The 240,090-nt window shown below is 42.5% G+C and overlaps 14 protein-coding genes and 1 long non-coding RNA gene across 43 annotated transcripts in view; 7 read left to right on the forward strand and 8 right to left on the reverse strand.

The window, feature by feature from the left end:
* Positions 1 to 2,275, reverse strand: part of gstt1a (glutathione S-transferase theta 1a) — a 3,240-nt gene extending 965 nt beyond the window's left edge. Inside the window, exons 1-4 of the mRNA XM_071403546.1 lie at positions 1,968 to 2,275; positions 1,345 to 1,432; positions 990 to 1,146; positions 134 to 310 (exon numbers count right to left, since the gene is read on the reverse strand). Of these exons, the coding sequence (XP_071259647.1) occupies positions 134 to 310; positions 990 to 1,146; positions 1,345 to 1,432; positions 1,968 to 2,079 (534 nt within the window). The 5' untranslated portion in view covers positions 2,080 to 2,275. The remainder of the gene's footprint in view (positions 1 to 133; positions 311 to 989; positions 1,147 to 1,344; positions 1,433 to 1,967) is intronic.
* A 15,276-nt stretch (positions 2,276 to 17,551) lies between these two features.
* Positions 17,552 to 35,062, forward strand: LOC139575350 (stromelysin-3-like). Its single transcript, XM_071400271.1, has 15 exons — positions 17,552 to 17,842; positions 26,723 to 26,988; positions 27,682 to 27,825; positions 28,008 to 28,141; positions 28,291 to 28,532; positions 28,947 to 29,151; positions 29,528 to 29,788; positions 29,909 to 30,021; positions 31,880 to 31,981; positions 32,232 to 32,297; positions 32,777 to 32,850; positions 33,042 to 33,135; positions 33,492 to 33,687; positions 33,929 to 34,019; positions 34,167 to 35,062. The coding sequence occupies exons 1-15, from the start codon at positions 17,732 to 17,734 to the stop codon at positions 34,288 to 34,290; spliced, it is 2,223 nt and encodes a 740-aa protein (XP_071256372.1). The 5' UTR covers positions 17,552 to 17,731; the 3' UTR covers positions 34,291 to 35,062.
* On the reverse strand, positions 34,979 to 40,397 carry LOC139576934 (SWI/SNF-related matrix-associated actin-dependent regulator of chromatin subfamily B member 1). The gene is made up of 9 exons (XM_071403547.1): positions 40,264 to 40,397; positions 39,894 to 40,005; positions 39,655 to 39,784; positions 39,396 to 39,533; positions 39,121 to 39,248; positions 38,762 to 38,928; positions 38,108 to 38,298; positions 35,912 to 36,043; positions 34,979 to 35,421 (listed from the first exon to the last, which is right to left on the reverse strand). Exons 1-9 carry the CDS (start codon positions 40,390 to 40,392, stop codon positions 35,391 to 35,393), a joined length of 1,158 nt encoding a protein of 385 aa, XP_071259648.1. The 5' UTR covers positions 40,393 to 40,397; the 3' UTR covers positions 34,979 to 35,390.
* Positions 40,398 to 42,673: 2,276 nt separating this feature from the next.
* LOC139576935 (ral guanine nucleotide dissociation stimulator-like) lies at positions 42,674 to 73,886 on the reverse strand. Of its 4 annotated transcripts, none has more exons than XM_071403549.1 (18): positions 64,120 to 64,270; positions 49,618 to 49,922; positions 49,426 to 49,500; positions 49,063 to 49,256; positions 48,778 to 48,899; positions 48,436 to 48,651; positions 48,222 to 48,325; positions 47,887 to 47,971; positions 46,264 to 46,341; positions 45,980 to 46,066; positions 45,848 to 45,880; positions 45,603 to 45,724; positions 45,412 to 45,507; positions 45,019 to 45,223; positions 44,649 to 44,723; positions 44,096 to 44,353; positions 43,805 to 43,919; positions 42,674 to 43,603 (listed from the first exon to the last, which is right to left on the reverse strand). In XM_071403549.1, the coding sequence occupies exons 1-18, from the start codon at positions 64,228 to 64,230 to the stop codon at positions 43,428 to 43,430; spliced, it is 2,457 nt and encodes an 818-aa protein (XP_071259650.1). In that variant the 5' UTR covers positions 64,231 to 64,270; the 3' UTR covers positions 42,674 to 43,427. The 4 variants fall into 4 exon arrangements, with proteins under 4 accessions (XP_071259650.1, XP_071259653.1, XP_071259652.1 ...); XM_071403552.1 differs by lacking the exon at positions 64,120 to 64,270 and adding an exon at positions 73,749 to 73,886 and having other exon boundaries at positions 43,280 to 43,603; XM_071403551.1 differs by lacking the exon at positions 64,120 to 64,270 and adding an exon at positions 66,204 to 66,432 and having other exon boundaries at positions 43,280 to 43,603.
* A 587-nt stretch (positions 73,887 to 74,473) lies between these two features.
* Positions 74,474 to 79,991, forward strand: LOC139576936 (prostaglandin E synthase 2-like). The gene is made up of 7 exons (XM_071403553.1): positions 74,474 to 74,796; positions 75,021 to 75,209; positions 75,337 to 75,392; positions 75,471 to 75,623; positions 77,944 to 78,144; positions 78,297 to 78,414; positions 78,569 to 79,991. Exons 1-7 carry the CDS (start codon positions 74,509 to 74,511, stop codon positions 78,722 to 78,724), a joined length of 1,161 nt encoding a protein of 386 aa, XP_071259654.1. The 5' UTR covers positions 74,474 to 74,508; the 3' UTR covers positions 78,725 to 79,991.
* A 745-nt stretch (positions 79,992 to 80,736) lies between these two features.
* LOC139576961 (uncharacterized) lies at positions 80,737 to 115,949 on the forward strand. Its single transcript, XR_011675193.1, has 2 exons — positions 80,737 to 80,854; positions 115,711 to 115,949. It is a non-coding gene; the product is annotated as an uncharacterized lncRNA (long non-coding RNA).
* On the reverse strand, positions 102,147 to 114,820 carry LOC139576957 (outer dense fiber protein 2-like). 14 transcript variants are annotated; one of them, XM_071403603.1, is made up of 19 exons: positions 114,706 to 114,820; positions 114,172 to 114,236; positions 113,915 to 114,040; positions 113,568 to 113,681; positions 112,422 to 112,606; positions 112,106 to 112,235; positions 111,888 to 112,019; positions 111,696 to 111,770; positions 111,492 to 111,563; positions 111,063 to 111,179; positions 110,509 to 110,733; positions 105,165 to 105,274; positions 104,861 to 104,996; positions 104,610 to 104,720; positions 104,197 to 104,460; positions 104,000 to 104,100; positions 103,705 to 103,867; positions 103,439 to 103,564; positions 102,147 to 102,505 (listed from the first exon to the last, which is right to left on the reverse strand). In XM_071403603.1, the coding sequence occupies exons 1-19, from the start codon at positions 114,803 to 114,805 to the stop codon at positions 102,335 to 102,337; spliced, it is 2,523 nt and encodes an 840-aa protein (XP_071259704.1). In that variant the 5' UTR covers positions 114,806 to 114,820; the 3' UTR covers positions 102,147 to 102,334. The 14 variants fall into 14 exon arrangements, with proteins under 14 accessions (XP_071259704.1, XP_071259699.1, XP_071259697.1 ...); XM_071403598.1 differs by having other exon boundaries at positions 110,563 to 110,733; positions 113,568 to 113,747; XM_071403596.1 differs by having other exon boundaries at positions 113,568 to 113,747.
* A 205-nt stretch (positions 115,950 to 116,154) lies between the features above and the next one.
* LOC139576959 (protein SET-like) lies at positions 116,155 to 120,232 on the reverse strand. Its single transcript, XM_071403614.1, has 8 exons — positions 119,821 to 120,232; positions 118,633 to 118,690; positions 118,396 to 118,538; positions 118,203 to 118,306; positions 117,981 to 118,094; positions 117,538 to 117,708; positions 117,064 to 117,201; positions 116,155 to 116,973 (listed from the first exon to the last, which is right to left on the reverse strand). Exons 1-8 carry the CDS (start codon positions 119,891 to 119,893, stop codon positions 116,953 to 116,955), a joined length of 822 nt encoding a protein of 273 aa, XP_071259715.1. The 5' UTR covers positions 119,894 to 120,232; the 3' UTR covers positions 116,155 to 116,952.
* A 1,783-nt stretch (positions 120,233 to 122,015) lies between these two features.
* On the forward strand, positions 122,016 to 131,735 carry LOC139576958 (serine/threonine-protein kinase N2-like). Of its 2 annotated transcripts, none has more exons than XM_071403612.1 (19): positions 122,016 to 123,460; positions 123,751 to 123,892; positions 125,708 to 125,862; positions 126,082 to 126,304; positions 126,423 to 126,569; positions 126,835 to 126,944; positions 127,182 to 127,325; positions 127,433 to 127,508; positions 127,607 to 127,787; positions 127,969 to 128,110; positions 128,282 to 128,371; positions 128,467 to 128,558; positions 128,688 to 128,864; positions 128,972 to 129,034; positions 129,119 to 129,195; positions 129,320 to 129,462; positions 129,657 to 129,764; positions 129,924 to 130,004; positions 130,149 to 131,735. In XM_071403612.1, exons 2-19 carry the CDS (start codon positions 123,760 to 123,762, stop codon positions 130,350 to 130,352), a joined length of 2,346 nt encoding a protein of 781 aa, XP_071259713.1. In that variant the 5' UTR covers positions 122,016 to 123,460; positions 123,751 to 123,759; the 3' UTR covers positions 130,353 to 131,735. The 2 variants fall into 2 exon arrangements, with proteins under 2 accessions (XP_071259713.1, XP_071259714.1); XM_071403613.1 differs by having other exon boundaries at positions 125,711 to 125,862.
* On the reverse strand, positions 131,356 to 133,375 carry LOC139576960 (palmitoyltransferase ZDHHC12-B-like). Of its 4 annotated transcripts, none has more exons than XM_071403615.1 (5): positions 133,136 to 133,375; positions 132,748 to 132,881; positions 132,563 to 132,652; positions 132,256 to 132,425; positions 131,356 to 132,112 (listed from the first exon to the last, which is right to left on the reverse strand). In XM_071403615.1, the coding sequence occupies exons 1-5, from the start codon at positions 133,230 to 133,232 to the stop codon at positions 131,797 to 131,799; spliced, it is 807 nt and encodes a 268-aa protein (XP_071259716.1). In that variant the 5' UTR covers positions 133,233 to 133,375; the 3' UTR covers positions 131,356 to 131,796. The 4 variants fall into 4 exon arrangements, with proteins under 4 accessions (XP_071259716.1, XP_071259719.1, XP_071259718.1 ...); XM_071403618.1 differs by having other exon boundaries at positions 132,256 to 132,422; positions 132,563 to 132,643; positions 133,136 to 133,373; XM_071403617.1 differs by having other exon boundaries at positions 132,563 to 132,643; positions 133,136 to 133,373.
* Positions 133,376 to 133,456: 81 nt separating this feature from the next.
* Positions 133,457 to 140,729, reverse strand: LOC139576962 (calcium-binding mitochondrial carrier protein SCaMC-2-A-like). Its single transcript, XM_071403619.1, has 10 exons — positions 140,456 to 140,729; positions 138,827 to 138,953; positions 138,607 to 138,694; positions 138,368 to 138,482; positions 136,850 to 137,008; positions 136,045 to 136,197; positions 135,746 to 135,853; positions 135,396 to 135,563; positions 135,153 to 135,303; positions 133,457 to 134,986 (listed from the first exon to the last, which is right to left on the reverse strand). The coding sequence occupies exons 1-10, from the start codon at positions 140,612 to 140,614 to the stop codon at positions 134,802 to 134,804; spliced, it is 1,413 nt and encodes a 470-aa protein (XP_071259720.1). The 5' UTR covers positions 140,615 to 140,729; the 3' UTR covers positions 133,457 to 134,801.
* On the forward strand, positions 140,303 to 160,653 carry LOC139576964 (early estrogen-induced gene 1 protein-like). Of its 6 annotated transcripts, none has more exons than XM_071403621.1 (12): positions 140,335 to 140,425; positions 146,316 to 146,481; positions 156,186 to 156,306; positions 156,576 to 156,605; positions 158,590 to 158,706; positions 158,967 to 159,037; positions 159,198 to 159,343; positions 159,487 to 159,594; positions 159,689 to 159,872; positions 160,035 to 160,156; positions 160,287 to 160,356; positions 160,446 to 160,653. In XM_071403621.1, exons 2-12 carry the CDS (start codon positions 146,336 to 146,338, stop codon positions 160,498 to 160,500), a joined length of 1,170 nt encoding a protein of 389 aa, XP_071259722.1. In that variant the 5' UTR covers positions 140,335 to 140,425; positions 146,316 to 146,335; the 3' UTR covers positions 160,501 to 160,653. The 6 variants fall into 6 exon arrangements, with proteins under 6 accessions (XP_071259727.1, XP_071259722.1, XP_071259726.1 ...); XM_071403623.1 differs by lacking the exon at positions 140,335 to 140,425 and adding an exon at positions 145,865 to 146,156 and having other exon boundaries at positions 158,991 to 159,037; XM_071403620.1 differs by lacking the exon at positions 140,335 to 140,425 and adding an exon at positions 145,874 to 146,156.
* Positions 160,654 to 177,191: 16,538 nt separating this feature from the next.
* On the forward strand, positions 177,192 to 183,617 carry LOC139576937 (phosphatidylinositol 4-phosphate 5-kinase-like protein 1). Its single transcript, XM_071403554.1, has 11 exons — positions 177,192 to 177,319; positions 177,435 to 177,494; positions 178,228 to 178,416; positions 181,142 to 181,192; positions 181,339 to 181,493; positions 181,599 to 181,723; positions 181,817 to 181,851; positions 181,928 to 181,983; positions 182,061 to 182,170; positions 182,349 to 182,511; positions 182,724 to 183,617. The coding sequence occupies exons 3-11, from the start codon at positions 178,228 to 178,230 to the stop codon at positions 183,160 to 183,162; spliced, it is 1,323 nt and encodes a 440-aa protein (XP_071259655.1). The 5' UTR covers positions 177,192 to 177,319; positions 177,435 to 177,494; the 3' UTR covers positions 183,163 to 183,617.
* A 282-nt stretch (positions 183,618 to 183,899) lies between these two features.
* Positions 183,900 to 206,500, forward strand: LOC139576938 (endophilin-B2-like). 4 transcript variants are annotated; one of them, XM_071403555.1, is made up of 13 exons: positions 183,924 to 184,128; positions 185,260 to 185,401; positions 185,648 to 185,659; positions 187,639 to 187,767; positions 192,662 to 192,795; positions 193,007 to 193,099; positions 198,823 to 198,885; positions 199,309 to 199,332; positions 199,532 to 199,621; positions 200,328 to 200,428; positions 200,592 to 200,606; positions 200,746 to 200,947; positions 205,182 to 205,437. In XM_071403555.1, exons 1-13 carry the CDS (start codon positions 184,066 to 184,068, stop codon positions 205,287 to 205,289), a joined length of 1,176 nt encoding a protein of 391 aa, XP_071259656.1. In that variant the 5' UTR covers positions 183,924 to 184,065; the 3' UTR covers positions 205,290 to 205,437. The 4 variants fall into 4 exon arrangements, with proteins under 4 accessions (XP_071259659.1, XP_071259656.1, XP_071259658.1 ...); XM_071403557.1 differs by lacking the exon at positions 200,592 to 200,606 and having other exon boundaries at positions 205,182 to 206,500; XM_071403556.1 differs by lacking the exon at positions 185,648 to 185,659.
* An 11,352-nt stretch (positions 206,501 to 217,852) lies between these two features.
* On the reverse strand, positions 217,853 to 220,582 carry LOC139576940 (tumor necrosis factor ligand superfamily member 14-like). Its single transcript, XM_071403559.1, has 4 exons — positions 220,304 to 220,582; positions 219,793 to 219,820; positions 219,643 to 219,696; positions 217,853 to 219,552 (listed from the first exon to the last, which is right to left on the reverse strand). The coding sequence occupies exons 1-4, from the start codon at positions 220,505 to 220,507 to the stop codon at positions 219,068 to 219,070; spliced, it is 771 nt and encodes a 256-aa protein (XP_071259660.1). The 5' UTR covers positions 220,508 to 220,582; the 3' UTR covers positions 217,853 to 219,067.
* Positions 220,583 to 240,090: the final 19,508 nt, after the last annotated feature.

The raw sequence follows: 240,090 nt of genomic DNA on the forward strand, positions 1-240,090 counted from the left end.
GCAAATCTGCAACCAAAGACATCGGGAGGGACATTTACAACAGTTAGTGAGAGAATCCCTCACACAATAGCTTCAAAATCATGCACAACTCACTCTTCCCTACCCTTTCACATTTTTACAAATTTAATGTTACCTGCATGATCTCTACTATTGCCACCAGGTCTGCTAGTGAGATCTTTTCCCCAATGATGAAGGGTCTGTCGTCCAGGAACTTCTCCTCAAACACCTTCAGAGACAGTGTCAGGTCCTCCATAGCGGAGTCCATTTTCTCCTTAGGGACGTCTGAACCAGTTATGATGGGAACTATTGCCTAAAAATATGTAAATATTTTTTACATTTCATTTACATTACATTTACGTGTCTATACCCATACTTATTCAATATGATTTAAAGGTAGACTGAGCAAAATGAACTTGCCACAAGCAGCACCGGAGATATTGAAATTAGCAAGTTGCAACACTGTTCACAGTGTGGTAGTCAGGGTACCAAAACAACAAAGAAGTTGAGCCTCGCGCTTCAATGCTCTTAGTTATTCCAGAAATTGACCCACTATGCTGTTAACTTTATGCACCTGAGTCATGTCGCTGAGTCTACATTTAATAAATAATCCAGTGATAAAATGTCTATTCACCAATGCCATAGACTTAAATGTTCGACGCTAATGATTTCCTTTATTTATTTATAGTTATTACGTAAGAAATTATTTGTGTACAAATGGTTCAATAACCAGCCAAGGGCCACACTTAGAAAAAAAGCTTCCAAAAGGGTTCTTGGGCTGTCCTCATAGGAGAACCCTTTTTGGTTCTAGGTAGAACCCTCTGTGGAATGGAACCAAACCTGAAACCAAAAAGGTTCTACCTGGAACCAAAAATGGGTCTTCAAAGGGTCCTCCTATGGGGACAGCCTAAGAACCCTTTTAGGTTCTAGGTAGCACCTTTTTTTCTAAGTGCAGTTCCACTTACAGGACATATTGGATGTTTATATCTTACCCTGAACCAGAACACCTTTGAGCCATGGGCTCTCATGGCTGCGTGTTGCCAGGACAGGTACTCGTTGACCCGGGCTCGCTTTTGCAGGTCTGCTGGGTACCAGTGGTCTGAATCTGAGGTGCCAAATTTTTCAGCCAGGTACTTCAGGATGGCAACACTAAAAATAAGGAGAGATATACAATTAATTTAAGGAACTCCCTAGAAACCTAAGTAGAGTCGACATGTAACCGACTAGGCAGATGTCAATTCAACGTCTATTCCACGTTGGTTCAAAGTAATTTCATTGAAATGTTGATTCAACCAGTGTGTGCCCAGTGGGAAGTCTCTCTGTGTAGATTACTGTAGGCTACTTTACCTCTCTGTGAGAATGAAGTCTCCATCTCTCATGACCGGAACCTTTCTCACCACACTGATCTTACCAAAGTCTTCCCCATACTGCTGGCCTGAGGAGCAAAACAATTGTGACACTGATTTATCCAATATTACTTTTAAGAAAATATAGTTATTTTGTTGTTATAATGAATTTACACATATAGCATGATGATTATCTATGGTGAAAAAACGTTTCCATATACAGTATGTCTTTCATGTTTCATGACTTCTATCTAGTTATTGGGTCCAGTTAGATATTACCTTCTGAATAAACAAACAAGGTCATTATGTAACAAGTTCAAAGTTTGCAATTGGTTGTTTTCACCTAGAAGTTTATGGCCTACATATATACATATAAAATCTAACTTTCATTGTCATAATAGGCTAGGCTACTTCCTAACTGTATTTGCAGTAGGCCCATATTTACTAAAATGGTTGGGTGCTTGCTTCAAAATAATCCATTTTTTGATTTACCTCGAATAGAATTTCACTATATTTGAACATATTTTATACACACCAAAACTCTGTTGTGTAGAAGTCGTCAACATAAATCCTATACATTCAAAACGTTATAAATCACATTCCAAATATCTCGCAGTAGCCTACCTGTAGCCAGATCGACAAACTTGAAATCAAACGGAATGTTTGTTTTCTTTGCAAAAATGAACACAGAGCGACATGGCTGAGAGTGCAGATCAAGATACAATTCCAACGGCATTTTCACAGATGTAGAAGGGATGTTATGTGCCGAATCTCTTCCCAGCACCCGCTATCCTTTATGTTGGTATGGAGCCCCTCCCATATAGTCAAATGATTATAAAGGGTTCCGACAGTTCAATGTAGTGTCTGCTTCTGGTTGTCGGGGTCAGGCGTTGGCAACATTTTGTAAATGTTTATCCAGACAAAATAACTGAGCCATAAGGCGACTCTGTGCAATGGACCATGCTATGGTTCAGTTATTATTTGCATATAGACTGTTTTATTATAATGTAATATAATGAGCAATGTCTCAGACAGTTATTGTTTGCGAGTCTGGATCATTTCATGAACAAATTTTTGGGCATTCACTAGGTGCAATTTACAAATATTTTTTTTTACCAAAGTTGATGACCAGTGGTACAGCTGAACCAGTAGTGCAGTTGATAACTAGCGTTATCAATTTCACCACAGTATTGATCATGTTATAAGTAGGTCAAGTATTTTGTTTACTAAGATAATGGGCCTTTAAGACAAATTTGGGAGGAAGACATTAAGTCCAGAGACTCTATCACCCAGGGACATCACACACCCCAAAAATTTGAGGGGTCACAAATTACATGTGGATGTCCTTTTGCATTAAAAAAAAATCCGAAACAGCTTTTTCCTACAATCTAGAGCCATAATTGTTATGCTTAATTCTATGTAAAAAAAAATATATATATTTATATGTATATTTTTCTGCATAGCTAAGCATACCTCTTGAGCTGTCTGTATTTTTTAAAGACACTAAATATGCTTTTCTGCATCAATGCTAAAATCTGGGTAAAAGATTGAAAGGAATGTGAGTCTTATTCAGTACATTTAGTTATTGCATGCTTTTCTCAAGTCTACCAACCTTGCCAGCAGGTATGCCAGCTAAGATAGTTAGACAAGCTAACTACTCTAACTGTATAGGCTGAAATGGCTTCTTGGTAGTTAGTTATGAGGTTGGGAGATTGGGAACCTATCTGGGCTAGCTAAAGCCTACTTCATAAAATTCCTAGATGGCTAGTGGTATTACAGAGAAACAACAACAACAAAAAATTATGTAAAATTATTATTATTTGAAACAGGACAAATCTTAACCAAAACCGCTATGGGCATGACGCCTCTGCTCTCAGCCCCCAGAGACAAGGGCCTAGTCTAGCAATGGTTTTGGTTATTAAGTGGCAGTCCATTTAAACTCTTTCACCTCCACTTGGAATGCAGTAGACTCCTGTAACATTTAGCAAATGAATAAATGGGCTTAACAGCCTTGGAGAGTACATGCGTGTCCCTGATGACGGCATGTGAATATTGTCATTTTTGTTCAGCAGTGTCTCAGAACACCTGACATAGCCCTATTGCTCAAGTTTCAGATGTTTTTGTCACTTCCACTCTACATGCACAGTTTTGTCAAATCAATTAAAATCACATTTTATTTGTCATATGCTTTTTTTTACTTTTTTTTTATAATAACACGAGGAATAACTACAAAATGGGTAACGATAACTCCACTATATACACAGGGTACCAGTCCCGAGTCGATGTGCAGCGGTACAAGGTAATTGAGGTAGATATGTACATATAGGTAGGGATAAAGTGACTAGGCAACAGGATAGATGTTAAGCAGTAGCAGCAGCGCATGTGCTGAGTCAAAAGAGTTAGTGCAAAAGGGGGTCAATGCAGATAGTCAGGTTAGCTATTTGGTTAACTATTTAACTAATTATTAAGCAGTCTTATAGCTTGGGGGTAGAAGCTGTTCAGAGTCCTATAGGTTCCAGACTTGCGTCGCTACTGCTTGCCATGCGGTACCAGAGGGAACAGTCTATGACTTGAGTGGTTGGAGTCTTTGACAATTTTTACGGCCTTCCTCTAACACCTCTTGGTGTAGAGGTCCTGGATGTCAGGGAGCTAGGCCCCAGTGATGTACTGGGCCGTAAGCACTACCCTCTGTAGCGCCTTGCAGGCCCATGCCAAGTCTTTTCAGCTTCCTGAGAGCGACGAGGCATTGTCGTGCCTTCTTGCCGACTGTGTTGGTGTGTGTGAACCATGTTAATCCCTTAGTGATGTGGAAACAGAGGAACTTGAAGCTCTCGACCCGCTCCACTACAGCCCCGTCGATGTGGATGGGGGTGTGCTCAGCCCTCGGTTTTCTGTAGTCCACGATCAGCTCCTTTGTCTAGCTGATGTTGAGGGAGAGATTGTTGTCCTGGCACCACACTGCCAGGTCACTGCCCTCCTCCCTATAGGCTGTCTCATCGTCATCAGTGATCAGGTCTAGCACTGTTGTGTCTTCAACAAACGTAATGCTTGTGTTGGAGTTGTGCATGGCCACGCAGACGTGGAAGAACAGGGAGTAAAGGAGGGGACTAACTGAGGGTCCCCCGTGTTGATGGTCAGTGTGACGGATGTGTTGTTGCCTACCCTCACCACTTGGGGCGGACCTTAAGGAACTCCAGGATCCAGTTGCAGAGGGAGTCCCAAGTGTTCAGTCCCAGGGTCCTGAGCTTGTTGTAGAGTTGTAGAGTTGTAGAGTTTCAGATGTTTTTGTCACTTCCACTTTACGTGCACAGTTTTGCCCAATGTATTATTATTATTTTGTCATGATAGAGCATCAACTTGTATCTTGCTTGGAAAACAGGAATAAACTTACTTATGAACAAAAATAGCTTTAAAGAAAATAATTAACTTATAACGAAAGCTGTACATGACATCATTACACATAAAATCACTACCATATTTCATCGTGGTTTGATTTTCCTTAAGTTGCAGTAAGGGACCCAACCAAACTCCCACCTCAGTCCTTTGTTGTGGTAAGTCCCACAGGCGGTCAAACCAGGTCACTCTGGGGGAGTGAAAGAGGGACAATGGTTCTCCCATAGGGCCAACTTTCATGACCCTGCTATTTCATGACCCTGCTATGAGACCAGGCTGTTGGGGACAGGTTACACACTAGAGCCCAGGTTCTGGTTTGCATTTAGGATGACATGTGGTCTTTGTTTTAAGAAAGGGGGCGTATCACCAAACCATAACATAACTGAACATGTGAGAATGGGGTTCTCAGGGATGTGATGTAATACATTGGTTGTTGAATTGACAATTCCCTCTAAAGTAATGACTGACTGTTTCTTTTCAGAAAGATTATATATTGTTCTTACCATTAAACTGTGTGTCAATGTAAAAAATAAACCCACACAACAATTACACATACAGTTCCTTCAGAAAGTTTTCATACCCCTTGACTTATTCCACATTTTGTTGTGTTACAGCCTGAAATAAAAAATGGATTACATTTCTCACCCATCTACACACAATACCCCATAATGACAAAGTGAAAACATGTTTTTAAACATTTTAGCGATAAAAAAAAAAAATTAAATACAGAAATATCTCATTTACATAAGTATTCACACCCCTGAGTCAATACATGTTAGAATTACCTTTAGCGGTGATTAAAGCTGTGCATCTTTCTGGGTAAGTCTCTAAGAGCTTTGCACACCTAGACTGCACAATATTTTCCCATTATTATTTTCAAAATTCTTCAAGTGCCGTCAATTGGTTGTTGATCAGTGCTAGACAATCATCTTCAAGTCTTGACATAGATTTTCAAGCTGATTTAAGTCAAAACTGTAACTCATCCAGTCAGGAACATTCACTGTCTTCTTGGTAAGCAACTCCAGTGTATATTTGGCCTTGTGTTTGAGGCCTTGTGTTATAGGTTTGTCCTGCTGAAAAGTAAATTGACCTCCCAGTGTCTGGTGGAAAGCAGACTGAAACAGGTTTTCCTCTAGAATTTTGCATGTGCTTAGCTCCATTCCGTTTATTTTTTATCCTGAAAAACTCCCCAGTCCTTAACGATTACAAGCATACCCATAACATGATGCAGCCACCACTATACTTCAAAATATGGAGAGTATAACGTCTGCTTCCAACTCACACCCACAAACACGTAGATCCCCTGAACGCAGCTCACTTTCCAGCGCACTTTTCAACTCACACTCTCAAACACCTAGAACCCCTGAATGCAGCTCACTCTCCAGATCCCAATCACCTGAATTCTAATCACCTGATCACACACCTGTATGTCATTATCACACACTATTTAGTTCAGTTATTTGCTCCCCATCACTGTGAGGTATTGTTTGTTTTGTGACACACGTCTTCCGGAGCTCTGTTTTTCCCGTGATTTACTCCTCCTGTGTATGATAGTTTTTGCCTGCCTCACTAATGACGCCTTTTGTCTATTCCCTGCCTGTACTTTAGCCTATCGGATTTCCTGTTCTCTACCTATTGCCTGATCTCCCGGACTACGTTACTAGCCTTTTCCCTGCCTGTACTGTTGCCCCTTTGGACCCCCTGTGTATGACCTTCTGCCTGCCCCTGGACCCAGCTACCTGCCTCCTCCTGTGGTCCTTTGCAATGAACACCTGCTGCGCCCTGCGCTTGAAACCAGCTCTCTGTCTCCCCTCGTATTCATTACATAGAGTGGTACTCAGTTATGTGTTGTATTGGATTTGCATCAAACATAACACTTTGTATTCAGGACAAAAAGTGAAGTTCTTTGCAACATTTTTTGAAGTATTATTTTAGTACCTTGTTCAAACAGGATGCATGTTTTGGAATATTTTGTATTCTGTATAGGCTTCCTTCTTTTCCCTCTGTCAATTAGGTTAGTATTGTGGAGTAAATTCAATGTTGTTGATCCATCCTCAGTTTTCTCCTGTCACAGCCATTAAACTCTGTAACTATTTTAAAGTCACCATTGGTCTCATGGCAAAATCCATGAGCGGTTTCCTTCCTCTCCGGCAACTGAGTTAGGAAGGACGTCTATCTTTGTAGTGATTGGGTGTATCCATACACCATCCAAAGTGTAATTAATAACTTCACCATGCTCAAAGGGATACACAATGTCTGCTTTTTTATTTTTACCCATCTACCAATAGGTGCCCTTCAAATCAAATCAAATTTTATTTGTCACATACACATGGTTAGCAGATGTTAATGCGAGTGTAGCGAAATGCTTGTGCTTCTAGTTCCGACAATGCAGTAATAACCAACAAGTAATCTAACCTAACAATTCCACAACTACTACCTTATACTCACAAGTGTAAAGGGATAAAGAATATGTACATAAAGATATATGAATGAGTGATGGTACAGAACGGCATAGGCAAGATGCAGTAGATGGTATAGTGTACAGTCTATACATATGAGATGAGTAATGTAGGGTATGTAAACATAAAGTGGCATAGTTTAAAGTGGCTAGTGATACATGTATTACATAAAGATGGCAAGATGCAGTAGATGATATAGAGTACAGTATATACATATACATATGAGATGAGTAATGTAGGGTATGTAAACATTATATTAAGTGGCATTGTTTAAAGTGGCTAGTGATAAATTTTTACATAATTTCCATCAATTCCCATTATTAAAGTGGCTGGAGTTGAGTCAGTATGTTGGCAGCGGCCACTAAATGTTAGTGGTGGCTGTTTAACAGTCTGATGGCCTTGAGATAGAAGCTGTTTTTCAGTCTCTCGGTCCCTGCTTTGATGCACCTGTACTGACCTCGCCTTCTGGATGATAGCGGGGTGAACAGGCAGTGGCTCAGGTGGTTGTTGTCCTTGATGATCTTTATGGCCTTCCTGTGACATCGGGTGGTGTAGGTGTCCTGGAGGGCAGGTAGTTTGCCCCCGGTGATGCGTTGTGCAGACCTCACTACCCTCTGGAGAGCCTTACGGTTGTGGGCGGAGCAGTTGCCGTACCAGGCGGTGATACAGCCCGACAGGATGCTCTCGATTGTGCATCTGTAGAAGTTTGTGAGTGCTTTTGGTGACAAGCCGAATTTCTTCAGCCTCCTGAGGTTGAAGAGGCACTGCTGCGCCTTCTTCACAACGCTGTCTGTGTGGGTGGACCAATTCAGTTTGTCCGTGATGTGTACACCGAGGAACTTAAAACTTTCCACCTTCTCCACTACTGTCCCGTCGATGTGGATAGGGGGGTGCTCCCTCTGCTGTTTCCTGAAGTCCACAATCATCTCCTTTGTTTTGTTGACGTTGAGTGTGAGGTTATTTTCCTGACACCACACTCCGAGGGCCCTCACCTCCTCCCTGTAGACCGCCTCCTCGTTGTTGGTAATCAATCCTACCACTGTAGTGTCGTCCGCAAACTTGATGATTGAGTTGGAGGCGTGCATGGCCACGCAGTGGTAGGCTTGGAAAACCTGGGTTGAATACTTATTAACTCAAGACATTTCAGCTTTTCAGTTTTTATTAATTTGTAAACATTTCTAAAAACATATTCTGGGGAATTGTGTATAGGCCAATGACAATTTTTTAAAACATTTTATCAATTCTAAATTTAGGCTGTAACACAACAAAATGTGGAAAAAGTCAAGGGGTGTGTAAACTTTCTGAAGGCACTGTACACAATAATACATGTGAATATGTTCATATTGTAAGAAAAGATTTGCATTTACAGATTAACCAATATTAACATGAGTTGAGTATTAGGCTAGTTTGAAACAGTTTGAAACAGACCTGACATGCTTTTAACGCTAAGGTTAATATATCAAACACCTCTTAGGATTTATGGCTGGCCCTCTCTGTAAAGAGCAGTGTGATTTTCTCAGTGTTGCTCACAGGTGATATTAAACAGAAACCCTTTCCTGAGAAGGGAATACAAGGTCCTGAAGACATCACGCTGGTGTCTGCCATTTGAAACAGACTGAGGCAGAGAGGCCTAATGCAGCCAAGTTTTAAAATTCATTTCACCCCCACCCAGAGGATGATCTCACTGGAGAGCAATGCAGCGCACAGTTAAGAGTCAAAATCCTAAGCATACAACAGAGGAAATCGATCCGTTCCAACATTATATAATCTGTGCAGCTGATAAACAAACAGTAGCTTCAATTCATAGCACATTGGGTAAAGCTATGTTTTTAGGTTCAAGGGCAAAATACTACAACAACAAAAGTATATTTTATGAGCTGTAGTTAGTGGAGCATAATACTTGCAATAGTCCATACTATTCATTGAGTTCACATCACCTGAACAAAGGTATTCCCCCCACCCAGAGGATGATCTCACTGGAGAGCAATGCAGCGCACAGTTAAGAGTCAAAATCCTAAGCATACAACAGAGGAAATCGATCCGTTCCAACATTATATAATCTGTGCAGCTGATAAACAAACAGTAGCTTCAATTCATAGCACATTGGGTAAAGCTATGTTTTTAGGTTCAAGGGCAAAATACTACAACAACAAAAGTATATTTTATGAGCTGTAGTTAGTGGAGCATAATACTTGCAATAGTCCATACTATTCATTGAGTTCACATCACCTGAACAAAGGTATTCCCCTCATCATGTACAGTGGGGAGAACAAGTATTTGATACACTGCCGATTTTGCAGGTTTTCCTACTTACAAAGCATGTAGAGGTCTGTCATTTTTATCATAGGTACACTTCAACTATGAGAGACGGAATCTAAAACAAAAATCCAGAAAATCACATTGTATGATTTTTAAGTAATTAATTTGCATTTTATTGCATGACATAAGTATTTGATACATCAGAAAAGCAGAACTTAATATTTGGTACAGAAACCTTTGTTTGCAATTACAGAGATCATACGTTTCCTGTAGTTCTTGACTAGGTTTGCACACACTGCAGCAGGGATTTTGGCCCACTCCTCCCTACAGATCTTCTCCAGATCCTTCAGGTTTCGGGGCTGTCGCTGGGCAATACGGACTTTCAGCTCCCTCCAAAGATTTTCTATTGGGTTCAGGTCTGGAGACTGGCTAGGCCACTCCAGGACCTTGAGATGCTTCTTACGGAGCCACTCCTTAGTTGCCATGGCTGTGTGCTTCGTGTCGTTGTCATGCTGGAAGACCCAGCCACGACCCATCTTCAATGCTCTTACTGAGGGAAGGAGGTTGTTGGCCAAGATCTCGCGATACATGGCCCCATCCATCCTCCCCTCAATACGGTGCAGTCGTCCTGTCCCCTTTGCAGAAAAGCATCCCCAAAGAATGATGTTTCCACCTCCATGCTTCACGGTTGGGATGGTGTTCTTGGGGTTGTACTCATACTTCTTCTTCCTCCAAACACGGCGAGTGGAGTTAGACCAAAAAGCTCTATTTTTGTCTCATCAGACCACATGACCTTCTCCCATTCCTCCTCTGGATCATCCAGATGGTCATTGGCAAACTTCAGACGGGCCTGGACATGCGCTGGCTTGAGCAGGGGGACCTTGCGTGCGCTGCAGGATTTTCATCCATGACGGCGTAGTGTGTTACTAATGGTTTTCTTTGAGACTGTGGTCCCAGCTCTCTTCAGGTCATTGACCAGGTCCTGCCGTGTAGTTCTGGGCTGATCCCTCACCTTCCTCATGATCATTGATGCCCCACGAGGTGAAATCTTGCATGGAGCCCCAGACCGAGGGTGATTGACCGTCATCTTGAACTTCTTCCATTTTCTAATAATTGCGCCAACAGTTGTTTCCTTCTCACCAAGCTGCTTGCCTATTGTCCTGTAGCCCATCCCAGCCTTGTGCAGGTCTACAATTTTATCCCTGATGTCCTTACACAGCTCTCTGGTCTTGGCCATTGTGGAGAGGTTGGAATCTGTTTGATTGTGTGTGGACAGGTGTCTTTTATACAGGTAACGAGTTCAAACAGGTGCAGTTAATACAGGTAATGAGTGGAGAACAGGAGGGCTTCTTAAAGAAAAACTAACAGGTCTGTGAGAGCCGGAATTCTTACTGGTTGGTAGGTGATCAAATACTTATGTCATGCAATAAAATGCAAATTAATTATTTAAAAATCATACAATGTGATTTTCTGGATTTTTGTTTTAGATTCCGTCTCTCACAGTTGAAGTGTACCTATGATAAAAATTACAGACCTCTACATGCTTTGTAAGTAGGAAAACCTGCAAAATCGGCAGTGTATCAAATACTTGTTCTCCCCACTGTATCTGTCTGACCAACAGGGGGCCAATGAGGTAGGTGAGATGAGGTGGTTGAGAGCGACGCTGAGGTCAGTGTTCAGCCACCTGGCCCGGTTCAAGAGAGAAACTTAATAGTGACACAGTTATAAACAGTAATCAAGAAGAAGGATGGGCAGTGGGCACAGCACTGGATTATTGGGAATCTATTTCCTGGAAGGTCTTACCTTCTTGTTGGGTGTCCACCCAAGTCTTCAAGTCCTTGAAAAGCTTTAGTTGGTCAGCAATTTCAAAATCATTCACACACACACACACACACACACACACACACACACACACACACACACACACACACACACACACACACACACACACACACACACACACACACACACACACACACACACACACACACACACACACACACACACACACCTCTTTATATTATTTATTTCTGTTAACAAGCCCACTGTGGTTTGTGTGTTGTAATTCTCTTTCAGGCAAATTAGATTTATTAGGGCTTTTTCCCTGTGCCTACCTGTATGTCAGTAATTAAATAGACTAGCCCTGTTAAATTCCTCAATCCTGTTATTTACAGTTTTTCTCAATTGCTAAAACACTAAAACCCATTGGCTGAACAAAGTTCTCAGTTGCCTGGACTCATTTAGCTAATTATGCAGTCTGTTGTCAATACCTTAAACCATTTCACATGGTAAAACATAATTTGCAGATCTCACTTAGACTTTTCAGCAAAACTCTAAACACATTTTCATTCTCAAAACACATTCTGCACTCTAATGCACATGTCATCCATACTGGTAAACACAAGTGGCAACAATCAAATACAAATAGAGAACACATGTCATTGATTGAACACAACCACTCAAAATTGATTTAACCTTTTTCAAATGACACAACCAATATAAGCCAGTTCAGAGAGCAAACAGGTTGTTGAAGGTGGGAAGGAGAAAGTCTGAGAATGGATAAAAGAAACAATGTGAGAGGACGAGGACGAGTGCGTATGCGAGGTGGGCGACGAGGAGGAAGAGGAGGAGGAGGGCAAGAAAGAGGAAGAGGAGGACGAAGAGGAAGAGGAAGACAAAGAGTGGAAATATCTGATGAAATTCGAGCATCAGTTATAGACCATGTTCTTGTCCATGGACTGACAATGAGGGAAGCAGGACTTAGAGTGCAACCCAATTTGAGCCGATTTTCTGTGTCCACCATAGTAAGGACATTCAGAGAAGAGAACAGGTACAGTATACTACTATATTTTTATAATTGAAAATTTACTGTACTACACTATATGCAGCTGTTTCAATAGACATTTGTAAAGTTAATCACCGTATGTATTGTACTGCATGAATATGTTTTGTAACTGCACAACTACTTTTTGTAGAATTGCAAGGCTGCCACATGCAGGTGGAAGGACAGCTATATTCACTCGGGAGCAAGAGGCCGTTATAGTTGGCATGGTCCTTCAAGATAATGCAATACGACTCAGAGAAATCCAGGAACGAGTGATACAAGACAACACACACTTCCAGGGAATCGACAGTGTGAGCATTTCCACAATTGACCATGTCCTCCATCGTAACAGGATGCGAATGAAACAAGTATACAGAGTACCTTTTGAGCGCAACTCACCAAGGATGAAAGAACTGCGAGCTCAGTATGTGCAAGTAAGTGTACATTCAGAAACATTTACTGTAATCCAGATTGTCTACAGTACTAACACATACTATGTGAATGACATTACTCTTCAGTACATACAATGTAAGTGAATCAGAAGCCTAATTGTACTCTACAGTATAGCACTGTCTCTGTACGACTTACAAAATCCTACATACAGTATATTGTACTTCTACACAGACAATATTTGACTTGGAATCCTTGGACAGACCCCATGAGTTCATCTTTGTCGATGAAGCAGGCTTCAATCTAACAAAGAGGAGAAGGAGAGGCCGAAACATGATTGGACAGCGGGCCATTGTTGAAGTCCCTGGTCAACTAGGTGGCAATGTCACAATCTGTGCTGCTATCAGCAACCATGGTGTTCTACATCACCATGTTACACTCGGGCCATATAACACCCAGCACCTTCTAAGATTTATTGCCAATCTAAGAGATATTTTATTTGAGCAGCAGGTTCAAGAGCAGCAGGGTCAAGAGCTAAATGAGAATCCCATTCCCACCTATGTGATAGTGTGGGACAATGTCAGTTTCCACCGAGCTGCTCAGGTAAGGGAATGGTTTAACATCAATGGGCAGTTTATGAACTTTTACCTTCCTCCATACTCGCCTTTCCTGAATCCGATTGAGGAGTTTTTCTCCTCTTGGAGATGGAAAGTGTGTGATAGACAACCCTACACCAGAGTAAATCTGCTGCAAGCCATGGATTTAGCCTGTGGTGATATAGGTGAGGAATCATGTCAGGGCTGGATACGGCACACAAGAGGCTTCTTCCCCCGTTGCCTCAGGAGGGACAATATCGCTTGTGATGTCGACGAAGTGCTCTGGCCTGACCCAGCCCAAAGACAAGAAGAAGCACATTGATCACATGTTTACTCCTTTGATTTTTGTCCCTTTTAGTATTGTATACTGTAGTACAGTGCATTGTAGGCTGTATACTGTACAATGGACAAATTGTATGGCCCTGAACATTGTGCTTTCCATTTATTAACAGTACTGACTGCTCAATAGATTTTGACTGGTTGCAGGTTCATATCAACAAAGAACAAGAATTACAGTATCACAAAGACAAAGGACAAGTTTGTGAGATGCAGGGTACAGTACTGTAAAAATAGGGGTACAAGGAGGAGGAAGAACAAAAAACAAAATTGCAAAGAGCAAAGCAGAGTAGTAATTTCTGATCAATTTTGAGCTACTATGATAGACCATGTTTTCGTTCAAACGAAATGACGGAAAAATATGAATATTTTTTTAGATTAAAAATGTACTTCTCCCTGAGAATTGTATGTTTTGAACAATGTGTTTTCTATTCTTCGGTGTATTGTTTACTGACTGCTTGAAAGTGTATATCATTTTGATCACTTTGTTTATGATTTGAGAGCAGTGTTTGTTTTTGAACACAGGTAAAACTGTTTTGAGGCGAATGTTTCATTTTGCGAGAGGAGTCAGAGGTTATGTAAATAGTGCTTGAAGATTAGGTTTTGTGTTGAATGTTTTCAGGAAATGGAGCAAGGTTTCAGAAATTGTGTTTTAGCAATTGAGAAAAACTAATGCCCATTCTTACTGAAATTAACTTAGTTTTTTCCAACTGCTTACACACTTTTCAAAACTGTCTCCTTTCTTCAAAACTCTACACACAATTCCCAAAACTGCACACACAAAATGCAAAATGCCTCACATCTCTTTCAAAATGTAACACTGCATTCAAAATGCCATAAACACATGTCAGAATGAAGCATTTGCATCAAATAGCAAACACTGCTTTCATAATAGTACATTTTTGGATATACCATGTAAACACTGTTGTTCTAAATCTAAAGCTCTTTGGTCTTTCATAGGCTTATATCTACATTTCAATACAATGTTCTATAATGAAAGTAATCTGCTGAGAGGGGTAACAAGTACACTGTAAACACCAATGCAATGTAGAAACAGAAAATATTTATTAGGCCAAACATTACTGTTGTATACAGTAGCATACAACAAAATCATAAACATATGTAAACCAAAAGTATATTCTTTAGAATACAGTAAAGAACACAATTGTGTGTGTGGGGTCCCGGGGGGGCAGTACAGGAATTGGTAGGGGGGGGCAGTCACCAGTGCTAAGCTACGCTTCATCTCTTCTCCGGCCTGGGTCTGGCCACAATACTTCGTCCACATCACAAGATACGTTTTCTCTTGCCAAACATCGAGGGAAGTATCTCCTAGCATGGCGTATCCAACCTTGGACAGAGGCAACCTCTATGTCCCCACATGCGTCCTCCATTGCCTGGAGAAGCGGCATGCGGGCATAGGGTTGGCGATCATACACTTTCCAGCGCCAGGCTGAGAAGAATTCCTCTATGGGATTTAGAAAAGGTGAATATGGGGGTAGGTACAAAACTACAAATTGTGGATGGGTGGCAAACCAGTTTTGGACCAGAACAGCCCCGTGAAAACTAACATTGTCCCATAAAACCACAAATCTAGCAGGCTCCTGATCTGGATCAGGGACAAGCATTGTGTAAATTGCATCCAGAAAAGTGAGCATATGGCCGGTGTTGTACGGACCCAGTGTGGCATTGTGATGGAGGACCCCGTTTTGAGTGATGGCAGCACACATAGTTATATTACCCCCATGCTGTCCAGGGACATTGGTAATTGCCCTCTGTCCTATTACATTTCTTCCGCGGCGCCTGGTTTTGGTGAGGTTGAAGCCAACCTCATCCACATAAATAAATTCATGGCGAATTACATGGGCATCCAGCTCCAATACTCTCTGTAACAGACAAAAGGATATACAGATGAGTAAATATGGCATGTCTGAAGTACTGGAAGTAGTGTTGCATACATACCTCTACAAAGTCATGTCGCATATTCTTGACTCTGTCAGAGTTTCTCTCAAATGGCACCTTGTAAAGTTGTTTCATCGTCACTCGGTGTCGTTGGAGGATGCGTTGTATGGTCGTGTAACAATCTGGGTGTCGTGGGTGTGAAGTCAGGCGCAGGAAACAGAGAGTTCAAGGTAGTGCTCTTTAATGCACACACGGCGGACATAGGCTACCCCACGAAACACTGGGTGCTGAAAAACAAATGCCCCAAACACGGGGACTAAAACAGTCCAGCAAAAACCCACGAACAGGCACAAACACGTTCGTCTCCAACATACACAAATGTTACCACAAACAATCCCGCACAAAGAAACAGGCGGGCCGGCTGACTAATAAAGCCCAACTAATCACCACAAACGCATAACAGGTGTAACCAATAAACATTCAAGGAGGGGGAGGAAAGAATCAGTGGCAGCTAGTAGGCCGGCGATGACGACCGCCAAGCGCCACCCGAACGGGAAGGGGAGCCACCTTCGGTCGGAGTCGTGACAGGTCGACAGGCTTACAGCATTGATGTTGTTAAATATGGTGTCATTATTCAAGATATGCTCTCTTATCTTTCTAATCCTAATTGCATTGTTGGCCAAAACCATATTTATAATTGCAGTCTCTTGTACATCTGTAAACAAGCGTCCTCGTCCTCCATGATGTCTTTGCCTTTCCACTCTGTACAGAATTCAAACACAGTATGTGTTCAGCATAGGAACTGTAAACAATGTACAAAAAAATGTAGTACAGCATGATAACCAACCTCATTCATTCAACGCAGTGCAGTAAATGGATGGCTTAGAGTTACAAATGTTTATGCAGTACTATGCAGTCATATGTATTTTACAGTACAATACTGTAATGCTAAAATAGTCATTAGATAGTTGCATACCTGTTCTCATTTCTGAAGGTTCGAATTATGGACGCCACTGTAAATCGACTCAAGTTGGGCTGGACTCTCAGTCCTCTCTCATGGTCAAACCGTGGTTGATCACATGATCAACAAGTGTTGCCCTAATCTCATCAGAGATGGCTCTCCTTCCTTCTCTACTTTGCCTTCGTCATCTTCTTCCTCTTCCTCTTCCTCTCCCTCCTACTCCTCTTGCTCTCTGTCCATTGTTGGCATCCATTGTTCAAAACAGGTAATCTGACCTTTGACCTATTTCTAGGCCTATACTACAGTAAAGCAGTGATTGGTTAGTGATCAGTTAAGCTATTAGTGTTTGCACATGTAAGGAGTGTGTGTGTGACCTGGTGAATAAGTGTAGCATTTTGATTGGTTGTGTTTGGAAAAGGGAAGCAAGTCACTTCCTGTTAGATTTTTGTGTTTTAGGTAGAGAATTGTGTGTAGTGTTTTGAAAAAAGTGTTTTATGCAATTGACAACTGAGTCAAAGGCTGAGAAATAGCTTATGGTTTTGGATATTTGGTGTGTAGTTTTGCACTTTGAGTGAGAGGTTTCAAAAATCGTGTGACATGAAAAGATTTTGTGTGTAAGCAGTTGGAAAAAACTGTAAATAGAGTTTCAGGGAATGCCTTTCTGTGGGTTTTGCAGCTTCTTTGTGGCTGGTGTGACTGGTGCCAATTTGGAGATGGGCACCACTCCTAGGACCAAAGTTTGGGTTATGAGAGTTGTTGTGACACATTACTTTCAGAATCAAAGACACAAATGGTGAATGGGCTGTTTTTATATGGAAACAATCGCACAACTTGTTGCAAACAAAATGTATGTAGCCTACAGTATATGTGTCATTACCAGTTGGCTGAAATGAATAGCCATACGCGTATTAATATCAATTCAAAAATAAACCAAAACCTTCAATAGCGTTCTTGAAATATTTACTGATGAATAACACATTTGAGTTTCACATAAGTAATTTTTTCCAAAGAGAAAATGCATTAGTTTCCTTTTCTGTCCATTGCAGGTAGATCATCCGTTTTGAATCCAAAAAATCCATGTTAGCGCAGCACAAAATGGGTTAAATGTTACGTTGTTGCGGGTGGTATTATCACTCCAGAGTCCAGGCTATAAAACGCGTATTTGAAGAAAGAACAAAGAATCAGAACCTATATAAGAGCCCACAAGAAGCTGAGCCGTCACTTTTCAGGCTGAAGAGAAAGCTGAAGAAAGCTGTCCACGGGTCCAGAAGATGATGATAATGATGCAGACTTCTGTCCTATCTTGCGTCTTTACGCTGCAATGCCTCCGAAGCATGCATTGTTCGCCAGTGCCCGAAGCAATCAGGTACAAAGCGACGCCGGTGAGTGCAGAATACTTTAGTTGTATTACCTTTTCTTTGTTTGATAATATCTTTCAGCAGACACAAATTGCTTGATAGTGTAATTACTGGAAGTTTCATCGGTGTTGCAAGTCACTGCCAACTATTATTCGTGCATTCCCAATTCACCTGCTATTTCAAATCATGCACACATGAGAGTGCAGAAAAGTTTTCTTAGTTGTGAATCCCAGTTTTCCAGGCTTTTTCGAATGTTCAGTGTGCTATACCCACACTACAGTGTGCTTGCTTACAGTTATGATTATGCTTCGCCCTGGTTGACTGACACCAACCTGCTAAATATTTTAAACCCATCTGTCAAAACAAATAATCTTGTAGATTTTATGCTCAATATTATTAGAAGGGCTCTATGTCAATACTTAGTGTTAAGATGATGAACCTGTGCAGAGGACAAAGTGTCATATCTTTCGAAGATGACCGATATGAAATGAGTATATTACAACATAATATTTTAAAGTGGCAATCAGCAGTTGCTACATCCATTTTTGGATTTATACAGTTGTGATATGTATCCATTGATTTTTGAAGAATATCATTTATAAATGACTTATGAGCTTAGATTAAGGTACCCGATCAAACCCTAAAATATAAGCTTGTTTCACTTGAATGTTTGTTAACAAAGTAAATGTAAACAAACACTATATAGCCTCAAAACTTGGTTAAAACTACCATTTTGATGTCAAGGATGATCAGTCCTTACATTCATAGCTCTGTCTATGAATTTGAGAGTGGTTACATGTTTCCAGCCCGTCCCTCAGCTTTTTACCGAAACAGGGCTGGGAGACGCTTTAATATTGTTTCAATTGCTGATTTGCCCTTTAAACACTGCCTCATTAATCCTAAACAAAAATATTTATCTGTCAAACACATAACCCTCCCAGGATGGGACTAAGTCTAAGTAATGTGGCATTTAGAAACTTCACAGAGCCACTGCCACAACATCAACACTGACATCAAAAAGGCTTTTATTTTCAACCTTCATGCAATGTTAATTGATCTGATATGTAACATTTGTGCTAACATGGTACAACTGAAAGTCCTGCAGGGTCTGGGCGTGTGGTAAATAGAGAAGGTAATTGAGTTCTTGTCTCCGCAGGGCAGGAAATGATAATAACTGTTCTGTAAAGACATTTTGTCAACAACTCTGTGAATGAGAGGATAAAGAGGGAAGCTCCACATTGCCATTGGGGGTGTTTTATTGTCCAAATTGATGTTTTAGATTATATATAGCGGATAACTTGCAATATTAGCCTACTGCCTCAATGACAGAGATGATCGGCTTCTTGATGAAAACTGGAAAAAATGCAAACTCATTCATTTGAGAATGTCTGAGGTAGCCTACTGTAAACCAACTGTATGAAGGACCAAGTATGACAAACGTCCCCTCAATGCCATGGAGGAAAAGTTGTTAGTTTAGTTTCTACTCTCTTCCTTTACCGAAATTACTTGCAGCTGCGATGGCAACACATACAAATAATAATTAATTGTTATGTCTAGTTGTTAACTGAACTGGAAAGCATAATCTGTAGTTTTGTCAATTTGTTTCCCATTGTTGACAAAAGAGTTAGTGATTATACAAGCAGGGACAGGTTTCTCTGTATCTGGGTCAGGAAACACAGTGCCTGTTTGCTCTCACAGGGAAAATGGAGGGAAAATAATACGATGGGCTCAATGTTTGGATATCCCTTTGTGAATAAAAGCCATGTCCCTTGGTTTTTCTTCCTGTTTTGCTCCATTAGTTCTGTCCTCTGGCCAAACTGACTGCCAGACACCCATGAGACTGGAAGTGACATCAGAGATTACTAGCCTCAGTTCCCATAGCATCCACCTATTGAATTAAGTCACAGCAGGTCACAAAACCCAGTTAATGTGTGATCAGGTCATGCAAGGTGAGGCTGGCATTATCCCCCTGATTCTCTGCTCGGCAGACAGAGAATCTGGAAGCCTGAGGTCTCAGGGGAGGAAGTTTGTTTGCCAGGAAAGATAAGAGAGCACAGTAAGAACCCAGGAGATTTGTAACCTATCTTCCATTGCCTGGTGTTACTGATTGTGGCTGATGTATTGGATTAAGGAGGATAAGGAGGCAGATACCAAGGCATGTGTTGATAGTGGTGCATCTATCTTTCACCTCATCAGTTGAATCTTCTATCCTGTTATAGTGAAACAGTTTGTCTGTATTTACTCAGTAGTATACATACCCTCTCCAAATCAAGACCATATCTGATGCATTGTGTAAACATTACCAAGTTGCTCCGTTTGCAGACAATGTCCTCTAGTATTGTTCCTATATGAAAGGGTTTAAGTGTCCTCCTTTTTACAAATTCTTACAAGAACTGACAGAATGACCACATGTTATAATGTCTAGGCTTTAGGATACTTGTATACTTGTACAGACATGTTGAGTTGTGCTCTTTGAATACCACACTGTCACTCCACTGCAGTGACTCACAGATCTTGTCATCACTGTAACCAGAAGCTAGATGTGTCCATACATGTAATGGATCCCCTTCCCAAAACACGTTGGTTCACAAACACAATGATAAAACATCCTGAGTCACCTAGAGGGCTCTTTTGGAGGGTGAACTACTTCGTAAATGGGCATCTTGCATAGTCAGCAGGACAGAAGATGATGGACTGACTGTGTCTCCCAGGGCTGAGCTGAGAAACACTGTGCCAGAGACTCCTATAAGGATATCCTCTGTCTGCTCTCAGATGATGTGAGAACACACAAGGCGGCTGCAGACAAGTCAATATTGTCTGGGGAACTCTGCTCCTCCAATGGCTCTACTACCCAGAGTGGTCATCTATGTAATGCGTCTGTGTGTAGCTGGTGAGATGAGTCAGACGCAGGACAGACGTTCCATGAACGCTCCCCAGACCCTGGACGTGAACTGGGGACCCCGATCAGAGACTATGTCCTCAAGCACCCCGTAGTGCCGGAAGACGTGAGTGAACAGGGCCTCCGCAGTCTGTAGGGCCGTAGGGAGACCAGGCAAAGGGAGGAGACGGCAGGACTTAGAAAACCGATCCACAACGACCAAGATCGTGGTGCTGCCCTGTGAGGGAGGAAGATCCGTCAAGAAGTCCACCGACAGGTGCGACCACGGCCGTTGTGGAACGGGTAGGGGTTGTAATTTCCCTCTGGGCAGGTGCCTGGGAGCCTTGCACTGGGCGCACACCAAGCAGGAGGAAACATAAACCCTCATGTCCTTGGCCAAGGTGGACCACCAGTACTTCCCACTAAGGCAACGCACCGTCCGACCGATGCCAGGATGTCCAGAAGAGGGTGACGTGTGGGCCCAATAGATCAAACGGTCGCGGACAGCAGACGGAACATACAGGCGCCCAGCTGGACACTGGGGGGGAGTGGGCTCTGTGCGTAACGCCCGCTCGATGTCCGCGTCCAGCTCACACACCAACGGTGCCACCAGGCAAGAGGCCGGAAGTATGGGAGTGTGATCCATGGACCGCTCCTCTGTGTCATACACCCGGGACAGTGCGTCTGCCTTAGCGTTCTGGGAACCTGGTCTGTAGGACAGAGTGAAAACAAAACGGGTAAAGAACATGGCCAACCTTGCCTGGCGAGGGTTCAGTCTCCTCGCCGCCTGGATGTACTCCAGATTGCGGTGATCAGTCCAGATGAGGAAAGGGTGTTTAGCCCCCTCAAGCCAATGTCTCCATGCCTTCAGAGCCTTGACAACAGCCAACAGCTCCCGGTCCCCCACATCATAGTTTCGCTCCGCCGGGCTGAGCTTCTTCGAAAAGAAAGCACAGGGGCGGAGCTTTGGTGACGTGCCCGAGCACTGAGAGAGCACGGCTCCTATCCCAGCCTCGGACGCGTCCACCTCCACTTTGAACGCCAAAGAGGGATCCGGATGAGCCAGCACGGGAGCTGAGGTAAACAGAGCCTTCAGGTGACCAAAATGCCCTGTCCGCCTCAGCCGACCACTGCAGTCGTACCGGTCCCCCCTTCAGTAGTGAGGTAATGGAAGCCGCTACCTGACCAAAACCCCGGATAAACCTCCGGTAGTAGTTGGCAAACCCTAGAAACCGCTGCACTTCCTTTACCGCACGGCTGAAATGCGGTCACTCTCCATCTCCACCCCTGAAGTGGAAATGGTACCCTAGGAAGGAGATGGACTGTTGGAAGAACAGACATTTCTCAGCCTTGACGTACAGGTCATGCTCCAACAGTCGACCAAGCACCCTGCGCACCAGGAACACATGCTCGGCGTGTGTAGCGGAGTATATCAGAATGTCGTCGATATACACCACTACACCCTGCCCGTGCAGATCCCGGAAAATCTCGTCAACAAAGGCCTGGAAGACTGATGGAGCATTCATCAACCCGTACGGCATGAATGCCGTCTTCCACTCGTCCCCCTCCCGGATACGCACCAGGTTGTAAGCGCTCCTGAGATCCAATTTTGTGAAGAAGCGCGCCCCGTGCATTGACTCGATCGCACTAGCGATGAGGTAGCTGTACCTCACTGTGATCTGATTGATACCTCGATAGTCAATACACGGCGCAGACTCCATCCTTCTTCTTCACAAAAAATAAACTTGAGGAGGCAGGTGAAGTGGAGGGCCGAATGTATCCCTGCCCCAGGGATTCGGAGACATATGTTTCCATAGCCGCCGTCTCCTCCTGTGACAGAGGATACACGTGACTCCTGGGAAGTGCTGCGTCTACCAGGAGATTTATCGCACAATCCCCCCATCAATGGGGTGGTAATTGAGTCACCTTCTTCTTACAGAAGGCGAGAGCCAAATCGGCATATTCTGAGGGGATGCGCACGGTGGAGACCTGGTCTGGACTTTCCACCGTAGTCGCACCGATGGAAACTCCTACACACCTCCCTGAGGACTCTCGTGACCACCCCTTGAGAGCCCTCTGTTGCCACGAAATAGTGGGGTCATGACAGGCCAACCAGGCTACCCTGCACCACGGGAAACGCAGGAGAATCAATAAGGAAGAGACTGATTCTCTCCTTGTGACCCTCCTGCATAACCATGCTTAGTGGAGCGGTGGCCTCCCTAATCAGCCCTGACCCTAATGGTCGACTATCTAGGGCGTGCACAGGGAAGGGCATATCCACAGGAACAAGGGGGATTCCTAAACTATGAGCAAATGAACGGTCAATAAAATTCCCAGCTGCGCCTGAATCTACGAGCGCCTTATGCTGGGAATGCGGGGAAAACTCAGGAAATGTAATAAACACATACATGTGAGCAACAGGGGGCTCTGGGTGAGCCTGGTGCCGACTCACCTGGGATGACACGATAGTGCCCTGCCTGCTGCCTCGACTCCCTGAGGAACCTCCCCAGCACCGAACAGCAGTGTGCCCTCTGCGGCCACAGATGGTGCAGGGAATGGCCCCTCCTCTGGTCGCCCTAAGTGCAGCACCTCCCAGCTCCATAGGCGTCGGAGCGGAGGTGCTGGGGGATGGAACTGACAGGCACCAAACTGGACGTCAGCAGGCAGCCAGCAGGTTGTCCAGCCGGATGGACAGATCCACCAGCTGGTCCAACGTGAGGGTGGTGTCTCGGCAGGCCAACTCCCGACGAACGTCCTCGCGCAGACTGCACCGGTAGTGATCGGTCAGGGCCCTGTCGTTCCATCTCACGCTGGCGGCCAGGGTCCGGAAGTCCAAAGCGAAATCCTGCGCGCTCCTCGTCCCCTGCCTCAGGTGGAACAGACGTTCAGCTGCGTAATGGTCCATTACGTCTCCTTCACTCAATACGGCGTTGGCCCACTCCAGGGCTTTTCCTAAGAGGCAGGAGACGAGGGCAGACACGCTCTCACATCCCGAAGGAGCCGGGTGGACGGTCGCCAGGTAGAGCTCCAGCTGGAGTAGGAACCCCTGGCATCCGGCAGCCGTCCCATCATACTCCCTCGGGAGCGCAAGCCGAATCCCGCTGGGACCGGGTGAAGGAGGGGTGGACAGTGGGGCCTGCTGTAGTGGGGCTGGTGAAGGCGCTGAACGACCTCCTCCTCTCTCCCAACAATCCATCGTCTGCAGAACGCGATCCATGGCGGTGCCCAGACGTTGCAACATGGTCGCGTGCTGCTGGATGCGCACCTCTACCGCCACAGGGAGGGCGTCTGCTCTTGCTGACTCCATTCGGAGATGAGTAATTCTGTAATGCGTCTGTGTGTAGCTGGTGAGATGAGTCAGGCGCAGGACAGCAGATATGAGTAATGAAAGCAATTTTACTCAAATATATCACAATACACGTCGTATAAATACAAGGCCACAAATACGGACTGCAATACAATAAACAATTACTCACAAACAAACATGGGGGAACAGAAGGTTAAATAATGAACAAGTAATTGGGGGATTGAAACCAGGTGTGTAAGACAAAGACAAAACAAATGGAAAATGAAAAGTGGATCGGCGATGGCTAGAAGGCCGGTGACGTCGACCGCCGAACGCCGCCCGAACAAGGAGAGGGACCGACTTTGGCGGAAGTCGTGACAATCTAGGAATCTCAAGCCGCTGTTGTTGAGTCCCAGCCAGAGCAGTGAAAGCACAGAAGACACAACTGAACACTGCGTGTTGGGTATACACAGCATATGCACAAATTTAAATATGTGTCCAGACTGTCTGCTCAGTGGACATACATGCAGAAGAGCATATGCAGTACAGCCGTAAATGTAAACAAAGACAGGCAATTTGAGGACAGTCAAAGCTTTCATAAGTTCATGATTCAACCCCTGTGACACCATGGAAGTGAACTTTGGCCATTACCCTGTTGGCAATCTGAGGGGAGGAGCTGTGCTTTCTCTCACCTCAGGGGCTAGACTGATCCATTTGACAGATGGGAGGGTGTTATTGTCAGCAACTTGTCAACAGCACTAATTTCTCTTCTCATTTCCCTTTTTGAAATATGTTGAGTGCACACTCCTCCTGCTTGTTAGCCACGCTTTACAATGCACTGTAGATAGCCCACACTCCCATTCTCATGCAGTTGGGTATACATCTTATTGCCAAACTAGATTAGAGTGTAAGCCCAAGATCCATATATTAGGGTTAAATTACAAATGTGAAATGCAGGCAGAATGACTGAGAGTTCTGCTGCCTAGTGTTTCTTCCTTGATTGGGGCACATAACTCAGGGTAAGGCCCTCTCGTTTTGAGGTCTGGAGCACATTCCACGAATCCTGCTGGGCATTGTTCCCATTATCCCACAACTCCACAACACTAAAGCCTCACAAAGCAGTAGGTTACCAGAGGGAGGGCTGGCTTGACACAATGACAGAATGATTAGGACTTATGTCTGATTATCATTCATCTAGAATATGCTACACTCTTAGAAAAATATTTGCTATCTAGAACCTTAAAGGGTTATTCGGATATCCCAATAGGACAGCGATCATGAACTAGATTCAGCCGCGGGCCTGGAGTGGATGGTAGGAGGGCCTGCACATAATTACAAATATTTTGCAGACTGCAAATTGACCGCAAGAAGCCCAAACAGATATAATGTTAGACTAAAACATGATCATTTCAAACCTAGCTTACATTTGTATACGGTCACATGTCTCTCTATTATGCATGGGAATTCTTAAATTAAAATCACTTGGAGCTGATTTTCTGTTGTTTTTACAGCCTTTTATGTCCAACAATGAAATTCCACAAAGATTTTTTTTCTTTTACTCAGAAAACTTGGGGGGCCTAATAAAACCACCCGGCCCGCAGGCCGCCATTTGGTTGAACCCTGCCATAGGAGAACCCTGTTGGGTTCCATGTACAATCCTTTCCACAGAGGGTTCTATTTGGAACCCAAAGGGGTTCTACCTGAAACCAAAAAGGGTTCTTACCTGGAACCAAAAATGGTTCTCCTATGGGTACAGCAGAAGAACCCTTTTGGAACCCTTTTTTCTAAGAGTGTCGAATACGCTACATCCTCGTGTTCTTAGTGCATTAAGAAATCCAATGTGTTTTACAGTAGCAGTGTCAGAGGAAATGTTAAGACTTTTGTGATCATGAGAGCACCCTAATGCTTCCTGAATTGCAAAGCTGTAAAAGGCATTGAATTGTACAACTTCAAAAAGCCATGGAGACGCTGTGCCACTGACAGTATTTCTCCTCTCTGTAATTTATGCTTGAGGTAGGAGGTGATGAGCAAAGTAATTTCCTCTGGGTTCTGCAGGGGGATATTTACTGTAATAGTTCCTATGTGTAATGATAACTGACAGTAAAGTAAGCTACAAGCCCACTCCAAGTCAACAAGGGAAAACACTCTCTGACGGGCAATTTTTGTTTGTTTACTTATTTCCAGTTATTGTTGACCTCTCATACTCCCACTCTCAGAGATACTAGCAATCATGTTAAAGGGACACTTCACATTTTTTCAACTTCATATTCATAATCTCCAGCACCACCCCAATATCAACATATGTGAAAATTGTGCGTTTCTATGTTTTGTAGTAAAATAGATAGAGAAATATAAGTGTTTCCAATGACATCATCGGTGTGCATCGTGTGATTTTTACCAATTGTGAGTAGGCATTGCCTACTAACTGCCTACTAATTGTCCACTAATCTTTCTCTATCTATTTTACTACAAAACATAGGAACGCACCATTTTCACATATGTTGATGTTAGGGTGGTGCTGGAGATGATGAATGTGAAGTAGAATTTGTTTAAACATTTCCCTTTAAGGCAATGTCAGTGCATGCATGGATTTCAAAAAAGTACAATGCATTAGGATACATATTTGCACCAAATCTATTGTTTTCTAATGCGTTTTAATTAAAGATGTTCATCCTTATAAGTGACACTTTTGTAAACATGTTATCTAATAAATGTTGCTCATGATCCTGCTGTTTCAAAGGGATGGCTCCAGAGGTTTGATCTCCATGACCTAAAGAAGAGAGGAAGAGTGGCCCATCCTCAGGACACACTCAAAGACACCGCCTTGGCCATAGGAGACCCTGTAAGAGCAGCACTGGTAACTAACAACACTGAGGAGTCTAACCGCCCCCGGTGTGGCGTCCCTGACTACCCCACACTGAAGGATGTCATCTACAGGGGGAGACACAGGCAGAAACGCTTTGTCCTGTTTGGGGGGCGCTTGGAGAAAACTGACCTCACCTACAAGTAAGGATGATAATGTTATTATTATTATTGTTATTATTATTATTATTATTATAGCATAACCACACTCGTGTACAGCTTGTATTTAGAGATGGACTTGGTCCCAACAAAGGAAATAGAATTTGTATCCTGTTTTGGTGCATATTTGCCTGTACTGGTGGGAAAGGTACTGTATGTTCAGAATCCAGTGTTACTCTATCCATCATTAGTCTCCTGTTTTGGTCATAAAGTAGCTTTTATGGTATTACTTTTCCACCTTCTGAGACTCACTGTATGGATTGTCTGGGCTGGGCTGTCTGTCGACTGGCTGCTGCCTCTTTGTCTGTGTCTACCCTGGTTCCTCTCATTGTGGCTGTTCTTTATCAAAATGCAATGGAATTTAAGAAGCCGTTCAGAGAGAGGAGAGGGGAAGCCATGATGGGCTAATGAGACTTTACAGATTAAGTAAATGGGAAGGAACAGGACTATGATACACTGTTATTTTACAGAGCCTGAGGGTCTATGTAACAGCACACATATCTGTTGATTTGATGGTTAGATATCAAATGAGAGGGAGGTTCTAGGTATGCAACAAGGCTGGTGGTCTCTGGTGTGTTTCTACAGGCTACAGACTATGGTGTGTGTGTGTGCATGTGTGCGTGGAGTTTACGTTCTCTGATTTATATCTGTTTATATCTATACATCTTTCTTCCTCAGAGTGGTTCGTTTCCCCTGGCAGATGAGTGAAGACAAAGTGCGGCGTGTCCTGCTGGAAGCCCTGACAGTGTGGACTGAGGTCACACCCCTCACATTCACTGAGGTCAGCAGTGGAAAGGCTGACATTGTCATTGACTTCACTAGGTACGCATGTGTGTACATTATGTGTATTCAAATGTCAGACTTTAAGTTACTGCTCAGCCAGCTCTTTCCTGATATGGATCTCTACTGTAGATACTGGCATGGAGATAACCTGCCCTGATATGAATCTCTACTGTAGTTACTGGCATGGAGATAACCTGCCCTGATATGGATCTCTTCTGTAGTTACTGGCATGGAGATAACCTGCCCTTTGACGGCCCTGGGGGCATTCTAGCCCATGCCTTCTTCCCCAAGACCCACAGGGAGGGCGACATCCATTTTGACTATGATGAGGCGTGGTCCCTTGGCAACTACATGGGTGAGTGTTTTCTTGGCAGGGAACATGCAGGAAATATGGAGAGTTGATTTACATAGAGCTCTATGTAAAATTAGTAAAGTCAGGAGGTATTTCTACGGTTGTAGTGTATTATCCCTGGAGGTGTGACCCTCGCCCTGACTCTACTGCAGGCACAGACCTCCTCCAAGTGGCTGCTCATGAGTTCGGGCATGTTCTTGGTCTGCAGCACTCCCAGGAACCGGGCGCAGTGATGTCCCCCTATTACAGCTTCTCCTATCCCCTGGAGCTGAGCGAGGATGACAAGCTGGGGATCCAATACCTGTATGGCCCTCGTCCACATGTCCAGCCCCCATCTCCACCCCAACCACTGCCACAAATCACCACAGATACCAATGAGATCATTAGTAGTATTGTGAGTGTTAATCTCGCCATATTTTTCTTTGGAGGTGCTACACAGGCAAATAATAATAATATAAGACACACAATACAACTGAGATACTAGCCACACAAGAATAAACATGATATGACAGTATGGAAATACTCTACACTCTTAGAAAAAAGGGTTTCAGAAGGATTCTTCTGCTGTCCCCAGAGGAGAACCCTTTTTGGTTCCAGGTAGAACCCTTTTTGGTTCCAGGTATAACTATTTTGGGTTCCATGTAGAACCAGCTGTGGAAAGGATTCTATATGGAAACCAAAAGGGTTCTACCGGGAAATAAAAAGGGTTCTTCAAAGGGTTCTCCTATGGGGACAGCTGAACAACCCTTATTGGTTCTAGATAGCACAGTTTCTTCTAAGAGTCTAGTGGTCCTCTTTCTGTCTCCAGCCTGACGCCTGCCAGACAGACTTCGATGCTGTGTCTATGATTCGCGGAGAGCTGTTTTTCTTTAAGTCACGCTATGTGTGGCGCATTCGGGAGGGGCGGCTGGAAGCAGGCTACCCCGCGCTGGCATCCCGCCATTGGCGGGGGATTCCAGAGAGTATTGATGCAGCCTTTGAAGACCAATCAGGGAATATCTGGTTCTTTCAAGGTGGGTGACAGAGATATTGTGCTGTGGTTAGTTATATTTTATAAGTGTAGGATTAGGTAAGCCCCAAGTTGAAAACAAACAGGTTAACATACATGTAGGCAGACAAGCAGGAAAACAACTGCATTATAGCTTTATGAACTTTTTGGTTAGCCAGAAAAGTGTTATTCTGCAACTTTAAGTAGGGCATGTCAAGAGTGACAAGAGTGTTGAATAGCCAAGAGTTCTCTCTCTCTCTCTCTCTCTCTCTCTCTCTCTCTCTCTCTCTCTCTCTCTCTCTCTCTCTCTCTCTCTCTCTCTCTCTCTCTCTCTCTCTCTCTCTCTCTCTCTCTCTCTCTCTCTCTCTCTCTCTCTCTCTCTCTCTCTCTCGCTATTGCAGGTCAAAGCTACTGGGTGTTTGATGCAGAGAGACAGATCACAGGGCCAGACTCTGTGCAGAGCCTCGGCCTGTCAGTCTCCCACATCCAGGCAGCTCTGCGCTGGGGCCAGGACAACAACTACAACACCTACTTATTCAAGTCAGGCAGCTACTGGAGGTTTAGCCCCAAGGAGAACCGCGTCGACTCTGTCTACCCTCGCAACATGCAGGACTGGCGCGGCATACCCAGTGATGTAGACGCAGCCTTCAAGGACCAATATGGTAATATTATGAGTGAATCACCTAATCACCTCAATTTGGGAGTGAGTCCGACATTGAAAAGTTAGATCATAGGATAATTATTGAATTGTATTGATGAATAGATTTTTTTCCCATTGACAGGCTATGCCCACTTTATCAGAGGGAGGCAGTACTGGAAGTTTGATCCTGTGGAGATGAATTCACTACAGGGGTATCCTCGCTATTTTCACATGGACTTCTTTGGTTGCAGAAATGTATGAATATCATTATGTGATAATGCTCTCAAGATCAAATTCAAGTCCAAGTCAAGTCCAACCATGCTCGTGTCCTTATGGTCCTTTCAAATACAACGTTATAATGTTGTGCATTTTGGGGAACAAGACCATTTTGCGTAACAAGACCAGAGACAAATGATTTAGGTGAAGACTTTATTACTTCACTTGAGTGATTTCCACAAAATGTTTGCTATTCCTCAAATATGTTTTTATTTACTCATTATCTTAACACTGAATGGACTAGATCCTTTTTTCTTCTCAGGAAAACACAAATTCAAATGTTTCCTCAGAGTTTGGACTTCATGTGCAGCTATATAGTTGTATTTATTTGTTGCTGGGTTGGGTTTTACGTTCTGGTGCTATCTAGAACCTTAAAAGGTTCTTTGGCTGTCCCCATAGGAGAACCCTTTGAAGGACCTTTGTTGGTTCCAGGTAGAACCCTTGTTGGTTCCAAGTAGAACCATTTTGGATTCAATGTAGAACCCTTTGCAAGAGTGTACGGTCAGAAGAGGCGTTGGTAAAGACCGTGGGCTGAGAAGACAGTGCCATCTGCAGGAGGTTAGTAACTGTATTGTGATGTCGAATTTACTCCAGAGATGTTGCAGTTTGTTTTCTTCTTAAAGGGAAATATGTTTAAGGCACTGCAATTTTCTATGAAGTCTTTTTTTCTTTTTCTTTTTACTAATTAAGGTGCTAAATCTGGAAATCACTGACAATCAGGGACACTTTTTGTCCTCTAAAGTTATGAACACTTACTCACAGTCTTACTTGTATGACATCAAGTATGCTATCACGGTAACATTTATGTTCATTCTAAGATAGCTGTACTTAATTCAATAATGGTCCATCCATGGTGCTCTCAGTCAGTCCAAAGGGATGGAATGTTCCATCCTTGGTGCTGCATGATGTGAATCTAAGCCATGAGGATAAGTTACTTTTTGGAAGGGCCATTCATTGCATTTTGTAAGTGCAGGGCACTGATATGTTTGTTCTTCTTAGCCAGGACGCAGCCTGAGATCCTCTGGTAGGGCACTATTGACCATTCCAAAATCTAGTGTAGGTTGAAAACGAAAGGAGACTGGGCATTTTCCATTAGGGCCCCTAGCCTTTGAAATGGTCTGCCAGAGGAGACCAGGCTGCAGATTCAGTGGCTCTTTTTAAATCCCTGCTGAAGACACACTTTTATAACGATGCTTTTAATGTACGATTTAAATTATTTTAATTAGCTATTCTTTCTCCTGTCTTTGTTTCTTTGTTAGTACTTTTATTTTATTATTTTATGATGTGAAGCACTTTGTTACTTGTATTGAAAAGCACTGTACAAATAAAGTTATTATTAGTATTAGTATTATTATATCTGCTTTACTGTAAAATATGTATTTGTGATATTTTTGTCATTGTGTTTGACAGCCAATAGCTGCAGCCTGGCAGTGGCAGACCTCTTCTAACGTTTTGGGTGTTGACTATAGAGCTCAGAATCATTTCAAGACATAATTGTCCTTTAATTAAAATAGCCATCATCTGTTCTGATTACATATCTTTATGTTTTAACATGTTTTTCTACTCAAATGTCACATTTACTATGCAAATACAAAAATATTAATCATGTACTGTATTTTGGTACAAATAAAATATTTAAGCTTAAGTACGTTGTCCATTTTTGTGAATCAGATAAATAAATAGACGGATAGATATATAGTCTGATTGGCTAATATAAGTAGGGGCGTGCCATGACTATTATAATGTCGCTTTCATGTTGCTCTGTTAAAGGTGCGTCGCTGTTGTACTCGGACGTAATGGATCAACAAATGTATAAAGCGTCATAGGCAAAAACTAGTTTCTTCTGACCATGGCTCACAGCTTCACTCAAGAATATTTCCAGATTCCTTCCGTTACCAGAGCGTACACTACAGCTTGCGTTTTGACTACAGCAGCGGTGGTAAGCGACTGACGAGTGGCATCTATTTTTCAGCAGGCTTGCAGTAAACAGCTCGCCGACTGTGCACTGGATGTTTTGGCGTGTTTGGTTAGAAATAATATACAGATACTCAAAGATGAGAGAAAACAAATCAAGGGACATAACACTTTTTCACTATACGTTATTTGAAGGTATACCATATTGAAACAGTGTAACTGTGTCTGCTGATGAATTCATACATTCAATGTATTATCTTTCTTTGGGGTTGTAGCAATTGGAGGTAATCACCCCATTTCAGCTTTATTTCAACCCAGACCTTATCATTAGAAGATACCAGGTAAGAGAGAACCTCTGTTAATAAACACAATGTATACCTCATACTTAATGGGATAGTAAACACAAATTACAAAATTATACTTAGGTTTCCTTACCCTTTAAGCAGTCTACACTCTTAGAAAAAAAGGAGCTATCTAGAACTTAAAAGGGTTCTTTGGCTGTCCACATAGGATAGCCCTTTTGAAGAACCCTTTTAGTTTCAGTTAGAATCCTTTTGGGGTCCATGTATAAATCCCTTTCCACAGAGGGTTCTACCTGGAACCAAAAGGGTTATCCTATGGGGACAGCCAAAACCCTTTTGGAACCCTTTTTTCTAAGAGTGTATGGACAAGGTATGACAACAATCTGTGTTTTGGATTAGTTTCCCTGTCATAACTTGTCCATAGACTACTTACAGAATAAGGAAACCAATGTGAACTTTTGTAATTTGAGTGAACTGTCCATTTAATATTACTTGCGTTTTCCCTCTCTGTTTTGCAGATATGGCGACTGATCACCAACTTCCTCTTTTTCGGCTCACTTGGATTCAGTTTTTTGTTCAACATCATCTTTCTGTATCTTTTGTCAGGACATCTTAAAAGAAATCTATTAATCTAAAACTCGATTTAGTTTTTACAAAAGAACATACAATATTTGTCATCCTGAACTCAAAACAAATGGAATGTTCCTAATTCCCTCTTACCCATGTCTATTGTTTGTTTTGTTTTGGAGTTATTGCGGTTCTTTTCCTTTACCAGACAAACAGGTATCGTTATTGTCGTATGCTGGAGGAAGGGTCTTTCCGAGGCCGCACTGCAGATTTCGTATATATGTTCCTGTTTGGGGGTGTCCTCATGACTGTATCCTTTACATTATAACTGACACAATGTACCCAATGCACCGAGGTATTCAAGTAAAAAATGTCATCCAGCAGTTCCCTGTTCCGTCACAGCTGTAGCCATACTGTGCATTCCTGAAGAATAATATATTGTAGTCTCCAGTTGTTTTTCCAGTTAATAACCTCCTTCTATTGTGCAATGTTCTAGGTCAAATTGTATTAGTATGTTTTTGTATTGTGATAGGCAGCAATACATTTTATGGGTTGCCATGTGTTTTGAGAAATTACATGTCTATTCACCTGGTATATTCTCAGGTTGGCATAATGCAGGTGTAGCTTATGTTTCTACTGGTGTCTTTAACTTGAAGGTCTACACAGCTGTTTGGCCTCTTTGCCAACCTATTCTTCCTGGGCCAGGCATTCACCATCATGCTGGTGTATGTGTGGAGTAGAAGGAATCCTTACATACGCATGAACTTCTTCGGCCTTCTGAACTTCCAGGCACCGTTTCTGCCCTGGGTGCTCATGGGATTCTCATTGCTGCTTGGCAATTCCATTGTCGTTGACCTTCTAGGTACAGTATGTTATGTGTCTCACACATACCCTGAGATGGCAGTGAGGAACAACATGGGTTTTCCCCTACTTTAACCGTTTATCTCTTGTATCTACAGAGCATAGGCTCAAATGTGTCCCCCTGGACATTGTGTTGTCAGTTCCTGTATGTTTAACAATGAGGTCAGTCATTGCCAGGCCTATTTATTTTGTGAAGTCATGTCATTAACTGTAAATGCTACTGGTTTGCTCCTCCACCTCAGGAATCGGAGTAGGACACATCTACTACTTTCTGGAAGATGTGTTTCCAAACCAGCCTGGAGGCAGGAAGCTGCTGATGACACCAGAACTTCTGTGAGTATCAATATCACTAGTGTTGTTGACTAGTGACTCTGCCCTTTTCTCAAGTTACATTTGGGCTCTGGCCCCTCAAAGTATCCCTCAGTGTCTGATGTTTCAAAGCAATGTCAGTTGATGCACACTTGTTTGTTGTTGTTGCAGTCGAACCGTGTTTGACACCCCAGAGGAAGACCCCAGCTACTTCCCACTCCCTGAGGAGCAGGCTGGCGAGTTTAGGCATGACCAAGGTGGAGACGGAGGGGAGCCCAATGACCAGGGGCAGTAGCATGGGGACCATATAAACTCAAGAAATACTCCCAGCCCCACTGAAGAAACCAGGAGCCATCCAGCTGTGGATAGAGGGTTTACTCCTCAGAGGGATGTGGATGAAGAGTGCAGCAACGTACCATCTGTACAGTTCAGTGTGTCCACTGGGAGCCACCGTAGTGAGTTTGTTGCAGACTTCTCTTTCACCGAGTGTTGTAACTAGAAATGTCAAATGCAATCAGAGGCCAATGTGCATCGCAACCTTTCCATTACCACATGCATTTCTGGCTGTGGTACTAATGGCACACAACCATTTGCCATTTCAAACAGAATCACACCTTTTAAATACAGGTGCAAACAAAATTCTTGCCTCGTCTTTGTTATTGAGCTGCTGCTCGACTCATTCATAAATCTGCCGACTATCTGGAATCCTGTTACCGAGGGAACCTGCACCGTCTGCACTTTCCAACTATTGCCTTTGTGGGTGAAGCACTGCTGCCAAATAGAAATGGCTTAGCACACCACCAACAACTGGGTTGTGCCGGGTGTTGTAAGCGTGAACAAAGCATGCAAAACAGCCCAACAACTATGTAATAAGGCAGCAAACGTATTTTTACTCCCTAAATTAGTTTAATAAACTTTCATTTGATTGTATGGTCACTATGATTTAATGCAATTTACAAAGACATAACACTTATCAAAAGCAATCAAGATAATTTCACTTTTATTTTTGTAAGAATTATTCAAATGTACAAAAAGACAACAAATACAACATAACAGAATATATTGTCTGAGTTTTCCTGTGTTTTTTCACTCCTCTGTGGGTGGGTAGAAGAGTCAGTGGTCAAAGTGGGAACAGGTTCACCACACAGGGGAAGGGGAGGGAGCACATTGTAGGGGGTGTTTGTGGTGGAGCTTTGCTCAAATAAACACATGGAGGGGACGTAGGCTGTGTAGAGAGCTGAGGTGATCGGTGAAGAGGAGGACCTGCTCTGGTAAACAGGCTGATGCAATGCCTGTGTTAATGCTGTTAGCATAGCAAGTCCCAACACTCTCGTACTTCATCAAATAGCCTACTGTCGGTCTTGTTGAAGGAGCAAGACATTCCTCTTGCATCAACTACCACGTGTTTGCCAGTCGTCTCATGCGCCTGCAATGCAAATGTACACGGAGAGTCAATATCAGTAACGACACAAACACATTTCATTGCATGAACAGAAGCTAGATGGATAGTTCCATTTACCAAACTTTGCGTTTAGACAGGCAGCCCAAATCTGATCTTTTGTTCACTAATTGGTCAATGACAAGAAGCTGCCGCATGGGGAAAATTGGTCTTGTTTCAGCTTGTTCTTGATACCATGTCTTGTTTTGACTGGATGTCTATGCTAATATGGCTAAAATTTGCTAGCGAGCTAACCAACAACTAACGATGTATTTGAGAGACAAGTGCTCATTATTGAAAATATTAATTTACACAAACATTGGAAACAAAATATAGTTTACATGTTGTCAACAATCTAAGCCCACCCAGTCTGTTTTGCCACAGTTGCACAGGCGTCGGTTTTGTTGCTAAACAACCAACCCGTCTATAGATCATGAAGTATATTTTTAGGACAGTAGTCCAACGCGGCACCACCCACCGAGTGTTTCTATCCTGGTCCCTGATCTTCTTCTCCATCTCTGCGTCTGTCAGTGTCTCCAGCAGTGGGCACCACTGGTCAGCTTCACCTGTGTTCCGGATGGCTATCTCTACCGTTGGCAGCGGGTTCTCACTGCAAGGAGACAAAGAGCCGCAACAAATTACTTGCACAACCATGAGACACAGCCAAACAGGAAAATAGCATGTTGCTGAAAGGGATATTTTAGGATAGGAGCCCAACAGAAGCAGAGGTCAGTGTTACTGCCCGGGGAGTTACTTTTCACCCAATTCATACATTGCTTCACAAACAGACTTTACAAAGTCAAGAACGTCTATTACATTTCACCCAAATACAAAAACTATTGGAGATAGATCAGTCCTCTTACCAGCTCAGCTTTGAGTATTTGCTATACATACAGTACTCATTCAAGGGTTTTCTTTATTTTTTACTATTTTCTACATTGTAAAATAATAGTGAAGACATCAACTATGGAATCATGTAGTAACCCAAAAAAGTGTTAAATATAAAATATATTTTGATATGTTTAAGATTCTTCAAAGTAGCCACCCTTTGCCTTGACAGCTTTGCACACTCTTGGCATTCTCTCAACCAGCTTCATGATGAATGCTTTTCCAACAGTCTTGAAGGAGTACCCACATATGCTGAGCACTTGTTGGCTGGTTTTCCTTCACTCTGCGGTCCAACTCATCCCAAATCATCTCAATTTGGTTGAGGTCAGGTGATTGTGGAGGCCAGGTCATCTGATGCAGCACTCCATCACTCTCCCTCTTGGTCAAATAGCCCTTACATGGCCTAAAGGTGTGTTTGAGGTCATTGTCCTGTTGAAAAACAAATGACAGTCCCACTAAGCCCAAACCAGATGGGATGGCGTTTGCTGCAGAATGCTATGATAGCCATGCTGGATAAGTGTGCCTTGAATTCTAAAGAAATCACTGACAGTGTCACCAGCAAAGCACCCCCACACCATCACACCTCCTCCATGCTTCACGGTGGGACCTACACATGCGGAGATCATCCGTTCACCTACTCTGCGTCTCACAAAGACACGGCAGTTGGAACCAAAACTCTCAAATTTGGACTCATCAGACCAAAGGACAGATTTCCACGATCTAATGTCCATTGCTTGTGTTTCTTGGCCCAAGAAGGTCTCTTCTTACTGATGTCCTTTAGTAGTGGTTTCTTTGCAGCAATTCGACCATGAAGGCCTGACTCACCGTCTCTTCTGAACAGTTGGTTCAGATGTGTCTGTTACTTGAACTCTGAGGCATTTATTTGGGCTTCAATCTGAGGTGCAGTTATTCTATTGAACATCTCCTCTGCAGCAAAGGTAACTCTGGGTCTTCCTCTCCTGTGGCAGTCCTCATGAGAGCTAGTTTCATCATAGTGCTTGATGGTGTTTGCGACTGCACTTGAAGAAACTTTCAAATGTCTTAATTTTCCGTATTGACTGACCTTCATGTCTTAATGATGTACTGTAATTTCTCTTTGCTTATTTGAGTTGTTCTTGCCATAACATGGACTTGGTCTTTTACCAAATAGGGCTATGTTCTGTATACCACCCCTACTTTGGGTGGCTACTTTGAAGAACCTCAAATATTTAGATTTATTTAACACTTTTTTGGTTACTACATTATTCCATGTGTTATTTCATAGTTTTGATGTCTTCACTATTATTCGACAATGTGGAAAATAGTAAAAATAAAGAAAAACCCTTGAATGAGTAGGTGTGTTCAAACTTTTGACTGGTACTGTATGTTAGAGACCCGTTCCGTATAGACCCGGTTGGATCCAGACCCGGTCCGATCCCAATGAGGGAAGCAGCATAAAAGCCCATTTTTAAGCTACTTTATTATCCGGAGCTGAGCGATTAGAGACCTCCTAACTTATTTTGCCACACACGGAGGCTCTATGACTGTAGTGCCGCTTTGATGACTTATGATTGGCGGACGACAACAAGCTACACGCCACTCGTGAAAAGCAAGAGCAAAAACATAAATATAGTTCTCTCTTTCTTTACTGCAGCAGTTGCGTTCAGCTCTGTACGGGTCCTTAAGGGGAAACACGTTATGATTGTCACAGGTCTCAGGTATGTGTAATTATATCAGATTGGACCCAGACCTGTGAGAAAATGTAGAATTCGGGTCTCGGGTGTGAAGACCAATCTGTATATATTACCTGAAAGCGTATGTCCTCTGGTGCCAACTAAGTTGTCCTCGGATGCTGTAAGCAATGGTGGTGACAAACTCTCCCCCTAGGCCCAGCTCCGAGCACAGTTTCAGGGCAAACTTCTCTGGGGAGTTCTCCCTTTCTGACATATCCCACTCAAACTGGTCCACGAGCGAGATGTTTCCAACGTGGATGTTTAGCTTATGGTAAAGATAAGAAATCATGTTTTAACTAATCAGTTAAAGGTCCATTATGTGATTTCAGATAGAAATGCGAGTTATAGATCTGCCATTCTCATTGAAAGCAAGTCTGATACGCGGCATGACCTTTGTGTGATATTTCTATGATTCCCCTCCGTAAGTTTTATATTAGCTTCTTTATACTTTTTTCCCATCGGGTTCAAACAGATAAATACAATATTTTTGGTTATTCAAAATATATTTCACAGCAGTTTAGATGGTACAATGATTTTCTACACTATACATTTATTGTTGTGTCAAACTAAAATCAGGTGAACGTTTGAATATTTTTGAAACCAGGAAATGGTGGTGCTATTTCTACAAATTGCACCTTTTAATTATCAGACACAGTCTAAGTTCTGTAACTCTGGTCTCACCACATTGTTGCACACACAGTAAGTTAACATAACAATCTTGGTTGTACCTTGACGATGACCCTCTGGTCAGTCTGTTCGTCCAGGATGCTGTCTGTGGGATAGGACTCTATCTGCTGGCGGATGGCTGAGGCGATGGCCGGGACAAAGGCCAAGGGGTTCAGGTCCAGGTCGTCACACAGGATCTCCGCAAACATTTCAGGAGTCATGAGCTTCTCTGAGGAACAACAGCATGTACGACATGAGAACTTGAACTAGGACTGAGAAGAAAAAGTGGTTGGGCAGAAGATGACAAGAACGTTGTCATGTTTAAATAATTTTGTTCGAGAAAACTAAAGAGATATAAAGGGATTCAAATACCAACGTTATGGACACCAGTTTTAGACTGAGAGCTACAATGCAATCCTACCGTTCATATTCCAGGTGAAAGCATCCCTAAGCTTCTGCCCCTCTATCTCCATGTCCAGTCGGATTGGAACCAGAACCTCAGACTGGGTGGCATTCTCATGGATCACTGCAGGATCATGGTCATCAAAGCTGTGCATGGGAGAGAGAACAGTAACACAAGTCACACATTTGAAAAATTGTTTCAAACAGTTTTGTTTACATTATGATTGACTGTGATAGGCCTTTACATCAGAGTTCATCTGTTCTGACAGCGGTTTAGGTTTTAATCAGGCTCACCAGAGAGGGAAGGTCCTCTTCTTGTCTCGGCCTAAGCGGCTGCGGTTGATAGTGGTGGAGCAGGGGACAGCATCCAGGTGATGAGAGCTGTTGGGTAGCGTGGGGACCCACTGACTATTCCTCTTACCCTTCTGCTCCCTGTTGGCAAGACCAGACACAGTGACACGTGAAGAAAATATATGAAACAAGATTTATTGACTACAATACCTAGACCATCAAGGACCAGGCAAAACATTTGAGAGAATGCTGATGACAATACCTGAGGTAAGCTGGGGGCTCTGTGCTGATGGAGATAGCTTTGTACTTCTCATCGTTTCCTTCGAAGATCTCCTCTACCTCTGATGCCTTCAGAAGGGTCACACTGGTAGCTAAGGTTGTGTAACCATGATCTGATAGAAGTGAAGGAAGTGCTTAACAATTAACCACATTACAAGAGTATGTCTTCGTTATCCCATGTTATCGTTTCATGGTAATTAACTAACTAGCTTGGTTACTAACCGTGTGATGATTCCACTATTTTCTTCCGCTCCTCCACTGATGCCAGTTTCCTCCATAGTGATGGGTATCTCTTATACAAGGAACCTCTGAACATACGCAGGTAATTTCCTACCTAAAATCAAAAACGGCAAATTGAGAAAATGTAAGGGCTTACTAGCTTTAGATAACTTACGAGGGTAGCATCTGTTACTGTTATCAACAAGCTAGCTACTGTTAGCTGCTATCTCTCGCCTCGGCTAGGTGCTAATGTTACCTCCGGTAATTATCAAGCAAACGCACCAAACCGTCGTAACTAACTTTGGTTATACTACAGCTAAATTACACTAAATGACTCATCTTAAAATATACTATAACCAAAGAAAATACTAACCTCTGACCCAATCATATAATAATCCCCATCTTCTTCAAGCTGAAATTTGACAGGTTTTTGTCCAAATGTCTTACTAAGCGCCATATTGGAAATGTAACAACAAAGATCAGCGCGGATGAGCATGCGCATTGTGTAAAAAACTAACTGGCGCTGTGAAATGACGTCAGTATAATGGCTTCCTTATCTAACTTCCTTTGCTTGTCTCCTTTCCTTCGTGGCCAGTCTGAAGCACCAGAGAGGACATAACGAATTCCGTAGTCCAGAACTGATAAAATACTGTAGCCTATTATGTTCATCATCTTAGATGCTTTCCTGTGAATATTCTTCTATTGCTTTCATTTATTGTGTAGGCTGTAAGTTAATACCATGGGGTAACTATCTATCATATCTGCCAAGGAAGGAGCCATCTTCTCACCTCACTTGAACTAAATTACACCAAAAACGTTAAACAAATGAGTATTTACTTTTGTAAACTTAAGTGTTTATTTGTATTTACATGAATATATAATAATCTATAATTACACAAGAGAGGAAATAATATACAATGCATAACAAAATCTTTCTGTACAAACCAATAAATAATGCCAGGTCAACAAAGACATAAACAAAGACAATTCCATATAGTATGACATCTCAATATTTTGTTAATTCATTAGGAATAGAAAAACATGAGAGACAAGACACTGCAAACACATACAAAGGTTTTAACTCAGTTATAATGGCAAAGGCGACAGATACTGCAAAATAAATCTGCAGAGGACCAGTCATTCCAGGTCAAGCAAAGCAAGCTCCAGTAATTATGAATAACACCACAAAACAATCAGTCAAGTGGTAGTAAACACAGCCACTTATGTAAAGCATAAATTATACTGAACCCATTCTTTGAAAAGAAACAAAGGATTGTTACAATTTAGGGAAGTGGTGCAGTTTCTCCAAGGGTAACCAGTAGTAACCGCACTGCCACCTAGGCTTGAACAGTGTATCTGAGGTTCTTAGAATGGTGTTGTAGTGTTCAGAACATAACACTCAGAAATGGTAAACTCCCCTAGAAAATTCAAGTGATAGAGAAATGAAACAAACATTGTCTTTTGAGAGTGACAGACCCCCTCATCTCTTTGGCACATATAGTGATAAACCAGTTGCCACCTTTTCTCCATGCCCTGAACACATTTCTACCACCACATGGACCTCTATCTATTCTCTGTCAGGGTTGACTTTTACTATTTAATTGTGTCATAATGGAGAGCGAGACAGAGAGAGAAGGGTCGTATTCCTCTGCTCAGACGCTGCTGATGCATGACAGATCTTACAACGCCTAGATGGGTATTTTATGTGTCAGCTAACCAAATCATATGTTATAGCAATCTGGTTCCCGACTGCACAGCCGATGATGTGGCACGCAACCATTGATTGATGCATGCAACGTCTGAGCAGAGGAACACGACCAATGTGTGTGTGTTCACAGTGTTCAGCATAGAAGGGAGCCAATCAGAGTGATCGGCAAAGACCCAATCACAGTGTAAGTAGCAAATTACAGTGACAAAGCACAGCAGAGACAACCAATCATTATGCTATGTATGTCCCAAAAGAACAGCCTCTTCTCCGCCCCTTCCAGGCCATGCATACAAGAGGTCTGGATAGTACCCATCACAGGGGAGTTTACACCATATTGCTTTCCCCTACCTCTATGGTTCTATCATGGTCATCAAGGAAAGGACAGTTTAAAAAGCCATTTAAAGGGGTTGGGACCAGCATGCAGCACTGAGCAATAAAGGCATGTAATGTCAGTGAAATGACAAACAACTTTTTGTCCGTATTTTCCATGACATTAAACAACCACTGGCATGCTTGTAAGAATCTCAGAGTTTGTGTCATTACTCTCACTCTGTCTTTAAGATTGCAAGTAAGAATAAGCTGGTGTGGGGTAGTGCACTGCTTTTTGTTGTTAGGCGAGGACTGTTACCTCCTCTTGCATGCATGGAGCAGGCATTGGGCAGCCATAAGGAGAATCATTGGCAGTTACAGATTATACATGATACCACTATCCCACTGTTAGCACAAAGATGTAAACCATTGTTTTCCATACAGAGATAGTCCAGTAGGGACGGGTGGTATGAAATGCTGTCATCGGAGCCCCTGAATCACTTAATGATACTCAATACAATGCCGTCATCGGAGTCCCAACGTCATGCCTGTCCTCACCCCCAAAAGGTTTGTAAAAAAATAAGGTAAATTATTGACCTTTTATAAAATGTACATTTAGCAGCAGTATAGCAAAGTAAAGAGTACCAAACAAATAGCATAACTGTAATGGTAACATCATCAAACATAAAGGTCCATTGCAAAGTAATGCTGATATTATACTGTGTGGGTATTTTGTAAATATCTATCACTCCTCACTGTTTATCTATTTTTTGTTTTACACCAACACTCCGTAATCTTTGAAATGTTTCTATTGAGCATATTGAGCCCCACTGTGATGTCCTTCTTCCTTGTCCTGGTTATAATTCAATAAAACAAGATGTACAGAGTGTACACTCCTCACACCTTGTTTTCTCTGAAATGATCACACACCTTGACCCATATTCAATATGGCAGTATCTGCATTCAACTCTTCAAACTTACAATGGACCACCTTTCCATCTATTCACAGTGGAAAAGTGCCACACCCCACCAGGATAGCACATCGGGTCTCTTTGTCCAGGTCTCTCTTGAAAATGTATTTTATCTCACGAGACTAACTTGGCTTAATAAATCTGGCCACCATTGTTCTCTGTGCCTTCCTCTATGCTCCTCAGTACAACATTTACCAACACCACTCTAATCACCACACAGTCAGAGAGAGTTTATAACGTGGCCATATGTACGCTATACACTCTCTATGATATTCCCTTTGTAAACACCACTGACACAAACTTAGGCACGAAGGGTTAGGGACAGCACATTGTTAAGCTCCCCTTCATCAAGGCCTGAGCCAAGAAGACATCAGTCTGATACCGGTAATTGCTTTTCCTGCTTTGCTGCCTGCTTGTGATGCATGCAGACATGATTTGTTGTTGTTTTCCACTGGGCTCCGTCTCTAGCGTAGTTCTTAGATCCTTTAGCTTAGGTGAATTTAGAGGGCCTTAATCCATCAGACTGACAGAGAGCTGGGACACTCGTCCTCAGAAGATCCCTTTGGCGATTTTTAGGCCCTTCTGCTTCATGCGGGGCAGCGTGGAGCTGGCTACACTCTTGGCACGGCCTTTCTTGGACAAGCCACGTTTCTTCAGCACAAAGTCATAGTTGGCGGTAGAGTTCATGGCATAGAAAACGTTGGCATTGTTTGGGATCCGCAGCTCTATGGTGAGAGGAGAGGTATATATTGTTAGTAAAAACATTTGTTTTTCATTTAAGTAATGAATAAATTAGGACACTATACAAGATGAATGGATTAGAGTCAGTCAGTTGTAAGAACAACACATTAATATACTATTAATGACAATCTATTTGAATGAAAATTAAATGTATATTTTTTGGGAAAATGATCATATGATATTACCTTTTTCTTCAGAGATTTTTTGCATCAACTCATAGTCCTCCGTTTTCTCTTGCTCCAGGTTGTGTTTCACCATGGCTTTACTGATGACTGCTGGTGTCTTGTCCTGACTGGTCACCTGCACCAGGAGATGAAAAATACATTTTTTTGTTGACATTTAAAACTGATTTGCCTGATTTGCCTCTTCTCTGGCTCAGACATTGTTCATTGAATCAACCGCACACTGCTAACAATTTACATTTTGAATCTATTAATCTATATTAGCTCTCTCCTCTTCTTCTCCCTCTGTCTTACCAGGATGCTCTTGTACATGTTGCCGTTGTCCACGTCTAGGCTGACTCTGATGATGCAGCAGTCATCCACCTGCTGGTTGTAGAGGGGCAGGGAGAGTGTAGAGTAGCAGGACACGGCTGAGACGGAGCGCTTGTGGGAGCGTGAGGCACCTGGGAGAGGAGTGGTGGAGGACACAGAGGAGGACGAGGCGCTGCTGGAGCCCGAACCAGAACCCATCCCTGAGGTGTCTAGAGAAGACAGGGAGGTGGACTCCCAAAACTAGAGTGAGAGAGAGAGAGACAGAGAATGATTACAACCATTTACAGTCCACAGAACAAACTTCTGTTGCTGCTATAAACAAATAGAATGTGGAATATGACAGTATATGAGACTCATAAGTATGAATATGAGAATGAGAAAGGGTTTGTAATATGATGAGAGTGCAGCATTAGTGTAAGAATCCCAGTGATATTCTGGGACTGGGAGAGGGAAAGTAGTGAGAGAGACAGTTAGAACAGAAGAAAAACCCCAGTGATGAGAGAGATGGAAAGAGAAGGCTGGTGAGTGAAAGTACCGTGGAGTTGGGATCAGGAGTCTGGCTTTCTTTCCCCAAAGCAGAGACGGAATGTTTTACTGAGGATGTAGAGGTCTATAGAGGGAATCAGAGCCACAGTCAGCCACAAGTCAGACAGGCAGGTAAAGTAAAGTAATACATGGGTCAGTCTCAATTCACATGGCCCTTATCCTCAACATGGCCCTTACAGAAGATGAATTCGAAGATAATGAAATGTCAGGACTGAAATTGCTGCAGTGATGCAGAAATGTCAGTATCTTAGGAAGAAAGAAAATCAAGGTGGATGTGTGTGGCATGAATCATGATGAGATGCTTCTCTGGTGGGAGTGTTCTCCTCCCCCATGTGACCCTGGCCCTTCCTCCTTCTCACCTTTCTCTCGTGGGCATCCGGCGAGTCAGACAGGAAGCTGGCGTTGACATCCTCCAGGTCAGAGCCACTGGAGCCAGCTGAGGTGACGCTGAGGGTGTCCCCACTATCACCTCCCCCTCTCTGGCACGGTCTGATGTGGGACTGGTCAAACAACTTGGAATGGGAGCTTCCTGCACTGCTGCAGCTGGCCTCAGTTAACTGGCGACTGGAGAAAAAGGGAAAGACATGGAGACGTATGCGAACAGGGCCCCATAAAAACATAATGAACTGTACACAGTGGAAAACACACTGGGAAGGATGTATGCTCAAAATAAAAATGTAATTATTATTAATTTGCAACTATAATAAACATAGGCATAGTGTGAAAAGTTATCTATACAATATGGGACTTACTCGCTCCAGCGTTTCATGATGCCGCCGTTTTTCTTGGCTCTGATAGTATTGCTGGATGACTCTGACAGCGGTTCAATCTCACAGGACAGAGTGTAGCTATGGGAAAAAGGCATGGAAATAACAACACTGTATGCCCATACATTTCATTATTTTAATTTACATTTCATAAAAATCTTTAGGCCTCTCCTCACCTCTCTGCCTCACTGAGTCTCTCCACTCCTGAGAACCACTCCCTGAAGAAGCTGTCCTGGGTGAAACTGTAGTTGTTGGATGCCAGCTGCAGCAGCTTAATCTGAGCTATCACCTCAAACTCCTGTAGAGAGAAGGGGGGGGGGGGGGGGGGGGTGAGTCTCCAGCCAATCATAGCCACAATGCCGGCGATATCTCCCTGTTTATCAACGCCTATTTATCAGTAGCACGTAAGAATTTAATTTACCTTTCGTCGCTTCTCAAAGTTGATGAGTCCACTCTGGAATAGAGAACAAATAATAATTAGATGTGAACAGAGACTAAACAAGTAGACTGAATAGGCTACATGATCCAGAGATAGATAGAGATAGACTCTCACCTCTGTGTAGTCTTTCATAGCTGTGTCCATCATGACCAGGTCAGTGAGGAAGGTGCCCAGGTAAGGAATGGTCCCCTGCATCACCCCCTATGACAGAGACATAGTCAGAGAGAAGTTTTATAAGAGCGCAGTGACCACAGGCTCCATGAGCAATAACAACGCTCTCATTTCACCACTAGATGGCGCTATGAACCCAATAACAGCACTCAAGTATACCTGGCATAAAGTGGTTGAAGTTGGTATTTCATGATAAATTATTTAGCTCAAAAAAGATCTAGACTCACCAAGTCTCTCTGCTGTTGGTGTCTCCTCTGTGCTCGTTTTGGGTTGATTTCCAGGGTGGCAAATTTGGAGGTGCCCTCCTGCAGAGAGAGAGGATAATCTGGTTTCACAAAACAATCCCTAGAACAGTGCAAAAACTAGTTTGAAATGGCCATGATTACACTTTCAGAAGAGTAGACATACAGGGCTAAACTAATTCACTAATGTATGAATGAGAGGGAGCAGGAAGGGTTACAGCTGAGTTAGCTCTAATGTTTCTGTGAATGATACAAAACAGGGGAATTTTTTACCCAACCTAACCAGAGTTTGCAATCCTACACAGGCCTGGTTGGGCTGGCCCAGATAGATTAAGCACTAGTGGAATGTAGGAAAGGAGGTAAGTGGGACACCGCCTTGGAATTTCCCTTAGACTCATGCATCGTCAGGGTGGGGCTCTTTTCTGTACCTGCCAACTGCCTACAACGTCAGCTGGGATTCCCTCTGAGCAAGCACAGGTTTCCTCAACTCATTGCCAAAAACCCCAAGCTTCAATATTAGGGCCAATTCAAATACCTGTCTAAAAGCCTAGGAATGTGGATAGCCATTCCTGTTGGAGAAACCCTCTGCTTTTTGCAGTCATATTTCACTATTTAACCAGTGAAAGAATATGCTGCAAGTTAAAGAGTAACTTATGCAAAATTGGCATAACAACGGCGAGGGCACTTCCTATTTCTTTGTGCAGGAATGTATTCAGGTGAGCAGACTAAATATGTTTCTCTTGGAGGATTCAGATATAACCAAACATGTTGTCTGCTATCTAATCCTATGTGGTCTTAATCAAAGGGAATCTGATCTGCCTCTAGTCCTGACAGAAGCATTGAGCCTCATGTTGAACGAGTAAAATATTAATGACTACTGCCACAGCCTACATTGCTGGTGACACACTTCTACAGGCATGCGGTTACGCATATCAAGTCCTCTCAAACCACACTCACACTGATACTTGCACTTGTGGATCTCATACATTTTAGAGAGAACACTACAAGGTAAGATTCTGTACTGTGTTGTACAACTCATGATGAATGATGAATGAGCTAGCATCTGAGAGGAGACAAGGTGTTAGCTAGCTTGTCTATTTATGTTCTGGTTGCTATGGAGACCCAGCTGTATAGATCGAGAGGAGAATCTATAGAGCAGTAACGGGTCAGCCAGCCATATTTCCTGTCAACTACTCGTTTTCAAAACCACTTTTCACATACCCACTTCCTGTTTTCAAACGCAGTTCATATCTTAAAGATCTATTAGCTGCTGAGTAACATTCAGGTCAATTATGTGCACAATGGTCTCCATATCCAGTTCAACACATTCAATATAAGAGGCAGGTGGAAAAAGACAAAACTAACACAGGGACATTGTCACATACACATAGAGTAACGTGTGGGACGACATGTAGGTCATTTGTACCAACTATTGTCTCCACATCCACTTACACATATGGGGCAGGAGGAAAAGGTCTACACAAACACAGACACATTGTACCACATACACAACAGCCCACAGTAGTTTGTACAAACCCATTACACAGATTCCAGGCACCTGTAAGTTACATTCAGGAGTATGGTTTTTCCCTCTGATCATTGACCCACCTTGACCAGCAGCTCTCGGCTTAGAGAGTAGTTGTTGTCATCTGAGAAGATCTCTGACAGCTCACGGAAGGTGCGGAAATTCTCTCTGTTGGCAGAATGAGGTCAAAAGGTGAACCTGACATCTCAGGGGCAAAGACAAACATAAACTACCACTGCAAAAGACCTCCAAATAACAACGAAATGTTAACTTCTCCCATCAACCCAACCAAAGACCCACGGCACTAATTATGTTTTTTTTGAACATGTAACCTGGCCATGAAAACTCCCTGGTCCAATTTATAATCCAATAGTAAACCCTCCAAACCGAAGCCTCAGTCACTGATCCCCTGTCTCACCTGGACACCTCATCCCATGTCCTCTTGAGTCGGTGGAGAGAGTTACACTGCAGGGCAGAGAGAATAGCTCGCAGGGACGAGAAGTTCTTGAGGATACGACATTCCTGAACACAGCAGAAAGAACCCATAGAGTGAGAAAAACAGCATGACCAATCATCCACAACTGAAACTAACTGCTGAGTGATTGACCCAGAGACTGGGTCTGATGCCTTACCCTGGCCACCTCTATCCAGCGCTCCACCAGTCTGGCTCGCTGGGTGGGTTTCAGACAGGGGTTGCTCAGGCAGGTGGTGATGACACAGTTGGTGACACAGTTGAACTGGGCCACTGTGGCCCGAATGGTGGGGGCCAGGTGTTCCTTCCCCTTCTTATCCCGCTGGGACCAGATGCCCCCCAGGCAGTGGTAAGGGACCACCTTCTTGAACAGATCCTACAGGGTGAGGTCAGAGGAGGGTGTAAGGGTGAGCACAAAGCACAACGCAAGAGCAGCTAAAATTGAAGTTTCTTTGAAATCGAGCCGTTTGTTGAAATTGGAGGGGGGGGGGGGGTGTCTCACCGCATCCATGAGTGTGAACTGCTCGGCAACCATGATTGGGTCAAAGGACAAGAAGTTCAGGGCAGGAAGCTCGTCTTCAAAGCCACTCTCTTCCTGCATGGCGAAGGGACAGCCAATGTGCTCTATTGTAAAGAAAACACAGATGAGCTAATAATCAGACTGCCTAAAGGACGGTCTGTAGTTCAGCACAGGCCCTTAACACTTCAAGCATAAACAGCATCCCCATCATGTCTGATATCACTGAGACACAGACAAGCCCCAGTTGAACCCTATCCTGGCTCTCACCGTCGAGGTCGGGCTCACACTGCTGCTTTCGGTGCAAGAGGGCCAGCAGGTTGCGTGCGCGGCGCTCCAGGTCAGAGCCAGGGAAGTGGTGGTGCAGGTAGGACATCAGGTGGTGTAGACAGCTATACTGTGGAGGGCTCCAGAAGTCCTCTGAGTACTGGTCCAGCCACGCCCCCAGGATGGACGACACAGTGCTGCAGGACACAACCCAGTAGGGAAGAGGCAGGGAATGAGGAGACGTGCAGATGACAGAGGGAAGAGTGTATGGTACAGTACACGTGTGTACACTGTGCACAAAAAATGTGCACACAAAAAACGAACATATCAAAATGTTTGATAATGCTGGTCTCCCCAGACGCTTACTTTCTGAGCTCTGTGCTGTCATCCTGAGTGTGTCTGTGTACATCTATCCCAGGTTGGTTCTGTAGATTGGCATACCTAAGACATGAAGGACACATCTGTCAGCATTACACTGTGCATAGTGTGTTTTTGTATTTATGTGCTTACGTGTGTACACATGTACGTGCGGTTCTAGCTTCATGGTCGTCTCTGTACCTGTTGAGTAGGAGGTCCAGCACCTGCTTGGTGGTGGCGAAGGAGCGGTAGGTGCAGAGGAAGATGGTGACGTAGGTGGAGTCCTTGCCCCTGAACGCAGACACCATGTATTCCACCAGCCTCTCCAGCGTACCAGCCTTTATGGTGCGTACTTTACACGTCTCATACAGGCTGAGAGCAGAGTCTGTCTCCACGCCCAGCCATCGCTGTCCCTTACTGGCCGACTGGTGCAACTGTACCTTCCTCAGGGTGATGGTGAAGACTGCCCCCTCTTCCACCTCCTCTCCGATCTCCTGTGTCGAGTTCTACAGGAAAAATAAGACAAAGAGATGTAATGGTCTGTCTGAAAAACATATACAAAAATCGGGCCCTCCCTCCCTACATGTGTGGCTATGAATAACAATACTGTTACATCAAACAGTGGTTGCTAGATACACAGCCCAACAACACAGGCGAAAGCTCATGCTTTACAAACAAGGAATTAACACAAGCTGCTTCCTCAATGAAAGAGGGCTCTGTACCAAACAGTTTGTGGTTGTTGGTTGTTGTCACCATTCCTTTTTTCTCCAGCTCTCCAACACATAATGATATGGACAGTAATGGTATATTCGAGGACTTTACAGTGAGCATCCCAGGCACTTGACCCAGATAACCAAACAACGTGGGTTTGACGACTGCGGCTTCCTCAGTGGGGTAGTGGTATGTACACTAATCAAGCATGACACAGGCATCAGTCATACACCTACTTATGCATCTGTAGCACATTATTCATCAGAACCTTTCGGTAGCTAGATATACAGCAGCACCTCCAAAATACTTTCGCTGTTAGTCATAGCCTTCTCCCACCTTCAATCACACAGCCACTCTGTTTTGCTTGGTTTCCATGGAGCTGAGCAGAGATTCAAATCCAGTTTAAGTGCTATATTACTAACACTCTATTTTAAAACAGAGGAGTTGACTGTACGTGGTTATAAATCATTTGTAACATGTTTGTATGGCTGTGTTTGAAAGCAGGCGCTGAGCACACAGGCCTTGGACTTCACAGTGAGATTAGCCCTTATCAGCTGAGCACACAGATACTGCTGGCCTATCAATCTAAACCCAATGGAACACAGCCCTGTTCTTGACATAAGGCCAATCTTTCTCTCTCTATGTTAATGGAACAAGGCCTAAGACAACTCAAATCAGACCTATTCAGATTCACCAGGTCTTGAATTTTTTAAAATCTAATTATATATAAGATTATATATAGATTAAAGGGTTGTAGATAACATTTGGACTGTGTGTGAACGTATACTGTGGTGACCTGTGGCAGCCTGTGGTCTGGCCATGCCACACAGGACCTATTTACAACTGTGGAAAGTCAGGGAACTCTCAGAGGATTTCAGAGACCAGGTTACCATGGAAACCAGGGGGAACTCCCAAAGACCCAAAAGAACAGGGCATACATAGGGCCAGGAAACAGACATACAAGCGAGAACGGCTTCCCCCATTATTAAGCCTTGACCAGTCATATCCCTCTCTGCCTGCATCATAGCTTAGTCAACAGACAGAGAATGCATGGGGAGCCCTGGTAACACATACACAATAGTAGTATGCCTTTCATGGTCTTAATTCCACATGTCTGTAGTTCTCACGCAAAAATAGACACCGACAAACACACACACACATACAATATACAACATTTGATTCAGGTAAATTAAGAAATAACTTTGTCACCAACCATCTTGTTGACAGACTTTTATTATTCTGGTTAATATTTTGTGAGTACTCGACGCAATCATATGATGATTTTATCAAGTGTTGAAATGCTACTTGAGTAGATGTTTTATTAAGTGTTGGATCTTAAGTTGATTTTATCAACAAACAAAACAAGTATTTTTTTTATTTAACCTTTATTTACCAGGTAGGCCAGTTGAGAACAAGTTCTCATGTACAACTGCGACATGGCCAAGACAAAGCAAAGCAGTGCGACAAAAAACAACAACACAGAGTTACACATGGGATAAACAAAAGTACAGTCAATAACAATAGAAAAATCTATATACAGTGTGTGCAAATGGAGTAAGGACGTAAGGCAATAAATAGGCCATAGTAGCGAAGTAATTACAATTTAGCATTAACACTGGAGTGATAGATGTGCAGATGATGATGTACAAGTAGAAATACTGGCGTACAAAAGAGCAATAAATAAATAAAAACAATATGGGGATGAGGTAGGTAGATTGAATGGGCTATTTACAGATGGGCTATGTACAGCTGCAGCGATCGGTAAGCTGCTCAGATAGCTGATGCTTAAAGTTAGTGAGGGAGATATGTCTCCAACTTCAGCGATTTTTGCAATTCGTTCCAGTCCTTGGCAGCCTGGAAGGAAAGGCGTCTAAAGCAGGTGTTGGCTTTGGGGATGACCAGTGAGATGTACCTGCTGGAGCGCATGCTACGGGTGGGTGTTGTTATGGTGACCAGTGAGCTGAGATAAGGCGGAGCTTTACTTAGCAAAGACTTGTAGATGACCTGGAGCCAGTGGGTCTGGCGACAAATATGTAGTGAGGGCCAGCTGACGAGAGCATACAGGTCGCAGTGGTGGGTGGTATATGGGGCTTTGGTGACAAACCGGATGGCACTGTGATAGACTGAATCCAGTTTGCTGAGTAGAGTGTTGGAGGCTATTTTGTAAATGACATCGCCGAAGTCGAGGATCGGTAGGATAGTCAGTTTTACGAGGGTATGTTTGGTAGCGTGAGTGAAGGAGGCTTTGTTGCGAAATAGGAAGCTGATTCTAGATTTAATTTTGGATTGGAGATGCTTAATATGAGTCTGGAAGGAGAGTTTACAGTCTAGCCAGACACCTAGGTATTTGTAGTTGTCCACATATTCTAAGTTAGAACCGTCCAGAGTAGTGATGCTAGTCGGGCAGGCGGGTGCCGGCAGCGATCGGTTGAAGAGCATGCATTTAGTTTTACTAGCGTTTAAGAGCAGTTGGAGGCCACGGAAGGAGTGTTGTATGGCATTGAAGCTCGTTTGGAGGTTAGTTAACAACAGTGTCCAAAGAAGGGCCAGATGTATACAGAATGGAGTTGTCTGCGTAGAGGTGGATCAAGGAATCACCCGCAGCAAGAGCGACATCATTGATATATACAGAGAAAAGAGTTGGCCCGAGAATTGAACCCTGTGGTATCCCCATAGAGACTGCCAGAGGTCCGGACAACAGGCCCTCCGAGTTGACACACTGAACTCTATCTGAGAAGTAGTTGGTGAACCAGGCGAGGCAGTCATTTGAGAAACCAAGGCTGTTGAGTCTGCCGATAACTGTTGAGTCTGCCGATAATTGTTGATAGGCCTACTTGAGTAGATGTTTTATTAAGTGTTGGATCTTGAGTTGATTTTATCAATTGTTGATAGGCCTACTTGAGTAGATGTTTTATTAAGTGTTGGATCTTGAGTTGATTTTATCAATTGTTGATAGGCCTACTTGAGTAGATGTTTTATTAAATGTTGGATCTTAAGTTGATTTTATCAATTGTTGATAGGCCTGCTTGAGTAGATGTTTAATTAAGTGTTGGATCTTGAGTTGATTTTATCAAGTGTTGATAGGCCTACTTGAGTAGATGTTTTATTAAGTGTTGGATCTTCTTAGGGATCTTCTTAGGGATCAAATCCCGTTAACGGGATCGATTTGACAACAGCCAGTGAAAGTGCAGGGCGCCAAATTCAAACAACAGAAATCTCATAATTAAAATTCCTCAAACATACAAGTATTATACACCATTTTAAAGATAAACTTCTTGTTAATCCCACCACAGTGTCCGAGTTCAAAAAGGCTTTACGGTGAAAGCATACCATGTGATTATGTTAGGTCAGCGCCTAGTCACAAAAACATACAGCCATTTTCCAGCCAAAGAGAGGAGTCACAAAAAGCAGAAATAGAGAGGAATTTTATCACTAACCTTTGATGATCTTCATTTGATGGCACTCATAGGACTTCATGTTACACAATACATGTATGTTTTGTTCGATAAAGTTCATATTTATATCCAAAAATCTCAGTTTACATTGGCGCCTTAAGTTCAGTAATGTTTTGCTTCCAAAACATCCGGTGATTTTGCAGAGAGCCACATCAATTTACAGAAATACTCATCATAAACGTTGATGAAAGATACAAGTGTTATGCATATAATTAAAGATATACTTCTCCTTAATGCAACCGCTGTATCAGATTTCAAAAAAGCTTTACAGCAAAAGCACATCATGCAATAATCTGAGTACAGCGCTCAGCCACCAAAACAAGCCATACAGATACCCGCCATGTTGTGGAGTCAACAGAAGTCAGAAATAGCATTATAAATATTCACTTACCTTTGATGATCTTCATCGAAATGCACTCCCAGGAATCCCAGTTCCACAATAAATGTTTGTTTTGTTCGATCAAGTCCATATTTATGTCCAAATACCTCCTTTTTGTTCACGCGTTTAGTACACTAATCCAAATGCACAAGGCATGGGCACTAAGTCCAGACGAAAAGTCAAAAAAGTTCCATTACAGTTTGTAGAAACATGTCAAACAATGTATAGAATCAATCTTTAGGATGTTATCGTAAATCTTCAAAAATATTCCAACCGGACAATTCCTTCGTCTTTAGAAAGGAAAGGGAACGGAGCTCGTGCTCACGGCCACACGCGTGACTAAACTAAAGGCTTTCAGCTGAGCCACTACTGTGACTGGTCTTATTCGCTCCCCTTTCACAATAGAAGCCTGAAACAATGTTCTAAAGACTGTTGACATCTAGTGGAAGCCTTAGGAAGTGCAATATGACCAAATTTACACTGTATATTGGATAGGCAATCACTTGAAAAACTACAAACCTCAGATTTCCCACTTCCTGGTTGGATTTTTCTCTGGTTTTCGCCTGCCATATGAGTTCTGTTATACTCACAGACATCATTCAAACAGTTTTAGAAACGTCAGAGTGTTTTCTATCCAAAGCTACTAATAATATGCATATCTTAGCTTCTGGGCCTGAGTAGCAGGCAGTTTACTCTGGGCACGCTTTTCATCCGAACGTGAAAATACTGCCCCCTAGCCCAAAGAGGTTTTAAGGTGATTTTATCAAGTGTTGTACTTGAGCACACACTAATAGAGTGGCACCATACATTCTAATAAATAAACTTCCTTATTATGAAAATAAAAACCAAGACATTGACAAACAGGTACTGCGCTTTCATGAGAGAGTGATGATTAAGCGAGATACTAGACAATAGTGGGAAATCCCTATAGGGAAGAAAGGAAAGGAGCCTCACACGAGGAAGAACTAAAGTCCAATAAATCATGCAGTTTATCAGAAAGCGAAATCCAACTGGAAAGTCCGTCAAAAACGAAGAAATAAAAAACTAGCCTGTAATGGACTGGCTGAGGACCTCTCCGTAACCACAACAACTGCAACATTTGAATGGGTTCCGTTTCACAAGATCACTTTTTATGCAAGACTGCATCAGAATAAAAACTTCTATGGGGAACTTCCTCTATCAAAGCATGTCAACAATGAGTGGGCATATTAATGGTCTCATCTATGTATTGTACATCCCATCCATAAAAATAATCTATCTGGAACATGTGTTAGATTCAGTCAGTTAGAAGGCTTATGAATAGCATGTACAGAAGCTGTAGCCACAATGACCACATTAACAAAGCACTGATCTTTGGACTCTTGAGCTAGTGTCAACAGAGGCATCCATCCTTCAGTCATCAGTGGACAGATGATCAGTTCTATATATGTGCCTGAATAGACAATGTCACATGGCACAATAACAGCTAATGCAAATGCACATAGCATCGCTATAACCATCTACTTTTCCTAATTGTATTTCAGTAGTGTGTTGATAGTGTTGGCTATTTGGAAACGGTTGGCCAATCCACAACTGGTTTGATGATAATCACCATCTCCTCCAGCTGTTCAGGGAAGGACACATAGAAAGTCCCCACCAGAAAGAGATGCTCCAAAATAGAGTACACACAATTACACAATACACAACACAAACAATAATGAAGTCCAACAGTGGCCCTCTAGCACAGGCAGCAGCTTCCTCTCACACACAACGACTGTAGAATGCCAATGAGAGCATGAACCGCTTAGGATCACTTTATCTGGAGCAGAATTGTAACTTTAAACCCAAAATATATGCAAACTTTGCAGAAAATGTTCCATAGACATCAATTTGCACAAAACTTAGTAATGCAAGTGTAAACTGATTGAGCTTTTAGTAATTAGGAATGCAAGAGTGCATTATCTGCTTGACTTCCACATTCTCTTTTGAATGCCACACTTTAAGAGTTATTTTTTATATGTGAATTTAGATCAGGAGCTGTATCCACTAAACTTAGATTTTGAGTAGTCAGACAAACCTAGTAAGTCCGAGACTACCACTTATTTGGTATTATTAAGTCTAGAGAATTTGGAATAAAGTTATTTTCCAGGCTTCAGGCCGAAACATTCCATCCACTGTCTGTTTCTCTCATTCAACCTCCCTGAACCTCAGTGCTCCTCACCCTCTCACTCACTCTCCCTCTTTCTCGCTATCCCTCGCTCTTCTTTCTGTCTCCATTTTAATGATCTACAACAACAAAAGCTCCTCTGTGTCTGTTTCTACAAATCCACCTCCAGTTTCTTGTTACAGGACTCAGTTAGGCTTCCGCCTGCAGTCTGCAGGATAAGATACAACAAACAAAGATCTCCTTAACATCAGCAAGACATTTCTAGACCATTTCCAAACACACACAAAACAACAACAAAGTATGTAATTCACTAGTTAGAGGGAGAGTATGATTTGCTATTGACATATTTGGTTGACAAAATAACATGTCCAATATGCTCACAACATATGTGGAAATTCACTTTAATTCCTAATATTTCCTAATATTTTCATTAATGCAAGATTAACAATAAGACTTTTTGATCTGAACAGGCTTTTGGTCCTTCATATTTTACCAAGGAGAATTTGTACCAGTTACACCAGTTTAATCTCTGGATTGCCCTAATAAATTAATTCCCCTAAATAAACAATTAGCTATAGAGTGCAGTACTTTATCATCATAACAGTATATTTGTAACGAGTGCGCTGAGAGTCGTGAAGCAAGTTCAGGGAGTGAGTGTTTTAATAAATAAAATAAACACAAAACACAAACAACACACCGACATGAAAACAGAGTCAATAACACCTGAGGAAAGAACCAAGGGGAGTGACAGATATAGGGAAGATAATCAAGGAGGTGATGGAGTCCAGGTGAGTGTCATGAGGCGCAGGTGCGCGAGATGATGGTGACAGGTGTGCGGGATAATCAGCAGCCTGATGACCTAGAGGCCGGAGAGGGAGTATACGTGACAATATTGGCTAGATGACTACGCATCACGGCTTTTGGAATAGGGCCTAAGGACACGCGTATAGAGTGATGACAGAGTAGATCCTCCTCACTGCCCTTGGTTGTACCACTACCAGTAATTGAATCTTTCAGAAGACAGAGTGACCATAACACTATCAATCTTATGCCAACAAGCCTGTGACAAAGCACTACTGAGATAGACCAAATGATGCTATATCGACAGTCTCTTACTGCTTCAGCTCAAGGATAACTGTGGTGGGGTTACAGGGGCCCTAAAGCGATCAATGGCCATTGGCTGAAGTGTCACATTAATTGCAGTGTCCTGAGTTTGTTTATACACAACTGAACCATTGAATCCCAATACTGTACATTCACCATACATTCTCATCTGAAGGAGAAGAATGGCTGTGATTGTAGAGGCAGCTCCTAGCAGAATGAAAGAGGGGGATTAAGCATCAAGTAATTGTGTTACTAGAGAGGATTAGATTAGAGGAGAGAGAGAGACAGAGAGAGAGAGAAATGTAGGAGTGGAGCCTGAATTGCCCTCTCTAAGCATGTGACATGTATAAATGAAGGAAACATACTGTCTTTAATAATAAAACATTTGAATAAAAAATAAAAATAACTTATCGTCTGAGTTCCAGCCTTTAGTTTCACAAGCTTGGTGAAAATAAAGGCATATTTTATTCTTCAGAAGGTTATTGAACATATTTAAAACATACATGCCAGACAGTGGTGTTATTGAAAACACACACACATACACAGACAGGGTGTGCATAAGAATGCACTTTCCCAGAATTACCGATGTTTTGCCTGGAAAATCTTGATCTGATGTAACAACTAACCAAATAGCCAAGCCAATATCAACTCACTTACTTACTTTTCCAACATTCAAAGTCACTGTATCAATTACGCTCTTGCCCTCATCTGATTCCATGTGATCGAAAGAGGCATTATGTAAGGCCAACCAATTTGATTAGTCATCCACATTGCTTTATTTGGTGCAACATCTTAGTGAATAACAACTGCTAAAGGAACCGACCCACTTTATAATATGTGCTGAATTATATGTGCTTCTTTACTCTTTCCCCATATGCCTATAAGGCCAATACTGAGCATCAGCAGATAGTAAATTAAAACCAACATATTCCACTCTTTGGACCTTCCTAGAGAATTGAAATGTGTCCTTATGCAATGGGTAGTAGGCTACAGGACACTCCGGACACATTTCTGGAGAGCATGATACCAACCACAGAAAAACTCTGCCACATCACTATGAACTTCAGTAGGCCTAAATTCTTTACATTTTAATAAGACACAAATCACTAGGCAACTATCACACCAAATGTTCAGTATAGTGACACACTAGCTATAGAACGTAAGCCTAAAATACTGTCTCAGTATTGATGGAGAATTCTTTACGCACAGTTCCCCAACTTACCTCAAATAGTGGTAGATCAGGGTCCAAATGTGTAAAACTGTTAAGGACCACCGGGCTTTCGTCCTCGCCAACCTCCAGCTTTACCCCATCCCAAATATTGCGCACCTTCCATGTTCCAGCATCGAACATCTCATCGAGGTATCCCGATTTGATGCTTTGCGCATCAGAGCACATCCCCATAAAGTGGACCATTAGTAACGGATACGATTACGGCAGTCAATAGATGTGACAAGCTTTCTTTGTCGTACATCCATAGTTACGTCTGATGATAGGCTACAATACATTTCATTTTACCAGAGGACCACACAGTAAAAAGTGGAGTACAGAGACGGCGCTGGCTACTGTAGACTGCTAAAGGCAGGCGCCTCGACCTACTGTACTTAGAAATGCATGACTCATTGCGGAATGTTTCTCATAGCTCCTCCTCCTTTCTTACGGTACCCGTCCCTCTGTGAATGTTGTTGCTATTAGGTCGCTGTGGTAACCGTTTCTAGATAAGGTATATTCAAGACTGAAATATTGGTCCTGTTAAAATGTTTCCAATGCAGATATCCATACAGGCAAGAGGTATTAGACATCACCTCAGTAGAAACAGGAAAAGGATAGAAAAAACTAAAGCGTAGGCTATAATCCACTAAAACCTTAGAATAAATATAATGAATAAAAAAACGCATCCGTGTTACAATTGGATGGACCATCGTCAGTGAACCACTGTGAGGGCAATTCCCTGGGAATTAGTGAGTAGAACAGCATAACTTAATTTAGCGCTGGGGTATTATAATATATATATATATATATCAAGGCGGTGACCCGTTCCTGTAGGTTCATGCTCTACAACATTCGCAGAGTACGACCCTGCCTCACGCAGGAAGCGGCGCAGGTCCTAATCCAGGCACTTGTCATCTCCCGTCTGGATTACTGCAACTCGCTGTTGGCTGGGCTCCCTGCCTGTGCCATTAAACCCCTACAACTCATCCAGAACGCCGCAGCCCGTCTGGTGTTCAACTTTCCCAAGTTCTCTCACGTCACCCCGCTCCTCCGCTCTCTCCACTGGCTTCCAGTTGAAGCTCGCATCCGCTACAAGACCATGGTGCTTGCCTACGGAGCTGTGAGGGGAACGGCACCTCCGTACCTTCAGGCTCTGATCAGGCCCTACACCCAAACAAGGGCACTGCGTTCATCCACCTCTGGCCTGCTCGCCTCCCTACCTCTGAGGAAGTACAGTTCCCGCTCAGCCCAGTCAAAACTGTTCGCTGCTCTGGCACCCCAATGGTGGAACAAACTCCCTCACGACGCCAGGTCAGCGGAGTCAATCACCACCTTCCGGAGACACCTGAAACCCCACCTCTTTAAGGAATACCTAGGATAGGATAAAGTAATGCTTCTAACCCCCCCCCCTTAAAAGAGTTAGATGCACTATTGTAAAGTGGTTGTTCCACTGGATATCATAAGGTGAATGCACCAATTTGTAAGTCGCTCTGGATAAGAGCGTCTGCTAAATGACTTAAATGTAAATATACGTTTATATACAGCAAACACATACCAATAAACATTACCGAACACGAGCTCTTTAATCCCACTCCCTCAGCCACTCTCAGCCCATTCCACCTATCACCTATCACCCTCGTTTGATTTCCATGTGCCATATATTTTTGAATTGTGACGTTGTACATTAATTTTGAACCTTTCTAATCGCATAGTATCCACAGATTGTGAGCTAAAGATGAAAACCTTTCCAACGTGTGTTATTATATTATTGATCGATTGACTATAGCTTTCCAAATCCCCCGACACTGTTTGTAAGGGTCATTTTAAGTGAATGTTTTTTAACCATTCCTGAACCTGTGACCAGAAACAAGCTACATAGGGGCATTACCACAATAAATTATTTTGTGATTCTGTCTCTTGCAAGCAAAATCTACAGAGCTGAGATTGTTGTATGCCCCATATATATAGCATTCTGTTGGTGGCAAGAATTTTGTATTATAATTTAAATGGAAAAACTCGGAAGTGTCGAAACTAGTTTTTGTATCAGTTCATATACCATGTGCCACGGAATCGAAAATCTCTTCACATTTCTTTTGCAACCTTTATGGCGCAGCTGTCAGCATTTTTGTCCTCAAATGAAACTAGGAAAAAGTTTATATTTATGCCAATCCATTTCAGCCAATTTATATCTTTAATATATGGCAGACAAGTTCCCTACCTTCTCCTTCTTCCACTTCCCTCCTCCATTTTTGTGGTAATTCTGCAATCAGTTGGTTGTAATTTTGGATTTAGCAGACATTCCCATATACACTGAACAAAAATACAGTGTCTGTGACATAACTCATTTCTATTAATAATATCTTTAATAAATACAATACCATTTTTTAAATCTTTCCATAAAGAATGTTTTTTTAATCAATCAATATATTGGAATTTAAGCATAATATTTGTTGTAATATTTGTTATATATTTTCTGGAGAATAAAATTGAAATTGTAACCAGCTTTGTATGGCTTGTTTAAGAAATGGAGATACTTTAAAATACGTTTAATTTTCAATTAGTCGGAAATGAGAAGTTATAATCTGTATAAAGGCAAAAGGGCAATTTTTGAACAAAGGATGAGGCTTTCTTAGGTATTATTACTGCTCAGTTATTATTTATCCTGTTACCTGGAGGTGAGGCATCAACTATAGCATTCAATACTTTTCGCATTTTTGAAAACAGCTGCTTATATCACAAGGGTTATACATTTGCAGTTCAAAGGAATGGTATCATTGGTGTTATTTATGCCTCTTATATTCTGTGGATGAGTGCCCAGACCATTTTGCTGGTATTTCTCTTGAGTGACACTCCCCTCTACTGGTCAGAATTGGAACACACTTGGAACCAAGCAATATAATACAATATTCAACAACATAGAAAGAAAAAAAGAAAAACAGGTGTGAATGTGAATTGGTTCATTCGCATCTGCTTCAACAACAGGGGGTGTTTTCCCCAATACATTCCTGAGCCCACATTTTATACCCTTTCCCAGCATTCAGCAGCACAAAATACAGATTACCAGTGCTGCTACGCTTCAAATTCACAAATCTCTCCCTGAACAGCTGTATGGGATGAGGAAAGACAGAGAGACAGAGAGATAGAGAGAGAGATGGAAATGGAAAGTTGTCAGCCTGTAGGTGCAAGCAGTTGGTTGCAATCAATGCAATGTAATTACTCTGCTACCTTTTGCCCTGCGATGATTTAACAACAGTCCACGCTATTCCATTTGTCAGGCTTCCTTCTGGAATCAACAAATAGCAGTGTTGTTCAAACTATGGCTCTGGCAAATACCCCAACATGCTTTACTACTCTCTCAGGAGAGGGACTTCATTCACACACGCATGCACACAAACAAAACACACAAACTTTGCATAATACAGGCAGCACACTCTACCTTAATTGAAATCATGTGAGTTTTCTGACATTTTCAGCCAACCAACACACTCAACCCAGTGACCACAATTCCTGAGGTTGCCATGGCAAAAAGGTTCCCATTATCCATAATTCAACAAGAATTACCAAGCATAAATGAATCCACCTTGAAAAGCATGCATTGTCATCAGCAAATCTACATGGTGGTATCTGTTGACTAGGAAACTTGAATGATTTCGCTGCAATCTGCTGCTCATGAAATTGCTGTTGGGCAATTCCATGGTAACAGAATGATGGCACCAACAGCAAAAACCGTCAATCTGTTACCAAACTTTGCATCTGCACTGTTCTTTAAGTAAGTGTGTTTTTGTCAAATGTTCAGTGCAAATTCTTAAAAGGTTGTCATTGTGCACAGAATTTGATGGTTTATTTAACTTTGTAATCATTGGTTTTTGCTTGGTATAAATTTTAATGTGAAAAATCTTTGTCTCAGCATCAATCTGTTACTGTGGAATTGCCCTGTTGCTGATAATTCTAAGCTCCGCAGCTGCAGACCTCTGCCAATAGTGGGTCAGGGCCAGGCAACACAGGCCATGGTGTTTTCAGTCTCAGGTCAGTGTTACATGAGTTCAGTCCTTGACCGCTCGTCTCATGACAAGCCCCTGTGAGCTAACAGACCCAGAGAGACAGGTCTCACCATATAACAACAGGCCTTTATATCACCAGACAGACTGTTTTAACCATGAATCATGTGCAAGCTATTCAGAAGAAATACAAATAATGCTAGTTGATCAGAACAATTCTCTGCGTGAGTTAATTGAGAGGAGTCCCTGGCCTTAACCTTTTCCGTTTTATGACACTTGTCATTGTGTTTTTAGCCACTGGGCTCACCTCAGGTTGTGCAATTGTACTATCTGTTACTACTAACCTATAACTGCAAAATACAGGAGTATGAGCATATCGGACTTACAGTGCCTTCAGAAAGTATTCATACCCCTTGACTTATTCCACATTTTGTTGTGTTACAGCCTGAATTCAAAATTGATTAAATATATGTTTTTTCTCACCCACTTACACACAAAACCACATAACAACAAAGTAAAAATATGTTTTTAGAATTTTTCAGATTTATTGAAAATGAAAATGAAATATCTCATTTACATAAGTATTCACACCCCTGAGTCAATCAATACACGTTAGAATCACCTTTGGCAGTGATTACAGCTGTAAGTCTCTAAGAGCTTTGCACACCTGGATTGTATAATATTTGCACATTATTCTTCAAAAAATTCTTCAAGCTCTGTCAAGTTGGTTGTTGATCATTGCTAGACATCCATTTTCAAGTCTTGCAATAGATTTTCAAGCTGATTTAAATCAAAACTGTAACTAGGCCACTCAGGAACATTCAATGCTGTCTTGGTAAGAAACTCCAGTGTATTTCACCTTGTGTTTTAGGTTATGCTGAAAGGTGAATTTGTCTCCCAGTGTCTGTTGGAAAGCAGACTAAACCAGGTTTTTCTCTAGGATTTTGCCTGTGCTTAGCTCTATTTCGTTTCTTTTTATCCTAAAAATGTTTCCTAGTCGATGACAAGCATACCCATAACATGATGCAGCCACCACCATGCTTGAAAATATGAAGAGTGGTACTCAGTGATGTGTTGTGTTGGATTTGCCCCAAATATAACGCTTTGTATTCAGGACATAAAGTTAATTTCTATGTAATTTTTTTGGCAGTTTTACTTTAGTGCCTTATTGTAAACAGAATGCATGTTTTGGAATATTTTTTATTCTGTACAGTCTTCCTTCTTTTCACTCTGTCAGTTAGGTTAGTATTGTGGAGTAACTATGTTGTTGACCCATCCTCAATTTTCTCCTATCACAGCCATTAAACTCTGTAACTGTTTTAAAGTCACCATTGGCCTCATGGTGAAATCCCTAAAAATATAATTCCACTTTGAAATTATGGGGTATTGTGTGTAGTCCAGTGACACAAAATCTCAATTTAATCCATTTTAAATGCAGGTTGTAACACAACAAAATGTGGAAAAAGTCAAGGTGTGAATACTTTCTAAAGACACTGTAGAATAGAGTCAACAAAGCCAAGCTATTGGATAATATGCCACTGTCAAATGTGAGGAACACACACATATGCACACACGCACATGCTCAGGCTCACTAAAAGCATGTATAACATGCTAAAAGAAGCTATTTAAAAAAATATCAGATATCAAAGAAACTCACATTTCCCGGCGTAATATTAAGTGTATCAGAGTTGTACGCCTACCTGTTTGTCTACCTCTCTGTGTCTCACAGTAATGAAGGCAGCCTGGCACATAGACTGAGTCCTACAGCAGCCTCCACTCCTCAGCAGTCCACAGGTCCACTGAGCCCACATCACTGCTTCCCTCAGAACCAGGAGATAACACTGGAGATGAAACCGGACCGGGACGAGCAGGTTCTCAGAGTTCACCCTCCCCTCGCTCCCCACCCCAGTCACAGATTGGGTGACCACTTCAGGCCCACCCCAGTGGGTGTTTACTTAAACAGCTGTGTCAACACGCACAGAACAATAAAACATTAACTTCTACTCAAAAATAATAGGGATTCCAAAAAGCCTGTTAATAGCTTGTAAGAGTGAATACACTGTCCCTATGTTCAACTGCACAAACCTTAAGAAACTTTGCACTTTACTTCTCTGAACAGAAAATGAAATCACTGGCATCATGTTACCCTGAAATTCCCAGGGGTATTCCCATTCAACTAACGTTGTCTCACTCATTTTGTGAGGCAAAATGTATACAAAAGCTATTAGGCCTAACAAAATATGATTATGATAATTCTATATTTGCATCAGAAAATCAACTAATGGATTGACAAATGTAGACATGTTAGATTTCAGCTAAACCGAAAGCAAAAATGGTCAGCATAAGCAGTTAAACCAAAAGTAGTGCCACTACCAACACAAGCACAGCTTCTTTATGGTGGAGTACGTATAGTTCGAACTATAAGTTACAGGTGTTTTTGTGGTGAATCTCTGATAAAGGTTACAGAGCCTAGTTTTATGGGGCGTTATGTGAACTAGAAGCTGAACAAGCTGAACAAAAAAGTCCACCAAGTCACAGAGATATAGGTCTTAGAGGAACTTCCCCCTGACAGACGGAGAGGTGGCTCCTAAAGAAACCTTCCATTCAAACACAGTGAAATAACTCCTGCGAACCACGGCGCTCCTGACAGAAAGAGGCTGCTCTTATGAACGGCTGGATTTATTGCTTGTCATTATTTCAAGCAGCTGCTAGCCCATTCTGAGGCACTCCTAGCTCATAGGTCTTTGCATTTAAAAATCATTTTACAATACCAACTGCACTGCAGCCAACTGAGAACCATTTGAAAAGCAATCACTCTTAGGCAGTTTAACAATACCTTGAGGAGACAGCCTATCTAATAGCAGGGGAAACATGGTCTTTCTGACATGGTTTGGGGTGTCGGCATGCTTCACAGCCGAAACAGTTCGGAAGAGTTTGTGCATATATTATGACAACTTTTGTGATGTTTGTTTGTTTTGGTAAAAAAAAAATCCCGGTTGTTCAGCCACACAAAAAATGTTCTTGAGGCAAGCCGAAGTCGTTAGCTGAAGTCTACGCCCCTTTGTCTGTGATTGGTCAACAGTAGGGATCCTTCAGGAAACTCTTTGTTGTCATTCAACAAGAAATGACTCATTTTCGGGCCCATTTTTTCATTTAGAAATACTACACTAAACATTTTTAAGACTGCCAGAGGGAACACAACGTTTTTCTTTAAAATGCCCCCAGTGCAATGATTCTGTTTTCCAATTTGTTCTACAGGTAATTGTAAATACATCTTAGACCAGCAGCTACCACAGGGACCTAGTACAACAAAAACAAGCTCCTCTGTCATTAAGTGTAAGAGGGTGTGAGTAAGAAGAGTACAGCTAGAGCAAAACAGCTGACACAATGAAACACACAGAGATGCACCTGTCACAGTCAGAAGATCTATTTCCAAACTCAGTGAGTAACAACAACACGAAACCATCAGCAATATTACCATATTTATAACTATGTAATAAACAATAAAAACACATCCACATTCAACAGTGGGCATGATCAAACATGTTTGAGAAAAAAAGCAGAAGTGAATGACATCACAGGGGAATGGTTGCCTAACTATACTGTGAATGTGTGCCAGACACACTGAACAGCTGAACCCCACTCTGGTGGTAGCATACTGTAGCATACAAACAAGTCCTCCCTCTCTCAATCACAACCCTCTCTCTCACCCATAAACACACACACACACACAGCCAAAGAGACTGCGACTGCCTCAAATAACAACAGATGAGCTCTTTCTTACCAGATCATCCAGTATGTTGACAGGGAAATCAAACATACACATCTTGACTGGCTGAGCCAGGGCTTTGTGAAAGCTGGAGAGGGACTTGGTCTCCATGCTGCTAATTTCACTCCCAGAGACAGAACACGGAGGGTAGAGGCTCCTGCAGCAACAGATCGCTACTCTCCCTTTCGCTTTAACTCTCACTCTGCATCAATGACATACACACACAAACAAACTGGAACTTCGGGCTGCTGCTGACAGAAAAACCACCACTGCAGACTGGAAGGAACCCCTCCGCTCCCTCATCTGCTTCTTCTAACCTCTCTCTCTCTCTCTCCCTCCCTCTCTCACTCCCCCTCTCACTCTCTTTTCAGCTCCACAGAGTGTTTCTCACAAGGGAATGTCTGTGTTCTCAGCAGCTGCCCTAGCCGCTTTCTTCTATTTCATCCTGCTGTAGGTAGAACCCCTTAGCATTCAGCAGCACATTCAAACATTAGTGGCTGATTTTCCTTCCTCAGTAGCATTGTAATGTTGTTCGCACACCTTTTCACACGGACCACAGCCTACAGAAGTATGCAGAAGGCAGAGAAAAAAAGTAATGTGAAATGCAGCAGGTATGCTCATTTCTCTCTCCTCTCTGACTGTGCTGCAGTGTAGTCAATGTTAACACTGGAAGCAAGGCTGCGTTGTGTAAAGAGAGGTGCTGAAAAAACAACACATCCAGGTAAAACAAGAGAAAATAGCTCTGGGGCAAATCCATGTCAAGGCAAAATTAGAAGTGTTTGTTTGGCTGAAAGTGATACATTAGAGGTGCAATGTGTCCACACTCAGTCCACACATCTTTCTGCATGAAGTACTGCTCCTGTTAATGCCCCAGCTACCCTCTCTAGTAGCGCACTAGGACTTAAAACAGAGCAGAACTCAAATGAATCACAGACATGATATTGCATTTAGGTCACACAGCTTTTAGCTCAAATGGCTAAAGACTAAAGTCCTTTTTTACAAGATTAGACAAATAAGTTGTTTCTCCCATGAAAAAAGCACGTATAGAGTTGGTACATTTTGATTTAAAACACCCTGTTTCATAATTTACAAGAGTGATTCACAGTAGCTGTTGTGAAGGGTAAGTTTCAAAAGCATCTACATGTAGTACTAGCGTACAATGGTCATTCAGAGAAGTGAGAGGAGACCAATTTGTAATCTAAACCAAATCAAACCCTAATTCGTAGATTGGGTGCAATTTAACATTGGATATAGGTAGACAGATAAGTGGGCAGTGAAAAGAGTATGTGTCCTCTATGTTCAATAGAATGAGGGTTGAGACACTGAAAACTGTTTTCAGATGCAGTGGCTGTCCCACACTGCCTGCATAATGTAGAATAGTAGTTGTCAGGGAAACTGTAAGGCAAATATGTCCCCTCATAGAGCTACATCGTGTGGCCAATGCGATGGCTGCATGCATGCGAGTCTTGCCTCACTGCTACAGCCAGGACAGGAAGCTGGTTGTGTCATAGGCTACACGTCCACTTCCTGTAGACAAAGGCAGGACAGGGTGGTGCACAGCACACTCAGAACCCACACCATGCAGACAAGGTGAGTTTTGTTCTGCTTGAAAGTATAATAGTCTATGTGTAACGATTTTCTTCTTCTTCAGATGAGGAATAGGAAGGATCGGACCAAAATGCAGCGTGGTAAGTGTCCATGTTACTTTAATATAACAGAACACGAAAAAATACAAAAGTAATAAAGTGAATGACAAAGAAAACCGAAACAGTCCTGAATGGTGAAAACAAACACAAAACAGGAAACAACTACCCACAAACACAGATGGGAACAGGCTACCTAAGTATGATTCTCAATCAGAGACAACAATTGACAGCTGCCTCTGATTGGGAACCATACTAGGCCAAACACAGAAATACAACACATAGAACAAAACATAGAATATAGAACATAGAATGCCCACCCCAACTCACGCCCTGACCAAACCAAAATAAAGACATAAAAAAGGAACTAAGGTTAGAACGTGACACTATGCCACCGGACATCATCTATTCGTTATTAATAACATCGTCTTTGCTCTCCAATTTCAGCATGTTGTAAACACAAAACGTCTTTGGTGATATCCAAATAGTTTTATAGAACTTCAATGTCAGCTACTAGTTAGCCAGACTACATGAAAGGGATAGTTACTAACAGGACCCAAACTGTAGTTGGCCAACCTTCTTGATAGCCACTCTAGCACAGGTAGGATACAATGGGATTTGCAAAATGGCTTGCAAAACAAAACGCTTTCCAAATGTCACTCTTTTGTTGGGTCTTTTGCCCATTCATCAGCAAAGATAAAAACAGCATATGCTCGCCATACCTGTGCATCCCTACTTCCTGGTCACCTGTGTGCCAATATACATGTGACCAATAACCCAACATATAGTGTGTCCTCTAGTGTACAAATTACGTGGAATATACAAAGACAAAAACTATTGACAACATAACACACAACAACCACATAAAGTGCATTCGGAAAGTATTCAGATTGTCACGCCCTGAACTTAGATTTTTCAGTTTTTCTATATATTTTGGTTAGGTCAGGGTGTGACTAGGGTGGGTACGCTAGTTTTTGTATGTCTAGGGATTTTTGTATGTCTAGGAGTTTTTGTATGTATATGTTGGCCTGATATGGTTCCAATCAGAGACAGCTGTTTATCGTTGTCTCCGATTGGGGATCATATTTAGGTAGCCATTTTCCTAATTTGTGTTGTGGGATCTTGTTTTTGTATAGTTGCCTTGTGCACTGCAATACTGCACGTTTCTTAGATTCTTTGTTGTTTGGTTGTAAGTTTCACTTTTAAAGAATGTGGAACTCTACGCACGCTGCACCTTGGTCCGATCCTTTCAATGAACGTGACACAGATCCCTTTCCTTTTTCCAAATGTTGTTATGTTACAGCCTTGTTCAAAAATTGATTAAATAGTTTTTCCCCCTCATTCATCAATCTACACACAATACCCCATAATGACAAGGCAACAAAAAAATATTTAATTGCTCATTTAAAAAAAATAAAAACGGAAATATCAGATTTACATAAGTATTCAGATTCTCTCATTCTTCTCTGAAGATCCTCTCAAGCTCTGTCAGGTTGGATGGGGAGCGTAACTGCACAGCCATTTTCAGGTCTCTCCAGAGATGTTCGATCGGGTTCAAGTCCGGTCTCTGGCTGGGCCACTCAAGGACATTCAGAGACTTGTCCCGAAGCCACTCAAGCGTTGTCTTGGCTGTATGCTTAGGGTCATTGTCCTGTTGGAAGGTGAACCTTCGCTCCAGTCTGAGGACCTGAATGCTCTGGAGCAGGTTTTCATCAAGGATCTCTCTGTATTTTGCTCCGTTCATCTTTCCCTGACTAATCTCCCAGTCCCTGCCACTGAAAAACATCCTCACAGCATGATGCTGCCACCACCATGCCTCACCGTAGTGATGGTGCCAGGTTCCCTCCAGATGTGATGCTTAGCATTCAGGCCAAAGAGTTCAATCTTGGTTTTATCAGACCTGAGAATCCTGAGATAGTTGTCCTTCTGGAAGGTTCTTCCATCTCCACAGAGGAAATCTGGTGCACTGTCAGAGTGAACATCAGGTTCTTGGTCACCTCCCTGACCAAGGCCCTTCTCCCCCGACTGCTCAGTTTGGCCGAGTGGCCAGCTCTAGGAAGAGTCTTGGTGGTTCCAAACTTCATCCATTTAAGAATGATGGAGGCCACTGTGTCCTTGGGGACCTTCAATGCTGCAGATTTTTTTTTGGTACCCTTCCCCAGATCTGTCAACTGTGGGAGCTTATATAGACAGGTATGTGCCTTGCCAAATCAAGTCCAATCAATTGAATTTACCACAGGTGAACTCCAATCAAGTTGTAGAAACATTTCCAGGATGATCAATGGAAACAGGATGCACCTGAGCTCAATTTCGAGTCTCATAACAAAGGTTCTGAATACTTACAGTGGGGAGAACAAGTATTTGATACACTGACGATTTTGCAGGTTTTCCTACTTACAAAGCATGTAGAGGTCTGTAATTTTTTATCATAGGTACACTTCAACTGTGAGAGACGGATTCTAAAACAAAAATCCAGAAAATCACATTGTATGATCTTTAAGTAATTCATTTGCATTTTATTGCATGACATAAGTATTTGATACATCAGAAAAGCAGAACTTAATATTTGGTACAGAAACCTTTGTTTGCAATTACAGAGATCATACGTTTCCTGTAGTTCTTGACCAGGTTTGCACACACTGCAGCAGGGATTTTGGCCCACTCCTCCATACAGACCTTCTCCAGATCCTTCAGGTTTCGGGGCTGTCGCTGGGCAATACGGACTTTCAGCTCCCTCCAAAGATTTTCTATTGGGTTCAGGTCTGGAGACTGGCTAGGCCACTCCAGGACCTTGAGATGCTTCTTACGGAGCCACTCCTTAGTTGCCCTGGCTGTGTGTTTCGGGTCGTTGTCATGCTGGAAGACCCAGCCACGACCCATCTTCAATGCTCTTACTGAGGGAAGGAGGTTGTTGGCCAAGATCTTGCGATACATGGCCCCATCCATCTTCCCCTCAATACAGTGCAGTCGTCCTGTCCCCTTTGCAGAAAAGCATCCCCAAAGAATGATGTTTCCACCTCCATGCTTCACGGTTGGGATGGTGTTCTTGGGGTTGTACTCATCCTTCTTCTTCCTCCAAACACGGCGAGTGGAGTTTAGACCAAAAAGCTATATTTTTGTCTCATCAGACCACATGACCTTCTCCCATTCCTCCTCTGGATCATCCAGATGGTCATTGGCAAACTTCAGACGGGCCTGGACATGCGCTGGCTTGAGCAGGGGGACCTTGCGTGCGCTGCAGGATTTTAATCCATGACGGCGTAGTGTGTTACTAATGGTTTTCTTTGAGACTGTGGTCCCAGCTCTCTTCAGGTCATTGACCAGGTCCTGCCGTGTAGTTCTGGGCTGATCCCTCACCTTCCTCATGATCATTGATGCCCCACGAGGTGAGATCTTGCATGGAGCCCCAGACCGAGGGTGATTGACCGTCATCTTGAACTTCTTCCATTTTCTAATAATTGCGCCAACAGTTGTTGCCTTCTCTCCAAGCTGCTTGCCTATTGTCCTGTAGCCCATCCCAGCCTTGTGCAGGTCTACAATTTTATCCCTGATGTCCTTACACAGCTCTCTGGTCTTGACCATTGTGGAGAGGTTGGAGTCTGTTTGATTGAGTGTGTGGACAGGTGTCTTTTATACAGGTAACGAGTTCAAACAGGTGCAGTTAATACAGGTAATGAGTGGAGAACAGTAGGGCTTCTTAAAGAAAAAGTAACAGGTCTGTGAGAGCCGGATTTCTTACTGGTTGGTAGGTGATCAAATACTTATGTCATGCAATAAAATGCAAATGAATTACTTAAAAATCATACAATGTGATTTTCGGGATTTTTGTTTCAGATTCCGTCTCTCACAGTTGAAGTGTACCTATGATAAAAATTACAGACCTCTATATGCTTTGTAAGTAGGAAAACCTGCAAAATCGGCAGTGTATCAAATACTTGTTCTCCCCACTGTATGTAAATAATGTATGTCTGTTTTTTATTTTTTATACATTTGCTAAAATGTTAAGAAAAACTGTTTTTGCTTTGTCATTATGGGGCATTGTGTGTAGATTGAGGAACAAATAGATATATTTAATCCATTTTAGAATAAGGCTGTAACGTAACAAAATGTGGAAAAAGTCAAGGGGTCTGAATACTTTCTGAATGCACTGTAAGTAGGCTGAAATGGCTCCTACAGTAGTAATGGCATGGCCTTTACACTATTGGAACAATGACAGCTTGCAAAGTAAGGTTACACACAAAGGCATTGTATCATAATTTAACTCACATTGCAACTCATTCTGATGATTAAAGGACAGGGAGAAAAATATATAGAAGGATTATAAGGTGCCTCTTCTGCCTTGTGCACAGAAAACTAAGGCGTGTGATAAAAAAACTCCCAGATTCCATAAAGAAGAAGGAGCCATATGTGTGCAGTGAGGCCAGTCTATTAGAGAGGAGGCCTGCTTTTTTCTATTCAGAATCAGAAATGAGCTCATACGCCACATCAAAACTGCTTAAAGTCATACAACAATGAAGAGCAAATGCATGAAGAATATCAATCGTCTACAGTTTTGAAGTCAGGGAAGGAGAAAGACCGAGATCGAAAATGAACAGAGCCATCATTTCATGCCTTTTTAGGCATGTTTCTTAATATTCAATCCCCCCCCCCCCCCCCACCACCAGACACAGACAGACACACACAAGCACACAGACACGTGCACATAAAAAAAAAACTTTGTGAGGCAGTTCATGATAGGTTTATGTACAAAGGAAGACCTGTGTTCCAGGAGTGACGCAGGGAGCAACATCCTGCAAAACCTCTCCCCGCCTGAAAACTCATGGTCAACAGGTGATGTTACCATGGTAACCCCAGATATTTCCTCTCACATATGTATAATATATCAAAATCCAGAGAGAGCAAACAAGTCCATTTCAAAAGCTGTTGGAGAGTTTGTTGTTTTTTGGGGAGGCTTTCTTTGCTTTCTTTATAGCACAAGAGCTGAGTTTAACAATGGGAGGTCACCCTCCCTCAGACGCTGAAGGCCAGAGGGCCTGATCCAAAAAGGATATTTCCTAGAGAACTTCACTTCCTTGCCAAGAATATCATTGTGTTTATTGTTAATTCTTATCAATGCACAGCTTATTATAAAAACAACAAACAGAGATTTAAATATTCAGCGTCATGCCCTTTATCTTTTAATCAGAAAAGTGTGCATGTGTGTATGTCATTAAATGTGAAGGCAGCCTACACAGGGGCCTTTGTTGGAAACACACAGACAGAGAAAGGACCGGTTATACTATAGACTAAATATGTATTGAACAAGGCCTTTGTTGGAAACACAGACAGGTAAACACACATGATGAAAACATTGTAAATGCAAAGAGACTCCAGAAAGTGTTTTATGTGGATGCATGTTTGTGTATGCACATGTGCATGGGTTTGCCTGTCTGTGTTGTGTGTGTGTGTGTGTGTGTGTGAGTGAGAGAGAGAGAGAGAAAGAAAGCATGAGTGTATAAGTGAGTGAGTGAGATACACAGAGAGAGAGAGAGCCTATGTATATCACATTCAGACCATATCTAAGGAAGCTGACTAACAGATGCTGTTGCAATGATGGATGTGAGATAATGATGTTTATTCATGCACCGACGATGAGGGGATGATATTTCACCTTCAGCATAGTAGACCACAGGGAGAATTATCCACACATCCAAGAAAGGCATAAACATATTTGGGGTCATGGGCATGCTGACAAATTACTATTCACATGCATTCAGATTAGGGGTTTATTCAGTGAGGTTTCAGATTAAAATAATCCACCATGATCAAAATAATAATATGATGTATTATTTATTATGCGTGTCGACGCAACACTACAACACCGTGACAGCTAGTGCACCTCACACAATGAACGTTACCCCAGGTGATTGTAGTATACCTGTTTTTCCAGCATTATCATCCTCTCAATTTCATGACCTTCTTCATATGTCTTCTCGTGCACGTTCAGAATAGATTCTCATTTCTTCTGTACCGGCATCCAGCATTTTGATTATCCACAGTTCGTGTACCAAATCAGCGAAAGGTATCCTTGTGGAAATGTCCTCAGTGAGTTCAGCACCACCTTGAGTTGATGTGTAGTACGATACTGTAATAGTTTATTCAGCTATTAGTCTAAACTTCACAATCCATTGCAATCGATCTGCATTTAATTTCTAGGTCATCCTCTATCTTCATTCTCAAACCTCCCCCTGCAACCACGGGGGGCGTGCAATGCGCATTGGTCTGATTTGAACAATTTCATGATGCCATTTCTTTCTTTGGAATAGTTAATTTAATCCAGCCACAATAGTAATACAAACACTAGTCATGTAATGCTTGATACTATCATTTTACGTGGGTGTACATCGCATCAAGCAGTGATGCATTATGTCGACTGATGCTCAAAATAAACTTTTAAGCAAATATGATTTACAGCTGTGCGACTCACATTTTTTTAAATGTGAAATCTTTCAAATACAGCTCGTAACCAGTCAAGAAAAAATAGGAATTTACAGTATGCGTTAGCTCAAGCGTATAGATAGTGTTTGCTCTTGAACATCCCACCTAAACGCATTACCAAAAACGCAAATTCAGCGTTGATACGATGTACTTGAACAAGTCCCAACGCACAGAATTGTGGGAATTTATGTGAAATTAAGATGGCAGCCGCCTGTGCGAGAACTCTCGGTAAGGTCGGATGGCACATTTTGGAGTCTCCACCATGTCGTGCTGGGAAAATTGCCTCCCTGATTCCAAGGGTCCCGCTACATGGATCGAGCAGGGCCTACAGAACAGGTGGTGCAGGATTCCGTTCAAAACTGCTATTCAGCACACCTCTGCGCGGTGGCAGGGTCCTGGGGTGTGCGTTCCTGTTTGGAGGGGGGCTTGGCTTGTATCAAACAATAAAGCTCTCCGTCCAACATCACCTTGCTGAAGAAGATGTCAAGGTAATAATACTGGGCAAGAATATTAGATGTGAAAAATATTTTCATTACTGGCCATGTATACCTGAAGCAAAGTAATCTTATGTTTGTCAGCTAACAACCTCTGTGGTGTGCTTTTGTCAAGTAGCTTGGCCAATGTTACATCCTCAAATGTGCCACATTTTGCAATGTAAATGTAACGTTAATGAATGAAATTGACTTTTAACTGACTGCCCTGTCTTTCTCAGCCTTCTGTTGGTGGCCTGAAGTTGACCCTGTATCAGTACAAGGCCTGCCCGTTCTGCAGTAAAGTGCGAACTTTCCTAGACTACCATGGGCTTCCATATGAGATTGTGGAGGTCAACCCCGTCATGAGGAAGGAAATCAAGTGGTCAACTTACAGAAAAGTGCCAATTGTGATGGTGAATGATGATGTGGTAAGAGGGGACACAGTCACTCTGCATGACTTGGTATTATAGTTACAACGTACAGGTGTGTATGGGATGATGGGAAAACTTGTCAGGTGTTTTCTCTCTCTCCCCTTCTGTGCTCTTGACTCATCAGCAACTGAATGACTCCTCATTAATAATCAGTGCCTTGAAGACACAGTTGATGAGCAAGTAAGTAACTACCTATATGAAAAGTGTTCTTGTGTTTTCTTTACATGAAGTGGTCTGATTTCTCTATCTCCCCCTCAGGGATAAAACCATCTCAGAAATTCTGCGCTGTTACCCAGAGATGAAGGCCGTCAATGATAAGGGGAAAGAGGTGATCGAGTTCAACAACAAGTACTGGGTGATGGTGAATGAAGCTGAAGGTCAGACGATGTACCCCGAGAAAGATTCCAGAAAGTAGGTGTTCACATTGGGTGCCAAATTACTGCTGAACATAATGACCAAAAACCATTCCGTGCATGAGTCATTCATGAAAATACATGTATGTATGTCCAAATCTCTCTAAAGGTGTACATACATCACTACTCTTTTTAGATTATGATATTGCTTCTTCCAGTTACAGATAGGCCTGTGCCCATCAAGAAACTGACTGTTAGCACTGCCAAATCCCCATGGATAGAGGAATTAAACAACTATATGGCTGAGAGGGATAAGGCATAGAAAATAAGTCTGACAACCCCGCAGATTGGCAAACATACAGTAAATTGAGAAATCACGTAACTAAACAAAAAGGAGAAAATATACCTTGGAACAAAGATGAATGATAGTAAAAAGCTCTGGAGTACCTTAAATGAAATTCTTAGGTAAAAAAAGCAAACCTGGCTCCATCATTCATTGAGGCAGATGGCTTGTTCATAACAAAACCCTTTGATATATTCACTTGAATTTTTTTGTTTGTTGACCAGATTAGCAAATTTAGGCATCACATGCAAACAGCAAACGCTGAGTCTTCATATTCATGCATAATGGACCAAATAATGAAAGACAAGCACTGTAGTTTTGAGTTCTGCAAAGTTGGTGTAGGAGAGATGAACAACGGTGTTGGTGTAGGAGAGGTGAACAACGGTGTTGGTGTAGGAGAGGTGAACAACGGTGTTGGTGTAGGAGAGGTGAACAACGGTGTTGGTGTAGGAGTGATTTGACTGCATCACGATTGGTCTTTGTGCGAGATGTTGATGGGTTAAATGTACCGAACTGTCTGCACATAGTTCAGACAATCATCGGTACCACACAAGACATGCAGCCAGAGGTCTCTTCACAGTTCTCAGGTCCAGAACAGATGCTGTGAAACACACAGTATTAAGTAGAGCCATGACTACATGGAACTCTCTGCCACCCCAGGTAACTCAAGCTAGCAATAAAACCAGATAAAAGAACATCTTATGGCGCGACGGGGACTGTCAAGACAGACATTTTTATATACAAAAGTATGTGGACATCCCTTCAAATTAGTAGATTGGGCTATTTTAGCCACACCTGTTGCTGACAGATGTATAAAATCGAGCACACAGCTATGCAAACACAGCTATGGCCTTACTGAAGAGCTCAGTGACTTACAATGTGACACCGTCATCGGATGCCACCTCTCCAAGTCAGTTTGTCAAATTTCCAACCAGATAGAGCTGCCCTGGTCAATTGTAAGTGCTGTTATTGTGAAGTGGAAACATCTAGGAGCAACACCGGTTCAGCTGCGAAGTGGTAGACCACACAAACTCAATGGGACCTTCAAGTGCTGACGCGCTTAACACAACTGTCTGTCCTCGGTTGCAACACTCACTACCGAGTTGCAAACTGCTTTTGGAAGCAACATCAACACAAGAACTGTTCGTCGGGAGCTTCATGAAATGGGTTTCCATGGCCGACAAGCCTAAGATTACCATATGCAATGCCAAGCGTTGGCTGGAGTGGTGTAAAGCTCGCCGCCATTGGTCTCTGGAGCCGTGGAAACGCGTTCTCTGGAGTGATGAATCACGCTTCACCATCTGGCAGTCCAACAGACTAATCTGGGTTTGGCAGATGCCAGGAGAATGCTACCTGCCCCAATGCATAGTGCCAACTAAAGTTTGGTGGAGGAGGAATAATGGTCTGGGGTTGTTTTTTCATGGTTCGGGTTAGGCCCCTTTTGTTCCAGTGAAGGGAAATCTTAATGCTACAGCATACGACATTCTAGGGGATTTTGTGCTTCCAACTTTGTGGCAACAGTTTGGGGAAGGCCCTTTTTCCCGTTTCAGCATAATGCCCCCATGCACAAAGCGAAATGGTTTGGTAAGAACTGTGTGGAAGAACTTGGCCTGCACAGAGCACTCAACCCTATCGAACGTCAACTGCTAGCCTGGCCTAATCGCCCAACATCAGTGCCTGACCTAACTAATGCGCTTGTGGCTGAATGGAAGCAAGTCCCTGCTGTAATGTTCTAACATCTAGTGGAACTCCCAGAAGAGTGGAGGCTGTTATAGCAGCAAAGGGGACCAACTTCATATTAATGCCCATGATTTTGTAATGAGATATTCGACGAGCAGTACCATAAGCATGTCCACATACTTATGGTCATGTAGTGTATTTTGTATTGTGTTATGTATTTTACTTGTGTTTTGTTTCCTGTTTGGACCCCAGGAAGAGTAGTAATTGGGGATGCTAATAAAATACTACATGTCAAGCATCAGTTCGGCTTAAAATGTCCCTTTCGCTTATTCTCTTTCCCTTCAATCTGCTTTAGGGAGGAGATCAAATGGCGTAAGTGGGCAGATGATTGGCTGGTGCACCTGATCTCACCCAATATTTACCGGACCACCGGAGAGGCCCTGGCCTCTTTTGACTATATCGTCCGTGAGGGCAAGTTTGGCACTTATGAGGGATTCTTTGCAAAGTATGTTGGAGCAGCTGCCATGTTTGTCATCTCAAAAAGACTGAAAAGTAGGTGGGTGCCCCAATAAAAAAATATGATCTGCTCTATAGGGTTTTGTACATGTATACAGTTTTTAATAGTTCTTGAATAAGTGGATTTTTCTGAATAACCAGCCAATGTTTGGTGATGAGCTCTGTTTTATATTAAACGCCTCTATCCTGCAGACACAACCTGCAGGATGACGTGAGACAGGATCTGTACAAGGCAGTCAATGAGTGGGTGGTGGCCATTGGCAAGAAGAGGAAGTTCATGGGCGGAGACCAGCCCAATCTGGCTGACCTGGTAAGAGCACCACATGTCATGTGAAGTATTATCTTAGACTTCTATTGTCTTATGCAGTTTTGCTGATGAGACATTTGTTTGGCTTTTTGTTTACTATAGACACATGGTAAACAGGAAGTGTTTGCTAATTATGTCACGACTCTTCTCTCTGCAGGCAGTGTATGGGATCCTGAGAGTGATGGAGGGTCTTGAGGCCTGGGATGACATGATGGAGAACACCAAGGTGAAGAGCTGGTACAGACGAATGGAGAAAGCTACAGAAAGCCACAAGGGCCAAACTGACCCTGCTCCAAATATTGACCAGCACTAGGAGATCTGATTCAATAGCACTTCCAGCCCTCACTTAATCAGGAGATGCGAAGAGTGATTGCATTAAGTAGAGATGGGTGAAGAAAATGCTATACATTTGTCCTAAGGATCTTGTCCTCCTGATGCAATTCACAGAAATTGACTTCTCTAGCTAATATGGATTAGGCAAAAGGCCAACCTCTTGATTTATTTCCTGTGAAAATGCACCCAAATGATCTGTTAATTTGCTTGAATAAACTGGTAGCAGCAAGCCGTTTAGTTGTAGATCCTTGGTTACTGTGGCATTCTGTCTACCTGGTGTCCCACAGTGTCAAGGCTGCAGTGACATGTGCACTGAGTATACTAAACATTAAGAACACCTGCTCTTTCCATGAGTCTGACAAGGTGAAAGCTAGGAACCTTGTCATTTGGTAAATCCACTTCTGCGGGGAGGAGACAGGTTAAATCATTTTTAAGGCATGGATTGTGTATGTGTGCCATTCAGAGGGTGAATGGGAAAGACAAAATAGTTAAGTCCCTTTGAATGGTAGAAGGTGCCGGGCGTACCGGTTTGTGTCAAGAACTGCAACACTGTTGGGTTTTTCACTCTTAACAGTTTCCTGTGTATATCAAGAATGGTCCACCACCCAACTTGACACAACTGCGGTAATCATTGGAGTTGACATGGGCCAGCATCCCTGTGGAACTCTTTCGACACTTTGTATAGTCCATGCCCCGGCGAATTGAGGCCATTTTGAGGGCTAAAGGGGAGACGACATTAGGTGTTTCTAATGTTTTATATACTCAGTGTATATAACATAAGTAAAACCAAATGAGCAGCTTTAAATTTACATTGCATCTGTGTAAACATTGTCAAATACCTCCTACACGCAGTCTTAGCATTTTGGATTACATTTCCCCCCCCATTCCAATTTACTTGAAGGTTAAAATGATTTCACAAGCTAACATGACTTTGTTTAATTAGCTACATCTGATAATCAATATATTGTTTTCCTCAGGGTTTGAATTCCCCTAAAAAAATGCACAGTAATCCTGTTTCAAGATTCTCTTTCATCGGTTAACTTCTTGACTGATGCTAAGTCTTCCTCATTGTTGTTCTTGAGGGTTCCAGTCATAGCCAGATGAATTACATTATCATCATTCTTATCAACTATGGGGTGTAAGAAGTGAAATGATTGTTATAATTTGGCAGCATCCATTGGACAAACTAGTACCAAAACACCCCAATGACATGTAAAAATGTTCAATAAAAATAAGTAAACTGATAATGTATCATGTTTTCATTCAGGAACACTACATTCTTCTATTTTGCAAGATATGGCTATAAAATTTCATACTTTACAAGTATTCTCTATATAATTATTTGGTTCAACACCAACTGAGAAATAGTTGTATACTATAAAAACATGAAATAGTTGTACACTATAAAAACATGAGCAAATTACATGTCTAAGAACAAATGTTTGTGGATTACCTTCCATTCTCTACGACAACACGACTTGAAGAGTGGATGTCATGATTGTTACTGGTTCTAAAAGTAATCAACAAATAAGAACAGAAAGACAAGGTAATCCCATTCTCAAAACCTTAAGGGACAGAAATCCATCCAATAAAAATACCCCATAGGTTGAAATTTACAAGTAATGCAATATGACTTTGGCGAACCCAAAGATTACCACTGCAGTGAGCACCAAGATTAACTATTTTATCCAACGTTGCATTCATGATACTGGCCATGATATGCACATTTAGTTTTGGCATACTATACAGTGCATTCGGAAAGTATTCAGACCCCTTGACTTTTTCCACATTTTGTTACATTACAGCCTTATTCTAAAATAGATTAAATAAATAAAAACAAAGCAAATGAGGAAAACGCTACCCAAGGTCTACCAACACATTGACTGTAGCACTCACACTGAGAAAACAGACCACTACTACTCAGATTTTCAAAATGCCTACAAGGTCCTCCCCCATCCTCCCTTCGGCAAATCTGATCACAGCTCAATTTTGCTCCTCCCTTCCTATAGGTAGAAACTCAAGCAGGACGTACCCGTGCTAAGGACTATTCAACGCTGGTCTGACCAATCGGAATCCACGCTTCAAGATTGTTTTGATCACGTGGACTGGGGTATGTTTCGGGTAGCCTCATCGACGTATACACTGACACGGTTTATCAGGATGTGTATAGGAGATGTTATACCCCCTGTGACTAAAACCTACCCTAACCAGAAACTGTGGATAGATTTACATTTACATTTAAGTCATTTAGCAGACGCTCTTATCCAGAGCGACTTACAAGTTGGTGCATTCACCTTATGATGTCCAGTGGAACAACCACTTTACAATAGTGCATCTAACTCTAAGGGGGGGGGGGGGGTTAGAAGGATTACTTTATCCTATCCTAGGTATTCCTTAAAGAGGTGGGGTTTCAGGTGTCTCCGGAAGGTGGTGATTGATTCCGCTGACCTGGCGTCGTGGGGGAGTTTGTTCCACCATTGGGGTGCCAGAGCAGCGAACAGTTTTGACTGGGCTGAGCGGGAGCTGTACTTCCTCAGAGGTAGGGAGGCGAGCAGGCCAGAGGTGGATGAACGCAGTGCCCTTGTTTGGGTGTAGGGCCTGATCAGAGCCTGAAGGTACGGAGGTGCCGTTCCCCTCACAGCTCCGTAGGCAAGCACCATGGTCTTGTAGCGGATGCGAGCTTCAACTGGAAGCCAGTGGAGAGAGCGGAGGAGCGGGGTGACGTGAGAGAACTTGGGAAGGTTGAACACCAGACGGGCTGCGGCGTTCTGGATGAGTTGTAGGGGTTTAATGGCACAGGCAGGGAGCCCAGCCAACAGCGAGTTGCAGTAATCCAGACGGGAGATGACAAGTGCCTGGATTAGGACCTGCGCCGCTTCCTGTGTGAGGCAGGGTCGTACTCTGCGAATGTTGTAGAGCATGAACCTACAGGAACGGGTCACCGCCTTGATGTTGGTTGAGAACGACAGGGTGTTGTCCAGGATCACGCCAAGGTTCTTAGCGCTCTGGGAGGAGGACACAATGGAGTTGTCAAGCGTGATGGCAAGATCATGGAACGGGCAGTCCTTCCCCGGGAGGAAGAACAGCTCCGTCTTGCCGAGGTTCAGCTTGAGGTGGTGATCCGTCATCCACACTGATATGTCTGCCAGACATGCAGAGATGCGATTCGCCACCTGGTTATCAGAAGGGGGAAAGGAGAAGATTAATTGTGTGTCGTCTGCATAGCAATGATAGGAGAGACCATGTGAGGATATGACAGAGCCAAGTGACTTGGTGTATAGCGAGAATAGGAGAGGGCCTAGAACAGAGCCCTGGGGGACACCAGTGGTGAGAGCACGTGGTGCGGAGACAGATTCTCGCCACGCCACCTGGTAGGAGCGACCTGTCAGGTAGGACGCAATCCAAGCGTGGGCCGCGCCGGAGATGCCCAACTCGGAGAGGGTGGAGAGGACCTGATGGTTCACAGTATCAAAGGCAGCCGATAGGTCTAGAAGGATGAGAGCAGAGGAGAGAGAGTTAGCTTTAGCAGTGCGGAGCGCCTCCGTGACACAGAGAAGAGCAGTCTCAGTTGAATGACTAGTCTTGAAACCTGACTGATTTGGATCAAGAAGGTCATTCTGAGAGATAGCAGGAGAGCTGGCCAAGGACGGCACGTTCAAGAGTTTTGGAGAGAAAAGAAAGAAGGGATACTGGTCTGTAGTTGTTGACATCAGAGGGATCGAGTGTAGGCTTTTTCAGAAGGCGTGCAACTCTCGCTCTCTTGAAGGCGGAAGGGACGTAGCCAGCGGTCAAGGATGAGTTGATGAGCGAGGTGAGGTAGGGGAGAAGGTCTCCGGAAATGGTCTGGAGAAGAGAGGAGGGGATAGGGTCAAGCGGGCAGGTTGCTGGGCGGCCGGCCGTCACAAGACGCAAGATTTCATCTGGAGAGAGAGGGGAGAAAGAGGTCAAAGCACAGGGTAGGGCAGTGTGAGCAGAACCAGCGGTGTCGTTTGACTTAGCAAACGAGGATCGGATGTCGTCGACCTTCTTTTCAAAATGGTTGATGAAGTCATCCGCAGAGAGGGAGGAGGGGGGGGGAGGGGGAGGAGGATTCAGGAGGGAGGAGAAGGTGGCAAAGAGCTTCCTAGGGTTAGAGGCAGATGCTTGGAATTTAGAGTGGTAGAAAGTGGCTTTAGCAGCAGAGACAGAAGAGGAGAATGTAGAGAGGAGGGAGTGAAAGGATGCCAGGTCCGCAGGGAGGCGAGTTTTCCTCCATTTCCGCTCGGCTGCCCGGAGCCCTGTTCTGTGAGCTCGCAATGAGTCGTCGAGCCACGGAGCAGGAGGGGAGGACCGAGCCGGCCTGGAGGATAGGGGACATAGAGAGTCAAAGGATGCAGAAAGGGAGGAGAGGAGGGTTGAGGAGGCAGAATCAGGAGATAGGTTGGAGAAGGTTTGAGCAGAGGGAAGAGATGATAGGATGGAAGAGGAGAGAGTAGCGGGGGAGAGAGAGCGAAGGTTGGGACGCGATACCATCCGAGTAGGGGCAGTGTGGGAAGTGTTAGATGAGAGCGAGAGGGAAAAGGATACAAGGTAGTGGTCAGAGACTTGGAGGGGAGTTGCAATGAGATTAGTGGAAGAACAGCATCTAGTAAAGATGAGGTCAAGCGTATTGCCTGCCTTGTGAGTAGGGGGGGAAGGTGAGAGGGTGAGGTCAAAAGAGGAGAGGAGTGGAAAGAAGGAGGCAGAGAGGAATGAGTCAAAGGTAGACGTGGGGAGGTTAAAGTCACCCAGAACTGTGAGAGGTGAGCCATCCTCAGGAAAGGAGCTTATCAAGGCGTCAAGCTCATTGATGAACTCTCCAAGGGAACCTGGGGGGGCGATAAATGATAAGGATGTTAAGCTTGAAAGGGCTGGTAACTGACAGCATGGAATTCAAAGGAGGCGATAGACAGATGGGTCAGGGGAGAAAGAGAGAATGTCCACTTGGGGGAGATGAGGATCCCAGTGCCACCACCCCGCTGACCAGAAGCTCTCGGGGTGTGCGAGAACACGTGGGCAGACGAGGAGAGAGCGGTAGGAGTAGCAGTGTTATCTGTGGTAATCCATGTTTCCGTCAGTGCCAAGAAGTCGAGGGACTGGAGGGAAGCATAGGCTGAGATGAACTCTGCCTTGTTGGCCGCAGATCGGCAGTTCCAGATGGCAGCAATCGCACAAAACTGAAAGCGAAACTACCACATTTAACCATGGCAAGGTGACTGGGAATATGGCCGAATACAAAGTATAGTTATTCCCTCCGTAAGGCAATCAAACAGACAAAATGTCAGTATAGAGAAAGCGGAGTTGCAATTCAACGGCTCAGACACGAGACGTATGTAGTCTACAGACTATCATGGACTACAAAGGGAAAACCAGCCCCGTTGCGGACACCGACGTCTTGCTTCCGGACAAGCTAAACACCTTCGTCCACTTTGAGGATAACACTGTGCCACCGACACGGCCCACTACCAAGGACTGTGGGCTCTCCTCCGTGGCCGACGTGTAAGACATTTAGGCGTGTTAAACCCTGCCAGCCCAGACGGAATCCCAAGCCGCGTCCTCAGATCATGCCCAGACCAGCTGGAGTGTTTACAGACATATTCAAATCTCTCCCAGTCTGCTGTTTGCACTTGCTTCAAGATGTCCACCATTGTTCCTGTACCCAAGAAAGCAAAGTTAACTGAACTAAATGACTATCACCCCGTAGCATTCATTTCTGTCATCATGAAGTGCTTTGAGAGGCTAGTTAAGGACCACCCCTCTACCTTACCTGACACCCTAGACTCACTTCAATTTGCTTACCGCCCCAATAGATACAGACGATGCAATCGCCATTGCACTGCCCTATCCCATCTGGACAAAAATAATATCCATGTAAGAATGCTGTTCATTGACTCTAGCTCAGCATTCAACACCATAGTACCATCCAAGCTCATCATTAAGCTCGAGGCCCTGGGTCTGAACCTCGCCCTGTGCAACTGGGTCCTGGACTTCCTGACAGGCCGCCCCCAGGTGTTGAAGGTAGGAAACACCTCCACTTCACTGATCCTCAACACAGGGGCCCCACAACTCCAAGTCAATCAACAAGTTTGCAGACGACAACAGTAGTAGGCCTGACTACCAACAACGACGAGATACCTCCTCCCTGTAGGCTGAGGGCCATTGGAGTGTGGTGCCAGGAAAATAACCTCTCACTTAATGTCGACAATGTTGTGGACTTCAGGAAACAGCAGAGGGAGCACGCCCCTATCCACATCAATGGTACTGCTGTGGAGCAGGTGGAAAGCTTCAAGTTCCTCGGCGTACACATCACTGACAATCTGAAATCGTCCACCCAAACAGACAGTGTGGTGAAGGGGCAACAGCTGGACACCCTAGAAGAAGGGGCAACAGTGCCTCTTCAACCTCAGGAGGCTGAAGAAATGTGGCTTGGCACCTTAAACCCTCACAAACTTTTACAGATGCACAATTGAAAGGATCCTGTCGGGCAGTATCACCGCCTGGTACGGCAACTGCACTGCCCGCAACCGCAGGACTCTCCAGAGGGTGGTGCGGTCTGCTCAATGCATCACCAGACTACCTTCTCTCCAGGACACCTACAGCACCCAATGTCACAGGAAGGCCAAAAAGATCATCATGGACAACAACCACCCGAGCCACTGCCTGTTCACCCCACTATCATCCAGATGGCGAGGTCAGTACAGGTGCATCAAAGCTGGGACCGAGAGACTGAAAAACAGCTTCTATCGCAAGGCCATCAGACTGTTAAATAGCCATCACTAGGCGGCTTCCACCCAGTTACGTAACCCTGCACCTTAGAGGCTGCTGCCCTATGTATATAGACTTGAAATCACTAGCCACTTTAATAATGTTTAATATTTTTGCTTTACTCATCTCATACATATATACTGTATTCTATTCTACTGTATTTTAGTCTGTCACTCCAACATTGCTCATTCTAATATTTATATATTCCTTAATTCCATTATTTTACTTTTAGGTTTGTGTGTATTGTTAGATATTACTGCACTGTTGGAGCTAGAAACACAAGCATTTCACTACACCCGCAATAACATCTGCTAAACATGTGTATGTGACCAATCAAATTTGATTTGATTAAACATTAGGCACTGTATGGAAGACATTGGATTGTAAAGAGAAAATACAGACCAATAGTCCTGTGTCTCCACCAGTTCAAATTCAAGGTCATGTGAACTCCCCACAAACTTCTCGGACAGTTTGTAGCTGACAAAGTCCATGCCGTTATGCTGTTGGGATGCTGGGAGGTGGACACAGACTTCCCTCCAGACACCACCGATCGCCCAGACAACAGCTTGTCAATCTTGTCAAAAATGTCGCTGAGCTTGGAACCTGGGTATTTGACAAACATGCCGCAGACAATTTCAATCTCACATGTTTTAGCAATGTTTACCTTCTTTCACTGTACCATAGATATGAGTGTCATTATTAGTCTCTGATCCATGTCCATAACCCACAGACTCACCTGAGATACTTGAGATCTAGCTGACAGGGATGGCGGTTGCCTTCTGGAGCTTCATTCTTACCTTATTTTTCTGAAACATAAAAAAAACTAAGCAATAGGAATGTTGCCATTCATTTTTAATGCAGCTTTTAATGTGAAGGTGTATCATAAAGTGGGTACTGCATGTTCCTATAACGGCATTTCTCATTCATGCAGGATCAACCAACCTGGATATCCTTAGAGTTGTTCAGGCCTTCAAAAGACTGCGCACACTGGTTAGCTGAGACCTGGAGCTCTTGGTACCACTGGTTAGCTGAGACCTGGAGCTCTTGGTACCAATCTGCTCAGCTTTAGTCTGCAGGCCTTTGGGAAGAAGAGAGCTTTATATATATATATATATTTTCTTTACCCCTTTTTCCTCCCCAATTGCGTGATATCCAATTGGTAGTTACAGTCTTGTACCATCACTGCAACTCCCGTACGGACTCGGTAGTGATACACTGCTCGCTTAACCCGGAAGCCAGACGCACCAATGTGTCGGAGGAAACACCGTACAAGTGTTGACCAAAGTCAGCTTGCAGCAGTGGTGGAAAAAGTACCCAATTGTCATACTTGAGTAAAAGTAAAGATACCTTAATAGAAAATGACTCAAGTGAAAGACACCCAGTAAAATCCTACTTGAGTAAAAGTATAAGGTTTTAAATATACTTAAGTATCAAAAGTACAAGTATAAATCATTTCAAATTCCTTATATTAAGCAAATCAGGCGGCACCATTTTCTTTTTTTTTTTCTTTTCTTTTTTTTAAATTTTATCCCCTTTTCTCCCCAATTTTTCGTGGTATCCAATCGCTAGTAATTACTATCTTGTCTCATCGCTACAACTCCCGTACGGGCTCGGGAGAGACGAAGGTCGAAAGTCATGCGTCCTCCGAAGCACAACCCAACCTAGCCGCACTGCTTCTTAACACAGCGCGCCTCCAACCCGGAAGCCAGCCGCACCAATGTGTCGGAGGAAACACCGTGCACCCGCCCCCTCGGTTAGCGCGCACTGCGCCCGGCCCGCCACAGGAGTCGCTGGAGCGCGATGAGACAAGGATATCCCTACCGGCCAAACCCTCCCTAACCCGGACGACGCTAAGCCAATTGTGCGTCGCCCCACGGACCTCCCGGTCGCGGCCGGCTGCGACAGAGCCTGGGCGCGAACCCAGACTCTGGTGGCGCAGCATAGCACTGCGATGCAGTGCTCTAGACCACTGCGCCACCCGGGAGGCCCTGGCACCATTTTCTTGTTTGTTTTATTTACGGATAGCCAGGGACATGCTGCAACCCTCAGACATAATTTACAAATTAAGCATGTATTTAGTGAGTCTGCCACATCAGAGGCAGTAGGGACGACCAGCAATGTTCTCTTGATAATTGTGTGAATTAGATCATTTTTCTATCCTGCTAAGCATTCAAAATGTAACGAGTACTTTTCGGTGTCAGGGAAAATGTATGGAGTAAAAAGTACATAATTGTCTTTAGGAATGTAATGAAGTAAAAGTATAAAGTTGTCAAAAATATAAATAGTAAAGTAAAGTACAGGTACCACAAAAAACGACTTAAGATGTTTTTTGCATTCGGTATATTTATCATTTCATATTGAGACAGAAACATAAACATTTTACCTTATCATAAGTAGAAATAATTGCAAATGATTAAATCCTTCCAATAGAAGTAAAAAAAATAAAAAAATATATAGGTACGAATTGAACATTAATTAAATTGACGCGTCACATGGGATGATTTCACTGAACAACAAAAGGGAATATTTAATGATCCCCAATGATCTACCGCATCTCCCCAAAACATTTAACATACATCTGTAAAATGATAGTCTAGAAACTAAAGCTTTGGTTGTCTTCCTCTCAGGCTTCCATGTCTTCTCCCTGGACCTCCTTAATGTCCACCTCTTGAACATCAGACTCTGAGGCCTCATCTTCACTGTCACTTTCCAACCTTGTTGAGGATGGCTTGTTGTCAGGCTCAAAAAGCCTCAAATTTCCCCAGATGGCCACCAATTTTTCAACCCTTGTATTGGTCAGCCTGGTGCGTGCTTTGGTGTGTGTGTTCCCAAACAAGGACAAGTTGCACTCTGGGGCGGCTGAAGTTGGTGGGATTTGGAGGATGATGGAGGCAACAGGGGAAAGAGCCTCAGATCCACAAAGTCCCTTCCACCTGGTGGCTGATGAGATATGTTGGCACGACTGCCATATTGCATCTCCATCCCAAAGCCCTTGCTTGGAAGTGTACTTCACCAGACTGCTAAGAACCTTGCCCTCTTCCAGGCCAAGGTGGCGAGACATGGTAGTGATGACACCATAGGCCTTGTTGATCTCTGCACCAGACAGGATGCTCTTGCCAGCATATACGTTCAACATGTACGCTGCGGCGTGGATGGGCTTCAGGCAGAAGTCTTCACGCTTTTTAATGTATTTCAGAACTGCAGTTTCCTCTGCTTGAAGCAACAGTGAAGTGGGCGGGCAGTACAGATTTCTTCTCTTACATCTGCAAGCAGAGTCTGAACATCAGACAGGATGGCATTGTCTCCCTCAATCAGTGCAATAGCTACTGCTATAGGTTTCAGGAGTTTCAGGCTGCTTACCCCTCTCTCCAAAAATACATAATCCAGGAGGATCCTCTTGACGGGGCTATCCATATCGGCAGACTGATATTGCCATTTCTTGGAGACACTCCTTCCCCTCCAGGAGACTGTCAAACATTTTTTTATTTCACCTTTATTTAACCAGGTAGGCTAGTTGAGAACAAGTTCTCATTTGCAACTGCGACCTGGCCAAGATAAAGTATAGCAATTCGACACATACAACACAAACAAAGTTACACACAATTTAAAAAAACATAGTCAATAATACAGTAGAACAAATAAAACAAAAAGTCTATATACAGTGAGTGCAAATGAGGTAAGATAAGGGAGTTAAGGCAATAAATAGGCCATGGTGGCGAAGTAATAACAATTAAACACTGGAATGGTAGATGTGCAGAAGATGAATGTGCAAGTAGAGATACTGGGGTACAAAGGAGCAAGATAAATAAATACAGTATGGGGATGAGGTAGATAGATGGGCTGTTTACAGATGGGCTATGTACAGGTGCAGTGATCTGTGAGCTGCTCTGACAGCTGGTGATTAAAGCTATTGAGGGATGTTACGAATCCCTTTGGCCCGACAATCTAGGGGGGATGGTAATGGGACCCGTAACATAACTCATGCAAATTATAGTAGTGACAAAGTAAGAGTGAGAACGAAATAATCACGACAACTAATATCTACCGTCAAACACTCCCAAGGAAAGAAAGAATAAGCATCCAAAAACACCCCTAAGCTAGACTAGCCTATTTCAACAACAGCTAACTAACTAACCAAAAATACAGTGGGTGGTCCGCCCAGTTCTAACTAGTGTATTTAACAAAGTTTACCTACGGGTAGTGTATGCCCATGGGCGAACTGTCTGGTTACCCCCTTTTCCTACTATCAAACAAACACTCAAACACCATAACCAAAAACAATACTCACAGGTGGGGACAAAGTGACATGTAGATGCAAAACCACACAATGGATCTACAGACATATGGCATTTACAGAGAGATTGAGCTCTTGAGAAAACAACTGACAGGGGTTTTAAACCAAGGGAAAGGAACTGTGATTGGGTAGGAGAAAAGGAGCAGGTGTCTTCTGATTAGCGACTGATTGGGGAATGATGATTGTCACCTGTGAGTAGGGGAGAAGGAGAGAAAAGAAATACACACAGGATACACACAGAATACTTGTATCCGTAACAAGGGAGATATGAGTCTCCAGCTTCAGTGATTTTTGCAGTTCATTCCAGTCATTGGAAGGAAAGGTGACCAAAGGAGGATTTGGCTTTGGGGGTGAGCAGTGAAATATACCTGCTGGAGCACGTGCTATGAGTGGGTGCTGCTATGGTGACCAGTGAGCTGAGATAAGGCGGGGCTTTACCTAGCAGAGACTTGTAGATAACCTGTAGCCAGTGGGTTTGGCGACGAGTATGAAGCGAGGGCCAACCAACGAGAGCGTACAGGTCGCAGTGGTGGGTAGTGTATGGGGCTTTGGTGACAAAAAGGATGGCACTGTGATAGACTCTATCCAATTTGTTGAGTAGAGTGTTGGAGGCTATTTTATAGATGACATCGCCGAAGTCGAGGATCGGCAGGATGGTCAGTTTTACGAGAGTATGTTTGGCAGCATGAGTGAAGGATGCTTTGTTGCGATATAGGAAGCCGATTCTAGATTTAATTTTAGATTGGAGATGCTTAATGTGAGTCTGGAAGGAGAGTTTATAGTCTAACCAGACATCTAGGTATTTGTAGTTGTCCACGTATTCTAAGTCAGAGCCGTCCAGAGTAGTGATGTTGGACGGGCGGGCAGGTGCGGGCAGTGATCGATTGAATAGCATGCATTTAGTTTTACTTGCATTTAAGAGCAGTTGGAGGCCACGGAAGGAGAGTTGTATGACATTGAAGCTCGTCTGGAGGTTAGTTAACAACAGTGTCCAAAGAAGGGCCAGAAGTATACAGAATGGTGTCGTCTGCATAGAGGTGGATCAGAGAACCACCAGCAGCAAGAGCGACATCATTGATGTATACAGAGAAAAGAGTCGGCCCAAGAATTTAACCCTGCCAATGGGTGTGATGTGAGGGGAGGACTCCTCCACTTTAAACCTAGCAGCCTTCATGTTTGCAGCATTGTCTGTCACCAGTGCAAATACCGTCTGTGGTCCAAGGTCATTGATGACTGCCTTCAGCTCATCTGCAATGTCGAGACTTGTGTGTCGGTTGTCCTTGTGTCTTTGCTCTTGTAGAATACTGGTTGAGGGGTGGAGATGATGTGCTTAATTAGTCCTTGCCCACAAACATTCGACCACCCATCAGAGATGATTGCAATACAGTCTGCTTTCTCTATGATTTGCTTGACCTTCACTTGTACTCTGTTGAACTCTGCATCCAGCAAATGAGTAGATAAAGCATGTCTGTTTGGAGGGGTGTATACTGGGCATAGAACATTCAGAAATCTTTTCCAATACACATTGCCTGTGAGCATCAGAGGTGAACCAGTTGCATACACAGCTCGAGCAAGACATTCATCAGCATTTGTCTGACTATGTTCCTCCATTGAGTCAAAAAAACTTCTGATTCCAGGAGGACCATGAGCTGTTGCTATCGATAAGGTGTCTGATTCATCATTTTCACCTTTGAATAGAAGTAGAGGGACTTTTGTCAGAGGTTGCTTGTTGTGAGTGCTGAGGGAACTTTATGCACTTGGCCAGATGATTCTGCATCTTTGTTGCATTCTTCACATATGATTTGGCACAGTATTTGCAAATGCACACAGCTTTTCCTTTTACATTAGCTGCAGTGAAATATCTCCACACATCAGATAGTGCCCGTGGCATTTTCCTGCAAAGATTAGGGAAAAAATGAGTAAAAAAACCCAAATACAATTCCATGTACAGATAAATAGTTAAGCAGTTCGATTAAACAACTCCTTTGTAAGATAAATGTTTTAAAATGAAACATGTATGGAAACAGGTGAATTAACACTCCTCATTTAGCAGGCTCAAGCAAGCTAAAACCCACATGGTAGCAAAAACTAACTGGCAGAAATTGTTAACAAGTTAGAAATGATTTAAACACATTTTGCTGTAGGCTACTATTTACTAGTTAATCAAAAAATAATGTCAAATAAAATAAATTACCAGAAAGCATGTAGTCCTTGGCTCAGATAGTGTAGTAGTGTGGGCTCAATAGCATCTCATTAGTGTGCAAGATCTTGAGAATCAGCTGTACATGTGATGGAAGAGTGCACTGCATCATGTGATGAAAGAATGCACTGTGCATGCAGAGGGTTGCAATTCCGTTGAATTGAGGATAGTTTAACCAAAATATGCCACAAGACCTAGAATTGCCTTATGTGTATCCCACAAAAAAGTTTAACTGTTATAACCTAACTTTTTTGATGAATTTAAGCAAAATCACCCAAATTCTAGGGCTTAACTTCCCAGGGAAAATCTCCGGAAAGTTAACAGAAAAATTCTGGAAATTTACCAGAAAGTTTCCGACCCTTTGCAACCCTAAACCAGCTACCTACTTAGTGCTGCAAACACAATGTTGAATCTTCCATCAAAAGCTAGCTAGCAAGCTAAAGTAGTTACTAGTGCTAATTCTTACATTATGAGTTTTCATGAAGCAGCTGTTCTTCTGCCACAACTAGTCATTGCAGTAGTATCCCGAGTCAGCTGCTGACTGTGCTCAGCTGACCCAACGATACGATCGCAGAGAAACATGCTGACCTACGGACTGATTTCTGATAACAGTAATTTCTTCTTAATTGTAGGGCTGCATGTCTACAACTTCAGGGTAATTAAAACAGACTAAAAAAGCTTTTCATGCCAGTAAGCTTGCTAAATACCACAGTTAGCTACACAGCTGATCAAGCCACTGCACTGGTAACCAACATTCTTGCACAGAATTTGTGCAAGCCATAGTTACTGGTTTGTTTGTTTATTTTCTCACAATTGCAAACTGTTAAATCACTGTAATAACGTTTGTAATAATTTAGCTCGCTAGTTATTCTGCCCATTTAATGGAGAGCGAATGGCGGATGCACAATATTCAGGGTTGGGTAGGTTACTTTCTAAATGTAATCCGTTACAGTTACTAGTTACCTATCCAAAATTGTAATCAGTAACGTAGTTTGGATTTTCCAAACTCAGTAACGTAAACTGATTACAGCCAATTACTTTTAGATGACTTTCTCCTTAAGAGGCATTAGAAGAAGACAAAAATGTCTCTTACCAATTGAACGACATCTATTGCAGGATAAATCAATGTTAAAGTTTACATAGCTGGCCATATATGGATGTTACATTTTACTTTATGGGTTGGTTATGTAGGCTTCTTCTAACCCATCGCTTTCTACTACATATAATAATATGATTAAATTATATCTTTACATTAAAAATCTAAGTATCAGAATTCCAGTCATTACAATACATCTTAGACCCTTGATCTTCAAGAATAGGACTTGGAAGTATAGATTAGGCAAATTGTTTTACCTGAGCATGTCCCCAAAACTAAGGATTTATTAGCCAGCTCTACTCTGCTCATTGATTTGAGTTGAAAAATAAATGCTGCGCTCAAGGAATGGCATGCTTTGAGCCCTACTGAAAAGTGCTATTTACATGTGAAAAATGAATGCCATATGCTGCATTTGCTATAGGTCTATTGTTTACCTTTTTGTTGGTGACACTTTGATATCTTGATAATATGCAGCTGTTTAAAGGGCAAATCCACAGATGAAACAATAACAAAACGTCGGCCCGCCTCTGTTTTCGTAAAAAGCTGAGGGATGGGCCTGGATGAATGTAACCACTCTCAGAATAATAGACAGATTTACAGGATGGATGCAAGGACTGACCATCCATTATATAAAATATATAGTTTTAACCATGTTATGAGGCTATACATTTTTTGTTTACAGAAAAACAAGCTTATATTTTGGGTTCTCATGGAGTGTGACAGTTGAACCAAGCTCACGAGGCATCTATAAGTTCTATTCTTCAAGAATCAATGTATCATTTATAAGGGCTCCCGAATTGCGCAGCAGTCCCTGCAACCCTACATCTCAGTGCTAGAGGCATCACTACAGACCCTGGTTCGATTCCAGGCTGTATCACAACTGGCCGTGATTGAGAGTCCCATAGGGCGGCACACAATTGGTCCAGCATCCTCTGGGTTTGGCCGGGGTAGGCCACAATTGTAAATACAAATTTGTTCTTAACTGACTTGCCTAGTTAAAAAGGTTAAATAAATAAGTCAAAAAATGGATGTAGCAACTACAGATTGCCCCTTTAAGTCTATCAAAAGTGTGTGAGTTTGTCCATTAGGCCTATGATTTTTTTTATCAGCATGAATTAGATTGAACAATAAAAGCCTCACTTTTATTCCATAGGCTGGGATCTGCACTATGCAGCTGTTACAAGAGCGCATTTTTCACTGGCTGTCCACTGGTTTCAAAATCAATGATTGATAGGCAGCTTAGACTTCTTGAATTCAACCATTATTGGGGTCAACCTTTATTGGGTTCAAATACACATTTAGATTTGTGAACAGCCATCCACAACAACCACAACCCGTAAGGCGCAAATAGCTAAATGAGAGCAGCATTGTGATTCACATCAATGTGCTATGTAGATATCAATAATAAGTGATATCCGTATCGCCGTAGACTACACCACTGCTGTCAAGCCCATTCCTGCTCTTTTCCCGCGATCCATCAAACACATTTGTGGTGTCATCATAGTTGTCTCTGATTTATGGTCAGACTCACTCACATTGAACAAATTTAAACGTGTCTTTTTTCAATGCTGATTTGAATGTCATTGAGAAAACAGAGATTTTTAAAAGTAATCCTCAGAGTAATCTATTTTTTTCAAAAGTATCTGTAATCTGATTACAATATTTTTGCTGGTAACATAACTGATTACAGTTAGTTTTTTTTTTAAAAATCCGTTACTCCCCAACTGTCAATATTAGAACCATATAACCTACAGGCTCTCTAACCTACAGTCTCTCTAAAAAGTTGGGTAAACAATACTTCCCTGTGGATATTTCATCTCAAATTTCTAGTAGAAGGACAAACCGCACAGACAACCGGTAGAGTACGTTTAAATGTAATTTGAATCAACATTCTGGCTTGTAAGGAGCATTGGACACACCTACTCATTCAAGAGTTTTTCTTTATTTTTACTATTTTCTACATTGTATAATAATAGTGAAGACATTATAAAATAACACATATGGAATCATGTAGTAACCAAAAAAGTGTTGAACAAATCAAAATATATTTTATATTTGAGATTCTTCAAAGTAGCCACCCTTTGCCTTGATGACAGCTTTGCACACTCTTGGCATTCTCTCAACCAGCTTCACCTGGAATGCTTTTCCAACAGTCTTGAAGGAGTTCCCACATATGCTGAGCAATTGTTGGCTGCTTTTCCTTCACTCTGTGGTCCAACTCATCCCAAACCATCTCAATTGGGTTGAGGTTGGGTGATTGTGGAGGCCAGGTCATCTCCAACACTCCAACTTTTGACTAGTTTTGTGTGTGTATCTAACATATATATATTTATCTCATCTCATTGCTTAAATGTATGCATAAATAAGACCTTATAGATGCCAAGTCTTGGTCATGATATGGTTTCATAAAATAATAGCCCTTACACAGCCTGGAGGTGTGTTGGGTCATTGTCTTGTTGAAAAACAATGATAGTCCCACTAAGCGCAAACCAGATGGAATTGCGTATCGCAGCAGAAGGCTGTGGTAGCCATGCTGGTTAAGTGTGCCTTGAATTCTAAATAAATCACCAATAGTGTCACCAGCAAAGCACCCCCACACCACCTCCTCCATGCTTCACGGTGGGAACCACACATCAAATCAAATTGTATTGGTCACATACACGTGTTTGCAAGATTTTATTGCAGGTGTAGCGAAATGCTTGTGTTTCTAGCTCCAACAGTGCAGTAATATTTATCAAGTAATAGCTAACAATTTCACAACCATACACACAATACTAAGTAAAGGATTGGAATTAAGAATATATACATATTTGGACGAGCAATACCAGAGCAGCATAGACTAAGATATAGTAGAATAGAATACAATACTGTATATACATATGAGATGAGCAATGCAAAATATGTAAACATTATTAAAGTGGCCAGTGATTTCAAGTCTATGTACAGTATATAGGGCAGGGGCCTCTAATGTGTTAGTGATGGCTATTTAACGGTCTGATGGCCTTGAGATAGACTGGAAAAACAGGTTCTCTCAGTCCCAGCTTTGATGCACCTGTACTGACCTCGTCTTCTGCGTGGTAGCGGGGTGAACAGGCAGTGCTTAGGTGGTTGTTGTCCTTGATTATCTTTTTGGCCTTCCTGTGATATCAGGTGCTGTAGGGGTCCTGGAGGGCAGGTAATTTACCCCTGGTGATGCGTTGGGCAGACCGCACCACCCTCTGGAAAGCCCTGCGGTTGCGGGCAGTAAGGTACCAGGCGGTGATACAGCCCAAAAGGATGCTCTCAATTGTCTGTAAAAGTTTGAGGGTTTTAGGGGCCAAGCCAAATGTATTCAGCGTCCTGAGTTTGAAGAGGCGCTGTTGCGCCTTCTTCACCACACTGTCTGTGTGGGTGGACCATTTCAGTTTGTCAGTGATGTGTACGCCGAGGAACTTGAAGCTTTCCACCTGCTCCACTGTGGCCTCGTCGATGTGGATAGGCGGGTGCTCCATCTGCTATTTCCTGAAGTCCACGATCAGCTCCTTTGTTTTGTTGACGTTGAGTGAGAGGTTATTTTCCTGGCACCACACTCCCAGAGCAATCACCTCCTCCCTGTAGGCTGTCTCATCATTGTTGGTAATCAGGCCTAATAATGTTGTGTCGTCTGCAAACTTGATGATGGAGTTGGAGGCGTGCGTGGCCACGCAGTCATGCTTGAACAGGGAGTACAGGAGGGGGCTGAGCATTCTCCCTTGTGGGGCCCCCAGTGTTGAGGATCAGCGAAGTGGAGGTGTTGTTTCCTACCTTCACAACCTGGGGTCGGCCTGTCAGGAAGTCCAGGACACAGTTGCATAGGGCGGTGTTCAGACCCAGGGCCTTGAGCTTAATGATGAACTTGGAGGGTACTATGGTGTTGAATGCTGAGCTATAGTCAATGAACAGCATTCTTACATAGGTATTCCTCTTGTCAAGATGGGATAAGGCAGTGTGCAGTGTGATGGCGATTGCATCGTCTGTGGATAAATTGGGTCATTAAGCAATTTGAAGTGGGTATAGGGTGTCAGGTAAGGTGGAGGTGATATGATCCTTGACTAGTCTCTCAAAACACTTCATGATGATAGAAGTGAGTGCTACGGGGCGATAGTCATTTAGTTCAGTTACCTTTACTTTCTTGAGCACAGGAACAATGGTGGCTATCTTGAAGCATGTGGGGACAGCAGAATGGGATAGGGAGAGATTGAATATGTCCGTAAACACTCCAGCCAGCTGGTCTGCGCATGATCTGAGGACGTGGCTAGAGATGCCGTCTTGGCCCGGCAGCCTTTGAAAAGAGTTAAACCAAGGCCGCAAACCTTTTAAAGGGTTAATAAATTGTGTTATGATAAACTCTGTGTGTAACTTCATATGGCTGCAATCCCGGTAACGGGATCGATATGACAACAGCCAGTGAAAGTGCAGGGCGCCAAATTCAAACAACAGAAATCTCATAATTAAAATTCCTCAAACATACATGTATCTTATACCATTTTAAAGGTAATCTTGTTGTTAATCCCACCAAAGTGTCCGATTTCAAATAGGCTTTTCAGCAAAAGCAGCACAAACGATTATGTTTGGTCACCACCAACTCAAAGAAAAATTCAGCCATTTTTCCAGCCAAAGAGGAGCCACAAATAGCACAAATAGAGATAAAATTAATCACTAACCTTTGATGATCTTCATCAGATGACACTCATAGGACTTCATGGTACACAATACATGCATGTTTTGTTTGATAGTTATTATATAGTTATTTATATAAAAAAATCTGAGTTTACATTGGCGTGTTACATTCACTAGTTCCAAAAACATCCAGTGATAGTGCATAGCCACATCGTTTCAACAGAAATACTCATCATAAATGTAGATGATAATACAAGTTAGTTATACACATGGAATTATAGATATACCTCTTCTTAATGCAACCGCTGTCAGATTAAAACAAAACTTTACGGAAAAAGCAAACCATGCAATAATCTGAGACGGAGCTCAGAACAATAGTGAAATTAGCCGCCATGTTGGAGTCAACAGAAACCAGAAAATACATGATAAATGTTTTCTTACCTTTGATGAACTTCATCAGAATGCAGTCCTAGGAATCCCAGGTCCACAATAAATGCTTGATTTGTTCGATAATGTCCGTTATTTATGTCCAATTAGCTACTTTGGTTAGCGCGTTTGGTAAACAATTCCAAAGTCACAAAGCGCGTCCACTATAACGTGACGAAATGTCCAAAAGTTCCGTAACAGTCAGTAGAAACATGTCTAACGATGTATTGAATCAATCTTATGAATGTTGTAAACATACATCTTGAATAACGTTCCAACCGGAGAATTACATTGACTTCAGTTGAGCGATGGAATGGAGCTGCCTCCCACGTGAACGCGCGTGGTCACCTCATGGCTTTGGTTACTCATTCCTGTCTCCTTCGGCCCCCCTTCACAGCAGAGTCATCAGACAAAGTTCTATGGACTGTTGACATCTAGTGGAAGCCGTAGGAAGTGAAAACTCATCCATATCTCGCTGTAATTTCAATGAGAGTTTGGTTGAAAAACTACCAGCCTCAGAAAAATTCCAAACAGGAAGTGGAACTTCTCAGGTTTTTGCCTGCCATATGAGTTCTGTTATACTCAGACATAGTTCAAACAGTTTTAGAAACTTCAGAGTGTTTTCTATCCAATACTAATAATAATATGCATATATTAGCAACTATGACTCAGGAGCAGGCCGTTTACTCTGGGCACCTCTGTGCACCTTTCATCCAAGCTACTCAATACTGCCCCTGCAGCCATAAGAAGTTTTAACACCTGTTTTGAGTTTTGTGCCCTTCAGACACTATCAGAAGAAGGAAAACTACAGTACGTTCATACTCATCCTGTCTGGGCCCCGCCGTGGTTATCTGTTTTTCTGAGAACACAAGGCTTCCGCAGGCCTGATGGAAACAGCCACCTGTCAGAAGATGCTTGGACTCGTTTACCTTGTTGTGACTCTATACTTGTGATGAAAGGTCAAGTTTCAGTCAAACCCACTTCTGAGCTTTTAATTGCTGATAAGATGGTTGCTGCTGTCAGGGGAGGTTAGATTTATTAAAATGTTGTTGCCAGGGAAACTCACGCAAGGAGGACTGGGAAAGGCTATATGAGTTACAGGATGTCTTAGACATTTTGCAGAACCTGGGGAGAGCTATCATACACTGTACTCTGTACCAACTTCTGCCAACAATTGAATTACTAAAGGATCATTTTAATACTTAAACAAAGAGTCTGTGTTTCCTTTCCATTACTAATGTATGTTTGATAATTATATAGACCTGATCATTTGTTGAAGAAATTGACCAACACCTTGCAAAGGATAACACGCTTAAATGTCTTACTCACTTCGGCCACGGAGAAGGAGAGCCCACGGTCCTTGGTAGCGGGCTGCGTCGGTAGCACTGTGTTATCCTCAAAGCGGGTGAAGGTGTTTAGCTTGTCCGGAAGCAAGACGTCTGTCTCGGCAATGTGGCTGGTTTTCCCTTTGTAGTCCGTGAATGTCTGTAGACCCTGCCACATACGTCTCGTGTCCAAGCCTTTATATTGCAACTCCACTTTGTCTCTATACTGACGTTTTGCCTGTTTGATTGCCTTACGGAGGGAATAACTACACTGTTTGTATTCGGCCATATTCCCAGTCACCTTGCCATGGTTAAATGTGGTGGTTCGCGCTTTCAGTTTTGCGCGAGTTCTGCCTTCTATCCACGATTTCTGGTTAGGGTAGGTTTTAATAGTAACAGTGGGTACAACATCTCCTATACACTTCCTGATAAACTCAGGCACCGTATCCGTGTATTCGTCAATGTTATTCTCGGAGGCTACCCGGAACATATCCCAGTCCGCATGATCAAAACAATCTTGAAGTGTGGATTCCGATTGGTCAGACCAGCATTGAATAGTCCTTAGCACGGGTACTTCCTGATTGAATTTCTGCCTATAGAAAGGGAGGAGCAAAATGGAGTCGTGATCATATTTTCCAAAGGGAGGGCGGGGAGGGCCTTTTAGGTATCCCGGAAGTTGGAGTAGCAGTGGTCGAGTGTTTTAGCAGCTTGAATTCTATAGTCAATGTGTTAACATAACTTCGGTAGCGTTTTCCTCAAATTTGCTCTATTAAAATCGCCAGCTACAATAAATGCAGCCTCAGGATATGTGGTTTCCAGTTTGCATAAAGTCCAGTAAAGTTATTTGAGGGCCGTTGTTGTATCGGCTTGAGGGGGAATATACACGTCTGTCACTATAACCGAAGAGAATTCTCTTGGGAAGTAATACGGTCGGCAATTGATTGTGAGGTCCTCTAGGTCGGGTGAACAAAAGGACTTGAGTTCCTGTATGTTATCACAATCACACCATGAGTAGTTAATCATGAAACATACACCCCCGCCCTTCTTCCCGGGGGGAGATATGATTTCCTGTCCGCGCGATGAACTCAGAACCCAACTGGCTGTATGGACAAAGACAGTATATCCCAAGAGAGCCATGTCACCGTGAAACAGAATATGTTACAATCCCTGATGACTCTCTGGAAGGAAATCCTTGCCCTGAGCTCGTCTACTTTATTATCCAGAGATTGAAGATTAGCAAGTAATATACATGGAAGCGGTGCATGGTGTGTGCGCCTCCTGAGTCGGAAAAAGTAAGATAGTCGTATTCCTGGTTGTAATGCTGGTGAATTACCGCCGCTCTGATATCCGAAAGTTCTTCCCGGCTGTATGTAATAACACAAAAACATTTATAAGCTAATGTAAGAAATAACACATAAAAAACAAAATACTGCAAAGTTGCCTTGGGGCTAGAAGCACGGCTGCCCTATCTATCGGCGCCATTTTCCACAAAGTGCAGAGATCCTCCATTCACCTACTCTGCGTCTGACAAAGACAAGGCGGTTGGAACCAAAAATCTCAAATTTGGACTCAGACCAAAGGACAGATTTCCACCGGTCTAATTTCCATTGCTCGTGTTTCTTGGCCCAAGCAAGTCTTGAAATTTTCCGGATTGACTGACCATGTCTTAAAGTAATGATGGACTGTCATTTCTCTTTGCTTATTTGAGCTGTTCTTGCCATAATATGGACTTGGTCTTTTACCAAATAGGGCTATCTTCTGTAAACCACCCCTACCATGTCACAACACAACTGATTGGCTCGCATTAAGTTAAGAAATTCCACAAATTAACTTTTAAATGCATTCCAGATGACTACCTCATGAAGCTGGTTGAGAGAATGCCAAGAATGTGCAAAGCTGTCATCAAGGCGATGGTTGGCTACTTTGAAGAATCTCAAATATAAAATACAATAATTTTGATTAGTTCTTTTTTGGTTACTACATGATTCCATATGTGTTATTTCATAGTTTTGATGTTTTTACTATTATTCTACAATGTAGAAAATAGTACAAATAAAGTAAAACCCTGGGATGAGTAGGTGTCCAAAGAATTTGACTGGTACTGTATATACCAATTAATTGTGTATTACAGCCAGATTAATCAGACTACTCATGAGCCAACTATACTGATCATCTTCCAATGTTGTTTTAGTAAAAACACAACTTCTACAATAACTGAACCAGTAGCTAGAATGCTAGGTAGTGGTCACGTTCATCATCTCCCCCCTTTCAGGCCAATCTGGGTTGTATTTCTGTCTTCCTTTTGATGAGTTTTTCAAGGCCTCCAATGAATCCCATCGTAAACGTTCAACAGGCATGTCGGCGTGTAAATAAACACACAATCGACACGGAGAAATCGGTGATGCCGTGATTAACTTGTCATCGGCTTGCTTAATGGGCTTGCTGCATACGGGGCCGCCTAAAGTAAAACTCCGAAGTGCTCAATTTCCGTCTATTTCGAGTTCAGATACAACAATGGTTCCGCGTCAAGGGACCAGACAGTTACAAAGCTACTTTGACCTCATAATGGATACAATTAAATCAAAACGTATATATATTTTTGTTATGTATCTATGGAAAATACTTGGGAAAAACATTGGATAAATATTTCGTTTTTTATACATGTTGTGAGTTTGTTGTTTGTGAAAGAGTGAAACATGTCTGACAGTCCATTTTCATTTTAAGATTTGATCATAGATTTGATAAACAGTATACAGTACATTTATACTGAAAATAACAAATAGATCATTGGTACACAACTCATACAATATAAGGCTAACACTCTTCAATCAGATTGGTAAGTGTGTGTGTAGAGAGCTTGATAGCACAGAGTCACCAAACACATTACTATATGAAGCTTTGAGAAACTGAACATAATTCTGCAGGCTGCGATTGGTAGAGTCAGATTGTTCCAGTCTCTCCTTCATGTTCTTCAACTGATTCTGGAATCGTCGCTCCATCTGCAAAAAAAAAAAGACACATATTCATTCAGTTTGACACAGTTAACATCATACCTTATTATGGTGTTCAGATTTTGAAGTTTGTATAGATATACAGTATTTTGGGGTATTTTATTAGGATCCCCATTAGCTTTTGCGATAGCAGCAGTGGTGTAAAGTACTTAAGTAAAAATACTTTGAAAGTACTGCTAAGTAGTTTTTGGGGGTATCTGTACTTTACTATTTATATTTTTGCCTACACTACATTCCTAAATAAAATAATGTACTTTTTTACTCCATACATTTTCACTGGCACCCAAAAGTTACATTTTGAATGCTTAACAGGATAGGAAAATGGTCAAATTCACACACTTATCAAAAGAACATCCCTGGTCATCCTTACTTTCTCTGAGCTGGTGGAGTCACTAAACACAAATGCTTTGTTTGTAAATATGTCTGTATTGGAGCGTACCCCTGGCTCTCCGTAAATAAATAAAAATCAGAAAAGTGCCGACTGGTTTGCTTAATTTGAAAGGATTTATACTTTGATACTTGAGTAAATTTTAGCAATAACATTTACTTTTGATACTTAAGTATATTTAAAACCAAATACTTTTATACATTTACTCAAGTAGTATTTTACTGGGTGACGTTCACTTGAGTCATTTTCTATTAAAGGCATCTTTACTTTTACTCAAGTATGACAATTGGGTACTTTTTCCACCACTGGATAGCAGCAGCAACTCTTCCTATTTCCACACAAAACATGAAACATGACATAATACAGAACATTAATAGACAAGAACAGCTCAAGGACAGAGCTACACAGTATTCCTGTCCCTTGCAATTGATTGGGAAGTTAGAACAAATATTAAAAAATATATTGGATGTATAATGTATAACACATAGATAACTCTATAAAACTAGGTTGTTGGGTTAAAATCTCTCACTCACATCCTCTTTGCTTCTGCGTAACTGACTGAGCTCTGTCCTTCTGAGGCCCAGTTGGCTCTCCAGGTCCAGAGCCTTGGTCTGGATGGACCTCTCTTTGAATAAAGCCTGCTCCAGGCTCTGATCCGCCTAAAAGTCCAACCAAAATGATCAAGTTGACACTCAGAAATAACATTAACAAAACCGGTAAAAACTAAATAATCTTGAGGCTGAAACAGAAACTGAAAGACTACAGAGGTATTTAAGTGATATTCAGGAGTAAGACAGACCTCTCTCTGTCCATCCTCGAAGGCCTGCTCCAGCTGCTTGGAGAGGATGCTGCACTCCCGGGCCCGCTCCTCCAGCTGTTTCTGGGTGCTGTAGATGGTCTCCTCCCGCTTGCCGATTACATGGACCATATCTCTGTTCTGCAAGTTTGCCTCCTCCAGTTTCCTGGGGAGGGACGGAACAGTCCAGACATTGACCAGCAGAAACATGTAAGGATGTCTTGTGGACCTGAGTGTGATCATTGTCCATAGGGACACCAAATAGGCGATCTCCCCCTCGGGTATTGATATGACTTACCTCTCTATACTCTCTATCTTCTGCTGCAGATTTTTGTGCTCCTCCACCAGAAGAAAATTATTCTCTTGAAAAGTCTCCACCCAACATCCCTGTTGTTCCACCTACACAGAGACACACACAGACACCCTTCTTATTCAAACACAAATCAGAATCAATCTGTGAATACACAACTGTCCATTTACAGTATGTGTGCATACCTTGTGTCTGAGTTCAGACAGGGCATTGTTTTGCTCAGTGTTTCTCCTCTCCTGAGTCTGTGTCTCTTCCTGGGCCACTCTCAACTGTAGCTCAGAACGCTTCAGCCTCTCAGGCAGAGGCTCCAGCTCTTTCAGACGCCCCAGCAGCTGCCTCCTGACCTGCTCAATCTCCCTCTCCAGGTCAGCCTTCATCCCTTGTGCATGTTTCTCAGAGATCTCCAGCTTTAAGCAGTACTCCTCTGACTCTAATCGAGCCCTCTGAACCTGCAGCACATGGTCACTTATCTATTCAAAATCTATGCTACAGACTGGATAGCATGCAGCATGTACAGTATTTATTGCTGGATTATAACGCCTTGGCTTCTCATAAGGTTGAAGTACAGCCCACACTCTGGTATGCTGATCAACTGTACCTTGCGATTATAGTTTTCCACCTGGCTCTCTAGCTTCTTGACTGAACTCTTCAGCTGCTGGACTTTAGACTGGGACTGCATCAGGTTCTCCTCTGCAGCAGACAGGGTGATCTCAAGAAGAAGATGCACAAATAACTAAACTCTCCAGACATTAAAAGTTATAGAATGTTTTATCTTCAATCCTTACTATGTCTAATATTCTACAGTTTATTACACTCGATGACTGGTAGTGAAGAAAAACAGATGTTTACCTTCAGTTTCTGGTTCTGTAGTTTGTTGGAGGAGTTGTCAGAGGTGAGGCGGTGCAGTTGGTCCAGGAGCCCCTCCCTCTCTGGATGGCCTTTCTCCTCCACAGTGTGGATCTGTGCAGTCAGCTCACTCACCTGGCTGCACAGACAAGACAGCAGAGCACATAATGAAGATATCAGAAAATAAGAAATGAGAAACACTTAAAAGGTTTTAGACAACTTTTTTTACAAGATCATTTGCCAAAGACGAACCGTTACAGAGTGAAAGTTTTTGACCCGTTCATAACAAACAGTCACAATTACTCACTTCTTGAGAACAGCGATTTCCACTTCAAGCTGGCTCTTAACAGTCACCTCTTTCGAGTGGCGGGTACACCAGCTCTCAGCTGAGGTAAGGGCCTCTGCCAACTCAGTCTCCTGAATTATGGCACACAAATACATAGGGAAGTGTGACTCTTGGGCCCAGACCCGGCGCCAAAGATAAAGTAACTAAGGGGCAGTTGAAATCAATGAGAGGGTACAATTTAACAGGGTTCATGCATTAGAATTACATTGAATTCTACTTATATCCCTCTATTTCACAATAAACAAAGTTCAAATGCAGAGACTCGGAGACCATTGAGTGCTTTTGAAGAGACAGATTGGCACGAAATCTGTAGCCAATCTCCGCTGCATCAGCACAATGGATAGCGCCCTACACACTAAAGCAAGGCCTATTTGGCAATGGATATAGGCTACAAGATAGGTTGTTTGTAATAGGTGAATTACCCTATCTATGTGAATGCCGCCATACACACAGCTGTCTTACCACAATAATGCAAACTAAATGCTGAAAGTAGTAGTCTAGTTATTCATGCAAAACAAAAATACTGAATAGCAGTTTTGCTTAGAATACCGACAGCTGTGAATGCGAACGAGTGAATGCGAACAGAACAAAACAGTGGTAGGCCTACTATAGGCCTAGAAACTAAATATCAGATTGATAAAGGCATGACACAATCTATATTTAGGCTAGTTACATTAGCAGTAAAAAAAAGAAGCAGTAAACAAAAGGCGAAAGCAAATACCCAAAACATAGCCTACAGCCTACTACAGTGAGATGCAGCCATGCACAGCTATCTTGCCAAATAAATAGTCCAGCTTAAAACATGGAAAATCATGCAGCTCATGCGTTCAGTAACAGGTTGCGATATGGCACAATACACTTCTGTGGATCAAATTCAACCCAACCACGTAATCAATTAAGCAATGCCAGCCTACTATAAACATGTTTTCAATACGTACATTTCCATTTATAACCATGAAAAGCAATAGCCTACCAATAAAGCCTACATTCTATTTCTATGATGAAACATATCGATATGTAGCTATACGCAGGGGCGTCATTTGGGTTCTTGCATTGGAATTATATTGAATTCTGCTTATACCACAATAAACATAAAAGTTCAAATGCCGAGACATTTGAGTGCTTTTGACCATGAAATCAAATCAAATCAAATTTTATTAGTCACATACACATGGTTAGCAGATGTTAATGCGAGTGTAGCGAAATGCTTGTGCTTCTAGTTCCGACAATGCAGTAATAACCAACAAGTAATCTAACCTAACAATTCCACAACTACTACCTTATACACACACACAAGTGTAAAGGGATAAAGAATATGTACATAAAGATATATGAATGAGTGGTGGTACAGAACGGCATGGCAAGATGCAGTAGATGGTATAGAGTACGGTATATACATATGAGATGAGTACTGTAGGGTATGTAAACATAAAGTGGCATAGTTTAAAGTGGCTAGTGGTACATGTATTACATAAAGATGGCAAGATGCAGTAGATGATATAGAGTACAGTATATACATATGAGATGGGTAATGTAAACATTATATTAAGTGGCATTGTTTAAAGTGGCTAGTGGTACATTTTTACATAATTTCCATCAATTCCCATTTTTAAAGTGGCTGGAGTTGAGTCAGTATGTTGGCAGCGGCCGCTAAATGTTAGTGGTGGCTGTTTAACAGTCTGATGGCCTTGAGATAGAAGCTGTTTTTCAGTCTCTCGGTCCCTGCTTTGATGCACCTGTACTGACCTCGCCTTCTGGATGATAGCGGGGTGAACAGGCAGTGGCTTGGGTGGTTGTTGTCCTTGATGATCTTTATGGCCTTCCTGTGACATCGGGTGGTGTAGGTGTCCTGGAGGGCAGGTAGTTTGCCCCCGGTGGTGCGTTCTGCAGACCTCACTACCCTCTGGAGAGCCTTACGGTTGTGGGCGGAGCAGTTGCCGTACCAGGCGGTGATACAGCCCGACAGGATGCTCTCGATTGTGCATCTGTAGAAGTTTGTGAGTGCTTTTGGTGACAAGCCGAATTTCTTCAGCCTCCTGAGGTTGAAGAGGCGCTGCTGCGCCTTCTTCACAACGCTGTCTGTGTGGGTGGACCAATTCAGTTTGTCCGTGATGTGTACACCGAGGAACTTAAAACTTTCCACCTTCTCCACTACTGACCCGTCGATGTGGATAGGGGGGTGCTCCCTCTGCTGTTTCCTGAAGTCCACAATCATCTCCTTTGTTTTGTTGACGTTGAGTGTGAGGTTATTTTCCTGACACCACACTCCGAGGGCCCTCACCTCCTCCCTGTAGGCCGTCTCGTCGTTGTTGGTAATCAAGCCTACCACTGTAGTGTCATCCGCAAACTTGATGATTGAGTTGGAGGCGTGCATGGCCACGCAGTCGTGGGTGAACAGGGAGTACAGGAGAGGGCTCAGAACGCACCCTTGTGGGGCCCCAGTGTTGAGGATCAGCGGGGTGGAGATGTTGTTACCTACCCTCACCACCTGGGGGCGGCCCGTCAGGAAGTCCAGGACCCAGTTGCACAGGGCGGGGTCGAGACCCAGGGTCTCGAGCTTGATGACGAGTTTGGAGGGTACTATGGTGTTAAATGCTGAGCTGTAATCGATGAACAGCATTCTCACATGGGTATTCCTCTTGTCCAGATGGGTTAGGGCAGTGTGCAGTGTGGTTGCGATTGCGTCGTCTGTGGACCTATTGGGTCGGTAAGCAAATTGGAGTGGGTCTAGGGTGTCCGGTAGGGTGGAGGTGATATGGTCCTTGACTAGTCTCTCAAAGCACTTCATGATGACGGAAGTGAGTGCTACGGGGCGGTAGTCGTTTAGCTCAGTTACCTTAGCTTTCTTGGGAACAGGAACAATGGTGGCCCTCTTGAAGCATGTGGGAACAGCAGACTGGGATAAGGATTGATTGAATATGTCCGTAAACACACCAGCCAGCTGGTCTGCGCATGCTCTGAGGACGCGGCTGGGAATGCCGTCTGGGCCTGCAGCCTTGCGAGGGTTAACACGTTTAAATGTTTTACTCACCTCGGCTGCAGTGAAGGAGAGCCCGCAGGTTTTGGTAGGGGGCCGTGTCAGTGGCACTGTATTGTCCTCAAAGCGGGCAAAAAAGTTGTTTAGCCTGTCTGGGAGCAAGACATCCTGGTCCGCGACGGGGCTGGTTTTCTTTTTGTAATCCGTGATTGACTGTAGACCCTGCCACATACCTCTTGTGTCTGAGCTGTTGAATTGCGACTCGATTTTGTCTCTGTACTGGGACTTAGCCTGTTTGATTGCCTTGCGGAGAGAATAGCTACACTGTTTGTATTCGGTCATGCTTCCGGTCACCTTGCCCTGGTTAAAAGCAGTGGTTCGCGCTTTCAGTTTCACGCGAATGCTGCCGTCAATCCACGGTTTCTGGTTTGGGAATGTTTTAATCGTTGCTGTGGGTACGACATCGTCAATGCACTTCCTAATGAACTCGCTCACCGAATCAGCATATTCGTCAATATTGTTGTTGGACGCAATGCGGAACATATTCCAATCCGCGTGATCGAAGCAGTCTTGAAGCGTGGATTCAGATTGGTCGGACCAGCGTTGAACAGACCTGAGCGCGGGAGCTTGTTGTTTTAGTTTCTGTTTGTAGGCTGGAATCAACAAAATGGAGTCGTGGTCAGCTTTTCCGAAAGGGGGGCGGGGGAGGGCCTTATATGCGTCGCGGAAATTAGTATAACAATGATCTAGGGTTTTTCCAGCCCTGGTAGCACAATCGATATGCTGATAGAATTTAGGGAGTTTTGTTTTTAGATTAGCCTTGTTAAAATCCCCAGCTACGATGAATGCAGCCTCAGGGTGTGTGGTTTCCAGTTTACAAAGAGTCAGATAAGGTTCGTTCAGGGCCATCGATGTGTCTGCTTGGGGGGGAATATATACGGCTGTGATTATGATTGAAGAGAATTCCCTTGGTAGATAATGCGGTCGACATTTGATTGTGAGGAGTTCTAGATCAGGTGAACAGAATGACTTGAGTTCCTGTGTGTTGTTATGATGATCACACCACGTCTCGTTAATCATAAGGCATACCCCCCCGCCCCTCTTCTTACCAGAAAGATGTTTGTTTCTGTCGGCGCGATGCATGAAGAAACCAGCTGGCTGCACCGACTCCGTTAGCGTCTCTTGAGTTAGCCATGTTTCCGTGAAGCAGAGCACGTTGCAATCCCTGATGTCTCTCTGGAATGCTACCCGTGCTCGGATTTCATCAACCTTATTGTCAAGAGACTGGACATTGGCGAGTAGTATGCTAGGGAGTGGAGCGCGATGTGCCCGTCTCCGAAGCCTGACCACGAGACCGCCTCGTTTGCCCCTTTTACGGCGTCGCACAGGGTCGCCGGCTGGGATCAGATCCATTGTATTGGGTGGAAGGCAAAACACTGGATCCGTTTCGGGAAAGTCATATTCCTGGTAGGAACGATGATGAGTTGACGTTAATCGTATATTCAGTAGTTCCTCCCGACTGTATGTAATGAAACCTAAGATTACCTGGGGTACCGATGTAAGAAATAACACATAAAAAAACAAAATACTGCATATTTTCCAAGGAACGCGAAGCGAGGCGGCCATCTCTTTTCGGCGCCGGAAGTGACATGTTGCACGCAAAATCTCATTTGCGCTCTATCAGCATCATCACTGCTGGTCTTGGCAGCGGCCTCTGTGGTTTGATTTCTGATATCCATCGTGGCAGATTTGCTGATTAGAGCTAAATAGGCTAATAACACGAATGGCTTTTACAGCTAGCTAAGAAGCTAACTAAACTCTGTTGTGGGGGGAGTGAGGCAGAGTTGAGTGAAGCAGCTTCAACTGTAAACTTGACCCCGTCCTTATAAATCAAAATCCAATATTCCAGGGGGAGGCGTATCAGTTTATTCACATTGCCTGCCATGTTATTCACGTAGCCTACCACAGAAGAGCAGGGTTTTTTTCCTGTTTTTTTATGGAAAGCAGTCATAGCCTATCTAACCGCCCAGTGGCTTTCTATAGCCCCCTACACACAAACACACACACTCCGCGGCATGCTCTGTCCATGGTGCTGATACAGCGCAGCGGTGATACAGATTTCGCACCAACCTGTCACTCAATCATTTGAACTTTTATGCTATTTTTATATAAGGAGATTAAACTAAACCTGAAGTGGCACAAGTTCCAGAGGGGGCTAAGTTCCCTTTTGCCCCCTCGTTGAACCGGGCCCTCTTAGATTGCTTGTTAATGTTAGTATACATGTACTCCTCCCATTTAATAATATGCACAGCATATAATAATATTCACCCAACACCACGTGTCAACCCATGAGAGCAGCCTGAGGACCAGTGAGTGGCTGACCTTCTCCAGCAGCTGTGCAGAGAGATGTCTGGCTGAATCCTCACTGTGCTCTGCCCTCTGCCTCTGGTTGACCTGCTTCAGACTCTCTTTGTCCTCTTTACTCTGTCGCTTCAGCTGCTCCAGCAGGGCCTGTATCTCCTCCTTCTGCTGCTCCTGGGTCTGCTCCATCTCCTACTCCACACAAGGAAGGGAGATAAGAGGAAGCAATGGAGAGAGACGATTGTTGTGGTCAGATGTTCCAGAGTCTATACTTTAAAGACCCTCTCCAGCCTCCCTAGAACCTCATTTATCACCGGATTTACTTAACAAATGGCTCAATAGGTGGTCCAGGTATCCTCTGACATGGCACAAGTGTCTTCAATTGCTCCTCTATTATTCTGGCAAGCAAGGGGGAGGCCGATGACATCAGAGTGCATCATCAGACCAACTCCTTGAATTGCTCCCAAGGACCAAAAAATAACACTCTATTACTTCTGTGGCCTATAAACCTTGGTACCCACTTTACTCCGGCTGGCCTGGCGGTCATTTTCAGTCTCTTTGCTGCGTAACTGAAAAATAAGCTGGCTGCAGGTTGACTCCAGAACTTTAGACACCTCTCCTGTGGTCTTCACAATGTCCTGTATGGAGGATATGGAATGATGAATATTGATAAGATGCTATTTGTGAGCACTGGTGGCAGGTAGCCTAGCGGTTAGAGCGTTGCGCCATTAACCAAAAGGTTGCTGTTTCAAATCCCAGAGCATTTTTCATTTTTCATCATACACGTATAAATTACACACTTGTACATGACTGAAATAGGACAAAAATAAGTATCCACCAATTTGATATATATTTTTTATATTTCTATAAATAAATAATGATCTTTATGATCTCGCTCCGCATCAAATGCAAACGAATGAGAATCTAGAGAACTAGAGCCAATGATGTACCTTTTCAGAATCCAAACGTACTGCAAGCTGGGTGGCTTCCTTCTCTTTGTTGTTGAGTTTTGCAGCAAGATGCTGAAAGCCAGAAAAACAGAAACAACATTCTTAATGTCATCTATGACCATGGATATGCACCACACAGAGTGAAAGGAAACCAATATAAAAGGGGAATGTAAGAGATAAAAGCACATGGTGATGCATACACACATTTTTTTCTGCTTCTGTGTCCGCCAGTCTCTTCAGTAGGCCTTGCCTTTGCTCTGATGTCCTCAATGATTCTATCTATCAATAAATACATCAACAAAAATATAAGACCACAATTCTAATTGTCATTTTAGATATTCTTTCAAAGCCACTGTCCTCGTCAGTCTGAGCAAGTCAATGTATTGGGGAGAGTACCTCTCGCTCATGGCACTCCCTGAGGAGTTCTTGGAGAGTGCGGTTTGTGCTGTCAAATGTTTCTATCTTCTTTGTCAGCAGCTCCTGCTGCCTACCAAGCAGGGCAGCGTCCGCCTTGGACAACCGCTTATCCTAGCAAGGAGAAAGGACAGTCTTAAAGATTTTTTTTTTTTAAGTCCATATTTAATATTTAACATGGTCACTTGTATCAAATTCACCTTTTTCACACCACCCATGGACTCATTCAATGCTGTCAACTGTGTGACCACTGCCACCCCGTCAAACTCCGCTTCTACCAGCTTCCTCAGTAGCATGTATCTTTCCCCGTGTAGAGTCCCCGAATAAGCACTGCACAGAATTGAAAGGTTAAAACCATGCTGTTCCTAAACTGCCTCACACATTTTTAAGTTGTCTTGTAAACATTAAATAGTTCAGATGTATTTTCATTCTATTCTATTGGCTACTCAATCTAATACTGATAATCCTATGCTTGATGACTAAATGTCCTTATGATATTACAGGTGGAGTCCACACCTGTTGTAGCCTGCTTCGCCCCTCTTCCTTAGGGAGTGTTGGATGGAGATCTTCTCTCGTTCTCTGAGGTCCAGCTCTTTGGTGGCATCCAGCAGCTCCTCCTCCTGCTCGTCGATGACACGCTGGCATGCGCTCAGACACTCTAACTGGTGCTCCATCATACGCTCCTTCTTCCACAGCCTCACCTGATTACCAAAAGCAGACATAAACACACATCTTTGTTTACTGGACACAATCATGCAACAAACCAGAGGGATGAACATGATATTGCTGAATTCCAGTGAGATTGTGGCTCTGTATTGTAATGAAGCAGTAAATATTTTTGGCATTCCTGTGACATCGGGTGCTGTAGGTGTCCAGGAGGGCAGGTAGTTTGCCCCCGGTGATGCGATGGGCAGACCTCACCACCCTCTGGAAAGCCCTGCGGTTGCGGGCAGTGCAGTGCAGTTGCCGTACCAGGCGGTGATACAGCACGACAAGATGCTCTCAATTGTGCATCTGTAAAAGTTTGTGAGGGTTTTAGGGGCCAAGCCACATTTCTTCAGCCTCCTGAGGTTGAAGAGGCACTGTTGCGCCTTCTTCACCACACTGTCTGTGTGGGTGGACCATTTCAGATCGTCAGTGATGTGTACGCCGAGGAACTTGAAGCTTTCCACCTTCTCCACTGCGGTCCTGTCGATGTGGATAGTGGGGTGTTCCCTCTGCGGTTTCCTGAAGTCCACGATCAGCTCCTTTGTTTGTTGATAAGTGATTGGTTATTTTTTTGGCACCACTCTCCCAGGGCCCTCACCTCCTCCCTGTAGGCTGGCTCGTCATTGTTGGTAGTAAGGCCTACTACTGTTGTGCGGTCTGCAAACTTGATGATTGAGTTGGAGGTGTGTGGCAACGCAGACTCACAGCTGTAATCAGCACTAAACGTGTGTCTACAAAGCATGTACTTAGTGGTGTGAATACTTATGTAAATTAGATATTTCTGTATTTAATTTTCAATACATTTGCAAAAATGTCAAGAAACTTGCTTTCACTTTGGCATGATGGGACATTGTATGTAGATGGGTGATTTAATAAATGTTTTACTCTGCCTGTAACAACAAAATGTGGCAGAGGTCAAGGGGTATGAATTCTTTCTGAAGGCACTGTACATACGTCATTCTTTGGAGACCCAACATCCATCATGAGTCCATCAATCTCCCTCCTATATTTGTTACACTGGCTATGCATCCTCTGTTCTTGTTTATCCTCATCAGACAGGTCAGTCAACTGCAGTGGGGACAGGGAAGGGTTAGCCTGTGATAGAGTTGTGAGCTCCAGACAGTATGAAGGCCCCTGAGAGACATGAAAATCAACATTGGTAGTATATCTAATGACATCATGTAGGATATTATATCTGTGGGAAGTGAGAAATAATGCATCTTTGTCAATGTGACACATAAGGAACGTCTATAGCGTTGGATGAAAATGTATCTGTGAGGAGCAAATAACAGTTCCAGGACCTCCCACTTGTATGCGTCATCCCGAGTGGAGGTTCTTCCTGGGGCCGGCACCCAGGGTGCTCGGGAACTCGCTCTGGCACGCAGGTTCCCAATATCCCCTTTGATTTGCACCTCTTTAATCTTCATCTGCAAAGAGAGCAGTGGTTGACTGACATGCAACTGTTGCAGCAGTCAAGGGAGGCCTATTTCTGCTATAGGCCTACTTTATTTCGAAGGTTGAGTAAGTGTATCACTTCATTGACTAAACATTAACTAACCTGTGGTGTCGTTGTAGTACAGCTCTTCTGCCTCCTCTTCAGGTGTACATGTACAGGTGTGGTCTCTGGCACGTGAACGTGCAATGGTGGGGAAGAATCACGCGTTTTCATTATTTAACAATGATCAGTTCATCTAGAAATTGGAGCACACGATAGAACAGAATTTGCTCTAGCTGCCAGAAAGTCATACACCAGAGACAATAATACCACGACATAGCCGAGTAAAGTCAACTCCATTTGGTCAAACTCAACTCCATATGGTCAAGTTCAGTTTACTCAGCTAACCACGACAAGAACAGTAAAGGCATCATGTTCACGATTAGCTCCGACCAGCAACTAACGTTATCCATTTAAATGAACATGTATTTGAAAAATGTTGACTTTTTATTTTACTGTCAAAATTGTTAATTGAAATGTCTAGTTCACGAGATCACATGCATGACCAGCAAGCTAACCTAAAAAATGTAAGATGTTCCTTATTCATAAACGTGCTCTACAGCTTACTGAAGCCCTTACAAACTTTTGTTTACCTACTGAATCTCTGCTGACGGGACACGATCCGGTCATCTCGTACGCAATTGGCTCGTTCATAACCGATTTGTAACGACAGCTGACAGCTGTGATTGGTTAACATTCGTTGAACCCACGTTCGAGTTTACGTTGCCAGTAGTAACAGGACGTCAACACGTAATATTTCCGCGAAATGCCCACCTCCACCTGTAGACGGCGCAATACGATAAGGGATTCATTCGATCTTGACGGTCCTTGCAAACATTACGTGGTTTTCCAGTTAATGTGGGAGGTTTTCAAACGAACCAAATTTGAGATGTCTATAAATATATCGGCTGTAGGCAGCGCCATTTCCGACTACTCTCGTGTTTCTTCCGAACTCGCTCGTTCCTGATTTGCATCTAGGTGTAAAATATATTCGAGCTAGATTTTCATGATAATGATACACAAGTATAAATATGCGTTTCGAGTTGCTACATTGTTGCCAACAATGGCGGTCAGAGTGAGACAGCTGTGGGGAATTCGACTACAAACACTTCTGTTTTTCACTGCATTTCTGTGCGATTTAAAACTCGTCGAATCCTGTGTTGGCGAAGAAGTCGGTGACTTGTTACTCTGCAGGTCCTGTGGACATGAATTGGCTTTTGAGAAAGATGCCAACTTTATCCACAGTCGACTTGCGCTCTCCTATAGAAATGATACGGTTGTTGGAGAAAGAAGAGTGCCCGTCCAGCGGTTCGAAAACCCACAGGGCTACCAGTTTGAAGTCATGACTTTCAGAAAGGCAGACGTTGTCAAGCACTGGCCTGCGGACAAACATTTCACCTGGTATCCTGGATATGCCTGGACAGTGGCTACATGTCCGCGATGTAACGCACACCTTGGTGGGTTGGGAATTATATATTTTGATTCCGTGTCTCATCCATTAAACGTGTCTGGCAAGTGGGTCTATTCTAACCCTAGGCAACAATTGCAAAATCAAATGGCTCTACCTTATGCTGTTCTGTAACAATGTAATTTCCCCCCCAGGTTGGGCCTTTCAACCCATTGAATGGCCAAGGACTTTAACCAAAGGGGAATTTGAGGAATCGGAGACATTTGTGGCTTTGGTCACTAATCGATTGTTACAAGAAAAATTTGCATCAACACTACTGACTCCGAAATCATTCAGAAGTTGACATCTACTGCATTCAAAGCTACAAATTATACCTGGCTATAAAAACGATACTATTTTTTGCATTTCATAATAAAAAAATGGCAATAATACAGCATGTAGTATTTCCGGTGATTGTAATACACAAAGTACGCACATTTGAGATCGATACTGTTACTGAGTTTAACATACCTGTCCAATACTGCAAGCGTACCACAATTCTAGATGTAACAACCAGACATTTATCATTTAGTTTCTGGCTCTAGATAACTAATTGAACTACAATTGACTACTATGGTTGGTTAGATGAGACATTCGTGTACACATTAAGTTTTATTGTAACAAAGAAACTTGTACACTAAGTTTAAAACATTTTTTCCCCAGCAGAAAATAAAATGGTGATTAGATGCAAATTCCATGAGATAACAAGGTCATTTTCCATGAAGCAGTGGGGGCCCAAATTTACAAGCATTTTTTTTAATAAGTTTTGTTTTGTTTATTAAAAATGTAATTTCAAATCTCACGGATGTCTGTAAAACAACACAATGAAAAAAAATAAAAAATAAAACATAGTAATGTCCTCAAAATTCCCACCCTCCCCAACACCCTAAGATGTCTCTCTACCCTACCCCAGCATTGACCACAAACATTGCAAAAACTGATAGGAATGAGCTAGTACTTTATCTGTTGACTTTTAACCACATAGGGGGATTTTTTTTAGGGATCTACTCCCAACTGAACAAAAGTATAAAAACTGGAGGGGTCCACTAGTGCCAAGTCAATGCACCATGGCTTTTGTTAATTTAAATCGCACAACCTTTAACAGGAAGAACAATTTATAGAAATTGCCATTCATTTAACTACAAGATGGCTTGCTTATTCTAGTAGTTCCCCCCCTAGATGAATGTGGGAATTATTGTGGTTTGACAATTCAAAGGCAGGAATTTGACATTGGTTTTAGAGGAGACAAAAATGAAACATGGCACAGACAGGAGAGGCGTCAGAATGAGGAAATGAAGCACAAAATAAAAGTAAAAAAATCTTGCTCCTAAATATGGGTGGATAAACAAATGGGGGGAAATAGCAAAGGGTATTGGTAGATTATCTAACTTTCCGGTTTAGTCATCTTCTCCATCATCCTAAACAAAAGGAAATAAAAATCAATACTGTGCAAACAAATTTCACTATTGAATAAAGTGAATTGAGTAAATTAATTATTTAGGGCATACCTCCCCGTCATCACCGTCATCCTCCTCTTCATCTTCCTCCCCATCATCTTCATCACCCTCCTCATCAATATCCTCAAGACCTTCCTCATCGTCATCATCATCTTCACCTTCACCCTCCTCATCATCCATGTCAGGAACCTGCCAATCAAATTAGCCAACCTTTTAACTATACATCCTTTGTCGACATAGCAGACTTCAATCTCCTGGGTGACATTTACAGCCAATAGATTAGACGTTTAATAGTCACATGTACAGGGTTGCTGTTGTAATTACAGGGTACAGTGGAAATCTTAAACTCAGGTCAAAGTGAAATAAAAACAAAAAACACATATTAACACGAACAGTACTAAACAATCAAAATGACACATCCAAAGAATTAACAATACAGTAGGTAGCACAATAGGCATAAAAGTCCAATTCAAAGTAAACAGAACATTGATAAGAGGGAGGTGTTAGGCCATGGAGACCACTCACCAGGTAGTACTGCAGGGGGTTTGGCCAGATGTCATCCTTGATAACCTCTCCCAGCTCATCTGCCCCAGCATCTGAGTGATCAGTGAACCAGGTGAAGAAGCTCTCTGGCTCTTCATGTTGCCTCTTCTTGCCGGCTTTGTTCTGTGTCTGGCTGGAGCGCTTTGTCAGGTCCTTCAGATACAACATCACAGGGATTACAAACCAGCTTGTTTTAAAGCGATGAGTTTGATTGCATAGCAAAACAAATGAAATACTGAACACAACTACCTGGCATGAAAACCAAAAGGCTCTGATCACTAAGGTACATACAACATTCAGGTACAGCGTTTCGCCATTACGTTGAACAGACTTTTTAAAGAAAGTGACGCACTGGTTTCTGCCAAATGCCATGCGTTAATAGACTGCAGTATTACCAAGCATTTGAAAATACAAACGTGAAATACCTTTCCTGATTTCCATTTGATTTCTGTTGACTTTGAGGATGGGTCTCCACTCTCGTTCAGATGGAACTCTTTGGAAAGGACTTTGTTTTCAAAGTATGGATTTTCGTCGTAATACTGGAACACACGTCAATTTAATTTAGTACATTTTAAGGTACGCTATAAAGTCCAGACATTAATGCAATATCCTGAGAACACAATATGGTGGCAATCATTATCACTTACAAAATCTATTCTGTAGCCTGATTTGATATCTTCAAACTCTGTAACCTCCACCCTGGTCAGATAGTGAAGTGCCTCCTCATCTTCCTCCCCAAGAAGAGCAGAAACTGTAGGGACAAACAAGAAAACAAAGTCAGAATATTCTAGGTTCCAGTGGAAAAATCCTGAGAGCCCAAAGGGACATGCTGAAGCTCACCTTGTGGATGGTTGACGAATGTGGTGACCCAGAAGTTGGGGATTTTAGCAATCAATTCTGATCTCTTCTGAAAGAACGGCTGACGGAGTTTATTGTATTTCTGTTCTACTTTCAATATCTCCTCACTCGCTTGCTCGTTCAGTCTGGAGAAAAGAGATTGCACATCAAGCACCATTATCACACGGTTAAACACTTTAGTTTTTCTGATACATATACATTTTAACTTGACTGGCTTACCTGTCAATTTCGTTTTGAACTTCGTCGATGTGTTCAATAGCTTCCTGTTGCTCTTTTTCTATTAGGAAACAAAGTTCAATAATGTCAGAAAATATTGGAAACCATCGGTGCAGTGCATTGGTGTTCACCAGACGTCAAAATTAAAGAGTAACTACCAACTAACTTCCTGCGCACTACCAACAAAGAATTAAAGATGTAACTTAACTGTAGCAAACAGTTACGAGCTGGTGGTTTTGAAATTGACCCTCAACAAGCTGCTGCTCTCAAGACCATTGATGGAAAATCATTGCAATAGGTTGCATGAGCTAATCACTAACGATTTGCAATCTGAAAAGGGGTGAACATTTTGCGGAAATATTATATAAATCTTAACCAACAAGTTAATTGCAATGCATGAGTTTTAGCAGCACCTTTTTGTAGCGATTTCATAGCAGCTTGCAAACGGCGTTTCCTGCTGGCTACAGTGAGGATGGCCGCGTGGTTTAAATGTGGGACTCCGCACACTACACTCTGCCTCCTTCCCCAACACTGTCTAATAGCTAGGTAAGGGCGCATTGTATCGAGACTATGACCAAGTTAGACAAATATCCCTCAATCGTTAAATCCGTTAAACTCTTCCAATGGGCTTCTTCTCGAAAACTGTGGTTCACTAGATGGTAGCTAACTACCGTTAGCCATGTTGCCAATTTCACATTCGCAAACTAGCTAGCGTTACGGCTTGCTTCATCATGGCGGATATGCACAACAACAAAGTAACACTAGGCCACGGTTATTTCATTCAACATAGAAAACACATTACTCCTCAGTCAACTGCACAAATACAGTCTATTATAAAACAAATGTTTTGTAATTGTATTTATAGTAGCAACGACTAGACTTGAGAACGAAAATACTTAACAGGACATGCATTGATTGGACAATTAGTTAGCCAGTTAGGAAATGTTGCTAGCTAGGTAACATGGCCTCCATCACCGGTCTAACGTAGTAGCGTTAACAGCTAGAGACAGAACTAACTACGCACTCACGACAGACAATACTGACTGCACCTAAAACCGGCCAGATTCATAGTGAAAAGCCCACAGACGACAAATTACGGTTTGTGAACTATTTTACTTTAAAGTAGTAGATTTTGGTAGAACTAATAAAGGAAGTGAAAATGGCGGTGAACTGGAGGCCGCCATTCCTTACCGGAGGTCTCGTCCGCTCCGTCATGGTTTGAGTTCAGCTCCTTTTTACTCACTTTTGCCGCCGGTGCCGACATTTTTTTCGCAAGCTGTGAATAACAGACTTCGGGAAAGAATACTGAATTTGGTTTTGTATTCTCCCCGAACAGGAGATTAGTATTTCTAAGTACGATGTCGGTGTGCTATAACAACGTGTGCAGCGCTCCTCCACACAATATAATGCGAAGAAGTCAAGCACATTTAGACACTCCACCAAGAAGCTCTAGCCCGCTCACGCGCTCCCTTTCATTACGAACGCGCCTCAGCAAATGGAACCGATTGGGCTCCGCCTCTCGAGAACAAGTCTGCATGCTGGGTTCTAGTGTTGCTTTCTCATAGGTGAGATTAACTTCGAAAAGGCGGGATTTTACATCAACATGGTCTTTGTAAAATGTTGAATGAATTTACATAATCACGTACATTAAAATTATCACGGCTAACAGTTTCACTTTTAAATAAGTCTATTTATTTTGTCGTCGCATTTGCCCTCCTACCGTACCCTGCTGCAAAGGGAAATGTATTTGTTTCAGGTTATGTGGATATATATATATATATATATATATATATACTTTAAAAACAACATATATAACCCCTGCAAAAATCTTGGTGTCCTTGGTAATGCGTTTTTTAAAATAGGCTTGAAAGGAAAATATAAAATATTTGTGTCAGTATTGTGTCATTGCCACCACGACAAGCAAATTACATGATAATAATGTTTTTTCAAACGTTTGTGTACTTGGTTACCATGGATATGAATAGCGACAGTGGAGAACATGGATGTCATGGAGGGAGACTCACATTACCAAATAGGATATAATTTAATCAAATGATGTTACATTTTTTGAATTATGTTTTAAATATGTGTATATAGGATACATTGTATGCTAGCAGTTCAACTGGAGTTAGCATGCTAGAATCCCAGCTATTTATAACCAAATACTGTACAAATGTAATTCCCACCACAGGTCATTACCACCACATAATAATACCACCACATAATGAACTGTGATGTTAAGGACAGAATGTGATGGTAATGACAAAATGTATTAGTTCATACATTTTTACTTACATTAAGACCTGAAAAGACACACAAACTACACATATGATCATGGTTAGTTGAAATTGAATACTTATTTGCTAAATAAGACCATTACATTTTCTATTATGTTAGGATGATTGAGGGATTTTGATGCCTATTTATATGACTTACTATGGTTACTGACTTTAATTGTATTATGTTTTATTTTTCTATAAGATGCCTCCTAAATCAACCAAGGAGATGACAAGGACATACTTTTGAATATATAGTGTATGTGGACACCCCTTCAAATTAGTGGATTCGGCTATTTCACCCACACCCGTTGCTGAAAGGTGTATAAAATCGAGCACACAGCCATGCAATCTCCATAGACAAAATTGGCAGTAGAATTGCCCGTACTGAAGAGCTCAGTGACTTTCAACTGGTACCGTCATAGGATGCCACCGTTCCAACAAGTCAGTTCGTCAAATTTCTGCCCTGCTAGAGTTGCCCCCGGTCAACTGTAAGTGCTGTTAATATGAAGTGGAAACATCTAGGATGTTTTATTTCTGCTTTTATTTCTTTCATCATATTCCCAGTGGGTCAGAAGTTTACATACACTCAATTAGTATTTGGTAGCATTGCCTTTAAATTGTTTAACTTGGGTCAAACGTTTCGGGTAGCCTTTCACAAGCTTTCCACAATAAGTTGGGTGAATTTAGGCCCATTCCTCCTGACAGAGCTGGTGTAACTGAGTCAGGTTTGTAGGCCTCCTTGCTCGCACACGCTTTTTTAGTTCTGCCCACATATTTTCTATATGATTGAGGTCAGGGCTTTGTGATGGCCACTCCAATACCTTGACTTTGTTGTCCTTAAGTCATTTTGCCACAACTTTGGAAGTATGCTTGGGGTCATTGTCCATTTGGAAGATCCATTTGCGACCAAGCTTTAACTTCCTGACTGATGTCTTGAGATGTTGCTTCAATATATCCACATAATTTTCCTGCCTCAACCAGTACCTCCTGCAGCAAAGCACCCCCACAACAAGATGCTGCCACCCCCATGCTTTACGGTTGGGATGGTGTTCTTCGGGTTGCAAGCGTCACCCTTTTTCTTCCAAACATAACAATGGTCATAATGGCCAAACAGTTTTATTTTTGTTTCATCAGACCAGAGGACATTTACGACAATGCTAAGTCATTACGACAATGCTAAATCATTACCATCACGGTACATATTTCTGAGGAAAAGTTGTGTTAAATTACAATTGATATTGATGATTTTTCCAATATGTGAACCTTCATTTCTAAAATAATGTAAAATATTGATATTTTGATGTGGTAAATACATGTTTCTGAGTATCATCAAGGCATATACGGACATTTAGACATGATGAATAGATATAATTAAGAAAACTTCAAAATCGTTAAAAAAACATGATCTAAAAAAAACGTGAAATGTTATATGAACAATTTCTGTAATTTTCTTTTCAACTAAAATAGCAAATCTTATGACGTGGTGGTAGTGACATTTTCCCTCTGGTATTTGGGGTAACCAATAAATATTGTTATATTCTTAAATAGAATGGTCTCAGCCACTATTAGATCTTGTTTCCAGACAGAGTGAAGAAAATATTCAGATAGATAAAAAGCAGTTCAAGAGGTTTCATTTTCAATAACATTTAACATCCAAAAGTGCCCGTATTTGCAAAATCAACCATATAGTCACCTGATTTGATGGTCCATAATACAATTAATTTTGGTCCCTGGCTGCCTTGCCAACGTTTAGCTGAACATCATAATTCATTGCTCATTCTTACATCTGTCACCCAGTGCTCATCAATCTTATCCCACACTTCTCCTAGCATAGTGTAAAAATTATAACATAAAGCTATTTTATAAGTGCACATATTTTTACAATTATTACACTGCATGCATCCCATTTAAAACTGGACATAAAGACATGTCCTTCTGCATAAAGAGCTGCAGCTGACTCCCAGGAGCGTTTGATGTATGTCCCAGGCGCTCACCCATGCTGGAATGGGTTTAGAAAGGCTCTAGCTGGATGCTCTCTGCCTGTCCTGTGGAGAGCGTCTCTGTGTTTGTCTTTGGTTGGTGACAGAGAGGAACATGTGGTTCTGCGCTGGCCAATGCTGAGCCTGGACAGGGACATCAGCACTCAGACTAACAGCAGTGTTGGCACAGCAGAGGGATCCCTGCCACCCCTGCAGGAAGCCGACACAGGAAAAACACAGTGAGAGAGAGAGGGAGGGGTGAGAGAGTGATTAGTAACAGAAAGAAGAGGCGAACAGGATGCAGTGGAAGAGGGATTTTGCAGAGCAGTCAGCAGAGAGGCGAAAACAAACACAAGGAAAGACTGCTGTGTGACCAGATTCACAAGATGTAAAGCAGCTTCAGGAGGAACCCTGCCTGCTTGTTTGCCACTGATGCTCTGCAACAACAACAGCAGAGGACTTGTGTTTTCAAGGATAGTGAAGGTGGAGAGGTACAATGTGAGAAGCCCTCCTGTGGCCAAGAGGATGACAAATTAGCCCTTATTCAGCAAGGAGAGACAGGAGTGCTCCGAGGTTAGTGAAGTGCATGGTCATACTACTGTTTTCACCTGGTTTAGGCATGTTTGTATTATTATTTTAGCTCATACATCCCTTTTTTCAGATTGGACACTGGCAGAGCTGAGACTTACACAGATGCTTCTTGTTTTTTAGTTTCTCATTCACCACTATTTTATGAGTCAGACAGACTATCAGAGTATTTATTTTCTTGGATCAATCAACATGGAGCAGGTTTTGTTCAGGTGTACTGTACTGGACTGGGTGTGTTTCCGCATCATTGTGTTAGTGTTATTATCACTTTCCAGGATCTGGAGATGCTGTCTACAGCTCAGCAGATGCTGCAGGACAGCCGTTCCAAGATCGAGCTGATCCGAATGCAGATTATCAAAGTCACCCAGACTGGTGTTGGGGATGGGAGCAGCAACCATGACAGCACCAATCATGGAGGTCAGAGCTTTATGGTACAGTTTAATTAGGTGATCATGGTTATAATATACAGTTAACTCAATCCACATCTTTGCACAGAATTTAAAATGCTATCAGGATTGAACTGCCATCAGATAGGTTACTGTCTTGTATCTTACTATAATTTGTTAGGTACAGTGCATTCAAAGTATTCAGACCCCTTTACTTTTCCCACATTTTGTTATGTTACAGCCTTATTCTAAAATTGATTAAATACATGTTTTATTTTTTGCAAATTATTAAAAATAAAAAACAGAAATACCTTATTTACATAAGTATTCAGACCCTTTGCTATGAGACTCGAAATTGAGCTCAGGTGCATCCTGTTTCCATTGATCAACCTTGAGATGTTTCTACAACTTGATTGGAGTCCACCTGTGGTAATTTCAATTGATTGGACATGATTTGGAAAGACACATATCTGTCTATATAAAGTTCCACAGTTGACAGTGCATGTCAGAGCCAAAACCAAGCCATGAGGTCTAAAGGAATTGTCTGTAGAGACAGGATTGTGTCGAGGCACAGACCTGGGGAAGAGTACAGAACATTTTCCCCAAGAACATAGTGGCCTCCATCATTCTTAAGTGGAAGTAATTTGGAACCACCAAGACTTCCTAGAGCTGGCCACCCGGCCAAACTGAGCAATCGGGGGAGAAGGGAGGTGAACAAGAACCCGATGGTCACTCTGACAGAGCTCCACAGTTTCTCTGTGGAGATGGGAGAACCTTCCAAAAGGACAACCATTTCTGCAGCGCCAATCAGGCCTTTACAGTATTAGTGGACAGATGGAAGCCATTCCTCAGTAAAAGGAATGACAGCCCACTTGCACTATACCAAAAGGCACCTAAAAGACTCTCAGACAATGAGAAACAAGATTCTTTGGTCTGATGAAACCAAGATTGAATGCCAAGCGTCACGTCTGGAGGAAACAAGGAACCGCTCATCACCTGACCAATACCATCCCTATGGTGAAGCATGATGGTGGCAGCATCATGCTGTGGGAATGTTTTTCAGTGGCAGGGTATGATAGACTAGTCAGGATCTAGGGAAAGATGAACAGAGAAAAGTACAGAGAGATCTTTGATGAAAACCTGCTCCAGAGCGCTCAGGACCTGAGACTGGGGGGAAGGTTAACCTTCCAACAGGACAATGACCCTAAGCATACAGCCAAGACAACGCAGGAATGGCTTTGGGACAAGTCTCTCAATGACCTTGAGTGGCCCAGCCAGAGCCCGGACGTGAACCTGATCGAACATCTCCGGAGAGACCTGACAATAGCTGTTCCATGACGCTCCCCATGCCACCTGGCAGAGCTTGAGAGGACCTGCAGAGAAAAATGAGAGAAACTCCCCAAATACAGGTGTGCCAAGCCTGTAGCATCATACCCAAGAAGACACAAGGCTGTAATGCTGCCAAAGGTGCTTCAACAAAGTACTCAATAAAGGGTCTGAATACTTATTGTAAATGTGATATTTCAGTGTTTTATTTTTGATTAATTTGCAATAATTTCTAAAAGCCTGTTTTTGCTGTCTGTAGATTGATGAGGAAAAAACAACAATTTAATCAATTTTAGAATAATGCTGTAACATGAATGAACAAAAAATGTCTGAATACTTTCCGATGCTCTGTAGTTCCAGTGTTTGTTTTGCTTGCTATTTTATATGCTGGTATGATTATGAAAAATGTAACACCACTGAAAATGACAACTGTATTACCTATGTGAGGATATATCATAATGCTTTCTCTATGCAGTCTAAGTCTGAACTTGGCCTGTTTTCTCATGCATCATTGATCCAGAAGGAAGTACCCCAGTGGGTGTAAATCCCCTGGACATCCATGTGGCTGAGTTAAAACACTATGTCCAGAGAGAGACAGAGGTGGTGAAGGTGGCCAGGGATGTGGTGAAGCAGCTTGAGGAGCTGCCATCCCAGGACCAATTAGCCCTGGCTGAGGTGGGGTAGCTAGGATGTATCTATAAACTATTTTTTATTGTTTTACAATTCTATTTGAAAACATTCTAAAAACAACCTACAAAATTAGTATAATTTCAGAGGGACTAATGAATATTTTGTACAATTAGTTAGTTTGAGAGTGGAAAGAGTCTTGGTTAGAATTTTTTTTTTGTGCCTTTGCTATGCATATATGAGAAAATGCATAAATCTCTCTACCAGGCCCGGTCCCGTGTGCAAGACTCTTCTCAGAAGCTAGATCTTCTGCGACTTTCTCTGGATCACCGCCTGGGTGAGTCATCTCAGGAGGCTCTCCGGGAGCCTGTCACCAAAAAGGGGCTCCCTACAGTATCCCCACCCCAGGAGGGACAACAGCAAAATTGCCTACTTTGCTCCTTCCCCTCCTCCACCTCCTCATCCTTTCTCAAGGCGGCCTCCCTAACAGGTAACTACTCTCTTCAAACCTTACAGGTATTTTATGTCTGTTTATGGATCTAATGTAAAAGCAGAATGATCATGTTTATTTTAAGGCCTGTTCTCCTGATACATGTAATATTTTACAGGCACACTTGAGGTCATGCTTCTGGGATGTGAGGACTTGCTGAAATCACTGCCAGGACGAGGCCAAATAACCAGTGGATCGTCTTCTCCGGAGAGCCCACCAGATTTCCATGTCAACAGCCAACCTGATCACACAGAAAACCTCTCCTGTAAGTCCCCATATAAAGGACATTAGCCCTACACAGCTCTTTAGTGTTAGATTCAACATCCACTACCTCCTCTTCTGCAGGGGAGTGTACTGCGTCTGTATGGTATTAGGGTTAGTGCCCAGAGGGCCAGTGACTTTGTGTTGAAGCTATGGTTGTTGCATTTGAATATCAAAAGTACTGCACCTGTAGAACCATGTCTCCTAAATGTTATTGTAGTCATGGAAGTACAGTATAGGACAGTAATATCAGACTTTCTGTCTGGCAGTGGAGATAAGTGCAGTGTTGAAACTGGATAACAGAGTGGTGGGTCGCACCTACTGGAGACCTTTGAGCAAGCAGGCCTGGAGACAAAACTTCAGCATCCCACTGGAGCGGGTAAGTAATGTCAATGGAGTGGGCAATTGATACAACCAGTTGAAGTGGGAGAGGTGACTGGTTGAGGCAGAGTTCTTTTAACTGAACACCAGGAGGAACCATTGTACTTCACATAACTGGTTGTATGGGAACTCTATGGAATTGTTGTACATAGTCTGAAAGTGCCTGTATTGGTAAAATACCATATCATTTCTCAGTTGGGAGATTGCACATGTATTTCATCTTTGTGCCCCCCAGTCTCGGGAGCTGGAGATTGGGATCTTCTGGCAAGACTGGAGGGTGATGTGTGCAGTCAAGTACCTGCGCCTGGAAGAGTTCCTGGACAACCAACAACATACCCTGTGTTTGTGCCTGGAGCCCCAGGGAACACTCTTCACTGAGGTCTGATTCCTTTATATTTCTGAATGTGAGATGGCTTTGCCAGAGTTCGGTCGATCAACCAGATACCCATATGTAACAAGCTACTTGTTTTTCTGGTGGCTTTGCAGATTACGTTTGTCAACCCTGTGATTGAGCGCCAACCCAAACTAAGGCGTCAGAGGTGCATTTTCACAAAAGAGAAAGGTACTGTATGTAACCTGGCTGTGGTCACAGATCAAATAGACCTACTCAAGTTACTATTGATGATAAGTGTTGATGGGTGTTCCTGTCCCTCCACTCAGGGAAGAACTTCCTTCGTGCTGCCCAGATGAACATGAACTTTGCCACATGGGGTCATCTGATGATGAGTGTCCTGCCTCAATGTTCCTTTACCACTTTAAGTCCGTCTACTTCCTCAGATGTTGTGGTCAACCCCCCACCTTCTACCAATAAGGCCACTCGGTCAACCCCCTTACTGCCAGGGTGAGAAAGAACACAGTGCTGCCCATGGAAACACAATTAAGAACTTAGTAGATACAGTAAAATAAGTATTTTGAGTAGTGTATTTATAAGAATATTTGGTTATGGGAGTATATGTAATATCTTTACCATTGCATGATTTCCCTGAATATATGACCATCACTGTGTTTCTCTATATCTGCAGGGAAGTGCCGGTGATTAGTCTTAACATAAGTGAGGAGTGTTTAGCATTTAAAACGTTTAGCGTTGACCAAGGAAGAAACATCCCCAACACGGTGTCAACAGCACAGAAAACACCACCTATGCCTACTCTGACAGAAAAAGAGGTGAACACCCATACCAGCTCCACTAAACATAAAATGGTGGTTCCAGTCTATTGTCATCTTGTTAAAGTAAAGTGCATATAGTGCATTGGTAGACTTGCTATTTGAATAAATGACTGGCCTTGATTGGTTCATGATTCTACCTTCGTAGCATATCCGTCTGTCTCTTTTCAGTCCTCCATTGAAAACTACACAGAGAGAACAAGGATGCAGATGGAAGATTTCAAATGTATCTCTGTCCTGGGAAGAGGACACTTTGGAAAGGTCCAGACTTTTTTGCCAACACGACATTATATTACAGTACTATATGATTTTGCACAGCCCACTGCTTCATGTACGCCAATGTTCACCCTATCCAGGTACTTCTAGCTGAGTTTAAGAAGACAGGAAAACTCTATGCCATTAAAGCCTTGAAGAAGAGGGATATTGTAACCCGTGATGAAGTGGACAGGTTAATGTTCTTTATTAGGACATATACCATACAATGAATAGCCTTGCTCACCTTACACAAATACATTAGTGATACCCACAGATAATAACTTATTTACAGTAAGAAATGCTATTTTTGATGCCTTCACAGTCTTATGTGTGAGAGGAGGATCTTCGAGATGATCAATGCATCAAGGCACCCTTTCCTGGTCAACCTGCACGGCTGTTTCCAGACCAGTGAGCATGTTTGTTTTGTCATGGAGTACTCACCAGGAGGAGACCTCATGATTCACATTCATAATAACGTCTTCTCTGAGTTGCAGACCAGGTGAGTTTTACCCGACAAGCACATACACATACACACACACACACACATGCACGTGCCATTAAAAAACAATTTGGACAGTGCAAATGTGTATTTTCTTTGTGTTACAGGTTCTACTCAGCCTGTGTTTTGCTGGGTCTAGAGTTCCTGCATCTGAATAAGATAGTTTATCGGTGAGTTGTGTCTATGAGTCATATTAACTAGCACTTAATACAGCTCTGGCTACAGCTTATTTCATTTGCATGTGTTTTTCATAGAGATTTGAAGTTAGACAACTTGCTGATGGATGCAGACGGATTTGTTAAAATCACAGACTTTGGACTTTGTAAAGAAGGTAAAATTATGGTTTATTATATCTTACGACAGGGTTTGTGGTTATGTGTGGAAATTACATATGACAAATTGTATGTGTGTGAGCGTTTAGTTAAATTCTGCTCCATCTGTTATTGTACTGGCAGGGATGGGGCATGGCGACAGGACATCAACATTCTGTGGAACCCCAGAGTTCCTGGCGCCTGAGGTGCTTACTGATGATAACTACACACGAGCTGTGGACTGGTGGGGCATGGGCGTCCTTATCTTTGAGATGCTTGTTGGAGAAGTAAGTCATCAACAGACCAGAAACACACTCCATAAAACACAGTCATAGATTTTTGTAAACAACAACAACAACAACAAAAACAGTCACAAATCAATAATAACAGCACAAATACACAGAAATGTAATGCTTTATAGTTTCAATGACTGGTGGTCGTATATCAGAATAAAGGCTTCCCCCTCTCCATCTTGTGCCAGTCTCCATTCCCAGGAGAAGATGAAGAGGAGGTGTTTGACAGCATAGTTAATGATGATGTTCAGTATCCTGGATGCCTCTCTCCAGACTCCATCTCCATCATTCAAAAGGTAACAACCTCCCCTTTCTCTGCTCATTCTGTCTCTCATATTTTTTATATATTTGGAAACCGTTCAGAAATAGTTTTGTTATGAAAATATCAGTATTTGTTTTGAACCATCCCCCTGTCTGTACATGCTGATCCCTAATCAAACCCCTCCTCCCTGCAGCTTCTTAAGAGGAATCCAGAGAAAAGGCTGGGAGCCGGAGAAGGGGACGCAAATGAAGTCAAGGGAGAGAAATTCTTCACGGTAATTTAGTTCAAATCAAATAATATTCAATCAATGCTTTTAGATATACTGTAAATGCATCAACCTTATCTTTGAGATGCTTGTAGGAAAATAACTTATATTTTGCAATTTAACCCATATGCACTGTATCTATTTGACAAACAGACTATAGACTGGGATGCACTGCTAGCTAAAAAAGTGAAACCTCCGTTCCTGCCAAAAATTAAGGAGTCTGTGGATGTCAGTAACTTTGACAGCGAGTTCACGAGTCTCCAGCCGATCCTGTCACCTCCTCCCGTGTCCTGCAGCCTCTCCCCTGAGCAGCAGGAGGCCTTCGCAGATTTTGACTTCTCAGCCCTGCATGGATGAAGCAATCAGAGACCAGGGTTGCATCCAGCTCATGAAACGGTTGCATGAACAGTTCCATAGCACAACCTTTTCATAACTGACAATAACTGAATGTAGCTCGCCCCAATGGTACATGTAGATGAGGCGGACTGTCCTCACTTCCATCAAAAGCCATCATCAACAAACCCAACCAAGCAGGATATGGGATATCTGCAGGTGGAAAGTAATTTGAATGCAACCCTGGTATTTCTGTGCCATGAATTAGTCTGACGGCCAGGTTCTATGACTGTTTCATTGTTTATAGTACCCAGTGACATCCAAACATTAACACTAGTGTGTAATGCTCTGGATTTCACTCAAATAAAATTGGCTGCCATCTAAGAAACATAAAGGATTTGATGAGAGGTCTAATGTGGACAGAATTTGAGCATGCTTTGTGGCCTTTGCTTATTTTGCTATTATCAGATAACTGTTCCCTTCAGAGAGGTAAACGCTGCCATTTCTATGCATCACTGTGAGAGGCTTTGCCCACTGCCTTGACTGAGCAAATGAAAAAGGCTGTTTATTCCTGTTACAATATGTCTTTTCAAAATGTTGTTCTGTGTGAAGATGAAAAATTCCATGTTCTCATACCTGGGTCCAGTTATTCCCTACCGATGTGTGTTTAACTACTAACTCCTACTAACATATCTACCTTCTACCTACCAGCCAATTTATTATTTTTAGAGTGACTAAAATGTGCATGGCACACTTGTTGTGAACTTAGTTTTATGTAGACATTTTCATGAGAGAAGCCATTAAATAAGGTAGCCATATTTATGAATAAACCAATATTGTGGGATTGAGCACTTAATGCAATAACGAGTGAGATTGTGAAGTGAGAGGCTGATAGTTGATTATGATAGAAATAGTATTTCTTTTGCTATTAAAACGGTTCAATAGTTGCTGCTAATAATTATGCATTACTGTATGAATGTATGTGGATTACCACAAAGAAATGTAAATGAGACAAAATGAATGCATATTCATTGAAATCATTAGTGTTTTATTGTGTTGTCTATGTCAATAAATACAAAAATATGAATACATTATTTCCAATTAATGAAAGAGTGAAAAGTTTTATCAAAGAATACAGGTAAAAATTCTAACGTTTCAACATATTATAAAACAGAGTACTAAAGTTAATGCATAACATTTTTGATCAACACCTTTCAATATTACAGTACATCATTAGTTCAACATGGCAAAATAGCATACTCAATGACTCACGATAAACTGTCACTCAGTTAAACAAAACAATACAAAATACCTAGGACCATGTATTACATAAATATCAAAACATTAGGCAACTTCAACTTTGCAAAAAATCTAAATGATGGTGGAAGCAGAATGGAAGGCCTACGCGGTGCCACGACCCTGGATTAATCCTATAGCCTGGTATGGGCATGTTGTCTGTAGAGTGAGGTCAGACGTGATTGTGGCTCCCTCTGTAGTACACCTGCTCCCACACCACAGTTCGGCACATGCAGAAGAAGTCCCAAAGATTACAGAGAATGCCACGATCAAAGGGGTTCTCCTCGTCACTGTAGCTCTTCAGGTAGGAGATCCGGTGGCGGGACATGAACTCCCAGGTGGTGGAGTTGATGGAGATCAGATAGAGGTGGCAGCCCAGGAGCAGGACCACCACCAAGGACAACACACCTACAACACACAGCGCTGCAAGCAGAAACCCATTCACAATGAGCCACAGTTTCCAAGTGCCAGAAGAATGGAAACCTGACCTGAAAGACAGAGTACATCAAATGATATTGACATCAATAATACAACAAGAACTATTGCGTATGTGGGACAAATAGTATTTCATCTACATCGCAATAATAATACCTCATAGCTACTTTCATCAGGTTAAATCACCCACACTCACCAAGCAATCTGGAATGCCCAGAGTAGAGCAAGCAGCTGAACAGCCAGATAGATGATGAAACAGCGGTGGTTTCTCTCACCCACACAATTCTCTATCCACGGACAGTGATGGTCAAACCGCCGCACACAATGTTTGCAGGCCTGGCAGTGCTTAGCTCTCATGGGCTGCTGCTTGAGACAAAGAAGAGAGAACAAGGAGTCATACATACTAACAACAACATAGCACACCCCCAATATGTCATCTCATCTGTGATCCAAGATTGTAGTTATGTTATTAATGATCTAACTGCAACTGGATGGTATTCTACCTGTAGCAGACAGTAGCCACACCGGCGCAGGCGAGGTATGGGGTTTTGAGGGATCATCTCCTCCAATTCTTCACCTGAGCCCTGGGCATACTCACACATTCAAAGCAAATATAATGTAACATCAGTATGGAATACATCTTATTAGAAGGGGTTTTGGGGGAGGGTTGATGGGGGTTAAGGCTCACCTTGACACTGTCAGAAAGAACAAAGCCCGGGTCCATCAGAGAGACAGTGAAATACAGCATCACTGACAGCAGGACTAGCAAGGAAAACACTACAGGCTGCATCAACTCTCCATTCTCCCTTTGTCTTCGGAGATCTTAACAGGCAAGATATAAACTCACTTAAACACCACATAAATCCAACACGTGGAAAATTGTGTTGTTAAAATTACTATTGTATTCGTTGTAACTAAAATATATGGCTGAGAGCAACTACTTTATCTAGCCTGCAAGCTATCAATAGTATTGTTGTCATAATGTGACAGTCTCCAGTCTCTGTTGCCTGGTAAGCTAACGTTAGCTAGCTAAATGGCTAATCAATATGGTTCGCCTCGAAGAGAAGCTAACTTACCGGTGTCATGCAAGAATAGTATCAGTGTAATAACCCATGTTAGGATGACATGTGCGGTCCTAATTAGAAAATCAGATCGAAACACGTTTTTAAACATCGTTGCATGATTGAACGAACACTAGCTAGCAAAGTCATCTAGCTAGTTTTATTTGCGACTTCCTGTTTTGGTACTGCATGTCGTTTGTGTCAAACTTAGTACTGAAATCAATGGGGGGAAAGGGTGGTGTCAATTCTAAAATCGGGAGTCGTTTTAATAAAATACCCTTATTGAACGTCCTGCCGCAAGGACACACACGTGAGGAGTCAAGAAATACACGTGAATATTATACAATACTTTTCATTTATTTGCTCAAAGAACATTGTACAAAATGGTCCATTTTTTTTAATTTTTTATAATTCAATTATTATTTACAAAAGTTGAAGTGAATTCCCAGTTTCAATCTAAAGTTAATGCAAAACACTCAAATGTGTCTCCAGCATGAATTAAAGTGCATTAGTATTACTCATCGATCTTCTCAAAGCTCTAAAATCATATTTGGTTTTAGGTATAAAGACATTGATTAAGTGTCCTGACAACCAAGACTCTCCTGATCTTGACTTGAGCTCAAATACAGAGATTTGCACTCAACACAGAAGTAATTATTGTGCATTTCCATAATAAACAACTAAATGTAAACGGACAAACTATTACAGTTATATATTAAGTGAAAATATGCAGGATGGACTCAAGCAATCATTTATTGCATGGTTTGCATTGAAAACATTTACAAATATATGCTCTTTAACATTGCTAAATAAGATCACATTGGCTTCTTATGCAAACACACCCACAATACTTGTACATAATATGGCTCTTCAGTTAGTTATCCATAACAATCAAACCTATGAACATAAAGCCAGTTAGTGCTATGTTCTGAACAAAAAACAGACATGCCATTCTTAACTGTCATACCCAGACAATAAAAAACAAAAATAAATGGCAGTGTTTTTAAATTGTCTATCTGCACCAAGTGAGAAGGGGAAATAATCACCACGTGCTTTTTCCCAATTCTTTATATCCAAGGAACATTAACGAATATCATTTTCATATCAGGCAAATGTGGGGGGGATAGCCAGTAACTACTCAGAAAACCCATTAATGCTAAGGAAAATGTCTGAATACATCATGTTAGTCAAAAACATTTGTTGTGCATTGGGCATAACTGAAGTAGTTTCTACTTAATGAGTCTGGTGCAGTTTGCACTGTTGCATAGCCTAATTTACTGAGTGAAACCAAAGAGAGACAGGAACATTATTACAGAGGCACTAAACCACAAACTGGCAACAGCAATAATTGGTCCCCAATTACAGAGTTGCTAACCAACATTCATTGTCAAATTCTGGTAATAATTCAACAATTGATCTTCTAAAATAAACTATTAAATAATAGTAGAAATAGCAATATTGAGGGACGCCGCCCCCCTCCATTTCAGCTCACAGAGTTGATACCGTTTCTTTTCATTCTATTGTCCCTTGTTCTACTCCATCTTTTGGCATTCATAGAATGAGATGGCTCCACAAACCTCAAGTGTCAGAGATTCCTTAAGTGTCAGAGCCTCAACTCGGAGGGATCACACACACACACAGCTTTCAAAGCTGAACCATTCAGATGTCGTGAGTCACCTTCTCATCGCGACTTAACTCCCAGCGACATCTTCAGGTTCTCGTACACCACATAGCTGATGCTGACAGCTGGAATGACCTTCAGGAAGTTAGGGGCCAGGCCCCTATAGAGGCCAGTGGCCCCTTCTGTCTGAATGATTTGTTTGAAGAGCCCTGACATTGTCATCTGTGGGCTGCCCTCCATCATGGCTATAGGAGAGACATGGCACACAGTCAGCATTAGCGCCAAAGATGAATACAAAGGAACAGCAAAACTGGTAGTTATTTATAACGGCATCTCAATAAAATAAGGAAGATTTAATATATTTGAAAGAATATAAGCAGTGTAAATTAGGTGTATTGTTAAAGGTCTCACCTTGTGCCTGCATGCGGGTCCTGACCAGGGCTAGGGGGTAGCTGGCCAGCTGACCACAGGTGCTGGAGACTGTGCCACAGCCAAGCAGAACTAACACTCCCGGGTCAGTACTTTTGGTGCCATACTTTTCTAACCAGGAGTTCTTCAATGTCTGTGGAAAAAAAGAACAGTCAGAGAATTCCAAATGGAGCATACAATGCAGTGAAAACAGCTTTGTAAAGTCATATCCGGGTCTCTTCTTACCTCATACACAGCCAGGTCGATTCCAGCATAGGGGATGATGCCCATCATGTTGGGGATAAAGCCCTTGTAAAAGGCACCCAGTCCCTCTCTCCTAAAGATGTTCTTTGCACAGTCAGAGATGCCAGAGTACTGACCAGTCTTTCGCAAGGCAAGCCGTGTTTTCAGAACCTTGTGTTCAGAAATGAAAGACTATGAAAATCTATCAGGTGGCATGTAATCAGATTGAAAACATAGGCATTACTAACTTATTTGCAAATCAATCATGCATTTTTGTCCTTTATATCCTGACAACAATAATAGATGTAATCATTCCAGGTCTATGCTAGGGGGGATGATTGATGGCTGCTCACCTCCATGGGGTAGATGGTGCTCTGAGCAATGACTCCAGCCATAGAGCCAGCTACAAAACGCTCCAGGATGCCAAGTGTCTCCTTATCACTGCCAATCAAACGCTTGATCTGTGCCAGAGAGTTTTTTCAGTTGAAAGGAAAGAGGGGAGAAAATAAGATGGGGCAGACACTGGTTAGAACATGAACTTGGTCCTTACATCAGAAATTGAGATTAAGGAATTATAATAATGGTTTATATATCATTTTAAAAAGAGTAATAGAAATTCTCTAAATTAAGAAAATAATATAGGAGCAAGTACCTGCTCATAAGCCATGAACTTAATGGCAGTTTCGGGTGCAATTTTGACGATGTTCATTCCGTTCCCTCTCCACAGCGACCTCATCCCACCTTCTTTGATCATCTGGGTGAGCCCACTCATGATGCACATGTTGTTGCTACTGGAACCATGGACCTGACAAATAAAGAATATCAATGTTTATCATACAGAAGTCACATGAACAATAACACAATTAGGGCCGTATTCTGAATTGAGATCTGTGTGCTTAACTCAAATTTTCATGCACATCTTCCATTGACGCCAATTAATGATTTACATGAAAGTCGGGCCTTTTATTCTCATAACATTTCTTCAGTTATCAGGCATAGGCTTTGAGAATGTGAACATATTTGCTCAACGGGGGGGGGGGATCAGTGTGGAACAAGTCACATGTTCTGGTATCAGTTGTACCAACACAAAGATGACGCTAGACGACTTGTTCAAACCACTAACGCCAATCAGGGGTTACTGATCCCCACATTGCTATCACGTAAAAGCAGATCTAATCTCTCCTGATGCAGCCAATCACAACTCACCAGTGACGATGTGCTGGCTCTTAGTCACTAACATCGGTCAGCTGAATGAGCCAGTGGGAACGAACAGCCGCCAGGACTCTTGCCCTCTGTTCTGGCACTAATCTACGTACTCATTAACCCATGTATGGCTCTTAGGTAATCAATGAATAGGTAATTGAGGGCTAGATGTACCATTACTAGGACTCAAACTGTTGTTGGGAATACAGGGCTGTCATACTATCTATTAAGACAGTAGATCAAGGGCTTCTTACCTGCATGAGTACTTTGAGACGGTCTAAGGGGGCGGTGAATGTTCGGGACACTGCTCCTGCACCTCCGCCTGCAACCAGATGCCTCCACCACATTCCTGTCAGTTTTTCCTCTGTTGTGAAGTCATCAGGCACCATCAGATTCTCACCTACATCAAAGAGCTACAGAGAGCAGAAAGATATAGAACATGAGTATTATTATACACTATTAGCTTCTCTTTTGGCCCAAAAGACATTGGAGTTATCTAAGAGCAGTTTGCAATTATAAATATAGTCAAGCTATTAAAAAAAAAAGGGGTGACTGAACATTTTTCAGTGTGTGTGATTTTTAAGGCCCCATGTATACACAAACCTTTCATCTAGATGTTGGGACAGGGAAGAGTGGTATTGACAGTGAAATGTGCAGCGTGTGTCTGCCCTCATCCCTCAAAACATAGGTCACCGGTCATGAGGCTTTAGGTCAGTGATTACTTCATGTTCTGTGTTAGGAAGCAAGTTGAATTCTGTTGTTTCCGGCTCTGTTATTTCTGGGACATTTCTTTGTAATCTTATATCAAACCAGAGAGAACATAAGGGCGCTTGTGCTTTGATGTCATGGTTCAGACTGCTGATATTATAAGGGTATAGAATGGAGTGTATGTTCCCTTGTTGTAAAAGCTATCTATTACATAATGACAATTTGAGTCACCCAGCGAGACTCCCCACTCTAGACATAGCTTTGGGTACAAGTCCCTACAGAGGTGCCTTTGCAAAGCCACTGCCAGAGTACAGGCTCTATCCCCCTGAAGCTTTACCATGCCAGGGATGAATCACCAGCTGAAAACTATTTCATGATCGCCAAGTTGATATTAAAATCATGTTATATTAGTGTGAGTAACACTGCTGGCATGAGATGGTCAGGCCAAAGTGACTTGAGTGAATGCCGTGGGACATTTTCTTTGGCCTTTGTTTTAGGTGGTCATCCCATCTCCAAGCAATGCTTCTGAATATATTTTGCCCCAGCTCGGCTTACAAATGTTGTTCTGTAGCTCTTGACACATAGGAGAGGTAAACAGACTAAGATTTAAAGCTGGCTTTTCTTATTAAGACATACTGTATTTCATTACCCCACCCGCATGCCTCCCAAGAACACACTGTCCTGTGAAAGTGGTTCTGAATACAGAGGGGATAATTTGAGTGTCCTCTTAGCACTTTACAAACGTAATAAACATTTTACACAAGGAATAATTAAAACTGTAATCAACATTTGATATACAAGGGGGTAATTCATGAATCATGTAAATCATGACATTACATTCAGAGCGTTCCTATCCTATTTAAACACTAATAAGACTTAACTGGTGACGCACGTCCATTCACAGTGTTAATCTATGTAATAGGATTAACATCCCCATTCACAAATTTGAACTTTCAGGGATTAAGTCAGTGGATACAGAGTGTACTCAAATTAATGTGAAATAGAATTGTTCCCTGCTTGCTGGATAGCTAGTTCACACCCCCCGTCCTAACCACCCTTCTCACCGTGGAATGTTTCCAGTAGAGGGTGATCTCAGGGATGTTGTTCTCTTTGGGCTGTAGCAGAGGGTAGTTTCTCCACTCATTCCAGTCGATGGTCATTGTGCCATTCTTATCCATGCTATTGACAAAGATGAAAACAAAACCATAAACTCTTGAGAATGTGAATCAAACTGGTAACAAAAGATATACCGACAAGATTGACCAAAATCTTAAGGGAACACTGCTCCATCCTAATATCTTACCTTTGTAGAATCTTCTCGGCATGCTGCTGTGATATGTGAACACCAAGGTCCTGGAGTGACTCCATGATCTCCTTAGAATATATTTTACCTGAATCACAATGGAAGAAGACAATTCATCACCAATCAGAATTCCACCTAAATCGGAACAAAACATTTGAATTGTGTGGTAGCTAAGGCATGTCCCCAAACTGTAACAGCTGATTTGTGGATAATTGCATACCAGCTCTCCTTCTGTCCAGGCTCTTGAAGACAAGTTTCAGGTCTTTCTCATGATCTTGCAAATAGTTCACGAACTCCTCAAAGACCATCTGCCCATTCAGGTCCTTATCTGCACTTTTCACTACTTTCTGCAGAGGCAAACAAAACCAAATGGTCGACAACAGTGGCAAGGCACACTGACCTGCTTTCTATTATCAGACATTATAGAGGGGCCCATTGAAAATCAATCAACTGTAGTAAAGCCTAGACTGGGGGCTTTTCTGGAGGTGGACAATACTAATGGAATGTATTGTAAGCACCTGGAAGGAGGGTAAAGTGTGAATAATTTCATTCTCGATGGTGTCATCACCTTAATGTCCAGTCACGACAAACCATTTCAGCAATGTCTCTGAGAGGCAAAGACCACAAAGGTCATATGTTGAAAGCATGCTGACTCAAATCTAGGCTAACCTGTCCTACATTCACTGTCAAATGTGACATACGGCTGGATAGAAGGAATGTACTCTATGGGAACACTGTCACATACTGTAGTTCAATACAGTAAATCAAATATCAACACCGGCCCTATTTTAGACCAGGTAGACAGGCTTAGTGTGAGTTTGCAGGATATAGATAGATGTACCAGGCACTATTACCCACCCCTGAAGACATGAAGGCTCAAACCACAACACCAAACTCTGCAATCAACACCATGCCTTGCCTATGATAAGTGGGTCAAACAGTCTTGGGGGTCTTGAAGCTCCAGCCAAGACTTGCATGCAGTTATTTAATCATTCCATCATCTTCCAGTGATTTCTTCAAGCTAATTTGCAACCCTGAATCTGATGGTTTAGGGCTCCAGGTCATTGATTATATCAATAAGAGGGTCTTGCAGGCCAATAGTTTTAATTTGCAAGCCCTAGGAACCATCAATGTGTAGCCAAACAATAATAATCCATCTATGCACTATTTGATCTTTTGAAGATAAATAGTTGAGTTATTCAATTAACTTAAACACCTTCATGAAGTAATTTTTTTTTTTTAATATATTAAGCATCCTTATGTCATTATGTTTAACATTATGTTCAGATAGGTGAACTAAATTGCATGGGAGCACTGGGTAGGTGTAGAGTTTGACTAAGGTTAGTGCTATCTGGGATCATTGGGACGTTCCTATCTTTAACCTAACCCCTACTTTTACCCTAAATTTATCCCAATCCGTACCGTTTTAAATGACGTGAGTTGGGACGTCCCAAAGATTCCGTTTATACTTTTCCTTTTGACAAACGCATAGCCAAAGTCATAAACGCCGCCCATTTATAAAATGCATTTCTTTAAAAGTCATTTTAAACCCAACTGTAAACACACTGCTAACCTTATGCCTAACTTTAAATTAAGACCAAAAAGGACATTTTAGTTATGAATTTTTACTTTATAGGCCACTTTGACTGTGGTAACTAGTGGAAACCGTGACAAACCGCTAGTACAGGAAGAAGGGGTTTGTACTTACAGGAAACTACGACAGCATGATCGTTACAAAAATGTGTAATTTTGAGGAATAGCCAAATCCAACAGTCAAAATGTAAAACGTGATGTGAACCCCACCGAAGCATAAAGACATGTAAGTAAAATAATATACTACAAGTTTTACCTTTCTCCATTTCCGATAAGTAGAAAACTCTTGTGAAGGTAGAAACACACTCAATTTGAAGAGCGATTTCAACTCCGATGGTAGTCCATTGGACTCAAAATACTCGAATTCAGTCGCATCCGAATTTGGAACAGGCACATAAAGGCACAGGCCAAGCATATTTAAAGTAAAGGTAAACACGTTCCACAATAAATAAATAAATAGCTAGTAAGTACACCAAAGACTGTTTAACTTCGCGTGTTAATACTAAAATGCCGGTAAGGAAGTGCGTTGTGTTATAGAAACCCATGAAACCACTCCCTTTTAAAAACAGACCTATTTCATTGGCTCCTACGATGTATTTTTTTCCCTACTCCGTAACGTAATTTGCTCGACCCACCACTGTATCATTCCATTGCGCCCTTTACGCAAGATCAAGGCCAATGACCCCCCGCCCCCCCCCCCCCCACAGAATTAATCATTGTTTGTCATTCTATATTGTCATTCAAAGTTGATGGATTCTACCAACAGAACAGACTGAATAATGGCAAATACATTCAAAAATGGCCTGAGTTCAACCAACATATCATAATAACAACTTTCTGAGAATGTCCAGCTTAGACAGAACAGACAAGCAGTTCCTTGAACTGGTATGTTCCTTGGATTATTATTCAGCCTGTTAGTAACAATGTTTACAACTCTAGGAATTCTGAGATAACTTGACGTGCCTTTTATCATCTTATGTGTTTAATACCAACATTCTAGGAGGACTACATAGCAGAATTGATGCAGTAAATGGGCTGTGTGATAATTTGCTTTTCTCCCACACTAAAGAGAATAAAAAGTAATCAACAGATTTAAAACTTTTAATATGTGCATTTTTATATTATTTTTTACATGGGGGTTGTATAAGGTGAATGCACCAATTTGTAAGTCGCTCTGGATAAGAGCGTCTGCTAAATGACTTAAATGTAAATGTATGTCCTGCAAAGGTCTGCACTTGTCCCACCAGACACTAAAGAACATCATGAAGTTGTGTAGTAGAATGATGAAAACATGCCCAGATTTAAATGCCAGGGGACAAGCGCCAAGTACTATTTGCATTTGAAAATGTGACATGTTGCATTTGAACCATTGTTGACATTTTGTTAGTGGTCCAGTCTGAGGGTATGCACAAATTATGGAGTGTGGAAGTAGAAAACACAGAGAGGTGCTGCAGATAATTAACAGAGACAAGTGCAGGTAATTATATAAACAGTAATAACATGTTTTGCAGAATACGTTTTATGGAACCCATTGGTCTATTGACATGGGTAGCCCTTCCCTGCAGTTAAATTACCTAGTGGCCTCATGGGTGAAATGTCAATAATGTCAATTATAAAAAAAAAAAGAAAAAAAAAAAAGCCAAACATTTGGTGTTTCTATGTCAAACGGTTTTGTTGTATTTCAGTCTTCTGTGATGTATATAAAGTGTAACATTGGGATGCAAACTCAAAATTGAACACATTTCAACTATATCTGATATGGTACAGGTGTCTTATTTTTTTTAAGCCCACAACCATGTGTGTGAGGTGTATACTTCTGTTTCAAAGTATTAAGACTACCAAGAAACACTGTGTGACCCTGATTTAGCCCACTGCTGTAAAAGGTTGTGTTTTCATTAAAAGACAACCCCTCATAATCTGTACCCAAAAACTATTCTCAGTAAATGTAAATAGTACCATATGAAAAAGTGTAGTGTTAATGTTTAAGTGTCAAACATGAGTTCTGATGAGAATTTATGGTCGGTAGTCTCGGTACATATTTTCTATTTAAAGAACATGGCACCTCTTAGGCAATAACATCTTTAGAGATTGCAATAACTCTGGGACAATAATAGTTCGACAGGCAAGCTTCAGGGATACCAATTTGGAGTTCCAGGGCTTTTTGGCATACCTAGATTCCAGTGCAAGCCCAGTGCTAGCAGGACCTCATCACAATGAGCATTCCAATGAAACTGAAAAGGGCAGCCCTTTAATTGTTTAGGATCTCTCTGCCACCTGTAACTTCACAGGCATTTTAATAATTATTGTTTTAGCAAGGCGAGAGCAAATTGACCAACTTATAAGAATAATGTACACTACATGACCAAAAGTATGTAGACCCCTGCTCGTCGAACATCTCATTCCAAATCAAATTGTATTGGTCACATACACATGTTTAGCAGATGTTATTGCGGGTGTAGCGAAATGCTTGTGTTTCTAGCTCCAACAGTGCAGCAATATCTAACAAATAATATCTAAACATTTCACAACAATACACACAAATCTAAGGTAAAGGAATGGAATTAAGAATATATAAATATTTGGACGAGCAATGTCGGAGTGGCATAGACTAAAATACAGTAGAATAGAAAACAATACAGTATATACACATATGAGATTAATAATGTTGACATATTTTGCATCACTCAAGTGACTAGTGTTCCATTATTAAAGTGGCCAGTGATTTCAAGTCTATGTATATAGGGCAGCAGCCTCTAAGGTACAGGTGATGGCTATTTAACAGTCTGATGTCCTTGAGATTGAAAAACAGCTTCTGTCTCTCGGTCCTAGCTTTGATGCACCTGTACTGACCTCGCCTTCTGGATGATAGCGGGGTGAACAGGCATTGGCTCAGGTGGTTGTTGTCCTTGATGATCTTTTTGGCCTTCCATGGGAATTAATATGGAGGTGGTCCTCCCTTTGCTGCTATAACAGCCCCCACTCTTCTGGGAAGGCTTTCCACTAGATGTTGGAACATTGCTGCATCAGCGTTCTAATTCATCCCAAAGGTGTTCGATGGAGTTGAGGTCAGGTATCTATGCAGGCCAGTCAAGTTCTTCCACAACGATCGCGACAAACCATTTCTGTATGGACCTCGCTTTGTGCACGGTGACATTGTCATGCTGAAACAAGAAATGGCTTTCCCCAAACTGCTGCCACAAAGTTGGAAGCACAGAATATTCTAGAATGTCATTGTATGCTGTAATGTTAAGATTTCCCTTCACTAGAGCTAAGGGGCCTAACCCGAACCATGAAAAACAGCCCCAGACCCTTATTCCTCCTCCACCAAACTTTACAGTTGGCACCATGCATTGGGGCAGGTAGCATTCTCCTGGCATCCTCCAAACCCAGATTCGTCTGTCGGACTGCCAGATGGCGAAGCGTGATTCATCACTCCAGAGAACGCGTTTCCACTGCTCCAGAGTCCAATGGCAGCGAGCTTTACAACACTCCAGCTGATGCTTGGCATTGTGCATGGTGATCTTAGGCTTGTGTGCAGCTGCTCGGCCGTGGAAACCGATTTCAAGAAGCTCCCGACGAACAGTTCTTGTGGTGACATTGCTTCCAGAGGCAGTTTGGAAGTCGGTAGTGAGTGTTGCAACCGAGGACAGACGATTTTTACGCGCTTCAGCACTTGGTGGTCCCGTTCTGTGAGCTTGTGTGGCCTACAGTATCACTTCGTGGCTGAGCCGTTGTTGCTCCTAGACGTTTCCACTTCACGATAACATCACTTACAGTTGACCGGGGCAGCTTTAGCAGGGCAGAAATTTGACTTGTTGTAAAGGTGGTATCCTATGACGGTGCCACATTGAAAGTCACTGAGCTCTTCAGAAAAGCCATTCTACTGCCAATGTTTGTCTATGTAGATTGCATGGCTATGTGCTCGGTTTTATACATCTGTCAGCAACGGGTGTGGCTGAAATAGCCAAATCCACTAATTTGAAGGGGTGTTCACATACTGTATCTCATTATGTTCAGTAATATCACTTGAAATGTACGTCAAGTGATTCAAATATTACAGGGTGCAAGTGCAACCGTGATGCCGTGTACAGGACACTTAAACTATAACGACACTGTCTGATAAAAAAAAAAACGTGGTCTTTGGCACAGTTTGTAAGTCTCAACATTCTGTCCTAGAACACCACAGAATGTGCTGGTTTCGAATCAATTTCTCTCCCCCACCAGAACTGAAGTAGAATATCTTTTAAATGTAACCACTCAGATGCATATGCAACTTTGAAACATGTAGGGGCTGGAGGAAACAAGAAAATGTCCATGACAAAAGTAATTGTAGCCCTCAAATAATTCCCTTTTATTTGTAGAATCATGGTTTCAAAAGTGGTAGTCTTTGCAAACACTATTCTAATACAAAAGGATGATTATACTTTGAAACAGTTATTGCACCCATAGCACATATTTCAACTTAGATTTGAATGAACACAGAAAGATGTGATCCATATCAATGTGACAGCCCCAGTTAGTGTTGGGATTAAGACATGAAAAGAGAGAAAGGATTTTAGTCCAAGCAGGCCATGTTTTAGGCCTATTTATCTATTTTGATTCCTTGGGGCTCTATCACTCTCCTGTGGCATGGTCTTGTTATGACATGTAGCAATAGCAGTTTGAAAGTAAGTATTCACCTGTGTCTGTATATAGTCAAACAAATTATTTAATAAATAAAATACATTAGCTATAAAAAGTGGAACCTGGCTATAACCTATGAAACAATGTTTCCCATATGACATATCCTTATTTACAGAATGACAGAGGGAGAAAGTTCAATAACTAAAACCTGTCTAAGCATAATGAGAAGAACATGTGTGTTTTAGAGGTTGGTTTTTACACACACACACACACTTACTTCCATTCTGGTGGAAAAAGTACTCAATTGTCTTACTTGAGTTAAAGTAAAGATACATTAACAGAATATCACTCAAGGAAAAGTCACCCAGTAAAATACTGCATGAATAAAAGTCTAAAAGTATTATGTTTTAAATACTTAAGTATCAAAAGTAAATCCTCAAATGTTCTTAAGTATCAAAAGTAAAGGTAATTTCAAATTCCTTATATTAAGCAAACCAGACAGAACAATTTTCATTTTATTTATGGTTAGCCAGGCTCCTAAACTCAGACAATTTACAAATAATGCATTTGTGTTTAGTGAGTCCCCTGGATAAGAGGCAGTAGATGATCAGGGATTTTCTCTTGGTAAGTGTGGGAATTTGACAATTTTCCTGTCCTGCTAAGCATTCAAAATGTAAAGAGAACTTTTGGGTGTCAGGGAAAATGTACAGAGTAAAAAGTACATGATTTTCTTTAGGAATGTAGTGAAGTAAAAGTTGTCAAAAATATAAATAGCAAAGTAAAGTACAGATACCCCAAAAAACTACTTAAGTAGTACTTTCAAGTATTTTTACTCAAGTACTTTACACCACTAATTAGACATAGGCTACTGAGCGGATGGTTACAGTTATCGTCCTGAGACGTACCTCTCCACCTCTTATGCATAGCCACAAGGGGTCGTATTCACCTCGTCGATGGAAGCACCAGCCTACACGATCAGTGACGCGAAAGCATCCAGGGGCGGAGCTAATTGAGCAATTTTGGTATTGGTTCGTCGTTCAGTATAAGAACCATACCCAATTTACTGTGTGGGTTGCTGGTGGCATGTCAATTGCATTTTTTCCAAGCTTTAGCTTGCGATATGTGGAAAAGAGATAAAAATGTAATGATAAAATAATTAGAGGCTGTTTGAACAGAAAAGGGCCTGACAAGTGTGTTGCTTGTTCTACAATGTATTGTACTCCAAGATTTCAAGACTGGTCAGTAGTTAGTCAAGAGCATTTGAGTCAGCATCGCATCAAGCACACAGAAGAAAAAGTTGCGAGGTGCCAATACACACTGTGGTCGGTCTCAAGGTATGTAACCAATGTTTTGTAGTGATAAGTCATATCAGATTGTTTCAATGTGTTATAGTCACCACATCTGTTTCGAATTTAATAGGCTGAATAAATAGTGTAGCCTGTTTTAATCTCTAACCGTTGCCATCAGCTAAATCGTTTTGTCATTGTTTACAGGTCCATTACAATACCCTTCGATGGCTTTTTTTGCGAAAAAGAAGAAATTCAAGTTTCAGACACATTTGACATTGGAGGAGCTGACTGCTGTGCCTTTCGTGAACGGTGTATTGTTCTGCAAGCTGAGATTGTTGGACGGTGGAGACTTTGTTGCAACTTCATCAAGGTAAAATGTTGCTTTGTGTTCGCTGTGCGCATGCCGCATGGGCAATATAGCAAACTATTACCAAACGGCTGTCATAATATTAACTTTAAATGCCTCATACCACCCTTAACCCGGCATAACGTGGTTTTTACTGCATTGTTAGTAAACAATGTCTGTGTACAAATAATTTCAAAGCATGTCTAACATTGTTGGATTTATGTCAGTCATTGGTAGGGTTGCAAAATTCCAGGAACTTAAAATATATTCCCTGTTTTACCCGAAATCATTGTTGGAGGATAAGCAGAATGTCTGGAAACCTCCAACCAGGATTTCTGGAAAACTAGGACATTTTATTGAAAGTTCCAGGGAATTGTGCAACCCTAGCATTACATCCTATTAAGGATTACAAAGGAAAATACAGATGCGAGCTGCCCAGTGACAAGAGTTTACCAGACGAGCTAAATTCCTTTTATGCTCGCTTCAGGCAAGCAACACTGAAACATGCATGAGAGCACCAGCTGTTCTGGATGACTGATAACGCTCTCGGTACCGATGTGAACAAAACCTTTAAACAGGTCAACATTCACAAATCTGCTGGGCCAGACGGATTACCAGGACGTATACTCAAAGCATGCGTGGACCAACTGTCAAGTGTCGTCCCTGACCGAGTCTGTAATACCTACATGTTTCAAGCAGACCGCCATAGTTCCTGGTGGGAACAATAACATGGCCGGGTGGGAACAATAACCCTATAAAAGTTGTATCAATTTTAACCACTTTTTTCTTGTTGCTAATATGAACTAAGGTCCTTAGGCTTACAAAACCGTACCGCAAGCTTCACGTGTTAATGTTCAAACAAAACTCCCTTGTACAGAAGACGCCTTGGTCAAATTACTTAGTGCATTCGGAAAGTATTCAGACCTTGACATTTTCCACATTTTGTTACGTTAGTCTTATTCTGAAATGGATTAGATCGTTTTTTTCTCCCTCTAATCTAGACATTTCAAATTTACATAAGTATTCAGACCCTTTACTCAGCACTTTGTTGAAGCACCTTTGGCAGCAATTGCAGCTTTGCGTCTTCCAGGATATGACGCTACAAGCTTGGCACACCTGTATTTGGGCAGTTTCTCCAATTCTTCTCTGCAGATCCGCTCAAGCTCTGTCAGATGGGGAGCATCACTGCACAGCTATTTTCAGGTCTCTCCAGAGATGATAGAGTTCAAGTCCGGGCTCTGGCTGGGCCACTCAAGGACATTCAGAAAGAGTTCAATCTTGGTTTCATCAGACCAGAGAATCTTGTTTCTCATGGTCTGAGTCCTTTTTAGGTACCTTTTGGCAAACTCCAGGCAGGCTGTCATGTGCCTTTTACTGAGGAATGGCTTCCACCTGGCCACTCTAACATAAAGGCCTGATTTGGTGGAGTGCTGCAGAGATGATTCTCCCATATCCACCTAGGAGCTCTGTCAGTGACCATCAGGTTCTTGGTCACATCCTTGAACAAGGCTCTTCTCCCCCGAGTGCACAGTTTGGCTGGTCGGCCAGCTCTAGGAAGAGTCTTGGTGGTTGCAACCTTCCATTTAAGAATGATGGAGGCCACTGTGTTCTTAGGGACCTTCAAAGCTGTTGAAATGTTTTGGGTCCCTTCCCCAGATCTGTGCCTCGACACAATTCTGTCTCAGAGCTCTCGGACAATTCCTTCGACCTCGTGGCTTGGTTTTTGCTCTGACGTGCACTGTCAACTGTGGGACCTTTTATATAGACAGGTGTGTGCCTTTACAAATCATGTCCAATTGAATTTACCACCGGTGGACTCCACTCAAGTTGTAGAAACATCACAAGGATGATCAATGGAAACAGGATGCACCTGAGCTCCATTTTTTTAGTCTAATAGCAAAGGGTCTGAATACTTAGGTAAATAAGGTATTTCAGTTTTTTTCTTTTATACATTTGCAAAAATGTCTAAATTTGATAAATTTTAGAATAAGGCTGTAATGTAACAGAATGTGTAAATGTGTAATGAACTGAGAGTCATGATTAAGGGGTAACATTTTTATGATGCTTTATATACAATTACATTGTTTGTATATCACGTCAAATAATAAACATCTACATGATATAGTTGATTTTTAACTGTCTATGGGTCCCAATTTACACACGAAAAAAGTGAGCAAACTGCCCTTAACTGTAACAAATCTGACAGACACCAATGTGGGTGGGAAGTTTTGAATACTGTAAGTCAGACTGGTTGAACAATTACCATTTTCTGAAAAGTATTGTTTGTTAATATTTGCATAGAGTGAGCACTGTATTCTCTGGCGGTTTTTGTATTTCATACATGGGGCGCATGGACATTTTGCAGTGCACAAATAAGGACACACTGAAGATAAACAACTTGTGCAATATATATGATACTGCTTTTATAACTTGGGTTTCAGATATAGTGAGTTAGATTTCATGATTAATGTTTACATTTTAGTGCAAGCAGTTCACAATGCAGAAATAGATATTGTTGAAACTGGGTGGTTTGCACCCCTTTCTACCTGATGTTACATATATGAAACATTGCATAACTATTGCAAGGAGTGTTGAATTGTTTTCTTTAGAAATGCTATTAGGGATTTCCTTGGGCAGTCTAACCACGGCTTAATGTTCACGCAAGTAAAACTGGGTCTGGGTTTCTAAGGGTTAAACTTCCTCCTCTGGTTTAGTACCTAGGTCATTGTTTACTTTAGTAATATAAATGGGAACACAAAAGGATTCCGGTATTTGATCTGGGATTGTTTGTTTTAGAGTAGGCTGGGGAGGAAAGGGATGCTCCTCTGGGGCTTTCAGTGTTTGGTAGAGGGTTGTGGGACTTCACACACTGACCTAAAGATGAAAGGTAGCCGCACAAAAACAAGATTTAGGGGGACCTGTGTTATGTCTCTTGAATCTGAGGTCATCAGCGTTTTTGTCCTAGATGTCCAGAGAACACCCCACCTTATTTTATTTTATAGGATTCATATAATATTCAATAAATATAGTACTTAACATCTGATTTGGACCAAACTTCTAACAATGAATAAGACATGAGGAATCCAAAGAAATTGTCAAGTCACCCACATACACACACCCCACGCCAATCCAAACCCAACGTGTATACAGTATCAATTCTCTCTGACAAGTAATATGGAGCTGCGGCTCTGCGTATTCTTTCTTCATCCTATCGAATGTATTCTCAGTGAATTTCATTTATGTTCAGAGAAATTAGTCATTGAAGTTGTTAGGTTTATGGCCCATCGTACATCCTGATATTACCAGGTTCTGACCAATAGATGTAGCTGTTCCTGCTATTAGTTTTTATTTTATTGTATTTTTTTAAGATTCTTTACCATTCCTCTGGAATTTCCGATAGGCGCTCTGTAGAGAACCATATGATGCAGAAAGACCTAATTGAACTTCTTTACTGTGTAGGGCCTTTGAAAGAGCACAAAAACAAACTAAATCATCATGATAACCCTTACTATGATTACTGTTCACAGGATGTTTTTCTCCTATATCTGTCGTCATTGATAAACAGAGTTAAAAAGAATGTTGCCCTCCACTCCACTTCCCTTGCAATGATACAAGACCCGCCGGGTATGCTGTGCATCCCTTAAGTCTATTTTTGAGGATTATATAACAGATTGGATGGAGACCATTTATCTGCTTGAGTTATCTGGCAATTCTGTCTCTGGTTTATCTCTGTAACCCGAGTGCAGGAAACAAGGTCTACTCAGAGACACAGAGACTGATTTGGTGGTCCCATGTCTTTGATAGAGATTGTGTGTTATCATAGGGCCTGGGGAGTACAGAACTCCCTTTGTTCTGTTGTTGCCTGAAATATACTGAACAAAAATATAAACGCCACATGCAACAATTTCAAAGATTTTACTGAGTTACAGTTCGTATAAGGAAATCAGTCAATTGAAATAAATGAATTGGGCCCTAATCTATGGATTTCGCATGACTGGGCAGGGGTGCAGCCATGGGTAGTCAGGCCCAGCCAATCAGAATACATTTTTCCCCACAAAAGGGTTTTATTAAAGACAGAACTACTTCTCAGCACCCCCCCTCAGGCAATCCCGCGGGTGGAGAAGCCAGATGTGGAGGTCCTGGGCTGGTGTGGTTACACGTGGTTGTGAGGCCTGTTGGACGCACTGCCAAATTCTCTAAAACGATGGTAGAGAAATGAGCAATTGCACGCTCCCACAACTTGAGACATCTAGCGTTGTGTTCTGTGACAAAACTTCACATTTTAGTGGCCTTTTATTGTCCCCAGCACAAGCTGCACCTGTTTAATGATCATGCTGTTTAAACAGGCTAGGATCTATTTTTCTCCACTTACTGTCTGACTGACGTGTCCAAAGTAAACTGCCTGTTACTGAGGCCCAGAAGCCAGGATATGCATATAAGTTGTACCATTGGATAGAAAACACTTTGAAGTTTGTCAATGTTAAAATTATGTGTGAGACTATAACACAATTCATATGGTAGGAGAAAATCCAAAGAAAAACCAACCAGAATTTTTTTGGGGGAGAGCCCATGCTCTTTCAATGGAAAGCTATGGGTCCTATGCAATTCCAGCTCCCAAACAGTCTTTGTTCAAGATTTCAGGCTTGTTTCTTCCCAAACGAGGAAGAATTTAGTTTTGGTACTGGGAGTCAGAGTTGGAAATCAGTCTGTGCGTGCACTTGCTAATTTTACTTTTCTATTGAACATACTTCTTTCTGCATGAAATATTATAGTTTAATTACATTTGAGGATTAAATGAAACTGTATTTTGACTTGTTTTAGTGGTAGCTTTTTGGATTCCTTTCTCTGCATGTTGAACGAGTGGATTACTCAAATCAATGGCGCCAACTAAACAGACTTTTTGGGATATAAATAAGGATTTTATCTAACAAAAGGACCATGCATGTTGTAGCTGGGACCCTTGGGATTGCAATTCAGAGGAAGATTTTCAAAAAGTAAATGAATATTTAATCGCTATTTGTGATTTTATGAAGTCTGTGCTGGTTGAAAAATATTTTTATATGGGGTGCCGTCCTCAATCAATCGCATGGCATGCTTTCTCTGTAAAGCCTATTGTAAATCGGACAATGCAGTTAGATTAACAAGAATTTAAGCGTTTAACCGATGTAAGACACCTAGATGTTTAATATCCATAATTTTTATGATTATTTATTTGAATTGCGCGCCCTCCAATTTCACCGGATGTTGTCGACAGGTGTCCCGCTGGCAGGACGCCTAGAGGATTTATTAATCAACTTTTTTATATGCCACGTGTCAGGTGGATGAACTATATTGGCAAAGGAGAAATGCTCACTAACAGGGATGTAAAGAAATGTGTGCTCAAAATTGGAGAGAGATGCTTTTTGTCAATATATTTTTACATGAGTAAAACCAAGCCATGAGGTCGAAGGAGTTGTACGTAGAGCTCTGAGACAGAATTGTGTCGAGGCACAGATCTGGGGAAGGGTACCAAACAATTTATGCAGCATTGAAAGTCCCCAAGAACAGTGGCCTCTATCATTCTTAAATGGAAGAAGTTTAGAACCTCCAAGACTCTTCCTAGACCTAGCCGCACGGCCAAACTGAGCAATCAGGGGAGAAGGGCCTTGGTCAGGGAGGTGACCAAGAACCCAATGGTCTTTCTGACAGAGCTCCAGAGTTTCTCTGTGGAGATGGGAGAACCTTCCGGAAGGACAACCATCTCTGCAGCACTCCACCAATCAGGCCTTTATGGTAGAGTGGCCAGTCCTTAGTAAAAGGCACATGACAGCCCGCTTGGAGTTTGCCAAAAGGCACCTTAAGGACTCAGACCATGAGAAACAAGATTCTCTGGTTTGATGAAACCAAGATGGAACTTTTTTGCCTGTATGTCAAGCGTCACATCTGGAGTAAATCTCTACTGTAAAGCATGGTGGTGGCAGCATCGTGCTGTGGGGATTTTTTTCAGCAGCAAGGACTGGGAGACTAGTCAGTATCAAGGGAAAGGTGAACGAGGCAAAGTACAGAGATCCTTGATGAAAATCTGCTCCAGAGCACTAAGCACCCAGCCAAGACAACGCAGGAGTGGCTTCGGGACAAGTCTCTGAATGTTGTTGAGTGGCCCAGCCAGAGCTTGGACTTGGATCCGATTGAACATCTCTGGAGAGATCTGAAAATTGCTGTGCAGCGACGCTCCCCATCCAACCTGACAGAGCTTGAGAGGATCTGCAGAGAAGAATGGGAGAAACTTCCCAAATACAGGTGTGCTAAGCTTGTAGCGTCATACCGAAGAAGACTCAAAGCTGCAATTGCTGCCAAAGGTGCTTCAACAAACTACTGAGTAAAGGGTATGAATACTTGTATGTAAATGTAATATTTCAGTTTTCTATTTTTGACCATCCTCTCTCCCCTCAGAGCTCTAACTCATTCACTCCTGTTTTGATTCAACGTTGTAGTTGGATTTGAGGCATGTGTGGTTGCCATGGCAGTTTTTAATAAAGCCACCTGCTCTATGGAATGTGGCTGAGAACGTTTTCAGAGACTTATTGAGGGGGGTGGGCAGTGATTAGCGTGGCCCGCTTGGTAAGAACTTGAGAAGTATGTGTGTGGCAAAGAACCAAGGAATGCAAAACCGAGACAACTATATAAAGAACCTATGTGAGGAAAAAAATCTAAAATGGCAGTGAACTAGAATACTTACATAAAATGTGTTTCATTGCAATTATAGACTGTACATGGTTAATCATTAAGAGTGGAAATGGGGATGTCTAATGCATTTTAAACAACATTTAAGTAGGACCAAAGGTTTAAAGACATGCAATTTGTTGGAGTCTGTATAGGCCTACTATGACTAAAGGTTTAGAGCCAATCAAATAGTTGGAATCTGTTTTTGTAATACAAAGCAGCAGTTTCTCAAGTTAACAGGATTTTATTTGGCCAAATTGGCCTAACACACCATAGCTGGTTTTGGAACCGAAACCATACTAGAGAAGGGAAAAACGTTATCAACTTAAACAGTCCTCTATATTCACTATGTGGAAGGTTGGATTCCATCTCTTGCATTTTAGCCGTGTGTTGATGCAGAGAGGGTACAGCCCTATACTAGTCCAGCATTGTATCACTCTATCAGTCATGTGACTTCAGATAGTATGCTCAAAGATGGTGGATAAATGAAGATGTCCCAGCCGTTTACCATTGGACAAAAATGGTCACTTAAGGGGTGGTGCTCCCATAGGCACCAATGTGATAGCAGCTGGGTCTGCTTAGTTCATTGGCTGTATATGAACCAGAAAAAAGGAGCGAGTAAGATGTCTCGCTTCCTCTTCCGTCTCTGGTATGCCTAAAGTGTGACATTGATATTCAGGGTTTGCATGGTAAAAGCTGTGTGCATTTGGGAACATGCTGTCCCTGATGTAGAGGTACTGCAGGCATCACGTGGCTCCCCTGGAACATTTCTTTGAGCAGATGATCCTATGATGCCACTCCCTTGCATGGAGTAGGAAGACATGCCCTGGCCCTGTGCCCTGCAAGGAGCCGGACCACTACGCACCACTACTGAAGCCCCTCTGCAGCTCTATAGTCAAATGTGTCAGCTGGTTAGGGACCATGTGCTAACTGACTGCTATTCACAGGGCAAATGCTGCCTCTTTGCACCCAACCTCTATGGCAGTGAGTTTCTTTTCTGCTGCTTGCCAAAGTGCCGAAGTACTCCCCTGTGTTTATTTCTAAAACAGTGTGCTTATGGCTAGTCCCAGGTACGTCTCTGTTGGTACAGCTGCTCAGGAAGCCTGCTGCATTTGCTGCCTTCTGGGTAAATCCATTTGAATTCAATCACTTTCTGAAAGGATCCCTTTTGATTTAAACCAAATAAGTCAGTTACTTTTTGGACCTGAATGCCAAAACATTCAGGAGATAAAGTTAAATAATTTTGCATACCCCACCATACCATGATACATCCATGTCTTCATTACGAGAAAAGATAAACAGTTGAGTTTAATATCATTTTAAAAGTGTACAAACCGCGTTTAATAAAATATATTTAAAATTTTAAGTCAATTGTCTAAATGCGTAAACACTGATTTTGTTTACATATTCACATATGTTGTAGCTTAGACCCTTTTTCACATCTGAGGTTTTTGTGTTGTGCCCGCCATCGGTTGAGATACAACATGCTCTTGAATACAGGGTGGGTGTCATTTCCATAATATAAATACAGTTCATAGAATGGACCTATCCCTTCAGACCACTGCAATTTAGCTGGTACACCATTGACATTTTAAATTGAATTACTACCACAAAGATGACTGCCGGTCCACTGTCGAATGTCAACTTAAATGGTCATTTCTATTCTATTGTCTATATTTCTTATGATTTCAATAGGTGTCCTATGGAGGATTGACAAGATAATGTACAACAGATGTTCCCGTTCAAGACAACTATCTTTATGGTGCCATTTGAAAAAATGTCAGCCAAAACTTGACACCCGCCCATATTCACACAACACAGAAACATTAGATGTAAAATAGGGTCTAAGCTCCAACATATGCGAATATGTAAAACATCTGAATTTATGCGTTTTTAGATCATTGACGTTAAATGTAAAAAAATAAATAATAATAAAATAGTTTGACAACCCTGTAAGGTTTTAAATGATATCAAACTCAACAGTTTATGTTTTCCAGTGACATGGATGTCTCATGGTTGAATATGCTAAGTTTTTCATCTTTGAGCACCTTATTTCCAGAATGTTTTGGCAATCAGGTCCAGAAAGTAACTTTTTGTGCACTTATACAATGGTTAATTAAATATGTAAGGAAGGTTTCGTTCAAATCAAAAGGGGTGCTGTCAAAAAGTGATTGCTTTCAAATGGATTTACCCTTCTCACTTAAATGTTTGGGTTTTAACTGAAGGATGGTTGTTTCACTGTGTATGCTTTGTGGGGATGTCAGCTGCAGTCTGGTAATACCTGATTGTTTGAGCACTCCCACAAGGCAATAGGTACACACTACAGTAAACAGGCTGATCTGTCCACCTCACTACTTTTCTGCTCTGTGCGCTGTTAGTTTTGGTGTATCCATGGCTGTTTGTTTACATTGGAGATGATGAGTCATGCATATCCAGCCCTGTAAATTTACATTAGCTCCTCATGCTCTGTAAGTTATTCATTATTTCTAGAGTCCACATTAAGCCCTGGATTCACTTGAGTTGCTTCTGTGCATTCTGAGTGGCTGGGTCCAGGCATGGGGCATGACTGTAATACTGACAATGGTTACATTCAGTTCAGTTGGGAAGGGGAGAGTGTTAAGTGAGTTAAAATGGGAAGTAGACAGATTATCACCAGGACTGTTTTTACATCAACCGTCCTTCTTTGTATACTCAGCCATTTCCCTGAATGTATGGACGGACAGGGTGACGTCAGGCACTGGCCTATTTACAATGTGAACTCTGTTTTTACAGAAGCCCACAGGCTATTGTTCACCGTTTCCTCAACAAGTTTGCTTTCACTAAAACTGGAGCAAAACGTTGAAGAGTCAGGACAAAAGCACAAGTGATGTCTTATGTGCTATCGAATTAGTGACTTCTTATTGTGAGACCACTCAAACAGTAATGACTGTCATTAACTCCCTTGACACTAACAACAGTTTATTGAGGTTGATGTAGCTGTACTGTAGTGCCATGCCCGCTCTGATTCCTGTCCTCTTGTCCCACAGAGAGGAGGTTCAGGAGAACTGTGTTTGCTGGAAGAAGAGGTTTAACTTTGTGTGTAAAATGAGCACCAACCCCACGACTGGAGTGCTGGATCCCGCTATCTGTCGAGTCTCTGTGCGGAAGGTCTGTCTGTTTGTCTCTGACTTCTGGGGGACCTGTCTAAGCAACACACAGCTCTTTGCTGTTATCTCTTTGTCTGTGAACATCAGGGACTACCATTTCCTGCGTGTACCGCTGTTATTTATCTTTCCATTCACTATTCACACCCCTGATAGTGTAAACTCTGTAGCCTCTGTAATCTGATCATAGATCAGTGTTAAACACACACACTCCACTGTGTGCCAGACTGTCAATGCTCAGCAGTCATCTCCCTTTTCCTGTTTTCACTACAGGAACTCAAAGGAGGAAAAATGTATTCAAAGGTAAGAGTCCACTCCTCCTGAGCATCCCACCCTATAGCCATAAACACATTGCAGTTTACTGTAGCCTGATGTCAACACACATCAACACTGCTGTTAAGACATTTTAAACATTCACATTAGTCACCCCACTTCTACAAACACAAGCTACAACTTTGGCACTATGTATAAGCTGAGTAAACTATACTGCAAAAATATAAACGCAACTTGCAACAATTTCAAAGATTTGACAGAGTTACAGGAAATCAGTCATTTGAGAAATTCATTAGGCCCTAATCTATGGATTTCACATGACTGGGAATACAGATATGCATCTGTTGGTCACAGATATATATATTTTAAATGTAGGTGCGTGGATCAGAAACCCAGTCAGTGTTTGGTGTGACCACCATTTGGCTCATGCAGAGCGACATCTCCTTCGCATAGAGTTGATCAGGCTGTTGATTGTGTCCTGCGGAATGTTGTGCCACTCCTCTTCAGTGGCTGTGCCAAGTTGTTGGATATTGGCGGGAACTAGCACACATTGCTGTACACGGTGATACAGTGCATCCCAAACATGCTTAATGGGTGACATGTCTGAGTATGCAGGCCATGGAAGAACTGGGACATTTTCAGCTTCCAGGAATTGTGTACAGATCCTTGCGACATGTGGCCTTGCATTATGCTGAAACGAGGTGATTGCGGCGAATGAATGGCACGACAATGGGCCTCAGGGTCTCGTCACGGTATCTCTGTGCATTCAAATTGCCATCGATAAAATGCAATTGTGATTGTTGTCTATAGCTTACACCTGCCCATACCATAACCCCACTGTCACCATGGGGCACTCTGTTCACAACGTTGACATCAGCAAACTACCCGTTCACATGACGCAGTAGAGTTAAAATCGGTATTCATCTGTGAAGAGCACTTCTCCAGCATTCCAGTGGCCATCGAAGGTGAACGTTTGCCCACTGAAGTTGGTTACGATACCGACGTGCAGTCAGGTCAATACCCAGGTGAGGAGGATGAGGACACAGATGAGCTTCCCAGAGACGGTTTCTGAAAGTTTGTGCAGAAATACTTTGTATGTGCAAACCCACAGTTTCATCAGCAGGTGAAGAAGCCGGATGTGGAGGTCCTGGGCTGGCATGGTTACACATGGTCCGCGGGTCTGAAGCCGGTTGTACGTACTGCCAAATTCTCTAAAATGACATTAGAGGTTTCTTATTGTGGAGAAATGAACATTCAATTATCTAGCAACAGCTCTGGTGGACATTCCTGCAATCAGCATGCCAATTGCACTTTTCCTCAACTTGAGACATCTGTGGCATTGTGTTGTGACAAAACTGTACATTTTACTGGCCTTTTATTGTCCCCAGCACAAGGTGCACCTACAGTATGTCATGATCATGCTGTTTAATCAGCTTATTGATATGCCACACCTGTCAGGTGGATGGATTATCTTGGGCGAGGAGAAATGCTCACTAACAGGGATGTTAACACATTTGTGCACAACATTTAGGATAAATAAACTCTTGATTTCTGAGATCATTTATTACAGCTCATGAAACATGGGACCAACACTTTGCATGTTGCATTTATATTTTTGTTCATTGTAAATGAACTTCAAATAAAGCTGGGGAAAGTTTATAGATGATGCACTCTCTCAGGTTGCCAGGGACCCATCCTGTGTTTTCTCACGCTATGCTTATGGATTTCCTTAAGCTAAATAAAACCCCTTTCCTCTTTGGAAATGGGCTTCCTTAAATACACACATCTGTAAACAATAGCTTTGAGGAAATGTAACCTGGAGAAAAGGAAATTAGACTCTTGGATAACCTGAGATTCAAACAAAAAAACAGGAGGACTAAGAATCGGGAGCCGTCTCTCTACATCCAGTCCCTTAGGGCTAGAAAACCTAAATGTCAAATGTCATGGCTACCTCACAGTATATGCAGGTTTAAAACTACTGTAGTGAAAGTAAATGTTGTTCTTTCTCCCTCAGCTGGGTTTTACTGACCTCAACATGGCAGAGTTCGCTGGCTCGGGCTCTGCAGTCCGCTGTTGTCTGCTGGAGGGATACGACACCAAGAATACTAGGCAGGACAACTCCATACTGAAGGTAAGGGACTGTGCTAAGGTGGGCAGGAGTCAAGACTATTGACCTTGGGACTTTGTCAGGGTTGGGTTTTGTTTGGTTGTGCAGAACAACTGATATAGTTTATACTTAGTGACTTTGTATTGTGGTAAAGGACCCCCCGTCCCACTGATCACCCAGGGCTGTTGATGCTCAGCACCTCAGCTGAACTTTGATATACTGTAGCTAGTGCAAACATTACTTGCTGTCCTACTTTTTATATGTTCTTATTGTAATAAAAGTAGATTTTGTCTGGATCTTCTCTGAAGGTGACTATTGGGATGGCCCTCCTATCTGGAGATCCGTGCTTTAAAACGTGAGTGACCTGACATGTTCAAATCTCTGATCTATCATTCATCGTCATGCATTTAGAAAATGTGACTCTGGCACCCCCCAATGGGGAGTCAATTAGCCCATCAAGCAAGCCTAACATTGCACAGTATAATGTGGACTGACCAGTCATGGTTTTTTTGCAGTGCCCCCAGCACAGCCAAATCCATCTCCATCTCAGGCCAGGACCATGTCCTGCAGCAGGACTGTAAGGGGGAGGGCACTGGAACCCCTAACCGGCCCACTACTCTGGGCCGGTCCATGAAGCCCAGGCCCTCGATCATCAGCTCAGGTACGACAGGGCACATGGATCCGCTCAAACCTGGTAACAGTGGGTATGTTATGATAATCCATCACCACTAAACAGTTAACCTAGGTATGGGACACATGGTGAGGGACTGTAACTAATTGAGGTGTGGCTCTGTTTGGTGTCAGGTCTTCCAGAGGAGCCAGACCAGACCCAGGCAGCCAGCCCAGGGGAAGTATTCCAGTCGGGTCACTCTCGCAACTCTAGCTATGTCAGCCAGCTGAGCAGGATCTCAGGTGTGGGTTCATGTTCCCCATCTTCCATCTCCAGAGGTTTTTTTTGTTTGTTGGTATTTGCACCTAAGTCTAATGTAAATGTCTTGTCCCCCAGGCTACAGCACAGAGCACTCCTGCTCCTCTAGTATGTCTGACCTCACACACAGGAGGAACACCTCCACAGGAAGCGGCATATCTGGGGGCCTCAGTGTGACAGTAGACACTCCAACAGAGGGAGAGAGGCCAGAGAGACCCCCTCGACCCCCTCGGCCCGTCTTGCCATCCAACAGACCCCCCAGGCAAGACCTTCCACTCACCAGATGTGTTTAGCCCAATGTGTCTGTTTTGACAATCTATGAAAAAAAACGAGTGGAACAGTCAGTGGAACACTATTGCTATTTGTATGACTGCTGTTTATCCACTGTTGCCTGACTGGGCCTTTTCCCTCCACCCTGTGACAGGAGGAAGCAGGATTTTGTGGAGAGCCATCCCTCCTGGGTGAATGACACCCGCATCGATGCCGACGATATTGTTGAAAAGATCATCCAGAGCCAGAACTTTGCTGACATAAGTAACACTGAAGGTATGGAGCCCCAACCTCACCCTGCCCTTTCACTTGTCCACTACATTTTTTGGGGGGGGCTCTTTTTGTACATAACTTGTCTCTTTTGTACTGTTTAATTTGTCTCTTGGTGTGTTTATTTCCTCCTCAGATAGTAACCTGCGACTGTTTGTCAGTAGAGACGGCACCACATCCCTGAATGGTTTACTGCGCAGTAACAGGTGAGAAACCAGAAAGGGTACACGCACACACAATAGTAATACATCAAACGTACACACAGGTCTTACTCTGCCACTTTTCATTCTTTCAGGGTGTGTGTGGGTGTCTATGAGCAAGTTGTGATAGAGAGCCATTACGACTGGTGAAGATTAATTTTAATTGAGGCCTCTGCAATGAAGCTTGTGGACTAACTCTAAAAATATATTGCAGTCATCCTGGAGCACTGGCTGAGCTGTGAGCCATGAGGAGGACCGTACCGCACAGTTTTCACAAATATGAATAAATAACTATCGGACAAATGTATTGGTATTTTCTTTAAAGTACTAAATTTTTTAAAAACGCTACTTTGTAATGTATTTTTCCCTTACATGACCCAAGGCACCAGATCCTCTCTGTGATGACCGTGCTAGTCTAGTCACTACTGAAGGAGACCTGGTGATGGAGAAAGTCCTCAGCACTGTCTGACTGGTGTTTGTCCAATTTAGACTGTAGTACTCTGGCTCTCCCTTGTGGAGAAATGGTTTACTGAGCGATCAGTCTCTTTCCTTCAACCAACTATCTCAATTGCATACTCCCAAGTTTCCTCTCCACTCGTTTCCTTCTCAAAACCCATTGGATGAGAAAGCCAGAGGTCCCTCCCTTCTGACCTTCTCTTCCAATGGGGTTTGAGAAGGAAACGAGTGAGGATTATGTTCCCAAATACAGACATCTCCTATTCTGTCCATTATTTTGTAATTACAGATCTCAAGGAACTGGATAGGTGTAGCAGTTTTGGGAAGTTTTATATGCTATAAGTTCTAAACCCATTTGATGGTTATTTGGCGCAAACACCAGAGGTAAGAAGCTAGGTGGTGTTCTCAGATTTGGGCATACATATTCAGCATACTTTTACACTAGTAGATGTCTCCAAACATGATCTTATGAAGGATCATGATTTGTTTGTGTTTTCCAACCAGCAGGCTGGTTTGTTGTATTTTTTAAATTGATTTTAACACTACAAAGATGGTGAAAAGGGTCCCTGTTGTATTATATATTTTATAGAATCTCTCTCTCTCTCCTATAAATAAATTTTTTTCTTCTGAATGTTAACTGTGATTTTACCTTTTCTATACTATGTGACTAAAAGGACTGTTATGGACTTAATGCTCGTACGTCTGATACACTTGTTCGGCGTCAACATTTTGCAATGTGCTGATAACTATCATCTATAAGTCGTCTGCCTATGAAGACTGCCTTAAATAATATCAGTCTGTGTACAGTGCCTTCAGAAAGTATTCATACCCCTAGCTTCCTCCTTTTCACTCTGTCAATTAGGTGGAATAATTACAATGTTGTTGATCAATCCTCAGTTTTCTCCCATCACAGGCACTAATCTCTGTTTTAAAGTCACCATTGGCCTCGTAGTGAAATCCCTGAGCGGTTTAGTGCCTCTCCAGCTACTGAGTAAGGAAGGACACCTGTGTCTTTGTAGTTACTGGGTGTATTGATACACCATCCAAAGTGTAATTAATAACTTCACTATATTCAATGTCTGCTTTTTCATTTTTACACATCTATGAATAGGTGCCCATCTTTGCGAGGTATTGGGAAACCTCCCTGGTCTTTGTGGTTAAACCTATGTTTCAAATTCACTACTTGACTGCGGCACATTATAAATAATTGTAGGTGTGGGGTACAGAGATGAGGTAGTCATTCAAAGATCCGGTTAAACACTTATTGCACACACAGTAAGTCCATGCAACTTATGTGACTCAAGCAAATTATTACTCCTGAACTTATTTAGGCTTGCCATAACAAAGGGGTTGAATACTTATTGACTCAAGACATTTCAGCTATTCATTTTTAATGACAGTGACAAAAAAACTAAATGTAATAGATTTTAAATTCAGGCTGTAACAACAATGTGGAAAACGGAAGGGGTGTGGATACGTTCTGAAGGCATTATGTACAAAATATGTTATTGTTGTGGCAAAATATCGATCTAATTTTCCACAACATTGTCACATGGGCTTATTAACCACAGCAGGGGTTGGTGGTCTCGGGTGATGTGACGTTCATTGCGACAGCACTTCAGATAGAAATAACATGTATTAAAAAGTTATGTTTTTCCATTCTCCTTTCCTGTGTTTGAAGAGGGTTTTAAGCTATGCACAAAGCCCCAGTGTCCTACACATACATTAACAATTTATCTAATCTTGTCTTTTGTAATATTTTTTTAACAAAATAAAATGATTTTAGATTATTTTAACAAACGCACATGTATACTAAATAAAACAATTGACTGTAATCTTATCTATTTGAGATCCTCCAGAAATGTTTTATGAATATCTATATATATGTACCAGTCAAAAGTTTGGACACATCTACTCATTCAAGGGTTTACTTTATTTTTACTATTTTCTACATTGTAGAATAGTAAAGACATCAAAACTATTAAATAACACATATGGAGTCATGTTGTAACCAAAAAAGTGTTAACAAATATAAATATATTTTAGATTCTTCAAAGTTTCTACCATTTCCCTTGATGACAGCTTGGCACACTCTTGGCATTCTCTCAACCAGCTTCATGAGGAATGCTTTTCCAACAGTCTTGAAGGAGTTCCCACATATGCTGAGCACTTGTTGGCTGGTTTTCCTTCACTCTGCGGTCCAACTTATCCCAAACCATCTCAATTGGGTTGAGGGCAGGTCATCTGATGCAGCACAACATCCCTCTCCTTGGTCAAAAATAGCCCTTACACAGCCTGGAGGTGTGTTGTGGTTCATTGTCCTGTTGAAAAACAAATGATAGGCCCGCTAAGCGCAAACCAGATGGGATGGCGTATCGCTGCAGAATGCTGTGGTAGCCATGCTGGTTAAGTGTGCCTTGAATTCAAAATAAATCAGTGTCACCAGCAAAGCACCATCACACCACCTCCGTGCTTCATGGTGGAAACCACACATGCGGAGATCATCCGTTCACCTACTCTGCATGTCATAAAGACACGTCTTTTGGAACCAAAAATTGGAAATTTGAACTCATCAGACCAAAGGACAGATTTCCACCGGTCTAATGTCTATTGCTCGTGTTTCTTGGCCCAGACAAGTCTCTTTTCTTATTGGTGTCCTTTTAGTAGTGGTTCCTTTGCAGCAATTCGACCATGAAGGCCTGATTCACACCATCTCCTCTGAACAGTTGATGTTGAAATGTGTCTGTTACTTGAACTCTGTGAAACATTTATTTGGGCTGCAATCTGAGGTGCAGTTATTCTAATGAACGTATCCTCTGCAGCAGAGGTAACTCTGGGTCTTCCTTTCCTGTGGCAGTCCTCATGAGAGCCAGTTTTATCATAGTGCTTGGTGGTTTTTGCGATTGCACTTGAAGAAACTTTCAAAGTTCTTGAAATGTTCTTGATTGACTGATCTTCATGTCTTAAAGTAATGACGGACTGTCATTTCTCTTTGCTTATTTGAGCTGTTCTTGCCATAATATGGACTTGGTCTTTTACCAAATAGGGCTATCTTCTGTATACTACCTCTACCTTGTCACAACACCACTTATTGGCTCAAACACATTAAGAAGGAAAGAAATTCCACAAATTAACTTTTAACAAGGAACACCTATTAATGGAAATGCATTCCAGGTGACTACCTCATGAAGCTGGTTGAGAGAATGCCAATAGTGTGCAAAGCTGTCATCAAGGCAAAGGGTGGCTTCTTTGAAAAATCTCAACTATAAAATATATTTTGATTTGTTCTTTTTTGGTTACGACATGATTCCATTTGTGTTATTTCATAGTTTTGATGTCTAAACTATTATTCTATAATGCAGAAAATAGTAAAAATTAAGAAAAACCCTTGAATGAGTAGGTGTCCAAACTTTTGACTGGTACTGTGTGTATATATTTCCACACTGAGGTTGGAATAATACTGTGAAAATTATATTTCCTTTGTGTAAGAGCCGTTTGAAAAGACCATTGAAATTTCGTCTTGTTTTGGTGGGATGAAGTTTTGGCCTGCCTGGTTACATCACCAGGCGGTAAATTAGTTAGTAGTCCAATAAGAGTCCCAAACCTCTCTGCCAATAACAGCTAGTTTTCTGCTTTCCCTTCCCCACTCAGACCCCCCCCCCCCCCCAGACAGTCCTCGCTAAATTCCTGCTTAATAAATTGCTCTTTGCTTACAAGCAATTTGTTTTCAATTAAAATGGTCAAAAATCAACAATCACAGTAAGGTACTTAATTGTTACCTAGGAATGATTTGATATTGAGATATAATCAGCTGCATTGGCTCTTTAAACTAAATGGAGAAATTACTTTTTTCAGATGTTAGTCTGGTTCTTAGTTATGCTGTTTAATGCTAACTCACTGCTATTAGCCCACTCAATAACAGATAGAAAATCATGTGTCCTGCATAAATATCAGTTCCATCACTAGAAATATTATCTGTCTCATCATAGAGCAACTCAGGAAGAATGGCACTTAAATAAAAGTGCAAGTTTTCTTTATCTCCAACCATCTCATTTACCATTTATACTACCCCACCCTTCACAGGGTTTCCTCTCACAGGGAGATGTATCTTCTGCTCCTCTATTCATTCTGCGTTTAGTGAACATGTAACCGAGCATGCACCACACACTTTCCTCTGGAGCGATCTGCACTCCACTGCCTGTCCTGAATGGACGCGGAGTAGAGGACCCTGCAGAAAGGAGCACGGGGAGGAGGCGAGGGGAGGATAGAAGGGGCTCAAAAGAGGGCACACTGTAATATAGTAAGGCATCTGCTGTCACCTGTCTGTAGATGTGGATACAGTATTTACCCAGGATGAAGTAGGTGATGGCGCTGAGGGAGAGGACGATGGTGCCAGGACCCACATCCCCCAGGGCACAGGCGTTGGGACAGGCATAGGGACTTTCCACCCAGATCTGCAAGGGGATGTCTCCACCAAAGTGTTGGGCCTACAGTGGAGCACCACTGTCACGGGGTAGGTGTACTCTAGGACTAGGGAAAGCTGATGTCAGGGGGTAAGCGTACTCTAGGACTAGGGAAAGCTGATGTCAGGGGGTAAGTGTACTCTAGGACTAGGGAAAGCTGATGTCAGGGGGTAAGCGTACTCTAGGACTAGGGAAAGCTGATGTCAGGCGGTAGGTGTACTCTAGGACTAGGGAAAGCTGATGTCAGGGGGTAAGCGTACTCTAGGACTAGGGAAAGCTGATGTCAGGGGGTAAGCGTACTCTAGGACTAGGGAAAGCTGATGTCAGGGGGTAAGCGTACTCTAGGACTAGGGAAAGCTGATGTCAGGCGGTAGGTGTACTCTAGGACTAGGGAAAGCTGATGTCAGGGGGTAGGTGTACTCTAGGACTAGGGAAAGCTGATGTCAGGGGGTAAGTGTACTCTAGGACTAGGGAAAGCTGATGTCAGGGGGTAAGCGTACTCTAGGACTAGGGAAAGCTGATGTCAGGCGGTAGGTGTACTCTAGGACTAGGGAAAGCTGATGTCAGGGGTAAGCGTACTCTAGGACTAGGGAAAGCTGATGTCAGGGGGTAAGCGTACTCTAGGACTAGGGAAAGCTGATGTCAGGCGGTAGGTGTACTCTAGGACTAGGGAAAGCTGATGTCAGGAGGTAGGTGTACTCTAGGACTAGGGAAAGCTGATGTCAGGGGGTAAGTGTACTCTAGGACTAGGGAAAGCTGATGTCAGGCGGTAGGTGTACTCTAGGACTAGGGAAAGCTGATGTCAGGGGGTAAGTGTACTCTAGGACTAGGGAAAGCTGATGTCAGGGGGTAAGCGTACTCTAGGACTAGGGAAAGCTGATGTCAGGGGGTAAGCGTACTCTAGGACTAGGGAAAGCTGATGTCAGGCGGTAGGTGTACTCTAGGACTAGGGAAAGCTGATGTTAGTGTTGCGCACAGACAACAATAATGACACTTCTGAATTACGCTTCTGCTTACCACAATATGAAACAGATAGTGTCTGCAAGCTGTTTTTTTTTGGCCCTCATGTCTTCTATAGTTTATGTAGTGACTGATGTACGTGTTATTTCTGTAAAACCTGTCCAGTAAATAAAAAATAATTGAATTAATCTTTGGGGTCCTCTGTAAAGACTTAGGCCTATATCGATGTTTTACAGTATGTAATATTGACCAACACAAAATACTGCATATATATTTTTTAACTATGAAGATTTTTACGAAAAAGTAAATACCTGACTGTCAAACAGGCAACCATATCTGTGCAGTCTGTCCCTGCTCAGAGAATGGTTGACGCGCTGAAGGAGAGGAGGATCTCTGCATTCAGTGGCACATTCTCAGATGGCACAGGCTTTAAGTGTCACAGGAATCCATCTGAATCTCCAATGGCTGCCAGGTTTGTCACCCCTGAGCCATCCTTCATGATGCGTCTACAGTTACTTATTTTAAAACAGCCCATCCTTCTTCTCTTCAAGGCCGAGTGCAAGGCAAAGTGTTGGACATGGAGGGAGACGATGAAATGACACCAAAGCAGATGGATAAAGTAAAGAACCATCTGAAACCTTATCTGGACGATGTTGAAGTGGATCTCCAGCTAGTTGTCTGTTGAGGAAGGTTCATTAAGGCAGTCATTTGTAATGTAGCATCGTAGTGCCACTGACATACTCATTAGAGCCCATCTACTGACACATTCCAGGCAGTCCACAAGGTGTGATCTGTTCCCAGAGGCACATAAACAATCAATGACACCATACACAAACCCATACATACACACAATTTAGTTCAGACTACTCCTGTATTATAGCTATTCCCATACATTCAATTATACATTGAATATTTCCCCTCCATAATGAGAAGTTGCAGCTTTAGGCTAGGGTGTGGGGGTATTAAAAACACAGATGGGACTAGATAGAATAAAACTACTCAGCACACTTAAAATACATTGTGACAATAATGGTGCAGAAGACAGACTTCTTTGTTCAGCTTTATAGTGGTAGAGGTTCATAAGGTAGTGTGCTTGCCCTCATGCCCTGAAACAATTGCTTGACCGCCCCCTATATAAATCACTATGACAGGCAGTAAGTTGACACCATCACTGCATTGCACACAGCTTTACGCCTCTGCATGTGTGACAGTCCCCTATATTGAGTACCCCAGTATGAGTTATAATACCCATAAAATCTAGCAGTCAAACACGGAAATGGTTCCAATAGTTTTTCCCACAATTTCCACCACAGGGGATATTAAAACTACTTTGTATACGGTGGGGAGGCAGGTAGCCTAGTGGTTAGAGCATTGAGCCAATAACTGAAAGGTTGCTGGATTGAATCCCCGAGCTGACATGGTAAACATCTGTTGTTCTGCACCTGAGCAAGGCTGTTCCCTGGGGATGTGGATGTCAGTTAAGGCAGCCCCCCGCACCTCTCTGATTCAGAGGGGTTGTGTTAAATGTGGAAGACACATTTGAAGGCATTCAGTTGTACAACTGACTAGGTATTCCCTTTTTTGTGTAGGCTTGACTTTTGATAACGTTAATCTCTGGGACAAAGTAACTTTTATCAATACATTCGCCTGTAATCATCCCCTCAAAATGAAATACTAATTAACCACTAATGTGGCTATCATACAGAACTACAACATGTAAGTTCCATGTTTCATGAGCTGGAATAGACGTTTTCAGAAATGTTCTATATGCACAAAAAGCTTATTTCTCTAAAATGTTGTCACAAATTTGTTTCCCTGTCAGTGAGCATTTCTCCTTTGCCAAGATAATTAATCCACCTGACAGGTGTGGCATATCAAGAAGCTGATTAAACAGCATGATTATTACACAGATACACCTTGTGCTGGGGACATTAAGTGGTAGAATTCATAAGGTAGTGTGCTTGCCCTCATGCCCTGAAACATAAGGTAGTGTGCTTGCCCTCATGCCCTGAAACATAAGGTAGTGTGCTTGCCCTCATGCCCTGAAACATAAGGTAGTGTGCTTGCCCTCATGCCCTGAAACATAAGGTAGTGTGCTTGCCCTCATGCCCTGAAACATAAGGTAGTGTGCTTGCCCTCATGCCCTGAAACATAAGGTAGTGTGCTTGCCCTCATGCCCTGAAACATAAGGTAGTGTGCTTGCCCTCATGCCCTGAAACATAAGGTAGTGTGCTTGCCCTCATGCCCTGAAACATAAGGTAGTGTGCCTGCCCTCATGCCCTAAGCTACAGAGGGACCCATGGAGGCAGTGGGGTTATGGTATGGGCAGGCATAAGCTACGGACAACAAACACAATTGCATTTTATCGATGGCAATTTGAATGCACAGAGATACCGTGACGAGATCCTGAGGCCCATTGTCGTGCCATTCATCCGCCGCCATTAGCTTATGCTTTAGCATGATAATGCTCGGCCCTATGTCGCTTTCTGGAAGCTGAAAATGTCCCAGCTCTTCCATGGCCTGCATACTCACCAGACATTTCACCCATGCTCAGCATGTTCTGTATGCTCTGGATCGACGTGTACGACAGCATGTTCCAGTTCCCACCAATATCCAGCAACTTTGCACAGCCATTGAAGAGGAGTGGGACAACATTCTACAGGCCACAATCAACAGCCTGATCAACTCGATGCGAAGGAGATCTGTCACGCTGCATGAGGCAAATGGTGGTCACACCAGATACTCACTGGTCTTCTGATCCACGCCCTACCTTTTTTTAAGGTGTCTGTGACCGACAGATCTGTATTCCCAGATGTATATCTGTATTCTTGTGAAATCTATAGATTAGGGCCTAATGAATTGATTTAAATTGACTGATTTCCTTATATGAGCTGTAACTCAGTAAATTCTTTGAAATTATTGCATATTACATTTATATTTTTGTTCAGTGTAGCTAGTAAAAGGAACTTTTTTTTGGTCTTTCACTTTGGGTCTGCAGCTGCCATTTTCTGTTGGGAAAGAGATATGGACCACCATGGCAGAAGAGGAAGATCCAGGCCTTTCAGCTGCTGAAGAATGTAAAAGGCTGCTGTCTGCACAATTGCAGAATGTTCTCACTGATGTGTAGGAAACATTAGCGCAGTTGAAGGTTCTACAGGAGAATCAGCTGTATACCCGCAACAGGTATTTAGCATCACAGCTGTCTGATAAAGTACTTAGGATGGAAACACGACTTCCAGCCAAAGACATAAGACATGTTCAACATCGTTGTTGAATACTTGAAACATTACAAGGACTGCACTGTCTACTTTGCCAAGTGAAGGGTCGAGGTGCTGTCTTTTGAGGATCGAGTGTTTATGGCGCTTATGAAGTTGCGTCACAGCTACACCAACGTGCACCTGGCTCAATTATTCCATTGTAGTGCAATCACTGTCAGCAATGTTACCATCACTTTCATTCATGTGATCCACAAGCTTTTTTTCATTAGCATCATAAAGACTGCTCCAGAAAATGCAGGATGGTCATTGACTGTACTGACATAGAAGTTGTTACTCCAAGTCAGATGGCTCTGCAGAAGCAAATCTACTCGGTGTACAGTTCAATGCCCTCCTACTCCTGGGAGTTGCACATAATGCGATGATAACATACTGCAGTGATCTGTATCCAGGATCTGTGTCGGACAAAGCCATTGTCCAGAAGTCGGAATTTGAGAAGATCTGGAGATGTCTGGAGGCATTATTTTGGCAACCAAAGGCTTCTTGATCTAGAGCTTGATGGATGCTGGAGTCACTGTGAACATTCCTCCATTCTTGATCCATGGAAAGTTAACAGAGAGTGAGAGACATCTCACAAAAGACATAGCAAGAAATAGGATCCATGTTGAGAGGGCAAATGCTCTACCAAAAGATTTCAAAATCCTGAGATTCATCCCACTTTATCTGCATTGTTATAGTAATGTGCTGGTGCAGACTTGCTGTGCACTTGTAAACCTCCAAGACCCACTCATCAGAGAAGTAGCTGTTGATTGGAAACAAGAACAAACAATGAGGCATGAGGATTAGATGTTGAGGGACCACTTGTCACATTGTCCAAGGTGGGATGGTGTTATGATAAACAATGTATTTTCTGTCCAGATAAAGATGTTGATAAGGCATCGAAAAAGACCTACCACTGACCAAATGTCTCTTTGATTTCCCATCCAATAGAAGTGCCACCCTCAGGCCATCCGATGCATGGACATCCTGTGCCAGTGTGATCTGAGCACAAGCGTCCAGTTGTTGAAAATACAGCAGATCGAGCCTGTGGACGGACAGGTCAGTAACTCATCAAATATGATACAATATTGTGTACAACAATGATTTTGTAGATATATCTGCACAGTATGTTTGTCATGTTTGTGTAAGGTTCTCATGACTTAAGATTGGGTGTTGAGATGTACTCTCTCTCGCTCTAGTTAAGCAGTCCAGATGATTTTTGTATGGTGTGACCTATCCAACTCTACTTACCTCTTATTTGGAATTCCATGGAACGAGGAAGAATGCCAGATGCAGGGATAGCAGGTAGCCCATTGCTATGCTATGATGTTGGCAGTTAATAATATATATATATATCGGTGTCCCTTCCACGGGACAGTTGAGCTAACGTTGGCTGATGCGATTACCATGAGGTTGTAAGTAACAAGAACATTTCCCAGGACATAGACATATCTGATATTGTCAGAAAGCTCAAATTCTTGTTAATCTAACTGCTCTGTCCAATTTACAGTAGCTATTACAGTGAAAGAATACCATGCTATTGTTTGAGGAGAGTGCACAATTTTGAACATGAAAAGTTATTAATTAACAAATGAGGCACATTTGGGCAGTCTTGACATCCCCCCCCCCAGAAATGCAATGGTTCATTGGATCAGTCTAAAACGTTGCACATACACTTCTGCCATGTAGTGGCCAACATCTAAATTGCACTTGGGCTAGAATAATACATTATGGCCTTTCTCTTGCATTTCAAAGATGATGGTACAAAAAATACGAAAGAACGGTTGTTTTCTTTCTTTGTATTATCTTTTACCAGATCTATTGTGTTATATTCTCCTACATTCCTTACACATTTCCACAAACTTCAAAGTGTTTCCTGTCAAATGGTACCGAGAATATGCATATCCTTGCTTTAGGGCCGGAGCTACAGGCAGTTAGATTTAGGTATGTCATTTTCGGGCGAAAATTGATTATATTGATTATACTGATATTGTCAGTTAATCCTTCCACTTAATCTGGCTGGCTAGTTAGCTGACAAACTAACATACTGTGCAGAGACTACCTACATTACTTCATTTGGTTTGCTTTGAGCAAAACTTGAATGTAATACAACCTATTCTAGGAGCCTATTGTTTGTGTATGATCTTTATTCATTGTTCACTTGTTTTTCAACAAAGCCAGGGACAGGCAGGGATGACTGGGCCCTTCAGCAAGTAAAATAGGGATTAAGAAATTATTTGAACATCAGATATAAATTCCCACTGTGCCCATGATAAAGTTAACTTTAGTTGGCTGCTTTTATCAAAACTTGTATGTAATGTAACCTATTCTGGGAGCCTAGTGTGTGTGGAATATTTTTGGACCATTGGCTACTGACAAAAGGCGTGACGAACACTGATCCAGTGCCGACTCCCCGCAAAACCCAATTTGATTGGAATAAAACCTCAAGGTAAGATAAAAACTGATTTGTGTGCAAAAAACTATTTACAAGATATTTACAGATGTTCACTGTTGCAGTGCCAACTGCACAGAACCTGTCTAGTCCAGCAATATGAGTCTGCCAGAGGTCGTCATGCTGGATGGGGATAGTGATGGAGGCTTTGGTGGTACACACAGCGAAGAATCAAGTGTCCATTCCAGTGATGTGGAGCTGCCTTTGGACCTCAGTGAGGATGCTCTTCAAGGAGGCGGTAAGACCATCCCTCCTCTTGGATATAAAAATCCTTAGACTTCACTGCCTTTTCAATGGTAAGGTCCCTTGCACCATAGGAGATCCTCCTCTGTGGGCTCTAGGGACAGAGGCTTGTAGTCTTCGTCCAGGTACAGGTCCTCCACTGACTGCACCTTGATGGGCACGGCTGGCTTCCTCCACTCACATTCCACATCCGTACAGCAGACATTGTGAACCGCATAAATAGCCAATGCAGCAGCATGGCTACATTTATGAGCTTCACGGCGGCATTCACATGTAGTAGAGAGAATCCCCTGGTCACCTATAGAGACCTGCCAAGAGGAAGGATGTTAAGTGCCACATGCCTTTCAATGCATGACTTTAAACACCTTCAAATGCCTTTGTTTTAAGAAATGTGCAATATAAAGTTTGATTTGATTGATGACATTACAGCTGTAAAATATTGAATCAACTGTAATTTTCATGAGGACAAGTGCCGTTTTCCCATAAACTTAATTGATAACTTGGGATTTTATCACTTGACATATCAATCATACAGTGGGAAGGATCCTATAAATCAAGACTGTGTGAATGCATGTTTTTATTCATTTATTTAACCTTTATTTAACCAGGTAGGCTAGTTGTACCATTCAGGATAAATAAATACTGTGCTCTGGTCATGCAACTACAATACAGGCTGGTTGTCTAAACAAAGTCAATAATTCTGAATGTCAATAGATTGTTTGATTCATTCTCATCATTTACAACATTCTAGAACTGAGTTATCACTCATCTAAGTCTGGTATACAGGGTAATCTGGTTTATGATTATATAATTGATTAAGTGTCTCTTTCCTTGTAGAATGTTGACAGCTGTGTAGAACACATAGTATTGCTAAGATGCTCAAACTTAATAGCTACACTCACCGACACAGGATAAACTTTATCCCATGCTGGCCCTTACCCAGTGGTGGAAAAGTACCCAATTGTAGTACTTGAGTAAAAGTATAGATACCTAAATAGAAAGTTACTCAAGTAAAAGTGAAAGTCAGTCAGTAAAATACTACTTGAGTAAAAGTCTAAAAGTATTTGGTTTTAAATATACTTAAGTATCAAAAGTAAATGTAATTGCTCAAATTTACTTAAGTATCAAAAGTAAAACTATAAATCATTTAAAATTAATTATATTAAGTAGGGGCACACTCCAACACTCCAACATTATTTACAAAAAATGCATTTGTGTTAAGTGAGTCCACCTGGCCAGAGGCAGTAGGGATGACCAAGTGTTCTCTTGATGTGCTTGAATCTGACCATTTTCCTGTCTTGCGAAGCATTCAAAATGTAATGAGTACTTTTGGGTGTCAGGGAAAATGTATGGAGTAAAAAGTACAACATTTTCTTCAGGAATGTAGTGAAGTAAAAGTAAAAGTTGTCAAAAATATAAATAGTAATGTAAAGTACAGATACCCCCAAAAACAACTTAAGTAGTACTTTAAAGTATTCTTACTTAAAAGTACTTTACACCCCCTCACTATAGCTGCACTTCTCCACATGGCCAGACTTATAATGGTCTTTTCCCCTTTTAATGCTTTGGAAAAATACCATAAGGTCTGAACTAGAAACCAAAGTTGACATACTGTACAAACAATTATCTAGGCTAAGTAAAACAAAATTATTTTTTGATCTACTGCTCTGCTAACTAGCTAGCTAAAGTGTAGTCAGTGGCTAGCTAAGACATAGAAAGGGGACATAAGAAGTTCAACACTTTATTCAATTAATTTCAATACAGCACATGGATTCATCATGGATTGGGCACAGAAGGTCTCCGATTGCGCTGGTGAATGCTAGTTGACATTGTTGGCTAGATATGACGTGTAGGAGCTTCTTGTAGGAATTTGTAGTCTTAAAGAGGTCTTCTCTGTTGCTAATTAGCGGTCAAACTATTTTTTTGTATACTGAGGCAAATATATTGATAAAACTCACCTTGTCCGAGAGAGACTTACATGTTATTAAAAACGTCATGCCAAGGTAACCCTACAGCTCAGCGTTCAACACCACAGTACACACAAAGCTCATCACTAAGCTAAGGACCCTGGAAGTAAACACCTCCCTCTACAACTGCATCCTGGACTTCCTGACGGGCCGCTCTCAGGTGGTAAGGGTAGGCAACAACACATCTGCCACACTGATGCTCAACACTGGGGCCCCTCAGGGGTGCGTACTTAGTCCCCTCCTGTACTCCCAGTTCAACCACGGCTGCGTGGCCAAGTACGACTCCAACACCATCATTACGTTTGCTGACGACACAACAGTGATCACCGACAGTGATGGGGCAGCCTATAGGGAGGAGGTTTCTCAATGTGAGCAAGACAAAGGAGCTAATTGTGGACTACAAGAAAAGGAAGGCCGAATAGGCCCCCATTAACATTGACGGGGCTGTAGTGGAGCCGGTCGAGAGTTTCAAGTTCCTTGGTGTCCACATCACCAACAAACTATCATGGTCCAAACACACCAAGTTGCGAAGAGGGCATGACAACACCTTTTCCCTCTCAGGAGACTGAAAAGATTTGACATGGGTCCCCAGATCCTCAAAAAGTTCTACAGCTGCACCATCGAGAGCATCCTGACCGGTTGCATCACGGCCTGGTATGCCAATTGCTCGACATCCAACCGTAAGGCACTACAGAGGGTAGTGCGTACGGACCAGTACATCACTGGGGCCAAGCTTCCAGCCATCCAGGACCTACAGTGGGGCAAAAAAGTATTTAGTCAGCCACCAATTGTGCAAGTTCTCCCACTTAAAAAGATGAGAGGCCTGTAATTTTCATCATAGGTACACTTCAACTATGACAGACAAAATGAGAAGAAAAAAAATCCAGAAAATCACATTGTAGGATTTTTTATGAATTTATTTGCAAATTATGGTGGAAAATAAGTATTTGGTCAATAGTCTTCACAAGGTTTTCACACACAGTTGCTGGTATTTTGGCCCATTCCTCCATGCAGATCTCCTCTAGAGCAGTGATGTTTTGGGGCTGTTGCTGGGCAACACGGACTTTCAACTCCCTCCAAAGATTTTCTATGGGGTTGAGATCTGGAGACTGGCTAGGCCACTCCAGGACCTTGAAATGCTTCTTACCAAGCCACTCCTTTGTTGCCCGGGCGGTGTGTTTGGGATCATTGTCATGCTGAAAGACCCAGCCACGTTTCATCTTCAATGCCCTTGCTGATGGAAGGAGGTTTTCACTCAAAATCTCACGATACATGGCCCCATTCATTCTTTCCTTTACACGGATCAGTCGTCCTGGTCCCTTTGCAGAAAACAGCCCCAAAGCATGATGTTTCCACCTCCATGCTTCACAGTAGGTATGGTGTTCTTTGGATGCAACTCAGCATTCTTTGTCCTCCAAACACGACGAGTTGAGTTTTTACCAAAAAGTTATATTTTGGTTTCATCTGACATTCTCCCAATCGTCTTCTGGATCATCCAAATGCTCTCTAGTAAACTTCAGACGGGCCTGGACATGTACTGGCTTAAGCAGGGGGACACGTCTGGCACTGCAGGATTTGAGTCCCTGGCGGCGTAGTGTGTTACTAATGGTAGGCTTTGTTACTTTGGTCCCAGCTCTCTGCAGGTCATTCACTAGGTCCCCCCGTGTGGTTCTGGGATTTTTGCTCACCGTTCTTGTGATCATTTTGACCCCACGGGGTGAGATTTTGCGTGGAGCCCCAGATCGAGGGAGATTATCAGTGGTCTTGTATGTCTTCCATTTCCTAATAATTGCTCCCACAGTTGATTTCTTCAAACCAAGCTGCTTACCTATTGCAGATTCAGTCTTCCCAGCCTGGTGCAGGTCTACAATTTTGTTTCTGGTGTCCTTTGACAGCTCTTTGGTCTTGGCCATAGTGGAGTTTGGAGTGTGACTGTTTGAGGTTGTGGACAGGTGTCTTTTATACTGATAACAAGTTCAAACAGGTGCCATTAATACAGGTAACGAGTGGAGGACAGAGGAGCCTCTTAAAGAAGAAGTTACAGGTCTGTGAGAGCCAGAAATCTTGCTTGTTTGTAGGTGACCAAATACTTATTTTCCACCATAATTTGCAAATAAATTCATTAAAAATCCTACAATGTGATTTTCTGGATTTTTTTCCCTCATTTTGTCTGTCATAGTTGAAGTGTACCTATGATGAAAATTACAGGCCTCTCTCATCTTTTTAAGTGGGAGAACTTGCACAATTGGTGGCTGACTAAATACTTTTTTGCCCCACTGTATATACTAGGCGGTGTCAGAGGAAGGCCCAAAAAATTGTCAAAGACTTCAGTCACCCAGACTGTTCTCTCTGCTATCGCACGGCAAGCGGTACCGGAGTGCCAAGTGTAGGTCCAAAAGGTTCCTTAACAGCTTCTACCCCCAAGCCATAAGACTGCTGAACAATTCATAAAATGGCCACCCGGACTATTTACATTAATACCCCACCCCCCAGCACATGGACAGCACATGGACTTGTTATTGTTATTTTATTGTGTTACTTTTAATTAGATTTTTTACTTTAGTTTATTTAGTAAATATTTTCTTAACTTTATTCCTTGAACTGCATTGTTGGTTTAGGGCTTGTAAGTAAGCATTTCACGGTAAGGTCTACACCTGTTGTATTCGGCACATGTGACAAATAACATTTGATTTGACCAAATACATACTTAATTTGAAGTGTTTGTAAAATTCACTGTGTGAAAAATTAATGGTAGAAAGATGATTGGAACCATTTCCGGGTTTGAACACTAGGTTTTATGGGTATTATGACACATCCAATGTGGGGAACTATAATGGTGCTTTCAAGACAACTGGGAAAAAAACAAGGTAAAATCCTGACATCAGTGATTTTCAGGTCTAGCTCTAAAAAGATGCCAGAGTTTCAGACTTCAGACAAACATTTCACCAGTTGGAGCTAGTTTTTTTCCGAGTTCCCAATTGTCTTGAACGCACTGAAGTCGGAAGTTGCAGATTTCCAAGTTCCCAGTTGTTTTGAACACGGCCTACATCACTACAATAGGAAGTAAACACCTTCACTGCATTGCACACACCTTTTAGGCCTCTGCAGGTGTGATACACCCTGAAAATTGTGTCCAACCCACTTACTGTGGTACTACTCTCGGCTGGAGAAAGAGTTAAGAGAATATAGACCATTGTCATGAAATGTGCTTCTTTTTGTATACATGGCTAAACCAAATACTATTCAATCGCATATGAAAATAATGACTAATGATTTTCACTGAATTCAGATATTCTTGGTACAGCCAGGCATCCAAAGATACGGGACAACGTCAGGAAACCAGGTTAAGGTAAGAACTTTTGTGGCATAGTGGTTGTCAGCTTTCATGCCAGTTACACTCAGACATTGCTTACTGTTGTAACGAATATACATTTGTCCATGTTCTCCCCAAAAATATGAATTTCTTAGCCACGAGATAATTTCAATTTCTTCCAATTAAAAACACCTGTCTAACTTGAAATTGAGCTACTCAGTATACAGTGTACAAAACATTAGGAACACCTGCTCTTTCCATGACAGACTGACCAGGTGAAAGCTATGATCCCTTGTTGACGTCACCGGTTAAATCCACTTAAATCAATGTAGATGAAGGGGAAGAGACGGGTTAAAGAAGGAGGTTTAAGCCTTGAGACATAGATTGTGTATGTGTGCCATTGAGGGTGACTGGGCAAGACAAAATAATGAAGTGTCTTTGAACGGGGTATGCTAGTAGGTGCCAGGCACATCAGTTTGAGTGTGTCAAGAACTGCAATGCTGCTGTTTTTTTCATGCTCATCAGTTTCCTGTGTGTATCAAGAATGGTCCACCACCCAAAGGACATCCAGCCAACTTGACACAACTGTGGGAAGCATTGGAGTCAACATGGGCCAGCTTCCCTGTGGAACGCTTTCGACACATTGTAGAGTCCATGCCCTGACGAATTGAGGCTGTTTTGAAGGAAAAAGGGGGTGCAACTCAATATTAAGAAGGTGTTCTTCAAGTTTTGTGCACTGTGTGTGTGTGTGTGTGTGTGTGTGTGTCAGATGGCGAAGAGGAACGGTCAGCGTTGCTCTGGGACAACAAGGCGGAGGCGGTGGTGGGGTCTGAGGAGGCGCTGGAGAATGTTAGGCCTGTTTGAAATCAACCAGGAACATGAGTTCTACAGCTTCACCTGTCTTATGAAAGCGGGGCTGCATGCTGCCCTGCAGACCAGCATCGACACACCAGGACCTGTCAGTAAAACTATAGGCAACAATATACACACTATTTCAACTGTCGCACAGAATACATTTTTATACCATAGGAATTTACTACATTGACTGAGAACACCTCTGAAAAAGTACTGTACATACAGTACTTGCATTGTATAGATGTACTGAACAAAAAATGTAAATGCAACAACTTCAAATATTTTACTGAGTTACAGTTCAGTCAATTGAAATAAATTCATTAGACCCTAATCTATGGATTTCACATGACTGGGCAGGGGCGCAGCTATGGGTGGGCCTGGGAGGGCATAGGCCCACCTACTTGGGAGCCAGGCCCAGAATTAGTTTTTCCCCACAAAAGGGCTTTATTACAGACGATCCCACAGCTGAAGAAGCCGGATGTGGACGTCCTGGGCTGTCGTGGTTACATGTCTGCGGTTGTGAGGCCGGTCGGATCTACTGCCAAATTCTCTAAAACTATGTTGGTAGAGAAATTAACATTAAATTCTCTGGCAACAGCTCTGTTGGACATTCCTGCAGTCAGCATGCCAATTGCACGCTCCCTCAACTTGAGATGTGGCATTGTGTTAACTGCACATTTTAGAGTGGCCTTTTATTGTCCCCTGCACAAGGTGCACCTGTGTAATGATCATACTGTTTAATCAGCTTCTTGATATGCCACACCTGTCAGGTGGATGGATTATCTTGGCAAAGGAGAAATGCTCACTAATAGGGATGTACACTAATTTGTGCACAAAATTTGAGATAAATAAGCTTTTTGTACGTGTGGAACATTTTTGGGATCTTATTTCAGCTCATGAAACATGGGACCAACACTTTACATGTTGCGTTTTTTATATTTTTGTTCAGCATATTTCAGCATATTTTCAAAGAGTTTCTTAAATAATCCCACAGCACCCCCGCCCCCAATTTAATAAGATTGCCTTTTGTGAACTAACACTCGTATTTGACCTTTCCCCACTACTAGCACTGTCTTTGGTAGCTACTTTGAGGTAACAGTTACTTACTATGACTGAGAAATGTGGTTGTCCCATCGACAGTGCATTCGGAAAGTATTCAGGTCCCTTGACTTTTTCCACATTTTGTTACATTACAGCCTTATTCTAAAATGTATTAAATTATTTTACATACAATACCCCATAATGACAAAGCTAAAACAAGTTTTTAGAAATGTTTGTAAATTTAAAAAACAAATACCTTATTTACATAAGTATTGAGAACCTTCGCTATGAGACTTGAAATTGAGCTCCAGTGCCTCCTGTTCCCATCGATCATCACTTGATTGGAGTCCACTTGTGGTAAATTTAATTGATTTGGAAAGGCACAAACCTGTCTATATAAGGTCCCACAGTTGACAGAGCAAAAACCAAGCCATGAGGTCAAAAGGAGTTGTCCGAGAGCTCTGAGACAGAATTGTGTCGAGGCACAGATCTGGGGTAGGGTACTAAAACATTTCTGCAGCATTAAAGGTCCCCAAGAAAACAGTGGCCTCCATCATTCTTAAATGGAAGAAGTTTGTAACCACAAAGACTCTTCCTAGAGCTGGCCGCTCAGCCAAACAGATCAGTCGGGGGAGAAGGGTCTTGGTCAGGGAGGTGACCAAGAACCCGATGTTCACTCTGACAGAGCTCCAGAGTTCCTCTGTGGAGATGGGAGAACCTTCCAGAAGGACAACCATCTCTGCAGCACTCCACCAATCAGGCCTTTGTGGTAGAGTGGCCAGACGGAAGCCACTCCTCAGTAAAAGATGCATGTAAGCCTGCTCGGAGTTTGCCAAAAGGCATCTAAAGGACTCTCTGACCATGAGAAAACAGATTCTCTGGTATGATGAATCCAAGATTGAATTCTTTGACCTGAATGCCAAGTGTCACGTATGGAGGAAACCAGGCACTGCTGATCACCTGGCCAATACCATCCCTACGGTGAAGCATGGTGGTGGCAGCATCATGGTGTGGGGATGTTTTTCAGTGGCAGGGATTGGGAGACTAGTCAGGATCGAGGGAAAGATGAACGGAGCAAAGTACAGAGAGATCCTTGATGAAAACCTGCTCCAGAGCGCGCAGGACCTCAGACTGGGGTGAAGGTTCACCTTCCAACAAGACAACGACCTTAAGCACACACACAAGACATTGTCGGAGTGGCTTCTCTGAATGTCCTTCAGTGGCCCACGCAGAGCCTGGCCTTGAACCCGATCGAACATCTCTGGCGAGACCTGAAAATACCTGTGCAGCGACGCTCCCCATCCAACCTGACAGAGCTTGAGAGGATCTGCAGAGAAGAATGGGAGAAACTCCCCAAAAACGGGTGTGCCAAGTTTGTAGCGTCAAACCCAAGACTTGAGGCTGTAATCGCTGCCAAAGGTGCTTCAACAAAGTATTGAGTAAAGTGTCTGAATACTTATGTAAATGTGATATTTAATTTTTTTTAATTTTTAATACATTTGCAAACATTTCTTAACCCATTTTTGCTTTGTCATTATGGAGTATTGTGTGTAGATTGAGGGGGTGGGGGGACAATTTAATCCATGTTAGAATAAGGCTGTTACGTAACAGTGGAAAAAGTGAAGGGGTCTAAACACTTTCCGAATACACTGTAGCTACAGTATCTTAAAATGAATGCATTAACTGTAAGTCGCTCTAGATAAGAGCATCTGCTAAATACCCATAGTTTTTGTTGTTGTTGCATATGACAAACATTTCATTGTGGGTTGATTTATTGTTTCACTCAGGATGAACTTTCTGCTGAACATTACACATCGGAGCAGACTCAAGTCCACAAGGTGCTATTTAAACAATATTCACATGAATAACACTATGAATCAATATTCGCATGGAAAACCAATCCTGACAATTTACTGTCTATTTTAGTAAATGTTTTGTGGGACATATGTTTTGATCCATGGTCTTCTGTTGCCTGTCCCTGTAGGACTATGAGATGCAGACATTTGCAGGACTGGTGTTTTCCAGCTTGCGGCACTCCCTGGACATAAATGAGGAGGAGTACAAGAGATCACTCTCTTCAGACTGCTGCTATCTACAGTTCATGAGCAACTCCAAGAGCAAGGCTGACTTCTTCCTCACGTGAGGCCTACTGAAGGACAACATACAAATCATAAAATCAACACATTTAATCTATCCCAACTCTATAGTTGCACATGCAGATTTTTTTTTTTTTACCTCCTTAAGGAATGACAAGAGGTTCTTCCTAAAGACACAGAATAAGCGGGAGGTGAAGTTTCTTCTTTCCAACCTGATGGCATATATGGATCACTTGGAGAAATACCCCCACTCGTTGTTGGTCAGGTTCCTGGGTGAGATAGAAAATATCACATGAGAAATATTGGGTACAATGTCACCTGTTTCATATCTTTTTGTCAGCTGTGCATGCTCTTTTCTTATTCCAGGTCTCCATAGTATCCAAGTACCAAATGAAACAAAGGTGACTATAATGAAGTACACATTCAAACACAGCTGTAAAAAAACAACTATTTAACTCTTCTCTTAATCTTTCTCAGAAGTATTTCATTGTGATGCAGAGTGTGTTTTACCCGGACGAGAGGATTGATACAAGGTGAACATCGTTTGTGATGTAGTTTAAAAAAATCTCTTTCTGGATTGTGTGTTGACAATTTTGTCTTTGTCTCTTAGATATGACATTAAGGGCTGTGAGGTGGGTAGGTGGACTGACCCTGCATCTACTGGAAGCCCAGTTAAGATTCTGAAGGATAACAACTTTGAAGGAAAGCACATCATTCTGGGTAAGAGCCTGGTATGCCCTATATCTGCCAGCACCTGACGGAATGGAGAAAGTCATATTTTATTGTGTTGTTTCCTTGTGTCTTATGACTTAAACAGAAAGAGAAATTTAAGTGCCATTCACAAAGGTAAAAACTCATGCATTCCCCTAAGAAGTAAACGTTTATCATGTGTTGACAGATCAGAAGAGCTCCTGGCTTGTGGATCAGGTTGAAATAGACACCGCTTTCCTCCGTAGCCTCAATGTGCTTGACTACAGCATCCTGCTGGCCCATCAACCCTTGCACAAAGATGAGCTGGATGGGAAGCACTCCTTTAGTAACCTTATTGTGCGCACTGAAAAGTAGGTGCTCAGTGGTGCACAATCTACTGTATGGAAAAAAAAATTACGGAGTAGTCTTTATTGGACACTCCAGAAATGCAGTTGTTGCTCAGCTAATGTAAGGTAACACAGTGAGAAGATCATTGGTAATGAGAGCTTTTACTCTTATCCTAATGTAAGCTGATTTGTTATCTCTTTTGTTATTCAGTTCTTACATGCTCTTTCCTCTGCAGGTCCATGGCCCAAGACAGTCCCACAGAGGAAGATCACCCCACTATTCCATTGTTGGGGGGAGACTCTTCTCGACTGGCATCAGATACAATAGACAGTGGGTCAGACCATGTCCAGGACACAGGGGAGCACTCTGGCCATTCAATCCACTGCCAGGAGATAAACCTGCCCTCTGTAAACAGTACAGATGCAGAACTCCAGGAGTTCCATGCTCATCACCGTAGGCTGCTGCCTAATTTCAAGAACTCAGTGCATGTCATAGATGGGCCAGAGATGCGCTACTTTGTGGGTATTGTAGACATTTTTACTGTGTACGGTTTGAAGAAAAGGCTGGAGAACCTGTGGAAGAGTCTGCGCTTCCCTGGTAGAGCCTTCTCCACTGTCAGCCCAGCTACCTACTCCCAGAGGTTATGCCGGTGGGTAAAGGACCACACCAAGTAAAACAGGCACACTGTGTCTCTAGAACTGCATCTAGCCATCTCAAAGCCAATTGAAAGACACAGAGGAGACTGATTATTCAATTGATAATCTGGGCATTTTTTTCAGTTTTTGTAGGTAACAGTATGAACAATAGGTGGCACCACAGTTTATGTTGTAGTGGTGGTAGTCTATTTCAAAATACAGATGCAAAACACACAATTTAATTGAGCAATAAGGCATGAGGTGGTGTGTATATGACCAATATACCACGGCTCAACGCGGAGTGCCTGGATACAGCTCTTATATTGGCCATATACCACAAGCCCCCGAGGTGCCTTATTGCTATTTGAAACTGGTTACCAATGTAATTAGAGCAGTAAAAAGAAAAGTGTTATCATACCCATTGTATGTCAGCCAATCAGTATTCAGGGCTCAAACCATCCAGTTTATACTTGTTATTAAATGTGTTCATATTATTATGGTATTCTGTGTGTTTATATACATCAATTACCAACAGGAATTTCACTGAATATATATTTTACCCAAACAATTATGTGCCAAGTTTCTCAGAAAACAATCATGCATGAATATGTATTACATTTTCTAGCAATTAGTCGTAAATACAGAATCAATAATAAAAACCTGTCACTGCATAATAAACCATACGCTGCATAAATTGTAGTATGGGTAGACGATAAAGGATATAAGTAATGATTCCAGGACGATGTGTAAATACCAGGGACACAGTGCTTGACAGTGACAGAAACGAGCTAGCGCTGTCACTGACTGGGCAACGTAACGTTATGTCCCTGACTGGACATACAGTAGCTAGCTTGATGCCGTGAACTCTCGTGGAGACAGTGTGTGTGTTCATTGTATATAGCTAGCTAACGTTAGTCGTTGGTTTAGCCAGATACTATTGACATGGATTTCAACGTGAAGAAATTAGCTTCGGATGCAGGAATTTTCTTCACTCGAGCTATACAGGTAACTCATTAAACAGTAACTAGATTTTTACATTAAATGTATTTCGTGTCTCCAATAAACTTACTAAATAACGTTAGTAAAGTTACTGTTTACTGTTGCTCGCTAGCTAGCTAATGTTCGATAACTAGCTAGCTGACGTTAGCTAGCGTCTGGCTTCATTAAAAACTGGAAGCATCATTACATATCTGATTTATGCATATTTGCCAGTCCTTTAGCTAGATATGAGAAGGTTTCTGTGCCGTCTGCTATAACATCAAGCTAGCAGTGCCAGTGGCTATCGACAGCTAGCTATGTTTTGGCTAACAAACGTTCGCTATCTAACTTAGCTATGTTTTTGAAAAAACTATTTGCGTTTCGATTTCGGGTACAGTCAGTGTATCTATGTCAATGGGGTCAGATGTAAAAACTGGAAGCATCATTATATATGATTTAGCATATTTGCCAGTACATTAGCTAGATATTAGAGGAAGGTTTCTATGCCGTCTGCTATAGCAACTGGCACTGCTAGCTTGATGCTAGGTAGTTATGTTTCCGCTATCTACTATAGTTGTTTTCGAAGAACTCTTTGCTTTTCGGTTTCAGGTACAGTCAGTATCTATGGGGTCAGACGTGACCTTTCGTGCCCTCACCCCCCCAAAAATGCCAACGCAAGAGATATATTTCATGATTGTGACTGTGTAACAGGTCATGATGAAAATCTCCCCAGGGAATGACAGTCAGACTGATTTCCTAATGACTATGTTGCACATAAAGCAATGGATGTCTGCTCAGCCCATAGAAATTGCATTCAGTTTAGTTTATCTTTGTATCTGAACCCATTGGCAGAGGATACTGGTGAAATATTAGATGGGGAAACTAGTAGGTGTATTGTTTCATGGCCTATGAGGACTTGGCATTTAGTTGTATGCTTTCCAGTAGCCTATGAGGAGACCATGACATGAAGTGCATCCCCAAACCAGTGATAATGGCATGGCATAGGGTAGTTCCATGGGCACCATGTGAAAGTACAATGATACACAGAAACAGTGGAAGGTCACTATTGATGTTGAGTTGCTGCAATAGGCCTTGTTTACTGAGAGCTTGTTTACTGAGAACTGAAGGGTGATGCTGTTATTGTTTCTTTTGCCAAAGTTCACAGGGGAAAAGTTTGGACAGGTAGAGAAGACTGAGCTGGATGCCCACTTTGAAAATCTGCTCAGCCGTGCTGATTCCACTAAAAACTGGACAGAGAAAATCTTCAGGCAGACAGAGGTTCTGCTGCAGCCCAACCCCAGTAAGGCCCAGCATACAAACTGAATGTATCAGGACAGAGGCCTCCAACTCCCACTACCCATCCCTACTCCCTGCTTAATGCAAACACACATGCACACACAGGATAGTTAACCAAAAACACATCAATTGAAAACTGCTTCAAAAACTTCAGATCAGTTTTTTTTAATGTGAAACATGGTGGTTAGGTTACATGGTGATGGAGAGCAGGGAGCGCTAACCTGTGCCTTTCTGATTCTCCATGCTACAGTTGACAACACTGGTGAGTATCTCTGTCATGCAATCTTTTAATCCGTGTGGTCTGTAGACAAGTGTTACGATGCTGTATTGGGTGTTTTCAAGCACCAGTCCTTTGTGAAAACCTGTTGTTTAGCCTATCCTCTGTCGCAAGTAGTACTTATCAGTGAGCAGCTCAACAGCTGTGTCCGTTAGCCACACCAGACAATGACTCAGCACTGCGGGCTTGTGGGTAACACGCAGAAATTAATTCCCATGTTAGTCTCTCTACTAAGTAGGCTGTCCCAGAAAAAATATATAATCTTGGTAGACTGAGAGTCATCTGTTCTTTCAACTAATCAATTGGTCAACATTTAAAAATGTGTATTTTTCCATATATAGACACACCCTATTTTTGAATAAAATCAACTATGTGTAGGCTAATGAGCTTGTCTGATGCTTTAAGCCTCCTCCTGCTGCTGTTGGCCTTAGCAGATTCTGCCATTAAGCTCTTAAAGTTGCCGGTAATAGGCTACACCAGCGGTCGGCAACCTTTTCTTTTTGGAGTGCCAAGTTATCCTACCATTTCTACTGATCTGCGTGGCAGTTATGATTTTAATATGCACATTTTTGTGGAACAGGTTAATTTAATTTATAATAGTCTTCATAACTCAAAATCAATGTCATGTGGTTAATCAATTTTAAATGAAAATGATATGAATCAAAAAGTAACTTCTATTGCCAATATGTAAAAACATAAAGCCAACAAATAAAAACATTGCAGCCTGCAGGTAGAGAATATTCTGATGAAAATAAATATCCTATAAATCACATTGGCTATCTGCAAGGAACTTGAAACATTGTATCAACTATTGTATTAACTTGGTCCAGCCCAAAGCTAGTGCTAGCAAACTTGCAACATTATATAAAATATTCTGTGTCCTCTTAGAGTTTCCTGCCCCAAGCAGACACAGTTGTAGGCTATTTTGCGCAAGGGATAAGAAGTAATCAGGTAGGCCTATTTTATGTTGTTTCCACCAGATCAGAGCATGACATTTTTTCCCCCCTTTCATGCTGAGTGGTAATCGAAATGGAGAGAGCTGAAAATATTTTTCAAATAGGGTACGTATAGGAACTGTTGTCATTTTCAGTGGATGTAAAAACGGACTTTGTTTACTTGCTGTTTTGAGGCGAAGAAAAAATGACTTTGAGAAGCTCCACAGGGATGGTGAGTTAAGACAATCAGAAATGGTGTCAGATCCCCAAATGGGCACACTTCTAGGCAGGCCTACATTTGCACACAGGCCATGTAGACTAGTCCTACTTCTATATGCGTAATTGGGTGCGTGTCCTAACTCAAGATTGACAGGAGCACTCCAAACAAAAGACAATGAATAAATTGACTACTCGTAATTGTAATGAAGTAAACCAAAACTTTTTCTTACAAGTGTAGCCTAGGTTGTGCACTCTGCAAACAACGTGTCCACTCCTACAATGACAACGGTAAGACTAATAATAATATATTGAATGCATTAAGAGAAATGACCATAACCAAGCAAACATTGTAGATTAGAAATTACAGGAACTAATGGTAAATGTACTACTGGTGATACTGGTGTGCCATCCCCGTGGGCTCCGCAATGGATTAGTCCTCTCAGCCAGGTGTGAATCAGACGTGTCTCGTGACAATTATTTAGTATGTATTTGCCACTGCTTGACTAACAAACATCTTGGTCGACCAACAGCCTATCGACCAAACAATCGACCAGTCTACTAAATGGAGTCAGCCCTACTACTAAGGCTTGTTCTTTTCATTATCTGAGTGAAATAACATTTATTTCCTTGACAACTTCATTCAACACCTTATTCCCACAATGTTGAATTACAATACTGTACATTCTCATACTGGGCATTGGCTTACTTTGCTTTGGCATTCTCTCCCACCAATTTCCATTTTCAAGTTTCATTTGATGGCTATTTTTGGCCAGTACTCTCTTGAAGCAGGCCCGTTCTTTCTATCTGCAGGTTCCAGGATTGAGGAGTTCCTGTATGAGAAGCTTGACAGAACGGTTCCCTCCAGACCAAATAATGAAGAACTGCTGGGTCATTACATGCAAGATGCGGCAAAAGATTTTGGTCCTGGAACTCCATATGGTGAGTGTGACTCAAGCTTTGTGTAGGCCTACACGGTCTTTCCAGGTGGTATAAAACTGTTTTTTTATAGGATTAGCAAGTGATAATACAATTTGAGAGAGGAAACTGAGACCGTGTCTTGGGCCCCAGTCAAATTCAATAATTAGATTTTCTGGAACATGCATTTCACCAGATGATCTTACTCAATACATCTCCACTCTGTGCTCTCTCCCTCATGCAATCCCTAAGAATGGCTTGAACCTTTTGTGGTACAGTGCCTTCAGAAAGCATTCACAGACTTTGACTTTTTCCACATTTTGTTGTTACAACCTGAATTTAAAATGTATTCAATTTAGATGTTTTGTCACTGGTATACACACTATCACATAATGTGAAATTGGAATGATGTTTGTAAAAGTTTTACAAGACTCAATAAGTATTCAACCCCTTTGTTATGGCAAGCCTAAATAAGTTCAGGAGTGAAAATGTGCTTAATAAGTTGCATACCCTATATATCCTACACAAAACATTGGTTCAGCTGACATGAATTATCCTCCCTTCTCTGCAGTAGCTGTCATACTGCTAGGTAGCTTTTCTGGCTTGTGCTATAGCCAGACTAATGTTAGATATTAGAGGAAGGTTTCTGTGCCGTCTGCTATAGCCACTGGCACTGCTAGCTTCGCAGAACTCTTTGCCTTTCGGTTTCAGGTACAGTCAGTGTATCTATGCGATCAGACATGACCTAACGTGCCCCCATCCCCCAAAAATGCCAATGCAAGAGATATCTTTCATTGTTGTGACAATGTGTAACAGGTCTTGATGAAAATGTCCCCAGGGAATGACAGTCAGATTAATTTCCTAATGACTATGTTGCATTTAAGCAATGAATTGAGCAATGAATGTCTGCTCAGCCCTTAGAAATTATATTCAGTTTAGTTTTTCTTTGTATCTGAACCCATTGGCAGAGGATACTTGGAATGGGAAAAGACTGGTGAAACATTAGACAACTAGCAGGTGTATTGTTTCATGGCCTATAAGGGCTTGGTATTTAGTTGCATGGTTTAATACCCCCAAACCAGTGATAATGATGCAGCTTCTAGTGGCATGGCATAGGGCAGTTCCATGGGCACCATGTGAAAGTACAATGATACACAGAAACAGTGGAAGGTCACTATTGATGTTGTGTAACTGCAATAGGCCTTGTTAACAGAGAACTGAAGGGTGATGTTATTGTTTCTTTTGCCAAAGTTCACAGGGGAGAAGTTTGGACAAGTAGAGAAGACTGAGCTGGATGTGCTTAACAAGTCACAATAAGTTGCATGGACTCACTCTGTGTGAAATAAGTGTTTAACATGAATTTTGAATGACTACCTCATCTCTGCACCCCACACATACAATTATCTGTAAGGTTCCTTAGTCGAGCAGTCAATTTCAAACACATATTCCCACAAAGACCAGGGAGATTTTCCAATGCCTCGCAAAGAAGGGCACTTATTGGTAGAAGGGTAAAAAAAAATGCAGACATTGTATATCCCTTTGAGCATGGTGAAGTTATTAATTACACTTTGTATGGTGCATCAATACACCCAGTCACTACAAAGACACAGGCGTCCTTCCTAACTCAGTCGTGAACTACAACACATTACTGAGTAAGCAGGCTGCATCATGTTATGGGTATACTTGTAATCATTAAGGACTGGGGAGTTTTTCAGGATAAAAAATAAATGAAATGGAGCTAAGCACAGGCTAAATCTGGTTCAGTCTGCTTTTCACCAGACACTGGGAGATGAATTCACCTTTCAGCAGGACAATAACCTAAACACAAGGGCAAATCTTCGCTGGAGTTGATTACCAAGAAGAGTGAATGTTCCTGAATGGCCGAGTTACAGTTTTGACTTAAATCTACTTGAAAACAATGGCAAGACCTGAAAATGTTTGTCTAGCAATGATCAACAACCAATTTGACAGAGCTTAAAGAATGTTGAAAGTAATAATAGGCAAATTGTTGCGCAAACTCTTACAGGTTATTGTGTGTATATCAGTGAATTAAATTATTTTTTTTTCATTTAGATTTCAGGCTGTAACACAACAAAATGTGGAATAAGTCAAGGGGTATGAATACTTCCTGAAGGTACTGTATATCCATGTGAGAAAACATCACCATAGTTGATATTGATCTTGACTCTATGCTCTTTTTCCAAAAGTTTGTAGTGTCACTCTTCCCAAAGCCTTTGCTTATACTGATGATTTCACCCTAAAGTGAGTGAGTAGTGAGATTGGTGATCAGGGCTGTTGTCAGCATTAGTCAATATATCTCCTCCCGCCCCTTCACTCCCCTGCGGTCCAGCCTGTCTCATATCTGTCTGCCCAATAAATCACCTTCACTGGCAATCCTGAGGATCAATAGTGCTCTTTCTCTCTCTCTTTTAATGTTGTTCAGAGTTGTCTCTGCAGGCTTGGCTCTGCAACGACAACCTTAATGCATAAAGTTTATGCACATATTAGTTTACTAGGCTGTCTCTCTGTGGAGCTTTTCCCCTTCAGTTGGAGAAATGTAACTTCGTCACAGAGACCTGAGTGATGGGTCATGTACAGATTTATTTAGGGCTCTGCAGACCTCCTGTTTAGCTAGGAGTTGTTTTCTAAATTAATTCAGCTATTTTGGAATGGAAAGCTCATGCCAATAAATCCACGGTGACTTTTTTCCAAGATGAAAAATGCACAAATACAGTAGCCTATACTCAGGGTTGGGTAGGTTACTTTCTAAATGTAATCCGTTACTAGTTATCTGTCCAAAATTGTAATCAGTAACGTAACTTTTGTATTGCCTAAACTCAGTAATGTCATCTGATTACATTCTGTTACTTTTAGACTACTTTCCCCTGAAGAGGCATTAGAAATAGGCAAAAATGTATGTTACCAATTGAACGACATCTATTGCAGTTTACATAGCTGGCCATATATGGATGTTACATTTTACTTTATGGGTTGGTTATGTAGGCTTCTTCAAACCCATCGCTTTCTATTATATATAATAATTCAATTCAATTATCTTTACCATAAATAAATATAATTTCTAAGTCCAAAAATGGATGTAGCAACTACAGATTTCCCCTTTAAGTCTATCAAATGTGTGAGGGTTTGAGCATGTGTCCATTAGGCCTATGAATAAATAAAAAAATTACCAGCATGAATTCGATTGAACGATAAAAGCCACACTTTTATTTCATAGGCTGGGATCCGGACTATGCAGCTGTTACGAGTGCATTTTCACTGGCTGTTCACTGGTTTCAAAAACAATGATTGATAGGCAATTTAAACTTCTTGAATTGAACCATTATTGGGTTCAAATACACATTTAGATTTGTGAACAGCCGTCCACAACAACCACAATCTGTAAGGCGCAAATTGCTACATGCGCTATATAGATATCAATAATAAGTGATATCCATTTTGCCGTAGACTACACCACTGCTATCATCCTTACCTCCAAGAGTTTATTCAAGTTGGATAAACTCTGGATGCAGACAGCAGTCATAGCTTGGACTGTAGCCTACAAAAGCCTATTCCTGCTCTTTTCCCGCGATCCATCAAACACATTTGGTGTGTCATCATAGTGGTCTTTGACTCGCTCAGGTGGAACAAATTTAAACTTGTGCCTTTTTTCAATGCTGGTTTGAATGTCATTGAGAAAACAGAGAAGTGTCAAATATATATTTTTTGCAAACATCCTTTCTGAATTTAAAAGTAAACCTCGAAGTAATCATCTAGTTTTTCAAAAGTATCTAATCTGGTTACAATATTTTTGGTGGTAACGGATTACAGTTACCATTTTTTGTAATCCCTTACATGTATTCCGGTACTCCCCAACCCTGCCTACACTAAGCAAGTTACGTTTATACGCTGTAATTCCCTCATGAGAGAAACAGGCATGTTTTAGTGATTTTGAAATAATTTGATTTATAATGAATTCATTTGTACACAGGGTATTCAGTTCTGTAGCTAAAAATAAATGTCACAGACATCTTTGGAACTGTGGAAGAGCAAGACATCAATCCCATTCTCTCCTGCCTTAGCAACTATTACTAGATGAACACTCAGTTGCTTTAATCAGATCATTAGTGGCCTGTTTCTCAGTGGTGGCTTTTAGTGATGCAGCCTTTCGTGTTGATGGGTGTAGAAAAACTGTTGAAATAGTGGCTCAAACAGCAAAGATGTGTAGAAAAACATTTCCTAAGTATTAGAATGTGGTCTGTCCATGTTTGACACAGATTTGCATACTTCAAATTTTGCTAGTATAGGCCTTTTTGATGCTATAATCATTGCTGTGTGTTGTTATTCATTAGATATTCCCTTGAGGTCTGTAATCTAGTCTGTTTTACATCTGGGGAAACCCCAATGTTAAAATGGGGAATTTTGAGTTTTGTTGCTTTGGTAAAAGTCATGTCAAGAATGTCGCCGTGTCTAGAGGTTCCCTCAGTGTGGCCCTCCCCCTCTCTTTGCAGGTATATTGTAGTTGGCCAAGGTTCTCCCACACACTATCTCAGTTGGAGTGCATTTATTATTGATGCACTGGGTGTTGCTATCTAGATGGAGCTCTGAATCTACACTACTACACCAAAACAGCAGGCTTTGTGGGGTAGGCTAATCAGGGCATTGATAGACAGTTGGTGAAGGTGCGTTTGTGCCATAGATTACTGGGATGGGAATAGCCTAAATGTTTGATACAGGTTGTATTGCGCTACCATGTCCTATTGGTCTAGACTTTGTCTGTTTGTATTCTTCTGATAAGTAATACGTCATTCCTCTGATAAGTAGTAAGTACGTCTTCTGATAAGTAATAAGTCATTCCTAATTAATAAGTCACTCCTAGGCCTATATTTCACATATATTGTGTGTGTGTGTGCTGCTGTAGGTAGCACCCTGATCAAAGTAGGCGATTGTGAGAGGAGACTGGGCAGTGTACAGAGGGAGTTCCTACAGACCTCCGCTATCGGCTTCCTCACCCCACTCAGGAACTTTCTGGAAGGAGACTGGAGGACCATCTCAGTGAGTCTGGCTATCTGGCCTCAGAGGGACATCTTGGGATTGCATGCAGACCAGTATTTAATACAATGCTAATCAACACCTTGGGGTTTAGTTTTCTACTTATTCCTATATGGATGTAGCAGAGTTTTAGGACCTAGCCAACTTAACCCCACACATATAGGCTACATTTACGTTGTGCAGAGAGTTGCTGATCTTCTCCTCCCTGTCTCAGAAAGAGAGGCGTCTCCTGGAGAACCGCAGACTGGACCTGGACTCCTGTAAAGCACGGCTGAAGAAAGCCAAATTAGCAGAGTCCAAGGCTGCGGTGAGTCTGCCCTCCTCTCCCTGTTCCCCGTTAGCTGCATCATGTAGCCATGAGTCTACCCTCTACCCTCCTCTTCCTGTTTCCCTTCAGCAGCATCATGTAGCCATGCGTCTACCCTCCTCTTCCTGTTTCCCTTCAGCTGCATCATGTAGCCATGCGTCTACTCTCTACCCTCCTCTTCCTGTTTCCCTTCAGCTGCATCATGTAGCCATGCGTCTACCCTCCTCTTCCTGTTTCCCTTCAGCTGCATCATGTAGCCATGCGTCTACCCTCTACCCTCCTCTTCCTGTTTCCCTTCAGCTGCATCATGTAGCCATGCGTCTACCCTCTACCCTCCTCTTCCTGTTTCCCTTCAGCTGCATCATGTAGCCATGCGTCTACCCTCCTCTTCCTGTTTCCCTTCAGCTGCATCATGTAGCCATGCGTCTACCCTCTACCCTCCTCTTCCTGTTTCCCTTCAGCAGCATCATGTAGCCATGCGTCTACCCTCTACCCTCCTCTTCCTGTTTCCCTTCAGCTGCATCATGTAGCCATGCGTCTACCCTCTACCCTCCTCTTCCTGTTTCTCTTCAGCTGCATCATGTAGCCATGCGTCTACCCTCTACCCTCCTCTTCCTGTTTCCCTTCAGCTGCATCATGTAGCCATGCGTCTACCCTCTACCCTCCTCTTCCTGTTTCCCTTCAGCTGCATCATGTAGCCATGCGTCTACCCTCTACCCTCCTCTTCCTGTTTCCCTTCAGCTGCATCATGTAGCCATGCGTCTACCCTCTACCCTCCTCTTCATGTTTCCCTTCAGCTGCATCATGTAGCCATGAGTCTACCCTCCTCTTCCTGTTTCCCTTCAGCTGCATCATGTAGCCATGCGTCTACCCTCTACCCTCCTCTTCCTGTTTCCCTTCAGCTGCATCATGTAGCCATGCGTCTACCCTCTACCCTCCTCTTCCTGTTTCCCTTCAGCTGCATCATGTAGCCATGAGTCTACCCTCTACCCTCCTCCACCTCTTCCTGTTTCCCTTCAGCTGCATCATGTAGCAGGGAGTCTACCCTCTACCCCCTCCACCTCTCCTTGTTCCCCTTCTATTACATAATATAACCAGGCATCCCCCTCTACCCTCCACCTCTCCCTGTTCCAGTTCAGCTGCATCATGTAACCAGGCTCCAGTTCAGTGAACTGCTACTGCTAACTAACATCTATCTCTGTTCTAATTATGTTCACAGTGTGAGGGAGAAGTGAGTATTAGTGTAAAATATTGTCCACTTTGGTTATTTTCCCCCCCCCTTTTTTTTCATTCTGACATGCTCTGCCCATTTTCTCATTGGTACTTTGAAATCCAGTTGAACGCATGTGAGAAGCCAAGAGAGAGAGAGAACAGACTTTCACGTTCTTTTGAAAGTGAAAGAAATTATATTGTGGCATGGTACACTGGAGCAAACCCATATATGACCCTAGAGCAGTGGTATTCAAACTTTTTCAGCAAGGACCCCATTTTTTTCCACCAGAATTTCTGGGGACCCCACCTCAAATGTAATGACACAATCATAAAATGACGATTTTTACATGTGTGTGTGTGTGCCGTGCCGTGCCTTCGGAAAGTATTCAGACCCCTTGACCTTTTCTACATTTTGTTACGCTACAGCCTTATTCTAAAATGGATTAAATAAAATATTTTTCTCATCAATCTACACACAATACCCCATTATGACAAAGGAAAAACAGCTAATTTAGAAAAAATTAACAGAATAACCTTATTTACATAAGTATTCAGACCCTTTGCTATGAGACTCGAAATTGAGCTCAAGTGCATCCTGTTTCTATTGATAATCCCTGCGAGGTTGCTACATCTTGATTGGAGTCTGTGGTAAATTCAATTGATTGGACATGATTTGGGAAGGCATGTCAGAGCAAAAACGTGTCTCAAAGGAATTGTCCGTGGAGCTCCGAGACAGGATTGGTTCGAGGCACAGATCTGGGGAAGGGTACCAAAACATTTCCGCAGCATTGAAGGTCCCCAAGAACACAGTGGCCTCCATCATTCTTAAATGGAAGAAGTTTGTAACCACCAAGACTGTTCCTAGAGCTGGCCGCCCGGCCAAACTGAGCAATCAGGGGAGAAGGGCCTTGGGTAGGGAGGTGACCAAGAACCCATTGGTCACTCTGACAGATCTCCAGAGATCCTCTGTGGAGATGGTAGAACCTTCAAGAAGGACAACCATCTCTGCAGCACTCCACCAATCAGGCCTTTATGGTAGAGTGGCCAGATGGAAGCCACTCCTCAGTAAAAGGCACACGACAGTCCGCTTGGAGTTTGCCGAAAGGCACCTAAAGGACTCTCTGACCATGAGAAATAAGATTCTCTGGGATGATGAAGCATGGTGGTGGCAGCATCATGGTGGTGGCAGCATCATGCTGTGGGGATGTTTTTCAGTGGCAGGGACTAGGAGACTAGTCAGGATTGAGGCAAAGTACAGAGAGATCCATGATGAAAACCTGCTCAGGACCTCAGACTGGGGCAAAGGTTCACATTCCAACAAGACAACGATCCTTAACACACAGCCGAGACAACACACAAGTGACTTCGGGACAAGTCTCTGAATGTCCTTGTGGCCCAGCCAGAGCCCGGACTTGAACCCGATCGATCGACACTAAAGTTACCTGAAAATAGCTGTGCAGCAACACTCCCCATCCAACCTGACAGAGCTTGAGAGGATCTGCAGAGAAGAATGGCAGAAACTCCCCAAATACAGGTTTTCCAAGCTTGTAGCGTCATACCCATGAAGACTCGAGTCTGTAATCGCTGCCAAAGGTGCTTTAACAAAGTATTGAGGGTCTGAATACTTACAGTACCGACTTCAACTGTACATACATACATACATACATACATACATACATACATACATACAGTTGAAGTCGGAAGTTTACATACACATAGGTTGGAGTTAATAAAACTCGTTTTTCAACTACTCCACAAATTTCTTGTTACTATAGTTTTGGCAAGTCGGTTAGGACATCTACTTTGTGCATGACACAAGTAATTTTTCCAACAATTGTTTACAGACAGATTATTTCACGTACAAATCACTGTATCACAATTCAAGAGGGTCAGAAGTTTACATACAATAAGTTGACACTGCCTTTAAACAAAGACAAAGATCATACTTTTTGGAGTAATGTCCTCTGGTCTGATGAAAAAAAAAAATAGAACTGTTTGGCCATAATGACCATTGTTATGTTTGGAGGAAAAAGGGGGAGGCTTGCAAGACGAAAATACCATCCCAACTGTGAATCACAGGGGTGGCAGAATCATGTTGTGGGGGTGCTTTGCTGCAGGAGGGACTGGTGCACTTCACAAAATAGAAGATATCATGAGGAAGGAAAATGATGTGGATATATTGAAGCAACAGCTCAAGACATCAGTCAGGAAGATAAAGCTTGGTCGCAAATGGGTCTTCCAAATGGACAATGACCCCAAGCATACTCCCAAAGCTGTGGCAAAATGGCTTAAGGACAACAAAGTCAAGGTATTGGAGTGGCCATCACAAAGCCCTGACCTCAATCCCATAGAAAATTTGTGGGCAGAACTGAAAAAGAGTGTGCGAGCAAGGAGGCCTACAACCTGACTCAGTTACACCAGCTCTGTCAGGAGGAATGGGCCATAATTCACCCAACTTATTGTGGGAAGCTTGTGGAAGGCTACCCGAAACATTTGGCCCAAGTTAAACAATTTAAAGGCAATACTACCAAATACTAATTGAGTGTATGTAAACTTCTGACCCACTGGGAATGTGATGAAAGAAATAAAAGCTGAAATAAATCATTCTTTCTACTATTATTCTGACATTTCACATCCTTAAAATAAAGTGGTGATGCTAACTGACCTATGACAGGGACTTTTTACTCAGATTAAATGTCAGGAATTGTGAAACATTTAATCTCAGTTTATTTGGCTAAGGTGTATGTAGACTTCCAACTTCACTATACATACATACATACATATTGGGGAGCCCACTGCAGTTCCCAGTGGGGTTGCAACCTCAACTTTGAATACTACTGCCCTAGAGTCAACAAAACTGAGTAGTACACAAAATCATTTGTAAAATGGAACAGAAGTGTCTTTAACTTGGACCAGTGTATGGGTGCAACGTGACTAACTGCATCCAATTACCAAGTTCATCCTCCTATTAAATCACAAAGGCCTTTTTGAGACCAGTAGTGAGAGGAATGGCCCTGTCCCATGTGAGTACAGATGACTTGGGTTAAAAGTCCTGATTGCTCACATGCTTGCCCAATTATACCATGTCCAGTGAATGTCTACCGCCACATCACATTCCCAGCTCCCACTCTCAGTGAGAGCATTTGAAATGTTAAGATGTATGGCTGTTTTTTTCCTTCAGGTCAAAGATCTAATTTGATAAGATATGTTTTCTTGATAGCATGATTAAATAAACCGATATACAGAGGAAACTCCATAAATACAATTTATTTTAATTGTAGACTAATTTCAAATCAGACCTTTGAAACCTGTATGCATGGTGATTGCCAAATGAAGGCATGCACATTTTGAAAAATATGTTTGTTTAGCGTACTTATTTATTTCCTGCAAAATATTTGTCTTTTAGAAGTACTTTAATTACATTGGGATTTGGCCAGCCCAATGTAATGATTAAGAAGTCAATTGAGAGTAATTTACTGTATTCAATTAGATAGATGTATTGTCCTCTGAAGAGGAAATAATTTTCCACAGACCTCAACATTTTACAGAAACTGTACATAAAAGATCAAACCAACTTATCTCCCAGACATAACATTCACAGTTTCTTCTTCCATACTCCATATATGATAGATTAACCTCTGTGACCAGACGACCGGAACTATTCTCCAGATATACTGTAGGCTACACATTCTATAGGCTACTGCACACATATTTGTTTTAAATCCAGCACCTGGTTTGTTTGGGGTTAGAATGAGATGATGGTTGAAGGATGGCTTTCTTTAAGGGCTATGACATTGATGGATGACAGGCTGTGTACACATCTCTCATGCTGCTGTGTTTATTTACACATGTAGCATGGTCGTCGTCCTTCTAGTCTAACATGCCTTGGGACTCCATGCAGTAGATATGCAGCACAGGAGGTTGATGGCAACTTAATTGGGGAGGACGGGCTTGTGGTAATGACTGGAGCAGAATAAGTGGAATGGAAACTGTTTGAAACTGTTTGAATGAACAGTCCTCTCCTCAGCAGCGTTCACTGATATGCAGGTGAAGAAAGATATTTGTACCATTCCAGGGCTCAACAGTGGGACCATTTTACTCACATATGCTCCTAAATATTTTGCTTTGGGACCTGGAATGTTTATATTGGAACACCAGTGTGCCTAGAAAAAGTAAGGATTTTAGCTTTAATATCTGAAATATTTTTCATTGTGCTCCTACATTTCTTTGTGTGCACATACATTTTACAACTTAGGCGCACACACGTGCTCCTTGTAAAGAAGGTGAGCGTAGAGCTCTGCAGTCTTTGATTGGCCAGTGCTTGCAGAACAGACTTGTCTCATATCATCAAGATAATAACAAAGGGTTTAGTTTTTGCTATGTGTGCATCCCTGTCACATGACTCTCTTATACGTTTGGTTTTGTTTGTTGTTTTGTTTGTCCTTTTGTGTATGTTGTTTGGTTTGGTGCACACCATACTGTATGTGTAAACTGCTCTGCTGTGTCTGTAGGCTGTGCCTGATTTTCAGGAAACCAGGCCCAGAAATTATGTCCTCTCTGCCAGTGCATCTGCGGTAAGGAGCTTAAACAGCCAGTCCACTCTACACTCACACTGTACATGTAGCCTACTGTCACTTTACAAATTCTATGGTATTTCTTCATATCACCAGATTGCTTCCGGCATAGTAATAGAGTAATCCATTATCTATGTGGTACTTGACTTAACACAGGCAACGGTCTAATTTCCCAGGCACAACAACCAAAAGTAGGGCAAAGCTCTTCAAAGATGTTATACTTCAATTGATCCAAATAAAATGAACTCTGAATGCAGGACCAGAATATTTGGGAAATGCTTTCTTTTGAATGCACCCCTGGGTTGAAAACCTGTATCTTTACTGTCATCAGTCTCAATCCAATCTAAGAATGTGTGTCTCCCCTGTGATGTCATCAGAATGTGTCTCTCTCTCCCCCTCTCTTGTTGCCCTGCGGCTTTTCAGCTCTGGAGCGAGGAGGTGGACAAAGTGAGTATGACATGTTTGGACACCATCCTCCTCCCGTATTGTATAAATAAGTAATATCTTTGTTTCTAGGTAAAGTGTCTGTCTCGTTTCACAAGTTATTACCTTCAGAGTTCACACAAGAACAAAACAGCTGATAATGGAAAATGGGGGCTGTAGTATTACATGATACCGCTCTCTGTTTGTTTTGGTTGTTCTGTAGGCAGAACATGAGCTTCGAGTGGCACAGACAGAGTTTGACAGACAGGCAGAGGTCACACGGCTCCTGCTGGAGGGAATCAGCAGTACACACGTGAGTCATGAGGTCAAACCTGTAGAGTGGACCAACATGACCACTACACATGGCCACTCTCTTCAGCATATGCACTGTTTACCAGGTAATAAGTTAGGGATAATCAATGAGGGGCTCTATGGAAAATAATGAACGATGTGGAAGGTGTGTTAGTGCGGTGTGGACTAACCTTCCACAGAGTTCCATTATTTTCCAGAAAATGCATAGAGCCCCGAGTTGATTATCCCTTTATAACATAATTTAACACATTTGCAGCAAAAAAAAAATTATTTGCAGGTAGAAATGTGATCAACATCCACTAAAGTAGGTAGCAAGGTTACTAGATAGCTACAGTAGTTGCCTTGGCAACCGAACATACTTACTGGTTTTTGCTAACCAAACAATCAGTCCTATCTTGTTATTATGAATGAATAACATTGAAAATCGAATTCAACAGTGCCAATAATGTTTTCAATTTGACTTTTGCCTTCAAAGCAGCTCAAACATAGAACATGTAAGACTGAACTATAGCTATTGAATTCTACTGTACTGATATACCGTGCATTATAGGGAAATAATGCATGCGCCAGAATGCACTTCAAGCCAATCAGAAACTTGTATTTAACAATGCCATGGTATAAACTGTTTTAACATGGTGGTGACAGGGTATGTTGAGGGGGACCAAGTAACAACTGTGTTATATGTGTTTTGGGTATGTTGTCTGTAGGTGAACCACCTGCGCTGCCTGCATGAGTTTGTGGAGGCACAGACAGCCTACTACAAGCAGTGTCACCTGCACATGCAGGACCTGCAGAAAGAGCTGGACAGGTGAGGACTGGCTCTGGGTAGATGCACAACTTTATATTGGACATACTAGCATACTTAGCTGGGCTGTCTAGATCTGGCTTTTATTTGTTGCAGTGTTTGCTATTCAAATGGATGTAAGCTGTTAATCAATGACCATCTCCACTATTATCTCTTATGCTCTCAGTTCCAATGGAGATGTGTAAGTAACATTTGATGACGATTACAGTTGAACTCACCATTACTCAACATATTTTTGTTAACCGTTAGTTAAGTCTGATTATTCCCCAGGGAATGTGCTGTATACCTTATGAATGTCTTCACTCCCTAAACCTCTGCAGGTTTCCCAATGCGTTTGCTGGTAACCCAGGCCACTCCATGGCCTCCGGTGGCTCCTCTCCCCTGGACCCTGCCAGCGCTGTGGAGACAGACACGCTGAAGATCGAGGAGGTGCAGGCCCCTGCCACAGGCACACGCAAGGCCAAGGTCCTGTACGACTACGACGCTGCCGACACCAGTGAGCTATCCCTACTGGCTGACGAGGTGAGCACACGAACACACACACAGAATTCTACCTGCACACCCGTCATTAGTTGAATCAGGTGTATCCGTGCAGTGCTAGAATATGTGGTATGGTGGGCAGGAAACAGTCTCCAGTCTTGAAACAACTAGGACTAGATGCAAGATACAAGATGGTGCTATTTTGTGTTTTTTTGTGTAGCTTCTGGATATCAGAACAGCAATTACTCACCTCGAACTGGACAAAGATTTTTTCTTTAACTTCTTATGGCTGCATCCCGCTACCGGGATCGATATGACAGCAGCCAGTGAAAGTGCAGGGCGCCAAATTCAAACAACAGAAATCTCCTAATTAAAATTCCTCAGACATACATGTGTCTTATATCCTTTTAAAGGTAATCTTGTTGTTAATCCCACCAAAGTGTACGATTTAAAATATGCTTTTCAGCGAAAGCACTACAAACGATTATGTTAGGTCACCACCAAACCACAATAAGCACAGCCATTTTTCCAGCGAAAGATAGCTTTCACAAAAAGCAGAAATAGAGATAAAATTAATCACTAACCTTTGATTATCTTCATCAGATGACACTCATAGGACTTCATGTTACACAATACATGCATGTTTTGTTTGATAAAGTTCATATTTATAACAAAAAATCTGAGTTTACATTGGCGCGTAACATTCACTAGTTCCAAAAACATCAAGTGATTTTGCATAGCCACATCGTTTCAACAGAAATACTCATCATAAATGTAGATGATAATACAAGTTATACACATGGAATTATAGATATACCTCTCCTTAATGCAACCGCTGTGTCAGATTTCAAAAAAACTTTACGGAAAAAGCAAATCATGCAATAATCTGAGACGGAGCTCAGAACAATAGCCAAATTAGCCGCCATGTTGGGGTCAACAGAAACCAGAAAATACATGATAAATGTTTCCTTACCTTTGATGAACTTCATTAGAATGCAGTCCTAGGAATCCCAGGTCCACAATAAATGCTTGATTTGTTCGATAATGTCCGTTATTTATGTCCAATTAGCTACTTTGGTCAGCGGTAAACAATTCCAAAGTCACAAAGCGCATCCACTATAACGTGACGAAATGTCCAAAAGTTCCGTAACAGTCAGTAGAAACATGTCAAACGATGTACTGAATCAATCTTTAGAATGTTGTTAACATACAGTGAGGGAAAAAAGTATTTGATCCCCTGCTGATTTTGTACGTTTGCCCACTGACAAAGAAATTATCAGTCTATAATTTTAATGGTAGGTTTATTTGAACAGTGAGAGACAGAATAACAACAAAAATATCCAGAAAAATGCATGTCAAAAATGTTATAAATTGATTTGCATTTTAATGAGGGAAATAAGTATTTGACCCCTTCTCAATCAAAAAGATTTCTGGCTCCCAGGTGTCTTTCATACAGGTAACGAACGGAGATTAGGAGCACACTCTTAAAGGGAGTGCTCCTAATCTCAGTTTCTTACCTGTATAAAAGATACCTGTCCACAGAAGCAATCAATCAATCAGATTCCAAACTCTCCACCATGGCCAAGACCAAAGAGCTCTCCAAGGATGTCAGGGACAAGATTGTAGACCTACACAAGGCTGGAATGGGCTACAAGACCATCGCCAAGCAGCTTGGTGAGAAGGTGACAACAGTTTCTGTGATTATTCGCAAATGGAAGAAACACAAAAGAACTGTCAATCTCCCTCAGCCTGGGGCTCCATGCAAGATCTCACCTCGTGGAGTTGCAATGATCATGAGAACGGTGAGGAATCAGCCCAGAACTACACAGGAGGATCTTGTCAATGATCTCAAGGCAGCTGGGACCATAGTCATCAAGAAAACAATTGGTAACACACTATGCCGTGAAGGACTGAAATCCTGCAGCGCCCGCAAGGTCCCCCTGCTCAAGAAAGCACATATACATGCCCGTCTGAAGTTTGCCAATGAACATCTGAATGATTCAGAGGACAACTGGGTGAACGTGTTGTGGTCAGATGAGACCAAAATGGAGTTCTTTGGCATCAACCCAACTTGCCGTGTTTGGAGGAGGAGGAATGCTGCCTATGACCCCAAGAAACCATCCCCACCGTCAAACATGGAGGTGGAAACATTATGCTTTGGGGGTGTTTTTCTTCTAAAGGGACAGGACAACTTCACCGCATCAAAGGGACGATGGACGGGGCCATGTACCGTCAAATCTTGGGTGAAAACCTCCTTCCCTCAGCCAGGGTATTGAAAATGGGTCGTGGATGGGTATTCCAGCATGACAATGACCCAAAACACACGGCCAAGGCAACAAAGGAGTGGCTCAAGAAGAAGCACATTAAGGTCCGGGAGTGGCCTAGCCAGTCTCCAGACCTTAATCCCATAGAAAATCTGTGGAGGGAGCTGAAGGTTCGAGTTGCCAAACGTCAGCCTCGAAACCTTAATGACTTGAAGAAGATCTGCAAAGAGGAGTGGGACAAAATCCCTCCTGAGATGTGTGCAAACCTGGTGGCCAACTACAAGAAACGTCTGACCTCTGTGATTGCCAACAAGGGTTTTGCCACCAAGTAGTAAGTCATGTTTTGCAGAGGGGTCAAATACTTATTTCCCTCATTAAAATGCAAATCAATTCATAACATTTTTGATATGCGTTTTTCTGAATTTTTTTGTTGATATTCTGTCTCTCACTGTTCAAATAAACCTACCATTAAAATTATAGACTGATCATTTCTTTGTCAGTGGGCAAACGTACAAAATCAGCAGGGGATCAAATACTTTTTTCCCTCACTGTACATCTTGAATAACGTTCCAACCCGGAGAATTAGATTGACTTCAGAAGAGCGGTGGAACGGAGGTCCTCCTCGTGTGGAGGCGCATGTGAAAGCATGGTCAGCTCGTGGCAGTGATTACTCATTCCTGTCTCCTTCGGCCCCCCTTCACATTAGAGTCATCAGACAAAGTTCTATTGACTGTTGACATCTAGTGGAAGCCGTAGGAAGTGAAAACTCATCAATATCCCGCTGTAATTTCAATGAGAGCTTGGTTGAAAATCTGCCACCTCAGAAACAATTCAAACAGGAAGTGGAACTTCTCAGGTTTTTGCCTGCCATATGAGTTCTGTTATACTCACAGACATAATTCAAACAGTTTTAGAAACTTCAGAGTGTTTTCTATCCAATACGAATAATAATATGCATATATTAGCAACTGGGACTGAGGAGCAGGCAGTTTACTATGGGCACCTCTGTGCACCTTTCATCCAAGCTACTCAATACTGCCCCTGCAGCCATAAGAAGTGAATGAGTTTAATGCTGATACCAGGCCTAAATCCCCGTAATTCGCATGAAGAGGAGACGCCGATACAGGGGACGCAGTTCCGGGTGCCTTGTGAGAATTCGTCGGCAAGTGGGTAACCCGTCTCTACCATCCGTCCCATTGACAAACGTGCAATCATTGGAGAATAAACTGGATGAGCTCCGTTCGAGACTATCCTACCGGGACAATAAATACGATAATTTCTTATGTTTCACCGAATCGTGGCTGAACGACGACATGGATAATATACAGTTGGCTGGGTTTTCCATGCATCGGCAAGACGGAACAGCTACCTCCAGTAAGACGAGGGGTTTGTCAATAAGTCTATTTGTCAATAACAGCGTGAAATCTAATGTTTAAGAAGTATCAAGATTTTGCTCGCCTGAGGTAGAGTACGTCATGATAAGCTGTAGACCACACTATTTACCAAGACCGTTTTCATCTATATTTTTCGTATCTGTCTATTTACCACCACAAATCGATACTGGCACTAAGACCGCACTCAACAAGCTAAATAAGGCCATAAGCAAACAAGAAAATGCTCATCCAGAAGCGACGCTCCTAGTGGCTGCTGACTTTAATGCAGGAAAACTTAAATCTGTTTTAACTAATTTCTACCAGCATGTCACATGTGCAACTAGAGAAAAAAAAAACTCTAGACCACCTTTACTCCACAAAGACACGTACAAAGCTCTCCCTCACCCTCCATTTGGCAAATCTGACTAATTCTATCCTCCTGATTCCTGTTTACAAGAAAAAACTAAAGCAGGAAGTACCATTGGCTCGCTCAATATGGAAGTGGTCAGATGACGCAGATGTTAAGCTGCAGGACTGTTTTGCTAGCACAGACTGAAATATGTTCAGGGATTCAACATTAGGAAGGTGTTCTTAATGTTTTGTACACTCTGTGCATGTTATTATTTTGTCTTTTCCCAGCTAATCACAGTTTACACAGTGCCAGGCATGGACTCAGACTGGCTGGTGGGAGAGAGAGGGAACCAGAAAGGGAAGGTGCCTGTCACATACCTGGAGCTGCTCAGCTAAAGAAATAAATTGAAAGACGCACGCTTGCAACATTGCACTCACATGCCTTCAAACATGCTGACGTTGACAAATTCAACCAACCAAACACACCCACATGCTGTACGCACATGGACCGCATTACATCATTGGTGAATATGAAGGAAAATGCACAACATTGAATACGGAGGAATAGTTACCATGACAACTTGGCAGAAAATTCTGAAATGTAAGATATTTACTTACTGAAATGCCCTGTATTATTCAGGCTTTGGTGACCTTTGGTGACCTTTCACAGCTGTGGAAAAAGCTTCATACAGCCTGCCCAGACACTTGCACCTGTTTTAGACATCTTTCCCAAATCCATTACTTTTATGTAAAACATTCCATACACCCTGTGCACCTCTCGTTAGTCCACATTCCTATATTGTCATTTTCCTGGACACCTCTACCACTACCTGGCACTGAAACATTTCATGGCCATATGCCCTGCTTAGTGACTAACCAGAAATTGAAGCACTCATACAGCGACGATTTGAAGCACTCCTAGTCTTTTACTAACTGCCTTAAAATAATGGGAGAGAGGCTGTGTCCATCTGCTATAACTCATAGAATGTATTGGACACACCGCAATGTCCACACTCCAGTTTGCCTGTTTGCTTAGGACACTTCCTTTGAAGAGGACAAGCCAGATCTAACACAGAACATACATTTTGGCATGCAAAACTGTAACTTGTTATTATTGAAGTATCTGTGGTGAGTTATATTCCCATTTGTGTCCCTTTTTTTACTTTGCTCTTTTTGCTGTTCTGTTTCTTTAACATGTCATTGTTCCTTCAGTTGTCTTTGTATGTTTTTAGTTGAATTGTTTGATCCGATGTTGTCTTTTCTGTGATAGTCTCAGTGTCTTCAAGACAGGACCTAGGCTGCTACATGTGCTACTGGCAGGAGTTAGTCAGACTACTCTGTTCAATGCAAAGCCTCTGTCTTTCTTGTAATCAGAATTTTAATGTCTGTATATTTATTTCTCATAGACCTTTTAGTACCAAAGCAAACTTAAGTATACATGTGTATGCATGCACTCTGTCAAGGTTTGTGATGCTGTGACTGTTTTGCCATGTCTTGTTTTGACCCTTTTCTGCCTTTACTGTCAATGTATTTATTGTCTGTTCCCAAGCCATGCTGGGTGAATGCGTAGGATGTAATAAAAATATATCTATATGCTTTGGACACAATCTAGTTTGTGTGGTTTGTCAGTTCAGGTTCTTAATCTAATATTCTGGTGTAGCAGTCTGTCGGATTGGAAGTAATCATTATTTTCTAAATACATGTATTTTTTTCAAATTCAAACTTTGTCCATCATTCTAACTCATACTGGTAATTACAACACGCTCTCCTTTTTACAATATTTTCTATGACTACTGCATCAACATGTTCATGCGTATAAAGTATTTTAATCTGGCATGTTTGGCATTAATGTAATGATTTCATTTCAAATAAACTATGCAAGAAATATAGCTTAAACCCATATTTCAAATAAGTACTATAGGTCATTTGTCCAGCAAATCGGTGGATATACAATATGTACAGTGCCTTCAGAAATTATTCACACTCCTTGACATTTTCCACATTTTGTTGTGTTAAAAAGGGATTAAATTGAGCTTTTCTTTCACTGGCCTACAAACAATAGCCCATAATGTCAAAGTTTTTAGAAATGTTTTCAGCTTTTCATTTTTAATTAATTTGTAATGTCTTGTTATGGCAAGCCTAAATAAGTTAAGGAGTTAACATTTGCTTAACAAGCCACATAATACGTTGCATGGACTCACTCTGTGTGAAATAAGTGTTTAACATAGTCATAAAAAACTGTCTCATCTCTGTACCCCACACATACAATTATCTGTAATGTCCCTCAGTCAAGCAGTGAATTTCAAACACAGATTCAACCACAAAAAACAGGGAGGGTTTCCTGGGCCTTGCAAAGAATGGCACCTATTAGTAGATGTGTAAACATAAAAAAGCAGACATTGAATATCCCTTTGAGCCTGGTGAAGTTATGAATTACACTTTGGATGGTGTATCAATACACCCAGTCACTATGAAGATACAGGCGTTCTACCTAACCCAGTTGCCGGAGAGGACGGAAACCGCTCAGGGATTTCACCCAATGATGACTTTAAAACAGTTACAAAGTTTAATACCTATCCTAGGAAAAAGCTGATTGTAGTTACTCCACAATATTAACCTAAATGACAGAGTGAAAAGAAGGAAACGTACAGAACAAAAAAATATTCTAAAACCTGCATCCTGTTTGCAACGAGGCACAAAAGTAATACTGCCGAAAATGTATGTCCTGAATACAAAGCGTTATGTTTTCACAAATCCCACAACACATTATTCAGTTCCACTCTTCGTATTTTCAAACATGGTGGTGGGTGAATCATGTTATGGGTATGCTTGTCAACGGCAAGGACTAGGGAATCAAATTTAAAAAATGGAATAGAGCTAAGCACAGGCAAAATCTTAAAGGAAAACCTGGTTGCTTTCCAACAGACACTGGGAGATAAATTCACCTTTCAGCAGGACAATAACCTAAAACACGAGGCCAAATATACACTGGAGCTGCTTACCAAGACGACATTGATTGTTCCGGTGTGGCCTAGTTACAGTTTTGATTTAAATCGGCTTGACTATGGCAAGACTTAAAAATGGCTGTCTAGCAATGATCAACAACCAACTTGAGCTTGAAGAATTTTGAATGTGCAAGTATTGTACAATCCAGGTGCACAAAGCTCTTATTTACTTACCCAGAAAGACTCACAGCTGTAATCGCTGCCAAAGGTGATTCGAACAGGTGTCCCCATGTGCAGTTGCAAACCTTGGTCTGTCTTTTTTGTGGCGGTTTTGGAGCAGTGGCTTCTTCCTTGCTGAGCGGCCTTTCAGGTTGTGTCGATGTAGGACTCGTTTTGCTGTGGGTGTAGATGCTTTTGTGCCTGTTTCCTCCAGCATCTTCACGGGGTCCTTTGCTGTTGTTCTGGGATTGATTTGCACTTTTCGCAACAGGGTGCGTTCATCTCTGGGAGACAGGGCGCGTCTCCTTCCTGAGCGGTATGACAGCTGTATGGTTTTGACTCAGGGTTGTAAATACTTATGTCAATGAGATACTCCTGTATAATAAGTTTCAATACATTTGCAAAAAATAAATAAATAAATGTTTTCACTTTGGCATTTAGGGATATTGTGTGTAAATGGGTGAGAAAAAAATCGATTTAATCTATTTTGAATTCAGGCTGTAACACAGTGGCACTCATTGTGCAGCCTGCGAGCCCTTAATTTGCAGCTCACGGTGATTTGCCTATTTTCCATTCATAATACATAATGATAAAATTTCAATTCAATGTGGTTAATGCATGCCTGAATCACTTCACTGAATATATCGATTGTTCCCTGGACGGCAGATAGATGGCAGTATAGCGCAGCTGTTGAACAGAAAGGCCGAAATAGAACGTTTGCCGAAATAGAATGCAACTGCTCAGCTAAAGCGACTGACAAATATCAGTTTGCTGCTAGCTAATTTTGCAGGCTGGTCGACATGGATCGATTTATTGTAAAAAAAAGAAAGGTAAATCTATTGACAATGAAAATGAGGGGGAAGAGCTGGAGAACAATGTGACAGCTATGAACAAACAACCCCCGGAGAACCAGGAAAATGGCAGCGGGGAAATGCAGCTAGCTAACGTGGCTCCGGTGGCCAAGAGAAGGATGCAGTCTATTCAAGAAGAACACAGAAAGTTCCAAGAGAAATGGACAGACAACTGTTTTTTTGTACTGCATGATGGGACTTTCTCACTTTGTCTTATTTGCTGGAAGGCAGTCAATTGTTTAGACGAGCAAATTTAGAGCGGCATTTCCAGTCACACCATGCCCACTTTGACAAAACATATCCGCTACAAAGCAACCTCTGTCGAAATTCAGTACTGAGAGAGACTTTGTAATTTCTTCAAACAATCATCTTTATTTAATATTGATTAATTATTACAATAATGAAACCGTCAACTGCCTAACTGAAAATGAAAAAAACAGATATTATATAGGACCTAAAAATGCTTAGTCAGACTGGTTCCAACTCCCATAAGCCACATTGGTTATCTACACAGGATGGTGTTTTACCCCCAACCCGGCTTAGTTTCCCAGATGCCAGGAAGATGAGACAACGGTAAGGACGAGGACATCGGTAAGCAACTGATTACTGACATATCCGTGGCGCCGTGTTTTAGTATTGCGCTTGATGAAAGCACTGATGTAAGTGACATTGCATGTTAGTGACAATTATGTGTTTGTATCCGCTTCCCTCAAAACGAATCGTTCAGAGAGGAACTTTTATGTTTACTGCCCCTTTAGGGACAAACACGAGAAGAGGATATTCTGAAAGCCCTCATCTGGCATCTGTGTGCACTGACGGCGCCCCGAACATGCGAGGGAAGAAGAAGGGACTCATAGGCCTGACGAGAAAGAGAAAGGATATTCCCGAATTTGTTACGTTTCATTGTATCATTCATCAGGAAGCACTTGTGGCTAAACTCAATGACTGTGACTTACAGAATGTGATCCAGCAAGTCGTGTGCGTGGTGAACATTATTATTGTGAGGGCACTGAATCACCGGCAATTCCGTGAGTTGCTGGAGGAATACCAGACAGAATACGGCAACTTGATATTCCACAATGAGGTGAGATGGCTGTCTCGTGGCAGAGTTTTAGAAAGATTTCTCCCTCTCTTCCCTCAAATCTGTGAATTTGTTGCAAGCAAGGGGAGAGAGGAGCCAGCTCTGGATGATCCAAAGTGGATATTAAAACTGGCTTTTTAAACTTTTTAAACCCGCCACCTGATCACGGTGAATATCCAGCTCCAAGGGAAAGCTACATCTCTGGGCAAAATGCTGCGTGTGGTCACAACATTTCAAAATAAAATCATCTCACTGTTCATACCTGACGGACAGTTTGTTCATTTCCCAAAACTCAGCAGAGCAGTCACCACATCCAACCCAGACACACTGCATCATTTTAGCTATGATGCATTTGTGCGTGTGTTGGAAGAGTTGAAGTTGGAGTTAGAGTCAAGATTCAAGGATATCAAGGAGTTTTTCAAATTCATTGAGGACCCCTTTCATGTGCCAGTGTCATCTTTGACCCCAGTCATCACAGCCCTCTGTCCTGACCGTGTTGGCATAGAGAGTGAGATAGTGGAGCTGCAGGCAAATTACATATTGTAAGGTGAACTAAGATCAGGTGTTACCCATTTCTGGTGCCTTGTGTCAGACACAGAGTATCCACTTCTGAAGCACTGTGTGCAAAAGGTGACATTTTTTGTCAGCACTTATTCGACTTCCGCCGAAGTCGGTCCCTCTCCTTGTTCGGGCTGCGTTCGGCGGTCGACGTCACAGGCCTTCTAGCCACCACCGATCCACTTTTCATTTTCCATTTGTTTTGTCTATGTCTTACACACCCAATTACCTGTTTAGTATTTAACCCTCTGTTCCCCATGTTTGGTTGTGAGTGATTGTTTGTTGTATTGTGGTCCGTATTGTGGGCTTGGATTCATCTTGTATTTTGATGACTTTGAGTAAAGTTACCTTTATTTACTCATCTCTGCTGTCATGCGCCTGACTCCTCTGCACCAGCTACACATAGACCCTTACAGAATCACTCACCTGATATGGAGTCAGCAGGAGCAGATGCCCTCCCAGTTCCAGTGGAGGAGCGCTTTCAGCAGCACGCGACCATGTTGCAACGTCTGGGCACAGCCATGGATCGCGTGCTGCAGACGATGGATCGTTGGGAGAGAGGAGGAGGTTTTTCAGCGCCTCCACCAGCCCCACTACAACAGGTCCCACTGTCCACTCCTCTTCCACCTGGTCCCAGTGGGATTTGACTCGCGCTCCCGAGGGAGTATGATGGGACGGCTGCCAGATGGCAGGGGTTTCTACTACAGCTGGAGCTCTACCTGGCGACCGGCCACCCGGCTCCTTCGGGGCGTGAAAGTGTGTCCGCCCTCGTCTCCTGCCTCTCAGGCAAAGCCCTGGAGTGGGCCAATGCCGTATGGAGTGAGGGAGACGCGGCGTTGGACCATTACGCAGAGTTCACCCGCCGCTTTCGGGCAGTGTTCGACCACCCGCCTGAGGGTCAAGCGGCGGGTGAACGTCTGTTCCACCTGAGGCAGGGGACGAGGAGTGCGCAGGATTTCGCCTTTGACTTCCAGACCCTGGCGGCCAGCGCGGGATGGAACGACAGGGCCCTGATCAGTCACTACCTGTGCAGTCTGCGCGAGGACGTCCGTCGGGAGTTGGCCTGCCGAGACACCACCCTCACATTGGACCAGCTGGTGGACATGTCCGCGATTCAGGCGCAGCTGGGAATTTTATTGACCGTTCATTTGCTCATAGTTTAGGGATTCCCCTTGTTCCTGTGGATATGCCCTTCCCTGTGCACGCCCTAGATAGTCGACCAATAGGGTCAGGGCTGATTAGTGAGGCCACCGCTCCACTTGACATGGTTACGCAGGAGGGTCACAAGGAGAGAACCAGTCTCTTCCTTATTGATTCTCCTGCGTTTCCCGTGGTGCTGGGCCTACCCTGGTTGTCCTGTCATAACCCCACTATTTCATGGCAACAGAGGGCTCTCAAGGGGTGGTCACGAGAGTGCTCAGGGAGGTGTGTGAGGGTTTCCATCGGTGCGACTACGGTGGAAAGTCCAGACCAGGTCTCCACTGTGCGCATCCCCCCAGAAAATGCAGATTTGGCGCTCACCTTCTGTAAGAAGAGGGCGACTAAATTACCACCTCATCGACGGGGGCATTGTGCGATAAATCTTCTGGTAGACGCAGCACTTCCCAGGAGTCACGTGTATCCTCTGTCACAGGAGGAGACGGCGGCTATGGAAACATATGTCTCCGAATCCCTGGGGCAGGGATACATTCGGACCTCCACTTCACCTGCCTCCTCAAGTTAATTTTTTGTGAAGAAGAAGGATGGGGTCTGCATCCGTGTATTGACAATCAATGGATCAATCAGATCACGGTGAGGTATAGCTACCCACTGCCTCTCATCACCAGTGCGATTGAGTCAATGCACGGGGCGTGCTTCTTCACAAAATTGGATCTCAGGAGTGCTTACTGGTGCGTATCCGGAAGGGGGACGAGTGGAAGACGGCATTTAGTACCGCCTCAGGGCACTATGAGTACCTCGTCATGCCGTACGGGTTGATGAATGCTCCATCAGTCTTCCAGGCCTTTGTTGACAAGATTTTCCGGGACCTGCACGGGCAGGGTGTAGTGGTGTATATCGACGATATTCTGATATACTCCGCTACACGCGCCGAGCATGTGTTCCTGGTGCGCAGGGTGCTTGGTTGACTGTTGGAGCATGACCTGTACGTCAAGGCTGAGAAATGTCTGTTCTTCCAACAGTCCGTCTCCTTCCTAGGGTACCGCATTTCCACTTCAGGGGTGGAGATGGAGAGTGACCGCATTTCAGCCGTGCGTAATTGGCCGACTCCCACCACGGTAAAGGAAGTGCAGCGGTTTCTAGGGTTTGCCAACTACTACCGGAGGTTTATTCGGGGTTTTGGTCAGGTAGCAGCTCCCATTACCTCACTGCTGAAGGGGGGACCGGTGCGGCTGCAGTGGTCGGCTGAGGCGGACAGGGCTTTTGGTCACCTGAAGGCTCTGTTTACCTCGGCTCCTGTGCTGGCTCATCCGGATCCCTCTTTGGGGTTCATAGGGGAGGTGGACACGTCCGAGGCTGGGATAGGAGCCGTGCTCTCTCAGCGCTCGGGTACGCCACCAAAGCTCCGCCCTTGTGCTTTCTTTTCGAAGAAGCTCAGCCCGGCAGAACGAAACTATGATGTGGGGGACCGGGAGCTGTTGACTGTTGTCAAGGCTCTGAAGGCGTGGAGACATTGGCTTGAGGGGGCTAAACACCCTTATCTCATCTGGACTGACCACTGCAATCTGGAGTATATCCGGGCGGCGAGGAGACTGAACCCTCGCCAGGCAAGGTGGGCCATGTTTTTTACACGGTGGCCGGCTGGGTTCCTGTATGTTCCGTCTACTGTCCGCGACCGTTTGATCTATTGGGCCCACACGTCACCCTCCTCTGGTCACCCTGGCATCGGTCGGACGGTGCGTTGCCTTAGTGGGAAGTACTGGTGGTCCACCTTGGCCAAGGACGTGAGGGTTTATGTTTCCTCCTGCTCGGTGTGCGCCCATTGCAAGGCTCCCAGGCACCTGCCCAGAGGGAAGTTACAACCCCTACTCGTTCCACAACGGCCGTGGTTGCACCTGTCGGTGGACTTCCTGACAGATCTTCCTCCATCACAGGGCAACACCACGATCCTGGATGTTGTGGATTGGTTTTCTAAGTCCTGCCATCTCCTCGCTTTGCCCGGTCTCCCTACGGCCCTACAGACTGCAGAGGCCCTGTTCACTCACGTCTTCCGGCACTACGGGGTGCCTGAGGATACAGTCTCTGATCGGGGTCCCCAGTTCACGTCCAGGGTCTGGAGAGCGTTCATGGAACGTCTGGGGGTCTCGGTCAGCCTCACCTCAGGTTTTCACCCCGAGAGTAACGGGCAGGTGGAGAGAGTGAATCAGGATGTGGGTAGGTTTCTGCGGTCATATTGCCAGGACCGAGGACGCACGGCTCTCGACCTTCGCCTCTACCGAGTCCGTACGTGAGTTGCAGCGATGGGACAAGACTGTAACTACCAATTGGATACCACGAAATTGGGGATAAAAATGGGTAATAAAATAAAATAAACATAAAAAAGGGATGTGCTTTGAGAAACTATGAGATATAATAGTTTCACATAACTTTGTACAAGTGACAAGTCACGGCCCTTGTCAGAGAGCGTGTCAGCCTGACGCAACCGCCCCTTTCTAACAAACTGTATAAAATGATGGGTTAAGAATGAACATATCACACCAGAGAGACGTTGAGCTGCAGCTCACATTTAAAATGGTTTGAACTCTGAATCTCAACACGAGGTAGAGACGATAATCCTCACGACCAATCACTGGTACGCTTGATTAGCTGTCCTAGGTAAAGTATCTAGAAATGCGAATTTAAGTGAGACCATTCTACTACTCTACTCAAACCATCTTATTACGCTACGCTCATCACACCACTGAGAACCATCGACTCGGCTGGCTAGCTTGTCAAATAAGTATCATCCAGAACGAATGGAAGGAGAATAAACTCTGAAGTTCTGTTTGGGACTACACAACAAGTCACCGGATACCGGACAACTACAGAAAATTACAACAATAGAAGACTTGTCGGAACCATTTCGGACATCGAAAAGGCCCGGTTACGAGAGATACACGGCGAACCAAGGAATTGCACGTAAATACATTCATGATTTCTTACTCCAAGCAGGCGGCGGATCGTGTGCAAAGTATGAGTACTATAAGTGAGAGTAGTTTCTAAATGTACCAACATTGTCTCTATGTCTCTGTCCCTCTCTCTCTCTCATCCTCTCCATGTCTTTTGTAACAAGCAGCCATATTGTTGTCAGTCCACTAGGGACCTGTTTTTAATGTATTAAGTGTGTATGTTTATCCTGTGTTACCATTTAGTTAGCTAGTAAATAAATAATTAAAGCAATTTGTGTAGTACTGAATCATAAGTAAGGCTTGGGTTTTTGCAGATGCAAGGAGGTTACGACTGTTCAGAATGATGATATTATACGAGGTTATGATTAATAAATTGACTGTTTATAGATGTGATAGGTAAAGAGCTTTTGAGTTTAATTCGGGAGATGGTAACTCCTTAAAGACCTGCTCTCGTGGTGCCCCAGATCCTATTGAGTTAATTGTTACATGATTAATTTAATCGGGTAACAATTAAACATAGTTAGTTGATTAGATAAATAACAGTCTTCAGATTAATGTTAAAAGTCAAGTCATGACAATACAATGCCACAGATGTCTCAAGTTTTGACAGAGCTTACAATTGGCACTGCAGGAATGTCCACCAGAGCTGTTAGCAGATAATTTTATGTTAAATTCTCTACAATTAGCCGACTCCAACGTAGTTTTAGAGAATTTGGCAGTACGTCCAACCAGCCTCACAACCGCAGACTACGTGTATGGCAAAAATGTCAATATTGTGAACAGAGTGCCCCATGGTGGCGGTGGGGTTATGGTATGGGCAGGCATAAGCTTCGGACAACGAACACAATTGCATTTTATCGATGGCAATTTGAATGCACAGAGATACCGAGATGAGATCCTGAAGCCCATTGTCGTGCCATTCATCTGCCTTCATCGTGTTTTAGCATGATAATGCACGGCCCAATGTCACAAGGATCTGTACACAATTCCTGGAAGCTGAAAATTTCCCAGTTCTTCCATGGTTTGCATACTCACCAGACATGTCACCCATTGAGTTTGTTTGGGATGCTCTGGATCGACAGCGAGTTCCAGTTCCCGCCAATTTCCAAGAACTTCGCACAGCCATTGAAGAGGAGTAGGACAACATTCCACAGGCCACATCCTGATCAACTCTATGCAAAGGAGATGTGTCACGCTGCTTGAGGCAAATGGTGGTCACACCAGATACTGGCTGGTTTTCTGATCCACACCACTACCTTTTTACCCCTCTTTTTCTCCCCAATTTTGTGATTACAATCTTTTCTCATCGCGGCAACTCCCCAACGCACCCAGGAGAGGCAAAGGTCAAGTCATGCATCCTCCAAAACATGACCTACCAAACCACGCATCTTAACACCTGCTCACTTAGCCCGGAAGCCAGCTGCACCAATGTGTTGGAGGAAACACTGCCACAAGGAGTCACTAGAGCACAATGATCCAAGTAAAGGTCCCCCGGTCAAACCCTCCCAATTGTGCTCCGCCCTATGGGAATCCCTGTCAGGGTAGGTAATGACACAGGCTGGGATTGAACCCCAGGCTGTAGTGACACCGCAACACTGCAATGTAGTGCCTCAGACCGCTGCACCACTCGGGAGGCCCTCCCTAAAAAAGATTTACAGGTATTTTACAGCCAACAGATTTTGTATTCCCAGTCATGTGAAATCCATAGATTAGGCCATAGATTAGGGTCACATTTATTTATTTCAATTGACTGATTTCCTTTTATGAACTGTAACTCTTAAAAATTGTTGCATGTTGCGTTTATTTTTGGGTTCAGTATAATTTTACATATACTCAGCAAAAAAAGGAACGTCCTCTCACTGTCAACTGCGTTTATTTTCAGCAAACTTAACGTGTAAATATTTGTATGAGCATAACAAGATTCAACAACTGAGACAAACTTTTTGCCAGTCCTGTCTGGTCCAACAACGGTGGGTTTGTGCCCATAGCCGACGTTGTTGCCGGTGATGTCTGGTGAGGACCTGCCTTACAACAGGCCTACAAGCCCTCAGTCCAGCCTCTCTCAGCCTATTGCGGACAGTCTGAGCACTGATGGAGGGATTGTGCGTTCCTGGTGTAACTCGGGCAGTTGTTGTTGCCATCCTGTACCTGTCCCGCAAGTGTGATGTTCGGATGTACCGATCCTGTGCAGGTGTTGTTACACATGGTCTGCCACTGCGAGGATGATCAGCTGTCCGTCCTGTATCCCTGTAGTGCTGTCTTAGGCGACCGTTCCACAGGTGCATGTTCATTAATTGTTTATGGTTCATTGAACAAGCATGGGAAACAGTGTTTACATTGAAGATCTGTGAAGTTATTTGGATTTTTACGAATTATCTTTGAAAGACAGGGTCCTGAAAAAGGGACGTTTCTTTTTTGACTGAGTTTATTAGTAAAGATTAAATTGAGAATAGTCTGATGGGTGAAAATATGACCAATTGATGCGAGAACAGCTGTGCAGCCTGAGCCAAGGAACAGAGTGTAAGCTTTTTTTGCAACTTTCTCAAATCATCAATAGTCTTTAGTTGTGTCGTGTATCCCATATATATGTTGATTTCTAAGGCATTGTAAGGTTTGTATCACTCACAACTAAAGTTGCCAAATAAATCTAGCCTTATAGGACCTGTTTAGGACCTGTAGGAACAGTGGGTTACTGCCTTGTTCAGGGGCAGAACGACAGATTCTTACCTTGTCAGCGCAGGGATTCAATCTAGCAACCTTTCGGTTACTGGCCCAACACTCTAACCACTAGGATACATGCCACCCCATTGTTATGCGTATCAGCGCTTCATTGGACTCACCTGGACTCCATCACTTTATTAAATGCCCCCTCTCTATCTGTCCTCACATGTTTATTGTTTCTGTAGCCCACCCATGCTTCTGGTGTCTTATTACAGATTCATGATGCATTTTGTTATTCCTTTTAGGGCCACTATGCAAACCTTTAATGTGATGGTAAGTATCTTCTTTCATAAGAGGGGATGAATTATATTTTACATGTTTCAAAGTAATTTACTGTATTCAAAGATTAATTAAAATGCTACACCTTTTTCACACTAGAAATGCACCCGGATATTGGTACAGGTCATAAAGGGTAGACATTTATTTTAAATGGAAGTGAAGACAATTTCCTAATAATGTGAATGTGAAAATGTTCTGTGAAAATTAAAACTAGTTTTTCTTTTATTACTTTCTGGAACATCAATGTAAACTCTTAGCCAACACTAAGTCGAGCAGACAGGTGCAGAACCCAAACACAGTGGGAATGTTACTATTGCTCACCCCGTGTAAACAGTAAGCCATGCATAAGTTAATCATCATTTACAATGGGTGTTGACCGTCACGATGGTGCAAGAGTGTGCATTCCTTACATTCTTAAGTAAGGTTAGGCTGACGTGGTAAACAACACATTGCATGTTCATCCTGTTGTTAATCTGCTGGAGACACATCAAACATCACTTTATTTTTTATACAGTAGATGATCAGGATGAGCTTTAGGGACATTTGTAGCTGACACAGTCAGACTCTACTCGTGGCTAGGTTCAATAACACAAACTGATTACAAGGCTTTCCAGGCATTGGGTAAGATCATCAATCTAGTTTGATAGAAAGTTCCCTAATTGCCTGTGTTACGGACATCACTGTTCTTGATTATTATACCGTCTCTCCTACACCAGCTCACACTGAGACTGACTGGAACTTCAGACCTCTGTCTTGCAAATAAACGTGACTACCCTCTTGACAACTTCTCTGGGGCGTGGGTGGAGACATTTCAGGCTGAGGAGAGAGGTTAGAAATCCCCATCTGTTACACCTGCTCATTTGAATTCTCTGTTGCTGACCAGGTGAAACAATATGAAACAGACTGATTAAAATAATCTACTGGAGTTGCAGAGTAAAATCTATGAAATTTCAGAGTAAAGGAATAGCCTCTCCTTTTATCACATTATGATCACATTTGTTTGACACTTTGATATTGGCAAAACAGCTGATCCGATTGGTCAAAATACCCATTTGTGGACACATAATTGCGCTGCCTGTGTTAATGCACTGTTTAACTGAACAACAAGTTATTTATGGACACTTTATGAGAGCATAATACAACTGATTTCCTTCTTCAAGTGCTCTCTCACACACATTATGAAATAATTATAAAATGAAAACTCCAAGAAGTAAGTAAAGTATACAGTGGACAGACATTAATTTGTGTGGTTAGTGATTACAATAATTTCCACAAAGTTAGGCTATCATGGAGATGACATAGAAAACAACAGTTATGGCATAGTCATTAAAAAACAAACAAAACATATATATATATATATAGCAGTATATAAGTCCATTATTATCCCTGCACCTGTTGTTTCTGGGAATCAACATCAAATGAGATGTGCCCCAAAAAATGTCCTGTCTTCTTCAAGGAGCATCAGCTCATGGTACCTGTCCCCCTTCCTCACTCTGAGCCTGTCCCCAGCTTTTAGTTTAAACACCCCGGATGTGCAGAGAGACTTTTCCCAGTACTGAGTCCCCGAGTCCTCCTTGCAGCCCTCTGAACCAGTTGGCTGACAGTCATTCGATTTGGGAATGCAGTCCACTGTGTCAGATGCTGTTAGCAGTTCTCTGTTTTTTTGGTAGCTCTTTGCAAACAGGATTACTTTCTGGGTGAGGGTGAAACCTGAGTCCTCCTCGTTACACACAAAGTGACCAGGGCTTCGGAAGGTGATCTGCAGGTAAACCATGTACATGCCATCTTTGAGCACGATGAGGTCGCCGTCATGATACTTAAAGCCGCTAAGGTGAGCAAGTCCAAGGTTGTACTCCCATTCAAGGTATACCATTTTTGAATGATTAAATGAGTATGGAGCTGGAGGAGAGACAAGAGAGGCCATTACTTTTTAGCTTAGTCTTAATGATTGGTCTTTCAAGGAATAGTGTGTGTGTATCATAATTGTACCTGTCAGATGGGCACTTAGATTGTTTTCAATTTGCTGCTGCTGTTGAACACTGCCTATGGCGGGATAAAATAGACAGTGAGGATGATGATGATGATGATAATTATGATGATGATTAGAATATCATAACCATAGTCATAATAATAATTTACCCATAGAATCACCTCCAGCTGAAGTGTGCTAAAAATAAAAACACAAGATCCATTAAGATTTTCAGAGCATAATCTCTTAAAAATGTACTTGATTTAGCTCCCGAGTGGCACAGTGGTCTAAGGCCCTGCATCTCAGTGCATGAGGTGTCACTACAGACACCCTGGTTCGATTCCAGGCTGTATCACAACCGGCTGTGATTGGGAGTTCCATAGCGCAATTGGTCCGGGTTTGGCCGGTGTAGGCTGTGATTGTAAATAAGAATTTGTTCTTAACTGACTTGCCTAGTTAAATAAATATATTGATCTAAATACAGTCCCCGAGTATTACCACAATTAGAATGACACCTGTTGGCTCTCTAATAATTATACACATTTACTGTAGGCTACTGTACCAGTTTCGTTTCTAACCACACACAACACTATCCATAAATTATTACGAATCGGGATTATTTGCAGGTAACAGGTTGATTTAATCGAAGAACATTTGTGCGCTGTTGAATGAGAAGCTCACCTGGTAGTCTGCTGCTTTATGATGATATGCGTTTAGCAAGAGTACAGCACAAGACAGAAGTAAAGAGACAAGCGCAGCGAACCGAGTGAGGCACATTGGCCGCCCTTTGTCTCTGCGGTTCACTCGGGCATAAATACTCTTGTCACTCTCCGCAGGGATCTCACAGCAAACTGCTTCAGCGCCAGCAGCTGTCATGATCAGCATGTAGGGAGTACTCAATGGATTTTGACATTCAAGTCCGACTTTTATCAATGTTGTCGTCCACGTTGCACCCAGGGGCGTTTCTAGGATTTGAAAACATTCGGAGTTTAGCCCTAAACCAGTAGGGGGGTCTGAGGGATCCTCCCCCGGCATTTTATTTGTTGAATTTGGTGCCCTTTGATATTAACATTGAGAGAAGATATTTTTCACGTAACTGGCACCTTCGTACCTGCCACAGCAGACAGTTCCAGTACTTAATTACAGTAGCTACTGTGGGTCTCTACTCTGGAACACTCTCTACTCTGGAATACATACATCTACAGTCAGTTGTGGAAATAGTACACAATTGTCATACTTGAGTAGAAGTAAAGATACCTTCATAGAAAATGACTCAAGTAAAAGTGAAAGTCACCCAGTAAAATACTACTTGAGTAAAAGTCTAAAAGTATTTGGTTTTAAATATACTTAAGTATCAAATGTAAAAAATAAAGGTATAAATCAATTCCTTATATTTAGCAAAGCAGACAGCCACATTTTGTATATTTTTATTTATTTACAAACGAAGCATGTGTTTATTGAGTCCGCCAGATCAGACACAGTAAGGATGACCAGGGATGTTCTCTTGAAAAGTGTGTGAATTAGACCATCTTCCTATCGAGTACTTTTGGGTGTCATGGAAAATGTATGGAGTAAAAGTAAAAGTTGTCAAAAATATGAATAGTAAAATAAAAGTACAGACCCAAAAAATCTACTTAAGTAGTACTTTAAACTATTTTTACTTAAGTACTTTACACCACTGTCTACAGTGTATTGTCAAAAACCTCCATACCATTCAACAACTTGACCTGCCCAATAAGCTAAATTGATTAAAGAATCACACAGTACCGAAACACCCTCTCTCTCACACACATGCACACACTAGTTAGAATCCATAGAGCAGCTTTAAGTGATACAGTCTACTGTGTGCTCACTCCTCTTCCTCTCTCCATTACTTTTTTCTGTGTCTTCTGTTGCTGTCTCTCTTGTCTGCCCTCTTCTGTTGCTGTCTCACAGTCTTCTGTATTGCTGTCTCTTGTCTACCCTCCTCTCTTACCCTGCCCTGGTTGTAAAAACTGTAAAAGTAAACAATTGTTTAATGGTAATTTTACAGGCCTTTTCACCTCACCTGAAAATTCTTTGGAAACCATGTTATAGTTTTTCACTGTCTGCATTTCACCTGTTATCATTTTTTGCAAATAAATCAAACTAATTAGAATCTATGGAGCAGCTTGTAGTGATACTGTCTACTGTGTGCTCATCCAAACTCTGTTCTCTCTCCATCTCTTCTGTCACTTTTGCTGTATCTTGTCTGTTGCTGTCTCTCTTTTCATCTGTTTCCTGTCTTAGGTTCTTGTTTTTTACTGACTCCTTTATCTATCCTCTTCTGTTGTTATGGCCTGTTCTGTTCTTCTGGTGTCCCTCTCCATCATATCCTATTCTTCTGTTGCTGTCTCTGCTTCTTGTCTGGTGTGTGTTTCTCCATCATATCCTACTCTTCTATTGCTATCTCTGTGTCTTGTCTGGTGTGTCTTTCTCCATCATATCCTACTCTTCTGTTGCTATCTCTGTGTCTTGTCTGGTGTGTCTTTCTCCATCATATCCTACTCTTCTGTTGCTATCTCTGTGTCTTGTCTGGTGTGTCTTTTTAGTTATTTAATCCAAAACGGTCAAGGGGATACTGGGGTAGCTTAACTTGTTTTGGGCCTGTGTCTTGGTCACCTAAATCATCCTCTTCCCTACCAATTTCCCCTGGCTACTGCTGTTCTAAGTGCTCCAGTGACCTGCTGTTCTCATCTGTCCTCCTCCTTGGTTAATCTGCAAGGATGCAACGTAGAGGTACAACATGTTATTAGTTTGTTTTAAACGGTGACTGCACTGCCTGATTTGGCCTCGTTTTGGATTTGGTTCATTAAGAAATGCTAGCGGCCATGACTGAATTCAAACGTGAGGTGGTTTCAGGGTGTGGTTTGATGTGGGTGTCTCGTGTGTGTTCGCAGGTGGGAAGAGTTATTTAGCCAATTAGCTTCAACCGGACTATTTGGGGACTGTCAATAAATTACACAATGTAAATAGGACAATATTTTCATGTTGAACATCTTTTAGTTGTCTCATTAAATACTTTCAATATTTGTATATGAATTTCTACAATTTATAGTTGGTTTGAGGTTAAGTCATTAAAATTTGTAGCTATTGGAGTTTTAACATGTCCCAAGTACATTGTATAATTTACCAATGGTCCATAACTAGCCCCATAGGAATACCCAAAGTCACCCCAAATTTACCACAGGCATTACGATAGGGTCGCGTGCAGCTGCACTCCAAATTGATGATTACTTGTGTGCTGCCAGCTGTGGGCAGGATTGAAACAAACCCAACCTTAATTTACGTTGTGATGCAGTCACCACCACAAGTCTCACAAAACTCCATTTTGGACAAGACAGGCATTATGACCAAAATTATCCCATTTACACTTTGTAGTCAATTTTGACGGTTTGACTCATATCGATGCCACATAGGCTGTTTTCTGAATGAGAAGTTGGTTTTAAGGGGCAGTTGCTCTTTAAAGTTACTGTATTCTGACATGACCAGGGCAACTCGACTGTAAAAATATATTCAAGTGTCTGCGTAACAGAGCAATACAACTCCAAACATGGCAGATAAGATGCTACATGAATATAAAGAAAGATGAGCCCCCCAAAAATTACCTGTAGAATTGAATACGTTATAAGACCTCAATGATGAATTTCATTTCGTCAGTCTACCATCTAATGTGAGATTTTTAGATTACATAACATTTGAGGACACAATTTAAGGGCCTATGTATTTTCAATATTTTTCACAATTTAACCACAAAGCTGGCCATATTTCCCCCCCTCTTTCTGGATGCCCACCCCCTTCTAAGTTCAAGTTAGTTTATTTGTCACATGTACATGATATACAGGAAGTACACAGTGCATTAAACTGCTTACCGGAGCAGCAGGTAGCCTACTGGTTAAGAGCGTTAAACCAGTAATCCCGAGCCGGCAAGGTGAATCCCGAGCCGGCAAGGTGGAAAAATCTGCCGTTCTGCCCTTGACCAAGGCAGTTAACCCCCAACAACAACTGCTCCCCGGGTGCCGATGATGTCAATTAAGGCAGGCCCCCTTGCGCACCTCTGATTCAGAGGGATGGGTTAAGTGCGGAAGATACATTTTGGTGCTTTCAGTTGTGCAACTGACTAGGTCTCCCCTTTCCCTTACTTGCAGGTCAACCTTTCGACAATGCAACAATAGAAAAAGTAAGTCCAATACAATACCAAAAGTATGTGGACACCTGCTTGTCGAACATCTCATTCCAAAATCACGGGTATTAATATGGAGTTGCGCCCCCCCCCCCCCCCCCTTCGGCTCACAGTCAATGTTCCAATCCATCCCAAAGGTTTTTGATAGGGTTAAGGTCATGGCTCTGTGCAGGCCAGTCAAGTTCTTTCACACCGATCTAAACAAACTATTTCTGTATGGACCGTGCTTAGTGCATGGAGGAATTGTTATGCTGAAACAGGAAAAAGGGCCTTCACTAAACTGTTGCCACAAAGTTGAAAGCAACATAATTGTCTAGAATATCATTGTATGCTGTAGCGTTAAGATTTCCCTTCACTGGAACTAAGGGGCCTAGCCGGAATCATTAAAAACAGCCCCAGACCATTATTCCTCCTCCACCAAACTTTACAGTTGGCACTATGCATTCGGGCAGGTAGCGTTCTCCTGGCATCCGCCAAACCTAGATTTATCCGTCGGACTGTCAGATGAAGAGGAGTGATTCATCACTTCAGAGAACGCATTCCCACTGCTCCAGAGTCCAATGGCAGCAAGCTTTACACCAGTCCAACAAACACTTGGCATTGCACATGGTAATCTTAGGCTTGTGTGTGGCTGCTCAGCCATGGAAACCCATTTCATGAAGCTCCCGACGAGCAGTTCTTCTGCTGACATTGCTTCCAGCAACAGGTGTTGCTGAAATGGGCAAATCCACTAATTTGAAGGGATGTCCACATTTTGTCGAGGTAAGGAGGGGGTGCTGTTGGATGAATTAAAATACTCTTTGACGAGGTAGGGTTTCAGGTGTTTTCGGAAGATGTGCAGGGACTCTGCTGTTCTAGCTTCAGGGGGAAGCTGGTTCACCATTGGGGTGCCAGGACAGAGTAGAGCTTGGACTGGGCTGAGTGGGAGCTGCCCTCTCGCAGGGGTGGGAGGGCCAAGAGACCAGAGGTGGCATAACGGAGTGTTCGGGTTGGGGTGTAGGGTTTGAGCAAAGCCTTAATGTAGGGAGGGGCAGTTCCTCTTCCTGCTCCGTAGGCAAGTACCATGGTCTTGTAGTGGCTGCGAGCTTCAACTGGAAGCCAGTGGAGTGTGTGGAGGAGTGGGGTGACATGGGAGAACTTGGGAAGGTTGAACACCAACCGGGCTGCAGCGTTCTGTGTGAGGTAGGGTCGTACTCTACGGATGTTGTAGAGCATAAACCTGCAGGAATGAGTCACTGCTTTGATGTTTGCATAGAATGACAGGTTGTTGTCCAGGGTTACGCCAAGGTTCTTTGCACTCTGGGAGGGAGACACCGTGGAGTTGTCAACCATGAGAGAGGTCTTGGAGCAGGCAGGCCTTCCCTATGAGGAAGAGCAGCTTCATCTTGCCAAGGTTGAGCTTGAGGTGGTGAGTTGAAATCTAAGATGAGATATCTGGCAGTCACACAGAGATGCGTTTCGCCACCTGGGTGTCAGAAGGGGGGAAGGAGAAAAGTAGTTGAGTGTCATCCACATAGCAATGATAGAAGAGACCAGGTGAGGATATGACAGAGCCGAGTGACTTGGTGTATAGAGAAAAGAGGGCCTAGAACAGAGCCCTGGGGGACACTAGTAATGAGAGTATGTGGTGCAGACACAGATCCTCTCCACGTCACCTGGTAGGAGCGGCCTGCCAGGTAGGATGCAATCCAAGAGTGTGCAGAGCCTGAGACGCCCAGCCTAAAGAAGGTGGAGAGGAGTATCTGATGGTTCACGGTGTCGAAGGCAGCCGATAGAGCTTGGAGGATAAGAACAGAGGAGAGTGTCAGCATTGGCAGGGTGGAGAACCTCCGTGACACAGAAAAGAGCAGTCTTGGTTGAGTGACCCGTCTTGAAGACTGACTGGTTAGGGTCAAGAAGAGCGTTCTGAGAGAGATGGCGAGAAAGTTTGTCAGAGACAGCATGCTCCACTAAGAAAAGACAGAAGGGATACCGGTCTGTAGTTTTTAACGTCAGAGTCGTCGAGTGTTGATTTCTTGAGGAAGGGAGCGACTTAGGCCAATTTGAAAGTCAGAGTGGATGCAGACAGTGGTCAGGTATGAGTTGGTGAGGGAGTAAGGACTGGGAGAAGGTAACTCCCCAGACCAGAGGATGGGGTCGAGTGGGCAGGTTATCGGGCGTCCAGTCCTCACTAGTTGCAGGATTTCATCTGGAGAGAGAGGGGTGAAAGAGTTCAAGGCATAGAGTAGTTCTGTGTGAGTGGGAACAGTGGACTCTCGTCTGAGTGAGTGAGGAGTGGATGTTGTCCACCTTCTTTTCAAAGTAGTTGACAAAGTCATCCGCAGAGAGGGAGAAAGGAGGGGGAAGGGTGGAGGAGAAGGAGGAGGAAAATAGTTTCCTAGGGTTAGAGGCAGAAGCTTGAAATTTAGAATGATAGAAAGTGGCTTTAGCAGCAGATACAGAGGAAGAGAAGGTTGAGAGGAAGGAGTGAAAGGATGACATGTCCTCCGGAAATTTTGTTTTCCTCCATTTTCGATCAGCTGCCCGTAGCTCTGTTCTGTAAGCTCGCAATAAGTCACTCAGTCATGGAGGAGGAAGGGAGGGCCGAGCCGTCCGGGAGGAAAGGAGATGAGTCATAGGATGCGGAAAGAGAGGAGAGTAGGGTCGAAGAGGTAGACTCAGAAGACCTGGGGGAGAAGGATTGGAGGAAAGGGATACAGAACAGGAAACAAAGTAGTGATCAGAGACCTGGAGGGGGTTGCAGTAAGATTAGTAGGCGACAGCCTCAAGTAAAGATGAAGTCAAGTGTATTGCCTGCCTTGTTAGTGGGAGGGGACTGGGAAGGGTGAGGTCAAAAGAGGTAAGGATGCGAAAGAGAGTGTTGGAAAGAAATTAATTGAAGGCAGACGTTGGGAGGTTGAAGTCGCCAAGTACGGATAGCAGTGGGCCATCGTCAGGAAATTTGCTTATCAAGGTGTCAAGCTCATTGAGGAACTGTCTAAGGGCACCTGGTGGGCGATAGATGACTACAATGTTAAGCTTGAGTGGACCATTGACAGTGACCGCATGGAGTTGAAATGAGGAGATGGACAGGTGTGTGAGGGAGAAATTAGAAATTCTCCACTTAGGAGAAATGAGTAGTCCTGTGCCACCAACGCAGCGAATATATGCTCCCAGACTATTAGAGAAAACATACAGTCGTCAGATGAAGTGAGAGAAGCTTGAGTAGCCCTGTTCTCTGGGGTGATCCATGTCTCTGTCAGGGCCAAAAAGTCAAGGGACTGAAGGGCAGCACAGGCTGAGATGAACTCAGCGTTCTTGACCGTAGATCGGCAGTTCCAAACGCTGCCAAAGACCAGGAATTCCACATGGGTTGTGTGCACAGGGTACACTAACTTAGAAGGGTTACAGCCAAGGGGTGGGGAGCGTCTGTAAAACCTACAGGGAGAGGAACAAACAGGAATAGAAAACACACACATAGTTGCCAGAGCTACCAAAGAGCAAAGTTAGATCATTTGAAAATAACTAGGTAAGATACACAAGTGAGAGAGTGGTGTGGAGCCTTCCTCTCTTTCCTTCCTCCAATAACCCTGCAGAACAACTCGGCAGAACTGTCTTTGTTTCGGCAATGAGACCACCACTGTCGCAACTGCTGCTGCTAAACAGAGGAGTCTAAAGTACTAATAGGACAGGAGAAACCACTCCCCTCCAATACAGCCACTGATTACAAAAACAACAACAGTCACAAATTGCCCTGCCCTTTAATCCTGGTTGATGTTTCAACAATCATCTGCATGTTATGAGCAGTCAGCAGTTCACACACCAAGTAGGCTACGGGAAGACAGGCAACACTTAAAACTTCTTTCAGCTAGGGGGCAGAATTTTTATGTTTGGGAAAATAACGTTCTCAAGGTAAACAGACTATTTCTCAGGTCCAGATGCTAGAATATGCATATAATTGACAGATTAGGATAGAAAACACTCTTAAGTTTCCAAAACTGTCAAAATATTGTCTGTGAGTATAACAGAACTGATTTTGCAGGCGAAAACCTGAGGAAATCCAACCCGGAAGTGCCTTTTATTTGGAAAAATCCCTGTTCCGTTGCCTGCCCCTCCTCCATTTAAAGGGGTATCAACCAGATTCCTTTTCCAATGGCTTCCTCAGGCTGTGACCAGGCCTTAGACATAGTTTCAAGCTTTTATTTTGAAAAATGAGCGAGATTTTTCAAAACGCGTCAGGTGTCCTTTGATTAGTTCCTGCGTGCGAGAGATGTAGCTCGACATTTTCTTTCTCTGTAGTATTGAATAGGTTACCGTCCAGTTAAAATATTATCGATTATGTATGTTAAAAACAACCTGAGGATTGATTATAAAAAACGTTTGACATGTTTCTACGAACATTACGGATACTTTTTGGAATTTTCGTCTGCCTTTCAGGACCGGAACGAGCCTGTGGTTTTCTGAACATAACGCGCAAACCAAATGGCGGTCTTTGGTTATAAAACTAATCTTTATCGAACAAAAATAACATTTATTGTGTAACTGGGAGTCTCGTGAGTGCAAACATCCGAAGATTATCAAAGGTAAGCGATTAATTTTATTGCTTTTCTTACTTTCGTGACCAAGCTAATTTGCGGCTAGCTGTTCTTACTGTTTTGTCTAGTGATTGATAAACTCACAAACGCTTGGATTGCTTTCGCTGTAAAGCATATTTTCAAAATCTGACACGATAGGTGGATTAACAACAAGCTAAGCTGTGTTCTGGTATATTTCACTTGTGTTTTCATGATTATAAATATTTGTAGTATTTTTTATTTATTTGGCGCTCTGCAATTCAGCGGTTGTTTACGAAAATGATCCCGCTAAAGGGATCTGTGCGGCAAGAAGTTTTAAAGTAGATGGCTCTAGCTAGCAAAAATACAGTACTAGACAACAACAGATTAAGACAAAAATTTAATTTATCACACTTTGCTCAGTGCTATACTGCAGACTCTGACTGAGTGATTGGCATTTTGCTGAATGATGACATAGGGCGAGTTCATTTTGGATTGCCCAGTGCACCAGGTGGGTGGAGATTTCACTTAAAGACCAATTGAATGGTTTACAATGTGTAAACTCCGCTCACCTGGGCCACCGGGTGAGGCAAAATGAACTGCCTATTGACATCTTACCGGTGCTTTATGTGTGGGGGAGGGGTCAAGGGAAGTGAGCAGTCCACTGCATTGTGAAATCTTGGCCAATCACAGCAGCTACCGTGCCACTCAAGGGGTTTCTTGCAGTGCCTACTACTGGGTTCCTGCTAGAGAACACAGACCCAAAGTCAGATTCCACAGACAGAGTCAAAATTGGCTACAAAAATGTTAAGGTTAGCAGTGTGGTTACCGTTCGGGCTAAGGTTAGGTTTAGGCTTAAAATCGGATTTTAAGAACATAAATTGTAGGCATGGGTTTAGACATAATTAGCAGAGGAAGAAAAATAATAATACTAGTAAAAATGTCAGTAATTTTTTTTTTTTAAATACTGCATAGCGCAAGTGGTGTGCTTATGGAAACTCACACCAGACTGAAAAAAAGGTTCTGGGCTGGATGAAAAATATCAGGGGCTGAAGCCCTGGAAGCCCAGGCCTAATGACGCCACTGGTTCCACGTACATTCGGGGTTTCATGTGAAGGTGTTGTCCCAATCTGTGAGTTTCAGTGTAGTTAGTGGCCATTGATACATTAACTCCCGGTTTTAACATTGAAATTGATCACGTATGGGGACCTAGGCTAGACCATTCAATAGACCTTAACATTATACCATCAATTCATGAAGCTTTCTGTCGCCTGACACCTGGGGGGGAATTCCAAGACAAATAATTTGTTTTTCTGAGTGACTCATTCATTTTAGTTGTTAGTTTGACCCGCTGGCTGCAATTCATTCTACAGCAGTATTAGGGTGATTCTGCAACTACGGGCAATATGTCCTCAGGGTCAATTTTCAATTTTAAACACTAAGTACACTGCTCAAAAAAATAAAGGGAACACTTAAACAACACAATGTAACTCCAAGTCAATCACACTTCTGTGAAATCAAACTGTCCACTTAGGAAGCAACACTGATTGACAATACATTTCACATGCTGTTGTGCAAATGGAATAGACAACAGGTGGAAATTATAGGCAATTAGCAAGACACCCCCAATAAAGGAGTGGTTCTGCAGGTGGTGACCACAGACCACTTCTCAGTTCCTATGCTTCCTGGCTGATGTTTTGGTCACTTTTGAATGCTGGCGGTGCTTTCACTCTAGTGGTAGCATGAGACGGAGTCTACAACCCACACAAGTGGCTCAGGTAGTGCAGCTCATCCAGGATGGCACATCAATGCGAGCTGTGGCAAGAAGGTTTGCTGTGTCTGTCAGCGTAGTGTCCAGAGCATGGAGGCGCTACCAGGAGACAGGCCAGTACATCAGGAGACGTGGAGGAGGCCGTAGGAGGGCAACAACGCAGCAGCAGGACCGCAACCTCCGCCTTTGTGCAAGGAGGAGCACTGCCAGAGCCCTGCAAAATGACCTCCAGCAGGCCACAAATGTGCATGTGTCTGCTCAAACGTTCAGAAACAGACTCCATGAGGGTGGTATGAGGGCCCGACGTCCACAGGTGGGGGTTGTGCTTACAGCCCAACACCGTGCAGGACGTTTGGCATTTGCCAGAGAACACCAAGATTGGCAAATTCGCCACTGGCGCCCTGTGCTCTTCACAGATGAAAGCAGGTTCACACTGAGCACATGTGACAGACGTGACAGAGTCTGGAGACGCCGTGGAGAACGTTCTGCTGCCTGCAACATCCTCCAGCATGACCGGTTTGGCGGTGGGTCAGTCATGGTGTGGGGTGGAATTTCTTTGGGGGGCCGCACAGCCCTCCATGTGCTCGCCAGAGGTAGCCTGACTGCCATTAGGTACCGAGATGAGATCCTCAGACCCCTTGTGAGACCATATGCTGGTGCGGTTGGCCCTGGGTTCCTCCTAATGCAAGACAATGCTAGACCTCATGTGGCTGGAGTGTGTCAGCAGTTCCTGCAAGAGGAAGGCATTGATGCTATGGACTGGCCCGCCCGTTCCCCAGACCTGAATCCAATTGAGCACATCTGGGACATCATGTCTCGCTCCATCCACCAACGTCACGTTGCACCACATACTATCCAGGATTTGGCGGATGCTTTAGTCCAGGTCTGGGAGGAGATCCCTCAGGAGACCACCTCATCAGGAGCATGCCCAGGCGTTGTAGGGAGGTCATACAGGCACGTGGAGGCCACACACACTACTGAGCCTCATTTTGACTTGTTTTAAGGACATTACATCAAAGTTGGATCAGCCTGTAGTGTGGTTTTCCACTTTAATTTTGAGTGTGACTCCAAATCCAGACCTCCATGGGTTGATAAATTTGATTTCCATTGATAATTTTTGTGTGATTTTGTTGTCAGCACATTCAACTATGTAAAGAAAAAAGTATTTAATAAGAATATTTCATTCATTCAGATCTAGGATGTGTTATTTTAATGTTCCCTTTATTTTTTTGAGCAGTGTATTTTAGTAACATTTCAGATGCATTTTTTACCTCAATTTCACTGTTTTGCCCTTGTCCCTGACCAAGACTTTTGAGTTTTTATAGGAGAAAACATGAATAATTACACATTATAAACTGGGTGGTTTGAGCCCTGAATGCTGATTGGCTGACAGCAATACCACAGGTATGACAAAACTCTTATTTTTACTGCTCTAATTACGTTGGTAACCAGTTTATAATAGCAATAAGGCACCTCGGGGGTTTGTGATATATATCTAATAAACTATGGCTAAGGGCTGTGTCCAGGAACTCTGCGTTGCGTCGTGCTTAAGAACAGCCCTTAGCCATGGTATATTGGCCATATACCACACCCCCTCGGGCCTTATTGCTTAATTATATAATGCTATCTATTAGAGAAAGAGTCTATTAAATAAAATCTATGTCAATATTTATTGTGAGTATGCCCTTTATATTGTTATTTACACAAAATATACCTGTCCTTTGTTAGTGGTGTCATTTCCACCACTGAGGACCTATTCCTCATTAAATAAAGTTTTGTCAAGAGAATGTTAATTTAGTTAACATGGAAACTTGTGACTCTGAAGCACATGGCTGCAGTGGACAGTTGTTCCAGATGTGATGTCCAGAAGTTGAGGAAAAATGTAGGTAAATATTGCTTTTGTTGAGAATATTTTTATTGTCAGTCATTTCCAAACAGGCTTTAATTTCTTTAATTTGTGGTAGAATAATAAAATGAAAAAGTATATTTTATGTATTTAGTGTATGCTAGCTAACTATATAATAGCTGTAATACTAGCCAAAGCATGCTAAGCAGTCTGTCATTTTTCTCCAAAAAATGTAGAATCGTCATTTAGATCAGTCATTTCCATCACAAACTTGAACTGTGGTGGTAATGACAGAACGTACTTTCTTTTATTTTAGGCTTATTTAATCATGTTTTAAAATCATTTAATTAGAAGATGTTACATGAAACAGCACAGAGAAATAGATGTCACACACATAGAAATACCAGGAACATCTGCAAAAAGACAGGGAGAGATACTGGAAGAGAAAAGAGAAGGGAGAAATGAAATCTATCTCTGAGCTTACAAAGCGAGGAGAAAGAAGCAAGAGAAGGCAATAGAAATGCAACCAACGCAATAGAAGACAGACTTTAAAGAGAACAGTTGCAATGGAGACCTACCTATCAGGCAACACACCACCTCAGTCAGATATGAGACACATGTCTCTGCAAAACCTACGCTAACCTCCAGTTCATGGCGGACAAACTACAGTATCACAAAGTGATCAGCTGCAGCAACATTGAGAACCTTATAGAGTCTTTGTGCTGTGAGAACCTGAAGAAAGAGTGCATGTAGACAGAGTGCTCCCTTTGCCAAGCCAAAGAGCTTAAAACATCTGACTTTGATGCTGGTGAGCAGACATGGTGGTTTGAGTGGAAAAACAAACCTGAAGAGAGAGAAAGAAGAGAAACAAAGAGGGAAACATGGAGAAGTTCACTGTACATTTGACAGTAAAAGAAAAGGTGTGTGGCACACTGCAGATTCTATTGGAGGACTTCTCCAAAGGATTGAAAGAGAAGTTGGGGAAACACGTGTACAACATTCGACACCAATACTCGAAACTGAGAGAATTAAAATAGAATCTGCGGAAAGAGGAGATCATCGTGCATATTGACTTTGCAAAGAACTACCTGTGTAAATACACCAGTGAAATCCGGCAGTTCACTTTGGTGATTCTCACAAGCAGGTGACCCTCCACACCTGTGTTGTATATACCACAAATGATACAGTTTCACTTTGCTCACTGAGCTCTACTATGCGGATGAACTCTCTACAATCTGGGCCCATCTCTCAAAAATACTGGCTAACTTCCTTGAGCTCTGCCCATCGGCTACTTTTGGAATCTTACTTTGTCTTATGTTAATTAATTGTTTAACAATGGTTGTTGTTCAAAATGTTTGCAATAAAACATTGTTTTTGTACATCTTTTTTTTTTTTTTTTTACATATGTTATTTCCACCACACCTTGTCATTGAGGTAAATTAGTATATTATGTATAATTTACATTGATTGATTTGTTTTAGATAGGGAAATCATATGGTTGTTGTCATAATCTCACGAAAAGGTTTGGTGTAAGTATCTTATTTTTCATAATAAATAAATGTTTTCAACTGTCACAAAGGCAAGTTTGTACATTCAGGCGTCATGTTGAATTATTAACATTAGGAAAACCTTAAAAATCACTGAAAATAATATTCAACGCAAGTTAATGTACAAATGTATAAGAAATGTGCTAAATTAATTGTATGATATTTCATTTTGAACTAAAATGAAAAAAAATAAAAAAATATATAAATTCAGTCCGCCAAGAGTCCTTCACAGTCTAGTCTGCATGCAACCACAACCAGACCTCATTTCAAATGTACCAAGAAATAATCTTATTTGTATGCCTAGCAATGAACAACGTGAACGCGAAGCTTGCAGAATTACATTTACATTTAAGTCATTTAGCAGACGCTCTTATCCAGAGCGACTTACAAATTGGTGCATTCACCTTATGATATCCAGTGGAACAACCACTTTACAATAGTGCATCTAACTCTTTTAAGGGGGGGGGGGGTTAGAAGGATTACTTTATCCTATCCTAGGTATTCCTTAAAGAGGTGGGGTTTCAGGTGTCTCCGGAAGGTGGTGATTGACTCCGCTGACCTGGCGTCGTGAGGGAGTTTGTTCCACCATTGGGGTGCCAGAGCAGCGAACAGTTTTGACTGGGCTGAGCGGGAACTGTACTTCCTCAGAGGTAGGGAGGCGAGCAGGCCAGAGGTGGATGAACGCAGTGCCCTTGTTTGGGTGTAGGGCCTGATCAGAGCCTGAAGGTACGGAGGTGCCGTTCCCCTCACAGCTCCGTAGGCAAGCACCATGGTCTTGTAGCGGATGCGAGCTTCAACTGGAAGCCAGTGGAGAGAGCGGAGGAGCGGGGTGACGTGAGAGAACTTGGGAAAGTTGAACACCAGACGGGCTGCGGCGTTCTGGATGAGTTGTAGGGGTTTAATGGCACAGGCAGGGAGCCCAGCCAACAGCGAGTTGCAGTAATCCAGACGGGAGATGACAACATCTAAAGACAATCTAAAAACATGATAGAATCATGACTATCTACAGTTTTCAGTTCATCGTTCGCCGTTATGGTTCCTGCGTGCTCTGAGCATTAAAGACTCATATGAACAAAATGAGTAGAAATATTTGTCATTTTCACTGAAATAGTCGAAAAGATCAGAGTCAGTAAAAAGAGCCGAACTTCCCATAACTAGGGAATTTCAACATCTAAAGGGAGAAATCTATTGCTCTTTGAGTCTTTGAGATGAACATTGAGAGATTAAATCTACTAAGAATGTTGTATAAAATACAAAAATAATCCATTCTATTCAAAATAATGTCTATAGTATTCTCTCTGGTGTGCAATCTGTTTTCCGCTCAGGTTATGGATGTGTCACTGCAACCTTAAAGGTCTTCAATGATGTCACCATTGCCATTGATTCGAAGCAATGTTGTCCTGATATTTATTTACTTGAACAAAGCTTTTCATACGGTAGACCATTCCATTCTTGTGGGCCGGCTAAAGAGTATTGGTGTCTCTGAGGTGTCTTTGGCCTGGTTCGCTAACTACCTCTCTCAAAGAGTGCAGTGTATAAAGTCAGAAAATCTGCTGTCTCAGCCACCGCCTGTCACGAAGGGAGTACCCCAAGGCTCAATCCTAGGCCCCATCAACAACATAGCTCAGGTAGTAGGAAGCGCGCTCATCCATTTATATGCAGATGATACAGTCTTATACTCAGCTGGCCCCTCAGCTGGCTTTCTTAGTGTCCACCAAGCTTTCTCTACCCTTAACCTTGTTCTGAACACCTCCAAAACAAAGGTAATGTGGTTTGGTAAGAAGAATGCCCCTCTCCCCACAGGTGTGATTACTACCTCTGAGGGTTTAGAGCTTGAGGTAATCACCTCATACAAGTACTTGGGAATATGGCTAGACGGTACACTGTCCTTCTCTCAGCACATTTCAAAGCTGCAGGCTAAAGTTACATCTAGACTTGGTTTCCTCTATCGTAATCGCTCCTCCTTCACCCCAGCTGCCAAACTAACCCTGATTCAGATGACCATCCTATCCATGCTATATTACAGAGACATACTTTATAGATCGGCAGGTAAGGGTGCTCTCGAGCGGCTAGATGTTCTTTACCATTCTGCCATCAGGTTTGCCGCCAATGCTCCTTATAGGACACATCACTGCACTCTATACTCCTCTGTAAAGTGGTCATCTCTGTATACCAGTCGCAAGACCCACTGGTTGATGCTTATTTATCTCTCTTAGGCCTCACTCCTCCCTATCTGAGATATCTACCGCAGCCCTCATCCTCCACATACAACACCCGTTCTGCCAGTCACATTCTGTTAAAGGTCCCCAAAGCACAAACATCTCTGGGTCACTCGTCTTTTCAATTCGCTGCAGCTAGCGACTGGAACGAGCTGCAACAAACACTCGAACTGGACAGTTTTATCTCAATCTCTTCATTCAAAGACTCAATCATGGACACTCTTACTGACAGTTGTGGCTGCTTTGTGTAATATATTATTGTCTCTACCTTCTTGGCCTTTGTGCTGTTGTCTGTGCCCAATAATGTTTGTACCATATTTTGTGCTGCTACCATGTTGTGCTTCTACCATGTTGTTGTCATGTTGTGTTGCTACCATGCGGTGTTGTCATGTGTTGCTGCCTTGCTATGTTGTTGTCTTAGGTCTCTCTTTATATAGTGTTGTGGTGTCTCTCTTCTCGTGATGTGTGTTTTGTCCTATATATATATATATATATTTATTTATTTTAGATCCCAGCCCCCGTCCACTCGAGGCCTTTTGCCTTTTGGTAGGCCGTCATTTTAAATAAGAATTTGTTCTGACTTGAGTAGTTAAATAAAGGTTAAATAAAAAAATTAAAAATTAAAAAGCCAACACAATATAAATACAATACAAGACATTCAGGTAACTTGCACTTTCTCACCTGCCACAGCAGACACTGCCAGTTTTCAATTACAGTAGTAACATACTGTGTGTCTCTCTACTCTGGAACACATACATCTACAGTGTATTGGAAAGACCTCCATACCTCTCTCTCTTTCAATTCAAAGGGGCTTTATTGGTGTTGGAAACATGTGTTAACATTGCCAAAGCAAGTAAATTAAACAATAAACAAACGTGAGAAGAAAAAACAATATCAACAAAAAACAATGAGAAATGAACAGTAAACATTGCATTCACAAAGGTTGGAAATATCTCATTCCAAAACCTTGGGCATTAATATGGCGTTGGTCCCCCCTTTGCTGCTATAACAGCCTCCACTCTTCTGGGAAGTCTTTCCACTAGATGTTGGAACATTTCTGCAGGGACTTGCTTCCATTCAACCACAAGAACATTAGTGAGATTGGACGCTGATATTGGTTGATTAGGCCTTGCATGCAGTCAGCGTTCCAATTCATCCCAAAGGTGTTCGATGGAGTTGAGGTCAGGGCACTGTGCAGGCCAGTCACGTTCTTCCACACCGATCTCGCTAAACCATTTCCGTATAGGCCTCGCTTTGTGCATGGGGGCATTGTCATGCTGAAACAGGAAAGGGCCTTTCCCAAACTATTGCCAGTAAGTTGGAAGCACAGAATCGTCTAGAATGTAGGCTGTAGCATTAAGATTTCCCTTCACTGGAACTAAAGTTCCTGGCCCGAACCATCAAAAAAAGCCACAGACCATTATTCCAAACTTTACATTTGGCACTATGCATTGGGGCAGGTAGCGTTCTGCCAGACGGAATCTAAAACAAAAATCCAGAAAATCACATTGTATGATTTTTAAGTAATTAATTTGCATTTTATTGCATGACATAAGTATTTGATCACCTACCAACCAGTAAGAATTCCGGCTCTCACAGACCTGTTAGTTTTTCTTTAAGAAGCCCTCCTGTTCTCCACTCATTACCTGTATTAACTGCACCTGTTTGAACTCGTTACCTGTATAAAAGACACCTGTCCACACACTCAATCAAACAGACTCCAACCTCTCCACAATGGCCAAGACCAGAGAGCTGTGTAAGTACATCAGGGATAAGATTGTAGACCTGCACAAGGCTGGGATGGGCTACAGGACAATAGGCAAGCAGCTTGGTGAGAAGGCAACAACTGTTGGCGCAATTATTCGAAAATGGAAGAAGTTCAAGATGACGGTCAATCACCCTCGGTCTGGGGCTCCATGCAAGATCTTACCTCGTGGGGCATCAATGATCATGAGGAAGGTGAGGGATCAGCCAAGAACTACACGGCAGGACCTGGTCAATGACCTGAAGAGAGCTGGGACCACAGCCTCAAAGAAAACCATTAGTAACACACTACGCCGTCATGGATTAAAATCCTGCAGCGCACGCAAGGTCCCCCTGCTCAAGCCAGCGCATGTCCAGGCCCGTCTGAAGTTTGCCAATGACCATCTGGATGATCCAGAGGAGGAATGGGAGAAGGTCATGTGGTCTGATGAGACAAAAATATAGCTTTTTGGTCTAAACTCCACTCGCCGTGTTTGGAGGAAGAAGAAGGATGAGTACAACCCCAAGAACACCATCCCAACCGTGAAGCATGGAGGTGGAAACATCATTCTTTGGGGATGCTTTTCTGCAAAGGGGACAGGACGACTGCACCGTATTGAGGGGAGGATGGATGGGGCCATGTATCGCGAGATCTTGGCCAACAACCTCCTTCCCTCAGTAAGAGCATTGAAGATGGGTCGTGGCTGGGTCTTCCAGCATGACAACAACCCAAAACACACAGCCAGGGCAACCAAGGAGTGGCTCCGTAAGAAGCATCTCAAGGTCCTGGAGTGGCCTAGCCAGTCTCCAGACCTGAACCCAATAGAAAATCTTTGGAGGGAACTGAAAGTCCGTATTGCCCAGCGACAGCCCCGAAACCTGAAGGATCTGGAGAAGGTCTGTATGGAGGAGTGGGCCAAAATCCCTGCTGCAGTGTGTGCAAACCTGGTCAAGAACTACAGGAAACGTATGATCTCTGTAATTGCAAACAAAGGTTTCTGTACCAAATATTAAGTTCTGCTTTTCTGATGTATCAAATACTTATGTCATACAATAAAATGCAAATTAATTACTTAAAAATCATACAATGTGATTTTCTGGATTTTTGTTTTAGATTCCGTCTCCCACAGTTGAAGTGTACCTATGATAAAAATTACAGACCTCTACATGCTTTGTAAGTAGGAAAACCTGCAAAATCAGCAGTGTATCAAATACTTGTTCTCCCCACTGTATATATGTTTATTTATATAATTTATCTTTTGCCTCTTGGACCCCTATGGACTTGGGTCCAGCCCCTGACTCACACAATTGACCAGTAATTAATTACCCAATCAAGACAGAGCCACCAAGTTACCAACGTGGGCCCCCTACCTCCTCTCCTCGCCCCATCTGACAATAAGCAGAGCGGCAGCAGCAGACTGTCTACACTCATTGAGAGCGGGCTCCTGAATAGAGTACCACAGTATGAGTCATAATAGCCATAAAACCTAGCGGTCAAACAGGGAAATGGTTCAAAATGTTTTCCCACCATTCATTTTTCCCATAGGGGATTTTAGAAACACTTAAAATAAGGGCTGTGTTTTGTGTAGGCTTATCCTAGCGTGATAACCGTTTAAATCTCTCTAGGACAAGGTGACATTTATCACACCTCCACAGTAAAAAAAAACTATATATACTTCATATACAGTGCATTCGGAAAATATTCAGACCCCTTGTCTTTTTCCACATTTTGTTACATTACAGCCTTATTCTAAAATTGATCAAATTGTATTTGTTTCCTCATCAATCTACACACAATACCCCATTATGACAAATCAAATACAGGTATTTTGAATTTTTTGCAAATTTAGAAAATAAAAACTGAAATATCACATTTACATACGTATTCAGACCCTTTACTCAGTACTTTGTTGAAGCACCTTCGGCAGCGATTACAGCCTCAAGTCTTCTTGGGTAGGCGGTACAAGCTTGGCACACCTGTATTTGGGAGTTTCTCCTATTTTTCTCTGCGGATCCTCTCAAGCTCTGTTGGATGTGGAGCGTAACTGCACAGCTATTTTCAGGTCCGGGCTCTGGCTGGGCCACTCAAGGACAATCAGAGACTTGACCCTAAGCCACTCCTGCGTTGTCTTGGTTGTGTGCTTAGGGTCATTGTCCTGTTGGAAGGTGAACCTTCACCCCAGTCTGAGGTGCTGAGCGCTCTGGAGCAGGTTTTAATCAAAGATCTCTCTGTACTTTGCTCAGTTCATCTTTTCCTCGATCCTGACATCTCCCAGTCCCTGGCGCTGAAAAACATCTACACAGCATGATTCTGCCACCACAATGCTTCACCGTAGGGATGGTGCAAGGTTTCGTAAAGACGAGGACCTTGGCATTCAGGCCAAAGAGTTCAATCTTAGTTTCATCAGACCAGAGTCCTTTAGGTGCCTTTTGGCAAAATCCAAGTGGGCAGTCATGTGTCTTTTACTGAGGAGTGGCTTTCGTCTGGCCACTCTACCATGAAGGCCTGATTGGTGGTGCTGCAGAGATGGTTGTCTTTCTGGAAGGTTCTCCCATCTCCACAGGGGATCTCTGATCTTTGGGTTCATGGTCACCTCCCTGACCAAGGC

Source organism: Salvelinus alpinus, chromosome 5, assembly GCF_045679555.1.
Source record: "Salvelinus alpinus chromosome 5, SLU_Salpinus.1, whole genome shotgun sequence".
Classification (NCBI taxonomy): domain Eukaryota; kingdom Metazoa; phylum Chordata; class Actinopteri; order Salmoniformes; family Salmonidae; genus Salvelinus; species Salvelinus alpinus.

Bases quoted from the DNA above. Each gene is read 5' to 3' on its own strand.
- LOC139575350 (XM_071400271.1), top strand. From the start codon at position 17,732: ATGATGATAATGATGCAGACTTCTGTCCTATCTTGCGTCTTTACGCTG. The intron at 28,533-28,946 runs GTGAGTGTTAAT...TTCTGTCTCCAG, and splicing joins ATGAGATCATTAGTAGTATT to CCTGACGCCTGCCAGACAGA. The intron at 33,136-33,491 runs GTATCCTTTACA...AGGTCTACACAG, and splicing joins TTGGGGGTGTCCTCATGACT to CTGTTTGGCCTCTTTGCCAA.
- LOC139576934 (XM_071403547.1), bottom strand. From the start codon at position 40,392: ATGCGCATGCTCATCCGCGCTGATCTTTGTTGTTACATTTCCAATATG. The intron at 39,534-39,654 runs GTATTGTCATCA...TCTTGCCAACAG, and splicing joins GAGCCCCCAGCTTACCTCAG to GGAGCAGAAGGGTAAGAGGA. The intron at 39,249-39,395 runs GTGAGCCTGATT...TCCCATGCACAG, and splicing joins AAGAGGACCTTCCCTCTCTG to CTTTGATGACCATGATCCTG.
- LOC139576935 (XM_071403548.1), bottom strand. From the start codon at position 58,625: ATGGTCCACTTTATGGGGATGTGCTCTGATGCGCAAAGCATCAAATCG. The intron at 48,326-48,435 runs GTAAGGCATCAG...TGCTGTGTTCAG, and splicing joins GCTGGATAGAGGTGGCCAGG to GAATGTCGTATCCTCAAGAA. The intron at 45,224-45,411 runs GTAAGTCCCATA...CTTTTTCTCCAG, and splicing joins ATCATGAAACGCTGGAGCGA to TCGCCAGTTAACTGAGGCCA.
- LOC139576936 (XM_071403553.1), top strand. From the start codon at position 74,509: ATGGCAGCCGCCTGTGCGAGAACTCTCGGTAAGGTCGGATGGCACATT. The intron at 74,797-75,020 runs GTAATAATACTG...TGTCTTTCTCAG, and splicing joins TTGCTGAAGAAGATGTCAAG to CCTTCTGTTGGTGGCCTGAA. The intron at 78,145-78,296 runs GTGGGTGCCCCA...TCTATCCTGCAG, and splicing joins TCAAAAAGACTGAAAAGTAG to ACACAACCTGCAGGATGACG.
- LOC139576957 (XM_071403596.1), bottom strand. From the start codon at position 114,805: ATGTTAACCAATCACAGCTGTCAGCTGTCGTTACAAATCGGTTATGAA. The intron at 111,771-111,887 runs GTACTCTCCCCA...ATTTATTGATAG, and splicing joins GGGAGTGCCATGAGCGAGAG to ATAGAATCATTGAGGACATC. The intron at 111,564-111,695 runs GTGTGTATGCAT...TCTGGCTTTCAG, and splicing joins ACACAGAAGCAGAAAAAAAT to CATCTTGCTGCAAAACTCAA.
- LOC139576959 (XM_071403614.1), bottom strand. From the start codon at position 119,893: ATGTCGGCACCGGCGGCAAAAGTGAGTAAAAAGGAGCTGAACTCAAAC. The intron at 118,307-118,395 runs GTGAGCTTCAGC...TTGTCCCTACAG, and splicing joins ATTCGTCAACCATCCACAAG to TTTCTGCTCTTCTTGGGGAG. The intron at 116,974-117,063 runs GTATGCCCTAAA...CCTTTTGTTTAG, and splicing joins ATGACGGTGATGACGGGGAG to GATGATGGAGAAGATGACTA.
- LOC139576958 (XM_071403612.1), top strand. From the start codon at position 123,760: ATGCTGTCTACAGCTCAGCAGATGCTGCAGGACAGCCGTTCCAAGATC. The intron at 127,326-127,432 runs GTCTGATTCCTT...GTGGCTTTGCAG, and splicing joins AGGGAACACTCTTCACTGAG to ATTACGTTTGTCAACCCTGT. The intron at 128,865-128,971 runs GTGAGTTTTACC...TTTGTGTTACAG, and splicing joins TTCTCTGAGTTGCAGACCAG to GTTCTACTCAGCCTGTGTTT.
- LOC139576960 (XM_071403615.1), bottom strand. From the start codon at position 133,232: ATGTTTAAAAACGTGTTTCGATCTGATTTTCTAATTAGGACCGCACAT. The intron at 132,882-133,135 runs GTAAGTTAGCTT...TTGCCTGTTAAG, and splicing joins ACTATTCTTGCATGACACCG to ATCTCCGAAGACAAAGGGAG. The intron at 132,113-132,255 runs GTGAGTGTGGGT...TCTGTCTTTCAG, and splicing joins TGGGCATTCCAGATTGCTTG to GTCAGGTTTCCATTCTTCTG.
- LOC139576962 (XM_071403619.1), bottom strand. From the start codon at position 140,614: ATGCTTGGCCTGTGCCTTTATGTGCCTGTTCCAAATTCGGATGCGACT. The intron at 138,695-138,826 runs GTATGCAATTAT...ATTGTGATTCAG, and splicing joins CCTGGACAGAAGGAGAGCTG to GTAAAATATATTCTAAGGAG. The intron at 134,987-135,152 runs GTGAGACCTTTA...TCTCTCCTATAG, and splicing joins GACCCGCATGCAGGCACAAG to CCATGATGGAGGGCAGCCCA.
- LOC139576964 (XM_071403621.1), top strand. From the start codon at position 146,336: ATGGCTTTTTTTGCGAAAAAGAAGAAATTCAAGTTTCAGACACATTTG. The intron at 159,595-159,688 runs GTGTGGGTTCAT...CTTGTCCCCCAG, and splicing joins CCAGCTGAGCAGGATCTCAG to GCTACAGCACAGAGCACTCC. The intron at 159,873-160,034 runs GCAAGACCTTCC...ACCCTGTGACAG, and splicing joins CCATCCAACAGACCCCCCAG to GAGGAAGCAGGATTTTGTGG.
- LOC139576937 (XM_071403554.1), top strand. From the start codon at position 178,228: ATGGCGAAGAGGAACGGTCAGCGTTGCTCTGGGACAACAAGGCGGAGG. The intron at 181,494-181,598 runs GTGAGGCCTACT...TACCTCCTTAAG, and splicing joins AAGGCTGACTTCTTCCTCAC to GAATGACAAGAGGTTCTTCC. The intron at 182,171-182,348 runs GTAAGAGCCTGG...ATGTGTTGACAG, and splicing joins AGGAAAGCACATCATTCTGG to ATCAGAAGAGCTCCTGGCTT.
- LOC139576938 (XM_071403555.1), top strand. From the start codon at position 184,066: ATGGATTTCAACGTGAAGAAATTAGCTTCGGATGCAGGAATTTTCTTC. The intron at 187,768-192,661 runs GTGAGTGTGACT...GTGCTGCTGTAG, and splicing joins TGGTCCTGGAACTCCATATG to GTAGCACCCTGATCAAAGTA. The intron at 200,948-205,181 runs GTGAGCACACGA...GTCTTTTCCCAG, and splicing joins TATCCCTACTGGCTGACGAG to CTAATCACAGTTTACACAGT.
- LOC139576940 (XM_071403559.1), bottom strand. From the start codon at position 220,507: ATGCTGATCATGACAGCTGCTGGCGCTGAAGCAGTTTGCTGTGAGATC. The intron at 219,821-220,303 runs GTGAGCTTCTCA...TTTTATTTTTAG, and splicing joins ATAAAGCAGCAGACTACCAG to CACACTTCAGCTGGAGGTGA. The intron at 219,553-219,642 runs GTACAATTATGA...TCTCTCCTCCAG, and splicing joins TCTAAGTGCCCATCTGACAG to CTCCATACTCATTTAATCAT.